Here is a 248,874-nt window from a genome sequence, read left to right as displayed (position 1 = left end):
CTTGTTGCCTGCTAGATCAGCTGGCCTGCTGTAAGGTTACTGAGGTGGCCGATGTTGCAACCAATGGTCGCGATAGTGATCCAATTCTGAGTCTTTGTACTCCTGCATCTGACCTGGGATGTCGGTTGTTATCGTCTTTTAATACAAGATGCTTCCTGTGGCAGATGCTGCTGCTGTACCTTCTGCATCCATGTCTGAATCACGCCTAATAATCTCTAAAACACTAGTAAATATGCCAATAAAAGGTGTATCGTATGCATTTCATATTTGTTTTACCAGCGTTAAAAAAAACCTCCTCTTAATCCTTAAAAGGGGGTACACATAGAGCGATGTTCAGCTCATTTCTAAGCAATCTGACTGGATTGCTTAGAACATGGCTCCATGTGTAGGGGTGCCCGCGACAGCGATGCGCTGGGTGAAATGAGTGCCCCCCGTGTCGTCCCCCCTCGCTCAGCACATCGCGCTGTGCTGAGTGGTCTGTGCTAGACCGCTCAGCACACATCTCTGGGGAAATCTCCCCGTCAGTACGGCCCTTAATTGTTAGGATGCCCTAAAGAGAAGTGTCCAGAGAAAAGGTATCCAGTTGACAGACAGTGTCTGGTTAGAAAGTCAATAGATAGACACCATATGTTAGACAGACATTAGGTTGACAGGGTCAAAAGGTCGACATGAAAAGGGTAGACGGTACAAAAGGTCGACGGGGTCAAAATGTCGACATGAAAATGGGCGACATAAAAAATACATGTTTTTTTTTTTATTTACATGTTTTTGGACTATTTCATACCTTCTCTATCCATGTCGGCATAGAGTTGGTTATAAACCTTGTGTTGAGCTCAGCGAGGCGAGCGAAGCATGGCGAGCGTATGCCTTTCTACAATTGGGGGTCCCAGATGACAAAACTATCCACACAAACCACAAAAATGCAAAAAACATGGAGTTTACCCTTTTTTTTTTTTTGTCGACCATTTTCATGTCGACCTTTTGTACTTTCTACCTTTTTTCATGTTGACATTTTGACCCTGTCGACCTAATGTCTGTCTAACACATGGTGTCTATCTATTGACTGTCTAACTAGACACTGTCTATCTATCAACCCACACCCAAGTTTTGACATTTTCTGTTGTTTTTTTATTAAGAAAATATAGGTTTGTTCAGTTTTTTGCTTCTGTATGTCCCTCTGTCTCTGCTCCCTTTCAGTCATATAGATGGTGGATTTTGTGAATAATCCCTGTGCTCTAATTACGCAGCAGACACTGCTTCAAAAGATATATTTGTTAATTATCCAGTGATTACTGTCTGCCAATCCCAGGGCTCTGAGTAGGGCAGATAAGTAGCTCATCAGACATCTGTGTAGCGTGGGATATGGTCTATTCCATATGTTGTCCAACTCTGTCCTTAGGATCCCAAAACAGTTCATGTTTTCAAGGTCTCCTCACAGAATTACAAGGGAAACAATTAGCTCCACTGGACTATGGGGGCAATTCCAAGTTGATCGCAGCAGGATTTTTGATAGCAACTGGGCAAAACCATGTGCACTGCAGGGGAGGCAGATATAACATGTGCAGAGAGAGTTAGATTTGGGTGTGGTGTGTTCAATCTGCAATCTAATTTGCAGTGTAAAAATAAAGCAGCCAGTATTTACCCTGCACAGAAACAATATAACCCATCCAAATCTAACTCTTTCTGCACATGTTATATCTGCCTTCCCTGCAGTGCACATGGTTTTGCCCAGTTGCTATCAAAAATCCTGCTGCGATCAACTTGGAATTACCCCCTATGTTTGAGACTATTCTCTTGGCATATCATTTGTAGTGAGCGCTGGGCTATATGCCCACACTCATTGCCTATTAGCAGAAACTTTCAAGGAAGGAGCAAATTGAATCATCTCGACGCCATTCCTTTAGACATTTGAGCTGTCCAACTAGTAAATAGAATTGCTCCAAGATTTTACATTTGGTAGGTAGTATATGTCAATGTACAACAAGTTAAGTGTTAAGAATTTCAGTGTTAAGAATACCCGCTTGGCCGGAAGGAGTGCACATGGGCGCCTATGCAGGCGCCCACACATGTGCAGCAGTGCCGCCGCTGCCAGATCCAACCGCAGCATGTTGCGGTTGGGCCGGACAACGGGATTTCAGTGTGAACACATACATTTCAATGTATGTGTTCACACAGTGCAGCTGTGCCACACTGTGTTCTATGAAATCCCGCGTGTCACTGACCGGATCCTGTTCTGTGGCATCCCGCAGAACAGGATCCGTGTGAGCACAGAATCCCCCTCCCGGCCGGACCCGCTTGGCCGCTATGTGTGGCCCTAGCCTTAATTACAGCAGTCTCCTCACTGCTGCAGTCGTGCCAAACAGCCCCTCTCAGCTCACCAGGTCCTGTGAGACTCTACAAGTGTCAGGTATCTTTTTTGGATCTCATTTAAAAAATGTTTTAAAAACGTCATAGTCGTAACGAGATGTGTCCAAGACGCACTGGCAGATTCTGCTAATTAATTTGATATGCGACACATAAATCTGTGCGCGACTGAGTCTCTGCATCTGTGTACAATGTCACCGCAGCTTTTTTCCAATACAAGTTCCATTGTGCTTCATTTACAAACTTGGAGGGAGATGTACTAAGCAGTGAAAAGAGTGGAGAAGTTGCCCATGGCAACCAATCAGTTTTGAAGTAACAATTTGCATACTAGAAAATTATACAGAGCAGCTGATTGGTTGCCATGGGCAACTCCTCCACTGGCTCACTACTACACTCTTTTCACCACTTAGTACATCTCCCTGTCAGTCACACACAGTATACAAGTGTCACATATCAAATTAGCAGAGTCTCCTGGTGAATTGCAACTAAGATGCATTTTCAGCAAAGAAAAAACACCTGCCGCTAGCAGAGTTGCACGGGACCTGGTGGCTCACTAATGCCAGGCATCTCACACTGTGTATTAAGGCTAGATGTATGAGGACACATCTGTAATTATATATCAATAGCAGAAGTGGGGTGTAAGTTTGCAGACATACCTTATAGAATCTGAAATGCATAAAAGGACAATTTAGGGGGAGGATTTCAAATCTTGACGCTCCCCCTATCTCCCATGACGGGATATAGAGGGGCAATATTCAACTGGCCCCCCGTTATCACCCCTATCGCGCCCAGTACAGTCGGGTTTAGGCGCGCAAAGCACCTAAAGCTGACTAAACGGGTTGGGCGCGATCGTGAAAAGACCTGTTTGTGTGCCCAAACGGGTTTCTTTACGGGCATTTCAGCTCGCTACCTCCGGTGGTAGCGAGCTGAAATTAACTTGACGCGCCCCTCCGCAGCAACATTACAATAGCTGCGGATGGTCGCAATCGCAGGGGGGAACATTTGAATCCGGCCCTTAAAGTGTTAGGAAAACATTTCCTCTGCTTTTTGTTTACCATCTTTTTCAGTAAGAATATACAACCATAGGCTGCCTTGAGCACTCGAATAAAAGCATGTATTTCCTTTCTCAGTTTCTTAATGTATTTGTGCATTAGCCTTAGCTGCAGTAGTTGTGTCAGTTTCCTCTTTTCCTGGACTGTCCTGTTTTACCTGTATATGTGTGTTCTTACAACCTATCTTCTGAACAGGGCTGTGGCTTTTTTTCCCAGAACTACTTTTTCATGAACTGTCACTGCTCTCCCAACGTCTTCCTTCTGTATGCTCTACACACCCTCCTTGTTCAGAGTGAACTCCCGCCACACTCTGCGCTCCACATTTCTTGGCGGCAGAGTCTTTGTTTTGTACGCGGGGAAAGCATGACACTCCCTGTAGCCTGGCATGTGGCCCAAGGTGAGCACAAAGAACTATATCCTTTGCACACATGACACTTAACCTGTAACCAGCGGTGGAACAGTGACAGGAGGGGCAGGTTTTTTTTATTTTTTATTGAATCCACTTGTAGCAACCTGATTATAGTATTCTAGACACCAAGAAGTGTATATCTACAAGTGTAAGTTATTGTGAAATATGGACCAGATTTATTAAGCCTTGGAGAGTGATAGTTAGCACGGTGATAAAGTAACAGCCATCACCTCCCAACTGTAATTTAGTTGGTATTTTATCACCATGTAATTTATCACTCTCCAAGACTTGATAAATCCGGGCCTATGTGTGTGTTATGTGTTTCTGACCAGGTTCTGAAACCGTGTATATGCTCTTTTGTTTGGCTCTGCATTGATTGAAACAACAGAAATATTAGAAGGTAAAATGTTGAAAGATAACCCCATTTCTTTAGGTCAATAATACAGAATATTACTTATATGGTTTTGGTGTTCCTTACAATTGGTCAGGATCCCACTGGCCTGAAACAGCACAAACGCAGTTTCAGACCCTTGTCTTGCACAGTCACTGTTCAACAGTGGGTTGTATTCATTCCCCCTCCATAAATTCCATGAATGGAAAGTTTATGAAGTTGACTTTTAACAACACTGCTGCCTATTTTTTACAGGAAAGTGCCAGAACAAGGAGAGTGCTGTAGAGCTGAAATCAGGATATCTTACCAGATCAGGAGTCACGCCATATTCAGTTATCCTGAATCGTGTTTAACCCTTTTGCTGCTAGGATGTTTCCATTTTTGTGCCACAGATGTACCAGCTATTTTTCAAGATTCTTTGAACACACTCAAGCTCTAAATCTACAAATGTTTGCATTCGCAACAAGATATGTTCTGAGTTGATGTAGACATACACATTGCACTTAGGTGTCAAACTAGTAGTGTATATTCAAAGCAAAGATTACTACCATGGAACTACAGTTCCATTATGCCCTGGAGGTCATTGACGGGGCTTGGTGGGGCTTGCAGAATGAAGTGCTAGTACACCTGTGGCTTCCAGAACTTTTGGAACTATAAGTACTAGAATGCCATAAAAGCCAGAGCTTGTTGCAATATGTAGTTCCACAGCAGTATATTGTAAAAAGAATACACAACACCTATTTATGTAGTTTCATTAAAATAAATGCTCCACAATAACCTCCCTTTGTGATGTGGTCAGAATGCTGGCTGTCGGGATCCCGGCAGTCAAGATACCGACACCGGAATCCCGACACCCTTTTGAATGCTGACGCTGGAACTCCAAAAGGTCCAGGAGGCCGACACCAGAATCCTTTGCCTTTGCTATTTTCCTAAACCCAAGAGGAAATCCTTTGGTTCTGTAGTAGTCCAGTTGGAATGATAAACCATAAGACAATGATGAGACTTGTTCCTATAACAGCCACACTTGAAGGAGTTAATTTGCACGTCTCTCTGATTGGTTGGAGCATGGGAAAACTCTTGATTTGTTGAAGCGTATTCAGACCTTGAGGTAGGATCAAGTCTCATTACTGTCACTTGTGCTGGTTTGAAAAAAAAAAAAAGGGAAAGGCTTTTCTATTTTTTCTTCTGCCTTTCCAAGAGTAGGGCACTCTAAGTGCAAGTTATGATTAACTCTACATGCTCTGTATTTTGTGTACCTAGAAACTGCATCATGGCAATGCAGGTGAGACATGACAATTTAAAGCAGAATTATTAACTACACCAAGCTACTAGTAGAGGCCTTTAGTTTTGGTTGTTCTGCTAGGAAGGTACTTTAGGAACTCTGTTTCTCCTTCATTTTTAGTCATTTAATTAATTTGTTGGATATATACTTGCTCCGATTTGCATTGATGGGCTTAGCCAGCAAACCTGTAGATCAAACAGTCCCAGCTCTCTGGATTATTATAGCCACTGATGCCAGTTTTCAAGTCTAGAGAGCACTGATGGATCAGCTGACCTGTCAGGGTTACTAGTCATAGCAGCTGTTCCGGCTTCCCATAAATGCTCTTTTATTTCAAATAGTGCTCATGTGGCTCCTTCACCTTTCAGGGCAAAGTGCTATAATTTACTGACATAAAAGTAAAACATGAGTTCTACAAAGTGGCATGCAGCACAGAGGTAAGTCTTAAAAATAATCCAGTGGCCATAACTTAATTTACCTAAGATCTCCGCAATCTTCATTCCAGGCCTAAAGCCTAAGTTGCAACACACTGCACCAAGGGGAAAGGTCAGTGCCCCCAGAGACCTGTAACTTGATCCTAATAGTGTCTCATGGCTGCCACACATTGCTCATTTATTATGTCTGGACTATGGTCCCACTGACAATATTTGTTCATGACTTGGTTATTCCATGCTGGTTTCTGTTAGTCATTTTACACCAAAATGCCATTTTCCCACACACATGCCATTTGGAAGCTGTGTGTGCTGTCCTTGATGCTGATCCTACCTAAAGATTTGTTTGCCAGACATGGACACTGTCCCTTTGATCAGATGACCCATCAACCCAACATCAAATTCTCCACTTCACTATCTGACACTTGAATCTTACCTATGGAGAACTAAAGTATTAGTTGACTCATGTTCCTACTTCAAGTGAGGAAATCATGCACTTTAGAAGCCTATCACCACAACTGGAAATTTTCCCTGCAGTGAGGTCACTGTCATCCACTCTCATTTCTTGTGGCTTTTCACATAACCTTATGTAGCATGTGTTCCCACCCTGCTTTGATTGTAAGCTCATTTGGACAGTGCCACATTCTGTTTTATGTCTTTGTATGTAATCCGTTTGTTTCATGAGCCCATCAGCATACATAGCTGTGTAATGGTTTTATACCAGATAATCCTTAGATTTATGTAGCTGAGTTTGGACGGTTCCGGTATGAATGGTCGACCATGTTATTAGGTCGACCACTATTGGTCGACATGGACACATGGTCGACACATGAAAATGTTCAACACATGAAAGGTCGACATGAAAAGGTCGACATGAGTTTTTTTACTTTTTTGGTGTCGTTTTTTGCATAAAGTGACTGGGAACCCCAATTAGTGCACCGCGTCCGCTCGCCATGCTTTGGGGTTGGTGCCTTCGCTCCGCTACCGCTTCGCTCGGCACAGATTACCGTTCCAATCGTAGTCCACGTGGATCGTAAAGTATGGAAAAGTTCCCCAAAAGAAAAAAAAAGTTAAAAAACTCATGTCGACCTTTTCATGTGTCGTCCATTTTCATGTGTCGACCATGTGTCCATGTCGACCATGTCAATGTCGACCTAATGACTGTCGACCATAACATGGTCGACCATCTGAACGGATACCGTTTGGACAAGGGCCTCAACCTGTCTCCAATCAAGCAGCTGGTATTGTCATGGGGCTAATCTAACAAAATTCGTAAGCTTTACGACCAGGCCTTTGAGTTTTCTTCCAAGCTGTTCACAAAATTCAACCTCCCTTTCAAATCTTAATTTTGTCCTCTTCATGACACTAACAGGCTGAATTGTTGGCCTCTTTTTTCACTTGAGAGAATCCTTCCTATTGGCTATCTGCTGTGTGTGGCAGGCTTCCGAATTAAGGGGGTAATTCAGATCTGGTCGCTGCTGTGTGTTTTTGCACAGCGGGTGATCAGGTCCTAACTGCATGTGCGTATGCACCGCAATGCGCATGCGCATCGGACAACAACAAAGGGCTTCGCAGGTCAGCGACGGGGCGTTTGGTGCGAAAAATCCGATCACACAGGCGTTCGCAAGGTGATTGACAGGAAGAGGCCATTTGTGAGTGGCAACTAAGAGTTTATTGGGAGTGTCCGGAAAAACGCAGGTGTTCCCAAGTGTTTTCTGGGAGGGTGTCTGACGTCAGCTCCGGCCTCGATCAGCCTGTTCTCATCGCGCTGTAGGAGTAAGTCCTGGGCTGCGCAGAGTCTGCACACAGTGGATTTTAGCAGCTCGGCATACACATAGGATTGCACACTTGCACGACGAACTTACACTCCCTCTGGAGGCAGCGGCTATCTGATCGCAGGACAGCAAAAATAACAGCCCAGCGATCAGGTCTGAATGACCCCCTAAGTGCAATTTAGAAAACCTGTTACATTTTGCAAACGGTATGCTGTGCAGCACACTCCCAGGTACCCAAAGTAATGGACACCTTGCACATTAATAGGGCAATTGCAGTTATGTAATTTTGCTGTCATCAACATCACACACTAACAAATTATTCCATACCTTGGACCTAGTATCACCTCTCTATATAGTGTTGCAAACAGCAACTTTCTGTGGGTCATACCCTCTACTTTAGTGTTTTCCAACTTCGGTCCTCAAGGTACACTAATACCACTTTCTCTGACGTCCTAGTGGATGCTGGGGACTCCGAAAGGACCATGGGGAATAGCGGCTCCGCAGGAGACTGGGCACAAAAGTAAAAGCTTTAGGACTACCTGGTGTGCACTGGCTCCTCCCCCTATGACCCTCCTCCAAGCCTCAGTTAGATTTTTGTGCCCGAACGAGAAGGGTGCTCACTAGGTGGCTCTCCTGAGCTGCTTAGTAAAAAAGTTTAAGTATAGGTTTTTTATTTTCAGTGAATCCTGCTGGCAACAGGTTCACTGCACCGAGGGACTAAGGGGAGAAGAAGCGAACTCACCTGCGTGCAGAGTGGATTGGGCTTCTTAGGCTACTGGACATTAGCTCCAGAGGGACGATCACAGGCCCAGCCATGGATGGGTCCCAGAGCCGCGCCGCCGGCCCCCTTACAGAGCCAGAAGACTGAAGAGGTCCGGAAAATCGGCGGCAGAAGACGTCCTGTCTTCAATAAGGTAGCGCACAGCACCGCAGCTGTGCGCCATTGCTCTCAGCACACTTCACACTCCGGTCACTGAGGGTGCAGGGCGCTGGGGGGGGGGGGGCGCCCTGAGACGCAATAAAAACACCTTATATGGCAAAAAATACATCACATATAGCTCCTGGGCTATATGGATGCATTTAACCCCTGCCAATTTTTCCTTAAAAAAGCGGGAGAAAGGCCGCCGAGAAGGGGGCGGAGCCTATCTCCTCAGCACACTGGCGCCATTTTTCCTCACAGCTCCGTTGGAGGGAAGCTCCCTGACTCTCCCCTGCAGTCCTGCACTACAGAAACAGGGTAAAACAAGAGAGGGGGGGCACTAATTTGGCAGATAAATCTATACAGCAGCTATATAAGGGAAAAACACTTATATAAGGTTATCCCTGTATATAGATAGCGCTCTGGTGTGTGCTGGCAAACTCTCCCTCTGTCTCCCCAAAGGGCTAGTGGGGTCCTGTCCTCTATCAGAGCATTCCCTGTGTGTGTGCTGTGTGTCGGTACGTTGTGTCGACATGTATGAGGAGGAAAATGGTATGGAGGCGGAGCAATTGCCTGTAATAGTGATGTCACCCCCTAGGGAGTCGACACCTGACTGGATGGTCTTATGGAAGGAATTACGTGATAGTGTCAGCACTTTACAAAAGACTGTTGACGACATGAGACAGCCGGCAAATCAGTTATTACCTGTACAGGCGTCTCAAACACCGTCAGGGGCTCTAAAGCGCCCGTTACCTCAGATGGTCGACACAGACACGGACACTGACTCCAGTGTCGACGGTGAGGAAACAAACGTATTTTCCAGTAGGGCCACACGTTACATTATCACGGCAATGAAGGAGGTTTTGAACATTTCTGATACTACAAGTACCACAAAAAAGGGTATTATGTGGGGTGTGAAAAAACTACCCGTAGTTTTTCCTGAATCAGATGAATTAAATGAGGTGTGTGATGAAGCGTGGGTTTCCCCCGATAAAAAACTGCTAATTTCTAAAAAATTATTGGCATTATACCCTTTCCCGCCAGAGGTTAGGGCGCGTTGGGAAACACCCCCTAGGGTAGATAAGGCGCTCACACGCTCATCAAAACAAGTGGCGTTACCGTCTCCTGATACGGCCGCCCTCAAGGAACCAGCTGATAGGAAGCTGGAAAATATCCTAAAAAGTATATACACACATACTGGTATTATACTGCGACCAGCAATCGCCTCAGCCTGGATGTGCAGTGCTGGGGTGGCTTGGTCGGATTCCCTGACTGAAAATATTGATACCCTGGACAGGGACAGTATATTATTGACTATAGAGCATTTAAAGGATGCATTTCTATATATGCGAGATGCACAGAGGGATATTTGCACTCTGGCATCAAGAGTAAGTGCGCTGTCCATTTCTGCCAGAAGAGGGTTATGGACGCGACAGTGGTCAGGTGATGCGGATTCCAAACGGCATATGGAAGTATTGCCGTATAAAGGGGAGGAGTTATTTGGGGTCGGTCTATCGGACCTGGTGGCCACGGCAACGGCTGGGAAATCCACCTTTTTACCCCAGGTCACCTCTCAGCAGAAAAAGACGCCGTCTTTTCAGGCTCAGTCCTTTCGTCCCCATAAGGGCAAGCGGGCAAAAGGCTCAGAGGAAGGGGAAAAAGACTGCAGCAGGCAGCCTCTTCCCAGGAACAGAAGCCCTCCCCCGCTTCTGCCAAGTCCTCAGCATGACGCTGGGGCCTTACAAGCGGACTCAGGCACGGTGGGGGCCCGTCTCAAGAATTTCAGCGCGCAGTGGGCTCACTCGCAAGTGGACCCCTGGATCCTGCAGGTAGTATCTCAGGGGTACAAATTGGAATTCGAGACGTCTCCCCCTCGCCGGTTCCTGAAGTCTGCTTTACCAACGTCTCCCTCCGACAGGGAGGCGGTATTGGAAGCCATTCACAAGCTGTATTCCCAGCAGGTGATAATCAAGGTACCCCTCCTACAACAGGGAAAGGGGTATTATTCCACGCTGTTTGTGGTACCGAAGCCGGACGGCTCGGTGAGACCTATTTTAAATCTGAAATCCTTGAACACTTACATACAAAGGTTCAAATTCAAGATGGAGTCACTCAGAGCAGTGATAGCGAACCTGGAAGAAGGGGACTATATGGGGTCTCTGGACATCAAGGATGCTTACCTCCATGTCCCAATTTGCCCTTCTCACCAAGGGTACCTCAGGTTTGTGGTACAGAACTGTCACTATCAGTTTCAGACGCTGCCGTTTGGATTGTCCACGGCACCCCGGGTCTTTACCAAGGTAATGGCCGAAATGATGATTCTTCTTCGAAGAAAAGGCGTCTTAATTATCCCTTACTTGGACGATCTCCTGATAAGGGCAAGGTCCAGAGAACAGTAAGAGGTCGGAGTAGCACTATCTCAAGTAGTACTACGACAGCACGGGTGGATTCTAAATATTCCAAAATCGCAGCTGATTCCGACGACACGTCTGCTGTTCCTAGGGATGATTCTGGACACAGTCCAGAAAAAGGTGTTTCTCCCGGAGGAGAAAGCCAGGGAGTTATCCGACCTAGTCTGGAACCTCCTAAAACCAGGCCAAGTGTCAGTACATCAATGCACAAGGGTCCTGGGGAAAATGGTGGCTTCTTACGAAGCGATTCCATTCGGCAGATTCCACGCAAGAACTTTTCAGTGGGATCTGCTGGACAAATGGTCCGGATCGCATCTTCAAATGCATCAGCGGATAACCCTGTCTCCAAGGACAAGGGTGTCTCTCCTGTGGTGGTTACAGAGTGCTCATCTTCTAGAGGGCCGCAGATTCGGCATTCAGGACTGGGTCCTGGTGACCACGGATGCCAGCCTGAGAGGCTTGGGAGCAGTCACACAGGGAAGAAATTTCCAGGGCTTGTGGTCAAGCATGGAAACGTCACTTCACATAAATATCCTGGAACTAAGGGCCATTTACAATGCCCTAAGTCAGGCAAGGCCTCTGCTTCAGGGTCAGCCGGTGTTGATCCAGTCGGACAACATCACGGCAGTCGCCCACGTAAACAGACAGGGCGGCACAAGAAGCAGGAGGGCAATGACGGAAGTTGCAAGGATTCTTCGCTGGGCGGAAAATCATGTGATAGCACTGTCAGCAGTGTTCATTCCGGGAGTGGACAACTGGGAAGCAGACTTCCTCAGCAGACACGACCTCCACCCGGGAGAGTGGGGACTTCACCCAGAAGTCTTCCACATGATTGTGAACCGTTGGGAAAAACCAAAGGTGGACATGATGGCGTCCCGCCTCAACAAAAAACTGGACAGATATTGCGCCAGGTCAAGGGACCCTCAGGCAATAGCTGTGGACGCTCTGGTAACACCGTGGGTGTACCAGTCAGTGTATGTGTTCCCTCCTCTGCCTCTCATACCCAAGGTACTGAGAATCATAAGAAGGAGAGGAGTAAGGACTATACTCGTGGCTCCGGATTGGCCAAGAAGGACTTGGTACCCGGAACTTCAAGAGATGCTCACGGAAGACCCGTGGCCTCTACCTCTAAGAAAGGACCTGCTCCAGCAGGGACCCTGTCTGTTCCAAGACTTACCGCGGCTGCGTTTGACGGCATGGCGGTTGAACGCCGGATCCTGAAGGAAAAAGGCATTCCGGATGAAGTCATCCCTACCCTGATCAAAGCCAGGAAGGATGTAACTGTGCAACATTATCACCGTATTTGGCATAAATATGTTGCGTGGTGTGAGGCCAGGAAGGCCCCTACAGAGGAATTTCAACTGGGTCGTTTCCTGCATTTCCTGCAAACAGGACTGTCTATGGGCCTAAAATTAGGGTCCATTTAGGTTCAAATTTCGGCCCTGTCGATATTCTTCCAAAAAGAACTAGCTTCAGTTCCTGAAGTTCAGACGTTTGTCAAGGGGGTCCTGCATATACAGCCTCCTTTTGTGCCTCCAGTGGCACCTTGGGATCTCAATGTAGTTTTGGGGTTCCTAAAATCACATTGGTTTGAACCACTCACCACTGTGGACTTAAAATATCTCACATGGAAAGTGGTAATGCTGTTAGCCCTGGCTTCAGCCAGGCGTGTCTCAGAATTGGCGGCTTTATCCTATAAAAGCCCTTACCTAATTTTTCATACGGACAGGGCAGAATTGATGACTCGTCCTCAATTTCTCCCTAAGGTGGTTTCAGCGGTTCACTTAAACCAGCCTATTGTGGTACCTGCGGCTACTAGGGACTTGGAGGATTCCAAGTTGCTGGACGTAGTCAGGGCCCTGAAAATATATGTTTCCAGGACGGCTGGAGTCAGAAAATCTGACTCGCTGTTTATCCTGTATGCACCCAACAAGCTGGGTGCTCCTGCTTCTAATCAGACTATTGCTCGTTGGATTTGTAGTACAATTCAGCTTGCACATTCTGTGGCAGGCCTGCCACAGCCAAAATCTGTAAAAGCCCATTCCACACGGAAAGTGGGCTCATCTTGGGCGGCTGCCCGAGGGGTCTCGGCTTTACAACTTTGCCGAGCAGCTACTTGGTCAGGGGCAAACACGTTTGCTAAATTCTACAAATTTGATACCCTGGCTGAGGAGGACCTGGAGTTCTCTCATTCGGTGCTGCAGAGTCATCCGCACTCTCCCGCCCGTTTGGGAGCTTTGGTATAATCCCCATGGTCCTTTCGGAGTCCCCAGCATCCACTAGGACGTCAGAGAAAATAAGAATTTACTTACCGATAATTCTATTTCTCATAGTCCGTAGTGGATGCTGGGCGCCCATCCCAAGTGCGGATTGTCTGCAATACTTGTACATAGTTATTGTTACAAAAATCGGGTTATTATTGTTGTGAGCCATCTTTTCAGAGGCTCCTCTGTTATCATGCTGTTAACTGGGTTCAGATCACAAGTTGTACGGTGTGATTGGTGTGGCTGGTATGAGTCTTACCCGGGATTCAAAATCCTTCCTTATTGTGTACGCTCGTCCGGGCACAGTATCCTAACTGAGGCTTGGAGGAGGGTCATAGGGGGAGGAGCCAGTGCACACCAGGTAGTCCTAGAGCTTTTACTTTTGTGCCCAGTCTCCTGCGGAGCCGCTATTCCCCATGGTCCTTTCGGAGTCCCCAGCATCCACTACGGACTATGAGAAATAGAATTATCGGTAAGTAAATTCTTATTTTTCCACCAAAAACCCAGGTCCGACCCAGGTTTCTGGACACGGTTCCAAGCAAGGTCAGACCCCATTTACACTGCACCTGTGATCCAAGTTATTCTTGGGTCAGCCCCGTTTACACTGAACTTGGGACTGCCTTGCATGTCACTTACAGACACTTCCTTGAGGCTGACCTCTGCTTACACAGCCAATAAGCAGCTTTTAAACATAACCGGGGTCGCACCGTTTACATGACACCCTTACCCGGGTACGAGCCTCTATTTCCACTGCCACTAAAAACCTGGATTATTGCTGTGATAACCCAGGAGCGACTCAGTGGATAAGGGTTAACCTGAGTACAAATACCCGGGAATCCAACCTTGCGAGCTTATAGGATTGGTCCCGGAAAGGACTCAGTCGCGGTGCAGTGTAAACGGGTAAGCAGGGTCGATGTGATCTGGCACCCGTTTACAGCATAGAAATAGCCAGCGCTAGGAGATTAGCTCATCTCCAAGCTCCGACACTGGTCATGTGTGAGGTGACGTCACCGATAAGCTGGGTCCAGCTGCCACTCTGAAAGAGGTCTCGGCTGGGTCGCACCCAGATTGAACCCGTGTACAAAATCTTGGGTATGAGCCGGCATTTCTGTCTAAAAGTGGTATTCGCTACCAGGGTCGAAATTCCCTGGTCACTTGACCAGGGTTATTTTTCAAGGAGCTTTTTACACTGCGGCATGACCTGGGTAGACCCAGCAATAACCCAGGTTATTGTGGCAGTGGAAAAGGGGTTTAACAGTACAGGGTTTTGTGTTATCCATGGTCGCAGATGGCTAAATCAAAATAACAGATACTAATTAAGTCACCTGTATGGTATCCTTAAAACCTTGACTGTTAGCATGCCTTGTGGATCGTGGTTGCAGTGTCTTGCATCAGCAGACCAGAGATGTAAGTGCAGGCTACGTCTTACAGTGTTCTTTTTATTGCCTCTCAGCAGAGGTGTATCTACCTATTGGCCAGGATGGCACTCACCAGTGGTGCCAGGATAACACGGCATGATGCTGATGGTGCCATCTGCGGCAAGGGGTAAAATTACTCCACAACCCTTTCTTCTTACTAGCAGGTATTGTTGCTGCAGTCTGTGCAACTGCTTACAGCATCCTTAGGGCGCTCCAGGCAGTGCTGAACTTCCTTATGCTGTCAGCCGTGCCCCCTCTGTGTGATGTCCAGGATAGTGATATAGGATAAGGCACTTTGCCGCACGCAATTACTGAACGATCACACTGTGGGTGCTTTCACAGCTCGCTGCCCACTGATCTCTGCCTCCACAGCTGGATCATAGGTGAGAAGATGAGGACCAGAGGGAGATCCGGCTGCAGAGGGAGAGTAGCTGAGCCTGTGTCTATGGGCAGTGACCAGTATTCTTTGGAAGACCAGCTGTCACTCACATGGTAGTGTACTATAGGCCTAATTCAAACTTGATCACACCTCTGCTAACTTGCAGATGTTTGCGATTGAATAGTCGCCGCCCATCCAGAGTGAAAATTCATCTTGTGCAAGTCTGCGCAGGCCATGCAAAAAGTTTTGCAAATGCCGGTCAGCTAAAAACCCGTTCGCAACTCACCATGGGATAATTTTTCCCGACTGTGCGTAGCCCAGGACCTACTCCTACAGTGCGATAGAATCATACTGATCGAGCTGGAGCTGACGTCACACACCCTCCCTGAAAACGCTTGGGAACACCTGCGTATTTCCTGACATTCCCAGAAAACGGCTAGTTATCTCCCCCAAACATTTGCTTCCTGTCAATCAATTTAAGTACGCCGAGCGATCAACAAAGACGCAGGATTTTTTCGCAGTTTGGCATGATCTATACGCATGCGCAGTTGTTTGATAATCGGCTGTTGAGCGATTTCTGAATTAGGCCCTATATTATAAAGAGGGCTTACTGCAGGTGTATTATCAACATGTGGCCAGTTTTCCCTCCAGAAAATGTCAGGCACCATAATTGGCAACAATAGTCCTTCTAGCCATTGTCGGTAGCCCTGTCATATCCCCTCTCCACTGCATCCAGCATGAAACTCTTTTAAATCAGAGCAACTTTATAATAGCGCTAGGTAGACTTGACGATACAGCTGTCCTTCAGTGCAATACCCCTTTCACACTGCCAATGCCGGATCCCACCCGGGAATTGGAAACGGGTCCTTCCCGGTGGGATCCGGCATTGGACACTGCTGCTGGCTTCCCCGACCCTGCAATATGCCGGGCGGGTTGCCATAGCAGCGGAGGGCGGAGCCGGCATTGGGGGCGGCGCTGGGAGATGAGTTCATCTCCGCGCCGCCTCTCCCTGTTGTAGTGAACGGGATGCGACTCGGGAGCCCATTTACGCTGCCACTGACCCGGTATTCAACCCGGGTATAACACTGCTTTATTCTCGGGTTGAATTGTCGGGTCAGGCGATACGGGATTTCCGAAATGGCGCTTTCGCAGCGCACACTGACCCGTGTCGACCTGGCATTATGCCGGGTCGATACCGGGTTATTTGTGCGGTGTGAAAGGGATACCCTGTATAAGTTTTGCACCGAAATACATTTTTTTTAATAAGTACAAATTAGAACAAAACTGTAGATACAGCTGTAATGGGAGGGCTTATATTAAAAATGTAATTATTCCTAAAATATGTATGTGAGGCAGGGGCAAATTTGCCGCTAGGCAACCGAGGCATGCGCTTAGGGCCACATGAGTCTCAGGGGCCCCGGCTGCAGAGGAGGGTTTATTTTTATAACATTCATCTGGGCAGGCCCGGCCCCAGCACGCTGATTGGACAGCTGCCGCTGGGACCAGCACCAGCTCAAGCCCTCAGTGTACTCCCCTTCTCTCCTGCTTCATGTGACTGAACAGCAGCGCATGGAGACTGGGAGATGGAGCAGGCTGCAGGAGACAGGAGAGGTCTGCTGTGCTGTGAGGTGTGCCGCGGCCGAACGGAGGATAGAAGCAGGCAGGAGACTTACTGAAGAAGCGGTCAGCCTGTCAGTGAGTATTGCGGCTGCTGGCTGCCTTTAAAGTGTGTGTGGAGGTGGTGGTGCGGGGGTAGTAAGCTAAGGGGATGTTCCGGCTTGTTGATGGGGGATGTACCTGCCAGTGGGTGAGATAGTGAGACTGAGAGTGTGCCTGGGGGGGATGGGTGCCTGCCACTGCCAGCAAACTGGCGGCACCAGTGCTGCCCCCTGTATTTGACATGTAAAGGATTCTTCCAGCATATACTGTACCACTCACTGTTAAAGGCCCTACACATTGCCTGACTGGCCGCCGAGCTGCCCCTGTTACCCGGCCCCATAGCCCTGCATGCGAATATGGACAATATTGTCCATATTGGCTTGCATGTATGAACGAGCTGGCACCAACGATGAACGAGCGCGGGCCGCGCATAATTCATCATTGGTGCCACACACTGAAAGATATGAGCGATATCTCGTTCATTACTGAACAAGATCGTTCATATCTTTCAGTGTGTACGGCCCATTACTGTTATGTACAGGGTGCATTCGTATGAACGCCTGAACTCTTTGACCTGATCATATTACTAATTCCATTGTAGGCAGCTACTAGTGTCATACATACTACATTGCTCATTCCGTGTGCTGTAATGTGAATTTCAGCTCATACCGTGTGCTGTAATGTGGGGGCATCTACTGGGGGCATTACTACTGGGGGGGGCATTACTACTGGGGGCAAACTACTGGGGGCATTATTACTGGGGGGCATCTACTGGGGGCATTACTACTGGGGGGTCATCTATTGGGGGCATTACTACTGGGGGCATTACTACTGGGGGGTCATCTATTGAGGGCATTACTACTGGGGGACATTTTTACTGGGGGGAATCTACTGGGGGCAAACTACTGGGGGACATTATTACTGGTGGCATCTACTGGGTGTATTACAATGGGGGGGGCATTATTACTGGGGGGCATCTACTGGGGGGTCATCTATTGGGGGCAAACTCCTAGGGGGCATTACTACTGGGGGACATTATTACTGGGGGCATCTACTGGGGGACATTATTACTGGGGTCCAACTACAAAGGGGCTAACTACTGGGGGCAAACTACAGGAGGGCATTACTACTGGCGGCGTAACTACAGGGGCATTACTACTGGTGTCGTAACTACAGGGGCATTACTACTTGGGGGCTAAACTACAGGGGGGCATAACTACAGGGGCCAAACTACTGGGGGATAACTACAGGGGCCAAACTACTGGGGGCATTACTACTGGGGGCTAAACTACAAGGGGGGCATAACTACAGGGGCTAAACTACAAGGGGGAAAACTCCAGGGGGGTATTACTACTGGTGGCTAAACTACAAGCAGGCAAACTACTGGGGGCATTACCACTGGGAGGCTAAACTAAAGGGGGGTAAACTACTGGGGTCACAACTGCAGGGGCATTACCACTGGGAGCATAACTACTAGGTCGCTAAATGACTGGGGGCATTACTACAGGCAACATTACTACTGGGGGCAATACGGGCATTGCATAAGGGGCACCACTACTATGGGGTCTATATAAGGGGCACTACCAGTACAGTGGACATTGCATAATGAGCGCTACAACTGTGGGCATTGTATAAGAAGCGCCACCTCACATGCACCAAAGCCGCACGCAAATGTACTTGCCCCTTCCATGGTGCCCCCCCTATCATTTTCTTCTGGATCCGCCCCTGAATACAGACAATTACTATATAATTGCTTCCATTCTGATGTAGTCCCCATTCATTTACACAGATACATTGGCAAGCCCCAGAGTACATTCCCAAGCCAGTGATTGCTGTTTATCAGCAAGGATTACAATATAATGGTAATGACAGTCCTAACCTCGGTTCTCCAGGCACACTAACAGTCCAGGTTTTCAGGATATCTATGCTTGAGCACAGATGGTTAAATCACTAAGGCATTAATTAAGTTACCTGTGCTCAAGTATGGCTATCCTATAGCCATTCCCCATTGAAGGTAATGCTTCATATCGGGGTAAAAGAGTTCCCTAAAGTACAACGAAACTTTCAGAGCCTCAGCCTAAACCTATGATCAGATATTGAGGTGTTAAAAAGTACTGTACCCCCTTCTTTTATGCTAAGGGTAGGGGTAAAGAAAAGAAACTATGAACAATGCATAAGGGGAGCATGGATAAACTTAATGAACACCACCCAAACCAAATTTTTGTTTTGGGTGACATTATCCTTTAGCTTGGTGTAGAGTATGAGAAAACTAACAGGGTTGGAAACCCACAATGCAAGTGGATCTCATGAGTAGGCTTACCATACTATCCCTTTAATCCGGGACACACATGAATTACACAGGTTCTGTGGCTGGCTTAATTCAAGCCTGCATTTCACCTGATTTTAATCAGCCATAGAACATAGGTGCCAACCTTGCTGGACCCTCCTCCGGAAGGCTGCAGCGTGGTAAGCTACAATATGGGCGGTCCAGGGGCAAGGCCGGCGGGGCAGTGAGCAGTCCGGGGGCGTGGCATCATATGCGCATCATTGTGGCCCAGCCCCCGCTAGATAGTGCTGAGAAAACTTGCACTGTACAGCGGGGGATGGAGGTACGATATTGCGATTCAGCGCGAATCACGTCATTGTATCCCCCACCAACTTGTTCTCAGCTTTGGCCAGCCGAGGGGGAGTGCGGGGGGCTGCCAGCAAAAGCGGAACACTTACCCACTTTTCTGGGGAGCCGGGAGGGCCACCCGATTTTCAGGAGCCTCCCAGCCATTCCGGGAGGATAGGCAAGTATGCCATAGAACCTATGTAATTCATGAGTGTTCTGGTTTAAACGGATAGTATGGTAAGCCTACTCATGAGCAATGCATGTGAATATTTCTACTACTCAAATCTGTACTAATATAATTTTTTATTATGTACGCTGTAACTTTGTCACATCTATCAGTTTCACTCACTTTCCACACAGTTTATCTGTGTCTGTGTTGCCCATCGTAATTTATTTTTGTAGGTTGGCTATGGGTGGATCAAATCTAATATTTAGCCACTCTAAATACCTCAATTCCTATGATTTTAGTGTACAGTACAGGGGGTTAAAACAAAACCAAGCCATACTAATTTCTTTCTATTTATTCTTAAACTTTCCCTTCTGTTGCACATCTCGCAGAGCTGCATATTTTCCCATTTTATGTGTTATACAGTATTTTTGACAGGTTATCAGGCTGACTAAATGGGGTATCTTTGGTACCAAACATCAAGCTGAAAACTTTTCCTTATTCAGTAAGACAAATCTGAAATATATCTTTTTTTTTTTTTTTTGCCTTTACAATAATGACAGAATGTTTTTTAGTTTTTTTATGTTTTGCCAGATTTATACAGAGAACACTAAAATAAGGGACTGATTCTGATTTGGAAGTAAAGCAAAAAAAGCAAGTAACTTTGTATCTGGAACAAACCATGTTGCAATGCATTTATATTTTTTCTGTGCATGATAAATGCTCACTACGTTTGCATGTAGCCCACAATTGTTAGTTTGCGTTTTGTTTACACTGCAATTTAGAGTTCAGTTTGGACACCCCACCCAAATCTAAATCTCTCTGCACGTTACATCTGCCATACCTGCAGTGCAGCATGGTTTTGCCCAGGTGTATACAATTGCTTGCATATTTTTTTTATGCTTTACTTCCGAATCAGAATCAGGCTGTAGACCTGATTAGTTGTTTTTTTAATTTTTTTTAAATTTATTTTACTAGCACACATCTGCACAGTGCGCACTGGTATAAAACTTTACTGTTTAACGATTAATAAACTATATTCTAAAGTTCAGGAATAAGTTAGTTGACTGAGATGTATATAATTTATTTTATGTACACCTTTTGGCTCCTGCTGTATTTCGTCTTCTTACTGAAATCATTAAATGTCTTTACTAACATCCTCCCCTCCCTATCATCTTACTTTCAATCTTCTGCATCGCTGATGCTGCACTTTACCAGCATCAGGTGATGTAGGAGGTTATTTTTGTTTGGCACAAGTAGTTATTTATATTTCAGTTAAATATTCTTGTGATTTATTGTGTGAAGTTTGTTGTGTTAAATAATAAGAGGACGCTCTTGGAGTGAGGGGTGCTGTGTAATGTATTCGAATATTTTTACCCTTTCATTTTACTGAGTGTATAAAAATTAGTGTTTTATGGGCGATCAGGCATGACAAAAGCGTGTGGTATGCAGTATCCCATAGAAATGATTGTTCAGGGCTATTGGGACTGTTAATCCGCCAATGCATACTAAGGAGAAGTGGCGGGCCTACATTTTTGAGGCCCTGAAGCTTGAACTGTATGGGGGCCCCTTCGTAATCATCAACAATAGGTCAACATCCAACTACGTCCAAAGGGCCTTGCTGCCCTTGGAGGACAGCATGCACCACTCAGCGCCAGCAAAATTACCTTATAAGACACCTCCTTGTCCTGTACTCCTTCTCACCTTGCATTGCTCCCTTCCTAGGGCGGGCCCTCTCAGGCTCCGCCATTCCTGGGAATGTCACAAAGAGAAGTTCTGCAAGCTGTCGGGATTCGTAGTTTAAAACTGATACACGTTTCACATTATTTACAGAGCACAAATCAAAGAGCTAGACTACAACTTCCAGCAGCTCCCACAATACTATGTGATGCGCATCCAAGCTGTAATAGCCATGCTGTACTAGAAGCCTGGTTGGCATGGTGTTATTGGTGATGAGCTATAGCCATACAGTACATGAAATCAAGAGGTGAAAATCTGATTTTTGTTGCTAAAATGCACAAGCTAGATGAGTGATGATTCGATCACTAAAATAACCTTATTTTAATAACACACACTTAAAAAAACTCCATCGAGTTTGTTGAAAAATTCACTAATTGCAAAAAATTTACCTCAGGGCCCCTCTGAGATGAGGGGCCCTGAAGCTTAAGCTTCATTAGTTTCACAGTAGATTCGCCCCTGATAAGGAGTCTTTACATAGAAAATTACTTTTGAATTTGTGTTTCATTATAGGAAGAAGTCCATGTTTGTGGATTTGGATGGCTACAGTATGTTTGACATTAGAATTTAAATGTTTTAGGGAAATAGTATCATGTACAGTAGCAGGCATGTCAAATTAGAATGATGTATAATATACTATATTAAGCCCAATTGAAATAAATCCAGCAAAAAGTTGTTTGTGAACTGCTAAATAATATCTCTTCCTCATAAAGCAGGTAACCATTTATAAAGGTTCAGAACTGAATGTAAGTCAGAAATTGGAAGTTGGCTTCGTGTAGCGCCCAAAACACCTTTTACATACCAAATACTCTACAGAGAATGCCATTTTACATATTCTACATGTTATGCTGCCCCCTGCTGGTCTTGGGACTGACATTTTATCAAGGCTTGCCTGGAAGATGAGCAGAGTATGAATTTCAACAGATGTTAATCAGAACAGGAAGTTTTATTGACACAGATTTATAAGAGGAATAATTGCAGAGACAACTTAATGATAAGGTGTCTCTTAAAATACTGATTCCAGTCAGAGCCCATGTACAGATTCCATGTATCATTCATTCTCCTAATGTAACATCTCCGCTATGGGCACACCACATTGTATGACATTATACAGACACATATATGTTACACCAGGCTGAGTGATGGCATAATCAACTATACTACCTGCTGATGGATGTTTGTGCATATTTGTATTTGGTTGAGTTACAGCCAGGTTTATAGATGAGCACTGTCACCAACCTGCATATCCAGTATTATAATGTAAGCACTGGACACAATGTGCTTGTAAGAGTATATAAACATCTGTTCATACAGCGCTATTTATAATAATGTGTGTCCAGCACTCGTACACCTCTATTCTTGGCCTATTGAACAGATTCATTCATGGCTATCATCTTTGAACTGTCGTTGTCAATGGCAATATTAGTGCTAGATCTGTCACAAGAGGGGCATCTTATTGGGTGGGAGCAGGATGATAAGCAGACCCTGCAGAGATGTAATATACACGGGAAGCTGAAGGACAACGCTGAACACACATATAACTCTGTAATGGAGTAATATAGAGGAGTAGTTACTTTATGAGGCTGTGTACACCAATAATATACCTGGATCTTTACAGAGCAGTGAAACTTGCTGATCCCTCGCATGCACATAACCCTTTGCAGACGCAGCATGGACGTTATGTGCATAAGAATCGCTGTAAATCTGTTGCACAGTGATATGTAAAACTGTTGCTACAGCAAGTAATTGGAATATGCATTGCAGAATCAAGGCACCCACTCTATTAGACACAGCGGCCTAGTCTTCTGTCTCACACAGTTATGGTATTGGGGACACACTGATGGTAACTCATTGGAGAAGAGCTCTGATCTGCTTGGACGTGGTGTCATCATGGAGGTGACGGGTTGTATATCTGAAACAAAGCAGAGATGGTGTTACTGAGCATGCTGCCATTATTGCTCCTATCTACGCTATTATATAACACACTTTCTCTATCGTCCTAGTGGATGCTGGGGTTCCTGAAAGGACCATGGGGAATAGCGGCTCCGCAGGAGACAGGGCACAAAAGTAAAGCTTTCCGATCAGGTGGTGTGCACTGGCTCCTCCCCCTATGACCCTCCTCCAAGCCAGTTAGATTTTTGTGCCCGGCCGAGAAGGGTGCAATCTAGGTGGCTCTCCTAAAGAGCTGCTTAGAAAAGTTTAGCTTAGGTTTTTTATTTTACAGTGAGTCGTGCTGGCAACAGGATCACTGCAACGAGGGACTTAGGGGAGAAGAAGTGAACTCACCTGCGTGCAGGATGGATTGGCTTCTTGGCTACTGGACATCAGCTCCAGAGGGACGATCACAGGTACAGCCTGGATGGTCACCGGAGCCTTGCCGCCGGCCCCCTTGCAGATGCTGAAGTAAGAAGAGGTCCAGAATCGGCGGCAGAAGACTCCTCAGTCTTCTAAAGGTAGCGCACAGCACTGCAGCTGTGCGCCATTTTCCTCTCAGCACACTTCACACGGCAGTCACTGAGGGTGCAGGGCGCTGGGAGGGGGGCGCCCTGGGAGGCAAATGAATACCTATTTTGGCTAAAAATACCTCACATATAGCCTCCGGAGGCTATATGGAGATATTTAACCCCTGCCAGAATCCGTTAAGAGCGGGAGACGAGGCCGCCGAAAAAGGGGCAGGGCCTATCTCCTCAGCACACAGCGCCATTTTCCCTCACAGAAAGGCTGGAGGGAAGGCTCCCAGGCTCTCCCCTGCACTGCACTACAGAAACAGGGTTAAAACAGAGAGGGGGGGGCACTAATTTGGCGATATGCTTATATATTAAGATGCTATAAGGGAAAACACTTATATAAGGTTGTCCCTATATAATTATAGCGTTTTTGGTGTGTGCTGGCAAACTCTCCCTCTGTCTCTCCAAAGGGCTAGTGGGTCCTGTCCTCTATCAGAGCATTCCCTGTGTGTGTGCTGTGTGTCGGTACGTGTGTGTCGACATGTAGAAGGACGATGTTGGTGAGGAGGCGGAGCAATTGCCTGTAATGGTGATGTCACTCTCTAGGGAGTCGACACCGGAATGGATGGCTTATTTAGGAAATTACGTGATAATGTCAACACGCTGCAAGGTCGGTTGACGACATGAGACGGCCGACAAACAATTAGTACCGGTCCAGACGTCTCAAAAACACCGTCAGGGGTTTTAAAACGCCCGTTTACTTTAGTCGGTCGACACAGACACAGACAGGGACACTGAATCCAGTGTCGACGGTGAATAAACAAACGTATTCCTTATTAGGGCCACACGTTAAAGGCAATGAAGGAGGTGTTACATATTTCTGATACTACAAGTACCACAAAAGAGGGTATTATGTGGGATGTGAAAAAACTACCATAGTTTTTCCTGAATCAGATAAATTAAATAAAGTGTGTGATGATGCGTGGGTTCCCCCCGATAGAAAATTATGGGCGGTATACCCTTTCCCGCCAGAAGTTAGGGCGCGTTGGGAAACACCCCTTAAGGTGGATAAGGCGCTCACACGCTTATCAAAACAAGTGGCGGTACCGTCTATAGATAGGGCCGTCCTCAAGGACCAGCTGACAGGAGGCTGGAAAATATCATAAAAAGTATATACACACATACTGGTGTTATACTGCGACCAGCGATCGCCTCAGCCTGGATGTGCAGAGCTGGGGTGGCTTGGTCGGATTCCCTGACTAAAAATATTGATACCCTTGACAGGGACAGTATTTTATTGACTATAGAGCATTTAAAGGATGCATTTCTATATATGTGAGATGCACAGAGGGATATTTGCACTCTGGCATCAGGAGTAAATGCGATGTCCATAACTGCCAGAAGATGTTATGGACACGACAGTGGTCAGGTGATGCAGATTCCAAACGGCACAAAGGTGTATTGCCGTATAAAGGAAGAGGAGTTATTTGGGGTCGGTCCATCGGACCTGGTGGCCACGGCAACTGCTGGAAAATCCACCGTTTTTTACCCTAAGTCACATCTCTGCAGAAAAAGACACCGTCTTTTCAGCCTTAGTCCTCTCGTCCCTATAAGATCATATCTGCCCAGGGATAGAGGAAAGGGAAGAAGACTGCAGCAGGCAGCCCATTCCCAGGAACAGAAGCGTTCCACCGCTTCTGACAAGTTCTCAGCATGGCGCTGAGACCGTACAGGACCCCTGGATCCTACAAGTAGTATCCCAGGGGTACAGATTGGAATGTCGAGACGTTTCCCCTTCGCAGGCTCCTGAAGTCTGCTTTACCAAGGTCTCCCTCCGACAAGGAGGCAGTATGGGAAAAAATTCACAAGCTGTATTCCCAGCAGGTGATAATAAAATTACCCCTCCTACTACAAGAAAAGGGGTATTATTCCACACTATATTGTGGTACTGAAGCCAGAAGGCTAGGTTCAAATCAAGATGGAGTCACTCAGAACAGTGATAACGAACCAGGAAGAAGGGGACTATATAGTGTCCCGGGACATCAGGGATGCTTACCTCTATGTCCCAAATTTGCCCTTCTCACTAAGGGTACCTCAGGTTCGTGGTGCAGAACTGTCACTATCAGTTTCAGACGCTGCCGTTTGGATTGTCCACGGCACCCCGGGTCTTTACCAAGGTAATGGCCGAAATGATGATTCTTCTTCGAAGAAAAGGCGTCTTAATTATCCCTTACTTGGACGATCTCCTGATAAGGGCATAGTCCAGGGAACAGTTGGAGGTCGGAGTAGCACTATCTCGGATACTGCTACAACAGCACGGGTGGATTCTAAATATTCCAAAATCGCAGCTGATCCCGACGACACGTCTGCTGTGCCTAGGGATGATTCTGGACACAGTCCAGAAAAAGGTGTTTCTCCCGGAAGAGAAAGCCAGGGAGTTATCCGAGCTAGTCAGGAACCTCCTAAAAACAGTGCATCATTGCACAAGGGTCCTGGTAAAAATGGTGGCTTCCTACGAAGCAATTCCATTCGGCAGATTTCACGCAAGAACTTTTCAGTGGGATCTGCTGGACAAATGGTCCGGATCGCATCTTCAGATGCATCAGCGGATAACCCTATATCCAAGGACAAGGGTGTCTCTCCTGTGGTGGTTATAGAGTGCTCATCTTCTAGAGGGCCGCAGATTCGGCATTCAGGATTGGATGCTGGTGACCACGGAGCCCAGCCCGAGAGGCTGGGGAGCAGTCACACAAGGAAAAAATTTCCAGGGAGTGTGATCAAGTCTGGAGACTTTTCTACACATAAATATACTGGAGCTAAGGGTAAATTTATAATGCTCTAAGCTTAGCAAGACCTCTGCTTCAAGGTCAGCCGGTATTGATCCAGTGGGAAAAACATCACGGCAGTCGCCCACGTAAACAGACAGGGCGACACAAGAAGCAGGAGGGCAATGGCAAAAACTGCAAGGACTTTTCGCTGGGCGGAAAATCATGTGATAGCACTGTCAGCAGTGTTTCATCCCGGGAATGGAAACTGGGAAGCAGACTTCCTCAGCAGGCACGACCTCCACCCGGGAGAGTGGAAACTTCATCTGGAAGTTTTTTCCACATGATTGTAAACCGTTGGGAAATACCAAAGGTGGACATGAGGGCGTCCCGTCTGAACAAAAAACGGGACAGGTATTGCGCCAGGTCAAGAGACCCTCAGGCAATAGCTGTGGACGTTCTGGTAACACCGTGGGTGTACCAGTCGGTGTATGTGTTCCCTCCTCTGCTTCTCATACCTAAGGTGCTGAGAATTATAAGACGTAGAGGAGTAAGAACTATACTCATGGCTCCGGATTGGCCAAGAAGGACTTGGTACCCGGAACTTCAAGAGATGCTTACAGAGGTCTTATGGCCTCTGCCGCTAAGAAGGGACTTGCTTCAGCAAGTACCATGTCTGTTCCAAGACTTACCGCAGCTGCGTTTGTCGGCATGGCGGTGGAAAGCCGGATCCTAAGGGAAAAAGGCATTCCGGAAGAGGTCATTCCTACCCTGGTCAAAGCCAGAAAGGAGGTGACCGCACAACATTATCACCACATGTGGCGAAAATATGTTGCGTGGTGTGAGGCCAGGAAGGCCCCACAAAGAAATTTCAACTCGGTCGTTTCCTGCATTTCCTGCAAACAGGAGTGTCTATGGGCCTCAAATTGGGGTCCATTAAGGTTCAAATTTCGGCCCTGTCGATTTTCTTCCAGAAAGAATTGGCTTCAGTTCCTGAAGTCCAGAAGTTTGTCAAGGGAGTATTGCATATACAACCCCCTTTTGTGCCTCCAGTGGCACTGTGGGATCTCAACGTAGTTCTGGGATTCCTCAAATCACATTGGTTTAAAACCAGTCAAATCTGTGGATTTGAAGCATCTCACATGAAAAGTGACCATGCTCTTGGCCCTGGCCTGGACCAGGCGAGTGTCAAATTGGTGGTTTTTTCTCAAAAAAGCCCATATCTGTTTGTCCATTCGGACAGGGCAGAGCTGCGGACTCGTCCCCAGTTCTCTCCCTAAGGTGGTGTCAGTGTTTCACCTGAACCAGCTTATTGTGGTGCCTTGCACCTACTAGGGACTTGGAGGACTCCAAGTTGCTAGATGTTGTCAGGGCCCTGAAAATATGTTCCAGGACGGCTGGAGTCAGGAAAACTGACTTGCTGTTATCCTGTATGCACCCAACAAACTGGGTGCTCTTGCTTCTAAGCAGACTATTGCTAGTTGGATGTGTAATACATTCTGTGGCAGGCCTGCCACAGCCAAAATATGTAAATGCCCATTCCACAAGGAAGGTGGGCTCATCTTGGGCGGCTGCCCGAGGGGTCTCGGCTTTACAACTTTGCCGAGCAGCTACTTGGTCAGGGGCAAACACGTTTGCTAAATTCTACAAATTTGATACCCTGGCTAAGGAGGACCTGGAGTTCTCTCATTCGGTGCTGCAGAGTCATCCGCACTCTCCCGCCCGTTTGGGAGCTTTGGTATAATCCCCATGGTCCTTTCAGGAACCCCAGCATCCACTAGGACGATAGAGAAAATAAGAATTTACTTACCGATAATTCTATTTCTCGGAGTCCGTAGTGGATGCTGGGCGCCCATCCCAAGTGCGGATTATCTGCAATACTTGTAAATAGTTACAAAAATCGGGTTATTATTGTTGTGAGCCATCTTTTCAGAGGCTCCGCTGTTATCATACTGTTAACTGGGTTTAGATCACAAGTTGTACGGTGTGATTGGTGTGGCTGGTATGAGTCTTACCCGGGATTCAAAATTCCTCCCTTATTGTGTACGCTCGTCCGGGCACAGTACCTAACTGGCTTGGAGGAGGGTCATAGGGGGAGGAGCCAGTGCACACCACCTGATCGGAAAGCTTTACTTTTGTGCCCTGTCTCCTGCGGAGCCGCTATTCCCCATGGTCCTTTCAGGAACCCCAGCATCCACTACGGACTCCGAGAAATAGAATTATCGGTAAGTAAATTCTTATTTTTGCATACCTGAGAGCATTTAGCAGCCCTTCTGTGCTTGTTGATGGTTGGTCTTTCAGCACCTTGATGCAGCCTTTCATCTGCAAACAAGAGCAGCACTGTTACATACAGAGAGCAGCACTGTGTTACATACAGAGAGCAGCACTGTTACATACAGAGAGCAGCACTGTTACATACAGAGAGCAGCACTGTTACTCACAGCCTTGGGATGACTAATTATTCAAAGTGGACCTGTCCCCTACATGCACCAAATGTTTCAAAATGATAAAATATATTTTACACCATCTGTGACTACGCTGAATCTTTTCTATCATTGTACGGGGCAGTATATGCAGTAGCAGGAAACAAGGTGGAGATAGTATCGAGAATCAAAGTCTGGCTCTTCCTACATATTTGTCTGATGTCAAATCCTCAGTATTTATATTTCGGGTTAGACTGCATACCGGGCCTGATTCAGAAGCGGTCGTAATGCTGCTATTGCAAGCAAATCAGCCAACGTTTTCTTACTGTGCATGCGTCTGAGCCGCAGTGCGCACATGCAGCGAGTGAATTTGCCATTGCGGTTGCACCGAGGAATTAGTCACAAAGTGTGTGACAGAAAGACAGCGTTTGGGCAACCAATCCCTGTTCCCACCCCCAAACGCAGGTGTGTCATGGCTGTTTTCTGGGTGTGCATAAAATAACAGTTGCGATCTTACGTGCTACTGGAGAGCACTCTGCGTCCTGGGAGAGCAGCTCAGCCTGCGCCTGTACAGAGGCAGTTTGACTCTGCGACATGTTCCAACCTGCGATGATGGTACAGATGTATCAACAATTATACGCTGATGGACGAAAATGATGCAATTGCAGTGGGCGTCCCTATGCTCAGATTAGCTTCTACCCAGGGAGGTCATTCCGAGTTGATCGCACATAGTAACTTTTTGCTGCTAGTGCGATCAACTTGACGCCGCCTATTGGGGAGTGTATTTTAGCATGCAAGGCTGCGATCGCTTGTGCAGCCCTGCTATGCTAATAAAGTTTCCTGCAAAACAAGACCAGCCCTGCAGCTACTTACCCAGTGTGACGGATACAGCGATGAAGGTCCAGGCTGTGATGTCAGACATCCGATCTCCAAACGCATGCGTTCGCCTTACCACGCCCGGGAAACGGTGAGTAGACGCCCCGATCCTCCTTCCCGCTGTCAATATTCTTGCGATCGGGCCTGCAATCACTTTTTTCGGTCCTGGCGTCGTTGCCTGGCGACTGCCATCGCTGGGCAACAACGCGCGTGCACACAGCTGCAATTCCGACCCCTTCGCACCGCAGCGAAGAACCGCTGCGTGCGAACAGGTCGGAACGACCCCCCATATTAGCATATAATCACAATTGCTTAATGCACAAGATAGCAACAGCAGCAGCTAGAACAAACAACCACATCTGAATCAGGTCCACCATGTGGTATAACTATATGCCTACCTGCTCCATATGTGCAGTCCAATAACATGAATACAAAACTTCTGTAATTCTCCTACTTTAGCTGTTTAAAGTAAATACTAATTAAGTCTGATAACTTATAGAAAAGGCAGCTACAAGAAGCTATAGGTTTTATTAATTAAATGTAAGCACCTTAATTTAAATGTTTAAACTTAAGGCAAAGTGGATGTAGATACCAGAATGGGTGGTTGTGAGGGATATTTCATTCGACTTACACTGTAAGAATATATTATATTAAAATGCATTTATATTTGTATACTCCACAGGACTTTCCATTGACATTTTGCAGTTACTCATGTCTAGGGAGAGGGTTATAGGATCAGCAGCAGAGGCCACTGTTCTGGTCTGCAGATGGTATATTGTGAGTGTGGTGTGAGGTTCTATACATAGGCATAGGAATAGTAGGTGCAGGGGGTACGGCTGCTATGGGCCCCCCGTGCACCCACTTTCACTTTCTGACAGCTACACACACTGGCCTCACCTCCTCCTGTGCCTCGTGGCTTCTCTTTTAAGCAGTGTGCTACTGCTGCAGGCACATCTGCTGCCAGCTTCACTGCTGGCTCTGTCTCTCCTTTCTCACTGACGCTGGCAGAAGGCGTGACATTGATTAGTCTGGCTCCTCCCAGCATCAGTGATCATGGAGAGACAGAGCTGAAAAGGACACTGATGGGCGTGGTTTGCAGCCTGTCTGAGCAGCGGTGTCCCGGGAGAGCTCCTGATAAATGCCTCCTATTCAACCCATTATAATACAGCCATCTGGGTTTACTCAGCTCCTGGAGCCCTGTTATATTGTCCCTGAAGCAGGGCAATCCGTGTGGAAGAGCTGCGGAGCCGGGGAGCAGGTTTTTCCTGTTCCTGCAGGTTGACTCTCCCGCTGCAAGTATCCCTCTGTGGGGCTGGTGAAGTGCCTCAGCACAGGGGACTCCTGGGCTAACTTATCTGTTATTGCAGACCTGCTGGAGCTCAGTGACAGCGGCCATATTGGGGGTGGCAAACGGGATCCATCTCCATATAAATACCAAACGGACGCTCTTTAGGTGCTGCACAGCCCCTGCTCTCCCTGGAGCCACAGTGCAGCCCCCATCTTACAATACCACACGTCTGCCAGCCACCCTAAGAGAAATAAAAACCTCTGGAGCAGTGTTATATCTGCCGGTTGCCGGCGCTGCACACTGCCTGCCGTCAGACCAGACAGGGGACAAGTTCCGGTGCCACACTGCATTAGACAGCTCCTGGGGACACTCACACATGGACGACTGGGTACGATTGTGGGACCACCTACCCTCGTCCCCCCCCCCCCTCCGACGCTGCCTAGTCCTTACTCTCCCCGACTCTGGTGTCCCGCTGCTATCGATTGCTATCAGTATTTGTCAGCTGCCCTAGGAGGATAGCGATGGGGTCACTGGACCTCCTCTCCCCCTCTGCACTATCTGGGATGCTGGCCTAGCAACACAATTTGTCCTACCTGGACCGTGATAGTTTTCTTTATACCTTTACCTCTTCTACTTAACATACATCTGACAAACACAGTCTGTGTCTCTTTTTACATTTGTGATATCCCACCTACCCTCTTCACTTTCCCATAATGGTGTAAAGAAACAGGAAAAACACGCAGGCCCCCACAAATTTTTTTGGACAAAAATCTAAGGGCCCCCCAACTCCTGCATTGCTCACGGATTCTCCTTCCTCCCCCTGTTCATCGGAGACGAGTATAGGCCCACAGATCCAAGCAGTTATGACCAGTTTACTTGAAGGGGTGCAGTCCTCCTTTAAGCAAGAACTTTCCACAGCTATCGCCGAGTTCAAATCTGATCTCACGGCCCTTGGTAATCGTACAGACGCTCTTGAATCGAAGACAGACAACCTTTGTCGCTCTTAACAGCGTCTTGACTCGGAGCTCTCCAGACTCCATGATGAGCTGGAGGACCTCAAAGAACGTCAAGAAGATCAAGAGAATCGCTCCCGTCGCAACAATTTGCGCATCCGCAATGTGGCGGAATCAATCCTTAGCTCTGCACTACCGTCCTTCCTGAAAGACTTCTTTCAACACATCTTACCTGACCTTTCAGATGCTGATTGTCTCTGTGATAGAGCCCACAGAGCGCTCCGAGCGAAGCCTGCGCCGACAGAACCGCCCAGGGATGTCATAGTTCGTCTACATTATTTTCGTTCAAAGGAACGTATTCTGATGTCACTATGAGACTCTCCAGTGATCGACTTCCGGGATATGCAATTGCAAGTTTTCAGGATCTTGACCCCTCCACCATTCAAAAGAGACGGGACCTCCAGCCTGTTACTCGATAACTACGCCAACACCAAATACGATATAGATGGGGATTTCCCTTCATGTTACAAGTTACAGCGAACAATTCTACTCACTCCGTAAAAACCTTAAATCAAGGTCAGGATCTGTTGGCTAAGCTTGGTCTCCTCCCTGTACCGTCATCCGATGGTGGGACTGCCTCTTCCTTTGGGCAACGACGCTCCCAGATCCCTTCTCCTGTTTTTCATATTTTGGGTTACATTATTGTATCTTCGGCTCCAGCCGGCTCAACTATTGAGGTCCAGAGGGACCCGCTTCTCCTGCATTAGCTTGCTGTTCCCACTACCCCCGTGCTCCCTTTATTTGCTACTTTAGAATATGATGTTTTATATTTGTATAGCTGTCCTTGATTGGGACCCTATAATTCAGGATTTTCTCCAGTATGGGTTCTCTATCCCTTTCTTTTCTTCTATGTCTCTGATTATTGGTTTTTGCAGTTCTTCTTCATTCCTTTCCCTTCTTCCCCGGGTTGGGTTTCCACTGCTTCTCTTTTGTTCTTTGGTATCACATGGCGCTTAAATTGTTCTCTATAAATGTTAACGGGCTTAATTCTCCTAAGAAACGTACAGTGATGTTGTCCGCCTGTCGGAGAGAGACGGCGGATATAGTTTTCCTCCAAGAGACCCATTTCGCCGGTACACACTCTCAACTTCACGGTAAGCAATTTACCCAGACCTTTTTTGCCTCTGCTGACTGTAAGAAAAGGGGGGTAGCTATATTGATTCACCGTAACATCCCATTTGTCCACACTACAACCTAGCTGATCCCGACGGCCGGTACCTGATAGTGATTGGTACGCTCCGCACTGATATTCTAACGCTAGTGTCTGTATAAGCCCCTAATCAAGACCAATCCAGTTTTCCTCGCACACTCTTTTTGCATCTTAATAGAGTAGCGCAAGGCCACATTATTTTAGGTGGGGACTTTAATACTGTGCTGGATCCCTCCTTAGATAAATCTATTGCTCCTAAAACTAAAAAGGATGCATCCCCATCTGATGCTGCCCTCACATTGACATCCTCCCTCACGCAGCTTGATTTACGAGACACCTGGCATCTTAAACACTCCAACGCTAGAGACTATACCCACTTCTCTGCACCTCATCGCATTACTCTCGAATAGATATGATACACGTATCTCACTCACTCTCGACGTTGATATCTGATTCAGGCATCACTCCCTGTTCATGGACGGATCATGCAGGGGTGTATATCCTGGTAGACTTCTATGGAACACCTAATAAATCCCGTAAATGGCGTCTTGACGATACTCTTCTTTCGCACCCCTCTACCCTCTTAGACACCAAATTGAACCTGAAATTTTTCTTTGAGGAAAATGCCTCCCCAGAAGTCTCTCCTAGCCTAGTTTGGGAAGCACATAAAGCCACTATTCGCGGCCATATTATGTCTAAGGCCTCAGCCATACGTAAGAAAGCAGCACAGGAAATTTCCTCATTGGAATCTAAAATTTCTGCGCTTTTAGCCCAACATAAAATTGCCCCGTGCGACTCCCTACTTTCCCAGATAAATAACCTCAGAGGTCAGTTAAACACCCTTTTATCGCGGAGAGCGGCAGCTATACTACAGAAGCGCCGTCAAAAATTTTACGATACAGCGGATAAAATTGATAGTCTCTTGGCTAATAAGTTGAGAAGTAAGCGAGCTATGGGACTGATAGAAAAACTACATTCTTCTACATTAGACGCACTCACTTATGATCATAAATTGATGGTGGAGGAATTTCGGGACTATTATAGCTCCTTATATAATCTCCCTGCCCCCCCTCTCCCCCCCCCCCCCCCCCGATGGGGCCCGGGGGGAGCATGTTCATACTTGTTGGGTGCACCCTTGCCGGGCTTGACAGAACCACAGATTTCTTTTCTTAATGTGGATATATCGCTGGAAGAGACGGTTGCCGCTATTAAATCCATGCGGTCGTCAGCTGTCCCTGGTTTAGATGGCTTTACTGCTCAGTATTACAAAACATTCCATACGGAACTGGCCCCATACCTTACCTCGCTCTTTAATAGTGTTCTAGAGGGAGCATCATTTGCGCCAGCGAGGGTACAAGCGGACATTATTGTGATTCCGAAGCCGGAGAGGGATCCAACAAGATGTTCCAACTATCGCCTGATTTCTTTGCTGAACGTAGATCTTAAGATATACATTAACATTTTAGCCAACCGCCTAGCTCCCCTGCTTACGCAACTGATACACCCAGACCAAGTGGGCTTTATTTCTGGCCGCCAGGCCTCCGATAATACCAGTAGAGCCATAGATTTGATTCACTCTATCCATAAACAGAAGCTACCCTCGTTGTTGCTAGCATTGGATGCTGAGAAGGCTTTTGACAGAATTTCTTGGCACTTTGCTTTCTCAGTACTCCGAGAGGATGGGCTTTTCTGGCAAATTCCTAGAAGGTGTCTCGGCGCTTTACAGATCCCCTACTGCCACGGTTTCTGTTAATCGCCTCACCTCTTCCGCGTTCAACATCACTAACGGCACCAGACAGGGATGCCCGCTCTCCCTGTTGCTATTTGCCCTGGTTATGGAACCGCTGGCAGCAAGGATCCGAGCTAATATAGATATAGCTGGAGTGCGGGTAGGCCCTTCTGAACATAAAATTGCGCTATATGCTGACGATGTCCTAATATCTCTGGGATCGCCATCTCAGTCGTTCCAACCGCTCCTCTCTGAGATAGACCTCTACTCTAAATATTCAGGCAATAAACTTAATACGAGAAAGACTGAAGTATTGAATTTTTATATCCCTGGCCCGACCAAGCTCTCATTGGAAAATTCCTTTCCATTTCAATGGCACAAGCAAAAGATCAAATACCTAGGTATTTTTCTAACACATAGCCATCATCAACTTTACCAAGCTAATTTCCCTAGGCTTCTAGATCGAATTAAGTCAGATTTGTCTTCTTGGTCTAGCCTCTTTATCTCCTGGATAGGTAGGGTAAACTCGGTGAAGATGAACGTGCTCCCTCGGATACTTTACCTGTTTCAGACCCTCCCGATATTTGTTCCTCCATCTGTTTTTAAATTCTTACAATTTCATACGTCACAATTGATATGGGCGCATAAACGTCCCCGTGTCCGATTGAAACTCTTACAGCGCCCAACACTTAGTGGCGGCTTAGGCATCCCAGACTTCAGAAGATATTATTTAGCCACACAGATCTCACACTGCGTACAATGGTGCAACCCCGAATCTAGAAGGGTCTGGGTATCTATAGAAGCCGCCGAAGTGGGTCTCTCTACTCTCTCTTCTCTGGCTTTCGAAATCCTGCCGCCCCAGAACTATAGCATCCCATCCCGTAGTTTCCCGCTCACTAACGATTTGGGACTTTGCCAATAGGAAATATGGCTTGGCCCCATCTCCTGTCATCCCAATATTACACAACCCTGCATTTGCATTCCTTGGCAAGATAGAGGTATCTTATATCTAAATGATATTACAAGTGATACTAACTTTCCACAGTTTTCTCAGGTTCAAGAAACTATTGATATTCCCTCTAGGTATTTTTATAAATTTTTACAACTTACACATTTTCATTCCTCAATGGGCCGCATCCTTTCTAGAAGGCCCCTGACCATGTTTGAGACTATATGTTTCAGACGTCACTCAACCAAAGGCTTAATTTCCCTCATATATACTACTCTCACTGGGGATACTCCCTCTCAGCGTGATCCTCATGAGAGAGCTTGGGAAACGGACCTAGGCTCGGCTTTAGATGACGAGGAATGGTCTGAGGCCTGGGGTAACGCAGCGTCTAATTCCATCTGCGTTAGAATCAAAGAGAATGTCTATAAATTATTATATAGATGGTATTATGTACCATCTCGCTTGAGCAAAATGTACCCGGATACGTCGGATAGATGTTGGAGAGCATGTGGCGCAGAGGGCTCTTTTCTACACATATGGTGGTCATGTCCTAAAATAGTGCATATGTGCAGGGAGGTGATTAACTTTATATCTAGTTTGTTGCAGATCTCTATTCCTTCTGACCCTAAATACATTCCCCTCCCCTTAAACCTACCAACACTAACAAAATTTAAAAATAAATCGTTACGTCATATAGTATCCGCAACAACATGTTAACTAGCTGCAGATTGGAAAAACCCTATTCCGCCTTCCATGCAATCTATAATTGCCCATATCTGGTACGTTTACCGCATGGATTACATGACTAGCATCATAAATTGCTCCTCTAAGTCATTCGAGAAAATTTGGAGTCCATGGCTGGCAACCCAGCATGCCCCTTCACCCTTTAATCTGTGATACCCTGCACCATATTTGATGGGACCCTCCCGGGGACTCTATCCTATTCTGTCCATTCTTCTCCTTTTTTCTCTTCTTCTCTGTCTTTCTCTCTTCTCGATCCTCTTCTACTCTTACTCTTTACTGTTCGTCGGTTAGCTACGCTGTTGACTGGCCCTTTTTCTATTTTATACCATCCGCTTTCTGGGTCAAAAATGGGTCACTGTTTGTTTTTTCTTTATAATTGCCAACTGTTATGCTATATTTGTAATGTAACCTGCTGAAACCACTAGCTGTTGGTACCTGTTTGCATTTGTGATCCTGTGAATAAAAATTACTTTGAAAAAAAAGAAAAGGACACTGACAGCAGATGTGCCTGCAGCAGAAGCACACTGCTAAAAGAGAAGCCACGGGGCACAGGAGGTAAGGGCCTAGTTTGGGAGTACGGGGGGATGCAAAGCGGTTTGGGGGGCAGGGTCGTAGGGTTGAGGTTGCGGTGCAAGGGGGGCCCTGAAAAGTTTGCTGTGGGTCCCCATTTGGAATAGCTACGCCCCTGGATCTATAGTTTTAAGTTCTAAGCACAAAGGGTGAGGGAATAATACAATAGAGATACAGTTTCTCAAATATATTTATTTAGTGATTTATGAGAAGGAAGAAAAAGCTATTTCAGGTGATATGAAGTGTGGGAGATTATAATAATATTAACTCTAATTTCTATTTACATAATTATACAGTGTGTTATTAATAAACAGATCCCCTGCTAACTCTTTTTGTATTGACCCTTTACATATCTGAAGTTATTAATAATGTCTCCTTAGTCTCCACTTTTCAAGGGAATACATATTTAACCCAGTAAGCCTTTCCTCATATTCCAGTGTCTCTAACCCAGGCCTGGCCAACCTGTGGCTCTCCAGCTGTTGCAAAACTACAAGTCCCATCATGCTTTGCCACAGTTTTGCTATTAGGGAAAGCTATTACTGTGACAGGGCATGCTGGGATGTGTAGTTTCACAACATCTGGAGAGCCACAGGTTGGCCAGGCCTGCTCTAACCCTTTCATCAATTTAGTAGCTCGCCTTTGCACTCTTTCGAGCTTCCCAATATCTTTTTTATAATATGGTGCCAAAAATTGAACACAATATTCCAAATGCGGACGTACCAATGGACTTTACTTGCCTTCTTTGCTGCATTTTGACATTGTGTACTGTTATTAAGCCTATTATCTATGAGCACCCCCAAATCTTTTTCCACTACTGCTACCCCTATATTTTCCCCATTAAGTGTGTAGGATGCAAGTTTGTTTCTAATCCCAAAGTGCATAACTTTGCATTTTTCAATATTGAATCTTATTCCCCATTTAGACTCTCAAGTTTCAAGTTTAAGTAAGTCCATTCTGTAGAGACTCCAAATTAATTTCTGAATTAATTACCTTACACAATTTAGTATCATCTGCAAAGATTGACACTGTGCTTCCCAGGCCTATTTCTAGATCATTAATAAATATAGTGAACAGCAGTGAGCCAATTACGGACGCTTGTGGTATTCCGCTGACTACTGGTGCCCAGCTGGAGAACATCCCATTAACCACTACTCGTTGTGCCCTGTTATCCAGCCAATTTCCTATCCATGTACAAATAGTATTTACTAGTCCAAGTTCCCTTAATTTGGTGATCAGTCTCCTGTAAGGCACTGTATCGAAGGCTTTTGCAAAATCTAAAAACACCACATCCACTGCTTTACCCTGGTCGAAATTATCGCTCACTTCCTCGTAGAAACTAATTGTTTGTTTGACACGATCTGTCCCTCACAAACCCATGCTGACTATTGCCAATAAACTTAGAATTCTGCAGATAATCCTCTATGCCAGTGGTTCTCAAACTCGGTCCTCAGGACCCCACACAGTGCATGTTTTGCAGGTAACCCAGCAAGTGCACAGGTGTAGTAATTACTCACTGACACATTTTAAAAGGTCCACAAGTGGAGCTAATTATTTCACTTGCGATTCTGTGAGGAGACCTGCAAAACATGCACTGTGTGGGGTCCTGAGAACCGAGTTTGAGAACCTCTGCTCTATGCTATCCCTCAAAATTCCTTCCAATATTTTACCCACTATAGAGGTTATACTAACTGGTCGATAGTTCCCAGGATGATTTTTAGATCCCTTTTTAAATAATGGCACTACCTCAGCTATACGCCAATCCCTCGGTACCGTACCTGATCTAATTGAACTATAGTATAAGGGTTTTTCTAGCTGAGCCCTAAGCTCCATAATAACCCTCGGGTGAAAACCATCTGGGCCCGGTGATTTATTAATCTTTATGTTGCTTAGTCTCTCTGGGACTACTTCCTCACTTAAACAAGTATCTAGCCACAAATCATTATCATCACTGTCGTTATGCACTACTGTCACTGTCTGATTCTCCCTGGTGAATACTGATGAAAAAAAATTGTTCAGTATATCCACTTTTATTTTGTCATTGTTTATCAAGGCTCCCAGTTCATCTTTTAATGGACCTACATTCTCTTTTTTTAACCTTTTACTGTTTATGTATTTTTAAAACTTTTCAGGATTGGCTTTACTTTCTATAGCGATTTGCTTTTCGTTTACAGTTTTAGCTGCTCTTATTACCTTTTTGCACCTTTTATTGCATTCCTAGTAATACTGGAATGCCTCCTCCCCTCCAATTGATTTAAATGCTTTGAAAGCCCCCCCCCCCCTAATTAGCCATTTCTTTTTTGACCTCCTCATTAGGCCACATTGGTTTGTGTACATTACAAGTTGCATGGATTGTACATTACACGTTGCATGGATTGTACATTACAAGTTGCATACTCACATCAATTTTGGAGGTTTTTGCAAATGCTCCAACCGGATGCACGTGATCATATAGAATGATAACGCCGACCATCACTCGCATGCAGAATAGCAGTGTCTCAGTGCTGGTGAAACGGCTGCGATACCCACTGAGGTAAAAAAAATATTAGAAATAGACATTAGATTGTGTGTTTTGGTGGAAGATCACTATATACTTTTATAATTTAGAACCTGATACTGTGTCATATGCAAGTCCAAAAGCAGGCAGCTATTCGCATTAGCATAAAGTAGCAAATCAGGCTGCAGTGAACGGACACTCTTGCAAGCGTTTTGCGCCGATTCAGAATCAGGGGTCTATTTACTAAGCATTGGATGGAGATAAAGTACCAGCCAATCAGCTCCTAAATGCCATGTTACAGGCTTACTTTGAAAAATGACAGTTAACAGCTGATTGGCTGGTACTTTATCTCCGTCCACCTTTTCTCCATCCAAGGCTTAGAAAATAGACCCCATAGTCTCTTAATGACCTATAAGACCACAAAATTTAAATATTTGAAACTGGAAAGTAAACATAAGAGTATGGTACTTAAGGATGTGAATTGTGAAATACTTCATGCTGTGTCACAGTACAACAGACTACCTCATTTAATCACATTATATTCAGTTGTACACACATATTATCACTATAGCAACGTCACGTAGAGGGGTGAGTCTCATCATTCCTCTTCCGCTCTACCGCAACCTGCTGGCAATACCAGAAGCATGTTTCACACAATGAGATGCTGCCCTTTAAGACACGGGGCTGTCCACATCGCCCACACCCGGAGGCTTGTAGGCGGACAAGTGGATGGGGGTTGGTTTACTCCTTTCTCTAAACTGTACAATTACAGTTCAAACAAGTGTCCTATCACTCACGTTCACATCTTTTCAGGTACGGAATACCTGAATTTTCAAACCTTGTTCCCTGCATGTTGCTGTTCCCTACCACTCCACAGCATCAATTACTTGAATATTTATCTGCCTGGCTCCTTCATTTATTTTCCTCTGGCATCTACATTATTGAGAAACTCGACAAAGCGTCCTCATATCTGCAGAATTCTAAGTTCTATTAATTGTCAGCAACTCTATACTTCTCTGTAACATCTTCTCTCCCCAATGCCTACACAGTAGCGGATCTTGCCACAGGCAAGCAGGATTTTTGCCCGGGGCGCCGCCGCCACCGTGGCAAGATCGCTACTAGTGGCGTGCGGTGCGCGATGATGTCAGGCGCACCGCACGGCATTGTGGGAGCGGCTATAAACGCTAGAGGTCATAATTGATCTCTAGTGCCTGTGCGGTGCTATGGGAGCAGTGCCGTAACTAGACATTTTAGCACTGTGTGCAAGAAATGGCATCGGCGCCCCCCCAAGCAAAAACAGGGGCAGTGCGAATCGTAGGCGCGCAGCAAAAATATAGGGGCGTGGCTTCATGGGGAAGGGGTGTGGCCACAAAATAATACCAATTCATATATAACGGTTCACAGTAGTCTCCATTATTCAAATACGCCGCACAGTAACTCCGGTACACCAGGTAGAGCCCCTTTTGCACCTTACGGCGGACAGATTCCCCTTTTTACACATTATGGCAGACAGAGTCCCCTTTTTTACACAATATGGCAGAGAGCGTCCCCTTTTTTACACAATACGGCAGAGAGCGTCCCCTTTTTTACACATTACGGCAGACAGCGTCCCCTTTTTTACACATTACGGCAGAGAGCGTCCCCTTTTTTACACAATACGGCAGACAGCGTCCCCTTTTTTACACATTACGGCAGATAGCGTCCCCTTTTTACACATTACGGCAGACAGTCCCCCTTTTTTACAAATTACGGCAGACAGAGTCCCCTTTTTTACACATTACGGCAGACAGCGTCCCCCTTTTACACATTACGGCAGACAGCGTCCCCTTTTTTATATGTATATACACACACACATGTATAAACACATTACATATATATATATATATATATATATATATATATATATATATACACACACATACTATATATATATATTGTTTCTTTTAGGTTGCTATGCGACACCTGTGACGCGGCACGACGCTCAGCGGTGGATGGACACACTAGCAAAGCGTCCCCCCTGAGAGGCGGGCGGCAGGGCTGCGCATTGATGAATCTGGGGGCGTCCATGGAGACGGGCTGGCGGTGCGGCCTGCTACTGACGTCAGCGGGAGGCGACGCGGCGGGTGGCCGGATCCACGAGCGGGTGTTCGGCGCCGTTGAACAGGTGAGTATAATTGTCTCATTACGTCTTGTATCTGTCTAAGTGTATTTATACCTGTTATGTAACTCACTTTTGGCTAGTTAGGCCCTGAGGACGGGGGTATCCCCGAAACATGTCGGATTAAACTAACCATTTTTCTTCATCACAAGTCTGCCTGAGTGCCGCCTATTTCTACTACCTACATTTGGAAAGTTCTTACCTTCTCGAGGAGGGCACCGCAGCCAGTAACTTAAAGAGCAGGGAGTGCCGGGACTTTTTTGTTTGGAGATATATATATATATATATATATATGTATATATATATATATACATAGTAGAGTCCGAACAATCAAATGCTCCAGACAGGCACGGCACTCCAGGACTAGATGTAAAGATATTTAATGGTCCAGCTTCAAAGCACAAGCATATTACATATTGCAGCAGTGGTCGGGAAGCAGGAGCGGGCTGGTATTTTTTTATTTTTTTATTTTTGGGGGTAAGCGGCGCTACTAGGGGCATTAATACTGGGGGCACAGTTAAAGGGGACCCAACTACTGGGAGCACAGCTATAGGGGGCCCAACACTACAGGGGGAAAAACTACAGGGGACACAGCTACAGGGGGCATAATGGTAACCACGCCCCTTCCCCCATCAAGCCACGCCCCAAAGGGAACTTTCACCCTGGGTGCCACAAGGTCTAGAACCGGCCCTGTGCCTACATTCCTGGCAGTGCCGCTCCCAGCAGCGCCAAAACAGTAGCAACAGCCATTGATTGATACCAGCTACTCTTCACAATCTACATCGACCTCGATGTCTTCCATGGCACACTAAAAATGCAACATCTTCAAAGTAGTATGTCATTGTCCTAAATCTCACACTTCTTATGACTTCACCACATATACTTTACTCTTATCTACCACTGCTATAGAAATGCTCTGGACACTGCAAACATGCTTTCAGTCTCTTATCTCTGCTCAGACTTCTAATCACAAGTGACTTTTTTTACATTTTAGTCTCTTCTCAACCTTCCAACACCAAACCCACCAGCTACCATCAGACATGAAATGGTGTAGTCTTCCTTAGCCAGAAACCTTTCCAGTTCCTGCCCTGAACCCTCTGGCACACTCTCTTCATTCATTCCACAAATGAAGATGAAGTATCTACTCTCGTCTCATCTTCCTAATCTACTGCCTCTCCTCTTAATCCTACAGCCTTACAAATCAGTCAAGCCCTATATCCTTTGATGATCCCAACCTTAATTAAAAACTGTAAGCTCATTGCCTTTGCTGGTATTTTTCCATTATTATTCAAGGATACAGTGATTACCCCTATTCTAAAAAAAACCCCAAAACAAACAAAACCTCCTGACTACCAAATTACTGTGCCATCTCTCGGCTTTCTTGACTCTTGAAGATTCTCAAGTGGCTTTCTTATACTCGCCTCACATCAGTAAGACTTTCATTCCCAACACTGAGACTAATATGGTCAATGATTTGGTCACTGCTAAATCAAGAAGCCATTAATTCTAATTATCCTGTATCTCTTTGTTGTATATGACACTTGGGACCACTCTCTTCTCATACAAATCCTACGTTACCTAGGTCTTCCACACAGTCCGTTCTCACATTGGCTGCAGGTATTTTACAGAATTCAATATATAATATATTACTACTAATATACAAGGCTGTAAAAAACATTACACCAACATACATCCCTTTTCATCTCAAAGTATCACTGTCACAGGACTTTTTGGGGGCTGCTCCCATTCTATGTAATGCTCTCCCTCACACAAGATTTTCTTTTAGCCAACAAACCTTTTAAGACAGGGGTGGGGAATGTGTTTTCTACCAAGGGCCATTTGGAAATTTATAAAATCCTTCGGGGGTCAAACAAAAATTATCAACTTTCAAATTACCCTGCCCCCCAGTAGTTCTGCTCCTTAGAGGCGTGCCAAAAATGGGTGTGGCCAATTAAAATGGGACAAGATACACATATGCCCCCAATAGTACAGTGCCAGATATACAAATGCCGCCAGAGTGCCAGATATACAAATGCCGCCAGAGTGCCAGATATACAAATGCCGCCAGAGTGCCAGATATACAAATGCCGCCACAGTGCCAGATATACAAATTGCTCCCACAGTGCCAGATATACAAATTGCCCCCACAGTGCCAGATATACAAATTGCCCCCACAGTGCCAGGTATGCCCCCACTGTGCCAGAGCCACATATTCCCCCACAGAGCCAGATCCACAAATGCCCCCACAGTGCTCCCCCACCCCACTGTGCTGCTCACCGCTGCTGCTGCTGCTGCTCCGTCCAATGGCGTGTCTCAGCTGTCGGGGGGTCAGGGCAGGGAGGAGAGTGTGGCTATGTCAGGCGGCGGCGTGTAGGATCTCAAACCAGCCGCCGGTTCGTTAGCCAATCAGAGCTCGCGGACCAGCAGCGGCGGCTCCTGATTGGCTGCCGGTCCACGAGCTCTGATTGGCTCACGAATCAGCGGCGGGCTGGTTTGAGATCCTACCCGCCGCTGCCGCCAGACAAGTAGCTGCGCTCTCCTCCCTTCCCTGACAGCTGAGACACGCCGCCGCCGGACTGAGCGACGGCGTGTCTCGCTGACACAAGCGGGTGGGCCGGAACAAACGGCTTTTCGGGCCTTATTCGGCCCGTGGGCCGGAGGTTCCCCACCCCTGCTTTAAGGGTTCCCTGAAAACCTCTCTCTTCAGACAAGCATTCTTAGCAAGTTCCAGATCTACCCACTAATCTACCCGGTCACACAGTTCAAACAAAATGTATGTGTTATTTCCAAATCCAAACAACGTCAGGCCCTAATTGGTGCCTAAATTGCTGTATGACTGGAGCATACAGCGTACTAAGCACTTTTTACCCTTGTAATATTCCTGTTTCCCTATAGATTATATCTGAGCTTGCAAGCAAAGCTCTCTTGCATCTTCTCTGTCTGTGCTGTGTTCCCAATTGTAAAGTGCAATAAAATATGCTGGAGCTATGTAAATGTTTTTAAAAGGTTATTAATTAATTAATTAATCAATTAATTAATTAATTAAATACATAAATAAATAAATAATGGATACATACAGCTGATGGACATGACTCTCCTATATCTACCACACACAACTTCTTCCAACTTTAATTACTGCCTCAACTTAGTGGAGCTTGTATGTTCTCCTGTGTTTGCATGGATTTAATCTGAGTTCTCTGTTTTCTTTCCACAAGCCAAAAACATACAGGTACAGTAGGTTAATTGGCTTCTACATATTGAAATATCTTTGGGGAAGGGACCCACGTCTATACACAGAATGTATTTGTTTTATATACACCAAATACACATAGCCTGAAGCTAATTTTATACAATATTTGTAATAATTATGTGCATTATCAAAGCTTGTGTATATACTAGTTCTTCACTCTCATCCACATCCGTAACAATAGCTGGGGAGCTCCTTAATGTTCAGTCTGAAACGGTTCATCCCTATAGTGGTTGTACTGCCATTAGAGTGTGAAGGGCACTCTCTCCAGGCTTAGTGAAGAAATGCCGCACATTTATTAAACAAGGCACCACTATCCCAGTCACACACACTATTTCTGTGTGTGTCGGTATATATATATATATATATATATATACAGGTTGAGTATCCCTTATCCAAAATGCTTAGGACCAGAGGTATTTTGGATATCGGATTTTTCCGTATTTTGGAATAATTGCATACCATAATGAGATATCATGGCAATGGGACCTAAATCTAAGCACAGAATGCATTTATGTTACATATACACCTTATACACACAGCCTGAAGGTCATTTAATACAATATTTTTAATAACTGTGTGTATTAAACAAAGTTTGTGTACATTGAGCCATCAGAAAACAAAAGTTTCACTATCTCACTCTCGCTCAAAAAAGTCTGTATTTCGGAATATTCCGTATTTCGGATATTTGAATATGGGAAACTCAACCTGTATGTGTGTGTGTGTGTGTATATATATATATATATATATATATATACATATATATATATTCTCCACAAAGTTCAGTGTTGCGCACCAGGATTTAATAGTATCCAGAGTTAATTTCCAGTTGAGTGCTGCTTCAAATCCTCTCCACGCCACTGGAGTATTTGTAAAGATTGTTAAAGAATGGAGAGCGCACTCATAAATGCATAAAAAGTAACACCTTTACTTGTAACAAATGTTCACATACATTGAAGTTAAAATTCATCAACAACGGTATTTTCACCGTGACTTAGCCACTCCGATGTTCGGATCCACGGCTCGTCTCTACACCGGCTCTGTTCCCGGAGGATGACGTCACAGCGTCCACGTCAAATCAGCCACGCCCGAGCGTGGCTGATTTGACGTGGACGCTGTGACGTCATCCTCCGGGAACAGAGCCGGTGTAGAGACGAGCCGTGGATCCGAACATCGGAGTGGCTAAGTCACGGTGAAAATACAGTTGTTGGTGAATTTTAACTTCAATGTATGTGAACATTTGTTACAAGTAAAGGTGTTACTTTTTATGCATTTATGAGTGCGCTCTCCATTCTTTAACAATATATATATATATATATATATATACACACACACACACACACACACACACACACACACACACACACACACACACACCATCCGGAAGGTATTCACAGCGCTTCACTTTTTCCACATTTTGTTATGTTACAGCCTTATTCCAAAATGGAATAAATTTATTTTTCCCCCTCAGAATTCTACACACAATACCCCATAATGACAACATGAAATTTATTTTTTTTAAAGATTTTTGCTAATTTATTAAAAATAAATAACTAAGAAATCAGATGTACATAAGTATTCACAGCGTTTGCATGAAGCTCAAAATTGAGCTCAGGTGCATCCCGTTTCCACTGATCATCCTTGAGATGTTCCTACAGCTTAATTGGAGTCCACCTGTGGTAAATTCAGTTGACTGAACATGATTTTGAAAGGCACACACCTGTCTATATAAGGTCCCACACTTGACAGTGCATGTCTGAGCACAAACCAAGCATGAAGCCAAAGGAATTGTCTGTAGACCTCCGAGACAGGATTGTCTCGAGGCTCAAATCTGGGGAAGGGTACAGAAAAATATCTGCTGCTTTGAAGGTCCCAATGAGCATAGTGGTCTCCATCATCCGTAAATGGAAGAAATACTGAACCACCAGGACTCTTCATAGAGCTGGCCGGCCGTCTAAACTGAGCAATCGGTGGAGAAGGGCCCTAGTCAGGGAGGTGACCAAGAAACCGATGGTCACTCTGTTAGAGCTACAGCATTCCTCTGTGGAGAGAAGAGAACCTTCCAGAAGGACAACCATCTCTGCAGCAATCCACCAATCAGGCCTGTATGCTAGAGTGGCCAGACGGAAGCCACTCCTTAGTAAAAAGCACATGGCAGCGCGCCTGGAGTTTGCTAAAATGTACCTGAAGGACTCTCAGACCATGAGAAACAAAATTCGTTGGTCTGATGAGACAAAGATTGAACTCTTTGGCGTGAATGTTAGGCGTCATGTTTGGAGGAAACACCAGGCCAATACCATCCCTACAGTGAAGTATGGTGGTGGCAGCATCATTCTGTGAGGATGTTTTTCAGCAGGAGGAACTGGGAGACTAGTCAGGATAGAGAGAAAGATAAATGCAGCAATGTACAGAGACATCCTGGATAAAACCCTGCTCGAGAACACTCTTGACCTTAGACTGGGGCGACGGTTCATCTTTCAGCAGGACAACGACCCTATGTACACAGCCAAGATAGCAGAGGAGTGGCTTCAGGACAACTCTGTGAATGTCCTTGAGTGGCCCAGCCAGAGCCCATACTTGAATCCGATTGAACATCTCTGGAGAGATCTGAAAATGGCTGTGCACCGACGCTTCCCATCCAACCTGGTGGAGCTTGAGAGGTGCTGCAAAGAGGAATGGGCGAAACTGCCTAAAGATAGGTGTCCCAAGCTTGTAGCATCATATTAAAAAATACTTGAGGCTGTAATTGCTGCCAAAGGTGCATCAACAAAGTATTGAGCAAAGGCTGTTAACACTAATGTACATGTGATTTCTTAGTTTTTTATTTTTAATAAATTTGCAAAAATCTCAAAAAAACTTTTTTCATGTTGTCATTATGGGGTATTGTGTGTAGAAGTTTGAGGGAAATTCTATTTTGGAATAAGGCTGTAACATAACAAAATGTGTAAAATTTAAGTGCTTTGAATACTTTCCGGATGCACATTTATATGTATGCAGGACACTGTTGTCACTTTTTATGTATTTTATTAAAAAGTCTTAAAATTGGAACTCACTGTTCAACTTTTGTCATATGTACTGTAAAGCGGTATAAATGTTTAAATATAGACAAGAGGTTCTGATAAATTGTCATTTCCTTGGGGCGCCAATTTCACTACTGCTACACACATTCTCCACTTTAAGTTCTTTCTAACAGGGATCTTGGTGAAATAGGGCAGCCCAATAGTTCAATATTATTTACCTTCTTTTCAATTGGCGCAATTTGGGAGTTTTGTATGATATATATATTAGAGATGAGCGGGTTCGGTTCTCAGAGAACCGAACCGTACCAAACTTCACGTTCTGAACCCGGTTCCGAGCCCGGCTCGGGTTTTCCCGCCTGACTCGGAAACCAGAACGAGGCAAAACGTCATCATCCCGCTGTCGGATTCTCGCAGGATTTGGATTCCATATAAAGAGCCGCGCGTCGCAGCCATTTTCACTCCAGTCTCGGAGAGTGTATTGAGAGGACGTGTCCTCAGTGTCTGTGTGAGTGGGAAAGTGGGGTGGCGAGTCTTGTGCTGCTCAGTCCAGTCCAGTGTAGTCAGTGTATTGTGCTGCATCAGTCCAGCCAGTTACAGTGTTGGTGTCCTCTGCTGCTATATGTCCCTAGTGCTGCTGGCTGCTGTAGAAGTCCCTTGCATTTTTACTGTGTTGTCTTGCATCAGACCAGGGGTAGTGTCTCTCTTGTGCAGCATCAGTCCAGTGACCAGTCACAGTGGTGGTGTCCTCTGCTGCCATATATCCAGTGTAGCTGTATAAGTCCCTTACAGTGTTGTTGTGTTGTGCTGCATCAGACCAGTGGTAGTGTCCTGGCCATCAGTCATTCCAGTGATGAGGCAGTCACAGTGGTATACGCTGCTGCTATATGCCCACTGCTGCCGTATACCGTATATACTCGATTATAAGCCGACTTTTTCAGCACGTTTTTTTGTGCTGAAAAAGCCACCTCGGCTTATAATCGAGTCAGCGTTAGGAGGGACACGGAGAGCGCAGCGCGCGGCTCTCCTGTGTCCCTCTTGCATCTCCGGCGGTGTGTGTGTTAAAGGAAGTGCACGAACCGGCACTTCCTTTAACACACGCCGCTGCTGCCGGAGACGCAGGAGGGACACAGGAAAGCCGCGCACTGCGCTCTCCGTGTCCCTCCTTCAGAAGACAGCGTGGGAGCGACGGAGGGTAAGTATCTAGCACTGTGGGGCACATCTGGCACTGTGGGGCATATCAGGCACATCTGGCACTGTGGGGCATATCTGGCACTGTGGGGCATATCTGGCACTGTGGGGCATATCTAGCACTGTGGGGCATATCTGGCACATCTGGCACTGTGGGGCATATCTGGCACTGTGGGGCATATCTGGCACATCTGGCACTGTGGGGGCATATCTGGCAGTATGAGGGCATATCTGGCACTGAGGGCTGTGTACGGCTAGAGCTGCATTTCCCACCCTAGGCTTATACTCGAGTCAATAAGTTTTCCCAGGTTTTTGGGGTAAAATTAGGTGCCTCGGCTTATATTCGGGTCGACTTATACTCGAGTATATACGGTAGTAATAATAATAATAACAACAACAACAAGTCCCTTACAGTGTTGTTGTGTTGTGCTGCATCAGACCAGTCGTAGTGTCCTGGCCATCAGTCATTCCAGTGACCAGCCAGTCACAGTGGTATACGCTGCTGGTATATGTCCACTGCTACAGTATTATAATAATAATAATAACAACAAGTCCCTCACAGTGTTGCTGTGTTGTGCTGCATCATACCAGTGGTAGTGTCCTGGCCATCAGCCATCAGTCATTCCTGTGCCGCATATTTTGTTATATAACTCCAGAAAAATAATGGAGAACAAACATTTGGAGGATAAAATAGGGAAAGATCAAGAACCGCTTCCTCCTAGTGCTGCAGCTGCTGCCACTAGCCATGACATAGACGATGAAATGCCATCAACGTCGTCTGCCAAGGCTGATGCCCAATGTGATAGTAGAGGGCATGTAAAATCCAGAAAGTCAAAGTTCAGTAAAAAGACCCAAAAAAAGAAATATAAATGGTCTGAGGAGAAACGTAAACTTGCCAATATGCCATTTACGACACGGAGTGGCAAGGAACGGCTGAGGCCCTGGCCTATGTTCATGACTAGTGGTTCAGCTTCACATGACGATGGAAGCCCTCATAACTGAGGCCTTGACACTTATGTTGGTGTTAGACGTGCGTCCGGTATCCACCATTACTGCGGTGGGATTTAGACAACTGATGGAGGTATTGTGTCCCCGGTACCAAATCCCTTCTAGATTCCACTTCACTAGGCAAGCGATAGCGAGATTTTGACATTAATTCCAGTGATTTGGACGTATAATTATTAATTACAGTGATCTTGCCAATTAATTACAGTGATTTGGACGTATAATTCCAGTGATTTGCACAAATAATTATTAATTACAGTGATCTTGCCAATTAATTACAGTGATTTGGACGTATAATTACAGTGAACTTGCCAATTAATTCCAGTGATTTGGACGTATAATTATTAATTACAGTGATCTTGCCAATAAATTCCAGTGATTTGGATGTATAATTACAGTGATCTTGCCAATTAATTCCAGTGATTTGGACGTATAATTCCAATGATTTGGATGTATAATTCCAGTTGGAATTGTTTGTGTCGCTTGGCTTAGTTATACAGCTACCTCATTGCACCTCTTCGACATCTTTGCATGAGGTGCTGTTTTGGGCCTAGTTTTTGAAAAGTGCCATCCTGTGTGACACTGCCGTATGAGTCCAGGGGAATTGCTATATTAGTTCTGGGGTACTGCCGTATAAGTCCACCAATTGCAGATTTTTTAAAAAGTGACTGGAGCGTGCTGGAGATGTTGTCAATGGACCGAACAATTGCGGCCCACTCTCGACATTCAGCCACTGTGTGGCACTACTAGATGGGCCAGGTTGTTGTGTCGCTTAGCTTAGTCATACAGCAACCTCGGTGCACCTTTTTTACTTTTTTGCATCATGTTCTGTTAGGGGCCTTTTTTTGATATCTGCCCTCCTGTCTGCTACTGCATTGCCACTCCTAGATTGGCCAATTGTTTGTGTCGCTTGGCTTAGTCATACAACTACCTCATTGCAATTCTTTTTCTTCTTTGCATGATGTGCTGTTTGGGGCCTTTTTTTTTTATATCTGCCCTCCTGTCTGACACTGCAGTGCCACTCCTAGATGGGCCAGGTGCGTGCTGCACACTTGTGTCGCTTAGCTTAGTCATACAGCCACCTCGGTGCAACCTTTTGGCCTAAAAACAATATTGTGAGGTGTTCAGAATAGACTGGAAATGAGTGGAATTGATTGTTATTGAGGTTAATAATACCGTAGGAGCAAAATTACCCCCAAATTCTGTGATTTTAGCTGTTTTTATGTTTTTTTCAAAAATCATCCAGATCCAAAACCAAAACACGAAAGGGTGGTTTTGGCAAAACCAAGCCAAAACCAAAACACGAAGGTGGAATTAGAACCAAAACACAAAACACGAAAAGAGCCAGCCGCACATCTCTAATTAATAAATAAATATATATACATATTATGTGGGTGTACATGTGGCAGGGAATATAGATTGTGAGCTGCAATGACTAATTAGTCTCTGTAGAGCACTGTGGAATATATGTGCACTATATAAATAACTATAAACAAATCCGTTTACTATTCTTAAGCTGGGTACGCATTTGCCGATGCCACGTCCGACAGCAGAAGCCATGTGACATGTTGTATTCTCAAGCATGTCCTCGCTAATGATATCCCCTGTCGGCCCTGCTGCAGGCCGACGTAGGATGTTGCTAGCGACCTGCGGGAGTGCGCATATCAAGACGATGTACCCAATATGTCACTACGATCCACAGAATCTGGCGATATATCATCTAGTGTGTACTCCGCTTTAGTCCACACCCCATGTACTTATCCCTTTTTTCCCATCAGATTGCAGTTATAAGCCTTCATTATTGTCTGATAGTCCAGCCTAACAGAAGCTACTGCTATTGTATGGTAGAATTAGGATATATATATATATATATATATATATATATATATATCCACCCATTATTCCACAATAAGTAAGATACTTTTGACTGTATAGGCTTCAGTGGGCAAATGGATGCTCATAGATAACATAATTGGGTAAGGGAGAATGGACTACAGGTGTAACACAGTACTTACGGAGTCTCCAGCATGACTCTGCACACACCTGCCATGGTGCTCAGACAGTCCGTTGTGTCCTCAATAGGTAAAGACTTGTTCTGCAGAGATATTGTTGTCACTAGGGCACAGCGTCATTACAATGTCTTCAAAGTATTACACATCTTCCAGTGCATTATATGAAGCATACAGGGCCTGATTCAGAGGTGTACGCAATGCCGATATTCAAGGAGTTGAGCGATTATCAGCTGGCTGCGCACGTGTCATGGTCGTACTGCGCACGCATGACTGTTCTTTAGTGACGACGGTTGCAGAAAGGATTTAGTTGTCGAATGTAACGGGGAGTAGCGTAAAAACCACAGGTGTGTCATGACCATTTTTGGGACGTGTATCCGCCTGTGACTGCGAGCTCATATGCAGAAAACATGGTGCCAGCGTCTCAGTTCCCACAGCCATTCTGTGCATCAATAGAGTTACTCACAGCTGCGGCAATCTAATGATCTGCGACCAATGCTGACTCTGTACGCAGTTACTTGGATCTGAGAAGCCATGGGCGTCTCAGTACAAATCTTGGCAGCTGAGACATTAGCATATTACCACACAGTGGGGGTCATTCCGAGTTGTTCGCTCGTTGCCGATTTTTGCTATACTGCGATTAGTCGCTTACTGCGCATGCGCAAGGTTCGCAGAGCGCATGCGCTTAGTTATTTTACACAAAAGTTAGGTATTTTACTCACGGCGTAACAAGTTTTTTTATCGTTCTGGTGATCGGAGTGTGATTGACAGGAAGTGGGTGTGTCTGGGCGGAAACTGACCGTTTTCTGGGAGTGTGCGAAAAAACGCAGGCGTTTCAGGAGAAAACGCGGGAGTGGCTGGAGAAATGGGGGAGTGTCTGGCCGAACGCTGGGTGTGTTTGTGACGTCAAACCAGGAACGAAACTGACTGAACTAATCGCAATGTAGGAGTAAGTCTCGAGCTACTCAGAAACTGCTAAGAATTTTCTATTCGCAATTCTGCTAATCTTTCGTTCGCAATTCTGCTATGCTAAGATACACTCCCAGAGGGCGGCGGCTTAGCGTGTGCAATGCTGCTAAAAGCAGCTAGCGAGCGAACAACTCGGAATGAGGGCCAGTATCTGCGCATAGGATTGCAGCTGTAAATGCATTAGCGCACATCTCTGACTCAGGCGCATAGGGCCAATCACAGTTTGCTAGAGTGGTAGATTACTCACACTAGGTACACAACATGTACATGGTACCTGTCTGGCCTCAATCACTCATTTACCAATATGGGGGAATTCAATTAGCCCGATAATTTTAACAGGTGCAAAAAAAACAGGGCTCTTTTGCTTCGGGATATTCAATTAGAGCCCATTTTTGGTGCCCGTTAAATTATCTATTTTCGGTCAAAAAGACATAGAATCCATGATAAGTTCAGGGACCTATGTGTTTTCACTGCTCAATTAGCCACAATGAGTTAATTATCAGGGATCTGAGGTCCCGGAAAATATTCCCCGATGAGTACTGCTGAATGGACTTATTGGATAGCCCAAGGGAGTCAATTAGTCTGCGGTAAGTTACCACGGCTAATTGAATTCCTCCCTATGTTTCTTAATAAATGCTTATTTCACAACCCATTACTCTCACCTCAGACACAAACTTAGTGGTTGCATTGCTCAGAGTTTTCAGCATAGGTGTAGCATCCGCGTAGAACAAAGACATGCGATTGGCCATTTCATTGTTTACATCGCAGTCTGGATCCACCTGAGAAATAGAGATAAACCCAGTACTACCAATGACACAACTGGGTTGGAGTAATTATCCAGAATGACACATTACCTGGAAATTGTTCAACCGGTTGCGACTCACAGTTCGTCTGTAGTAACTAAAGTCATTTTGTATTGCAGGATTTGTCATCTGAGGAAAAGTAGAGTTAAACCATGTTTCTTTTATGCTGCTGACCAAAAATCTGAATGAAACTCTTGTGGATTACATTTAAATGTTACTGTATGATGGCAGTGTAATTAAATAGGCAACCCGAGTACATATCCATTCATTTCAGCACAATAAGGGCCTGATTTAAACTATCACACCTAAAATCTGCTATGCCAGTCTGTGTGAGCACAGTTAAACATGCTGCACACATTTATAGTTTTGAACAACTTTTACCTTTGACCCTTTACACCTGGAGAGAGAATGAGGGACATGGAAGTGCCATTTGAATACATTAAGGGTATGTACATGTATGTGTACCATGCCCCCTACAGGTGTAATACAGCCCAATCACACTAGATTGGTCTGGTCAACTACACTGTGGAAACATGCAGCTTTGGGTCTCCTGGTCATAATATAAAACCTCCTCAGCTGGCTTCAGACTACTTTAGCCAGGTCAGTATGGGCCTGAGAACCGTAGGAAATGATGTTCCTCCCTCCAGTCACATCTATGCACCTCATTTAGGAATTGCAGATAAACGGTGTAAAGTTATGGATGATGCAAATGCAATAGTTGTGTGCATGCAGAGAAACACTGCCTGCTTTTACATGTAGGAAACCATACTGGGCTGCTTTACCTTTACAATTTAAGGTCAGATACAATCACACGTGAGCTGCCACCAGCTGGTTGTGCAGCACACATACAGTAGGTGCAATTATGGTGGCGGATTTATGCTCACACTTCCATAGTCTGCGAACAGAAATCAGATAGGCACACCCCACAAAGCTGGGGAAGCCGTTCCGGTAGTAGCTCATGGATAACTGAATAAGCCCCATAGAGTTTATCTTGGATGTGCCCCTCTTCCAACTTGCAACGTGGTTTTACCAAACTGGAAAATTGCACCTAGAGTATGGATTTGCTCTCAATTCTAAATGAGGCCATTATATTTTAGTCTCGTTTATGTGGCCACATCTATACAATATATTTTGAATTGCTTGTATAAGGTACATGCACAAATAAAAAATAATTTAGCCGCTAGCTTTACACCTACGTTTGGGATGTAAATTGTGGCCAACTCTAAATCAGAACGTAAGTGTGGTTTCGCAAATGAACATTAGCTAGAAATAAAAACTGATCTTAATAGAGTACATCCTATTTCCAGTCTGCTCATAAGTATGAAGCCATAACACTTTATATAGAGAGAGAATATAGCTACTGTAAATTTGTTTTTGTTTCATTTAAAAATGACAATACACACCGAATAGCAAAATACAAGTCCTGCGTAACTCAACTGTCTAACAGATACAGCACACTTAACTAAGGAGTGTATTCAACATGTATTACACTGAACACTCCTGTACTGAAGAAGGTATTACATGCGATACTCAGCATAGGTCTGTTCCTCAGTCACACTATCTGCCTGACAATGGCGCATCCTAAATCACCAATAGGAAATGTTTTCAAGCCTGCTGGCATCACATGACTCTGTCCCCTGCTCACTAAGGATAAAACTCTCATTTGCAAGTAATGTTAAATATACTCTAATAATTTTTCTAACCAATGTTATGTTATGTTATGTAAACCTAATCAGACATTGCTGGTATTAATAAAGTAGGCATTTGGTCTATTATGTCCACAACAAATTGGACTTAATAGTATTAATTCATATTTTAAATATAATATTAACTGGACTTTTTTTCCGCTGTCTCTTAGTTTTGGGTGGCATATTCTGTGTACTTGTTCCTACCAACATGATCTTTTTACAGTAGGACAGTGTTTCCACAGACAACACACAGATAGGGGGAATTGAACAATAGCAACCATGTGAAATCAGCTAGTCAGCTTGAATGCTGGACCATAGGTAAGTATTTTTATGGGAACGGAATTACACCCAAAGCTAAACTTTCATATTCTATAGCAGTGGTTTCCAAACTTTTTTGAATCACGGCGCCCTAGAATATCAAAAAAAATTTCAAGGCACCCCTAGGCCAAAAATGTCTTATTGAGAAATTTAGAAAGAAATATTACATTAAGTAGATTGCGTTTATATGTCATCCTTAGGGTCAGTTGTGTGGTGAGGGACAAGATTTGCTTCTGTTTGGCCACATATTTTATGAATGGCAGCCAACAGCACTGGTTTTGCCTATTATATTGACCATGAATAATTTGAACTGGTCCTGGACCACCAACCCAGGGCACCCCTGCAAGTGTCCCGAGGCACCCCAGGGAGCCACGGCACACAGTTTGGGAACCTCTGTTCTAGAGCATGCTGTTAAATGGCTTCAGTTGACTTAAACTATGTAATACTAACAAAACTACAGAAAACGATGGGTTGGGGTGTACGGTAAAACTTGCAAAGGGGGGGAAAAAAACCCACCAACATTCATAATTACTTTTTAAATTGCTGAAGACGTTACACTGTGGTTTGAGCTTGTTAGTAATTTCTTACCTTGAGCTCATCAAAGCTGAGGGTGAAGTGCAGGATTTCAGCAAACTGTTTGGCCAGGGCCTGCTCTCTCTCCAGGTGCTGTGTTGGAGCATATGGGGGCGATGTGAGAGCTTCCAAGAGGCTGTGCAGTGCATTCTCTGTAGGGATCAATTATGAGCAGAACATACAAATATACCTTGCAATCCATAGGAAGTGCTTACATTCTGGAATGTTTATAGGTTTTTTTTAGTAAAAGCTTTGAAGGCACTAGATGACTATGGGGTGTATTCAATACCTGTCGGAAACTGCCGTCTTGTCGGAAAGACGTCAGTTTTCGACAGGTTTAGGTCAGAAGGGGTTCCTACCTATTCAATACGGCCCCGTTTTTTCTGACAAGTATGAAAGCTGACGGAAAGCACATGGATCGGCGGAATAGCCGCCGATACGCGTGCTTCTGTCTGAAAGGGGACCAAATTCTACAGGTTTTAGCTCCGTTTCAGACAGTGGCAAACCGACTTTTAAAAAAGTCGGATTGACACTGTCAGAACCGGGCCAAATCTGTCAGATTTGGCCCGGCATCCGTGCAGCTGCTGTGTGTCAGGGTTGTTATTGATTTTAGAAAACTACATTTTCTTAAACAAGCCCTAACATATATCTCACGCCAACCGGCTTCCTTCGCCCCTGCCGCCCTGTGTGATACATCCTGTGCAGCAGCAGCCGCCTCGCTGAGAGCCGCCCGGCGCTGCTGACACTGTGGGGAAATCCCCACTGTCAGTGTCAGTGAGGTATATGTTAGGGCTTATTTAAGAAAATGTATTTTTAAAAAATCAATAACAACCCTGACACACAGCAGCTGCACGAATGCCAGGCCAAATCCGACAGTCTGATTAGGCTCAAATCCGACAGTCTGATTAGGCTCAAATCCGACAGTCTAAGTTTAAATTTTTTGTATGTCGACATGGACACCCTGTAAGTGTACCGCATCCCCTTGCATGGCTCGTGCTTCGGGCACGGTGCCTCGATGCGCTCTGCACACTATTATATTCCCCCTCCAAGTCCACTGGGATGGTAAAGTATCAACAAGTTGGTTTCAATTAAAAACTCATGTCAACTTTTTGACCTGTCGTCATTTTAAATGTCGGTATTTTGACCTTGTAGGTATTTTAAATGTCGGTATTTGGACCATGTCAGGATTTTGACCGTCAGTCAATGGTTGCTGGAATTTTGACCGTCGGGATTTTGAATGTAGGTAAATTGACCGCATCCCGGACAGGATATGCACAATACTGACAATGCAATGAATGTACTGCATATAATGGAATGGCAGTCTCTCAGCAGATTGTTTTTCCAGTCTAGCACCAGGAATATTTGTAAATGGATAAATGAATACAATCAAATTAATTGTAATAAAATTACCAAGTCGAAGAGAGAATTCATAGAAACGCTTAAGTTTGGCTACCAAAGGACAGACGGAGCGCCATGCTTCTTCCTGCAAGTGCAAATCCAATGGGTTCTGGATCGCCTAAGTACAACAATTAGAGTGGGAATTACAATATTATCCATATTTCATGTGTTTTGAATGCATGAAAATAGAATGAAAGGCAAAAAAGGGTTTCCTTTTCCATGAGCAACACCCCCCCCCCCACCCCACACACACACACACACACACACTCACTCACTCACTCACTCACTCACTCACTCACTCACTCACACAGTTTTTGAGGTTTCTAAATTATTACCTATGATTCAACACTTATCTATGGCCATAAATCAGCTAGGCACACATCCTGCAAAGTTGCTGCTAAAATGAATGTTGTACTTTCACTACAAGAAACAGCCAGTTATAGAAATTATATGCATAAACAGCAAGGAAAAATACAATTATACAATTATATAACTCATTGTGCTGTGTATACATACAAACAGCAATAATATGTGAAAATGTGCTGACTGCCACCATTGGGTGTATTTCTGTAAATCCAGGTAGTCATACTGGATCTCAAGTATAGTAAGGAGCAGAGATAAAAACTAAAGAGCAAATGTGCTCCGGTACAAACTATTACAATGCAAGGTGGTGCACATGAATCGGTGTGTTCATATTTGGTGGCTTCTGTGCTGTCGGTTTTGTGAGGTGCGTGATGTGTAATAATCTGTAACCTGGATGTCGGGCTTCTGCTTGTGTCGGTATAACGGATTTCGGTGGATTGACGTCGGCAATCCATTGGTCGGTAAAGTATGTACCGGCAAACTGAATACCACCCGAATTTAGTTTATTTATTTTTTGCATTCAAGGAAAATACAGGCTGCTTTTTTATATTACACACACATACTGAGAAGCTGTTTTACACTGAAATTTAGAATTGAGCTAGGAATCACCCCTACCTTGTACACCCCTTACCTGGAGACTGTGGGCCTTATTCAGGCTTGTTAGCAAACCAAAAAAGCACAATGGGCGAAACCTTGTTGCACTGCAGGTGGGACAGATGTAACATGTGTAGAGAGATTTAGATTTGGGTGTGGTGTGCTCAAACTGATATCTAAATTGCAGTGTAAAAAATAAAGCAGCCAGTATTTACCATGTACAGAAACAATATAACCTACCCAAATCTAACTCTCTCTGCACATGTTACATTGGGTGGTATTCATGCGACCGGCAGTCGGGAGACCGACAGTCACATGACCTCCTCCAGCATCCCGACCCCTCACTATCCCGATGGTCGGCATGCCGACCAACAGGGACTATTTCCACTCGTGGGTGTTCACGACACCCATAGAGTGGGAATAGAATCCGTGGCCGAGCCCGCAAGGGGCTTGCTGCATTCTCCCCGCCGGGATCCCGGTGTCGGTATGCTGTCGGGATCCCGGCGTCGGTATGCTGACCGGCGGTCTCCTGACCGCCGGTCAGCCATACTACACCCGTTATATCTGCCCCACCTGCAGTACAACATGGTTTTGCCCATTTAATGTGCTTTTTTGGTGTGCTAACATACCTGAATAACCCCCTTTTTCCCTTTATGTCATCATCATTAGTACCTGAGGCCCTGCCAGCCCCTTGCTTCGTGTAAATTATTCGTATGAAAAGGAGTCAGATTACAGATGCAGCAAGATTTTAATACACACCCAGAATACGCCATGACACCTCACATGAAATTCCTAAGGAAATTTGCTTTTTCTGTTCTACTAAAGTAGTGTTTATTCTAGCACACTGCACCTGTCACAACCCGTGCAGTTCCTCTTTCCTGCCTGTAATGTCGCTCTCCGACACTGAGATACAGACCAGAGTGTGCTAGATGCACCAAAGCAGAGAGCGATACTTTAGGCAGGGAAGAAGAACTGCACAGGTTGTGACAGGTGCAGGGTGCTAGAATGAACACTGTAGTAAGTACTGTCCAGTTGCTGCCCATTTCACGTTAACCTGTTACAGCTCACAAATCTAAATGGATGGAGATCCATGCAACTTCGGACTGGTTTCATGCATGTGCAAAGCAAAATCTTGGACAAATATGCATTGTGTCCAACTCCGAATCAGTCCCTCTAAACCCGTCTGCTTGTTTGATATTTGCCACTGCAGTGAAACATGATATTTCCAAGGTCCAAATTTGCTCTTTATCTGCTCCTTTTTTGCTTTGCTCCTAACTCTGCATAAGCCCCATTGTGAGCATGCAAAAGATTGTGACAGCCATGAGTTAAAGTTAATGCTCACCTGTCTTATTTCCTGCCCAGCCCCCCGGTATGACTGCAGCTCGGCCAGTATTCCCTGGGCCTCTTCCAGGACAGAGTTGACTTGATTCCACACTACTGTCTCTGCCTCCGTGGGCTGAGCATCTGTAAGTACCAAACACAGTCAGTGATTACAGCTGTTGCCACAGAGCTGACAAACCAATTATAGGATGATCTGCTTTAGTAATAACTGTATAGGTCTTTGTAAAGATGAACACAGAGGGTAAAATTTAATAGCCTGCGATTTGCAAGGTGTGGGGAACTTTGTTTGAGTTTGCCCGTATTTTTAAAGTGGCAATCATTTACACGGCAAAACCAGGTTGGTTTTGCCATGTAAATGGTTGCCGCTTTAAAAATATGCGCTGACTCACACAAACTCCTGCACAGCCTGCAACTCTCAGACTATTACATTTCACCCAGAGTATTTGATCGTTGGAAATGGCAAGTGGAGCATAGATGTTGAAGGAGGCAGCAAATATACAGTAAGTATCCCAAGGTTAGTCAACAAACAAGGGAGAAGATAACTGCACAATGTTTTGCTGTGTCAAATATGTCATCAGTAAATATAGAATACACAATGTTTTTCAAACCTCTCTTCATGTACTTACTACAGGCCATGTTTTATCCCCTTCTCCCCTCTGATAGACTACAGATCCTTACTGTGAGTAATCTTAAATGTTTTATTAGAATATGGTGGCTGTTTTTTTCTTTGGTGTCTGATAGTATTTTATTTATCCCTGCATACACTATGACAACTCCAACACATTAATATATGGTGATATGGAGAGATACTGGGCCTAATTCAGGTTGGATCGCAGTGTCCATTTCCAGGCATGAGACAGAGCGTTGCAGGGGCGGTGCGAAAGGGGGCGGAGGCGGCTGAATGGGGGCGTGTCAGGGGCGTGATCACGGCAGCTGCGTGACATCACACGCACAGTAGCGGATCTTGCCACGGGCAAGCAGGACTTTTGCCCGGGGCGCCGCCTTCCGGAGGGCGCCGCACCATGGCAAGATCCACTACTCTGTGCCCCCCGCTGGCCGCTGTGTCCCCCGTTGGTCCCGCTGTCCCCCGCTGTGAAGGGAAACTAGACGCTACGCGTCTAGTTTCCCTTCGTGTAGAGGACTTTTGCTGTGCGGTGCGCGATGACGTCATCACGCACCGCACAGCATTATGGAACTGACAGACGCTAGGGGTCATAATTGACCTCTAGTGTCTGTCATCCGAGGAAAGGAGCGGCACCGGCGGAGATCTGAACGGGGATAGTAAGTATTTTTTTTTTCTTTCAGCAGCAATACTCCACTGTACAGGGGGCGTAACTGACCACGCCCCCTGTATGAAGCCACGCCCCCATTTTACGCTTGGGGCGCCAAAGGGTCTAGAACCGGCCCTGCACACGCAGCTGCCACAATCAGGAAGATGGCAGTGGGTCTCCTGCGGGCGCAGCTAAGCTACGCTGGCAGGAGTCTTCCTCAGTCTCTTCTAACAAGCAGAAATTGCGATCACATCGCAATTTCTGCTTGTTCAATGGGGGAGGCTCCAGTTAGCATGCTGGGTGACCTTGCCCAGTGATGGGCGGCCCCCAGCATGCGATCCAAAGGATAGCAAATTCTGCTAATTAGCAGAATTTGCTATCCTTACTGAATTTGGCCCATAATCTTTTGTTTTTAACTGAAAATAACAAATTCTAAATGAGCTCTATTTTAAAATAGTTACTGGGCGTAAAGGGGCAGACTTAACAAGACATTCTTATCACTCGTTACTAATCTTAAATGGTGCTCCAAACAATCAGCTCCTTATAGTAATTATTCCAAAACATGACAAGAGCTGATTGGTTGGAGCACCATTTAATATTAGTAACGAGTGATAAGAGAATATCACTTGTTAAATCTGCCTCAAAGAATGGTAAAGGTTTTGTTAAGGCACTCTTGACTGCCGAACTCCGAACTCTCGTTACATTCCGGCCATAGGGTCAGAATTTTTTCACGCCACCCCTAGGCCAAAAGTTTCTTATTGAAAAATGTATAAATAAATATTAAATTAAGTACATTGCATTTATTTGTCACCCTTAGGTTCAATTGTGTGGTGAGGGACAGGATTTGCTTCTGTTTGTCCACATATTTTATGATTGGCAGCCACCAGCACTGGTTTTGCCTATTAAACTGACAATAAATAATTGGCCCTGGACAACCAATCCAACTCACCCCTGCAAGTGCCCTGAGGCACCCCAGGGTGACTAGGCACATGTGGGGCAGATGTATTAACCTGAGAAGGCATAAGGAAGTGATAAACCAGTGATATGTGCAAGGTGATAAAGGCACCAGCCAATCAGATCCTAACTGTTAATTTACATATTGGAGCTGATTGGCTGGTGCCTTTATCACCTTGCACATATCACTGGTTTATCACTTCCTTATGCCTTCTCCAGGTTAATACATCTGCCCCACAGTTTGAGAACGATTGGTATAAGGGATTTTATATTATATGTATTAATAAAGCTTAATAAAATTGACTTTTAATGCTTTTAAGGTTCCTGGATTAATCTTTAACTTATTATAGTCAACAAATGTGTTGTGTGACCCCAGAATGATCATGATGATCAATATTGATTGATCCAATTAATATATCAAAAAGGATTATTATTGGATATCTTGGTGAAATGGGGCCCGATTCAGTCCTGATCGCTGCTGTGCGTTTTCCAAACTACTGTGCATGCGTATGCACCGCAATGTGCACGCATGTCGCCAAACACCGACACGATGGTGCAAAAATTTCGAGCGCATGGCTGTTCGCAAGGTGATTGACAGGAAGAGGACGTTTATGGGTGGTAACTGACCGTTTTCTGGGAGCGTCAGGAAAAACGCAGACGTTCCCAAGCTTTCAGGGCGGGTGTGTGACGTCAGCTCCACACCTGATCACCCTAATTCTTTCGCACTGGAGGAGTAAGTATTGAGCTACACACACACTGCACAGAATGGGAAAAACATTAGATGGTGAGTGTGATAGGAACGGTTTTGCAGCTGTCCACTGACTGAGGGGAATTTTCGCACAGTGTACACATGCAATCGCACAATTGCACCGGGCAAATTTTCACTCCCCCTGGGCAGCAACTATCTGATCGCAGGAGAGTGTAGTTTGCAGCACAGCGATCAGGTCTGCATTAGGCTATTGGATGATAAGACTGTGTGAGGTCATTTTACGACCTCAGTGACACAGAGTGTTGGAATTATAATATATGTGACCATCTTAATACACACATTTGTCTCCTTACTAACCATAGTTGCTTAATAACAGTATGCAAGTTAAATGCAATTAATTGTTTTGTATTTACAAGCTGTTAATGACCCCCTTCTGTTATTTCCCTCTGTGGAGGTTTCATTTTGCAAACTTCTTTATCTGTCACTAACAAGTTAGAAAAAAACAACTAAATTCCACACAAAAAATAATGACATGTTAAATTTTTAAAAATAAATAAATAAATAAAAATAATCTAGTAGTGCCATTCGTGAAACCCTGCTTTTTATCTGTAACCTGTGTTAGAGTGCAACATGGGACTATTGATGCAACATTATGAAATTAATCATCCTAATAGAAAATGCAGTGCTCTATGATGACACAAAATAAAACAAACAAAAAATATAATGAAAATAATAAAAAAAAAAACATGGAAAAATTAAAATGATCTCACGTTCAAAGTCAAGGAAAAAAGTGGGACACTGTTCTAGGTCGTTATAAGACAAGACTTTTAGAAGGTTCCCCATCTGACACCTGGAAAAAAAAAAGACAAAAAGGAGGGAATGATGGGGGAAAACAGTGTGATAAGTAGGGGAAGGTGCTGTCCCGCCACACTAACATTGCAATACTACTTTTGCTCTTTTAGAAACTGTGTAATTACAAAGAGAGCCTGGGTCTTCAACATTTCTTTCTGCTGCTTCACTTGACCTCTCATCTCTTGTGATACAGTTATTAATTATTGGGTAACATGGCATAGTGTATTGTGATATTTGTAGAACGCATTGCAATATTCAGAGATATGCGACTGTGCATCTATGGCCCAAATATACCGTTCTGCTGGTCCGATCTGCCAATCGTCGGGAAGCAATGATCTGCGATCCAACGAGAATCTGCAAAAAGCAACATGTTAAAAATCCTGACTCACCGACCCCAATAATTTTTTGGTCGTAATCGGTGAATCGGGATTGTCCAACATGCTGGATTCCCCTAATCCCTTGACCCAGGCATTGACAGAATGGGGAACTGCCCCAATACCTGCTTGAAGTATGGGCCCCTTTAAGCCTGGTTGTTTGCTTACCTTTTGTTGGGTAATACTTTTCAGATAGTGGGGTATATTTACTAAGCTCCCGATTTTGACCGAGATGCCGTTTTTTCTTCAAAGTGTCATCTCGGTAATTTACTAAACAAAAATCACGGCAGTGATGAGGGCATTCGTAATATTTTTGAAGTCCTAGGAAAAAATCACGAATCAATACACCATCGGTCAAATACGCCTGCAATTTGGTAGAAATCGGGAATTTACTAAAAAGTGCAAATCACAAACACTGCTGACAATAGCCAAACACTGCCGTGCTGAAATACAGTTCGTGAAAAAGTGCTAAAAAAAAACAGACCTGCTTTTTTTTACCGTGATTGGATAGGCATGCACGGATCCATGAGATCCGTGCATGTTTTTCAGTGGGAAGGGGTGGGAAATGTTTGAATTTGTTAAAAAAAAATGCATGGGGTCCCCCCTCCTAAGCCAAACCAGCCTCTGGCTTTTTGAGACGGTCCTGGTTGCAAAAATATGGGAAAAAAATTGACAGGGGTTCCCCCATATTTAAGCAACCAGCACCGGGCTCTGCGCCTGGTCCTGGTTCCAAAAATACGGGGGACAAAAAGCGTAGGGGTCCCCCGTATTTTTGAAACCAGCACCGGGCTCCACTAGCTGGACAGATAATGCCACAGCCGGGGGTCACTTTTATACAGCGCCCTGCGGCCGTGGCATTAAATACCCAACTAGTCACCCCTGGCCGGGGTACCCTGGAGGAGTGGGAACCCCTTAAATCAAGGGGTCCCCCCCCTCCAGCCACCCAAGGGCCAGGGGTGAAGCCCGAGGCTGTCCCCCCCCATCCAAGGGCTGCGGATGGGGGGCTGATAGCCTTTGTTGAAAGTGTTGAATATTGTTTTTAGTAGCAGTACTACAAGTCCCAGCAAGCCTCCCCCGCAAGCTGGTACTTGGAGAACCACAAGTACCAGCATGCGGCGGAAAACCGGGCCCGCTGGTACCTGTAGCACTACTACTAAAAAATACCCCAATAAAGACATAAGACACACACCTTGAAAGTATAACTTTAATACATACATCCACACCACCATATACACATACTTACCTTATGTTCACACGAGGGTCGGTCCTCTTCTCCATGTAGAATCCATGGTGTACCTGTTGAAAAAATTATACTCACAAAATCCAGGGTAGAAGGCTCTTCTGCTTGTAATCCATTTGTAATCCACGTACTTGTCAAAATAAAAAAACGGACACCCGACCTCGAACTGAAAGGGGCCCCATGTTTTCACATGGGACCCCTTTCCCCGAATGCCAGAAACCCCCTCTGACTTATGTCTAAGAGGGTTTCTTCAGCCAATCAGGGAGCGCCACGTTGTGGCACCCTCCTGATCGGCTGTGTGCTCCTGTACTGTCTGACAGGCGGCACACGGCAGCGTTACAATGTAGCGCCTATGCGCTCCATTGTAACCAATGGTGGGAACTTTGTGGTCAGCGGTGAGGTTACTTTCGGTCAACCGCTGACCCCTTGATTTAAGGGGTTCCCACTCCTCCAGGGTACCCCGGCCAGGGGTGACTAGTTGGGTATTTAATGCCACGGCCGCAGGGCGCTGTATAAAAGTGACCTCCGGCTGTGGCATTATCTGTCCAGCTAGTGGAGCCCGGTGCTGGTTTCAAAAATAAGGAGGACCCCTACGCTTTTTGTCCCCCGTATTTTTGGAACCAGGACCAGGCGCAGAGCCCGGTGCTGGTTGCTTAAATATGGGGGAACCCCTGTCAATTTTTTTCCCATATTTTTGCAACCAGGACCGGCTCAAAGAGCCCGAGGCTGGTTTGGCTTAGGAGGGGGGACCCCACGCAATTTTTTTTTAAAGTTTAAACATTTTTTTTTTTTACAAGGTGCACAATGAAGCCCAGTACGGATCTCTCAGATCCGGCCGAGATTCATTGTATTAAAGTTGGCAGTGTTTTACAAGTCACTCACGTAAAACACTGCCAAAAAAAACGAATGACATCGACATCGGTAAAACGGAAAATGCAGAATACGACAGCTTAGTAAATTAGCCGTAATAAATTCAAAAAGTTGCAAATTTACACTTGCGATGTCATTTGTGATTGAACTTTGACCTCAAACGGGAAAATACGAATCTTAGTAAATTTACCCCAGTGAGTGTATTTGTATTATTTTTATATATTGAACAATTAGAACTTATTGTGCTGCCATGAAAAGCTATATTTCAGGAGATATATTTCTGTAGTTCTTTGTGCAGATGCTAGTTAGTCAATGTGTGTCAGGAAATATTTGATTACTGTAATGTTTTTGTTTGTAACAGCAATAGTTCTATTGGTTCTTTTAACACACAGGGGCACTCCAAATATAAAAAAAAAAGTCCCAGAAATGTATGTAAATATAAATTGTAGAGTGCACAGCACTCTATAAGTAATTCAGAGCATGAATAAAGGGCCATAATTTGCCTGAAAGTTAAACGTTGCTCTTACGCTACCATAAACACGTTTGTGTTTTAATTTACTCATGTAGTGTTAAGCTTTGTACAATAAATATATATATTTTTTTTTTCATGTAAACTGTTTTTTATTAATTAAAGCAGCAGACAAAACATTACAGCAATTCTTTTCCAAAAAGAAAGGAGGAGGGACAAAAACATCACATATCATATATGTCAGTACAATACACATAGAGCGCCCAGAGTAGAAAAATAATTTGTCTGCTTCGCTTACAACATCAGAACTTATAAATGAGGAACATTTTAACAAAACAGCATAGGAAAATGGGAAAGAGGAAAAAGAGAGAGAAGAGGAGAAGAAAAAAGGAGAAGAGAGGGAAAATTAAGACGGGTAGAGTCAGGTGTGAGAGTCTGCACAGTAGGGACAGGTTGTTTGGGGGACGGGGGGGGGGGGGGGAGGGGTCTCCACCAATTAAGGGTCTGAGCCATATTATAGAGACATCGTAATCGGAATATGAATATGGATATGAAAATGGATATGAATATGAATATGAGGGGGGTTATGTCGCCATGTAGGACCGATACAGAGGTGTGTCCTTAAAGTCGTACCAGGGAAACCAAATAGCTATAAAGTTAACGGTTTTCCCGGATGAGAAGGAGACAAGGTCTTCCATATCTAAAAAGTAATCGACCTTTGTGAACCATAATTTAATCGAGGGTGGTGAGGTGGATCTCCAAAGAAGTGGAACAACCGCTTTTGCTGCGTTGCTAAGGTGTCTCAACAGGGAATGTTTGTAGGAGTGTGTTCCTGTGGGGGTGTGATTGAGGAGCCAAAAACCTGGGTCTTTCGGGATCTCATCTCCCACTATCTGTTCGGTGCATTTAAATAGCTCTGCCCAAAATGGGGTTATAAGAGGGCAATCCCACCAAATATGTATGAAACTCCCTGGGGCGTTTTTGCATCTCCAACACAGGTTCGAGAGAGAGGGAAACATTTTATTGAGAACACGAGGAGTCCTATACCACCTATATATAAGTTTATAGAGGGTCTCTAGTGTCGATAAGCATAGAGAACTCGCCTGGGCATTCTTAAATACGGATTCCCAGTTAATCTGCGAAGGTAGCCCTGATAGTGCCTTCTCCCAGGAAGCCAGAAAGGTAGGGGGTTGCGGGAAAAAGTTTTCCATGATAAGCACATAGATTTGTGAGATAGTATGTGTGGGAGAGCTGGTAGAGGTGCATAGGCTTTAAAACCCGGTGAGATCCCTAGTTATGTCAGAGAGGTTCTTAGAAGATGATATGAAATGATGAACCTGCAGGAACCTCCAAAACTCAGCACTATGTAGGTTCCAAGAAGACTGAACATCTGAAAAGGAGCGCACCCTACCCAAGCTCACCAGCTGACCGACTCTAAAAATCCCGGCTTCCGCCCAAGGATCGAAAGCTGTCCCATGAAGACCTGGAGCAAACTCAGAGTTATAGAGAAGGGAGGTTAGAGGGGACCATTTGGAGGATATATGGCTCTGGGATCTCAGCGTGGCCCATAATTTGAGCGTGGGGGAGACCGTGGGGTGTGAAACCTTCGGGAGGGTAGGAAGCCAAGGTGCAATTTCAATATAATGTGGGAGACAGCCCTCCTCTAGTAGGACCCATTGTTTGCAGTCTTTAGCACGCGTCCATTCCAGAATCCTATTCAAATGTACTGCGTGGTAGTAGTTAGGAATATGTGGGAGTTGTTGCCCCCCTTGGTGTTTTCTCCTAAATAAAATGTCGTGTTTAAACCTGGGTGTCTTACAGCCCCATACAAACGCACGAATAAGATTCTGGACGTCTCGGAGCCAAAGCAGGGGGATGTGTATCGGAAGTGTCTGGAGAAAGAATAGTATCCTAGGGAGGGCATTCATTTTGACAACGTTAATCCTGCCGAACCAAGACAGTCTTAATTTCTTCCATTTCTGGAAGTCTAGGCGAAGCCTAGCCAATAGGGGGATAAAATTTAGGGAGAATAATTTGGATAAATCGTTGGTCAGTAACACCCCCAGATATTTTAATTTGTGATCATGCCAGGTAAAATGGAAGGCATGTTTCAAGCCCTCTACTATATCAGAAGGAGTAGTTAAATTCATGGCAATAGATTTGGAATAATTTATTTTGAAGTTAGAGAGGGCTCCAAACTTATCAAATTCTACCATCAAGTTTGGCAAAGAAGTGACCGGTTTTGTGATTATAGCGAGTAGATCGTCGGCATATAATGCCAGTTTGTATTCAGTCCCTTTTACCAACAGACCCGAAATACTCGGGTTCGCCCTAATGCTTCGAGCTAATGTTTCCATGCAAAGGACAAAGAGCAATGGGGATAGTGGACAGCCCTGTCACGTGCCATTGGAGATTGGAAAAGAATCAGAAAGGGAGCCATTAATCCTGATTTTGGCGGACGGGGAGGTATAAAGAGATAAAATTCTGTGAAGACAGGCGTTACCGAGTCCCAGATGCTTCAGTATACCAGCCAGAAAGTCCCAGTCCACTCTGTCAAATGCTTTTTCAGCATCGGTCGACAGTATGATTGATAGGGATGAAAGCTGGCCGGCATAGTGAATCATGTTGAGCACTTTAGAGGTATTATCCCTAGCTTCTCGGCCTAAAACAAATCCAGCTTGATCACCATGTATCAGACCAGGTAATAATAGTTTAAGGCGGTTTGCAATCAGTTTGGCAAAAAATTTTATGTCTATATTTAATAGTGAGATTGGCCGGTAACTGGAGCAAAGACTGGGGTCTTTACCCTCCTTGGGTAGAACTGCAATATGGGCTTCAAGAGATTGTGGGGAGAAAGGCGATTGTTCTGATATGGTATTAAAGGCTCTCGTGAGTATAGGGACTAATTTCTCTTTAAAAGCTTTGTAATAGGCAGTGGTATATCCATCGGGACCGGGGCTCTTGCCGTTGGGGGAGGATTCAATAGCTTTCTTAACCTCCTCAGTAGAAAACGGGGCGTCTAGATCTTCTACTTCTTTTGTGGATAGCGTGGGGAAGTCTAAGGCCCGTAAGTAGTCAGCTATAGCTGTTTGATGGGACAACTTATCGGGCCGGAGAGGTTATACAGAGTGGAATAATATGCCCTAAAGACCCTAGCGATGTGGGGTGTCTGGTGTTGGGATTGGCCGTGGCTATTTTTAATCGTGTGAATAAAAGTAAGAGCACGTTGTTCTCTAAGTGCTTTGGCTAGTAATTTCCCAGGTTTATTGCCCCATTGATAGTATCTGCTACGGCACTTCCGATAAGAAAACTTGACTCTATCAGAGAGTAACTTATTCAGATCTGCCCTAGCAGCTTCGAGATCGGCATAATGTTGTGAGGTTTGGGATTTTTTGTGTAGGAGCTCGAGAGATTGTATTTTAGACAATAAATCACCCCTAAGTTTCTCCCTCTGCTTTTTGTGGAAGGATCCTATCTGAACACAAACCCCCCTAATGACACATTTGTGAGCTTCCCAGACTGAGACTTTGGAAATATCATCTAAGTCATTGGTACAAATATAAGAATCTAAAGCGTTATCGATTCGGGACCTACAGTCTACGTCCTGCAGAAAAGTGTCATTAAAACGCCAGGACCATTGGCGATGTGTATTGGGAGGCAAGCGTAAAGTGAGGTTAACTGGGGCATGATCTGACCACACAATCTGTCCTATAGAGGCATCAGAAAGGAGGTGTAAGTGCCGGTGGCTCAGAAACAAGTAATCAATTCTGGAATATGTCTGATGTGGGTGTGAGAAAAAGGAGTAATCTATCTCAGTAGGATGTGTCAGTCTCCATGTGTCAATCAGCTGGTGGTCGAGCAGGGCGCGTCTCACTCCCCTATGCTCCTTCTCCGGCCTGCAGGAGATCTTTTTAGAATTGTCCTGGCGGGGATCTAGGGTCCAATTTAGATCACCTCCCATCACCACCACCCCCTCCAAGAGAGGTTCCACGTTATCTAGAACTGAGGATATAAAGGAAGGTTGTTTAGCGTTAGGAGCGTATATGTTCAGGAAAGAGAAAGGTTGACCATGTATGTCGCATTTCACCAGCAACCCCCTACCCTCAGCTATTCTATGGGAGGCCACATTAAGAACAGGCAGGTGGCGAGCCAGTAATATGGCTACGCCCAATGTCTTACCAGCAGAGTTATTAGACAGGAAAACATGAGGATAATAGTGACATTTTAGGGACGGCACGTGTCCCATCTTGAAATGTGTTTCCTGAATAAAAGCAACGTCAACTTTCTCATCTCTAAGCCATTTAAGAAGTTTAGACCTTTTCTCAGGAACATTCAACCCTTTGACGTTAAGGGTAGTTACATGTAGATCATTCACCCCCATTATCAGGCGGATCTAATTGCTTCACAATAGTCTTCCCTACGGCAGACACTGGGGGAGGGAAAGGAAGAGCAGCAAGGGAAGGAAATAGGAAAAAAGGGAAAGAAGAGAAAAGAAGAAAAAAAAGATGCAGCGTGGGAAACCACGCCGTAAAGTACTTTGACAATAAACAGAGATGATAATACTACAAAAAGGACTGCTGCAAAAAGGACAGGAGCGGAATCCTGCCGACTCCCAGTCCAAAGAGACAGGGGATGCAGCATAGTGGGGGTCCTACGGGGGGCCCAGGACAGTGACCATCCACAAGATATAATCTAAACAAATGTGTGATATTACCGAGGTGTGCACAAAGGCATAAGTGAAACAAAAATAAAAATATAAAAGCTTATATAAAAGTGTACATATAATCCTTAAACTATCAAACCAGGTTTCATGAAGGCTGGTCAATTGTGTATGTGAGTATCGACAACAAGATAATGAATTCGGTATAGAAATAGACCAAAATAACATGTCGACGATACCACATCGCTTATCTATGAAACCATAGCAACTGTGTACTATTACTAAGTTACAAAAACCGATCTCACGTGTGAGCAACACATAGCACTATTTAGGAAAAAACAACAACAACAAAAACTCAGTGTATAGCATGGGTAGCAAGTAAGTTTACGTCCACTCGGGACGAGACTTCTCATTCAGGGAGGCTCTGAAGAACGTGGACCAGGAGTAGCTCCCCGCATCCGTGGGGAACGAACTTGTTGCCACGCGTCGTCTGGAGAGAGCACAACAGGCAATTCCGGTAGGTGGTGAAAAGCGTCCCAATCTGGTAACGGTACCGGAGGAATTCCTAAGATCGTGAAGAAGGCCTGTGAATCCGAAGGTCTAGAGAGACTCGCGACTTTGCCACCATGAGAAACCTGGAGGGAGAAAGGGAAGCCCCATCTGTATTTCAGCTCGAGTTTCCTGAGAGAGTCTGTAAGAGGTTTCAAGGCTCGACGTTGTTGTAAGGTCGACCAGGCGAGGTCAGGAAATATCTGAATCTTGTCCCCTTGAAAGTCAATGCTGTCCAGCTGACGGGCCGACCTCATTATTTCCTCTTTTTGGACATAATAATGGAGCCTGCAAATCACGTCTCGTGGTCTATCGGAGGGTAAGCTACGAGGACGGAGGGCTCGGTGAGCTCTATCAAATATAATGTCCTTGTTCGGATCCAGGTCAATAAGTTCTCCGAATATCGTAGATAAGGCGGTTGTCAGGTCAGCCTGTTGGACACTCTCAGGTAAGCCCCTGACTCTGATATTATTTCGCCGGACGCGATTATCCATATCCTCAATGCGTGATTTTAGAAAAGAAATATCGTCCCGTTGGTGAGATAGCACCTCCCGAAATTTAGTCAGAGAATCCACAGTAGACGATTCATGGCGTTCCAGGACATCAACACGAGTCGCAATTTGGGACATATCTTGTCGGAGCGCTGTCACTTCCTGAGTGATGGTGGTAAGTAAGCGAGTCTCCAAGGCTGAGAAGTCTTGCTTCGTGGGGAGTGACCTTACATGAGATAATATCTCGCTTATCTCCGCAGACAGAGAGGGGGCCTGTGGAGGCAACGGAGTCCCGGGGGATGTCATGTCGTCCACCGGACCGTGCAGATTCGGGGAGGTCGGGACAGTTGGGGAAGTGGCGGGGATTGAGGTTGGAGTAGATAAGAATTGACGTAGGTCCGACGAATGTCGGGTCGCAGGGGATGGGGTCGCGTCCGGCTTGGTCTTGGCCTTATTTTTCTTAATCCCTCTCACCATGAGATCGGTCTTCAAATAAAGCAATATAGAATTACACTTTCACATATCCTCGGCAGAATGCAGCATGTGGGTCGTCACCGTGCAAAAGCCCCCACGTGGCCTTAGGGCAACATCAGGTAGGCAGGCACATAGCTAGGGAACCAATGGCCCCGCGGGTCTGCAGGCAGCGGGAGAAGGTGTTCAGGTCACAGGGAGTTAGGAGGGGAGAGTTCCTCACCGCACAGTCGACGATCCGCAACAGTGACAGTGCAGCTCCCGTCTCCCTCCGTCTCAGGTCTTCTGAGAGCAGCCTGCAGCAGTGGAGGTAAGATGGCCGCTGGTCAGTGTGGAGTGCCGGGGACGCAGTTTTCAGCTCAATCCTCCGGGTGGCTGGGGTAAGGCAGCTCTGTTTGCCTTTGAGGTCCACTAGCAGTGGGGGAGCTTGCAGGCAGCCTTGGAATGGGAACCAGCCATTTAATGTGTTGAATGCAGAGACACAGCATATGCAGCAGCCCAGCAGCAGTGTGCCTGGAGATCAGTAAGCGCTGCAGTCCAAAGATGGCCGCCTTCTCTTGCCTCCTGGCCAGGGAAACAGTGGAGGAACAGGGGCAATATCCTGTGGAGACGAGGGGCATGAGGGAGAGGACCAAGGAGGGGTGCAGGGGCAGCTAATTACCGCTACCACACGGCTCCCCGGGCTCCCGCTTCCGCCGTCGCGTCCGCGATCTGGCCACGGAGCTCGTCGCCGGGCAGGAGTGAAAAATCTAGTCCCCGGCTTCCGGTTCAGGAGTAGGCCGCGGATCAGGAGAGCTCTCACAGGCCGTCCCGCGACTCGGGACGATTGCCGTGGGCTTGCTACTGCCGTGGGCAATGGCAGGGGTAATGTAGAGGCGTCCTGAAAGAGGGATTCCCACACTTTAAGGGGTGAGTAGAGGGAGCTCCCTGAGTTTGCTGCCGATCAGCTCTGACGCTAGGCCACGCCCCATAAATATATATATTTATATGTAATGTATATGTGTGTGTGTATATGACTGGTTGTGAACTGTAATCTCTGACTAAACTTCTTGTGAAATGTCAAGGCACAGGACCGTATATAAGCAACACTGCACCCAGAAGAAGTCAGCATGTTCACTTCCTTCACAAACTCGTTATGGAGCTCAACAGAGGCTACTGGAGAGCCATGATCTTCTACAACTACAAGAGTATTCTGCAACAGCAGGAAAGATGTGAACGGCTGCAAGCTACTTTTGGGGAGGAAGCACTGTACTGAACCACTGTGTTTGAGTGGTTTGTAGAATTTCAGTACAGGAGACGGTTCCTGGAAGATGAGGGCTGTGGCCGACCTGTGACAGCCATCAGGAAGTACAACATTGCTGCCATGCGGGCCATAGTTGAGGTGGATGCGATGGTAACTGTGGCCCAGTTAGAGAAGGAGATAGGCATTTCATCAGGGTCCATCCACTTGATACTCTATGAAAAGCTTGGCCTGAGCAAGGTTTCTGCAAGCTGGGTGCCCCATCAGCTGCTTTGAGGCAAGAAAGAGTCTTGGATAATTCGGTGCCAAAACATGCTAGCCAATGTTTGATGGTGGTCTCTCAAATTCTGTCTGGGAGATCATCAGTGGTGATGAATCCTGGATGTATAGTTTCGACTCCGAGACCAAGCAACAGTCAGCCAGATGGAGGCATTCCGACATGAGTGCAGTGTGGCCAAGCAGATGGCGGCTGTTTTTGCGTCTAAAATTGGTCCTGTAGCTACCGTACTATCATACTCGTGCAACAGCGCTACATCACTGGGGACTGGTATGCCAACCAATGCCTGCAGAAAGTGCTGGAAACCAAGAACTCGCGCTCATGCTGTCCTTCTCCATCACGAAAATGCACCTGCCTCCAAGTCCAGGAAAGTGGAGGATTTTTCTGACCTATGAAAGCATCCAGGAGTTTGGCTATCCGCTGTATAGTCCAGTCCTGGCTCCCTGTGACATTTTCACTTAGAAAACACCCCATATGAAGTATTTTTAGATGAAATGCGTTTAGTGAACAATCTCAGACATTAGTGGTTGGACAAGCTGTCCAAGGAGCTCCTCCTAGGCTGGGGAGGACAGCAAGTCCCATACGTACCTTCTGACCCATGAATGTCAACATTGATTTAATGTAAGAGTTTCAATCAATTTTAAACAAAAACATTTTAATAAATTATCTGAAACAGATCGGACTAACAAGTGTCATCATTTTGGTTGATTTTGGTATGAGGGTCTATTCCAAAACCAGAATCAACAGTAAAAATATTGAAGTTCCGTCTGACCTCCATCTTGAAAGAAGATCCTAAAAAGGACTTTATGAGAACTGTCAATTGTTGCCATTGAGTGCTCCCCTTACTACCTTTGCATATATATATATATATATATATATATATATATATATACTGCTCAAAAAAAATAAAGGGAACACTAAAATAACACATCCTAGATCTGAATGAATGAAATATTCTTATTAAATACTTTGTTCTTTACATAGTTGAATGTGCTGACAACAAAATCACACATAAATTATCAATGGAAATCAAATTTATTAACCCATGGAGTTCTGGATTTGGAGTCACCCTCAAAATTAAAGTGGAAAAACACACTACAGGCTGATCCAACTTTGATGTAATATCCTTAAAAGAAGTCAAAATGAGGCTCAGTAGTGTCTGTGGCCTCCTCGTGCCTGTATGACCTCCCTACAACGCCTGGGCATGCTCCTGATGAGGTGGCGGATGGTCTCCTGAGGGATCTCCTCCCAGACCTGGACTAAAGCATCCGCCAACTCCTGGACAGTCTGTATGTTGTAATGTATTGGCATTATTGGACTGGAGAGCCGCCCTTGTATACACTGCATTGTATGACCAACAATTATTGCTGATCATTTGGAGATCACCCACCACAGTTATCAATGCGAGCAACTGAGTGCAGAATTTGGAAGTCTGTCTGTCTGTCCGTATATCTATCCATCCATCTAGCTTACCTCACAACTGTCTCAATTTCAGTGGGACAGTTCTGTTTTTCTGGGACTGTCCTGCTGTCCCACCCATGGGCCACAGTGTCCCATGGGCAGGGTGAGGTTGGGGGGACACTAACACCACTGCAGAGCAGCAGATAATGAATGTTGTCATCCACAAACACTGTCGGCTCTGGGAGAGGCTGGGGGCTGTCCAGCTGCCCCAGGAGCGCTGAGTAAGCCCCCAGCATGACAAATACATGGGGTGTGGCTCACATGGTTTTCATTCTCTGTGAGGCCACACACACACACACACACACACACACACACACACACACACACACACACACACACACACACACACACACACACGTATATCTACATTTGTACTGCATGCTATTTGCCTTGTAAAGTATTTTGAACTTTAATAATGCTGCAAAGAAAGCAACATTCTTTGATATCTTGGATTAAGGAGTTGCACCTCAAGGTTTTGAGTCACTCCATTAAGAAATCTAGATTGTTGATTAAATGGGGTAGCTTTGTGTGACAGAAAATAATCTGTTTAGTACAGTAGGGTTAAGGTTGTTGGGAGGATTACTTATTGAAGCTTCTTTTGATCCAACAAGAGTAGCAAATAAAATGATGATAAAACCAGCTACTGAGAAAAGTTTTATGACTCTAACTGAAGTTTACAGATAAAGTGTTTGATGTTATTGGCAGATTGGAATTTAGGAGATTTCAGTGCTACATAGCTGAGCTTAGACCAGAGCCGTGACCATAAATATCATATAATACAGACTGCTCAAAGAAATCAAGCAGAGGTACTGCCTAGAAAAGTAAAAATAAATCATACCCAGTTGGCAGCATTTATGTCCAGCATAGTAACCAAACATACATGCTTTTATTTTCTAACTTGCTCTAGACAGATAAAAATAGTATTTTAATACCTACCGGTAAATCCTTTTCTCATAGTCCATAATGGATATTGGGGGAAACTAGTACGATAGGGTATAGACGGGGTCCAAAGGAGCCAGTGCACTTTAAATTTCTTCAATTGGGTGTGCTGGCTCCTCTCCTCTATGCCTCCTCCTACAGGCAGTTACAGGTAAAAACGTGCCCGAAGGAGAAAGGACATATATGAGAGAAGGAATAATACAACAAAGGATGGTGAGATTCACACACCAGCACACCACTAACATATAACAATCAGCAACGGCAACAGCTGAACAGGTAACTATAGAACAAGAACCTGCTGAAAAGTCAACGCACAGAGGCGGGCGCACAATATCCCTTATGGACTACGAGAAAAGTATTTACCAGTAGGTATTAAAATCCTATTTTCTCTAGGATCCATAAGGGGAAACTAGTATGATGGGGACGTCCCAAAGCTTCCAGAACATGCGGGAACGTGCGGAGACTGCTGCAGCACCGTTTGCTCAAACTGGGTGTCTTCTTTGGCCAGGGTATCAAATTTTGTAGAATTTCACAAATGTGTCCTTCCCCGACCAGGTAGCAGCTCGGCATAGTTGCAAGACCGAGACTCCACGGGCAGCCGCCCAGGAAGAGCCCACTGATCTAGTAGAGTTGGCCTTTAGAGACTTAGGAACAGGTAAGGCTGCCGACACATAGGCCTGTTGGATAGTAAGCCTAATCCAATGAGCAATGGACTGCTTTGAAGCAGGGCAACCCATCTTCTGTGCATCATAGAGCACGAACAAGGAATCCGTTTTTCTGACCCAAGCTGTACGCTTGACCTAGATCTTCAAGGCACGCACAGCATCCAATGCCTCCGGAGGAGCAGAAGCATCTGAACTGAACGGAACCATGATAGGTTGATTCAGATGAAACGTGGAGACAACCTTCGGCAGGAACTGCTGTCTAGTCCGGAGCTCCGCTCTGTCCTCGTAAAAGACCAAGTATGGACTTTTATATGATAAGGCCCCTAATTCTGAAACACGTCGAGCAGAAGCCAGGGCCAGTATCATCACCGTCTTCCACAAGAGCTAGAAATTTGAACACCACATCCAAATCCCAGGGTGCCGTAATAAAGGGAGGTTGTGGAGTACCCCTTGCAAGAAGGTCTGAACTTCTGGCAACACTGCCAATTTCTTCTGAAAGAAAATGGAGAGAGATGAAATCTGGACGTTAATGGAACCCAGACGTAAGCCCTTATCCACAAAAGCCTGCAGAAAACGTAGGAAACGTCCCAAGTGAAACTCTGCAGGCGGATACGAGCGTTCCTCGCACCAAGAGACATATCTCCTCCAGATATGATGATAGTGTTTTGACGTCACAGGTTTCCTGGCCTGAACCATGGTTGCAATAACCTTCTAGGAAAGGCCCTTGTGAGCTAGGATGTTCCGCTCAACCTCCATGCCGTCAAACGAAGACGCCGTAAGTCCAGGTAGACAAATGGTCCTTGTTGGAGAAGATCTCTTCGGAGTGGTAGAGGCCAAGGGTCTTCGACGGACATGTCCAGAAGATCCGCGTACCATGTCCTCAGAGGCCAATCCAGAGCAATTAGAATTGCCTGGACACCTTGATTCCTGACCCGCTTTAGCATCCTTGGGAGCAATGGGATCGGAGGAAACCGGTATACTAGCCGATACGGCCAAGGCAACGCCAGTGCATCCACTGCCCTCGTCTGAGGGTCCCTGGTCCATGAGGAATACCAGGGAAGTTTCTTGTTGAGACAAGAAGACATCATGTCTATTTGTGGGCAACCCCACCGGTCAATGATCTGCTGGAACACCAGCCAGATGGTGAAGCCCCCACTGCCCCCGGGTGGAGAGCGTGACGACTCAGGAAGTCCACCTCCCAGTTGCCCACACCCCGAATGAAAATTGCTGACATGGCTCTTGCATATCTTTCTGCCCAAAGGAGTATCTTTGACAACTCTCACATGCAGGCTCTGCTTTTTGTCCCTCCTTGTCGATTGATATACGCCACCACCGTGGCGTTGTCCGACTGTAACAGGATCGCTTGATCCTTGAGCAGAGGAGATGCCTGAAGCAGAGCATTGTAGATCGCCCGAAGTTCCAGAATGTTGATTGTAAGGAGGCTTTCGTGGGATGACCACCTGCCCTGGAACTGCGACCCTTGGGTGACAGCTCCCCATCCTCGCAGACTCGCATCCGTCATGAGGAGGGTCCAATCCTGAATCCCGAAACCCCTGCCCTCTAAGAGATTGGAGGACTGAAGCCACAGGAGGGAAATCCTGGCCTGAGGTGACAGCTGCATCATCCGGTGCATCTGGAGATGGATCTCCTGAGCAAGTGGTCCGGATCACAACTGAAACATTCTGGCATGGAACCTCCAATACTGGATTGCCTCGTAGGAGGCAACCATCTTCCCCCAACAACCTTATGCAGAGATGTACGGACACCCGAGTAGGGCGGAGCACCAGGCGGACCATCTCTGAAGAGTTTTCGCTTTGTCCTCTGGTAGAAACACCTTCTGTGCCACAGTATCCAGCAACATCCCCAGGAACAGGAGCCGCTGAGTTGGCTCCAGGTGGGACTTCTGTAAGTTGAGGATCCACCCATGGTCGGACAGAAGACGTATGATGCGGTCTATTTGGAGCAACAAAAGTTCCCTGGATCTTGCCTTTATCAGAAGATCATCTAGATAAGGCACCACATTGATCCCTTGGATCCGGAGCTGAAGCATCTCCGCCATCACCTTCGTGAATACCGTCAGGGCTGTTGATAGGCCGAAGGGTAGTGCCTGGAATTGGAAGTGATCGTCCAGCAGGGCAAACCACAGGTACGCCTGATGAGGAGGCCAAATTGGAATATGGAGATAGGTGTCCTTGATATCCAAGGAGACCATAAATTTCTTTCCTTCCAGGCCCGCAATCACTGCACGCAGGGACTTCATCTTAAACGTGGACACCTTTAAATAATGATTCAAGGATTTCAGATTCAGAATGGGTCTGACCGAACCGTCTGGCTTCGGCTCCACAATCAGGTTTGAGTAAAACCCATTGCCGCGTTGCAGTAGAGGTACTGGAACAATGACGTTGGACTGGACCAATTTCCGGATAGCCTGTTGTAACATAGCTTGCATATCCTCCAAAGCTGGTAAGCTTGATTTGAAAAAGCGTTGAGGGGGGAGTACTGTCGAACTCCAGCTTGTAGCCTTGAGAAATGAGCTCCCTGACCCAGGTATCCTGGCAGGAGGTCTCCCAGACGTGGCTGAAGTGACGCAGTCGAGCTCCCACCTCGAGATCCCCTCGGGGTGGGTGGGCACTGTCATGCTGAGGCTTTAGTGGAAGCAGAACTGGTGGACTGTTCCTGAGGACTGGTACTGACAGGTTTTCTGGACTTACCTCTGGTACCTCTAGCCGCATTGGAGGCACCTCTGGCCTTTGATCGAAATGTGCGAGACCTAAAGGACTGGACAGACGGTCCCGAATAGGAATGTCTCGACGGCAGGGCCCCAGAGGGGAGAAACGTGGATTTCCCGGCAGTAACCTTGGAAATCCAGGCATCCAACTCAACCCCAAAAAGACATTCCCCAGAAAGGGGAGGGACTCCACATTACATTTGGATTCTGCGTCTGCAATCCACTGATGCAACCACAAGGCCCTGCGCACCGACACTGCCATGGCTGACGTCCGAGCATTTATGTTCCCCATTTCCTTGAGGGAATCAGAGGACACGAGTAGTGTCCTGAATGTGTTTCAGGAGGGTAACCATGGTAACTAAGGACATGTCCCCCGAGAGGCCCCCCTGAATTTGTGTGGCCCAAGAATGAATGGCATGGGTCATCCAGCAACCCGCAATGACCGGCCTTTTGCGAAAGGGCGGCTGTAGTGTATATAGATTTTATGGTATATCTTTCTATCCCCAGGATCCTTCATAGTAAAGGAGCCTGGGGCAGGCAGTACCGCCTTCTTAGACAGGCGAGAGATGGAGACATCCACCCCAGGGGGGTCCTCCCTAAATTTTCTACCTTGAGGAGCAAACAGGAAAGTGCGCAAAAACTTTTTGGACACTTGGAATTTTTTGTCTGGATTTTTCCAGGCCTGTTTGAATAAGTCATCTAACTCTAGAGATTCAGGGAATGTGACATTGGGTTTTTTTGTACAAAGAAAAACGACTGCTGTAAAGAAGCGTCCTCTAGACGGAGCTGCAACACATCCCTTATAGCCAAAATGAGGGGTTCAATACCCTGAGAAGAATCGGGATCCCCACTAACGGGGTCCGGGTCATCCCCATCATCCTGGACTTCATCATATGTATCAGAGAGAAGAGCAGGTAAACCACGCTTCTGGGGACCTGTATGAGAGAGGGGGGGGCTGTGCATCAGCCCTAATACCTAAATCTGCAACAGCTTGTTGCAGTAGTTGAGTCTTCTGCACATTAGCATTGAGCTGGGATGACATATCTGACATCATAGTTTTAGGAGACTCTAACCAGTGGGGCTCTGTACCCTCTACCCCAGCCTCTTCACTAATTTGTGAAGGTTGACTACATTGCTCACAGGAAACGGAGTCATTAGACAATGGAGATAATCTGGTGTGACAGATACTGCACAGCTTGTGCTTACCCATACTCACAGTAAGTACAAACACATACACTTAAGCCCAGTACTCACGGGCCGATCAAGGAGAGATGCGTGCTGAGCGAACCGCTCAGCACACATCTCTCCTGCCGCTCAGCACAGCGCGATCTGTGCTGAGCGTGCGGGGGGAGACGGGGGGCCGCTCACTTCACCCAGCGGGTGAAGTGAGCGACCCGCTAGATTGGCCTGCATGCAGGCCAATCTAGCAGCGGCGATAGCGATGTGCGGGGCCGCGCATCGCTATCGCCGAGGGGGCTACACACGGAGCGATCCTGCCGATATTCTAAGCAATCTAGTCAGATTGCTTAGAATATCGCTCCGTGAGTAGCCCCCTTTACACACAGACAGTTATAATGCAAGCCTGCTTTTCCTACTGTATGTGAGAGGAGACACAGAGAGGGAGAAATACCAGCACACCCGGAGCTGCACAGCCCCAGTGAGACTGTCAGCTCTGTAATCACAATGACACTAATAAATGCAGTCCTGAATAGGCTCAGAATAGTGTACAATAGCGGCTCTCCCCCTTTAGCTACTCCCTGTACGAGTTTCTAGCGTGTCTGTGAGGCAGGAAGCGCTGAGTGTGTGCTGCTGATGGCTGCTGTAAGCAGAGGAAGGCTCTAAAACGCAGCTGGTCCCACTCTAATGAAAGCTCCGCCCCCTCCAATGGCGCCATAGATATACATATTATTTATACTGGCAAAGTCTCCAATAAGCTTAAAACCTCGCACAAGTGCTTAGTTAAGCATGTTTGAGCCAGTGTAGTCATGGGGGATCCCAGCGGGACCCCCAGGGAGGGTCCCGTACATCGCGCCCGTGATTAGCTGCACTTTGAACTGGGGACACCCCCCTAGCGGAGCCCCTGGTGTGTACTCACTGCCTATGTCGCCTTCAGGCAGCGTTAGTGGTGTGCAGCGTGCTGCGGCTTTGACAGCCAAAGCGCAGTGCCCCGCTGAACAAACAGCCCCTCAGGACGGTGGTCCTGCAGCGGGGAAGCGTCACTGCACCTTGCAAAGCCAGTGACCGTCTTCCCCCCCCCATCCTAACTCCCATGGTGCAGGTATGCTGATGCCCAGACACCATACCGAAAAAAATAAAAGATTGAAATGAAATTGAAGAAAACTCTTTGGAGCTGCAGAGTGTGCATCCTCTCCTGAGGGCACTTTTTTCTAAACTGCCTCTGGGATGGGGAATAGAGGGGAGGAGCCAGCACACTCAATGGAAGAAATTTAAAGTGCACCGGCTCCTTTGGACCCAGTCTATACCCTATCGTACTAGTTTCCCCCAATAACCCTTATGGATGCTAGAGAAAGCTAATTGTTGCTGGTATGGACAAATTCTGCACATAAATGTAATGTTGGTAAATAAGTTAAATAGCTGTATTAAATCACTATACCTCCCAACTGTCCCGATATTCGAACACTGTCCCGCTGTCCCTCAGGTAGGGCGGCAGTTAGGGGAGGCTTTGATCACCCGCTGCTCTGCTCTGCAAAACAGCAAGCAATTTCTGAAAAGATGCTGTGCGCATGCGCACGGCATCTATTCAGTGTTGGGGAAGGAGCAGGGGGCTGCTCAGGGACCCCAAAATGCCAAAAATGGGTCCGTGGCACTAGGCCGTGGCCACGCCCCTCCAAGCATTAGCCACACACCCTTTTTGGGTGAGCGTCCCAATCCTAATCTCTGCCAAGTTGGGGGGTATGCTGTAGGTACTGGTAGACTTTAAGAGCTAAGCTGCAGGTGCCTTAGGACAGGTGTAAATATGCTCTGCTAATGATGGTGATGGTTGCCTACATTAGCTAATTACTTCTGATTGGTTGATTGTGGTTTCACCTCTGGAGATGATTTCAGACGCTCTTTTGCATTACTCATGTATCTTATATCATTTTATCTATGACAGGTCGAGTATCCCTTAACCAAAATTCAAATTCCCACATAAGTGGTTCCCCTACTGAGATAATGAGATATATATATATATATATATAGAATCTCACCACTCGGCGGCACTCCGGACGAATAAATAAAGTTTACAAAGTCATCTTGGATTATATCGACGTTTCAGTGCTCGGCGACACTTTTATCAAGATTATCAGACAGCATAAAAAAACATTGTGTATACACCATATAAATAGCATCAGTGAGACCGCACGCTGTACGTCAAGTCCCGCCCCACTCCCAATCATCGTGGTGCCGGGCATGACGTGCAGACAGCTGAATTGAATAAACTTTTTCATTGAATGCACATTGTAAAATTCACAGTGACAAAAGACATAAAAATCAAAACAATCACACATAAATGCAAATAACACATCTAAATCAAAAAACGTGAAATATAACAAGAATAGAAACCCATGACAAGCACTAGAATTGTTTAGCAGATAACTCATCCTACAACTTCAATACGGCACCACGTCTACCAAGACAAAGTGCCTGTGCGTTTAAGATTTATAACAACCATAGTATCTGAATCATTTCATTAGCTGTAGTTAACTCAAAAATAACATAATACTGGTCCACAAACGGCAGTGTAACAACGGGCAGAAGCCTATTCATTATAGATAGCAGTGTAGTCCTAAGGACTCGTTTAACCCTCGAGGGGAAAGTGTCCCTAGCCTTTCAATCCACTGTGAGGGTTAAACGAGTCCTTAGGACTACACTGTGCATTAAACAAAGTGTGTGTACATTCACAGAATTCATTTATGTTTCATATACACCTTATACACACAGCCTGAAGGTCATTTAATACAATATTTTCAATAACTTTGTGTATTAAACAAAGTTTGTGTACATTGAGACATCAAAAAACAAAGGTTTCACTACCTCGCTATCACTCAAAGTCCGTATTTCGGAATATTCGGATATGGGTTACTCAACCCCTATATATGTGTGTATATCTATATCTATCTATCTATCTATCTATCTATCTATCTATCTATCTATATATATATATATATATATATATATATATATATGTCCCAAGTAGGTCTGGCACTCCATACATCAATAACAGCCACCGGTGTGCCTTTACCAAAGGTGTATATGGCCAATTATCTCCAGTGATAAGGACTTACCTGCTTTTCATAAACTTCGTCCTATGACTGGCTATCGACGAGGCCGTAATCTCCGAGATTACCTAGTCCACACGGATATCACTGATCATGATTTGTTTAATTATTCTTAAAAAAAAAACGGGCTGCTACCGCTGTCCCTCATGTGTCACTTGTAGTTACATGGTAACAGGTTCCAGTATCAAACATCCTCACTCTGGTAAAGAATTTGACATTAGACATGTGGTAACTTGCACTACACGATATGTAGTGTACGTTATTATTTGTCCTTGCGGGCTTTATTACGTGGGCATAACAACGAGAACTTTTAAAGAACGGATGGCCCTCCATCGGTCCGCTATTAAGGCTGCTCTGGAGGGAAAACCTATGGAACAGCCCGTAGCGGCTCATTTCAGAAATAGAGGACACAGTCTGGCTTCGCTACGTTATAAGATTATCGACCATGTCCCTCCACTTATACGTGGTGGTGACCGTCAGGGTATTCTTCTTAAAAAAGAAGCTTCTTGGATTTTCAGACTTGGTACTGTGTCACCCATGGGTCTTAATGAGCGCACTACTTGGAATGCGTTCATATAATTTATATATAACATCTGTCTGAAAATGCTTCTTTAATGTGAATTAATTTTTTCATCTGCACGTTGTCTATAATTACTATGCGCACTTTGAAAGCACTTTTTGCTTTTAGTGTCTGTTCCTTGTTGGTAATTTCATTGCTGCTAATGCACAGTAACTTTATTATACATGAGTTGTTCAAAACTGTCATTATTATGTTTATGTCTCCTTGTACTACTGTTATTGGTGTGTTTGTTTTTTTTAGCTCCCACGCTGACGATCGGAGCGGGAGAGCGTCTAGCGTTGGCATGACAACGCCGGGCAATGAGTGCGACGGACTTCATTCTGATGCGCCGCACGCTATCCCAGACCACGCGACCCGTCTCTGACGCCCGCGGTGGGGGTTTTCACCGGGATATAAGGTTTGTCTTTTTCATTATTCTGTTTATACTGCTTCCTGAAGACGGGGATATAGTCCTCGAAACGTTGAAGTAAACTGCTGCTTTATTTATCAATCCGGGAGTGCCGTGCCTGCTTTCCAAAGATTGCACCTGTATCCATATATATGTATGTATATATATATATATATATATATATATATATATATATATACACACAAGCAGAAAGTTCAGCACTCACCATAGCAAGCTCACTTATCCTCACAACATCAATAAATAAATGGGGTGGTGAGTGCTGTGGTTTTTTATATATATTTTATATATTATATATATATATATATATATATATATTTTCGTTTGTATATTGTGGGGTTAGCCTTTGGCTAACTCTGATTAACCATGGTCACAGGCCTTTTCATGCACCCCTGTGTAATCTCATTTGTTCTAAACGGGATCCGGTCTGAAGATTGACAGTGTCTAGGTCGACAATGTTTAGGTCGACCACTATAGGTCGACAGTCACTAGGTCGACATGGATGGAAGGTCGACAGGGTTTCTATGTCGACATGTGCTAGGTCGACAGGTCTAAAGGTCGACATGAGTTTTTCACATTTTTTTTTTTTGGGATTTTTTCATACTTAACGATCCACGTGGACTACGATTGGAACGGTAAAGTGTGCCGAGCGAAGCGGTAGCGGAGCGAAGGCACCATGCCCGAAGCATGGCGAGCGAAGCGGTGCACTAATTTGGGGTCCCGGTCACTTTACGAAGAAAACGACACCAAAAAAATTTTTTTAAAAATCCTCATGTCGACCTTTAGACCTGTCGACCTAGCACATGTCGACCTAGAAACCCTGTCGACCTTCCATCCATGTCGACCTAGTGACTGTCGACCTATAGTGGTCGACCTAAACATTGTCGATCTAGATACTGTCGATAAAACGAACCACACCCGTTCTAAACCTGTGTCAGCTGCTCCTGAGTAATTTATCAGCCAGTGTCAGGTGACTAGTATGCCTTTAAAAGCCATATGATTCATGGCAGATACACATTAAACCTAGTGGGCATGTGTGCAGTTATATTATGTGTGATACAGTTGCCAGGTTTTAATTTTTGAGACTTTGTGATAGTGTAGGACCTGCATGAAGGTGGGGTACCTTGGCGAGCGGTATGCAGGCCTCCGTGCATTGGCCAATTCACTAACTAAACCCCCATTATTTATTTATTGATGTTGTGAGGATAGGTGAGCTTGCTATGGTGAGTGCTGAACTTTCTGCTTGTATGTATTTGGGTTGGTGGTCATGGGCTGCATGCACCCCACCCTATGAGTGGTGAGTGCAGACATTGCACCCCGCTTCTGGGGTGGCGAGTGCTGTGGTTTTTATATATATATATATATATATATATATATATATATATTATACAATATATATGTCATTATCTCAGTAGGGGACCCAAAAATGTGGTATTTTGAATTTTGGATAAGGGATACCTGTACAGACCTGTATCTGCTCTTATTTTATTGCATTTGAGAGTTTTTGTTTTTGTTATTGTTTTTTAAATGTTTTATTAGGACTTAACAATGAGTGCATATTTTGCAACCAAAATAAAGGTTTTAAAATATGCATCTGACATATGCATGAGGTAAATAAACCTAATGCATGCGATACTACTGCAGATCTGCAAGCATCTTGTGATTTTACCAATTTTGCATATGTACATAGTTGTTGTTAGTGAATATATTTTACACCTACGAATTTGGATACTTTTGCCCAACAATTGCTGATGATTTATAACTTTTATACTAAATTGATTTATTTTGTCAAGACAGCAGTGTTGTGGGTGTTACAAGAACAGCACCTCCATTCAATGTGTCACAGCACGCCGGACACTGGCTTTTACTTACCAGGTCCGGCAGCACTGGGGTACCAGTCAGCAGTGGGCAGGGAGTTTCCGGTGCCCACTGCTGAGGTCTCTGCCCCCTTTTCTCTCCTCTGACTGCAGCATCAGGGCACAATTAGCAGTGGATCCCACTCTGCGCTAAAATTTAAAGGGACAGATGTGCCAAACGTAACTTCACGTTTTTAGAGCGCTTTGAATCTCCTCCATATAAAAGGGAGTCTCTGAGTGCTGCCAGAGTATATGCTGAAATACCTTGGTCCAGTGGCGGAACTAGCGATCGGTAGGCCCAGGTGCAACAAAATGCTTTGGGCCCCCCCCCTCATCCCATCCAAGTCCACCCCCTCACCCCTGGAGAGGATCTGATGAGGGGACCTGCTCAGGGCCAGAGAAATGGATACCTAGCAACAGTGCCGTTACTAGTCATTTTAGCACTGTGTGCAAGAAACGGCATCGGAGCCCCCCCCCCTGCATGCAAAACAGGGGCAGTGCGCGCCTTAGGCGCCTGCAAAAATACTTAGGGGTGTGGCTTCATGGGGAAGGGGTGTGGCCACAAAATAATACCAATTCATACAACGGTGCACAGTAGTCTCCATTATTCAATTTACGCCGCACAGTAGCACCACTACACCAGGTAGAGACCCTTTTACGCCTTACGGCGGACAGATTCCTCTTTTTACACATTAAGGCAGACAGCGTCCCCCTTTTTACACATTAAGGTAGACAGTGTCCCCCTTTTTACACATTAAGGCAGACAGCGCCCCCCTTTTTACACATTAAGGCATACAGCGTCCCCCTTTTTACACATTAAGGCAGACAGCGTCCCCCTTTTTACACATTAAGGCAGACAGCATCCCCCTTTTTACACATTAAGGCAGACAGCATCCCCCTTTTTACACATAACGGCAGACAGCGGGCCCTTTTTACACATTATAGCAGGCAGATTCCCCCTTTTTACACATCACGGCAAGCAGACCCCCTTTTTGGAGAGAAAGAAAGAAAGATTACTGTCTCCGCTGGCTCAGGCTCCTCGGTGCAGCTTCTAGCAGAGATCACGATTCCCGGACAGGAGAGGAGGAGAGAGCCGCAGCAGCGCTGTGTTATTGGTGGAGGCGCTGCTGCTGCTGTCCCAGTCCTTCACCATAGGCTGTCCTCCGCCGCTGTGAATGCTGGGATGCGCTTCACAGCGGCGGATGACAGCCTATAGTGAAGCAGAGGGACAGCAGCAGCGCCTCAACTAATAAAACAGCGCTGCTGCTGCTTCCTCCTTCACCTCCCTCCTCCTCCTTCCCCCCGTGTCCGCGGCGCTCCTCTCCTCTCCGGGTGGCTGTGTGCTGTGGGCAGCAGTTGCCCGCAGCACACAGCGGCGTGTAATGAGTCAGTTTGACTCATTACATGCTTTGGGCCCCTGGACAGTGGCGGGCCCCAGTGCAACGCACTGGTTGCACTGGCGGTAGTTCCGCCTCTGCCTTGGTCCAGTGTTTTAGATTTGCACTTCCCAGCATTCGGTCTCCTTCTGCTTGTTACTAGATCTTGCCTTCCTTGTGTCCCGTCCCTGGCCCCTGTTTCCCTTCCTTGTGCTCTGTGCCTTGTTCCTGTCACCATAGCGTCTGTTCCTGAATCCATACCTCATCCTGACCTACCTGTCAAGCTCCGACCCTCTCTGTGTCAATTTCTATACCAACTCCAAAGTATACCAGCCATGTAATTGGGAACCCAAACAGAGGGCTCCCAGTTACAGAGGGTGAAGCCCAAACCTCCTTGCGGGGATCCCTGGTGAACACCACCGGCATATTAGACTCTGCGCCTCTACACTGGGTCTCTGCCAATACCTAAAGAACGTCAATCCACCCAAGAGTTTGTGAAACTTACCCATCTCCCCTAACCTAGCACACTCACAATATATAAAGTACAGAGTTACATACTGTATCTCATAACACAGTAGCAATAGTAGCGTTTCTTGGAATCCTGTTGCCCCGGCAAAGCAAAGGACTTGCTCAGCTGCATCGCAACACTGAGGTGACACACACGCTGAACTTCTGTGCCACAAGATTATGGTGGTTCCATGACAGAGCACAGAGTCTTCAATAGTGGCTGTGGGCCACCTTGACCAGCGCCCCTTGCAAGTGCCATTCTTGCAAGCATATTAAGGCAAAAAGTATATAGACTAACAAATGGTATCAGAGGTAGGTATTGGTAGGCATTATAGAATAGGCCAGAGGCATATGCATACAGTGTTGAGAATGGAAACAGTGTTAAGAGAGGAGGGGGCCCATGTAGTGACTACACACGTGTTCCCTCCTCTCTTAAGCCGCCCGTGACTATTTTGACATGTTTATCAGTTACATGTAGTATCTGCATTTTAAATAAAACTCTCAAATTAATATTATTTTTAACCCCATAGGATAGGAATATATCATAACAGTGGTGGTTCCTACCTTGTTAAAGGAGGGGGTCTGCCCAGGATATATCTGAAGTCAATGTCGGCACCTCAGTCCGGACTACTCTCTGTAGCCAGTGCGCATGCACAAATAAAAGCCTTGGCTTCTAGGGACTGAATAGGCTGCAGCCAGGGGAGAATTTAGGGGGCTTACTAGTGACAGATTTTACTAGGGAGGCTGCAGCCCTTCAGGCCATAGGCAGAATCTGCCATGGACAGAATTATATTCAGTTTAGAAATAAAAGAAATCGCACTGTTCAGTTAACAAGTACTTAAAGACAGAGACATTTCCAGTAACAAAACAAAATGAGGGAGAAATCTTTATACCCTGATGGTCCCTGGAAGTTAGGGACAGTTGTCTGCTATGCATTTCTGGAGAAATGGCATCATAAAATGCAAATGAATCGAGAAAATCACCACATAGAATTTCCTAAAATTAGAATCTGTTCTTCTGGTTGTTTGGTAATCGCAACAATGTTGAGGAAGTGCACACAGAATATTAAAAAGAGGAAATGTTTCCCAAATACGTAGAGTCCCACAGCATTGTGTGGGCAGCAATTTCACTAATAAAATAAGTAATGCTTACAAGTATAGGGGCATATTCATCATGAAAAAAGGTGCAATGAGAATTTTTAGTTTACAATTCTCATTGTATTATCTCACAATTTTTTCACTATACATTATTCCCCCAATAGAAAATGATCACTTTCAAAAAAACTGGTCTTTTCGAGAAGTCAGTTTTTCGGAAAGTGATAACTTTTCCCCATGAACCTGCAGCACAACACCCTCCCTCCCGCCGTCCAGCTGCAGCTGTGCCCCCCATGTGTCCGACGTGCCCCCCTTCCCCCCACACCCTCACGCTGCCACCTTACTTGCCTTAGGGATGGCCATCAATGATTTGACATCATCGATGATCTGTGACTAATGGTGACTACTTTTACCAGATGATGCAGCGCTAACGAACTAAATTATTTATTTTTCCTCCAAGGTGTCGGGACACAGAGCCTAGCTCTGACCCGGACACCCACAAAGCCCCACCCCCAGGCTCTTATTGACCCACACCTCATTAAACACTAAAGCAGGGGTGACCATCGGTATGTGACACCATCGATGTTCCCTTACAGATGGTTTCACACTATCAAGGTTATCCATCAGTGATACCATCGATGGATAACCCACCGATGGCTATCCCTACACTGCATAAACTAAAGTTTTGGGTGTGAAAAACCCAGTGGTGCTTATTTGTTTTTAACTGAACACAGGGAGAGAGATTTAGATTTGGGTGGTGGGGTGTGTTCTAACATAAATCCAAATTTCAGTGTAAAAATAAAGATGTCAACATTTGTGGGCTAAAAATATAAATGTATTTTCTCCCCTTGCATGGCAACATAGGGGGTAATTCCAAGTTGATCGCAGCAGGACATTTTTTAGCAGTTGGGCAAAACCATGTGCACTGCAGGGGCGGCAGATATAACATGTGCAGAAAGAGTTAGATTTGGGTGGGTTAATTTATTTCTGTGCAGGGTAAATACTGGCTGCTTTATTTTTACACTGCAAATTAGATTGCAGATTGAACACACCACACCCAAATCTAACTCTCTCTGCACATGTCATATCTGCCTCCCCTGCAATGCACATGGTTTTGCCCAACTGCTAAAAAAAATTCCTGCTGCGATCAACTTGGAATTACCCCCATAGTGTGTTCCAGACACTAAGGGGTCTATTTACTAAGCTTTCTATGGAGATAAAGAGCACAGAGGTAAGGTACCAGCCAACCAGATTACAACTGTCATTTTTCAAACAGAGTCTGACTCTGTAACATGGCAGTTAGAAGTTGATTGGCTGGTACTTTATCTCCATCCACTTTACCTACAACCAAGCTTTAGTAAATAGACCCCAAAGTTACAGTACTTGCTTTTTTTGCTTTACTCAGAAAAATGAATCAGACCCACAAAACAATTCATTTGCAAAGGTGCAGCTACAGTATATAACCGCATCACACAAACATAAGTTGCAAGCCTAGAGTTTGATTTGTACTTCTGCCTCTGCAAAATCTCTGCTTTTATTTTGGCAAGATTCCTGGTTTGGATATAAATATCACTTTACAGTCCAGCATCCTATCACTTTAGGACCGCCATTCGCTTAATTAATTATAAAAGTACTTATTTTTTTGTTCCAACTACTACATGGTTGTGGCTCCTTTATGTTCTAATAACATCATGAGTGCACAGAAATGTTTTAGTATGCGTGTCACTACACCGTATTTGAATCTTTTTTGTATTGAAAGTGCACTTGCGTGCATACATTTCTTATAGAGGGTGCAAAGTGCCTGATCAGCACCAACTCTGACGATGTGTAAAAGATTTATAACAATTTCCTTTGGTGAAGAGAAAAGAGCTTTGCGGATAGCAGCTAAAAAGGGAATGCCAGTATTAAATATTGAATCGCATTTAAATAAGTCAACACATAAAACAAAATAAATTTTTCATATGTACGATATGCACAATGCCCACAACTGCACCTAGCCTCCATTCTGCATACGATTTTAGCAAGACATATTAAAAAGGTTACATGGTCTATTCTGTATCCTATATCCTCCAAGGAATTCATCATACTTCCAAAGGGTGACGAAGACAAGGCAACCCAACCCATTAGAGAGCATAAAATAACTGCATGATATACACTGGTGAGGAGTGCGGTGTGCAGTATCCAGATAAAAAAAAACAATTTGTTCACTTTAGTTGATATCATTTCTCGTTTTTGTCTGAAAATGTAATTTCTCTAGCATCCATATGGGATATTGGGCACAGATTTAGTACGATGAGGTATAGACCGGTCCAAAGGAGCCAGTGCCCTTTAAATTTCTTCAACTGGGTGTGCTGGCTCCTCCCCTCTATGCCCCCTCCTAGAGGCAGTTTAGAAAAAAAGTGTCCTCAGGAGAGGATGCACACTCTGCTAGCTCCAGATTTTTCTCTTCAATTTCATTTAAACTTTTACTTATTTCGGTATGCTATTTGGGCAACAGCATATCTGTGCCGTGGGAGTTAGGGGGGGGAGAGACTGTTACCGGCCTCATGAGGTGCAGAGTTGCTTCTCCACTGCAGGACCACTGTCCTGAGGGGCTGTTTGTTCAGCGGGGCACTGTGCCTTAGCTGTCGCAGCTTTCCGCACACCCCTAACAAAGCCTGAAGGTGATCGTCGTGGGGAGTACAAACCGAGGGACCCGCGGGTGTCCCTGTGTGAGAATGGCTGGAGGGGTGTTGTACCAAGCATTTATGTGAGGCTACACAGCCTGTGGAGACATTGGGGGTCATTCCGAGTTGATCGCTCGCTAGCAGTTTTTAGCAGCCGTGCAAACGCATAGTCGCCGCCCACGGGGGAGTGTATTTTTGCTTTGCAGAAGTGCAAACGCCTGTGTAGCAGTACGCCTGCAAACACATTTTGTGCAAAACAAGACCAGCCCTGTAGTTACTTATCCTGTGCGATGATTGCTGTGACGAGTGACACGGTAATGACGTCAGATACCCGCCCAGCAAATGCTCGGCCACGCCTGCGTTTTTCCAAACACTCCTAGAAAACGGTCAGTTGACACCCAGAAACTCCCACTTCCTGTCAATCTTCTTGCAACCGCCAGTGCGACTGAAAGCGTCGCTAGAACCTGTACAAAACCACGATGCTCGATGTACCTGTATTTAAACGAACAAAATCAGTGAAAGCTGAATTCCCAGCGTCAGATGAGCTGCCGGAAATGATGGATGAGTCTTGGGCGGCGCCCAGTAAAAAGTATAAGATTCCTAAAAAATGGGATTCTTATTATCCATTTCCAGGTGTGGATTGTTCGAAAAGAGAAGTTCCTCCAAAAGTAGATGCACATGTTCTGCGACTTGTGCATAAATCTGCTTTACCACTGTCATCTACCTCACTAAATGATGTCACAGACAGAAGGGTAGATAGCCTTTTGAAAAATATATTTTCTCTAGTAGGAGCAGTGGTAAGACCTGCTATGGCTTCGGCCTGGGTAGCAAAGGCAATGGGCGAATGGATAGAGGAACTAGAGAATGACATCCCTTCTCCTACTAGGGAGCAAGAGGATCGTTTTTGCCGTCTAAGACAATCTGCCCAATACTTGGAAGAAGCAGCAATTGATGTAGGTACAGTTGCTTCTAAAGCTTCAGCCTTGACAGTAGTCGCTCGCAGAGCAGTTTGGCTACGTACCTGGAAGGCAGATGCGGAATCCAAGAAAGAATTGGAAGCATTGCCTTTCGTTGGTAATATATTATTTAGAAAACCTTTATCGGATATCCTAGAATCAGAGGCTGAATCAAAGAAGGTCAGACTTCTGGCTACCTATAACCCTAAGTCCAAGAGTTTAAAATTTCGCTCTTTTCGTTGGCAAAGCAAAGCAAAAGCTAAAGAGGAGCCTAAGCAACCCCAGTTTAAAACCAGGGGTAGGAAGCAGTGGGCTAGCAAAAAGCCAGCTTCCAAGCCTAAACAGAAACCGTCAGCCTGAAGAGAGAGGCCTCCGCCTGGAGGATTCCAGGGTTGGGGGCCGACTCCTTCATTTTGCACACATATGGCAACAGTCAACAGCAGATGCTTGGGTGCAGAAGGTAGTATCTCAGGGGTATGGGTTCCCATTCAGGAGGCAGCCTCCTCAAAGATTTTTTTGCACCAGCCCATCTCGTATAGAGTCGAAGGCCAATGCCCTGCAAGAAGCAGTCCAAAAATTACTGCAGGTGTGATTGTCCCAGTACCTCCATCGCAAAGGGGACAGGGGTTTTACTCCAATCTATTTCTGATCCAGAAGCCAAATGGGTCATATCGACCAGTTCTCAATCTGAAAATGTTGAACAAATACATTTGGATCCCGAAGTTCCACATGGAGACGTTACGCTCCATAATGTTGGCTATGGAACCGGGAGATTACATGGTATCTCTGGATGTACGGGATGCTTACCTACATGTGCCTATAGCACTGTTGCATCAGTGTTACCTCAGGCTTGCCATCCTCCAGGAACATTTTCAGTTCCAAGCCTTGCCCTTCGGGCTAGCTACAGCACCCAGGGTGTTTACCAAGATCATGGTGGTTATGGCAGCTTGTCTGCGCAAGCAGGGGATAAGAATATTCCCATACCTCGACGACCTGTTAATCCTAGCACATTCGCAGGATGTACTTTTGAGCCATCTTCAACAGACAATAGTTTGTTTACAGATACACGGGTGGCTCATAAATTGGGAAAAGTCGTCTCTGAATCCGTCACAGCGGATGGTTCATTTGGGGGCCATATTGGATTCAGACCTACAGAAAGTTCTCTTACCAGAGAAAAAGATAGTCAAGGTGCAGGTCATGGCTCAGGAAGCGTTTCACGCCCAGACAATATCAGTTCATGCAGCAATGCGACTGTTGGGTCTGATGGTATCAACCTTCGACATGGTGGAATATGCGCAATTCCACTCCAGACCATTGCAGCACCTTATTCTGACCAAATGGAACGGAAATCATCAGACGATAAAAAAGCAGATGATAAAGTTTCCAGTAAATGTAAAAAGGTCTCTAGCGTGGTGGCTACAGACAGACCATTTAAACAAGGGGAGACCCTTTTGGATAAAAGAGTGGCAAGTCCTGACAACAGATGCCAGCCTGCAAGGCTGGGGTGCGGTACTCGGAAGCCTATGGTTCCAGGGAAAATGGGCCGCAAGGGAAAGTCGACTGCCGATAAATCTGTTGGAAATAAGGGCCATTTACTTGGCTCTAGGTCAGGCAAAGGACAGTCTGCATGGAAGACCAGTCCAGATTCGCTCAGACAATGCGACACCAGTAGCGTACCTCAATCATCAAGGAGGAACTCACAGCAAGAGACTGATGGAGGTAGTAACTCCCATTCTAAGATGGGCAGAACTCCATCTTCCAGCATTGTCAGCAGTGTTTGTCCCAGGTGTACTGAACTGGGAAGTGGATTTTCTCAGTCGACACACCATTCAGGAAACCAAATGGGCATTACACCCAGAAGTGTTTCAGGCAATAGTGAACAGATGGGGTCTACCAGAGATACCAAATGGGCATTACACCCAGAAGTGTTTCAGGCAATAGTGAACAGATGGGGTCTACCAGAGATAGACCTCATGGCGTCTCGTCTAAACAACAAAGTTCCGAGATACGGATCAAGAACGAAGGATCCCGGAGCGGTCCTTGTAGACGCACTGTCAGTAGAATGGAGGTTTCATCTGGCGTATCTGTTCCCCCCCAATATCTCTGTTACCCAGAGTAGTGAGAAAAATAAAGCAAGCAAAAGGAGCAATAATTCTAATAGCTCCAGCTTGGCCAAGAAGGCATTGGTACACAGATCTGTTGAGAATGTCCGTGGAAGCACCGATACTGCTCCCTCAACGTCCAGATCTGCTAATGCAGGGTCCTTGTTGTCACAGTCATCTGGATCGCCTGTCTTTGACGGCGTGGCTGTTGAAACCTCTATCTTAGAAGCTAGAGGATTTTCGAATCAAGTAATCCAAACTATGCTTAGAGCAAGAAAGCCTTCTTCGGTTCGTGTGTATCATAGAATATGGCAAGCCTATATTCATTGGTGTACTGGAAAAAATTTCAATCCAAGATCTTTTAGAATATCCAGGATTTTGGATTTCCTTCAAGCAGGATTGGATAAAGGTTTGAAAGTTGCTTCCTTGAGAGTTCAAGTATCAGCGTTAACTGTATGGTTTCAGTGAAAGATCGCTGATTTACAGGATGTACGTACTTTTTTTCAGGGAGTTGTACATATTCAACCTCCATTTGTTCCTCCTGCAGCTCCCTGGGATTTGAATCTAGTTCTTAGATTCCTCCAGGGTCCTCCGTTTGAACCGCTTAAGAGAGCAGATCTTAAATGGTTAACGGCTAAAGTGCTTTTTCTACTGGCAATGGCGTCAGCCAGAAGAGTGTCAGATTTAGGAGCGTTATCGTGTAAGTCTACTTTCCTAAGTTTTTTTCCAGACAGAGCAGTTCTCAGAACGAGATCTGGTTATCTTCCAAAGGTGGTATCAAAGTTTCACCTGAATGAAGAGATTGTAGTCCCAGCTTTTCAGGTATCGGGACTATCTGCAGGAGAAGCGTCGCTGGACGTGGTCCGAGCTTTAAGAATCTACATAGATCGTACTAGTGCCATCAGGAAAACAGATTCTCTCTTCATCCTCTACGGATTCCATAGAAGAGGATGGCCTGCTAGTAAACAGACGCTGGCGAGATGGCTCCGAATGGTAATATCAGAAGCTTATTCTCATGCAGATCTCCCTACTCCGGCTAATGTCTCTGCACACTCTACACGCAAGGTAGGTCCTTCATGGGCAGCACAACAGGGTGCTTCAGCAGAACAGATATGTAAGGCAGCCACATGGTCTTCCATAAACACATTCATTAGACATTATGCCTTGGATACTTTTGCCTCTCATGACGCAGACTTCGGGCAAAAGGTCCTCCTGTGCAATCAGGAGCGTCCCCACCACTAGAATGGCTTTGGGAATCCCAATGTTATCCTGTGGATAATCCTGTGGACCCAGCCAGAGATATATACGTTATGGTAAGAACTTACCGTTGATAACGTGATTTCTCTTATGTCCACAGGGATCCCACCCTGACGCACCTGATTTGAGGATCTTGACAATCACTAAAACCTCTTCCTTCTTGTATGGAAGGGTGTGCATGTGTGTTCTTATCGCCTAAACAGGTCTCTACCTGATGTTCCTGCCTAAAATCGCTGTGGAAAGAACTGATTTGACTGAGTCAGTGGGCGGGACTATATGGTGAAGGCCCCGATGCATCCTGGGAGGCCAGAAAGCTTGTGACCGTGTTGGTGCCATTTCCGCTGTCGCTCAACCATATCCCAATGTTATCCTGTGGATACCTGTGGACATAAGAGAAATCACGTTATCAACGGTAAGTTCTTACCATAACGTATATTTCTCCCTTCAGGGGCTCCGCCTGCTAGACGTACCTACCTGGGACCGTCTACTCGGTACTTTCGGTCCTCCAGATTTCGATCTAGGGCCCTGGCTGCCTCCAATGCAGCCAGAGGCTCCAGAGGTAAGCCTAAGAAACCAGCCATTGCTGGTTCTCAGGAACAGAGCACCAGTTCAGCTTCCACAAAGACTTCGGCATGACGGTGCCCACCCACCCCGCCCGTTCTGGAAGCTTTGGGACATCCCCATCGTACTAAATATGTCCCCAATATCCCTTTATGGATACCGGTAAATCCTTTTCTCGTAGTCTATATGGGATATTGGCCGCCCGCCACTGTGCGGTGACTTTCTGCAGGTTATCTGTTATGTGTTACAGTTCAGTTGTTGCTGTTTTCTATTGCCAGCCGTTGCTAGCCAAGTTATGTTATGGTGTGCTGGTGTGTAAATCTCACCACACTTTTGTTGTCATGTTCCTTCTCTCATATATGTCCTTTCTCCTTCGGGCACTGTTTTATATATAACTGCCTGTGGGAGGGGGCATAGAGGGGAGAGGCCAGCACACCCAGTTGTAGAATTTTAAAGTGCACTGGCTCCTTTGGACCAGTCTATACCCCATCGTACTAAATCTGTCCCCGATATCCCTTATGGACTACGAGAAATTATTTTTAAGCAGTAACGCTGAGCTAAAGCTGTGGACATGCACTCAACATGTTCTGTCATCTGCTGAAAGAGTCATGTATGTACGGCAATGCAAAACACTTTGGGTGCCTTAAAACAAAAATGTAATAATATTAATCTATATAATCATTTCATAAGGTCTGTCTCATCTTCTGAATAATGGGCGGGACCCAGCGGCTCCCACTGCGAGGAAGACAGGACCGAACTAGCGCTGCACGACCCCGCTCGCCACCTGAGGTAAGTATGAGAGGGCGGAGCAGAGCGTGTGTGTGTGGAGGGGCGCTATCAGTGTGGGGACGGACTGAGGATATACCCAGCATACAGTATGTGTCAAATCTTTTATTCCTTGTTGAACACGATAAGAGCAGTCACAGGCATTTTAGTGCTCTGAGTGAGCGGTAACACTGGCACCCCCATCTTGGTGGGAATAGCTGCTGCTTCTAAATGTCAGCACGTTGTCAGAGAAAGCGGCCTTCTTTGTGACGGGGAAGGCATAGTACTGTATAAGTGCTTTTTTTGTTTATTAAATAAGCCTCCCAACCTGCCCATGCATTATATTAATAGCATTCCCATAGACTAAACAAAACCAACATTCCCAACATTACATTAAAAACGCTCCCATAAACAGAGCTATTTCTGCCTCACCAGTCCCAATATTTAGTTAACAGTGTTTCCGTTTGATAAATACACCTATTCCCTCTCACCAGCACCTACAATACAGCTATAGCAATCCCATTCAATAATCAGGCCTCTTTACATCAACCAGTCCCACTATCTAATTAATAGCATTCATATTTATCCCAATGAGTTCTGACATTAATACATTAGCCCCCAAATTTACTACAGACCCCACATCTCGGTAATACCCACAATCAGCTCAAACATAATATTAATACCCTCACCTAACATTACTATTCCCATATACCTTCATTTTAATTTCTGTATCAGGATCCATATAAAACATTAATATCCCATACCAACTCCCACTAAATACTTGGTTTCCATTTGGAAATGTGGATCTATTCATGTACAAGCCCTTCTCTCACCAACTAAAGGGGAGATACTGAGAGAGGGAGAGAGAGGGTGGAAACGGGTCTCTGATCTGTAGCACACACACAAGCAACTGGATGGTGGGAGCAACTGCCTGAAGCACAATGATGGCATAGCAGGATGGAGGGAGACAAATGACAGGCAGCTGCTGGATGCGCACCCTGTGTTCCCATGCCTCATATTCCTCATAATATGGGCCTTTATCAGATATACACTATACAAACATATTGGGCCCGATTCTATGTTGCTCACAATGCCCGTGTTCACAGAGTTGAGAGCTTTCTTGCTGCTGCATGTGAGCAAAAAATCCTAAAAAGTCATACGGTGCATGAGTTCTGCGGTGTGTACACACAGAGGCGCAGCTGTGATTGAGATGCACGGTATCAGAAATGTGTTGGAAATGTGCTGGGCGGTGACTGAGAAGAGGCCATTCAGGGGCACGACTATGGCCTTATGGGTGTGTTGTGTGAGTGTCACAGGCTTGTTGCTGAAGTGTTCCCATGCAGATGCTTAATCGCTCACATTGGGGCCCTACTTAGGCAAAAATCTGCACTTACCATAGAGCTGGTGCAAGTTTCCATGGTGCAACAAATGATGGAGTAGCAAGCAGTTTTACAGTGTCTAAAGACGCTCAAAGTGGTCATCTTAGTCCGTGCACATTCAGACGCACACTTATACACTGTGTTATGTGACTATGGCAAAAGACGCTAAAGCATACTTGCCAACTCTCCTGGAATGACCGGGAGGCTCCCGAAAATTGGATGAGTGGGCAAGTATCTCGGACGAGCGTCACCCGCCTGCAACGCCCGCATCTCCTACTGTACCCGCACCCAATGCTGTCCAAAGCGGGTGTTTCCGGGGGTCTGATGACAGGATGCGCGTCATCCTGGTCCTGCTCCCTGCCTAGCAATACCTTGCCTTGGCATTATGTAATGGGGCGGGGGCACTGATGAGACTGTGCGGTCCCGCCCCCTATACATTGTTGTCCATCGTCGGCACACCCCACCCATACTGCACCACATCCCCCGCTGCTCCGACCTGGCTGCCCCCTCCCAGAGGGAGTAGCCAGAATGTCGGTAAGTATGCCCAAAGGGGACGCATAATCTGTGTACATAATTTATATTTAACGCTAATCACATTTATATCATAACCTTCTGAAGTCAAAGCAAATCCAAGCAGACATTGAAGCATTAACAAATGAATCATTGTGCAAACGCTTTGCAGAAAGAGTATAATTGCAGTGCCTAGTGCTGTTCCAGGTGGCCCCTGTTCTCAGTTTTTAACTGACATTTAACTTGGTTTCAAACACACACTTCTCTTTCTCCAGGTTTTTGTACACTACTAATAGGGATATTATTACATACATCATTTCCTAAATACATATTAATCATTTTATATTTAACTTGTAAACAATGCTGCAGTAATTGTAGTATATAATATAGGAATTAAAAGGTTGTTTTTTTTTTTAAACAATAAAAACAATAGATCCCGGAGTGAAAATATGAAGAACTCCTGTTCTAACGCAACATTTATTTATTATTGTGCCACTCTCTCTTCCTATTGGGCAGAATCCCTTTCATCCTGTGCGACCATGACACTCATGCTTCCTATTCTTACTGTCTGTGTCTGTCTCTGTATGACTGTGACACAGGGGTGTGCCTAGTCATATGATGGTTGATGTGATATCTGAAACAGTGCCCACTTCATCTCCTATACCAACTTTCAGAATCTATGCTGCCTAAACGCTTGTGTCAGATAGCCATTACAGACACAACACTACACCTACATCCACTACTGTTACTGTCACCCCTCCCACACTGCCAATGTGACAGACTGTCCCCACGCTCTTACTGTATGACTTTGTAATCATTCTCTTATTATATATCTCTGCCACTCGAGCGCCATCCTTGTTCTAGCTAGAAGTGTAACCCATTTCTATCACACCAGTAACTAGATGCATACCCGACTTACTTTCGAAATCCAGGAAAAAATGTGGACAATTTTCTAAGTCTTTGCCCAAAACCTTAATGAGATTTCCCATGACCCGTGGACCTACGAAAGACCAGAAATAGACAGGTTAAGAGACCAATAATACACAAGTTATACATACAGTTCTGTACATCCTCACCCTAATGTGTGTGCAACATGCCTGGATATCTGCCCGACCCATAAATAAAGTCATAAACTCACAGAATGCAATTTACAAAAGCTGCGCATATCCCCCAGTCTTAAGTGAAGGTTTCTCGCTTACATTCTATAAGGAAATGCAGCTTTTGGTGTTACCACTTCTGTTTTTGTCTAATTCTGAGCTGAAGGAGGAAGTTGGGAGTCAGTTTGTATTTTCCACACTTCCTGTGTGAAGCTACGCTGTGATCAGCACCCTAAAGAGATGTGTGTCGTGGCTGCATATACCTTATTGAGGAGGTGGGCAGGCACTGCTTCTAGCACAGCTTTGCACTTCTCTAATTAATTCACTTTCAATCACATAATAATCCAGATTAGAAAATACAGCAGAGCTGAGATTAGAAATAGAGAGAAGTGAATGTTCATGCTGGAGACCGTATCCCGTTTTGGGTATGGGTCATTAGGTCGACAGTCATTAGGTCGACCACTATTGGTTGACACCTGAAAGAGGTCGACACAGTCATTAGGTCGACATGGAAAAAGGTTGACATGAGTTTTTTTAAACTTTTTTGGGGGGTGTTTTCTTCGTAAAGTGACGGGTAACCCCAATTAGTGCACCATGGCAAGGTGCCTCGCTACGCTACCATGGAGCTCTGCACAGGTTACTATTCCCAATCTTAGTCCACGTGGATCGTAAAGTATGAAAAAGTTAAAAAAAAAATAGTAACAAAATTTGAAAAACGTTAGTCAACATTTTTCCATGTCGACATAGTACATGTCGACCCAGTGACCATGTCGACCAATAATTGTGGCCCTAATGACTGCCGACCTAAGTGTGGTCGACCTAATGACCGTATCCCGATTTGTGAGTGAAGTCTGCGGAAAGTGAGATGTCCACGGTGTAATGAGATGTCTGTATGGTAAATATCACTGATTCCAGGACCAAACTATGCACATGTCTAGTGCAACATTGTTCTTAGGATTAATCTAATGCTGGGTACACACTGGCCGATACATAGGCCGTTCAATGTCGCTGGCCTGTCGGCCAGTGTGTACCAACGCTATGTCTGTGAACGCCGTTGTTCAGACATACCACGTTGGCTCTGCAGCACACACGATGACCAATATATCTACAGATATATTGGTGCATCGTTGTGTGGGAACGGGGTGTCGGCATAGATGCGCTGCAGAGGTCGGTGGTGATTGACGGTTGAACTGGGCGTCCACATGTAAATGCCCGCCAAGTCTGTGACATCAGTTACGACGGATCGGGCACTGTGTATGCACAACACACTGCCCGATCCGGCTATAGATATATCTGCAGATCCATTGATATGCAGATATGTCTACCAGTGTGTACCCAGCTTAAGTCCTCATTTTGTAATTGTAGGATGCATTAATCACAATGCCTAGTACTCTAAGTGCTGCCCCGTATTACTGTATATGTCAATGCCTAGTACGCTAACTGCTGCACCGTATTACTGTATATGTCAATGCCTAGTACGCTAACTGCTGCACCGTATTACTGTATATGTCAATGCCTAGTACGCTAACTGCTGCACCGTATTACTGTATATGTCAATGCCTAGTGCTCTAACTGCTGCCCCGTATTACTGTATATGTCAATGCCTAGTACTCTAACTGCTGCCCCGTATTACTGTATATGTCAATGCCTAGTGCTCTAACTGCTGCCCGGTATTACTGTATATGTCAATGCCTAGTACTCTAACTGCTGCCCCGTATTACTGTATATGTCAATGCCTAGTACGCTAACTGCTGCACCGTATTACTGTATATGTCAATGCCTAGTACTCTAACTGCTGCCCCGTATTACTGTATATGTCAATGCCTAGTACGCTAACTGCTGCACCGTATTACTGTATATGTCAATGCCTAGTGCTCTAACTGCTGCCCCGTATTACTGTAAATGTCAATGCCTAGTACTCTGACTGCTGCCCCGTATTACTGTATGTCAATGCCTAGTGCTCTAACTGCTGCCCCGTATTACTGTATATGTCAATGCATAGTGCTCTAACTGCTGCCCCGTATTACTGTATATGTCAATGCATAGTGCTCTAACTGCTGCCCCGTATTACTGTATATGTCAATGCCTAGTGCTCTAACTGCTGCCCCGTATTACTGTATATGTCAATGCCTAGTACTCTAAGTGCTGCCCCGTATTACTGTATATGTCAATGCCTAGTACGCTAACTGCTGCACCGTATTACTGTATATGTCAATGCCTAGTACGCTAACTGCTGCACCGTATTACTGTATATGTCAATGCCTAGTGCTCTAACTGCTGCCCCGTATTACTGTAAATGTCAATGCCTAGTACTCTGACTGCTGCCCCGTATTACTGTATGTCAATGCCTAGTGCTCTAACTGCTGCCCCGTATTACTGTATATGTCAATGCATAGTGCTCTAACTGCTGCCCCGTATTACTGTATATGTCAATGCATAGTGCTCTAACTGCTGCCCCGTATTACTGTATATGTCAATGCCTAGTGCTCTAACTGCTGCCCCGTATTACTGTATATGTCAATGCCTAGTACTCTAACTGCTGCACCGTATTACTGTATATATTAATGCCTAGTACTCTAACTGCTGCCCCGTATTACTGTATATGTCAATGCCTAGTACTCTAAGTGCTTCCCCGTATTACTGCATATGTTTGTCATCATCTTATGTAGGAGAAGGATGCACTGGATGATTACCGTTGAGTTTACATAGATCTAGTTTCCATTCTATTGTCACGTTTGATCTAATATAAAACAGGTATTAATATATGTCAGAAGAATACCATCTCAAAAGAGATTGATTATTTGTAGCTGAGTGCATGAATTGACTAATGGAGCCCATACTTTAGTAATCTCAACACAATCATTCACTGATTCTGCATTTATTTTTCCCTCAATTTAATGATTCCCCAATCCACCAATATGCGTCCATACATTGGCGAGATTTTTCAGTGATCTGCAAATCATGAAAGTGACCTTTTTAATAATAAAATATTTATAGTGGTCTACAAATTGGCTGATTGTTACCCATACACTAGCAATCTACAGCCCTGATGTGGTCACTTAAATCCAGCACGATAGACAACCTGATTTACTGATTCTGATTACTTTTTGGTCAGAATTGGCAATTGTTGTACCACTTATGCTGCAGATTTTTTAACCCAATCTTCAAAACAGGGAATTGCCCCAATCCATAGTAAATGTATGGTCCCCATAAGGCTCTGAGCTATTTAGCCCTAGAAATCTTTCTTGCAATGACCCATAGCCATTCACAAAGAGTTTCCCATGCTTTATGATCAACTGAGCAACTTTTCACCATACTGGTCAAATGTGGATGCAACCATTATTACATTGGGACCATTAGTATGACAAAGTTGCCACTCCAGAGAACTAGAGATGAGCGCCGGAAATTTTTCGGGTTTTGTGTTTTGGTTTTGGGTTCGGTTCCGCGGCCGTGTTTTGGGTTCGACCGCGTTTTGGCAAAACCTCACCGAATTTTTTTTGTCGGATTCGGGTGTGTTTTGGATTCGGGTGTTTTTTTCAAAAAACCCTAAAAAACAGCTTAAATCATAGAATTTGGGGGTAATTTTGATCCCAAAGTATTATTAACCTCAAAAAACATAATTTACACTCATTTTCAGCCTATTCTGAACACATCACACCTCACAATATTATTTTTAGTCCTAAAATTTGCACCGAGGTCGCTGTGTGAGTAAGATAAGCGACCCTAGTGGCCGACACAAACACCGGGCCCATCTAGGAGTGGCACTGCAGTGTCACGCAGGATGTCCCTTCCAAAAAACCCTCCCCAAACAGCACATGACGCAAAGAAAAAAAGAGGCGCAATGAGGTAGCTGTGTGAGTAAGATTAGCGACCCTAGTGGCCGACACAAACACCGGGCCCATCTAGGAGTGGCACTGCAGTGTCACGCAGGATGTCCCTTCCAAAAAACCCTCCCCAAACAGCACATGACGCAAAGAAAAAAAGAGGCGCAATGAGGTAGCTGACTGTGTGAGAAAGATAAGCGACCCTAGTGGCCGACACAAACACCGGGCCCATCTAGGAGTGGCACTGCAGTGTCACGCAGGATGTCCCTTCCAAAAAACCCTCCCCAAACAGCACATGACGCAAAGAAAAAAAGAGGCGCAATGAGGTAGCTGACTGTGTGAGAAAGATAAGCGACCCTAGTGGCCGACACAAACACCGGGCCCATCTAGGAGTGGCACTGCAGTGTCACGCAGGATGTCCCTTCCAAAAAACCCTCCCCAAACAGCACATGACGCAAAGAAAAAAAGAGGCGCAATGAGGTAGCTGACTGTGTGAGAAAGATAAGCGACCCTAGTGGCCGACACAAACACCGGGCCCATCTAGGAGTGGCACTGCAGTGTCACGCAGGATGTCCCTTCCAAAAAACCCTCCCCAAACAGCACATGACGCAAAGAAAAAAAGAGGCGCAATGAGGTAGCTGTGTGAGAAAGATAAGCGACCCTAGTGGCCGACACAAACACCGGGCCCATCTAGGAGTGGCACTGCAGTGTCACGCAGGATGTCCCTTCCAAAAAACCTTCCCCAAACAGCACATGACGCAAAGAAAAAAAGAGGCGCAATGAGGTAGCTGTGTGAGTAAGATTAGCGACCCTAGTGGCCGACACAAACACCGGGCCCATCTAGGAGTGGCACTGCAGTGTCACGCAGGATGGCCCTTCCAAAAAACCCTCCCCAAACAGCACATGACGCAAAGAAAAAAAGAGGCGCAATGAGGTAGCTGACTGTGTGAGTAAGATTAGCGACCCTAGTGGCCGACACAAACACCGGGCACATCTAGGAGTGGCACTGCAGTGTCACGCAGGATGTCCCTTCCAAAAAACCCTCCCCAAACAGCACATGACGCAAAGAAAAAAAGAGGCGCAATGAGGTAGCTGTGTGAGTAAGATTAGCGACCCTAGTGGCCGACACAAACACCGGGCCCATCTAGGAGTGGCACTGCAGTGTCACGCAGGATGTCCCTTCCAAAAAACCCTCCCCAATCAGCACATGATGCAAAGAAAAAGAAAAGAAAAAAGAGGTGCAAGATGGAATTATCCTTGGGCCCTCCCACCCACCCTTATGTTGTATAAACAAAACAGGACATGCACACTTTAACCAACCCATCATTTCAGTGACAGGGTCTGCCACACGACTGTGACTGATATGACGGGTTGGTTTGGACCCCCCCCAAAAAAGAAGCAATTAATCTCTCCTTGCACAAACTGGCTCTACAGAGGCAAGATGTCCACCTCATCTTCACCCTCCGATATATCACCGTGTACATCCCCCTCCTCACAGATTATCAATTCGTCCCCACTGGAATCCACCATCTCAGCTCCCTGTGTACTTTGTGGAGGCAATTGCTGCTGGTCAATGTCTCCGCGGAGGAATTGATTATAATTCATTTTAATGAACATCATCTTCTCCACATTTTCTGGATGTAACCTCGTACGCCGATTGCTGACAAGGTGAGCGGCGGCACTAAACACTCTTTCGGAGTACACACTTGTGGGAGGGCAACTTAGGTAGAATAAAGCCAGTTTGTGCAAGGGCCTCCAAATTGCCTCTTTTTCCTGCCAGTATAAGTACGGACTGTGTGACGTGCCTACTTGGATGCGGTCACTCATATAATCCTCCACCATTCTATCAATGTTGAGAGAATCATATGCAGTGACAGTAGACGACATGTCCGTAATCGTTGTCAGGTCCTTCAGTCCGGACCAGATGTCAGCATCAGCAGTCGCTCCAGACTGCCCTGCATCACCGCCAGCGGGTGGGCTCGGAATTCTGAGCCTTTTCCTCGCACCCCCAGTTGCGGGAGAATGTGAAGGAGGAGATGTTGACAGGTCGCGTTCCGCTTGACTTGACAATTTTGTCACCAGCAGGTCTTTCAACCCCAGCAGACCTGTGTCTGCCGGAAAGAGAGATCCAAGGTAGGCTTTAAATCTAGGATCGAGCACGGTGGCCAAAATGTAGTGCTCTGATTTCAACAGATTGACCACCCGTGAATCCTTGTTAAGCGAATTAAGGGCTGCATCCACAAGTCCCACATGCCTAGCGGAATCGCTCCGTGTTAGCTCCTTCTTCAATGCCTCCAGCTTCTTCTGCAAAAGCCTGATGAGGGGAATGACCTGACTCAGGCTGGCAGTGTCTGAACTGACTTCACGTGTGGCAAGTTCAAAGGGCATCAGAACCTTGCACAACGTTGAAATCATTCTCCACTGCACTTGAGACAGGTGCATTCCATCTCCTATATCGTGCTCAATTGTATAGGCTTGAATGGCCTTTTGCTGCTCCTCCAACCTCTGAAGCATATAGAGGGTTGAATTCCACCTCGTTACCACTTCTTGCTTCAGATGATGGCAGGGCAGGTTCAGTAGTTTTTGGTGGTGCTCCAGTCTTCTGTACGTGGTGCCTGTACGCCGAAAGTGTCCCGCAATTTTTCTGGCCACCGACAGCATCTCTTGCACGCCCCTGTCGTTTTTTAAAAAATTCTGCACCACCAAATTCAAGGTATGTGCAAAACATGGGACGTGCTGGAATTTGCCCATATTTAATGCACACACAATATTGCTGGCGTTGTCCGATGCCACAAATCCACAGGAGAGTCCAATTGGGGTAAGCCATTCCGCGATGATCTTCCTCAGTTGCCGTAAGAGGTTTTCAGCTGTGTGCGTATTCTGGAAAGCGGTGATACAAAGCGTAGCCTGCCTAGGAAAGAGTTGGCGTTTGCGAGATGCTGCTACTGGTGCCGCCGCTGCTGTTCTTGCGGCGGGAGTCCATACATCTACCCAGTGGGCTGTCACAGTCATATAGTCCTGACCCTGCCCTGCTCCACTTGTCCACATGTCCGTGGTTAAGTGGACATTGGGTACAACTGCATTTTTTAGGACACTGGTGAGTCTTTTTCTGACGTCCGTGTACATTCTCGGTATCGCCTGCCTAGAGAAGTGGAACCTAGATGGTATTTGGTAACGGGGGCACACTGCCTCAATAAATTGTCTAGTTCCCTGTGAACTAACGGCGGATACCGGACGCACGTCTAACACCAACATAGTTGTCAAGGACTCAGTTATCCGCTTTGCAGTAGGATGACTGCTGTGATATTTCATCTTCCTCGCAAAGGACTGTTGAACAGTCAATTGCTTACTGGAAGTAGTACAAGTGGGCTTACGACTTCCCCTCTGGGATGACCATCGACTCCCAGCGGCAACAACAGCAGCGCCAGCAGCAGTAGGCGTTACACGCAAGGATGCATCGGAGGAATCCCAGGCAGGAGAGGACTCGTCAGACTTGCCAGTGACATGGCCTGCAGGACTATTGGCATTCCTGGGGAAGGAAGAAATTGACACTGAGGGAGTTGGTGGGGTGGTTTGCGTGAGCTTGGTTACAAGAGGAAGGGATTTACTGGTCAGTGGACTGCTTCCGCTGTCACCCAAAGTTTTTGAACTTGTCACTGACTTATTATGAATGCGCTGCAGGTGACGTATAAGGGAGGATGTTCCGAGGTGGTTAACGTCCTTACCCCTACTTATTACAGCTTGACAAAGGGAACACACGGCTTGACACCTGTTGTCCGCATTTCTGGTGAAATACCTCCACACCGAAGAGCTGATTTTTTTGGTATTTTCACCTGGCATGTCAACGGCCATATTCCTCCCACGGACAACAGGTGTCTCCCCGGGTGCCTGACTTAAACTAACCACCTCACCATCAGAATCCTCCTGGTCAATTTCCTCCCCAGCGCCAGCAACACCCATATCCTCCTCATCCTGGTGTACTTCAACACTGACATCTTCAATCTGACTATCAGGAACTGGACTGCGGGTGCTCCTTCCAGCACTTGCAGGGGGCATGCAAATAGTGGAAGGCGCATGCTCTTCACGTCCAGTGTTGGGAAGGTCAGGCATCGCAAACGACACAATTGGACTCTCCTTGTGGATTTGGGATTTCAAAGAACGCACAGTTCTTTGCGGTGCTTTTGCCAGCTTGAGTCTTTTCAGTTTTCTAGCGAGAGGCTGAGTGCTTCCATCCTCATGTGAAGCTGAACCACTAGCCATGAACATAGGCCAGGGCCTCAGCCGTTCCTTGCCACTCCGTGTGGTAAATGGCATATTGGCAAGTTTACGCTTCTCCTCCGACAATTTTATTTTAGGTTTTGGAGTCCTTTTTTTTCTGATATTTGGTGTTTTGGATTTGACATGCTCTGTACTATGACATTGGGCATCGGCCTTGGCAGACGACGTTGCTGGCATTTCATCGTCTCGGCCATGACTAGTGGCAGCAGCTTCAGCACGAGGTGGAAGTGGATCTTGATCTTTCCCTAATTTTGGAACCTCAACTTTTTTGTTCTCCATATTTTATAGGCAGAACTAAAAGGCACCTCAGGTAAACAATGGAGATGGATGGATTGGATACTAGTATACAATTATGGACGGACTGCCACGGTTAGGTGGTATAAAAAAACCACGGTTAGGTGGTATATATTATAATAATAATACAATTATGGATGGACGGACTGCCTGCCGACTGCCGACACAGAGGTAGCCACAGCCGTGAACTACCGCACTGTACACTGGTTGATAAAGAGATAGTAGTATACTCGTAACAACTAGTATGACACTATGACGACGGTATAAAGAATGAAAAAAAAACCACGGTTAGGTGGTATATATTATAATAATAATACAATTATGGATGGACGGACTGCCTGCCGACTGCCGACACAGAGGTAGCCACAGCCGTGAACTACCGCACTGTACACTGGTTGATAAAGAGATAGTAGTATACTCGTAACAACTAGTATGACACTATGACGACGGTATAAAGAATGAAAAAAAAACCACGGTTAGGTGGTATATATTATAATAATAATACAATTATGGATGGACGGACTGCCTGCCGACTGCCGACACAGAGGTAGCCACAGCCGTGAACTACCGCACTGTACACTGGTTGATAAAGAGATAGTAGTATACTCGTAACAACTAGTATGACACTATGACGACGGTATAAAGAATGAAAAAAAAACCACGGTTAGGTGGTATATATTATAATAATAATACAATTATGGATGGACGGACTGCCTGCCGACTGCCGACACAGAGGTAGCCACAGCCGTGAACTACCGCACTGTACACTGGTTGATAAAGAGATAGTAGTATACTCGTAACAACTAGTATGACACTATGACGACGGTATAAAGAAAGAAAAAAAAATACCACAGTTAGGTGGTATATATTATAATAATAATACAATTATGGATGGACGGACTGCCTGCCGACTGCCGACACAGAGGTAGCCACAGCCGTGAACTACCGCACTGTACACTGGTTGATAAAGAGATAGTAGTATACTCGTAACAACTAGTATGACACTATGACGACGGTATAAAGAAAGAAAAAAAAACCATGGTTAGGTGGTATATATTATAATAATAATACAATTATGGATGGACGGACTGCCTGCCGACTGCCGACACAGAGGTAGCCACAGCCGTGAACTACCGCACTGTACACTGGTTGATAAAGAGATAGTAGTATACTCGTAACAACTAGTATGACACTATGACGACGGTATAAAGAATGAAAAAAAAACCACGGTTAGGTGGTATATATTATAATAATAATACAATTATGGATGGACGGACTGCCTGCCGACTGCCGACACAGAGGTAGCCACAGCCGTGAACTACCGCACTGTACACTGGTTGATAAAGAGATAGTAGTATACTCGTAACAACTAGTATGACACTATGACGGTATAAAGAATGAAAAAAAAACCACGGTTAGGTGGTATATATTATAATAATAATACAATTATGGATGGACGGACTGCCTGCCGACTGCCGACACAGAGGTAGCCACAGCCGTGAACTACCGCACTGTACACTGGTTGATAAAGAGATAGTAGTATACTCGTAACAACTAGTATGACACTATGACGACGGTATAAAGAAAGAAAAAAAAATACCACGGTTAGGTGGTATATATTGTAATACAATTATGGATGGACGGACTGCCTGCCGAGTTCCGACTGCCGACACAGAGGTAGCCACAGCCGTGAACTACCGCACTGTACTGTGTCTGCTGCTAATATAGACTGGTTGATAAAGAGATAGTATACAATACATACAACAATATACTACTATACTGGTGGTCAGGCACTGGTCACCACTAGTCACACTGGCAGTGGCACTCCTGCAGCAAAAGTGTGCACTGTTTAATTTTAAATTAATATAATATTATGTACTCCTGGGGGCTCCTGCTATAACAACCTGCAGTGCTCCCCAGTCTCCCCCACAATTATTATAAGCTTTGCCTTTTATACATTGATGTGCAGCACACTGGGCTGAGCTGAGTGCACACAGACTGAGTCACACTGTGTGACTGGCTGCTGCTGTGTATCATTTTTTTTCAGGCAGAGAACGGATATAGCAGAGAACGGATATATTATATTAAAATAAATAAAAGTTAACTAACAACAACTGCACTGGTCACTGTGGTAAACTCTGTCTGACTCTGCACAATCTCTCTCTCTCTTCTAATCTAATTTCTAATGGAGAGGACGCCAGCCACGTCCTCTCCCTATCAATCTCAATGCACGTGTGAAAATGGCGGCGACGCGCGGCTCCTTATATAGAATCCGAGTCTCGCGAGAATCCGACAGCGTCATGATGACGTTCGGGCGCGCTCGGGTTAACCGAGCAAGGCGGGAGGATCCGAGTCTGCTCGGACCCGTGAAAAAAACATGAAGTTCGTGCGGGTTCGGTTTCAGAGAAACCGAACCCGCTCATCTCTACAGAGAACCCACAGGCCAGGGGGGAGTCAGAATGAGCACCTTTGTTTTTATGCATGGTAGCAGTCAGGGGTGGTTTAACAGCGTAGATGCCCTGTGTGCAGACTCCATGTGGGCCCCCTCCAGAATCTACTGCGCATGTGCAGGTCCCTGGAAACATGGCGTCCGCCATGTTACCATTGAATAATCTCTACTGTGCATGTGTACATCACTGGGAAAATGGCTGCTGCACCATTTTCTGGGTGATTTCTGCTACAGTGGAGACTCCAGAGATTTAAGGTGCAGGGTTTATAGATACACAAATTATAGATACACCAAAGATAGCGGTAGTTTCTATACATGTAATGCAGGCCTGGCCAACCTGTTGCTCTCCAGCTGTTGTAAAACTACAATTCCCAGCATGCTTTGCCACAGTTTTGCTATTAGGGAATGCTAAAACTGTGGTAGAGCAAGCTGGGATGTGTAGTTTCACAACAGCTGGAGAGCCACAGGTTGGCCATGCCTGATGTAAGGAATAAGGATAGCCCCATAGAGGTTCCACTACAATAACAAAAGACCTGTAATCAATGCAGTTTATTGCTTTCATTAAAGAGGACGCGTGTTTCACTGTACTGTGGCTTTGTCACAGGTAAATGGATCATCTGATCCTTTTACCAGTGACCAAGCCACAGTCAGATCCATTGTCCTCCAGAATGTGACTTGCATCAGAGGCACAATAATGTATGTATTCACTAATCTGCAACACTGACTCTAAAGGCCAGTACTCACTGGCCGATGGCAGAGAGATGTGTGCTGAGCGAACCGCTCAGCACACATCTCTCCCGGCGCTCAGCACAGCGCGATCTGTGCTGAGCGCGCGGGGGGAGACGGGGGGCCGCTCACTTCACCCAGCGGGTGAAGTGAGCGACCCGCTAGATTGGCCTGCATGCAGGCCAATCTAGCAGCAGCGATAGCGATGTGCGGGGCTGCGCATCGCTATCGCTGAGGGGGCTACACACGGAGCGATCGTGCTTAAAATCTAAGCAATCTAGTCAGATTGCTTAGATTTTAAGCAGCGATCGCTCCGTGAGTACCCCCCTTTAGTGTAACCTGAATTTAGAATATTGGTTACTATTTATTTTGTGTAAACTGGGATAGAATTCAAAAGGATAGGCAGTTATTTAATTACTGTTTTCAGTAATACAATAAACTCTGTATTTACATAAACGATTACAATAATTATTGTTATATATTCAAACCTGACTGTGGAGCAACTAGATTTTTAATCTGTGTGTTTCACATGCTATATTTTGCTAATTTTTTTGTATGTACAGGTTGAGTATCCAATATCCAAATATTCCGAAATACGGAATTTTTTGAGTGAGATAGTGAAACCTTTGTTTTCTGGTGGCTCAATGTACACAAACTTTGTTTAAAGGTATTACAAATATTGTATTAAATGACCTTCAGGCTGTGTGTATAAGGTGTATATAAAACATAAATTAATTGTGTGAATGTACACACACTTTGTTTAATGCAGAAAGTTATTAAAAATATCGGTTAAAATGACCTTCAGTCTGTGTGTATAAGGTGTATATGAAACATAAATGCATTTGGTGCTTAGACTTAGGTCCCATCGCCATGATATTTCACTATGGTATGCAATTATTCCAAAATACGGAAAAATACGATATCCAAAATACTTCTGGTCCCAAGCATTTTGGATAAGGGATACTCAACCTGTATATATTTTTGTATGTATATCATAAGTCTGCCTTAAGTTTGTTGTCATTGTAATTTAGCCCAGCCTAAGACGTTTCCTTCACCTATTGTAAATTCTCCTGTATTAACTCTAGAGAGCACTATTCCACCTTAGAAAGGTAATTATTATAGCATTTCATTCTGGAAATACTGTTTTTTTTCCATAATTATATCTTTCAAGGTAATAGTCCAGTGCTGGGATTTTCTCCCCCTCCTCCCTTTCATGTATTACCAATATTACAGGTGTAGTAAATGTTAACCACCAAACTAGGTAGGAAGCAGAAAAGGCCTAGGGGTAAATTTACTAAGATGGGAGTTCTATTTAAGATGGGATGTTGCCCAGAGCAACCAATCAGATTCTACTTTTCATTTATCTAGCATCTTCTAGAAGATAATACCTAGAATCTGATTGGTTGCTATGGGCAACATCCCATCTCAAACAGAACTCACATCTTAGTAAATTTACCCCCTAGTGTTTGGTAACCTACTTTCTTTTGATCGGTAAGTGGAGGTGAGTCACAATGAGGGGAAGTCAGTTAAGCACTCAGCAGTAGCCTTGGATGCATGTATAGTGCTAAGGATATCCAGGGTCGGACTGGCCCACAGGGGTACCAGGGAAACCACCGGTAGGCCCCACTGCCTGAGTGCCCACTCCTTCCTCTACGGATCAGGTTCCAGACTGTGCACTTGTATTATACATGGTAGATATGTTGCATTACACTGCACTAGACTATTGTGTATTTCAAGCCTCTGTGGAGGCTGGCCACACCCCCTTTGTAGACTGGCCACACCCTTAAGTATGGGCCCCTATCACTGCATTCCCCCAGTGGGCCCTTCATGCCCCAGGCCGACACTGAGGATATCCATATGTAAGGAGGGACCTGCCATTGAGATTTTACATGCTAAGAATGGGTCATACTCTCACCAATTACAGCTCTATGACCAGCAGCTGGAGAGCAGTCACCTGGAGTCACTTCATTAGCACATAGAGCTGCAAAAAAAGACAAAGTCAGTAAACATGCATAAAGAGAAAAGCATTCAACATTGGGCCAAATTCAGATCTGATCGCAGCAGCAAATTTGTTAGCTAATGGGCAAAACCATGTGCACTGCAGGGGGGCAGATATAACGTGCAGACAGAGTTATAGGCCCTACACACTGGCCGATAATCCTCAAAGATATGAACGATCTCGTTCATTATTGAACGAGATAACGTTCATATCTTTGCGTGTGGAGTCACCAGCGATGAACGATGCGCAGCCCCGCGCTAGTTCATCGCTGGTCCCCCGTCGGCTGTGCATGCAGGCCAATATGGACGATCTCGTCCATAGTTGTCTGCACTTCAATGGAGCCGGGTGACGGGGTGCGTGAAGAAACTTCACTCCCACCCCCCACCGCCGGGTCACCCGTCGGCCGTATCCGCCGTCGGGCAGCTCGGCGGCGGATCTTTAAATGTGTAGGGCCGATAAGATTTGGGTGGGGTGTGTTCAAACTGAAATCTAATTTGCAGTGTAAAAATAAAGCAGCCAGTATTTACCCTGTACAGAAACAAAATAACCCACCCAAATCTAACGCTCTCTGCGCATGTTATATCTGCCCCACCTGCAGTGCACATGGTTTTGCCCATTAGCTAACAAATTTGATGCTGTAACCAGGTCTGAATTAGGCCCTTTGTGTACTTTTGTGTACAAATTCATTGTATAGGTCACAGACATAGCACTGCAAGTTCATATATAGTAACACTTCTCAGCAGTGCCTAGTCTATAGCCATACCACAGTTTGAAAGGGTTGGGTATGTGCTACCGCCACATTTTAGTGCATCATACTTTTGACTTCTATACTGGGCAGACAAATCTGATTTATACACTTTTACACTGTCCAAATAACCCAGCAGTCAAACCTGGGTAGTGAGTAGGGTTGCCACCTCTTGTATCATCGATTCCTGTAGATCCCCCTCCCGACACCAAGCAATGTTCAAGTAAATAAAATTATGTACCATATTTATAAAATAGTAAATAGGTATTTTATTAGAAATACACCAAGTTTTGAAAAAACTACTTTCATATAGACAAAACGTCCAGAACAGTTTGGTATTCACCTGTTTTTTTTTAAAGTTGTATTCTACTTCTTATAGCTCTATTTATTACTTGAACGCACAGATTTTAATATGTCTGGCTTTGAACAAACAAATGCTGTCTGTCTGTCTGCCGCTCTGAGCGACACTGGGCACTACTAGTGCTGCACTAGCCTAGGTGAGTACATTTAAATAATCTACTTAGATCACAAATAACCCCCTTTAGAATACCTCCCCCACACATGAGAGCACAGACAACAAATCCAGAACACACAAAATGTATCCCACTACACCAACACAAATGGTCTAACCTTCCATAATCCAACTCCATGGGAGCAGCAAACTAAAGCCATTCACGGCCGTCCCGCACGCCGTACGCACCGCCGCCCCCAGCAGTCCCACTGGTTTGTGGGCTGGTGGAGGCGGAGATCTGCTAAGAGTGACATGTCTATGTCAGACTGACACGGACTTGTCAGTCTTAGCAGAGCTCCGCCTCCACCAGCCCATAAACCAGTGAGACTGCTGGGGGCGGCGCCGGTGCGTGTGGTGCACACATAGGGGACAGGATGGCTGTGACTGACACAGACCTGCCTCTGCTCCCAGGTCCCCTTATTACGCTTCCAGACCCGCTTCCACTCCCAGGTCCCCTTATTCCGGGAGAATCCTGGAATGCAGGTGAGGGGAAAAGCCTCCCGTTAGGTTGCCACCAAATCCTAGAGAATCCCGGAAACCTGGGAGAGGTGGCAACCCTAGTAGTGAGTGGGGTTGGACCCTTGTAACAAGGCAGTGTAAATGTATACCCTAGGTCTCTGAGACAGAGTCCATTTACAGCAAGGGGAGATCGGATTTCCCAGAGCTTGGATATAATATGATATCATCTATTCTCCACGCGCTGGCAGAAGAGCCCCACTGCACATGGGTGCAGTATGAAAGATGCCGGCTCGGGGATAACCCGGGGCGGCACCACAGTGTGAAAGGAGTCTATCCCGGGTCAGACCGGGACTTTGGTGTAAAGGGGTATTAGGTGCACTTCATTATCTATTCTTCTAAATGCTCCAGGCTTCAATAGTGAACTGGAGAGAACACAATTATTCTATAGACTGATCTCTTGCTTCTGCTCAAAGATGCAATTTCCTGTCTGTAGACCGATTTCCCTGCATGACACACAGCTATAACACTATAGTGGAAGTAGCCAATTTAGGACTATTGTTTTTTTTTGTTTTGTTTTTTTACACAGAACTTTCACTTCTTTCTTTTGACTTAAGCATAATATAATTTACATTTAACCACTATCTTCTTGCATACATGAAAGCATGAATGCTATTTGAACAACCTTCACAGTAATGTATTCTACATAAATAGCAGGACATTACCATTGCATCATTGTGGGGCAAAAAATTAGGTGTTGGTGGGGGGGATGGGGGTGGAGTCAATGATACTTCATCCTCCCAAGATACCTACCCTGCTGTTATGAACATGCACTGGTTGGGTCATAGCCAGAACTTTGTGGACCTCATAGTAACATTCTGAAGGGGTTCCTGCCCCATTGCCACTTAGCAGCAGCTATTCATTTTATGCCCCATAATAATGACTAGCTCATTTTCTATTATAGAGTCTTAGTTAATGTTTTGCCCCATAGTAGTGCCCTAGTTTCTTTTATTAACCATAACAGTGTCCTAGTTCACATTATATCACATTGTCGGGCTGCCAGTACACATTATGCAACATAGAACCCCTAATTCACATTATGACACACAATATCACCAGTTCATATTATGCCACATTACAGTGCCCCGGTTTATATAATGCCACACTATAGTTCCTCCACTTCATATTGTGCCACATTACAGTGCCTACAGTTCATATTATACCACACTATAGTGCCTCCACTTCATATTGTGCCAATTCAACATTATAATGCCTTCTAGTTAATTTTATTCGATTTTACAATGAGCAGGCCCCAAGGCAAAAGTCTGCAAGGGACCCTAGGGACCACCCAATGGTGAAAAATGTATATAACACATCTAACTTTGACAGGGAAGGTGGGCCCTTCTCAGCTCTGGGCCCCATAGCAGCTGCACTCCCTGTAACCATGGTAGTTATGCCCTTGACCACTAGGTTTTATTACATAAACCTCAACTGTCGGGCATGATCTGCATAGCACAATTTTCACGGCCCCCCAGTGGACACCCCTCCCCATCGACCCACCCCTGCATACTACTCAGAGCTCTAACCCTATCCTTCCATCGTACTTCAGCACACCAGCTCTTCCCACAGACTACTTCTGCTCAACGCCCTGCACACTACTTAGAGCTCCTCCCCGGTGGACAGGGCAGGTGGGCATTCACCTTCAGAGCCTGGCGCTGCTGTTTACTTATGTGCACTGCTAGCACGTCCTTGCTCTCCCGGCCGTCTCCTTTTCTCCTCACTGACTGATACAGGGAAGAGGCATGGCTGTAATCCGGGCATGTCCCTGCAAGCTCAACTACACCTCCTCCCAGCATCAGTGACATTGAGAAAAGACCGAGTCGACTGGAAGCGGAGATGTGCCTGGCGTGCAGTGCAGCAGCACAGCATACTACTAAAGGCAGCTATGGGGCTCCAAAGGTGAGTGCTAGTCTGCTGGAAGCACAACTGGGTGCAGGGGGAGAGTGGGCCCCAAAGGCAGCCCGGGCCCCCGTAGCAGCTCCACCTCCCGCCCCTATTGTAGCTACACCTTTGGTGGTGAACCCTTTAGAATTTTCTGAACTTCTGCAAATTTTACCCCAAATGAGTTCAGATGTTCATCAAAGCCAACAAATAAAGGCAACCCAATGAATCAAATAACACACAGAATATATTTTTTTATTTGCTTATTTTCCAGAATTATTAAAAAAAAAAAAAAATTTTTGTGAGAAAAAGTATGTAAATCTCTAGGATTATCAGTACAGTTAAGGGAGTGTTAATCAATATGATGACAAACGATTGTGAGTCTGGGTGGCCCGACCTTACTTAAAATAAACCACACAGTTAACATGGTGACGTGACTAATTTGTTTGACATTTGATCAGTTTGCTTTCCCAGATGCTTTTGTTCAATACTTACAAATGTTATAAACTAACTCTAACATTCAAATCATGTCTAATAATTATTTCTCTGCAGCTTTCGCTGTTCACTGCGGAAAAAGCAAGGGATGCCCCTTATCACTCAGGTTTGCTCTGGACCTGGAGCTTCTAGCTGTAGCATTATGTAACAGGATAGATTATGAAGGTATGCCCTTAGGCAGCAGCGAATGCAAAGGTGATTTGTTTGCCAACGATATGACTGACACAATGCAGTTGCCTCTACCCAAACCCCCGGCCTGATCCGGTTGTAGCATCAGAGGGGGGATGGAAGATGGGTGCCAGCAAGTGTGGCTTGTGGAAGCGATTTTGCGGTGGTACCAGTGTCTTGGATGCCAGCTAAACCAAGCGGTGTAGAGGAGGATGAGCAGGAGACTGCCCTGCAGTTGGAGACCCTGGATGTACTGTTGCACTACTGGAAAGCAGAGCATAGGCTCTACACAGAAGGGGACCACAATTTGCAGCATTATCACCAGTACTAGTAATAGTGACTCAGTCTGACTTACTCATCACAGTATAACTCGTTGTGAAAGAGGAGGTCGTCTTACTAGAGGAGAAGAGGAGGTCCCTCCCACAAATGATGGACAGCTTTATTTTTACAATGCAACTTATATTTGAGTTTAGACACATCCCTCTCACATCTAAATCTCTCTCACATTTTAAATCACCCCCACCTAGACAACATGGTTTGTCCGGGTGCATAGTTACTTTCGTGTTTTGCTTTACTCCCAAACTTATGGGCCCTACACACTGCGCGATATTTGTGAAAGATATGAACGATCTCGTTCACTAATGAACGAGATACCGTTCATATCTTGGAGTGTGGAGGCACCAGTGATGAACGATGCGTGGCCCCGCGCTCGTTCATCGCTGGTGCCCCATCGCTTGTGCATGCAGGCCAATATGGACGATCTCATCCATATTTGCCTGCACTTCTATGGAGCCAGGTGACGGGGGGAGCGAAGAAACTTCACCCCAAAACGATTGCAACAGGGTGCGGAAATTAATGTTACATATCTTATATTCTCCCAAACACCAATATATCATTATAAACTTTTATCAACATTTCCAGTGTTGGTAATGATGCATTTTTTTACCTTCAAACCAGAATACACAATAATTAGGTACTCTCTAGGGGTGTAGTATGGTATGCCGGTGGCCGGGCTCCGGGCGACCAGCATACCGGCACCGGAAGCCCGACCGCCGGCATACCGACAGCGTGGCGATCGCAAATTAGCCCCTTGCGGGCTCGCTGCGCTCGCCACGCTGCGGGCATGGGCTACGTGCGCCACCCTATTTATTCTCCCTCCAGGGGGGTCGTGGTCCCCACGAGGGAGAAATAGTGTTAGTATGCCGGCTGTCAGGATTCCGGCGCCGGTATACTGTGCGCCGGGATCCCGATAGCTGGCAACCTGAAGACCACCCCTCTCTAGGAGTCCCACAATTTCAGTATGTTCTACTGGAGAAAGTATGTTCTACCAAGAAAGTAGCCACCCTCCTGGATCACAGGATGTGAATCACATCATCATGTTACCATCTGTGTAGTGATGTGAATCGTGTCATTGTGCAGCAGGGGCAGGATGAAGCAAATCACTCTGTCTCGGTATTCTCACTTCCACTAGGGATCTCCGGGAGGATAGTGTGCTGTTCACTTATGATAACCATTTCTTTTTTATCGTTATTATTAGCAATGATTTGTTGGCACCACAGTGCTTTGCAGTGGCAAACAGTGGAAAAACAGGACAAACATAAAATAAGGACATGCAATGTAGACAGAATTACTGCAGACATGAATACAAAAGGGGGGGTGTTACTCATGAGAGAGCTTGGCTGAGAATTAAGATTGGAATAATTGTTGGCGTGAGGTATTGTCACTAGCAAAGCCTATTTCATTACTTTCTAATACATAGGATATATCATAAAGCATTTACATACAGCTGTGTATTCTCTGAAGATGAGACCTTACTGTTTCTGCAAGTTCTTAATATCTAAAACAATATTTTTAAAATTCTCCATTGCCAGGTTCAGGATAGCTAACCCTGGGTGTGATTCTAAAGCTATAGTTATCATTTACAGAATTGTTTAAAATACCGATTTAGAAAATTATGCACCTCATTATTTACATATTTCTAGACTGTATGTCTTAAATTCCGCCACTCAGCAAACGTGCAACATAGATGACAACTTCTAAAAAGTTCTAGTTAATTAAAAACAATTACTTAGTTACATGGAAAGAGTAACATCTTTCTCTACTGTTGGCATGGCCAGATTAAGGGGGGAGCACAGGGGATACTGTACCCTGGACTCCTCTCTGTCAGGGGGACCCCCAGCCAGAGCATCACTAGCTCTCCCTGATGTGCAGCAGCGGAACCAGGCAGCCAGAATGTGAGAAGGACAGTATGCAATGCATGTACTAGAGACACAGGAGTAGTAGGTTTCATTACCTACCGATGGAGCTTCCCAACTAGAGGAGAGATAGGAGGTGAGAGAGCTGTAAGTGACCCAGGGATCCCAGCAGCTCCTCCTCTTCTGTGTTGAAATACCTTTCTTGTCAATTAAATAGTTTAACTCCGGTGATGCCAATCATATATTAACAGGGAAGTCCAGGAGCAGAGCATTTTGTCCCTCCTGTAATGGGTCATGTTGGGAGGTATGCATAAGGAGAACAGAATGACAATGTTGGAATGGAGAGAGTTAAACCTCCTGGGCTGGGGGTGGATACAGCCAATCAGGGAAAGTGAGAGGTGGTGTCAGTGGTTGTATTGGGCTGGTTCTGTGTGGTACCTTGTCTATATTCGCCTGGTGTTATAGGTTTTTTGGTATTGCAACTGTTTGTGATTTGATTGTTCAATTGTTAAGTACGTTAACATCCAGTATGTTCGTGTGTTATCCCCTGTTCATCCTACTCAGGGATTAGCTACTCGCCGCTGCTGGCAGTGGGGGTCTGGAGTTATTTTTCACTTTTTTGCCTGACCTGACGGACTGAATTCGGTTTATTCTATTCTAATTCGGCTAATTGGACTCCAATTGAAAGTGCCTCGGCAGGCTTTTTAAGTTTCACCACCAGCTGAGTTTTCTCTGTGTCCCTCCCCCCTCCCCATTTCCTTTTGGAACTTTAAGGTTTCCCCCTTTTTTCTTTTTCATTTAATTTTATTCCTTTCCCATTGTGTCTTTATGTTCGCTTCGATTGGCTTGAAGCTTGTTTGCACGGCCAGGCCGTGGTATTCAAAAATAAATTTTCCTTTTTGGCAGATCCTTCAGGTTTATTGCAAGTTTGCATTCATTTTGGCCTAATTTACTATCTTACTTTTATTTCATTTCCTTCATTTTAGGTTGGGAGGAGGATGGTTTTACAGTGTGGGTAGTTGGTCACTCCTACGTGTACTGGGCGGCCAGGTTTTTGGCATCTAAGGGGGCGCAGTTTTTTCCACGGGCTTGTGGTATTCGTTGGCTTGGCTGGCGCGGAATGTTGTGGCAGGACCTTAAAAGTAGGCTATTGGGTCAGGCTCGGGTGCATGGTGTCCCTGGAGTTTTGTTGGTGCACCTAGGTGGTAATGATTTGGGTAAGAGGACATCACTAGATTTGAGATGTTCTATGATAAAGGATTTGGCTAGTATCGCCGTGTCCTGGCCTCAATGTACATAGTTTTTTTCTTTCATAGTTCCAAGATTGTGTTGGCGGGGTCGCCCTATTGATGAGGCCAGAAAAAAGGTGAATTCGGCAGTGGCGAAGTGGGTTCTGGCTCACGGTGGTGCGGTGGTTCGCCATGATAGGATCAGGTATCGTTATGATTACCTTTTTCGGGCCGATGGTGTGCCCTTGTCGCAGGAAGGATTGGTGTTTTTCCTGGAGGATCTGTTTTCTGTTTTGGATCATTTGGGTTGTGGGTATGGTGGCGGTGCGAAGCCTCTTTACGAAGAGCCTTTCGCTGTTGGCGGAAAAGAGCAGCAGGTTCTCGTGTTGGAGTTGTTAGTCACAGTTTTTTAGTCGGTTTGGTGCTGTTTAGGTGCACTCTCCTTCGTTGACTGTTATATCTGCTGGACCACCCTTCAGGGGGCAGCGTCATCACCCTTCAGGGTGGGTAGTCAAGAGGAAGGTTGAGTGGATACCTATGTTTTGGGATTTGGAGTGGTTTAGATTTAATTAGCTTGGGGTTTTTTGTGTTTGGATTTCAGCCGTTCTTTTTTCTGGCCACCATACTCTTTTTATTAATATTCATATTAATTTCATTTTATTACAGGTTTTCTCTAGTTATTTAGATTAATAATAAATAGCTAACAACTTTCTGCCAAAATACATGTGTCCGTGTTGTTATTCTATTGTTAAGTTGTTTAGAATTGTTCATTGTCATGAGGGAGTGAAACCCCTCAGCCAGTAGGAGGTTTATCTACTATCAGGGCTGCCATCAGAAACTGTGGGGCCCGAGACTGACGAAATAGACAGTGCCCCTCCCCCCCCCCAAAAAAGATTTTGCCGCACCGCTCCACTCCTATGTGATGCGGCAAAATCTTTTTTTTGGGGGGGAGGGGCACTGCGGGGGGCGGGGCCAAGCACTGATCTGTAAAAGCCCATTGATAAAAGACATGAAAGCGGCACAAGAATAAGTGCCTCGTTGAGAGGGGCACATGTGATTGGACAGCGGATCCAGGGCTGGATCCGCTGGTCCAATCACCGAGACGCTGCGTTATGAGTGCTCACCTCCCTCTCCTCCTGACATGCCCGTCGCTGTAAGCTCCTCCGTTATGTGATGCGGGCGCTTCCGCCCCCCCTTCCTCCTGTGTCATCTCTCCCTGCGCCGGGCCGATGGAAAAGTGAAGCAGCAGCTCCTCTCCTCCGTGATGCGATGCGGGCGCTTCCGCCCCCCCCCCCCTTCCTCCTGTGTCACGCTCTCCCTGCGCCGGGCCAATGCTAAAGATAAGGAGCAGCTGGAGGCCGGCTGCACCTTTATCTGGGTCAGTGTCAGTCTCTCCCCACCCCCTCTGTATTTCTGTTGTTCTGGCGTTCTGTCTCTATTTTTCTGTTTCCCTCTCTGTCGGTCTCTTAGGGCGGTATGTACTAACCTCCACCATCGCGATAACTGTACTTTTCTCTGCGCTCTCAATCTCCCCTCCGCTGCCCGCCGCTCCCCCGTCTGTTTTCTCATCCCCTTCTCCCTCTTCCTCATCACAGCGGCCACTGTGTTCTCTGATCGCTGCGCTCACCCTGACCGTTTGGCACATGCGCATCCGGGTTCTGCTTTTCCGGGCATGCGCACACCGTCAGTCAGTCAGCGCATGGCCGGAAAAGCAGAACCCGGATGCGCATGCGCCAAACGAACAGGGTAAGCGCAGCGATCAGAGACCACAGTGGCCACGGTGATGAGGGAGAAGGGGATGAGAAAACAGATGGGGGAGCGGCGGGCAACGGAGGGGAGATTGAGAGCACAAAGTACAGTTATCGCGATGGCGGAGGTTAGTACATCCCGCCCTTAAGGTGGGTACACACTGGCCGATATATTGCGGGTCCGTCGGCCAGTGTTTACAGGCGATATGTCTGTGAACTCCGTCGTTCACAGATGTATCGCGTCAGCCCTGCAGCACAGCCGACGGCCAATATATCTACCGATATATTGACGCGGCGCTGTGTGTTTACGGGAGACCAGCCGGCCGCCCGTACACATGCTGCGGTAGTCTTCGGTGATTGACAGCTGAACTGGGCGGGCATGTGTACACGCCTGCCCAGTTCATGATGTCAGTCCCCGACGGATCGGGCAGTGTGTATGCACAGCACACTGCCCGATCCGTCCATAGATATATCTGCCGATCAATTGATCTGCAGATATATCTATCAATGTGTACCCACCTTATCACCTGCTTAGTCTTTCTCTCAGTGTCACTCTGTGTGTGTTCTCTCTCTCTTTTTTTTTTTCCTCTCTCTCCCCTGCAGGTACCCCTATTGGATTGAAGTGGACATGATTCTCGGCGTAGGATGTAGGTAAGTGATCTCTCACTCTCATTTTTACAGGTACCCCTAATTGGATTCTACTGGACAAGTGGACGGGATTCTCGGCGTTGGATGTAGGTAAGTAATCTCTCTCTCTCATTTTTACAGGTACCCCTAATTGGATTCTACTGGACAAGTGGACGGGATTCTCGGCGTTGGATGTAGGTAAGTAATCTCTCTCTCTCATTTTTACAGGTACCCCTAATTTGATTCTACTGGACAAGTGGACTTGATTCTCGGCGTTGGATGTAGGTAAGTATGTGTGAGTGCGTAAGTGTGTTTTAATAAATTTTTACTTTCAAGGTGTGTGTGTTGTGTTTTTATTTGGGTATTTTTGTTGTTGTAGAACTACAGGTACCAGCGGGCCCATTATTTCCCCGCATGCTGGTACTTGTGGTTCTCCAAGTACCAGCAAGCGGGTGAGGCTTGCTGGGCCTTGTAGTTCCACAACAAAAAACAATATCCTTTCCCCCCCCACACTTATGGCTATCAGCCCGGCACCCACCGCCCCGGGGTGCTGGGAACAGCCCCGGGCTTCACCCCTGGCCCTTGGGTGCCTGGAGGGGGTGACCCCTTGATTTAAGGGGTCCCCATTCCTCCAGGGAACCCCCGACCAGTGGCGACTAGTTGGGGGGGTAATGCCACGGCCGCAGGAACCAATATAAAAGTATCCCCCGGCTGTGGCATTATCTCCCTGGCTAGTGGAGACCGGTGCTGGTTTTGAAAATACGGGGGACCCCTACATCTTTTGTCCCCCATATTTTTGGAACCAGGACCAGACTAAGAGCCCGGTGCTGGTTGTCTAAATACGGGGAACCCCTGTCCAATTTTTTCCCCAGTATGTAAACAACCATATACCTTGAGAAAGCTGTTGTTACAGTGAAACGCGTTGGTCTGGAGAAGTTGGGCATACAGACTCCAATTGCCAAAACACCTGGAACAAGCCTGGAAGTCCATCCACCTGCCTAAATGGGGAATTGACAGATATCCACTATAACGAAAGAAGACCAAGCTACGAATAGGACTGAGCTGCCACTCGGAACAAAGCAAAAGGTCGGTTTCTAAAAGAAATTTGTGGACTTACATCTGCCTGCATTGCAAATTGCCCCCAGGACTGTGGCACAAGTTCCAAGGAGTATATGCACCAATTGATCTCTCAACTTCTCATATGGTAATATACCAAACCATTCTGCTGTGCTGTGCTTGCCCAATAAGCTTATATATCAGTATAATATTACTTTTATTTTATTTTTTAATTGATGTACATCCATGAATTTTTAATTAATTGTTGCAACATAATTTACTAAATAAAACTCAATTGTTTTACTCCATATCCAGTTTTTTCCAAGCGCTGTATATTGTACGTTTTTTATGTAAACAACCAGGACCGGCTCAAAGAGCCCGAGGCTGGTTATACTTAGATGGGGGGATCCCATGCATTTCTTTTTTTAAATTTTAACCCATTCACAGCCTTTTTCACAGATAAGCATGCACGGATCTCACTGATCCATGCATGACTATCCACAACATGCCAGCAAAAAGCAGGTCTATCTGAAAGCTCCATTTTTTTTACGAATTCCATGCTTTCCCGGCAGTGTTTGGCTATTGTCGGCAGTGATTGTGAATACAAATTCTTTGTAAATTACCGAGTTCTATTAAATAACAGCCGTGTTTGACCGATGGTCTATTGATTTATATTTATGTGGTCGGCAGTGTATCTCAATATAAATAGCCCCAACACTGCCGAGATTGGTGTTTAGTAAATTGCCAAGATCACACTTAGAAAAAAAAAAGCCATCTCGAATGAAATCGGGACCTTAGTAATATACCCCAGTTAGTTCAATCTGGCCAGAGGGTGAGAGGGGCCACGATCCCCCACTTCCCCCTTTTCTCTCACTCTCCCGACCCCGGATTCCTGTTCAGGCTGCTCTTGTCACCGGCGATCCCTACAGTTCTAGGCCCAGGCAGGTCCATGTAAGTAAATACCAATATAATTGTCATTCACTGTCTGTTCCCATCACCCTTCTCTCTTTTACACTCTCACCCGCTGCTACTGCTGTTACCCTTTCCCTGGCATCACCCTCTCCCTGTCACCCAGTACAGCCACCCTTTCTCTGGCGTCACCCACTGCTGCCACCCTCTCCCTGGCATCACCCTCCCCGTCACCTTCTCCCTGGCATCACCCACTGCTGTCACCATCTTCCTGGTGGCCCTCTCCCTGGCATCACGCTCTTCCTGGCGTCACGCTTTTCCTGTCACCCTCTCCCTGGCGTCACTCACTCCCTGTCACCCACTGCTGTCACCCTCTCTCTGGCGTCACCATCTCCCTGTCACCCACTGCTGGTTATTTTGTTGTCCAGGACTTCCATAAACTTAATAGCGCCGCATCCACGGTGCTGGTAAGTTAATGGAAGCCCTGGATAACAAAATTGCATTCATGTCCTCCTCCTACTCCCTTCCCAGCCCCAAACACTAATTTTTATTTATTTTTCTATAAAAATGTACAATATATCACAAGTATAATGAGCAGGCAGGCAGCAGTGGCGGCATCGGACTGAGATGCAAATTAGTGGCGGAGGGCTGGGTCAGTTGATGGTGGGCGAGTTTGTAAGCCATTGGTGGTGGCAGTGGCCATCAGCTCAGGGGCAGTAGCGGGCAGTGGCTCGGCAGCGGTAGGGGTCATCGGCAGGATTCGGCGGACATTATGGCTGCAGTGCCTCACCAGCCACTGACCTCACCGCACGCCACTGATGTGATGTCATACATTGTGATGTTAACTAATGGTTGAGCTTTGCGGACCTACAGGAATGGTTCACAGAGTGCTGATGTACAGGGAAGGCTTGTTTTAAAAAGTCATCCCTGTGCATTAGCCCACTGTTGTTTTACAGCCTGGTGCAGCTCTCCAGGTATTGGTGGTAGGAGCCAGGGGTGGGCCTGGGACACCAATAACCACAATCACCCCCTGATGGCTGCCCTGTCTACTATACACTCCCCCCCCCCCCCCCCCCACGGGAACCATTGTCTTAAGTGTCCCGGACCCCCCCCCCCCAAGGCTTAGGGCCTAATTCAGACCTGATCGTAGCAGCAAATTTGTTAGCTAATGGGCAAAACCATGTGCACTGCAGGATGGGGGGGGGGGGGGGGGGGCAGATATAACATGTGCAGAGAGAGATAGATTTGGGTGGGGTGTGTTCAAACAAATCTAAACTGCAGTGTAAAAATAAAACAGCCAGTATTTACCCTGCACAGAAACAATGTAACCCACCCAAATCTCTCTGCACATGTAATATCTGCCCCCCCCCCCCCCCCTCGTCCCCTGCAGTGCACATGGTTTTGCCCATCTGCTAACAAATTTGCTGCTGCGATCAGGTCTGAATTAGACTCTTAATCCGGACCTGACTGTTGGTATATAAATATCTGACTGAGCACCCTCTCTCATGCTACCATACATTCTCACATCCCTAGCTGGCCCTGATGCAAATGTGGCAATGCCATTTCCAGAAGTATTTGCGAATAGACAATGTTTTTCAAACAATGTGTTGGCATGGGGAAGACGATAGCAAAAGAAACAGTTCAGACACCTGTCCAAATGAGAGTAGTTTATCATTATGATAATGATCTTTTAGCCATACAGTCCCTCTACTCTTTCCAGTCATGCTACAAACAAAGCATATTGATTGGCTTATCCATAGATTATTAGCGTTACAAATGTAAGGGCTCTAAACTACAAATACTCAGTTGCTAATTCAGATTTACATACAAATCTGCCACCAATGCAGCTGCATTGTGTGTTTCCAAATATTGGCCACATTTATGTGGCCGCACCGACCCAACCATCTAATTGTGAATTTAGCGGTTATTATCAATGCGTATTTACACATATCCTATCTCTGGTGCAAGAGATTAGTCTGATATCATACAGATTTCTGTATACGTTTTTCTCTGAGTAGCCTACAATTCTGTGAAAACACTCACCGCACACCCTCAATAGACTTAAGCTGGGTACACACTTGTGCCGCAATCGGAACTAATGGCCATCAGCCCAGATTGGCGTACACACTGGAACGATGTCATCAGGTTTGATCTGCAAAACAGCGACTGCAGGCACCTGCATATCGGGCTATAATATGCACCAATATGAGCAATTTGTCAGTCCGATCTACCATATTAGACATCATTAACGCTCAGTGTGTACCCAGCTTTAGGGTCTGATTTAAAGATGGATGCAGTTTGCAGCGCAGCTGCGTCTTTGGATGCAGCAGCTGTGTAACATATGCAAACACAGCAGGAGGCGTCTTGTGTAGTAGACCATCCTGCATGCTTGTGTGATGGGCTGCTGTTCCACCCACCCCACCCCAAAACGGCTGCCTGTCAGTCAGGTTTGCAGGCTCAGGGGCCTCTGCATGGATCTATGCAAGAACCTTTCTGCACATGTGCATGCGCCCCACCATCGGAGATGTACGTAAACCACTGAGTTTATGCACATCTCCAAATCAAGCCGTTAAGCGACACATGGCGGAGATGCATGTGACACAATCACTCATAGTTGTTCAAGGTTGTGTATGTTCAGCTTGGATACATGTGCAGTTAACTGTCCGCTTAATGGACTTCCCTGCAGCTCAGAATCAGCTCCATAAAAAGTGTTGATGTATAGCAAATGAAAATGCAATACTAAAACTAACTGTGGGCCTGATACAGCACAGGGCGCTGTTTTAAATGCCCATGCAGATTCCCAATTATCTAGAATGTGTGCAAGTGCAGGACTCGTTCTGTACATGTGCAGAACGGGTCCTGAGTGATCGCACGCAGTCCTTCTTCTGCCTCTGTCTGATTGACAGTCAGAGGTGTTCGGGGGATGGCCAGTGTTTCCGGAAATGGGAGCGTGTCGCCCCTATTTTTCAGGAGTGGCAAGGCCAGGGTCTGCGTCTCTGGGTGCACACTTCCTGGCCTCGCAAGGCACCCTGCGGTGGCCAGCCTGAGTAAGCTGAGGCTGAGGAAACCACAGTCACAGTGCTAGGATCTGACACCTCCTTCTGCAATTGCATTTTCAGTGTACGGATTTGCAAATCGTCTACTGCTGAATCAGGCCCCATGACCCAAAAGTTTGCCATTTTGGGAAATTAGAAAGAAGTAATACACATGGGGGTAAATTTACTAAGATGGGAGTTCTATTTAAGATGGGATGTTGCCCATAGCAACCAATCAGATTGTACGTCTCATTTATCTAGCACCTTCTAGAAAATATTAACTGGAATCTGATTGGTTGCTATGGGCAACATCCCATCTTGAATAGAACTCCCATCTTAGTAAATTTACCCCATGGATAGAACATTCACAAAAGAATATCCAACCATAATATTAGCAGTAAATACTGAATGATTATCCTTAACAGATTCTCAACTTGCTTTCATTGCATTTCTAGGTCAACATATTTATGCATATGAAATAGGATAGTTAGATATTAAAACACTTTTGAATAACCCTCCTGTTGTTCTTTGTTTTAGTTTTTTTTTGCATGCAGCTTACAGATGATTAAGGATTTTAGCCATATATAACGGCATGACTGAACAGCTGCATGGTTTGTGTAAAGCTAAGGTCTTTAAAATATAAGATGCCACAAAAGAGTTTACGAAGGGAAAAGGGTAAACAGTTGGAAGATGAATTGGGAAGGATACATGTGGATGGGTAAAGTTTAAAGGTGCATACACACGAAGAGATTTTGACTATGAGAGATTTTGACTAACTTTTCCCTTGAACTGGCAGTAGGAGATTTTGACTAACTTTACCAGAGATTTTTTCTAACTATGCAAGAGATTTTGGCTATGGGAGATTTTGGCTATGGGAGATTTTGACTATCTCATTTAAATAAGGGGATGAGTGTCATATATAGGATGAATTTACAGGGTGGCTGGTATTTAAATAGCTAAAAGTTAAAAAAAAATTTTTGCGTGGGTTCCCCCCTCCTATGTAAAACCAGCCTCGGGCTCTTTGAGCCAGTCCTGGTTGTTAAAATACAGAGGAAAAAATAAGTAGGGATCCCCCATATTTAGACAGCCAGCACCGGGCTCTGCGTCCGGTCCTGGTTTAAAAAATACGGGGGACAAAAGACATAGCGGTCCCCCGTATTTCCCAAACCAGCACCGGGCTCCACTAGCCAGGGAGATAATGCCACAGCCGGGGGACACTTTTATATTGGTCCCTGCGGCCGTGCCATTACCCCCCCAACTAGTCACCCCTGGCCGGGGTACACTGGTGAGGACCCCTTAAATCAAGGGGTCCCCCCCTCCAGCCACCCAAGGGCCAGGGGTGAAGCCCGAGGCTGTCCCCCCCATCCGTGGGCCGGTGGATGGGAGGCTGATAGCCTTTCAATAGTAATATTGTTCTTTACAGGAGGCCTATAGGTCCCAGCAAGCCTGCCCCAGCATGCTGGCACTTGGAGAACCACAAGTGCCAGCATGCCCGGACATAAAGGGCCCGCTGGCACCTGTAGTCCACCTGTAAAGAAAATATAAAAAAAAAAACACAACACATTCTTTTAAAAATCCTTTATTAAACTGGGTCTTCACCTGGGGGCGGCGGCCTTTAAGCTCTTTTGCATGGCCGCCGCCTTCCCAGGGCGTCCGGCGTCTTCACCTGGGGGGGCGCCACCTCCCCAGGGCTTCTGGGGTCTTGCTCCGGCGTCTTCACCTGGTGGGCGGCGGCTGCTAAGCTCTTTTGCATAGCCGCCGCCCATCCAGGACTTCCACGGCGTCTTCAGGAGCTTTTCTCCGCTCCTCCTCCGCCGTCGGACTGAAAGCCGCTGCCTCGCGCTGACTTATATAAGTCAGCGGGAGGGGGCGGGGCGATGACGCGGCGAGCCGTGATTGGCTCGCGGCGGCCATCTTGAATTTCAAAAATGACGCTGAGGCGCCATTTTTGAAACTGGTACCGCTCCGCTGCCAAACTCTGCAAGAGAAAGGTAAATTTCCGCCGCCCGCACCGCTGCCGCAACCCGCCGCCGCCCGCACCGCCGCCGCCCACACCGCCACCCGCACCGCCGCCGCCCACACCGCCACCCACACCGCAACCCGCCGCCGCCCGCACCGCCGCCACAACCCGCCGCCGCCCGCACCACCGCCGCCTGCAACATCGCTATCGCTGGGAAAAATCGCTGGCCTCTAGCGATTTTAACTAACTTTACCAGCGACATAGCCAAAATTGACTTGCCGGCACTGACTATTTTTCCCAGCGATAGCGACTTAGCGGGGACGCGCATCGCTATCGCTGCCTGTATACACACGGAGCGATCTGCACTAACTTTCTGAGCGATTTTGACTATATAGTCAAAATCGCTCAGTTATATCGCTCCGTGTGTATGCACCTGTAGTCCCATACACACTGGGCGATACACTAGACGATATAAATGATAACAATCTCTTTTAAAAGATCTATTGTTTATATTGTCTAGTGTATATGCATGAACGATAAACAGACCCACGTTTTGATTTCGTTCAGGCATTATCTACCGAACATACAGCTCAACTTTAACTATATTGTTGAGCTGCATGTTCAGGGAGTGCGGAGGACGACATCACTGAGCGATATCGTTCATCGAGCTCGTTCACTGTGTATCCACTGGCGATCTCCCCTAATTAGCAATCAGCGATATAGCGCTGATTGCTAGTTAGGGGAAGTCGTCCAGTATGTACGGGGCTTTAGGGCAGGGGCGTTTCTACAGAGGAGGGGGCCTGTGTGCACCTCCGAGTGGGCCCCCTCCTCTGTACGGCGCTGTAGACTCCGGCATTGTGCCGGAGTCTACTGCACATGCGCAGGTCTCCGGAAACATGGCGCCCGCCATGATCCGGAGACCAATTTGGCTACCGCGCATGCGCGGCGGCCATTTTGGGGGGCTTCCACCGAGATTGCAGGTCTCGGCGCTGGACTCCGGAAAGGTAAGTGTTAAAATGGGTGCAATGGGTGCGGTGTGGGCCCCCCCTGGACCCAGGGACCCGTGTGCACCGCACCCATTGCACCCATTATAGAAATGCCAATGCTTTAGGGTATAGCAGCAGCGAATGCAAAGGTGATTTGTTTGCCAACGATATGACTGACACAATGCAGTTGCCTCTACCCAAACCCCCGGCCTGATCCGGTTGTAGCATCAGAGGGGGGATGGAAGATGGGTGCCAGCAAGTGTGGCTTGTGGAAGCGATTTTGCGGTGGTACCAGTGTCTTGGATGCCAGCTAAACCAAGCGGTGTAGAGGAGGATGAGCAGGAGACTGCCCTGCAGTTGGAGACCCTGGATGTACTGTTGCACTACTGGAAAGCAGAGCATAGGCTCTACACAGAAGGGGACCACAATTTGCAGCATTATCACCAGTACTAGTAATAGTGACTCAGTCTGACTTACTCATCACAGTATAACTCGTTGTGAAAGAGGAGGTCGTCTTACTAGAGGAGAAGAGGAGGTCCCTCCCACAAATGATGGACAGCTTTATTTTTACAATGCAACTTATATTTGAGTTTAGACACATCCCTCTCACATCTAAATCTCTCTCACATTTTAAATCACCCCCACCTAGACAACATGGTTTGTCCGGGTGCATAGTTACTTTCGTGTTTTGCTTTACTCCCAAACTTATGGGCCCTACACACTGCGCGATATTTGTGAAAGATATGAACGATCTCGTTCACTAATGAACGAGATACCGTTCATATCTTGGAGTGTGGAGGCACCAGTGATGAACGATGCGTGGCCCCGCGCTCGTTCATCGCTGGTGCCCCATCGCTTGTGCATGCAGGCCAATATGGACGATCTCATCCATATTTGCCTGCACTTCTATGGAGCCAGGTGACGGGGGGAGTGAAGAAACTTCACCCCAAAACGATTGCAACAGGGTGCGGAAATTAATGTTACATATCTTATATTCTCCCAAACACCAATATATCATTATAAACTTTTATCAACATTTCCAGTGTTGGTAATGATGCATTTTTTTACCTTCAAACCAGAATACACAATAATTAGGTACTCTCTAGGGGTGTAGTATGGTATGCCGGTGGCCGGGCTCCGGGCGACCAGCATACCGGCACCGGAAGCCCGACCGCCGGCATACCGACAGCGTGGCGATCGCAAATTAGCCCCTTGCGGGCTCGCTGCGCTCGCCACGCTGCGGGCATGGGCTACGTGCGCCACCCTATTTATTCTCCCTCCAGGGGGGTCGTGGTCCCCACGAGGGAGAAATAGTGTTAGTATGCCGGCTGTCAGGATTCCGGCGCCGGTATACTGTGCGCCGGGATCCCGATAGCTGGCAACCTGAAGACCACCCCTCTCTAGGAGTCCCACAATTTCAGTATGTTCTACTGGAGAAAGTATGTTCTACCAAGAAAGTAGCCACCCTCCTGGATCACAGGATGTGAATCACATCATCATGTTACCATCTGTGTAGTGATGTGAATCGTGTCATTGTGCAGCAGGGGCAGGATGAAGCAAATCACTCTGTCTCGGTATTCTCACTTCCACTAGGGATCTCCGGGAGGATAGTGTGCTGTTCACTTATGATAACCATTTCTTTTTTATCGTTATTATTAGCAATGATTTGTTGGCACCACAGTGCTTTGCAGTGGCAAACAGTGGAAAAACAGGACAAACATAAAATAAGGACATGCAATGTAGACAGAATTACTGCAGACATGAATACAAAAGGGGGGGTGTTACTCATGAGAGAGCTTGGCTGAGAATTAAGATTGGAATAATTGTTGGCGTGAGGTATTGTCACTAGCAAAGCCTATTTCATTACTTTCTAATACATAGGATATATCATAAAGCATTTACATACAGCTGTGTATTCTCTGAAGATGAGACCTTACTGTTTCTGCAAGTTCTTGATATCTAAAACAATATTTTTAAAATTCTCCATTGCCAGGTTCAGGATAGCTAACCCTGGGTGTGATTCTAAAGCTATAGTTATCATTTACAGAATTGTTTAAAATACCGATTTAGAAAATTATGCACCTCATTATTTACATATTTCTAGACTGTATGTCTTAAATTCCGCCACTCAGCAAACGTGCAACATAGATGACAACTTCTAAAAAGTTCTAGTTAATTAAAAACAATTACTTAGTTACATGGAAAGAGTAACATCTTTCTCTACTGTTGGCATGGCCAGATTAAGGGGGGAGCACAGGGGATACTGTACCCTGGACTCCTCTCTGTCAGGGGGACCCCCAGCCAGAGCATCACTAGCTCTCCCTGATGTGCAGCAGCGGAACCAGGCAGCCAGAATGTGAGAAGGACAGTATGCAATGCATGTACTAGAGACACAGGAGTAGTAGGTTTCATTACCTACCGATGGAGCTTCCCAACTAGAGGAGAGATAGGAGGTGAGAGAGCTGTAAGTGACCCAGGGATCCCAGCAGCTCCTCCTCTTCTGTGTTGAAATACCTTTCTTGTCAATTAAATAGTTTAACTCCGGTGATGCCAATCATATATTAACAGGGAAGTCCAGGAGCAGAGCATTTTGTCCCTCCTGTAATGGGTCATGTTGGGAGGTATGCATAAGGAGAACAGAATGACAATGTTGGAATGGAGAGAGTTAAACCTCCTGGGCTGGGGGTGGATACAGCCAATCAGGGAAAGTGAGAGGTGGTGTCAGTGGTTGTATTGGGCTGGTTCTGTGTGGTACCTTGTCTATATTCGCCTGGTGTTATAGGTTTTTTGGTATTGCAACTGTTTGTGATTTGATTGTTCAATTGTTAAGTACGTTAACATCCAGTATGTTCGTGTGTTATCCCCTGTTCATCCTACTCAGGGATTAGCTACTCGCCGCTGCTGGCAGTGGGGGTCTGGAGTTATTTTTCACTTTTTTGCCTGACCTGACGGACTGAATTCGGTTTATTCTATTCTAATTCGGCTAATTGGACTCCAATTGAAAGTGCCTCGGCAGGCTTTTTAAGTTTCACCACCAGCTGAGTTTTCTCTGTGTCCCTCCCCCCTCCCCATTTCCTTTTGGAACTTTAAGGTTTCCCCCTTTTTTCTTTTTCATTTAATTTTATTCCTTTCCCATTGTGTCTTTATGTTCGCTTCGATTGGCTTGAAGCTTGTTTGCACGGCCAGGCCGTGGTATTCAAAAATAAATTTTCCTTTTTGGCAGATCCTTCAGGTTTATTGCAAGTTTGCATTCATTTTGGCCTAATTTACTATCTTACTTTTATTTCATTTCCTTCATTTTAGGTTGGGAGGAGGATGGTTTTACAGTGTGGGTAGTTGGTCACTCCTACGTGTACTGGGCGGCCAGGTTTTTGGCATCTAAGGGGGCGCAGTTTTTTCCACGGGCTTGTGGTATTCGTTGGCTTGGCTGGCGCAGAATGTTGTGGCAGGACCTTAAAAGTAGGCTATTGGGTCAGGCTCGGGTGCATGGTGTCCCTGGAGTTTTGTTGGTGCACCTAGGTGGTAATGATTTGGGTAAGAGGACATCACTAGATTTGAGATGTTCTATGATAAAGGATTTGGCTAGTATCGCCGTGTCCTGGCCTCAATGTACATAGTTTTTTTCTTTCATAGTTCCAAGATTGTGTTGGCGGGGTCGCCCTATTGATGAGGCCAGAAAAAAGGTGAATTCGGCAGTGGCGAAGTGGGTTCTGGCTCACGGTGGTGCGGTGGTTCGCCATGATAGGATCAGGTATCGTTATGATTACCTTTTTCGGGCCGATGGTGTGCCCTTGTCGCAGGAAGGATTGGTGTTTTTCCTGGAGGATCTGTTTTCTGTTTTGGATCATTTGGGTTGTGGGTATGGTGGCGGTGCGAAGCCTCTTTACGAAGAGCCTTTCGCTGTTGGCGGAAAAGAGCAGCAGGTTCTCGTGTTGGAGTTGTTAGTCACAGTTTTTTAGTCGGTTTGGTGCTGTTTAGGTGCACTCTCCTTCGTTGACTGTTATATCTGCTGGACCACCCTTCAGGGGGCAGCGTCATCACCCTTCAGGGTGGGTAGTCAAGAGGAAGGTTGAGTGGATACCTATGTTTTGGGATTTGGAGTGGTTTAGATTTAATTAGCTTGGGGTTTTTTGTGTTTGGATTTCAGCCGTTCTTTTTTCTGGCCACCATACTCTTTTTATTAATATTCATATTAATTTCATTTTATTACAGGTTTTCTCTAGTTATTTAGATTAATAATAAATAGCTAACAACTTTCTGCCAAAATACATGTGTCCGTGTTGTTATTCTATTGTTAAGTTGTTTAGAATTGTTCATTGTCATGAGGGAGTGAAACCCCTCAGCCAGTAGGAGGTTTATCTACTATCAGGGCTGCCATCAGAAACTGTGGGGCCCGAGACTGACGAAATAGACAGTGCCCCTCCCCCCCCCAAAAAAAGATTTTGCCGCACCGCTCCACTCCTATGTGATGCGGCAAAATCTTTTTTTTTGGGGGGGAGGGGCACTGCGGGGGGCGGGGCCAAGCACTGATCTGTAAAAGCCCATTGATAAAAGACATGAAAGCGGCACAAGAATAAGTGCCTCGTTGAGAGGGGCACATGTGATTGGACAGCGGATCCAGGGCTGGATCCGCTGGTCCAATCACCGAGACGCTGCGTTATGAGTGCTCACCTCCCTCTCCTCCTGACATGCCCGTCGCTGTAAGCTCCTCCGTTATGTGATGCGGGCGCTTCCGCCCCCCCTTCCTCCTGTGTCATCTCTCCCTGCGCCGGGCCGATGGAAAAGTGAAGCAGCAGCTCCTCTCCTCCGTGATGCGATGCGGGCGCTTCCGCCCCCCCCCCCCCTTCCTCCTGTGTCACGCTCTCCCTGCGCCGGGCCAATGCTAAAGATAAGGAGCAGCTGGAGGCCGGCTGCACCTTTATCTGGGTCAGTGTCAGTCTCTCCCCACCCCCTCTGTATTTCTGTTGTTCTGGCGTTCTGTCTCTATTTTTCTGTTTCCCTCTCTGTCGGTCTCTTAGGGCGGTATGTACTAACCTCCACCATCGCGATAACTGTACTTTTCTCTGCGCTCTCAATCTCCCCTCCGCTGCCCGCCGCTCCCCCGTCTGTTTTCTCATCCCCTTCTCCCTCTTCCTCATCACAGCGGCCACTGTGTTCTCTGATCGCTGCGCTCACCCTGACCGTTTGGCACATGCGCATCCGGGTTCTGCTTTTCCGGGCATGCGCACACCGTCAGTCAGTCAGCGCATGGCCGGAAAAGCAGAACCCGGATGCGCATGCGCCAAACGAACAGGGTAAGCGCAGCGATCAGAGACCACAGTGGCCACGGTGATGAGGGAGAAGGGGATGAGAAAACAGATGGGGGAGCGGCGGGCAACGGAGGGGAGATTGAGAGCACAAAGTACAGTTATCGCGATGGCGGAGGTTAGTACATCCCGCCCTTAAGGTGGGTACACACTGGCCGATATATTGCGGGTCCGTCGGCCAGTGTTTACAGGCGATATGTCTGTGAACTCCGTCGTTCACAGATGTATCGCGTCAGCCCTGCAGCACAGCCGACGGCCAATATATCTACCGATATATTGACGCGGCGCTGTGTGTTTACGGGAGACCAGCCGGCCGCCCGTACACATGCTGCGGTAGTCTTCGGTGATTGACAGCTGAACTGGGCGGGCATGTGTACACGCCTGCCCAGTTCATGATGTCAGTCCCCGACGGATCGGGCAGTGTGTATGCACAGCACACTGCCCGATCCGTCCATAGATATATCTGCCGATCAATTGATCTGCAGATATATCTATCAATGTGTACCCACCTTATCACCTGCTTAGTCTTTCTCTCAGTGTCACTCTGTGTGTGTTCTCTCTCTCTTTTTTTTTTTCCTCTCTCTCCCCTGCAGGTACCCCTATTGGATTGAAGTGGACATGATTCTCGGCGTAGGATGTAGGTAAGTGATCTCTCACTCTCATTTTTACAGGTACCCCTAATTGGATTCTACTGGACAAGTGGACGGGATTCTCGGCGTTGGATGTAGGTAAGTAATCTCTCTCTCTCATTTTTACAGGTACCCCTAATTGGATTCTACTGGACAAGTGGACGGGATTCTCGGCGTTGGATGTAGGTAAGTAATCTCTCTCTCTCATTTTTACAGGTACCCCTAATTTGATTCTACTGGACAAGTGGACTTGATTCTCGGCGTTGGATGTAGGTAAGTATGTGTGAGTGCGTAAGTGTGTTTTAATAAATTTTTACTTTCAAGGTGTGTGTGTTGTGTTTTTATTTGGGTATTTTTGTTGTTGTAGAACTACAGGTACCAGCGGGCCCATTATTTCCCCGCATGCTGGTACTTGTGGTTCTCCAAGTACCAGCAAGCGGGTGAGGCTTGCTGGGCCTTGTAGTTCCACAACAAAAAACAATATCCTTTCCCCCCCCACACTTATGGCTATCAGCCCGGCACCCACCGCCCCGGGGTGCTGGGAACAGCCCCGGGCTTCACCCCTGGCCCTTGGGTGCCTGGAGGGGGTGACCCCTTGATTTAAGGGGTCCCCATTCCTCCAGGGAACCCCCGACCAGTGGTGACTAGTTGGGGGGGTAATGCCACGGCCGCAGGAACCAATATAAAAGTATCCCCCGGCTGTGGCATTATCTCCCTGGCTAGTGGAGACCGGTGCTGGTTTTGAAAATACGGGGGACCCCTACATCTTTTGTCCCCCATATTTTTGGAACCAGGACCAGACTAAGAGCCCGGTGCTGGTTGTCTAAATACGGGGAACCCCTGTCCAATTTTTTCCCCAGTATGTAAACAACCATATACCTTGAGAAAGCTGTTGTTACAGTGAAACGCGTTGGTCTGGAGAAGTTGGGCATACAGACTCCAATTGCCAAAACACCTGGAACAAGCCTGGAAGTCCATCCACCTGCCTAAATGGGGAATTGACAGATATCCACTATAACGAAAGAAGACCAAGCTACGAATAGGACTGAGCTGCCACTCGGAACAAAGCAAAAGGTCGGTTTCTAAAAGAAATTTGTGGACTTACATCTGCCTGCATTGCAAATTGCCCCCAGGACTGTGGCACAAGTTCCAAGGAGTATATGCACCAATTGATCTCTCAACTTCTCATATGGTAATATACCAAACCATTCTGCTGTGCTTTGCTTGCCCAATAAGCTTATATATCAGTATAATATTACTTTTATTTTATTTTTTAATTGATGTACATCCATGAATTTTTAATTAATTGTTGCAACATAATTTACTAAATAAAACTCAATTGTTTTACTCCATATCCAGTTTTTTCCAAGCGCTGTATATTGTACGTTTTTTATGTAAACAACCAGGACCGGCTCAAAGAGCCCGAGGCTGGTTATACTTAGATGGGGGGATCCCATGCATTTCTTTTTTTAAATTTTAACCCATTCACAGCCTTTTTCACAGATAAGCATGCACGGATCTCACTGATCCATGCATGACTATCCACAACATGCCAGCAAAAAGCAGGTCTATCTGAAAGCTCCATTTTTTTTACGAATTCCATGCTTTCCCGGCAGTGTTTGGCTATTGTCGGCAGTGATTGTGAATACAAATTCTTTGTAAATTACCGAGTTCTATTAAATAACAGCCGTGTTTGACTGATGGTCTATTGATTTATATTTATGTGGTCGGCAGTGTATCTCAATATAAATAGCCCCAACACTGCCGAGATTGGTGTTTAGTAAATTGCCAAGATCACACTTAGAAAAAAAAAAGCCATCTCGAATGAAATCGGGACCTTAGTAAATATACCCCAGTTAGTTCAATCTGGCCAGAGGGTGAGAGGGGCCACGATCCCCCACTTCCCCCTTTTCTCTCACTCTCCCGACCCCGGATTCCTGTTCAGGCTGCTCTTGTCACCGGCGATCCCTACAGTTCTAGGCCCAGGCAGGTCCATGTAAGTAAATACCAATATAATTGTCATTCACTGTCTGTTCCCATCACCCTTCTCTCTTTTACACTCTCACCCGCTGCTACTGCTGTTACCCTTTCCCTGGCATCACCCTCTCCCTGTCACCCAGTACAGCCACCCTTTCTCTGGCGTCACCCACTGCTGCCACCCTCTCCCTGGCATCACCCTCCCCGTCACCTTCTCCCTGGCATCACCCACTGCTGTCACCATCTTCCTGGTGGCCCTCTCCCTGGCATCACGCTCTTCCTGGCGTCACGCTTTTCCTGTCACCCTCTCCCTGGCGTCACTCACTCCCTGTCACCCACTGCTGTCACCCTCTCTCTGGCGTCACCATCTCCCTGTCACCCACTGCTGGTTATTTTGTTGTCCAGGACTTCCATAAACTTAATAGCGCCGCATCCACGGTGCTGGTAAGTTAATGGAAGCCCTGGATAACAAAATTGCATTCATGTCCTCCTCCTACTCCCTTCCCAGCCCCAAACACTAATTTTTATTTATTTTTCTATAAAAATGTACAATATATCACAAGTATAATGAGCAGGCAGGCAGCAGTGGCGGCATCGGACTGAGATGCAAATTAGTGGCGGAGGGCTGGGTCAGTTGATGGTGGGCGAGTTTGTAAGCCATTGGTGGTGGCAGTGGCCATCAGCTCAGGGGCAGTAGCGGGCAGTGGCTCGGCAGCGGTAGGGGTCATCGGCAGGATTCGGCGGACATTATGGCTGCAGTGCCTCACCAGCCACTGACCTCACCGCACGCCACTGATGTGATGTCATACATTGTGATGTTAACTAATGGTTGAGCTTTGAGGACCTACAGGAATGGTTCACAGAGTGCTGATGTACAGGGAAGGCTTGTTTTAAAAAGTCATCCCTGTGCATTAGCCCACTGTTGTTTTACAGCCTGGTGCAGCTCTCCAGGTATTGGTGGTAGGAGCCAGGGGTGGGCCTGGGACACCAGTAACCACAATCACCCCCTGATGGCTGCCCTGTCTACTATACACTCCCCCCCCCCCCCCCCCCACGGGAACCATTGTCTTAAGTGTCCCGGACCCCCCCCCCCCCCAAGGCTTAGGGCCTAATTCAGACCTGATCGTAGCAGCAAATTTGTTAGCTAATGGGCAAAACCATGTGCACTGCAGGATGGGGGGGGGGGGGGGGGGGGGCAGATATAACATGTGCAGAGAGAGATAGATTTGGGTGGGGTGTGTTCAAACAAATCTAAACTGCAGTGTAAAAATAAAACAGCCAGTATTTACCCTGCACAGAAACAATGTAACCCACCCAAATCTCTCTGCACATGTAATATCTGCCCCCCCCCCCCCCTCGTCCCCTGCAGTGCACATGGTTTTGCCCATCTGCTAACAAATTTGCTGCTGCGATCAGGTCTGAATTAGACTCTTAATCCGGACCTGACTGTTGGTATATAAATATCTGACTGAGCACCCTCTCTCATGCTACCATACATTCTCACATCCCTAGCTGGCCCTGATGCAAATGTGGCAATGCCATTTCCAGAAGTATTTGCGAATAGACAATGTTTTTCAAACAATGTGTTGGCATGGGGAAGACGATAGCAAAAGAAACAGTTCAGACACCTGTCCAAATGAGAGTAGTTTATCATTATGATAATGATCTTTTAGCCATACAGTCCCTCTACTCTTTCCAGTCATGCTACAAACAAAGCATATTGATTGGCTTATCCATAGATTATTAGCGTTACAAATGTAAGGGCTCTAAACTACAAATACTCAGTTGCTAATTCAGATTTACATACAAATCTGCCACCAATGCAGCTGCATTGTGTGTTTCCAAATATTGGCCACATTTATGTGGCCGCACCGACCCAACCATCTAATTGTGAATTTAGCGGTTATTATCAATGCGTATTTACACATATCCTATCTCTGGTGCAAGAGATTAGTCTGATATCATACAGATTTCTGTATACGTTTTTCTCTGAGTAGCCTACAATTCTGTGAAAACACTCACCGCACACCCTCAATAGACTTAAGCTGGGTACACACTTGTGCCGCAATCGGAACTAATGGCCATCAGCCCAGATTGGCGTACACACTGGAACGATGTCATCAGGTTTGATCTGCAAAACAGCGACTGCAGGCACCTGCATATCGGGCTATAATATGCACCAATATGAGCAATTTGTCAGTCCGATCTACCATATTAGACATCATTAACGCTCAGTGTGTACCCAGCTTTAGGGTCTGATTTAAAGATGGATGCAGTTTGCAGCGCAGCTGCGTCTTTGGATGCAGCAGCTGTGTAACATATGCAAACACAGCAGGAGGCGTCTTGTGTAGTAGACCATCCTGCATGCTTGTGTGATGGGCTGCTGTTCCACCCACCCCACCCCAAAACGGCTGCCTGTCAGTCAGGTTTGCAGGCTCAGGGGCCTCTGCATGGATCTATGCAAGAACCTTTCTGCACATGTGCATGCGCCCCACCATCGGAGATGTACGTAAACCACTGAGTTTATGCACATCTCCAAATCAAGCCGTTAAGCGACACATGGCGGAGATGCATGTGACACAATCACTCATAGTTGTTCAAGGTTGTGTATGTTCAGCTTGGATACATGTGCAGTTAACTGTCCGCTTAATGGACTTCCCTGCAGCTCAGAATCAGCTCCATAAAAAGTGTTGATGTATAGCAAATGAAAATGCAATACTAAAACTAACTGTGGGCCTGATACAGCACAGGGCGCTGTTTTAAATGCCCATGCAGATTCCCAATTATCTAGAATGTGTGCAAGTGCAGGACTCGTTCTGTACATGTGCAGAACGGGTCCTGAGTGATCGCACGCAGTCCTTCTTCTGCCTCTGTCTGATTGACAGTCAGAGGTGTTCGGGGGATGGCCAGTGTTTCCGGAAATGGGAGCGTGTCGCCCCTATTTTTCAGGAGTGGCAAGGCCAGGGTCTGCGTCTCTGGGTGCACACTTCCTGGCCTCGCAAGGCACCCTGCGGTGGCCAGCCTGAGTAAGCTGAGGCTGAGGAAACCACAGTCACAGTGCTAGGATCTGACACCTCCTTCTGCAATTGCATTTTCAGTGTACGGATTTGCAAATCGTCTACTGCTGAATCAGGCCCCATGACCCAAAAGTTTGCCATTTTGGGAAATTAGAAAGAAGTAATACACATGGGGGTAAATTTACTAAGATGGGAGTTCTATTTAAGATGGGATGTTGCCCATAGCAACCAATCAGATTGTACGTCTCATTTATCTAGCACCTTCTAGAAAATATTAACTGGAATCTGATTGGTTGCTATGGGCAACATCCCATCTTGAATAGAACTCCCATCTTAGTAAATTTACCCCATGGATAGAACATTCACAAAAGAATATCCAACCATAATATTAGCAGTAAATACTGAATGATTATCCTTAACAGATTCTCAACTTGCTTTCATTGCATTTCTAGGTCAACATATTTATGCATATGAAATAGGATAGTTAGATATTAAAACACTTTTGAATAACCCTCCTGTTGTTCTTTGTTTTAGTTTTTTTTTGCATGCAGCTTACAGATGATTAAGGATTTTAGCCATATATAACGGCATGACTGAACAGCTGCATGGTTTGTGTAAAGCTAAGGTCTTTAAAATATAAGATGCCACAAAAGAGTTTACGAAGGGAAAAGGGTAAACAGTTGGAAGATGAATTGGGAAGGATACATGTGGATGGGTAAAGTTTAAAGGTACATACACACGAAGAGATTTTGACTATGAGAGATTTTGACTAACTTTTCCCTTGAACTGGCAGTAGGAGATTTTGACTAACTTTACCAGAGATTTTTTCTAACTATGCAAGAGATTTTGGCTATGGGAGATTTTGGCTATGGGAGATTTTGACTATCTCATTTAAATAAGGGGATGAGTGTCATATATAGGATGAATTTACAGGGTGGCTGGTATTTAAATAGCTAAAAGTTAAAAAAAATTTTTTGCGTGGGTTCCCCCCTCCTATGTAAAACCAGCCTCGGGCTCTTTGAGCCAGTCCTGGTTGTTAAAATACAGAGGAAAAAATAAGTAGGGATCCCCCATATTTAGACAGCCAGCACCGGGCTCTGCGTCCGGTCCTGGTTTAAAAAATACGGGGGACAAAAGACATAGCGGTCCCCCGTATTTCCCAAACCAGCACCGGGCTCCACTAGCCAGGGAGATAATGCCACAGCCGGGGGACACTTTTATATTGGTCCCTGCGGCCGTGCCATTACCCCCCCAACTAGTCACCCCTGGCCGGGGTACACTGGTGAGGACCCCTTAAATCAAGGGGTCCCCCCCTCCAGCCACCCAAGGGCCAGGGGTGAAGCCCGAGGCTGTCCCCCCCATCCGTGGGCCGGTGGATGGGAGGCTGATAGCCTTTCAATAGTAATATTGTTCTTTACAGGAGGCCTATAGGTCCCAGCAAGCCTGCCCCAGCATGCTGGCACTTGGAGAACCACAAGTGCCAGCATGCCCGGACATAAAGGGCCCGCTGGCACCTGTAGTCCACCTGTAAAGAAAATATAAAAAAAAAAACACAACACATTCTTTTAAAAATCCTTTATTAAACTGGGTCTTCACCTGGGGGCGGCGGCCTTTAAGCTCTTTTGCATGGCCGCCGCCTTCCCAGGGCGTCCGGCGTCTTCACCTGGGGGGGCGCCACCTCCCCAGGGCTTCTGGGGTCTTGCTCCGGCGTCTTCACCTGGTGGGCGGCGGCTGCTAAGCTCTTTTGCATAGCCGCCGCCCATCCAGGACTTCCACGGCGTCTTCAGGAGCTCTTCTCCGCTCCTCCTCCGCCGTCGGACTGAAAGCCGCTGCCTCGCGCTGACTTATATAAGTCAGCGGGAGGGGGCGGGGCGATGACGCGGCGAGCCGTGATTGGCTCGCGGCGGCCATCTTGAATTTCAAAAATGACGCTGAGGCGCCATTTTTGAAACTGGTACCGCTCCGCTGCCAAACTCTGCAAGAGAAAGGTAAATTTCCGCCGCCCGCACCGCTGCCGCAACCCGCCGCCGCCCGCACCGCCGCCGCCCACACCGCCACCCGCACCGCCGCCGCCCACACCGCCACCCACACCGCAACCCGCCGCCGCCCGCACCGCCGCCACAACCCGCCGCCGCCCGCACCACCGCCGCCTGCAACATCGCTATCGCTGGGAAAAATCGCTGGCCTCTAGCGATTTTAACTAACTTTACCAGCGACATAGCCAAAATTGACTTGCCGGCACTGACTATTTTTCCCAGCGATAGCGACTTAGCGGGGACGCGCATCGCTATCGCTGCCTGTATACACACGGAGCGATCTGCACTAACTTTCTGAGCGATTTTGACTATATAGTCAAAATCGCTCAGTTATATCGCTCCGTGTGTATGCACCTGTAGTCCCATACACACTGGGCGATACACTAGACGATATAAATGATAACAATCTCTTTTAAAAGATCTATTGTTTATATTGTCTAGTGTATATGCATGAACGATAAACAGACCCACGTTTTGATTTCGTTCAGGCATTATCTACCGAACATACAGCTCAACTTTAACTATATTGTTGAGCTGCATGTTCAGGGAGTGCGGAGGACGACATCACTGAGCGATATCGTTCATCGAGCTCGTTCACTGTGTATCCACTGGCGATCTCCCCTAATTAGCAATCAGCGATATAGCGCTGATTGCTAGTTAGGGGAAGTCGTCCAGTATGTACGGGGCTTTAGGGCAGGGGCGTTTCTACAGAGGAGGGGGCCTGTGTGCACCTCCGAGTGGGCCCCCTCCTCTGTACGGCGCTGTAGACTCCGGCATTGTGCCGGAGTCTACTGCACATGCGCAGGTCTCCGGAAACATGGCGCCCGCCATGATCCGGAGACCAATTTGGCTACCGCGCATGCGCGGCGGCCATTTTGGGGGGCTTCCACCGAGATTGCAGGTCTCGGCGCTGGACTCCGGAAAGGTAAGTGTTAAAATGGGTGCAATGGGTGCGGTGTGGGCCCCCCCTGGACCCAGGGACCCGTGTGCACCGCACCCATTGCACCCATTATAGAAATGCCAATGCTTTAGGGTATAGTAAACTCTCAGGATATTCCCTTATTTAATAGTTTAGGCAGAAATGCCAGCAAAAATTGGCCAATCGTCTCCTTTTTCAAGTGACGCAATCAATGTATTACATAGCACACCCATTGGTGTTCAAACTGGCAAGACCTAGCCATTGGACATAAGTGGTTGAATCTGTTCCATCATTACTGTACTTTTTAGTGTGGTTAGAAGATGAATTCTACTAGTATGGGCCCATAGGCGTCATATTACAATCCAATGCCCAATAATGACCCAATCAATTGTTTGGATTACTACAGGGTGTTTCTGTCATTTTTGGGCCACACATATTAAATGAATTGTGATACTGCAGTATGTATGGCAGCATGACTGTAATCTTTATCTACTTTGTTATATCTTGTATAGATTATCTAACTGTATTCCTATCCTTATCTTCTTCTGCATGATGGTGTTGCTAATATGAGTCTAATGTGAGTGTTTTTCGAATAGATAGTATATTTTGTTATTATCTTATATGAATATATACAATTAAAATGAGAGTATACACGTCCATGATATTTGTACAGAGTTGTCTGGGCAATATTTACATTTTGGAAAATAAGCACAGCATCAAGGTACAGTAAGTATTTGTGCATTGTGGCTCATGTTCTTCTATTACTTGACTTTTGTGTAAGGAAGAGCTTTATATTTTATCCAGTGTTTTTCCAAAGTAACTGAAAAATGTTTCTTATTTTTTGCAACTGCTTAAAAAGAAAAGGTGAACAATGAGTCACTGGCGCTAAATCCGTAAGGATGTATGATTAGTCCAGACTTAGGCCTTAACCATAAACTATGGTTATTGCAGTGCAACCGGTATAAATACCATGGGTGAAACAGGAATGACTATACTCTTCGCGACAAAGTGGGGTAAACACAATGAAATTCAAGGGTACCCAATGTGCCCGTCAATAGGGCAACAACCACGAGTGGCGGTTAGACATAATGGGGTAAATTTACTAAGCTCCCGATTTTGACCGAGATGCCGTTTTTTCATCAAAGTGTCATCTCGGTAATTTACTAAGCAATAATCACGGCAGTGATGAGGGCATTCGTAATTTTTTGCAAGTCCAAGAAAAAAAATTACGAATGAATACACCATCGGTCAAAACGCGGCTGTTTAAGTATGAATCTCGGTAATTTACTAAGAAGTGCAAAGCAAAAAAAAACCAAACACTGCCGTGAAAAATTACAACTCGTAAAAAAGTGCTAAAAAAAAACAGACCTGCTTTTTTTTTCCGTGATTGGATAGGCATGCAGGGATCCATGAGATCCGTGCATGTATATCAGTGGGAAGGGGTGGGAAAGTTGTTATTTTATTAAAAAAAATTGCGTGGGGTCCCCCCTCCTAAGCATAACCAGCCTCGGGCTCTTTGAGCCGATCCTGGTTGCAGAAATATGGGGAAAAAATTGACAGGGGTTCCCCCATATTTAAGCAACCAGCATCGGGCTCTGCGCCTGGTCCTGGTTCCAAAAATACGGGGGACAAAAAGAGTAGGGGTCCCCCGTATTTTTAAAACCAGCACCGGGCTCCACTAGCTGGACAGATAATGCCACAGCCGGGGGTCACTTTTATACAGCGCCCTGCGGCCGTGGCATCAAAAATCCAACTAGTCACCCCTGGCCGGGGTACCCTGGGGGAGTGGGGACCCCTTCAATCAAGGGGTCCCCCCCCCCAGCCACCCAAGGGCCAGGGGTGAAGCCCGAGGCTGTCCCCCCCCCATCCAATGGGCTGCGGATGGGGAGGCTGATAGCCTTTTGTGATAATGAAAAGATATTGTTTTTAGTAGCAGTACTACAAGGCCCAGCAAGCCTCCCCCGCATGCTGGTACTTGGAGAACCACAAGTACCAGCATGCGACGGAAAAACGGGCCCGCTGGTACCTGTAGTACTACTACTAAAAAAATACCCAAAAAAAGACAAGACACACGCACCGTGAAAGTAAAGCTTTATTACATACATGCACACAAACATACATACATACTTACCTTATGTTCACACGCAGGTCGGTCCTCTTCTCCAGTAGAATCCAAGGGGTACCTGTTGAATAAATTCTACTCACCAGATCGCGGGTCCCAGGGTCCTCGGGGCATCCATTTGTAATCCAGGTACTTGCATAAAATAAGAAAACGGAAAGCCGAGCCACGAACTGAAAGGGGCCCCATGTTTTCACATGGGACTCCTTTCCCCGAATGCCAGAAACCCACTCTGACTGATGTCTAAGTGGGTTTCTTCAGCCAATCAGGGAGTGCTACGTTGTAGCACTCTCCTGATCGGCTGTGTGCTCCTGTACTGAGTGACAGGCGGCACACGGCAGTGTTACAATGTAGCGCCTATGCGCTCCATTGTAACCAATGGTGGGAACTTTCTGCTCAGCGGTGACGTCACTTTAGGTCAACCGCAGGGCAGAAAGTTCCCACCATTGGTTACAATGGAGCGCATAGGCGCTACATTGTAACACTGCCGTGTGCCGCCTGTCAGACAGTACAGGAGCACACAGCCGATCAGGAGAGTGCTACAACGTAGCACTCCCTGATTGGCTGAAGAAACCCACTTAGACATCAGTCAGAGTGGGTTTCTGGCATTCGGGGAAAGGAGTCCCATGTGAAAACATGGGGCCCCTTTCAGTTCGTGGCTCGGCTTTCCGTTTTCTTATTTTATGCAAGTACGTGGATTACAAATGGATGCCCCGAGGACCCTGGGACCCGCGATCTGGTGAGTAGAATTTATTCAACAGGTACCCCTTGGATTCTACTGGAGAAGAGGACCGACCTGCGTGTGAACATAAGGTAAGTATGTATGTATGTTTGTGTGCATGTATGTAATAAATCTTTACTTTCACGGTGTGTGTGTCTTGTCTTTTTTTGGGTATTTTTTTAGTAGTAGTACTACAGGTACCAGTGGGCCCGTTTTTCCGTCGCATGCTGGTACTTGTGGTTCTCCAAGTACCAGCATGCGGGGGAGGCTTGCTGGGCCTTGTAGTACTGCTACTAAAAACAATATCTTTTCATTATCACAAAAGGCTATCAGCCTCCCCATCCGCAGCCCATTGGATGGGGGGGACAGCCTCGGGCTTCACCCCTGGCCCTTGGGTGGCTGGGGGGGGGACCCCTTGATTGAAGGGGTCCCCACTCCCCCAGGGTACCCCGGCCAGGGGTGACTAGTTGGATTTTTGATGCCACGGCCGCAGGGCACTATATCAAAGTGACCCCCGGCTGTGGCATTATCTGTCCAGCTAGTGGAGCCCGGTGCTGGTTTTAAAAATACGGGGGACCCCTACTCTTTTTGTCCCCCGTATTTTTGGAACCAGGACCAGGCGCAGAGCCCGATGCTGGTTGCTTAAATATGGGGGAACCCTTGTCAATTTTTTCCCCATATTTCTGCAACCAGGATCGGCTCAAAGAGCCCGAGGCTGGTTATGCTTAGGAGAGGGGACCCCACGCAATTTTTTTTTTGGGATTTTACAGTGTTTAATTAAAAAAAAAAAAAAAAAAATGAACCCCAGCACGGATCACACAGATCCGGACGAGATTCATTGTAAAAAAGTCGGCAGTGTTTTGCTAATCACTGCCGTAAAAAACTGAAAAAAAAAAAAACGAATGACATCGACATTGGAAAACCCGAAAAGGCAAAATACGGCAGCTTAGTAAATCCATCGTAACAAATTCAAAAAGTTGCAGTTTTACACTTTCGATGTCATTCGTGATTATTCTCCCACCAAATCGGGAGAATTACGAATCTTAGTAAATTTACCCCAATGTGTGACAATCAAAGTGCAAAAGTGCAAAAAAAGAACAAATTTATTTACAAGATACACAATAAAAATTTCAAGTAGACAGATTAATATCAGTGCAGTGTGGAATGATAACATCCATCAAGGTGACTTGTGCTTTCAAAAGAATGGGAAGAATCTCTCACCATCTCCCAAAAATTGCGGTGTGCTAGCTTGAAAAAGCAAGTGTGGTCCTGGGCTGAAATAGCCTGGCACCACCGCAATGCGTGTATCAGCAATAGTTCACCAAGGGTCCACATGCGTCCTTTCTCAGTCCAAGCAACGCGTTTCAGTTCAGCAGAACCTTTCTCAAGAATTTTAAAAAAATGGAATGACTGACATAGTGTGAGGAATGGTTGAAAAATAACAACTACATTTGGCAAGACTGGGAATATTGGAACGCCCATTCATATGTTTATATATGTGTATTTTTTTATGTCCTTATTGACACTTTTTTTCCTAATAAACCATTCAAACCAACCAATATTATTGGGTATAGCAGAAAGAAAACATTAACTGTACACTCTTGCTGTTAAGTTTTATATAGAAAGGTATTTTTGCCGTATCAGGACATTTACACCTAAATAACAGTAGCTTGGTATCTAAATATGCTCAATGAATTTTCTTAAATACTGTGTATGTATCTATTGGACCAATATTTGTTTAATTAGCCACAAATCTCCAGGGATGTTAATTAAACTGGTGTCAAACCGTCTGACGCTGGAACACAGTTTAACTGCACTTTCCAATATGGCCATTCAAGGGGTTGGGTATGAAATCCTAGCGGTGATCATCCCGACGGTCACAATACCGGCATTGGAATCCCAACAGTGAAAATTCCAACGTATTGGCAGGTATTCTAATCCTAACCCACCCCTCCTACAGCCTTACCCCAACCCACCCCTCCTGCAGCCTTACCCCAACCCACCCCTCCTGCAGACTAATCCACCCCTCCCACAGCCTACACCACCCTTCCTGCAGCCTTTCCCCAACCCACCCCTCCTGCAGACTAACCCACCCTCCCACAGCCTTACCCCAACCCACCCCTCCTGCAGACTAACCCACCCCTCCCACAGCCTTACCCCAACCCACCCCTCCTGCAGCCTTACCCCAACCCACCCCTCCTGCAGACTAACCCACCCCTCCCACAGCCTAAACCACCCTTCCTGCAGCCTATCCCCAACCCACCCCTCCTGCAGACTAACCCACCCCTCCCACAGCTTTACCCCAACCCACCCCTCCTGCAGCCTTACCCCAACCCACCCCTCCTGCAGCCTTACCCCAACCCACCCCTCCTGCAGACTAACCCACCCCTCCCACAGCCTAAACCACCCTTCCTGCAGCCTATCCCCAACCCACCCCTCCTGCAGACTAACCCACCCCTCCCACAGCTTTACCCCAACCCACCCCTCCTGCAGCCTTACCCCAACCCACCCCTTCTGCAGACTAACCCACCCCTCCCACAGCCTTACCCCAACCCACCCCACCAGCGTACTAACCCCAACCCACCCCTCCTGCAGACTAACCCACCCTCCCACAGCCTAAACAACCCTTCCTGCAGCCTAACCCTAACCCACCCCTTTCACAGCCTAACCCTAACCATCCCCCCTCGCAGTCTAACCCTAACTCTCTCCCTAGTGCATACCCAAACCCTCACCGTCGGGATTCCAGAGCCAGTATTGTGAGTGTTGGGATGGTGAGCACCGGGATACTGACTACATCCCCATTCAAGTTATGGTCTAGTTCCACTGGTTGGAGCTCATGTCTAAGCAGCTGGATTACTTGGAGGTTCCTTAGTCCACTCCACTGGTGCACATACAGGCAAGTACTGGTCAATTACAGTAACCTACTGTCAGTACGATCATGCCTGGATATAATGCCATCTATTTTAGACATTTTTAGGCATGCAGTAATTACATAGGACTGTTTGGACAGCCTTAAACTAATTAGCTTAAGTAATTCCAGTTGCATTATGATTAAAGTTGGCGTTGGCATTAGGTAATAGTTAAATGCCTTGTTAGTTTTTTACATTGTTTGGGTACAGTAGCGTAAGGTTGCTTAAACCATACATTTCTGTTGGAAAAGTTCTCTGTACAGTGGTCATGGTGCAACATCAGATTTTAAGAAGTTTTAGTATAGGAATGGGGGTACAGAAAAAGGGGGGGGGGCACAAGAGGGATTTACTCAGGGTAGGTATACAATCATACAGCAAATCACAATAGGTAGACAAGAGTCCACCAATACAGTAACAGTTATGACTACTCCATAATAGTAATAATAATGATAATAAAAATAATAACAACAACTAAAGAATTAGCATACATGTCAAAAAAAGCTAAAATAATACTGCCATATGGAATATGACTTGATAGAGGAGCTGAAGTGAAGGCCAGAAAACCAATTTAAAACATAATAGAGACTAAGACCCTCACTGTCATGTGGGGGACGTCCAGCACAGGGCTAGTCCGCCCCGCATGTCAGTGCCGCCCCCCCCCTTCCCCGCAGAAGTGCAAAGGCATCGCACAGCGGCGATGCCTTTGCACTTCAAGAATCCCGACCAGCGCAGCTTTAGCGTGCTGGCCGGGAGATACTCGTCACTCCCCGGCTCGCAGCGGCTGTGTATGACGTCACACAGCCGTTGTGGCCCGCTCCCGGCACGGTCCTGCCACGCCTGCGTTGGCCAGACCGCGCCCATGAAACGGTGGCCAAACGCCGCTGTTCCGCCCCCTCCCGTCCAGCGACCGCCTCTGCCTGTCAATCGGGCAGAGGTGATAGCAGCCCAGCTACGGCCTTCTGCCATGCACCGGCGCACTACGGCGCCAGCGAATGCGGAATGAGTACCTGTTTGCTCGGCTGCGATAAAAAGCAGCGAGCGAAAGGGGCAGAATGACCCCCTAAATCCAATGTTTTGCAGCCCGAAATTCACTGCACCCAGCATGCTAAAGAATCACAAAGATGAGTATGGAGAGCCTGCTCTTTCGAACTCATAATGAGACTGAACATTATATCCAATAACAGTTATACTTGGAACATAAGGCAAACGCCAATATTGGGCAAATAAAAGATTATTAATGTAAATGCGGTAACAACGTAAGAGGGTCAGTAAGATTTAAAAGAACGTCATCCGGGAATAAGCAAATTTTACAGTTTCCCTCATAAAGGATAGGTCTTTGTATAGAGGTTCTGGTTCTAATAGCCTTGTCTATAGGTTCTAACACTCTGGCCGTCAGTTCAGAGTACAAGGCCGCTATTGAGGATAAAGCTCTACCACCAATCCTAAATTTACGGAGGATGGTGTAGAGGTAGCCCCAGTGAAGTTTAGCAAATGCCTTCTTTGCGTCCAAAGAAAGCAATGAAAGGAGTTAATCTGTAGCAGAGAAGACATTGATAATATCAATAACTTTCCTTGTGTTATCGGGGGATTGTCTGCCCCGAACGACACCAATCTGGTCCTGATGGATAACAGAAGGGAGTAAAGGGTTAAGTATATTTGCAGTAAGTTTAGCATTAATTTTCACATCAGTGTTAAGTAGCGATCAAACAATAATTTAGCTAATAAAGTGGAATTCTTTTGGTTTGGAGAACGCTAAGATTCTCACCTCTAACATATCTTTAGGAAAAGAGCCACATTTCGAGGCTTCGTTATAAACCTGGGCCAAAATTGGGGTCAGGATATCTTTATAAAATTTATTGATATATCCATCAGGATCAGGGTCCTTATCTAGCGGAAGAGTATCAATAACTGCCTCTATTTCTTCTATAGACCATGTAGCTGCATCTAATGATGGACATCTTTTTAAAAAGTGTCTATCCCTTCAGCTGTATGTTGAGGAATCAGAGGGTTTTTATCACAAAGGCGTCAGAGTCTGACACTTTAATACCTTTTTTTTTTTTACTGCAATAGTTTTTATTGGAAAAATCAAGAAAATACATTTGTCAAAAGGGTACAGAAAAAAAGGAGGGAAGAGAAGCAGGGGAAGAAGAAGAAAAAGGAAGGGGTACAAGCAGTAAAACAAGTATACCATGTTTCATTAGTGCGTACAGAATCATCAGACATTCACAATTAGCTGTACATACAGTGATATCAAGATGTAAACAACTACAGACAATTGGCGAGTGCAAACAATTTAAGAAGAGTCAGATGCTCTCTCGTTAAGACTGAATGGCATAGGATCAGATTGGGAAGCTTTGGGAAAGTACTGAGCTCCATCTCCTTCCGTAACCAAATAGTGCTAAGGGGACCAAAGCACTAACGGAGACGAAGCTGAGTACGAGTAGGGTAAATATACTGTCCCCATAGTGTAATGGAACTGGATCTTGTGCATAACCTTTAGTAAAGAAGCAGGGGTTGGTTGCTTCCATAATTGCGCTAATGCGGCTCTCGCTGCTATAAGGACATAGCGTTATGCAATAAAATATTGTCAGGAAATAAATTCAATAGTGCTATGGAGGGAGAGAGCGTTGAATGCAACACATTAGTAATCAATTTAAAAACATCTAGCCAGAATTGACCAAGAACCACGCATGACCAGAATACATGAAAAACATGGCCTCTCTCGCCACACTGACGCCAGCAATACTTACAACAGGTGGGCCAAATAGTATGTAGCCTATCTGGCGTTAGATACAACCTGTGAAGCAGTTTTACGTGCATCTCAGTGTGATTCAAACATCTGGAGATTTTAAAAGAAGAGGCAAAAATTTTACTCCATTGAGCCCCAGAAAATGCAATTCCCATATCCTCCTCCCACCGGATTTAAGAGCTAAATCTAGAAGAATCTTAAACCAAAAAGATATGTCACGCTTGGATATATATGCTAAAATTGAAGGCGTCAGAGAAAGACTGCGTAGGTCATGAATGTGGCCGACAGCAGCATAAACTCGCCGTCTGGGCTTGCGGCACGCCTCTTCATGCAACACGCTGGCACGGAAGGGGTTACAGTTTTTTGTGGGAGGAACTTAAGGAAAACTGCCTGGATTGTGATTGGCTGGATTCTGTATAGGGGTTGGTCTGACTTACATATAGTCTTCAGACCTAAGACACCCTGTCTCTTCCTGGTTTTCCTTGACCCACCCTCCCGCCCTGGGGAGTCGGTTTCTTGGTTGCTCCAATGGAGTACTTGTGTCGGCTTTTGGTGGCCGGTTTCTGAACGGTTATTTTAGCGTAACTGAAGGAGTTTATTGTTAGTAAGTTCGGGTGAACTTTTAGGTATTTTATAGTCTTAGTATTAATTGATGGGCACCACCGTACCTGGTGGGCCCATATGATAGACCATAAACATGTGTGGATATCGGGGCCGGAGGCCCAATTTTGTACCCCATAGGGGCGGAGCGTACCTCCGTCCCTACAACTGTTGGTGGGCAGGGGTAGTGGCAGAAGGTCGACCCCTGGCCTTGGATTTTGGATTTCCGATGTCTGGGATAGAGGCAGGAGGCCGATCCCGGAACATCTGGGGCAGAAGGCCCCCTCACACATATGTTTTTATTGCTCGGGATGGAGGCAGGAGGCCGATCCCGGAACATCTGGGGCAGAAGGCCCCCTCACACACATGTTTATTGCTCTATTTTGTCATATAATGTGGATCACCCTTATTAAGTTGTTTATCATGCTTAACCGTTCTTCTCCCCGCCACCTTAGTTAGAGAGGGAAGTCTGCATTTTTAGTTTTAGTATTAATAGGCCTTCCTCTCAGTCAAAATAAAAAGCTGACCCCTTTCACGCCAATTACGGTTGTTGTGTCTTTATTTACTAAGATAAGTGTGCTTGAGTGGCGTGCGGATGCATCTGACGTGTGAAGTTTATTAGTAGAACTAAACCATTTAGGTAAAGTTTTCCACCAATGTTGAATTTGGAAGTAACATAGCAAATCTGTGTCCAGGATTTGAAATTTATGTTGTAACGTAGAGAACGGTAACAATGATGAACCATTTAACAGGTCGCCAAACTGTTTCACACCACAGGAGACCCACTTCACAAGGCTTAAGTTGGGTATAAGATGTATTTTATGTGAATATGACCTGTATTGCTGTAGAGATATTTACCATTTCACCATTTTGTTATGACCTGTATTGACCCGGTAACATGTACCGACCACTCAGCATTGTTTGCTGTGATATTTGCTGGGATATGAAATTCTATATGTTTTTAGTGTGCGCCAAAGGCGTGCATCAAAAAATAGGCGCGTGGCTTCATGGAGATGGGGGGTGGCCACAGAATAGTACCAATTCACATTACACCGCACAGTAGTAACCCTTATACACATTACACCAGGTAGAGGCAAAACAAAAACACAGAAAAAAAAATGGTGGATGCAGACAAATCTCCATATACTTGCAGATCCCCCAAAATAGGGATAGAGGAATCCGAAGGCCTAGCCACTCGTAGATTAACTTCTATCACATGAAACTAGTGGAGATGCATCAGTGTGTCCTTGGGAATGCCTGTTGGGGCATTTCGGGCTTTAGGAAAGCAGTGAATATGGTCCAGAAGAAAGTCAGTTATAGGAGTTGTAGGAAGTAGTTTCATAAAAGGGTCTGTGACTTATCCTTTAAGATCCCAATTAAAAATCGACTTAGGTATGCCATGTATTTTTATGTTATTGCATGGCGACCTGTCGTCCAAGTTACGACTTTACTTTGTAGAGCTGTAACTTCCGGCATGAGTTCCTCATGTAGAGTAATCAGATCGTTGTGAGACTTGACAACTTCTTCAAGTTTATTCTCAAGGTGATTGGTATGGTCACCAAGAGCATCAACAGATTGCTGACATGTCTGGAATGCTGCCTTGAAGTCTGCAGAGATATCAGCTTTAAAGGAAGCCAGCAATTGTTGCATGGAGCCCAGGGTCAGCGGTGCGTCATCACCCAAGTCATCCTACAATGTGGATGTTGAAGGTGCAGATTCAAAGGGCACACTATGGCCCTCATTCCGAGTTGTTCGCTCACTAGCTGCTTTTAGCTGCATTGCAAACGCTAGGCTGCCGCCCTCTGGGAGTGTATCTTAGCTTAGCAGAATAGCGAACAAAAGATTAGCAAAACTGCTACTAAATAGTTATTTGCAGTTTCTGAGTAGCTCCAGACCTATTCCTAGCTTGCGAACACCTCGGTCCGTTTAGTTCCTGGTTTGACGTCACAAACACGCCCTGCGTTCGGCCAGCCACTCCCCCGTTTTTCCAGCCACTCCTGCGTTTTTACCTGGCACGCCTGTGTTTTTTAGCACACTCCCTGAAAACGCCATGTTGCCGCCCAGAAACACCCACTTCCTGTCAATCACACTACGATAACTCGAGCGTTGAAAAAACGTCGCTCGAGCTTGTGTAAATCTACTAAGTTTTGTGTTAAATAACTAAGCACATGCACGCTGCGTACCATGCGCATGCGCATTTTGTACCTAATCGCTCCGTTGCGAAAAACGGAAACGAGCGAACAACTCGGAATGACCACCAATGTGCAAACATGCATTTAGGTCCTTTGTCCGGGACAGAAGTAGTTTTAGTACCTGGCTCAGGAGAGGGTTGTTTAAAAAGCTTACTGGGGAATCCTTCTGGTGTTTGGGTGCCATGGAGAAGCCAACAAAAAAAGAATAGCGTGGAATATTGGTAATAACAAATAGTGGTTATAATAACAGACTCAGTTCCAATAAGCAAAACTATAGCAGATTCTTATATCATCAAGGAGTGATGGAGAAAAAATGGAGCAATTAAGCAGAGAACATCATCCGGGGTCACGGTGCACAATCATAAAAGACTGGTTCTCCAGAGTCTGCAGAGTACAGTTCCCACCTGGGTGACCCGCAAGGTGAGCTCAGCAATGATAGAGGGTGTCCACAGGTCCCTATATCTCCAACTCCAGTAGTGGGGTGTAAAGAGTGCAGTCTTATCATTTGCACAAGTACTGTATCCTCTCCTGGATCGGTATACTGCCGGCCACCACCTTCCCTAGGTCTGGGAAGGGAGGGGGAGATATCCACACTGCGTACCAGGCACAGATCCCCCTTCCTCCCAGGGTTATAGGACCAACTTGAGGCCCTAGATGCAATGAGGCAGGTAGGCCGCAACCTGCAAGGACACTAAAGTGTGTCCCCCAGCTCCGCGGACCGTACCCTCAGGAGGGGCCGATTGCCAAGTGGTTTAGGAAAGTTTGAGGTTCCCAGAGTGGTGGAACAGATACTTTAGGGGTCACAGAGCAGGAGCTCCACCTAGCTGTTTTTACATGTCATCTGGCACTCTGAAAGTACCAAACAGATATCTTCCCTAGAGTGAGCCCTCAAGAGAGTGTAAGCACTCAGCTAATATCTCCCCATTGCTGGGCTGAGCTCCGTCCATCACATAACTGAAACACTGGTTATACTCTGCAGATTGCTCACTCTGGGGGAGTGTTCTGATTGGGCCTGCCTCTTAAGGAAGTAGAGGGATCTCTGATGGGAGCGAGACCAGTGACAGCGCCTCTGATTAATCATACTTTGTTTATGTTACTGTGACAGGCAGAGTCACAGATCCCTATTCCATCAGAGATCCCCAGAGTTGCGCTTTACTGATGTTACTGTGACAAGCAGTCAAAGAGATCCATCCCATCAGATATGCCTTTCATGTCTTTAAGAGAAACACAGTTTGAACAGTGGGAACACTGCAGAGAGGGGTAGATGTAGAGTGCAGACGTGCAATGCTGGACACAATTATGTCCAGCCAGTAAGTGGCCAACATCTGCAAAAAGCTTTAAAAATTAAATCAACATTTTTCATGCAAACATTACATTGCCCTCACCCGGCTACTTTTTAATGCCATCCGGCTGACAAAAGTTTCTGGAGAGAACACTGATAAATTAATGAATCCATGAAGTAGCTCATGCTGTATGATTATTTATTATTTTAATGGTTCTCTTAGCTGGGAATCTAAAAAAACTTGGGAAATTAATTTAACAAACACATAATTTATTTCAGATTTCTTATGATTATGCCTTATATTATACTCGGTCACATTATTGTGATCACCTCATACATTTGATGTCTGCAGCATGTAGCCCATGAAGTACGTCACATGTCGTGCACTGGCTAGGTAGGTATCAGGAGCAGTTCCACATGCGGGCACACAGGGCGGGTGCCCGGGCGCTGCAGCCCGCCTGCACACCAGCTGCAGCAGGCACCACGGGCTGTGTGGGCCCCCGCTGCAGCCGACACCATTGAGGTAAACCGTCAGACACTAGTGGTCACACTTGACTTCTAGTGTCTGTCTCCATCAATGGTGTTGGCTGCAGCAGGCCCCCATGCAGCCCATGGTTTCTGCTGCAGCTGGGGTGCAGGTGGGCGGGTGCCCGGGCGCTGCAGCTCGCCCGCACACCAGCTGCAGCAGGCACCACAGGCTGTGTGGGCCCCCGCTGCAGCCGACACCATTGAGGTAAACGGTCAGACACTAGTGGTCACACTTGACTTCTAGTGTCTGTCTCCATCAACCACTGGCAACAAGCATGGAACCCTCAGCATGAAACCCCTGATGAGCATGAAACCCTTGGCAACGAGCATAAGATCCATGGCAACGAGCATGGAACCCAAAGAAAAACCCACAAGAAACCTCTGAAACCCCTGTGAACCCACATGAAACCCCTGACAACAAGCATGAGACCCCTGACAACAAGCAGGTAATTTAAAAGTAATTAGAAGCCTTACTGTGGAGTATAATTTGTAAGGAACATTATTGTGTGTGGGGCATAAAATTGTGTCAAGGGCATAACTGTATGTGGCATAATGTGTAATAGGTATTAGAGTGTGCCATACACTGTAATGCCTATTACACATTATGCCACATACAGTTATGTGTAATATAACGTATAATGGGCATTACGGTGTGTGGCATAATATGAAATGGGCATTACGGTGTGTGACATAACATGTAATGGGCATTAAGGTGTGTGGCATAAGTTGTAATAGGAATTATGATGTGTGGCATAACGTGTAAGGAGCATTAAGGTGTGTGGCATAAGTTGTAATAGGCATTATGGTGTGTGGCATAACATGTAATGGGCATAATGGTGTGTGCATAACGTGTAATGGGGTCATGGTGTGTGGCATAAGTTGTAATAGGCATTACGGTGTATGGGATAACGTGTAATGGGCATTACGGTATGTGGCATAACATGTAATGGGCATTACGGTGTGTGGCATAATGTGGAATGGGCATTACAGTGTGTGGCATAATAGGCATTACGGTGTATGGAATAATGCGGAATGGGCATTATGGTGTGTGGCATAATGTGTAAAGGGCATTACTATAAGGAAGAAAAATGACAAATAATGTAAAGGGCATGAATCAGGTTTTTCCCCCTGTATTTTTGATTTGCCTGTTTTGTATAAGAGGCTCTACCAGGCGTAATGTGTATAAGGGGTACTACTGTGCGGTGTACTGTGAATTGGTACTATTCTGTGGCCACACCCCTTCCCCATGAAGCCATGCCCCTATTTTTAACGCGCGCCATTTGGCAGATATATTGGTGCATTTTTCTGTGTGTATGAACAACCACCATCGTCAGATATATATGCAGTTCGCTTGAAGTGGAGGTGTATCTGCCAGTGTGTACCCATCTTAAAGGTGGGTACACGCTGATCAATATATCTATAGGCGGATCGGGCAGTGTGTTGTGTATACACACTGCCTGATCCGTCGTGACTGATGTCACGAACTGGGCGGGCATTTACATGCGCCCGCTCAGTTGAACTGTCAATCACCGCCGGCAGCTGCAGCATGTGTATGGGCGGTCGGCTGACCGCCCATACACACACAACGATGCACCAATATAGCTGTAGATATATGGGTCATCGTGTATGCAGCAGGACCGACGCAATATGTCTGTAAACGACTGCGTTCACAGACATATCATTGGTACACACTGGCTGACGGGCCAGCGATTTATCGGTCACTAAATAAAACGTCCGATATATTGGCCAGTGTGCACCCATCTTAAGGCTGCATAATATATCCTATCCCGCCCATTGTTCTCATGTCCAGCTGCATTACCACATCGCCATCACCACTGAAAGTATCTCATCTCAACTACATTTAAACGTGGATTGTGATAAATATGCCCCTGGATGTGGTAATTACACCCCAACTCGCAATTCAAAAAAAATTATTATTTTTTTGCATGCATTTATCAAACTTGTGATGCAGGGACAGAGGGGTCTATTTACTAAACCTTGGCTTGAGATTAAGTGGACGGAGATAAAGTAACAGCCAACGGACTCCTAACTGTCATTTTTCAAACAGCCTGTGACATGTCAGTTCGGAGCTGATTGGATGGTACTTTAGGGTCTAATTATGAAGCAATGAAAAGAGTGGAGAAGTGAGCTAGTGGGCAACCAATCAGCTTTTAAGTAACATTTGTCAAGTGCATTCTATAAAATTATACGTAGCAGCTTATTGGTTGCCATGGGCAACCTCTCCACCGGCTTACTTTTCCATTCTTTTCATTGCTTCATGAATAGACCTATTTCTCTCCAACCACTTTAGCTACATCTAAGGGGTAAATTTACTAAAGCTTCTAAAACAGAGAATTGGTGATGCTGCCCATAGCAACCAATCAGCTGCTGTCTATCATTTTCTAAAAGACAATAGAGAAACGATAGACAGTATCTGATTGGTTGCTATGGGCAACATAACCAATTCTCTGTTTTAGAAGCTTTAGTACATTTTCCCTAAGGCTTAGTACAAAGTCCCCAGAGCGTCTGAGAGAACCCTATCGCAGTGAAGGGTTAGATGCAAAGTGACAGCAGTAGTAGAGTATTGCTCATGTGCCAGTAACTCCAATCATACATCATAAGGATGCTTTATTTTTGACAGTCTCCACAGAAAAGGTCTTTTTGTAGATGAATTTTCTACAAAATTAGTGTCATAAATATGCCCCATAGAGTGTTATTGTAGTCAACAAATATTGGGCCTAATTCAGACCTGATCGCTAGGCTGCGTTTTCGTACAGTCTGCGATCAGGTCTGAACTGCGCATGCACCGCAATGCTCAGGCGCGTCAGTCCGCAGCGACGGGGATCAGCGGGCAGCGACGGGATGGTGCGAGAAAAGTGATTGCATGGGCAATCGCAAAGTGACTTATAGGAAGAGGGCGTTTGTGGGTGGCAATTGACCGTTTTTATGGAGTGTCCAGAAAAACGCAGAAGGGACCAGGCGTTTGAAGGGAGCGTTTGACGTCAGCTTCGCACTGGAAGAGTAAGTCCTGGTCTGTGCAGAGACTGCACAACTTTCTGTTTGTGCTGCTCTCCTGCACGGGTGTGGTTCATCAAATCGACAGTGTCTAGGTCGACAATGTTTAGGTCGACCACTATAGGTCGACAGTCACTAGGTCGACATGGATGGAAGGTCGACAGGGTTTCTAGGTCGACATGTGCTAGGTCGACAGGTCTAAAGGTCGACATGTGGATTTTTTTTTTCTGTCGTTTTCTTCGTAGAGTGACCGGGATCCCAAATTAGTGCACCGCGTTCGCTCGCCATGCTTCGGCATGGTGCCTTCGCTCCGCTACCGCTTTGCTCGGCACACTTTACCGTTCCAATCGTAGTCCACGTGGATCGTTAAGTATGAAAAAATTCAAAAAAAGAAAAAAATAGCGAAAAACTCATGTCGACCTTTAGACCTGTCGATCTAGCACATGTCGACCTAGAAACCCTGTCGACCTTCCATCCATGTCGACCTAGTGACTGTCGACCTATAGTGGTCGACCTAAACATTGTCGACCTAGACACTGTCGATCTTCAGACCGGATCCCCTCCTGCACATGCGATCGTACACCTGCGATTTCCCCCTCCCCCTGTAGGCAGAGACTACCTGATCGCAGGGATGCAAAAAACGAAACTTAGCGATCAGATCTGAATTAGGCCCATTGCTTCTGCTTTGATATAGCTAAACTCCTGTGATATTTTATTCCACAGATGGAGATTTCTAAACTGGTTCTGCTTAAATGTAATTGTGCTTTTCTACAGATTCGCAGCCCTAGAGTCATTATACTCTGTTCTGGAATACTTAAGAACTTCAATCGCCTTTTTACTTGTCAACATTCTCTTCTCCTTCACCTACTAGTTATACCATGGAGGAAACCTGCAGTTATCTAGCTGCTTACCCCCTGGCACACCCCCGCTTTGTATATTCTCCAGGACGCAGCATTATTCCTGCCCTGGGATTCAGGTAATGTTATGTGTTCAGTTCCCCACAGTGCTAAGTCTAGGCAGGTGCCCGAAGCATGATATCCGCACTGCATTAGCCGTCTTTACTCTCCACTGATGTAAACAGTTTCTCTAATACTAGTTAAGTAGTTGATAATGATATTTATACACATTAATCAAAATAATAAAGAAGTGAGAAATTTGATAGGGGCAGCTTTAAACCCCTGGGAAACTCAGGGCCATGTGGAAACAGCTGTATCTGTAATATATGTGTTATGCAGGCCCTAGCAGATCACTGCAGCCTGAGCAGACCATAAAGCAACTAGATCACAAATGCATGGCTAATTGTATACAAATTGCAATTATCCAAACTGATCCAATGGCATATAAAAGTGGCCCTGCATGCTAGCCTAGTATTAGCCAATGGCTACTTCTACATGGATTGCCTTTTCATCATGCTAAATTGAAGGATCCTTTTGTCTGTTTGCATGGAGCAGCTACATAATATGTTAATGTGTGCGTGGCATTGCACAGAGACATCTAAATTACCAGCTATAAGGGTTGTGGTATTGCTCTATAAAATACATTCTAATGATATATATAATGATTGAACATGTGAGGCATGGCCTCCCTACAAATGGCAGATACTACTGAGTATCCAAGGGATAGATCATGTTCCAGCTAAGGAGCCAGATGTGAAAAAAAGATTTAAAACAAATGTGCAAGCTCCTGTGATGCCTCTGCAGTTAAATACACTGGCATGCAACGCTATAGTGGTACATTGAGATTGTAATTAAACATAACCTGATTTTACGGTAGTAAATTACTTTACTGATGTTCTAAAAACTGTTCTTCATTTTCTTTGTTCCAGCATCATATGATATGTTAGCTCTATGTGCTTAAGCATCACTTTTACTAAGCATGTGAGGGTCACTCTACTCCATGTACCACTGCACTGAGCTGCAGACAGCTCCCAACCTCCTCTCTGCTGCCTCTCCCCTTGAATCAGCTGTATCTACTAACTAACACAGTGCAAAAGCATTATCCAGCATCACTAGGGGGAAAGAGGACTGTAAGGAGGGGGAGAGGCACAGTGCGGCAGGAGAAGTGAAGGAGAGAAAAATGGAGGGAAAAGGGAGAGGAGGCATATAGACAGAAAGCAAAAGACGGAGGGAACGCTGCAGGCCCTTGGCATACCCATGTTATATCTAAACACAGTGCTTCACAAATATTGCATCCACACATTCATGTTTCCTATGGTACTCTACAACCTGCAGTATAGACAATTTGTCATGCAATAAACAATGAAATACAGGATTGTAAAATAACATTGGATTCTATATAAAAATATACCTTGATCCTTGGCATATATATCCTACACTGGTTATAGTATAACACTATGGTAAATACACACCTTTCATACTACCCGGATAGTCATGGATACAACATTGTACAGAAGCCCCTGCTGGTGTATACATACCTTACACATGGATGTAATTCATATACACACACATACATTTGAATAAAATACCTAATACAGTAAGGTCCTCCTATGTGGTATGTAAAACATGTTGCATTGTGCAAACATGCAGTGTGTACACCTGTCCTCTGCAGTCCCACTATTTCTTTATCTTTCAACATCTGTAAAGCTCACATCACATGCACATGTACAATTCCATGGTAAATATTTTACAAGTGCATATAGTGAAAATATATATGTATATATATAGACACACACACACACACACACACACACACACACACACACACACACACACACACACACACACACACACATATAAATATAATCACACACACATATAGCTATGTATCATGCACACGCATACACACAGATATGACTATACTGTTTCACACACAGCACTCACCGCACAGCCGGCTGCAGGAGCGTGTGAGGATAGGAGAGTCAGCAGCACAGTGTAGCTGTGTGTGTGTGTGTATGTGTATGTCTCTGTACCAAGAGTCCTGCAGCTGCTAACTGTGCAAAATACATCACAAAAGCAGACACCCTCCCCCAGACCAACTGTGACGTCTACATGGGCAGATTAACTGTCTGAATGCTGAGACCTTGTAGGTTACCCCCATGCTCTGAACCTCTTTCCTGATTTAATGCAGCACACCATTAACCCTCAGTATCCTGACTAGTACTAATGCTAGCTAAAGACATGCATACTGCTCATCACTAATGTCAAATTGCAACTGGACCCTCTTACCTCAATATTACCTGAGCAGCATCACTATAGTGATGCAAACAAGATGTACTGTATGATCACCTGCTAGAAACTGCAGTTCAAGATTCCAAACATGCAGATTCAAGATTCCAAGATTCCAAATATGTTACACCCAAATTAACATTGATAGTTGAATATTCAGTTCTTGCTGTTGCTGGATTGCACATATTACCGTTTAATACGGTAAGCAATACTCATTTTCCTGCGCACCTTTATAGACTAGAGTACGTATAAAAATGGGCGAAATTATTGGTCACAGAGTGCCTTTGTCCATCCATTCCAGAGGTACTTTGTGCATCGATTAAAATTGGATGGCCACCATAAGGATTTATCATTGCAAGAGTCCATCTACATAGACAGATTAACAACCGGGCAACTGGAGCGATCACCTAAAGGCCCTCACTCATAGCTACATCACTAGCTTCGGGGCACTGTAGTATAATGTGAACTGGGGGTACTTAAGTGTGTTTAACACATTTGTGGTGCTGGGTGTATTTGCACATTGTACTTTGTAATAATGTCACCAGCATATCATATTGCCAATTTTATTGGCAGGGGCCCCCGCAAGATAGCTGGCCTGGGACCCCTACAGACTGTAATCCAGCTCTCTTCAGCCACCAACAGAATCATGAATGAAAAGTCCAATGTAGCAAGTATATAGGAAGAAGATTCACTGAAAAAAATGTCAGGCACATATGAAGATGAGATCTCCTCTGTACCAAAAGAGGTTACTATGGAGACAATAACCGGCAGCCAATAAGAGCTGCACATACCTAGCAACTGAATTCCACACACCCAATAAGTATTTGGTATTATAAGTAACTAGAGTAAATGTGTCTGGTCAATAAGAGACATTTCTGAAAGTGCATTACTCACATTTTCAACATTTCAGCCAATCTGTCAGATTGTATGCAATGACTGAAGGGATGAGGAATGTTTAATCTTCTATGAGAGGAGGAAGACAGGTGTTGTGAATTAGACTTTGAAGTGACATTTTTTTCCATCTTGTGCTTTTCAGTTAGACCCACAGTCTTCTAAGATGAGCCACATATTGATTTTTTGGGGGTACAGCACCCAAAACTTGAAGTTGGCAACTACCTACTGTACTTAGGGGCCGATTCAGAGATGGACGCAGCTGTGCTTCTTTACGCAGTGGTCGCGTCCAACTGGTCTGCGCACGTGGAGGGATGTTCAGGGGCAGCGTTTTAGTGCTGCAAGGGCATGGTGCCTGAAATGGGGACATGCTGTGATTGTTTTTGGTGTGGCTGTGTGACGTCACACGCAGCTACTCCAATAAAAAAAATAATGGCGGAGGATCGCCTGCCAGCGCATTCAGTCTTCGCTGTTTCCAGTGGTATGGCCAATCCTACTTTCAGCTGCTGTTACTGACCTAGACACTCACCTATTGTGCTGCTGCTCACCAGCGTGTATGGTTACGTCCTGGTCAGGGCTGGTGCTAGGGTGTTTGGTGCCCTCCTGCAAATTATAAATTTGCACCCTCCCTCCCATACGTAATAAAGGGACAGCACCAAAATGGGGTGTGGTCTCACAAGGCAGCGGCGCCACACAATCGTACACCCAATTCAAATTGCTCCACACAGTAGCACAATCTTAATCAATTTACATTACACAGTGCCTCTGAAACATACTACACAACATAGTTGTGTCCATTATTCATGTTATGACACATACAGTAGTGCTCCTTATTAACGTTACATCACACAGTATTGCCCCCTAGTCACGTTATGCTACACAGTAGTACCACTCATACACGTCACTTGCACTGTAGCCCCCCTTATGCACAATGCCCACAGTAGTGTCCGTTATACACATAATGTCCACAGTAGTAGTGCCCCTTACACATACCACCCACAGTAGTAGTGCCCTTTACACATAACACCTATAGGGGTATGCCCCTTACACATACCGCCCAGTAGTATTGCCACACATAATGCCCTCAGCAGTAGTGGCCCTTACATATAATGACCACTGTAGTAGTGCCACACATAATGGCCACAGTAGAAGTGCCCTTACACATAGCGCCCACAGTAGTAGTGCCACTTACACATAACGCCCACAGTAGTAGTGCACACGTAATGCACATAGTAGTGCAACACATAATGCACACAGTAGTGCAACACATAATGCCCACAGTAGTAGTGTCCTCTACAGATAATGCCCACATTAGTAGTGCCACACACAATTCCTACAGTAGTAGTGCCTCTTGAACATAGCGCCCACAGTAGCAGTGCCACACATAATGCCCACAGTAGTAGTGACCCTTACACATAGCACCCACAATAGTAGTGCCACACGTAATGCCCACAGTAGTAGTTCCCCTTACACATAATGCCCACAGTAGTAGTGCACATTGCACATACTGCCCACAATAGTAGTGCCACACATAATGCCAATAGTAGTAGCATACCTTGCACATAACACCCACAGTAGTAGTGCCACATATAATGTCCACAGTAGTAGTGCCCATTACACTAAAGCCCACAGTAGTAGTGCCACACATAATGCCCACAGATGTAGTGCCCCTTACACATAATGCAAACAGTAGTAGTGCCACACATAATGCAGTAGTAGTGTCCCTTACACATATGTCCACACGAGGGAAGGGGAGGGGAAAGAGGGGGGAGTGCAGGACTTACACACGAGATCAGTGCCAGGTGGACAGGAAACTGAAGAGCCACTTTATGCTGACAGTGTCGCTGCCGTTATACAAGTGCAGGCAGCGGGGAGGAGAATAGAGGGAGGGAGGTAGCTGATGGCGGAAGAGCCGCGCTTCAAGCTGCCAGCACCACTGCCTGTCATACAGTTTGACAGGTGCAGCCGTCAGCAACAGCAGAGTAGCAGAGCGGGGAGAGCGCCTCTCCAGCCTGGCACCTCCTTGCTTTGCATAATCTGCTGAGCGGGATGTGCTGGTCCTAGTGCATATGTGATTGTCATGCTTCTGTTATAACAGCATGGCTCCATAACAAGAGCATCCCATTCATTACATAGCTCCTTCACAATGTTCAACATAGGATACTCTCTAGGGCGGCGAGTGATTGCTTTCCGCTCTTCCAAAACATCTTTTAAGGTTTTTAGGGATCTATTTACTAAGCCTTGGATGTAGTTGAGGTGGACAGAGATAAAGTACCAGCCAATCAGCTCCCAACTGTCATTTTTCAAACACAGCCTAACACAGACTGTGACATGGCAGTTAGGAGCTGATGGGCTGGTACTTTATCTCCATCCCAGGCTTAGTAAATAGACCCCTTAATAAGTAAACCATCTCTGCAATTAATGTGGGTCAACAGTGAATTCTTATTTGTGCTGTAAATAAATATATACTTTAAAAAAGAAAATTATTGTAAAGTTTTATGCTTTACAAAAAATTAGTGATGTGCACCTGAAATTTTTCGGGTTTTGTGTTTTGGTTTTGGGTTCGGTTCCGTGGCCGTGTTTTGGGTTCGGACGTGTTTTGGCAAAACCTCACCAAATTTTTTTTGTCGGATTCGGGTGTGTTTTGGATTCGGGTGTTTTTTTTCAAAAGACCCTAAAAAACAGCTTAAATCATAGAATTTGGGGGTCATTTTGATCCCATAGTATTATTAACCTCAATAACCATAATTGCCACTAATTTTCAGTCTATTCTGAACACCTCACAATATTATTTTTAGTCCTAAAATTTGCACCGAGGTCGCTGGATGGCTAAGCTAAGCGACCCTAGTGGCCGACACAAACACCTGGCCCATCTAGGAGTGGCACTGCAGTGTCACGCAGGATGGCCCTTCAAAAAAATACTCCCCAAACAGCACATGACGCAAAGAAAAAAAGAGGCGCAATGAGGTAGCTGTGTGACTAAGCTAAGCGACCCTAGTGGCCGACACAAACACCTGGCCCATCTAGGAGTGTCACTGCAGTGTCACGCAGGATGGCCCTTCAAAAAAATACTCCACAAACAGCATATGACGCAAAGAAAAATGAAAGAAAAAAGAGGTGCAAGATGGAATTGTCCTTGGGCCCTCCCACCCACCCTTATGTTGTAAAAACAGGACATGCACACTTTAACGAACCCATCATTTCAGCGACAGGGTCTGCCACACGACTGTGACTGAAATGACTGGTTGGTTTGGGCCCCCACCAAAAAAGAAGCAATCAATCTCTCCTTGCACAAACTGGCTCTACGGAGGCAAGATGTCCACCTCATCATAATCGTCCGATTCATCACCCCTTTCACTGTGTACATCCCCCTCCTCACAGATTATTAATTCGTCCCCACTGGAATCCACCATCTCAGGTCCTCGTGTACTTTCTGGAGGCAATTGCTGCTGGTGAATGTCTCCATGGAGGAATTGATTATAATTCATTTTAATGAACATCATCTTCTCCACATTTTCTGGAAGTAACCTCGTACGCCGATTGCTGACAAGGTGAGCGGCTGCACAAAACACTCTTTCGGAGTACACACTGGAGGGAGGGCAACTTAGGTAGAATAAAGCCAGTTTGTGCAAGGGCCTCCAAATTGCCTCTTTTTCCTTCCAGTATACGTACGGACTGTCTGACGTGCCTACTTGGATGCGGTCACTCATATAATCCTCCACCATTCTTTCAGTGGTGAGAGAATCATATGCAGTGACAGTAGACGACTTGTCAGTAATCGTTGGCAGGTCATTCAGTCCGGACCAGATGTCAGCATCAGCAGTCGCTCCAGACTACCCTGCATCACCGCCAGCGGGTGGGCTCGGAATTCGTAGCCTTTTCCTCGCACCCCCAGTTGCGGGAGAATGTGAAGGAGGAGATGTTGACGGGTCGCGTTCCGCTTGACTTGACAATTTTGTCACCAGCAGGTCTTTGAACCTCTGCAGACTTGTGTCTGCCGTAAAGAGAGATCCAAGGTAGGTTTTAAATCTAGGATCGAGCACGGTGGCCAAAATGTAGTGCTCTGATTTCAACAGATTGACCACACGTGAATCCTGGTTAAGCGAATGAAGGGCTCCATCCACAAGTCCCACATGCCTAGCGGAATCGCTCTGTTTTAGCTCCTCCTTCAATGCCTCCAGCTTCTTCTGCAAAAGCCTGATGAGGGGAATGACCTGACTCAGGCTGGCAGTGTCTGAACTGACTTCACGTGTGGCAAGTTCAAAAGGTTGCAGAACCTTGCACAACGTTGAAATCATTCTCCACTGCGCTTGAGACAGGTGCATTCCACCTCCTTTGCCTATATCATGGCCAGATGTATAGGCTTGAATGGCCTTTTGCTGCTCCTCCATCCTCTGAAGCATATAGAGGGTTGAATTCCACCTCGTTACCACCTCTTGCTTCAGATGATGGCAGGGCAGGTTCAGGTGTTTTTGGTGGTGCTCCAGTCTTCTGTACGCGGTGCCTGTACGCCGAAAGTGTCCCGCAATTCTTCTGGCCACCGACAGCATCTCTTGCACGCCCCTGTCGTTTTTTAAATAATTCTGCACCACCAAATTCAAGGTATGTGCAAAACATGGGACGTGCTGGAATTTGCCCAGATGTAATGCACTCACAATATTGCTGGCATTGTCCGATGTCACAAATCCCCAGGAGAGTCCAATTGGGGTAAGCCATTCTGCGATGATCTTCCTCAGTTGCCGTAAGAGGTTTTCAGCTGTGTGCCTATTCTGGAAAGCGGTGATACAAAGCGTAGCCTGCCTAGGAACGAGTTGGCGTTTGCGAGATGCTGCTACTGGTGCCGCCACTGCTGTTCTTGCAGCGGGAGGCAATACATCTACCCAGTGGGCTGTCACAGTCATGTAGTCCTGAGTCTGCCCTGCTCCACTTTTCCACATGTCCGTGGTTAAGTGGACATTGGGTACAACTGCATTTTTTAGGACACTGGTGAGTCTTTTTCTGACGTCCGTGTACATTCTCGGTATCGCCTGCCTAGAGAAGTGGAACCTAGATGGTATTTGGTAACGGGGGCACACTACCTCAAGAAATTGTCTAGTTCCCTGTGAACTAACGGCGGATAGCGGACGCACGTCTAACACCAACATAGTTGTCAAGGCCTCAGTTATCCGCTTTGCAACAGGATGACTGCTGTGATATTTCATCTTCCTCACAAAGGACTGTTGGACAGTCAATTGCTTACTGGAAGTAGTACAAGTGGTCTTCCGACTTCCCCTCTGGGATGACGATCGACTCCCAGCAGCAACAACAGCAGCGCCAGCAGCAGTAGGCGTTACACTCAAGGATGCATTGGAGGAATCCCAGGCAGGAGAGGACTCGTCAGACTTGCTAGTGACATGGCCTGCAGGACTATTGGCTTTCCTGGGTAAGGAGGAAATTGACACTGAGGGAGTTGGTGGTGTGGTTTGCGCGAGCTTGGTTACAAGAGGAAGGGATTTACTCTTCAGTGGACTGCTTCCGCTGTCGCCCAAAGTTTTTGAACTTGTCCCTGACTTATTATGAATGCGCTGCAGGTGACGTATAAGGGAGGATGTTCCGAGGTGGTTAACGTCCTTACCCCTACTTATTACAGCTTGACAAAGGCAACACACGGCTTGACACCTGTTGTCCGCATTTCTGTTGAAATACTTCCACACTGAAGAGCTGATTTTTTTGGTATTTTCACCAGGCATGTCAATGGCCATATTCCTCCCACGGACAACAGGTGTCTCCCCGGGTGCCTGACTTAAACAAACCACCTCACCATCAGAATCCTCCTTGTCAATTTCCTCCCCAGCGCCAGCAACACCCATATCCTCATCCTGGTGTACTTCAACACTGACATCTTCAATTTCACTATCAGGAACTGGACTGCGGGTGCTCCTTTCAACACTTGCAGGGGGCGTGCAAATGGTGGAAGGCGCAAGCTCTTCCCGTCCAGTGTTGGGAAGGTCAGGCATCGCAACCGACACAATTGGACTCTCCTTTGGGATTTGTGATTTCGAAGAACGCACAGTTCTTTGCTGTGCTTTTGCCGCAAGTCTTTTCTTTTTTCTAGCGAGAGGATGAGTGCTTCCATCCTCATGTGAAGCTGAACCACTAGCCATAAACATAAGCCAGGGCCTCAGCCGTTCCTTGCCACTCCGTATCGTAAATGGCATATTGGCAAGTTTACGCTTCTCCACAGACGCTTTTAATTTTGATTTTTGGGTCATTTTTTTACTGATCTTTTGTGTTTTGGATTTTACATGCTCTGTACTATGACATTGGGCATCGGCCTTGGCAGACGACGTTGATGGCATTTCATCGTCTCGGCCATGACTAGTGGCAGCAGCTTCAGCACGAGGTGGAAGTGGATCTTAATCTTTCCCTATTTTTTTAACCTCCACATTTTTGTTCTCCATATTTTGCGCACAACTAAAAGCCACCACAGGTATACAATGTAGATGGATGGATAGTATAGTATTACTTATACTTATGGACGAGTGACGACACAGAGGTAGGTACAGCCGTGGCCTACCGTACTGCTGCTTAGTGCTTATATATAAATATAATATACTGTATAACGGACCTGGTGGACAGTGTCAGCAGACTGCTAAACTAGTATGAAGAAAGAAAAAAAAAAACCACCACAGGTATACAATGTAGATGGATGGATAGTATAGTATTACTTATACTTATGGACGACGAGTGACGACACAGAGGTAGGTACAGCCGTGGCCTACCGTACTGCTGCTTAGTGCTTATATATAAATATAATATACTGTATAACGGACCTGGTGGACAGTGTCAGCAGCAGACTGCTAAACTAGTATGAAGAAAGAAAAAAAAAACACCACAGGTATACAATGTAGATGGATGGATAGTATAGTATTACTTATACTTATGGACGACGAGTGCACTGACGACACAGAGGTAGGTACAGCCGTGGCCTACCGTACTGCTGCTTAGTGCTTATATATAAATATAATATACTGTATAACGGACCTGGTGGACAGTGTCAGCAGCAGACTGCTAAACTAGTATGAAGAAAGAAAAAAAAACCACCACTGGTATACAATGTAGATGGATGGATAGTATTACTTATACTTATGGACGACGAGTGACGAGTCGACACAGAGGTAGGTACAGCCGCGGCCTACCGTACTGCTGCTTATGCTTAGTGCTTAATTATATATATAATATACTGTATAACGGACCTGGTGGACACTGCAGTGTCAGCAGACTGCTAAACAAACTAGCATGAAGAAAGAAATAAATAAAAACACCACAGTGTTTTTCAGGCAGACAAACGTATACTGGACTGGTGGTCACTGTCAGCAAAACTGTGCACTGTACTCCTGCTATAACTGCTCCCCAGTCCCCACAATTAGGCAGTGTGAGCAGTGCACTCAGCACAGATATATCATGCAGCAGTGCAGCACACTGAGTGAGCACAGATATGGTGGAGCGTTTTTTTTCAGGCAGAAAAACAACGGATTAAACTCAAAACCCTGTACTGTACTCCCTAACAGCTGCTCCCCGTCCCCAATCCTCCCCACAATTATAACTAACTAAGTTCTAATATAATACAACGGATTCGGAGAGGACGCCAGCCACGTCCTCTCCCTATCAATCTCAATGCACGTGTGAAAATGGCGGCGACGCGCGGCTCCTTATATAGAATCCGAGTCTCGCGAGAATCCGACAGCGGGATGATGACGTTCGGGCGCGCTCGGGTTAACCGAGCAAGGCGGGAGGATCCGAGTCGCTCGGACCCGTGTAAAAAAAAGGTGAAGTTCGGGCGGGTCGGATTCCGAGGATCTGAACCCGCTCATCACTACAAAAAATATGCATAGCTTATTTAGGAAATAAAATGAAGGCAATCAAAATAAAATAAATCAATAATATTCATTTAGTAAAGGAACATATAAGTATGCAGGGGTTGGGTATGAATGCCTAGCAGTGAAGATGTTGTTGTTCAGTATACCGACGCTGGCATCCCGACAATTGAAATCCCGACAGGGTAAGGTAGCGCTATTGTCTCCTCTCCTCAACCCCCTAACCCTCCCTTCCCGCAGTCTAACCCAACCCTCCCCCTGGTGGTGCCTAGCCATAAAGCCCCTCCCCGCAGCCAAACCATAACCTCTCGGTGTAGCGCCTAAACCTAGCCTCCAACCCTAAACCTAACCCTCCTGCTGTACTTATGGTCGGGATGCCGGCTATCAGGATTCTGGCGTCGGTGTCCTGAGCTTTTCAGGATTCCGGAGTCGGTATTCTGACATGGGGCGGAACTTGTGGCAGTGCAGCCAGTGCGTTGCACTGGGGCCCCGCAGCACTGAAGGGGCCCACAGCCGCCAGCCTGGCATTACAATGAGTCACAATGACTCACTGTATAATGCCGCCGCGGCCGCCAGCTATGCGCCCGTTCGCCCGCCGCCAATGTCCCCGCCACCCGGCTCACAATCACACACTCACTGTGGCTGCGCTGCGGCAGCCCGAACAGAGAGGGAGGCGGGGCCGTTCCTCCATCATACAGACTTACTGGTTGCTGCTGTGAGGAAGGAACGCTCTCCCATCTCCTCCTTTCTCCAGCCGCAGCGCTTCCTCCTCCCTGACGTTCTGACTCTACTAAGTGCCCCAGCCCCCACCAATGGGGAGGAGGGGCCACCCTCTCAACTCCTCCCCACCAACAAATGATCTAGCAGTGCCCACTTGAGAGACATGCTGTCTGTCAGAAAAGGGAGGAGGGGCAGCTATCTCAGCTCCTCCCCTTCTTGTTTATATTCCGCTCCCCCCCCTCCCTCCCTCTTGCTCTTTCTCAGTGTTTTGGCGCCGGGGATCTGACAGGGTCATGCCAAGATCTCGTGGCCGTCCCCGGCGCTTACTATCAGAATGGGAGGGAGGCGGGCAAGGAGCAGCAGGAGCAGGTCATTCACTAACTCTGTGAAAGCCATTTCCTTGCACAGCAGCAGCCCCTGGTAGGGATTAGAGTTGTTTTACAGTACATGCTTGCATATGTGTAAACACAAATATATGTTGTTTAGCAACCATCTATATTTTTTACAAATGTTTTCACTTGTGGGTGTCTGTGGCAGATTTTTTTTTTTTTTTATTGAGTTTGTGAAAGTGTTTGGCTGCATCTCTTGCATCTTTGTGCAATTATTCAGGTATTGCCTGAGGCATACTTACCTACTCTCCCGGATTCTGCGGGAGACACCCGGTTTTTCGAGTAGTCCCCCGCAGCCCCGGAAGAGTGGGCACACCTCCCGCATTCTGCCCACTTCCTAGTGAAGTGGGCAGAATGTGGAGAAAGACGGAGCAAAATCGCGGACTATGTATGTGTATGTTACACCTAGTAACTTACTTTTATATTTATTACTGCATCAGGCGGCCTTCACGCAATTTTTGGACAAGTCTATGTACAATTATAATATTATATGCCCAGATTCCTCGCACCACAGTTATCACCTAAAGCTGGTCATATAGTAACTTATTGTATATTACTGTGTCAGGCTTGGTAGATTGGTCCGGGGGCCGCTGCAACTGCTCAGCCTCTCTCCACACACACCACAAGCACCACACTGGAGACAGAGACTGACTTCTCACTGTCGCTCTATGTGTGTGTGACCGAGTCACATGTCACACACAAACGGTTTGGGAGCTCCGCAACCACGTATTACACACAGACTGAGATTGTTTGTGTGTAGCTGGCGCCAAGCGCAGCCACAGTCATTTTGTCCCGAGGCTGGGTGGCGGGAGTCGCGGGTCCGCCGCCGCAGCAGCTCAGCCTCTCACAGTCTCCACGCTGGCGTACCCACCCTCCCGTACACACACTGGAGCTCCACCCTCACCTGATTCTAATTGGGCGGCCACTCGTGCTGATGCCTGCTATAGGCTGATTAAGCATCAGTCACTGAGTCACTGTTCTGTCAGGCTTGTCAGCGTCCAATAGAAGCGCACCCGCAGCCCTGTGCCTCCAAACCTCCGCAGTGGCTACGGGGGCTGTAGTTACACCACTGGTGACTGGGCAGGCAGGGGTAACAGGGAGATAGTGGGTGTAATTTAGATACCAGCGCTACCCTCTAATGACATGAGCAGCTCCAATACACTTTAATGAACGATTAAGGTTTCATCTTTGTTACTCAAAATTAAGCACTTTTAGTTAGATGGTGATAAATTTAGATTTAAATATGGGTTGGTTAAAATATAATTAAAATTAAATAAAAAATATAAAAAAATAATAAGAATATAAATAAAAATGAAATACAAATAAAATTAAAGTGCAGTGAAATCAAGTATGCTGAATCAGCAGCAGGGACCATAAAGTACACATAAAAGACACACACAGTAGTAATGTATGCAGCACCTTCCTGTTAATGTAGTTACTTCAGGTGATAATAACTGGAGCCTCACCGCTAGGGTGACAGGGGGATAGATGGTGACTGGGCAGGCTAGGGTGACAGGGGGATAGGTGACTGGGCAGGCTAGGATGACAGGGGGATAGAAGATGACCTGGCATGCTAGGGTAACAGTGGGATAGGTGACTCGACAGGGTGGAGAAACAGGGATAGAAGGGCATGCTAGGGAAACAGGGGGATAGAGGGTGACAGGGGGAAGAGGGGACTGGGCAGGCTAGGGTAAATAGGATTTTAATTACCTACTGGTAAATACTTTTCTCGTAGTCTGTAGAGGATACTGGGGATCCATTTAGTACCATGGGGTATAGACGGGTCCACTAGGAGCCATGGGCACTTTAAGAATTTGATAGTGTGGGCTGGCTCCTCCCTCTATGCCCCTTCTACCAGACTCAGTCTAGGAAACGGACAGACTTTGAGAGAAGGATATAAAAGGATAGTGGTGAGATTCCAAACCAGCACACAAAAACAAGAGGAAAGCCATGCTAGCCAAATTTGGAACAGGAACAGCTGAACCAAACAACAATACTTAACCAAGTAACAGTGCAGGACGAACGAAGCACCGGGCGGGCACCCAGTATCCTCTAAGAACTACGAGAAAAGGATTTACCGGTAGGTAATTAAAATCTTATTTTCTCTTACGTCCTAGAGGATACTGGGGATCCATTTAGTACCATGGGGAAGTACCAAAGCTCCCAAACCAGGTGGGAGAGTGCTGAGGGTGCTGCAGAACTGGTTGACCAAACTGAAGGTCCTCAGAGGCCAAGGTATCGAACTTATAGAACTTTGCAAACGTGTTCGAACCTGACCAAGTAGCTGCTCGGCAGAGCTGTAAGGCCGAGACACCGCGGGCAGCCGCCCAAGAAGAACCCATTGACCTAGTCGAGTGGGCCTGTACAGATTTTGGAATCGGCAATCCTGCCGTGGAATAAGCATGCTGGATAGGGAGCCTGATCCAGCGTGCAATTGACTGCTTTGAAGCAGGACACCTAATTTTATTGGGATCATAAAGAACAAACAGCGAGTCCGATATTCTGTGATGAGCTGTTCTCTTCACATACACCTTCAAATCCCTCACAACATCCAACGACTTTGAAGTAACAGAGGTGTTGGTAATCACCGGAACCACAATTGGTTGGTTGATGTGAAACGCAGACATCACCTTAGGAAGAAATTGCTGATGAGTCCTGAGTTCAGCTCTGTCCTCATGGAAGATTAAATAGGGGCTCTTGTGAGACAATGCCCCCAGCTCCGACACACGTCTTGCTGAAGCCAAGGCCAACAGTGTGACGGTTTTCCACGTAAGATATTTTACGTCTACCTCCTGTAACGGTCCAAACCAGTCCGATTGGAGGAACTTCAGCACCAAATTGAGGTCCTAAGAAGCTGTGGGAGGCACAAAGGGAGGCTGGATGTGCAGAACCCCTTTCAAGAACGTCTGGACCTCAGGAAGAGATGCCAGTTGTTTCTGAAAGAAAATGGACAAGGCCGAAATATGGACTTTTATGGAGCCCAGATGTAGGCCCACATCCACACCCGACTGAAGAAAAAGCAGGAAACATCCCAGATAAAATTCCACCACAGAATATTTTCTGCTCTCACACCAAGAGACGTATTTCTTCCAAATACAGTGGTAATGTTTAAACGTTACCCCTTTCCTTGCTTGGATCATAGTCAGGATGACCATGTCAGGGATCCCTCTCCTGGCTAGAATCAGCTGTTCAACTTCCATACCGTCAAACGTAGCCGTGTTAAGTCTTGATAGGCGAATGGCCCCTGTTGCAGGAGATCCTCGTGAAGAGGTAGAAGCCACGGATCTTCCAGGAGGATCTCCAGAAGATCTGCGTACCAGGCCCTTCTTGGCCAGTCCGGAGCAATGAGAATTGCTTGAACTTTTTCCCTTTTTATTCTTTTCATAATTCTTGGGATCAGCGGAAGTGGAGGGAACACGTACACCATCTGATAGACCCATGAAGTCGTCAGAGTGTCCACTGCCACTGCCTGTGGGTCTTTCGACCTGGAACAATACCGCTTGAGCTTCTTGTTGAGATGAAAGGCCATCATGTCGATTTGTGGACATCCCCTTCGACGTGTCAAGCACCTGAACATCTCCGGATGAAGGACCCACTCCCCTGGGTGCAGGTCGTGTCTGCTGAGGAAGTCTGCTTCCCAGTTGTCTACTCCCGTAATGAAGACCGCCGACAATGCCACAGCGTGTTTTTCTGCCCAGAGGAGAATTCTTGATACCTCTAACATTGCTGCTCTGCCTTTCATTCTGCCCTGTCGGTTTATGTACGTTACTGCCGTCACATTGTCCGACTGAACCTGAATGGCCCGATCTTGGAGAAGATATGAGGGTCTGCGGAAGGCCGTTGTATATATCCCTGAGTACCAGAATGTTGATTGGAAGGATGACTTCCTGACTTGACCATCTTCCTTGAAACTGCACCTCCTGAGTGACCGCTCCCCAACCTCTGAGGCTTGCGTCTGTGGTTAGCAGAATCCAATTCTGAATCCCGAACCATCGGCCCTCGATTAGGTGAGAATTCTGTAGCCACCATAGAAGGGAGATCCTGGCCTTTGGCAACAGGCGGATCCTCTGGTGCATGTGAAGATGCAATCCGGACCATTTGTCCAACAGATCCAGCTGGAAGGGCCTTGCATGAAATCTTCCATACTGAAGCGCCTCATAAGAGGCCACCATTTCCCCCAGAAGGCGAATGCATAGATGCACAGATATCCGGATTGGCTTCAGGACATCCCAAACCATCGACTGGATTACCAATGCCTTTTCCAACGGAAGAAAAACTTTCTGCGACTCTGTGTCCAGTATCATTCCCAGAAATGGGAGCCTCCGAGTTGGCTCTAAGTGAGATTTCGGGAGATTTAGAATCCACCCGTGATCCAGGAGTAGTCTGGTTGTGAGACCAATGCTGTCCAACAACCTTTCCCTGGACGGTGCCTTTATCAGAAGATCGTCCAGGTATGGAATTGTGTTCACTCTCTGCTTGCGAAGGAGAAACATCATCTCTGCCATCACCTTGGTGAACACCCTCTGTGCCGTGGAGAGACCAAATGGCAGGGCCTGGAACTGGTAGTGACAGTCCTGTAATGCAAAGCGTAGATAAGCCTGGTGAGACGGCCAGATCGGAATGTGAAGGTACGCATCCTTGATATCCAGAGACACTAGGAATTCCCCCTCCTCCAGACCTGAGATCACCGCTCTCAGAGACTCCATCTTGAATTTGAACACTCGTAAGTACGAGTTCAACGATTTTACATTCAAAATCGGCCTTACCGAACCGTCCAGTTTCGGTACTACAAACAAGTTGGAATAGTACCCCTTGTTTTGCAGATGAGGTGGAACAATGACCTGAGTCTGTACCAGTTTTTGAATGGCATCCTGTAAGGTTATACTTGCCTCTTGTGAAACTGATAAGCCTGATTTGAAGAATCTGTGAGGTGGAAGCTCCTGAAACTCCAGTCTGTAGCCCTGGGAAATAAGATCTATGACCAAGGGATCCTGGCATGATGTTGTCCAGATGTGACTGAAATTCTTTAGTCAGGCTCCCACCTGCCAGTCTTCCAGGCCTCGCGGTCCACCGTCATGCTGAAGGCTTTGAGAAAGCAGAACTGGAGCTCTGTTCCTGAGAACCAGCAGTTGCTGGTTTTCTGGGTTTACCTCTAGCGCCTCTGTTGGCAGTAGAAGATCCTCTGACTTTGCCCTTAAACTTGGCAGTCCGAAAGGACTGTAGGGTAGGTCCTGAGTAGGTCTTCCTGGTTCGGGGAGCTGCAGAAGGAAGATATGTGGACTTACCTGCAGTAGCTTCGGAGATCCATTTGTCCAGTTCATCTCCAAATAAGGCATCTCCTGTGAAGGGTAGGCCTTTCACGCCTTTCCTGGAGTCCGCAGTCCACTGGCGTAACCATAAGCCACTGCATGCTGACACTGCCATAGCAGTGGTGCGTGCATTAAGCAAACCCACTTCTTTAATGGCTTCCACCATAAAGTTTGCAGAGTCCTGTATATGTTGCAGGAGTAGCACAATCTCCCCCCTAGGTAAGGAATCCAACCCTTCAATAAGGTTATCCGACCATTTAGCAATGGCTTTAGTAATCCACGCACATGCTATAGTGGGTCTCTGAGCCACCCCAGCAGTTGTGTACAAGGATTTGAGTGTAGTCTCAATCTTACGATCAGCTGTGTCTTTGAGGGAGGCTGCGCCAGGGACGGGTAACACAATCTTCCGTGACAACCTGGACACACATGCATCCACTATCAGTGGACTTTCCCATTTTTTCTTATCCTCAGGAGGAAAATTAAAATATGAGAGTAACCTTTTAGGGATTTGAAATTTTTTATCAGGATTAACCCATGGTTCTTCAAATAGAGTATTCAATTCCTTTGACACAGGAAAAGTGACAGGACTTCTTTTTTACATTTAAAATAAGATTCCTCACACTCCTCTGTCACCTTTATCAGGAATTTGTAGCACATCTCTGATAGCTTCTATAAGAGCCTCTATTCCCTGTGACAGAGCAGCGTCCCCCCCTTCTGAATCCACCTCCCCCATGTCTGACCCCTCAGCGTCAGAGTCAGACTGCAGGATATGGGCCAGAGTTCGCTTTTGTGGACAAATGGCAAGGGACTGAGACGCTTGTTTGGGGACTGAGTCTCTGTTCATAATCTCATCCACAGATGTCTTTAGTATTGCATCTCTTTCTCATTGCGGGACAATTTATTAGAGATATTGGAAATCATTCCTTTGATGGAATCCAGCCACGCTGGTTCAGCCCCACTAGCCTGAGAAGGTGCACTACACTGAGTACATAGTAGTGAGCTCCCTGGAGAAGAGGAACACTCTGCCGTACATGAAACACACTCATTGTCTGACATATTGTAAATGTGACAGCACACACACACATACGGTTAAAAGCACAATTAACCCACAAAGAGCCCTTCCTGGGAGACACAGAGGTGTGCGGAGCCTGCACACCGCGCCCTTATTGCTAATGCCAAGCTCAGCTGGGTCGTAGACTAAGTACCCAGATCTAGGGGTCTATTTACTAAGCCTTGGATGGAAATAAAGTCGCTGGAGATAAAGTACCAGCCAATCGTCTCCTAACTGTCATTTTTCAAAAACAGCCTGTGGCATAGCAGTTAGGAGCCGATTGGCTGGGACTTTATCTCCAGCGACTTTATCTCCATGCGTGGCTCAGTAAATAGACCCCTATGCACACTAATAATCGCTCCCCCCTGCTATGACCCCCTGGTACCGCTGAGGTAATCTATCACACCGGAGGAGCTGCGTGTCCCTTTCAGTCAGCGTCTGTGTCCACTGCAGAGGGAAAAAGGCGCTGGTGAGCTGCTGGATCGGCTCATAGTGAAGCCCCGCCCCTTCAATGGTGCGCGGTCTTCCCACTTTTTTATACTGGCTGAGGTAATTTGTGCTTAAAATGGAGACAGGACCGTTTTAAGGCTTTGTTTGCCAGTGTGGGTACTGTGTATAGTGTACTGAGACACAGTTGTGTACTGAGTCTGGAGACGCAATCCGCCCCGGTTAGAAGCCGTGCATCTATGTACCCTCATGCCGCCATAATGGCCGGCGGCTTGCTAACCGGGATGCCGGCTTAGTACTCACCACTCTTCTTTCTTCTGGTTCTGTTAGGGGTGGCGGCGTGTTGCGAGAATGTACGCTCGCCGTGGTGGGGCTTGTGAATAGTTCCCTCAGGAGCTAGTGTCCTGTCAGCGGGGAACGGGACCATTAACCCTTCAAGAGGTTGCCCCCCCTAAGTCCCACGAAGCAGGCAGGCTGGTGCCAACCAGCCCTGCCTGAAAATAACATACATATAAAATAAATGTAGAAAACTCTTCAGGAGCTTCCATAAGTGTGACCGGCTCCTCTTGGCACATCTTTTAAACTGAGTCTGGTAGGAGGGGTATAGAGGGAGGAGCCAGACCACACTATCAAATTCTTAAAGTGTCCATGGCTCCCAGTGGACAAGTCTATACCCCATGGTACTAAATGGATCCCCAGTATCCTTTAGGATGTAAGAGAAACAGAGGGATGGAAGGTGACAGGGCATGCTAGGGTGACAGGGGGATAGAAGGTGACTGGGCAGGCTAGGGTGATGGGGATAGAGGGTGACTAGACATGCTAGGGTAACGGTGATAGAAGGTGACTGGGCAGGCTAGTTGACAGGGGGATAGGTGACTGGGCAGGCTAGAGTAACAGGGGGATAGGTGACTGGGCAGGTTAGTGTGACAGGGGGATAGAGGATGACTGGGCATGCTAGGGTGACAGGTGGATAGAGGGTGACTGGGCAGGCTGGGGTGACCGGGGGATAGAAGGTGACTGGGCAGACTAGGGTGACAGGAGGGTAGAAGGTGACTGGGCAGGCTGGGGTGACATAGTTACATAGTTGGTGAGGTTGAAAAAAACCTAAAATTCCATCGAGTTCAGCCTGTACAAAAGCTGGAGGGCCGCAGATTGGACAGGCCTGATTTAGATGCTATAGCCTTGGATGTTTCTATCAGTTAGGAATTTATCTAAACCATTTTTAAACTTATTTAGTGAGTCCACCATTACTACCTCCTCTGGTAGAGAATTCCAAATCCTTACTGCTCTTACTGTGAAGAACTGTTTCCTCCATTGTGTATGAAATGTTTTTTTTATTCTAACCTCAGGGGGTGTCCACGTGTCCTGTGTAGCGTTTTTTTTTTATAAACCGATCGTCTGATAAGTCCTTGTATTGTCCCTTAATGTATTTATAAATATTAATAATGTCCCCTCTCAGCCGCCTCTTTTCCAGTGTAAACATATCTAACCTTGTAAGTATTTCCTCATAATTCAGTGCCTCTAATCCCTTAACCAGTTTGGTGGCTCGCCTCTGAACCTTTTCGAGTTCCAAGATATTTTTTTTATAGTGCGGTGCCCAGAACTGTACACAATATTCCAAATGCGGCTGTACCAATGATTTATACAGTAGCAGATTTACACTCTCATCCCTTCTCTCCATTCCCCATTTTATGCATGCTAACACCTTATTCGCTTTTATTGCTGCATTTGGACATTGCGTACTGCTACTAGGTCTATTATCGATGAGCGCACCCAAATCCTTTTCAACTACCGTTATCTGTACATTTTCCCCATTTAACTTATAGGCTACCCGATTGTTCTTAGTCCCAAAGTGCATAACTTTACATTTTTCGATATTGAACCTCATTCTCCATTTGTCTGCCCAGACCTCCAGTCTGGATAATACCCCTTTTCCACTAGCTCAAAAAACACGGGTAAATGCACGGGGGCGCGCATTTACCCGTGTTTTTTGCAAGTGGAAAAGGGTAAACCCGGATCAAGTGACCCGTGAATCCTACCCGGCTATCTACATGGGTAGGACATGGGAATGATCCGGGTAGGGTTGTAGTGTAAATGGGAGCCGTGTCGATGCGACACGGCTCCCGTTTACACTGTATGGAAGGGCGGCGCTGGGAGATCATGTGATCTCCCTGCGCCACCCCTGCCGCGTCACTAGAAGCGTCACCAACCCGGCATATGCCGGGTTGTGACTGCTGATGGGAAAGGGACCGAGCACGGGTCGCAGCAGGGGGTAGCTCCCGTGTCAGGCACCTGGCTGCGACCCGTGCTCGTAGGTGGAAAAGGGGTATTAATCATTGTGTAGAGACTCAACATCCTTGTCTGAAATAATTACTCGACACAGTTTAGTATGGTCTGCGAAAATTTACACTATGCTATCTAGGCCCACTCCTAGGTCATTAATGAATATGTTAAACAGCAGTGGCCCGAGTACTGAACCCTGCAGTATTCCACTAAGCACTGAGGCCCATTCAGAGCACATCCCATTAACTCGCTGTTTTCTGTTGTACAGCCAATTACTTACCCAAGTACAAATAGGGTTTCCCACGCCAAGCTCTTATCACCTTGAAAAAGCTGTGTCACGCATTGAAACGGGTTGGTGGAGAGCTAGGCATACTATGGATTCATCTTTACAATTGGAGATAAGCCTAGAAGTCCAAACAGGGAATATTGCGACTAAGTGGACATTTGCGGAGGACCGGAGCTTTCACTAGGACAAAGTGGAGTCCATAATCAAGCCATTAGAGGTCTCGCATCTTCCAATACAGCTGGTAATATAATCTTCGCACCATCTTTATTTCCCAGGACTGTGGCTACACTCCTAAGATGAACTACAAGTTCCAGCTCATATGTTCATGATTTTAATCAGCCAAATATAAGCAGTGCTTTGATATGCCCTTATTATCATATTTTTAGATGTTTGTTGCAACAATCAATTGTGTGGAATATGTAATAAATGTATGTAATTTTAAACATATCCAGTTTAATAGCGCTAATTTTTTTTCGGTTTTAATATCAATTTGAAAATTAGTCTCTTATGTGGGTTTGTCAAAGGCCTTAGCAAAGTCCTAAAAGACCACATCCACTGCTTTACCCTGATCAATATTATCACTCACTTTCTCGTAGAAGCTTATAAAGTTAGTTTGACATGACCTGTCCTTCACAAAACCATGTTGGTGCCTATGAATAACCTTGGAGGTATCTAAGTAGTCTAGTATACTATCCCTTAATATACCTTCCAGTGTTTTCCCCACTATAGATGTCAAACTTACCGGTCTATAGTTGCCAGGATGAGTTTTAATTCCATTTTTAAATACCTCTGCTATACGCCAGTCCTTCAGTATCATTCCTGATGTAATTGACTCTCTGAAAATCGAATATAGGGGCCTCGATAGCTCTGAGTTAAGTTCCATAAGAACCCTGGGGTGTAGTCCATACGGCCTAGGAGATTTATTTATCTTAATTTTACTTGTCTCTCGTGGACTACTTCCTCTTTTAACCAAGTACTTAGCAACAGTTTGTTTTTATCGCTTATGTTGTGCACTTCTTCTGTCAACCGATCCTCTCCCGTGAATACTGATGAAAAGAATTTATTCAATAAATCTGCTTTTTCCCTATCATCATTAATCAAGACATCCAACTTGCCCTTTAGTGGTCCAATATTCTCCTTTTTAACCATTTACCATTTATATACTTAATGAACTTTTTGGGTTTTGTTTTACTTTCCTTTGCAATTTGTTTTTCGTTTTCTGTTTTGGCTGCCCTGATTACTTTTTTGCATTTTTTGTTACATTCCCTGTAGAACTGGAAGGATTCCATCTTCCCATCAGGCTTAAATGCTTTGAAAGCTTGCCTCTTTTTATCCATTTGTTCCTTGACCTTCTTATTAAGCCACATCGGTTTGGATTTACTACTCTTGTTTTTGTTAACCTTGGGAATGAACAAATGAGTGTACTTATTGAGCTCAGTTCTAATAAACTTCCCACATTTCAGCCATATTCCTACCATGAAAAACAATTTCCCAATTAATGTCCTTCATTGCTTGTTTCAGCAAGTTGAAATTAGCTTTTCTAAAGTTAAACGTCTTAGTTAGACTCTTATAGTGTTGTTTTTGGAAGCAGATATCAAATGTGATCATATTATGATCGCTAATTCCCAAGGTCTCCCCTACTTTAGCAATTGATATTATCTCCGTATTTTTAGTTAGTACTAGGTCCAGTATTGTCCTAAGTCTAGTTGGTTCCTTAATTACCTGGGATAAGTAATGATCTTTTAGCATGTTTAAGAACCTGTTTCCCCTAGCTGTATTTACTGTTTCGGTATTCCAATTTATGTCCGGGTTATTAAAGTCCCCTATGATAATGACCTTCCCCATTCCTGCAGCTTTCCCGATTTGCTGCCAGAGTTGTGATCCATCAGACACACTTATATCTGGCGGTTTGTAGCATGTCACTATTAAAAGTTTTTTTGTATCTTTACCCCCACTCGAAATCTCAACCCATAATGACTCCATGTTATCTCCAGTCCCCTCAGAAATGACCCCTTTACATAAGGTTTTAAGAATGGTTTAACATAAAGACAAACACACCCTCCTTTTTTTATTAATTCTATCTCTCCTGAAGAGTGCGTACCCCTCCATGTTTGCTGCCCAGTCGTGGGAATCGTCCCACCAGGTCTCTGTAATGCCTATGACATGGGGATAGAGGGTGACTGGGCAGGCTAGGGTGATAGGGGGATAGAAGGTGACTGGACTACCGAACAGGCAGTTATAACTGTGTGTGAATGCAGCTACTTATACTGTAAAGGTGTGTACACACGGTGATATCCTTGCTATGCTCAATTTTGACTATGCGATTTCCCTTGAACTTCCCCAGAGCCCGGATAGCACAGATTTTGACTATCTGTACTTTCGATTTTGTCTATGTACGATTTTGACTAAGTGGCAATTTTGACTATACTTTGTACTAGATAATACACTAGTCAAGATTGACTTGCCTGCACAGTCTATCTAGCCTTGCGATACCAACCCCGCGGGAGCACGCATCCGTATCGAATCTGCCTAACACCTTGAGATGTGCACTAACTTTCCTTAAGATTTGGACTATATAGTCAAAATCTTACAGATTTATCTCACCATTTGTACACACCTTAAGACACAGGCAGTAAACAGTTAAGTGTGTGTGTGCTGGCTCTCAGCACAGGTATTCACACAATGCCTGGGTGTCCTGTAAACGGACATTGCAGGGAAAAGATAGAGGAGAGAGCAGGCTGCTCTATCACCGGGGCAGTGACTCCCGGAGCTACTGTCTGTGCTGCGGCTTCCTGAATGATCAGGCCGAGAGGACACCAGGAAGGTCCTTGGGGCAGTTCTTCCAACTGCCTGCGGCTCAGTCTAGTGCTCACTGCTCATAATCCCCGGGACCTGGAGTGCACAACATTAATCCCCGGGTCCCCACCACTGTGGCAGGGCACAGGAGGTTCTGGAACGCTGTTCCTAATTATATCATTTTACAAAAACAGTGTTTCGGCCCAAAAATAGCCCTGTATAAATGAAGATAGATGTTATTCCGTAGTTACAATAACATTCCCTGCTGTGATACGGATATTGTATCCTGATTTACAGGTGGACTTAAAGCTGATGTTTTTGCTACTGTCCATGAGTCAGAGTCGTGCTGTGCTTGTGCCGCAATGGTCTTGCGATGGTGCTCATATTGTAGATTAGTCACAGATAGTGACCATTTGTGGGAGGTAATGGGTTGTGTCGACTCAAGCGCAAGAGTGTCATGACCATTTTGAGGGCATGTCACAGCTTCTGTGTCTTCCAACATAGGGATTCTGTACCGGGCGTCTTACTTTCATCTGACATTCTGAGCAACTACATGCTTGCATCTTAGTACACAAGAGGCAGAACTGAGAAGCCGGCTACCAGGGTTGGAATACCGGGTCACTCGCCTCGAATTATTCCAACTGGGTCCTTTCAGACCGGACGGCAACCCGGGTTATGCACACTCATGTGCAACAAACCAGATTACAAGCTGACGGTCTGAAAGGGGTATCACAGACATAAATCATACACCTTTACTTTTCCCTTCTACATATGCTGTGTCTCATGTCTTCCCAATAGAGTTGGATCATTGCATATGCACCATACTGCTAGCATGAAACTGGGGTAAGCACAAAGACTGAAGGAGAAGTAATAACACATACAACATTTATTTATAGTGATCTTAACAGTGTATAGCTTAGTAATATTATTTCTCTTACATCCTAGAGGATACTGAGGTCCACATTAGTACCATGGGGTATAGATGGGTCCAGTAGGAGCCTTGGGCACTTTAAGAAATCAATAGTGTGCACTGGCTCCTCCCTCTATGCCCCTTCTACCAGTCTCAGTTTAGAAAATGTGCCCGGAGGAGCCGGTCACGCTTAGGGAAGCTCCTGAAGAGTTTTCTACATTTATTTTCTGTTTGTTGTTTTACAGGCATTGCTGAGTGGCACCAGCATGCCTGCTTCATAGGATTTAGGGGGGAGAACGGCCCAACTTCCTAAAGAGTTAATGGTCCAGTTTCTCCGCTGACAGGACACTGAGCTCCTGAGGGAGTCATTCGCAAGCCCCACCACGGTGAGCGTACCCTCCCGCAACATGCCGCCACCCCTAACAGAGCCAGAAGAAAGAGTGGTGAGTAGAAAACCGGCGTCCTGGTTAGCGGGTGGCCGGTGGGAATGGCGGCACAAGGGTAGGAGTGCAGCGCTGACATGTAGGCTGCGCACCGGGAGGCTCAGGAGGACGCGCTGTGAGGGGCGCATTGAGCCACCAATGATACCCACACTGGCATAACTAAACCCTCTGTTATATAAAACAAGACCGGGGGGCGTGGCCTGGATGCACATCGGAGCAGACGTGCCCTCATAGAGCTCCCTGGCCCATTCCATCCTGCAGACACTGTATCCTGCTCCCCTGCACTCCTCACGGTTAGATCTGCTGCTTGACGGCTCCTGCACCCGTCTCCGCTCGATAGGGGCCGCGTTCGGGCTCCAGGCCTACTCCTACATCCGGAGCAGGGAACTAAATTAGGCGCCTGAGGCCGAGACGGAAGCTCTGTAAATCGCGGGACCCGCGATTTTACTCCCACAGCGGCTGCGCTTCCATGGATTACTCCCCCTCACTGCAGACCCCTGCGGACAGCATTGCTCTCCCCAGCAGGGATTTATACTGGTAACCACGGCTGTGTTTACCTACAAGGGGATTTTCAGTTTCAGCTTCTTCATTCCAGCTGCGGCGGACATCTTGCCATCTCCTGCCTTTCACCTCCAGTGCATTGCTCCCCATATCTCTGTACTGATATTCCCATCATCTCTATCAAGAGGCCCTGCATCCTCACCCAACTGCTGGGGTCCCTGTTGCCACTGCCCGCACCATTCACTGAGCTAAGGGACCCGTTTTCTGAGCCCCACCGGCTGTGGCCTACTACGTCCGGTGAAGCCACGGCCTCAGGTAGCTGGCCAATCCTGGAAATGGCGCGTGGCCGGCGCAGAGCTCCGGAGACCCAGCCGAATTCTGCCACAGACCATGGACACGGTTTCTGTCCCCAGCCTACCTGGATTACTGGTTCCTGGTCCCCCCCCTGCCTTCTCTCTGCTCCGGTCCGTGCTGTCTCTGGTGAGTGCGGCCTCTGCTCCGTCAGGAGCAGGGGATTGACTTTCATTGTAACTCTGGGCCTGACTTCCAGGAGAGACGGCCGTACTATGATTTCCTCTGCTGACTCCCATACCCTGCTCTCTCTCCCCCCCTGCATACCTCTGGGGACCCTCCATGATTGTGGCCTACCACTATTGTTCCCTGGCAACATACCTAACTAATGCACAGTGCCATGTCCTCTTTCCACAGTGGATTTAGGGACGGGTAGCCATCTTACCAGCCCAGTATCAGGATCCCCCTGTCTGTGATATCGACAAGGCAAAAGTACACCTTGAGAGCTGGATATTTGCCTGACACAGAGGGCATCAGATATGAAGCTTATAATTTCTTATGCCTGGGTGTGATGCAGGTTGCTTCATGATACATTAATGCCAGGCCGATGGGAGTCGTTGCTCAATAGACGTATTCTTATGTAGCTTCTGCACCTATTCCTCACTACGGTTCAGACCAAAATATGCTTTTACTGCTTTATTTCCACATTATGTTCAGTACCCAAAAAAACTCACAGAAGGGTAACACGTCTCAACCCAAGAATTCTTCATCTCAAACTACCATAAGGCCATTTCTCCAACCTACACCCTCCGAGACTGCTCAAGACCCAATGGCTGCAAGTCCTTCTTCCTCTCCCTCTTCCTCGCCTAAGTCATTGTCTAATGTGGATCCTACCTCCTTCCCTCCTGTGATAGGAATGATCTTAAGGAAATACTTACTTTTCTTAAATCGCTCCCAACTAAACAGGATCTTCAAGATACGATTAGACAGGAACTCGCGACAGTAAGAGGGACATTTCACAACTGTCAGACAGACTGACAGCTGTTGAAGAAAGCCAAGATGCTTCTGATACAATCTTCCGGTCCTTACAGGATATACTTACGGCTCAATATAATGAAATACGTGCATTACAAAACAGAATGATGGACCTGGACAATAGGGGAAGACGGAATAATATTTGCATAAGGGGCCTTCCAGAAGATGTTCCACAATCAGGTCTGATAGATGCTCTCACAAAGATTTTTAATGAATTATTGGAAAACGAGCCAAACACCATCATTGATTTTGACAGAGCTCATCGTGCTCTCAGGCCTTGTGGACTCTCCTCAGATCGACCCCGAGATGTAATTTGCCACCTGCATTATTTTACACAAAAAGAAGAAATAATGCGCAAGGTGCATCAATTGGATGGAGTGGATTTTAATGGAATGCCGATCTTCCTTTATCAAGATTTGTCCTGGCATACCCTTCAACAGCGTACGGCTTTGAAACCGTTGACGGATGAACTTCGTAAACGACAACTAAAGTATTGCTGGGGATTCCCCTTTAACCTTCAGGTTTCTCATTCTGGAAAAGTGCTCTTCCTACATAATTCTTCTGATCTACCTTCCTTTTGTGCAACTCTGGGCCTACCAAAGATGACCATTCCAGACTGGGAGGTGGTTCTCCTGCAATTGACATTGCCTCAACACCAATATAGAAGCACCTCCTGGCAGACGGTCCGGTTCGCAAGAATGCTACAACCACTGCCGGAGTATCTTTGGACACAGACAATACCTGATTGAGTCTTCTTTCCATATGTCTTGGTTCTCCACTACGTGAGATCCATCGCTCCTCAGCGGTGGTGAGGTCTGTTTTACATTTTCTCTTGGTTTTTTATAGTACCTTGTGTTGGCCTTTATGTGTGATTTACCTTGTTTAGGTGTTAGATGTTTATTTGTTACATCAAGCATGACAATAAGACATCTGTCTCTGATATTTGATATACTGTATGTGTCTTCTGACGACGATTCCCTAGCATGACAATAAGACATCTGTCTCAGATATTTGATATATGTGTCCTTTGACGACGACTCCCTAGTCCCCTTACCCGCTTAGTATGTTACTAATTCTTGGAGCTTTGATCCTACTGTTAGGACATGGTCTCCACGGCGGGTGTTTCAATATTGTTGGAATCTTTCTTCTTTTAATATCCTGTCTTCAGTTTCCTTTCTCTCTCTTGTGTTTTGTTTTTTTTCTTTTTCTTAGTAGTCTCCCTGGGAACCATGCTGACAGTCCCCTTAACTTGGATCTTATGAGTACTCCAACTCAAATTAAAATCTCCTCGTATAATGTAAAAGGACTTAACATACCTGAAAAAAGATCTAAATTACTTAGATCGTTGTGGGTGGATAAGGTAGATGTAGCCCTAATCCAGGAGACACATTTTAAAACAGGCTCTCGATCTCCCTCCCTATCAGACCGCCATTATCCTTTGTCGTTTTTTTGCAATAATCCAGATGGTAAAACGAAAGGTGTAGCTATTTTATTCTCAAAGAAACTTCTTGTCACAGATATAGTAGTTCACAAGCTGGTTCCAGGTAGACTACTTTTGTTAAACTGTCTAATCTTTCAACAAGCATTTACCTTTATTGTATTATATGCTCCTAATCAAGCTCAACCACGGTTTTTCCTCGTTATTGACGCAACTTGACTCCCTTTTGAAAGGCGTTGTTATATTAGGGGGTGATTTTACTTGGTCTATGAATCCCACATTAGATACTTCAACTGCGGGCCCCAAGATTTTCAAAACGCAAGCACTGCCAAGTTCGGAAATTATTTCATGAGCTTCAGCTGGCCGATACCTGGAGGGCACTGCATTTCAATACCCGAGATTATTCTTTTTATTCCCATCCCCACCAGGTTTATTTCTGCTTAGACTATTTATTTTTAAGCCACCGACACCTTCCCCTTCTTCTAGACGCCTCTATACGTCCAATTACGTGGTCAGACCATGCTCCCATATCAATGACTCTTTCGCTCCAGACCTCTACTTGAGGTCAATGGTCATTGCGTTTAAACAAATCTCTTTTACAAGATGTTTATTGTAAAGGTGAGCTCGATAAGACTTTATCAGATTATATAGAATTGAATGATACTTCTGAAGTTTCCAAGATTATAATATGGGAGGCACATAAATGTGTCATTCGAGGTTAATTGATCCAGCTGGGAACTTATGTGAAAAAACAAAAAACAGCCCTTATAACTAATCTTTACAACAGATACACACCCTAGAATCTGCTCATAAATCTTCTCTTTCTGGAGAGACCTACACAAAATTACTGGACGTTAGAGCCCAACTGTCACGATCCGGGTATCTGGACGCCATTTCTTACCCATCAGATGCCTCCTAAGGCTGGCTCAGCGCTCCAGGACCGGATCCCATCTGTTATCCTGATGTGTACATTCCTGTATCCTCTCCTGTCGCAGTAAACGCCATATTACACCTGGCATGGCGTCTCCCGCGGCCTCCGCCGCCGTCCCTGAACTTCTGCATGCAGAGTGTCTGAGTGGCGATTACGTCAGCCGCGGCCTCCGCTGTGTCCGCGTGGTTGGATGTGCATCTGTCAGCCTGGCGCCTCCTGTCTCCGGTGGCCGGCGCCGCCATTACTGTTTTCATTACCACATGGATTACAAACCAAACTTCCCTCCAAGTGTCTGCATGGGCGCAGCCATCTTGGATTCTGTCAGCTGATCATTTCCACCAATCTGTTCTCAGTATTGATAATCTGCATAATTGCCTAGCCAATCCCTTCCTTGCTGCAGGTATAAATACACTGTGCCTGAGCAAGGAAGGCGTCAGTGCTTTGGTTGTCAAACCTAGTTCCTGTTTGTCTCTCTCCTGTGATTGTCTTCCAGGTTCCAGCTCCTGTCTCAAGACTTCCACCATAGAGACCCGCACCTGCATTCCACCTGCGGTGTAGCCTGACTCTCCAATCCATTGTGGATTCATCTGTTTCCAGCTACAACATTACCTGCTTCCAGCTCAGCTTCCAGCAGAGTACAGCTTCCCTTAAAGGGCCGGTGTCCTTTCTACACTTTACCACTCTCCACCGGTATTATTATTTCTCCGCTCTCAAGTTCTACATTTCAGTTCATATTTCATCGCTCCCAAGTTCATTTATTATTTAACTGGTTCCAACCAGTATCCACTCCGTGCTAACAACAGTCTGGTTCCAGCCAGTATCCACAGCAGCTGTTTTATCTTCAGCAACCCAGCTTTTCCTGGAACACCAGCTGGCACAATCCTGGGTTATCTCCATTGCTACAGTCGGGCCTGGTAAGGACTTTCCATCTAGAAGATCATAAGAACTATCTCACACTACCAGTGCCCTGTGGCTCCTGCCATCCTGTAGTACCCAGGAACTGTATTTATTCTTTGCTGACTTTTACGTTTTCTTTTACTGCTGCTGTGTTGCGGAGTTGTCATAATAAACATCATTGACTTTTATCCAAGTTGTCGTGGTCAAGCCTTCGGGCAGTTATTATTCATGTTACTTACATGTCCAGGGGTCTGATACAACCTCCCAGGTTCCGGTACATCTCAGCCCCTACAACTGAGGCTGCCTCCCGTCAGCTCAGGCCCTCAGTTGTGACAGTAAGCACTGACCTAATGAATCCAGCCGGAGACCAGGATCAAGCGGCCAGGCCGATGCAAGAACTGGCAGCCCGACTAGAACATCAGGAGGCTGCACAGGGCCACATCATCCGCTGTCTCCAGGATCTCTCTACTCGGCTGGATGGGATTCAGACAACTCTCCGTGGATCAGGCGCGTCTGGTGCGTCAACCACAGTGACTCCAGCTATAACCCCACCCACCTTACCCATTTCTGCTCCACGTCTTCATCTTCCAACGCCAGCAAAATTTGACGGATCTCCAAGATTCTGCAGGGGATTTCTCAACCAGTGTGAGATTCAGTTTGAGCTACAACCTGGCAATTTTCCCAGTGACCGTACAAAAATTGCCTACATTATTTCTCTTCTCAGTGGCTCAGCCCTTGATTGGGCATCACCGTTATGGGAGAGGTCCGACACCCTGCTATCTTCCTACACTGCCTTCGTGTCAACATTCAGGCGCATCTTCGACGAGCCAGGCCGGGTAACCTCAGCTTCATCCGAGATTCTCCGTTTACGCCAGGGGTTACGTACTGTAGGACAATATCTGATACAGTTCCAGATCCTGGCATCCGAACTGGCATGGAACGACGAGGCCCTGTATGCTGCATTCTGGCATGGCTTATCTGAGCGTATTAAAGATGAGTTAGCTACCAGAGACTTACCTTCTAAGTTAGATGAGCTAATCTCACTCTGCACGAAAGTTGATTTACGTTTCAGAGAGAGAGCAACTGAGCGTGGAAGATCATCTGCTCCAAAATCTTCTGCTCCTCCTCCTCGTCAACTGTCACCATCTAAAGATGAGCCCATGCAACTTGGCCGTTCCCGTTTAACTCCTGCTGAGCGCCGAAGACGTCTCTCCGAGTTTCTCTGTCTCTATTGTGCAGCTCCGTCTCACACCATTAATGCCTGTCCCAAACGTCCGGGAAACTCCAAATCCTAGCTCGCCAAGGAGAGGGCCGGCTAGGAGTAATGATCTCCTCTCCATCTCCTCAAGATTGTAATCTCCCAGTCTCGCTTCAAGTTGCTCAACGTTATCGGAACGTCATTGCCCTCCTTGATTCCGGAGCAGCTGGGAACTTTATTACCGAAGCCTATGTTAAACGGTGGTCCCTACCCACCGAGAGACTTCCTTCGTCCATTTCTTTAACTGCCGTGGATGGCAGCAAAATTTTTGATGCAGTTATTTCTTTAAGGACTCTACCAGTTCGTCTGAGAGTGGGAGTTCTTCATTCCGAACTTATTTCTTTTTTAGTGATTCCAAGAGCCACACATCCTGTGGTCCTGGGCCTTCCATGGCTCCGTCTTCACAATCCTACAATTGATTGGACGACTACGCAAATCCTGGCATGGGGTTCCTCCTGTGCTGAGACATGTTTGTTTAAAGTATTGCCTGTCTGTTCTTCCTCCCCCAGGTCGTCTGATGTTCCACCTCCTCCATATCAAGATTTCACGGATGTGTTCAGTAAAGCTTCTGCTGATATCCTTCCTCCTCATAGAGAATGGGACTGTCCGATTGATCTCGTTCCAGGGAAGGTTCCACCTCGAGGCCGAACTTATCCGTTGTCTCTGCCTGAGACGCATTCTATGGAGGAATATATTAAAGAGAACCTAGCAAAGGGGTTCATTCGACCTTCTTCTTCTCCAGCCGGCGCAGGCTTCTTTTTTGTAAAAAAGAAAGATGGTGGTCTGCGGCCGTGCATCGACTACAGAGGTTTGAACGACATTACCATCAAGAACCGTTATCCTTTACCCCTGATTACTGAGCTCTTTGACAGAGTTAGCGGAGCTACCATCTTTACAAAGCTGGACTTGCGAGGTGCATACAATCTCATCCGGATCCGTGAGGGTGACGAGTGGAAGACTGCCTTTAACACCCGTGACGGACATTATGAGTACCTCGTCATGCCCTTCGGATTGAGCAATGCTCCAGCTGTCTTCCAGCATTTTGTCAATGAGATCTTCAGAGACATTCTATACCGTCATGTCGTGGTCTATCTAGACGATATCCTCATTTTTGCCAACGATTTAGAGGAACATCGTTTTTGGGTTAAAGAGGTTCTGTCCCGTCTCCGTGTCAATCATCTCTATTGCAAATTAGAAAAATGCGTCTTTGAAGTCAAGTCCATTCCGTTTCTAGGGTACATTGTGTCCGGTTCCGGACTAGAGATGGATCCTGAGAAACTACAAGCAATCCAAAATTGGCCGGTACCCTTAACCCTCAAAGGGGTCCAGAGGTTCTTAGGGTTCGCCAACTATTACCGAAAGTTTATACAAGACTTTTCCACCATTGTGGCGCCTATTACTGCTTTCACTAAGAAGGGTGCTAACCCGTCCAAGTGGTCTGAAGAAGCCATGCAAGCATTTCATCTTTTAAAACAAAGGTTCATCTCTGCGCCTGTTCTGAAACAGCCTGACATCGACTCTCCTTTCATCTTAGAGGTGGATGCCTCCTCCGTTGGAGTAGGAGCGGTGTTATCTCAGAGGGCTAAAGATGGCCATTTACACCCTTGCAGTTTCTTCTCCCGGAAGTTCTCCCCAGCTGAGCGCAACTATGCCATTGGCGACCAGGAGTTGCTAGCCATCAAGCTCGCTCTAGAAGAGTGGAGGTATCTGTTGGAGGGAGCTTCTCATTCAATCACCATACTTACAGACCACAAGAACCTTTTATACCTGAAGGGCGCACAATGTCTCAACCCTCGTCAGGCCAGATGGGCACTTTTCTTTTCCAGGTTCGACTTTAAACTCCAGTTCTGTCCGGGCTCTCAGAATCGCAAGGCCGATGCCCTTTCCCGCTCATGGGAGCAAGAAAATGAGTCAGAGTCTTCAGACAAGCATCCTATTATAAATCCGTTGGCATTCTCCACGGTAGGGATGGACTCTACGCCCCCATCAGGGAAAAGTTTTGTGAAGCCGATGCTAAGGAAGAAGCTCATGCATTGGGCCCATGCTTCCCGTTTTGCCGGACATACAGGTATCCAAAAAACCCTGGAGTTTATCTCTAGGTCCTATTGGTGGCCAACTCTGAAAAAGGACGTCTTGGAGTTTATTGCATCTTGCCCAAAGTGTGCCCAACATAAAGTATCCCGCCAGTCGCCTGCGGGGCAACTGGTTCCACTATCCGTTCCCCGTCGACCATGGACCCACTTGTCGATGGATTTCATTACAGACTTACCCATGTGCAACAAGTTCAATACCATCTGGGTGGTAGTTGACCGGTTCACCAAGATGGCACACTTCATTCCTCTCACCGGTCTTCCGTCAGCTTCCAAGTTGGCTCAAGTATTCATACAAGAGATCTTCCGACTCCACGGTCTTCCTGAAGAAATTATCTCAGATCGAGGAGTTCAATTCACAGCCAAATTCTGGCGAAGTTTATGTCAAGTCCTCCAAGTCAAGCTAAAGTTTTCCACGGCTTACCATCCTCAGACCAATGGTCAAACCGAGAGGGTGAATCAGGACTTGGAGGCCTTCCTCCGCATCTATGTGTCCTCCTCTCAAGATGACTGGGTTCAATTACTTCCCTGGGCCGAGTTCTGTCATAACAACCAGTATCATTCTTCATCTGCTTCAACACCATTCTTCACTAACTTTGGATTCCACCCTAAAGTCCCTGAGTTCCAACCGCTTCCAGCAACTTCTGTTCCCACAGTGGATATCACCTTGCATCAGTTTGCCAATATCTGGAAGAGCGTACGATCAGCTCTGCTCAAGGCATCATTCAGGTACAAGAAGTTTGCGGATAAGAAGCGTCGAGCAGTTCCTGCTCTCAAGGTGGGCGATCGGGTATGGTTATCCACGAAGAATTTGAGGTTAAGAGTTCCCAGTATGAAGTTTGCACCTCGCTATATCGGTCCTTTCAAGATTGAACAAGTCATCAATCCTGTTGCTTACAGACTCCAGTTGCCTCCCTTCTTAAAAATACCCAGGACATTCCATGTTTCCCTGTTGAAACCGCTGATCTTGAATCGGTTTCATTCCTCACTTCCTCCAACTCCGAAAGTCCAAACTCAACGAGGCGTTGAGTATGAAGTGGCCAAGATCCTGGACTCACGTCACCGTTACGGTCAACTACAATATCTTATTGACTGGAAGGGTTATGGTCCTGAGGAACGTTCATGGACCAATGCTTCTGATGTCCATGCTCCTGCCTTGGTCCAGAGATTCCATTCCAAGTTTCCTCAAAAGCCAAAGAAGTGTCCTGGGGCCACTCCTAAAGGGGGGGGGGTGCTGTCACGATCCGGGTATCTGGACGCCATTTCTTACCCATCAGATGCCTCCTAAGGCTGGCTCAGCGCTCCAGGACCGGATCCCATCTGTTATCCTGATGTGTACATTCCTGTATCCTCTCCTGTCGCAGTAAACGCCATATTACACCTGGCATGGCGTCTCCCGCGGCCTCCGCCGCCGTCCCTGAACTTCTGCATGCAGAGTGTCTGAGTGGCGATTACGTCAGCCGCGGCCTCCGCTGTGTCCGCGTGGTTGGATGTGCATCTGTCAGCCTGGCGCCTCCTGTCTCCGGTGGCCGGCGCCGCCATTACTGTTTTCATTACCACATGGATTACAAACCAAACTTCCCTCCAAGTGTCTGCATGGGCGCAGCCATCTTGGATTCTGTCAGCTGATCATTTCCACCAATCTGTTCTCAGTATTGATAATCTGCATAATTGCCTAGCCAATCCCTTCCTTGCTGCAGGTATAAATACACTGTGCCTGAGCAAGGAAGGCGTCAGTGCTTTGGTTGTCAAACCTAGTTCCTGTTTGTCTCTCTCCTGTGATTGTCTTCCAGGTTCCAGCTCCTGTCTCAAGACTTCCACCATAGAGACCCGCACCTGCATTCCACCTGCGGTGTAGCCTGACTCTCCAATCCATTGTGGATTCATCTGTTTCCAGCTACAACATTACCTGCTTCCAGCTCAGCTTCCAGCAGAGTACAGCTTCCCTTAAAGGGCCGGTGTCCTTTCTACACTTTACCACTCTCCACCGGTATTATTATTTCTCCGCTCTCAAGTTCTACATTTCAGTTCATATTTCATCGCTCCCAAGTTCATTTATTATTTAACTGGTTCCAGCCAGTATCCACTCCGTGCTAACAACAGTCTGGTTCCAGCCAGTATCCACAGCAGCTGTTTTATCTTCAGCAACCCAGCTTTTCCTGGAACACCAGCTGGCACAATCCTGGGTTATCTCCATTGCTACAGTCGGGCCTGGTAAGGACTTTCCATCTAGAAGATCATAAGAACTATCTCACACTACCAGTGCCCTGTGGCTCCTGCCATCCTGTAGTACCCAGGAACTGTATTTATTCTTTGCTGACTTTTACGTTTTCTTTTACTGCTGCTGTGTTGCGGAGTTGTCATAATAAACATCATTGACTTTTATCCAAGTTGTCGTGGTCACGCCTTCGGGCAGTTATTATTCATGTTACTTACATGTCCAGGGGTCTGATACAACCTCCCAGGTTCCGGTACATCTCAGCCCCTACAACTGAGGCTGCCTCCCGTCAGCTCAGGCCCTCAGTTGTGACACCAACTGAATAAAGTGCTTTCTGACAATACCATACACTCTATGCGTAAATGTAGAAATCGTTATTACCAATGGGGCAATAAACCAGGTAAGCTGTTGGCCCATGCCCTTCGTGCACAACATTCTGCATAATTTATTAGTTTAATGAAAGATACAAATAATCTGCCTCATTCCAAAACCCCGGAAATCGCATCTTGCTTTAAACAATACTATTCGACTCTCTATAATTTAGCAAAGTCCTCAGCTGATCCTATCTCACCGACTACGATACCTCAGATTAAGGATTATTTATTAGCAATGGATTATCCTACTATTTCAACAACAGATATAGAACTTTTAGAGCAACCTTTTACTTCTCAGGAACTCGACCGTGTAATTTCTTTATCTCCATTGGGCAAAAGCCCTGGACCTGATGGCTTCACAATAGATTACTACAAAATGTTTAAAGATCGATTGACACCTTTGCTGCTTCATGCCTATAACGCCATTTCTGCTACCTCACATTTCTCTCTTCAGTCTTTGGAGGCTCATGTAACAGTAATTCCTAAACACGAAAAGGACCCCGCGTTATGCTCCAGCTACAGACCTATCTCACTTTTGAATGTTGATCTAAAATTGCACGCTAAAATCATGGCTATTAGATTAAATAATCTTCTTGCCTCCCTTATACATGAGGATCAAGTAGGTTTTGTTCCCGGTAGGGAAGCCAAAGATAATACCACCAAGATCTTGAATTTAATACACCTAGTTTGTCAGAGGCGATTGCCCACAATAGTTTCAACAGATGCTGAGAAAGCATTTGATTGAGTCAACTGGGACTTTATGAGGTCTGTGCTGGAGCATGTGGGCCTGGGACCTATTGCGCTTCATAGAATTATAGCTTCATATACTTCTCCCACAGCCAGAGTAAGAGTTAATGGTACTCTCTCCGACCATTTTAGTATTAGTAATGGTACGAGACAAGGATGTCCCCTCTCTCCCCTGATTTTTGTATTATGTATTGAGGCCTTAGTGAGAGCAATTAGGAGTAATGCTACTATTTTGGGTCTCCAAATTGGTGGGGAAGAATACAAGTTAGCTCTTTTTGCTGACGATTGCTAGCAGTTATATCTAATCCTACCATATCTCTTCCACACCTAATGCGCGAATTTGATACCTTTGGTAAAATTGTCTAATTTTAAAATTAATTTTGCTAAATCTAACGCACTTAATATTTCAGCTTCCTCTTCTACAATTGGGGGCCTACAACTAGCATTTCCTTTCTCTTGGCACCCTAATTATATCACTTACCTAGGAGTAAAATTAACAAACAACCTTTCTCAACTATTTACTTTGAATTTTGCACCAATAATTCCTCTAATTCGCAACGACTATTGTAGATGGCATTTTAAACAATTGTCTTGGCTGGGAAGGGTTAATGTAGTTAAAATGAATACACTCCCAAAACTGTTGTACCTCTTTAAAAACCCTGCCGATTTCTATCCCGAATTCATGGTTCCAATCCATTCAGCGCTTGATTCAACAGTTTATCTGGTTCCGTAAAAGACCCAGAATTAGTTATTCTACTCTTTCTAGATCTACTAGTTCCGGTGGTATTCAACTACCACATATCAAAAATTATTGCGATGCTATTTTATTAAATAGAGTGCTCGATTGGACCAGGAATAGAGAGATATAAAGCAATGGGTGATACTTAAGGGGTTTTGCATGTTATAACATCCTGAGATTTTCCCTTGGTTGCCCCAGCTTTCAAAACTCTCCTCCCCTCACCCGATGATTACCCCAACCATTTCCCTATGGAAAAATATACAATGTATGCCCTCCATTTCTTCCTCTCTTGGCCCTTTGACCTCCTTTTTAGCTAATCATGATTTCCCACCAGGTTTTAACCCATGTAATTTTTCTAGATGGACTGAGGCAGGGCTCTTCAGGGTCGGCCAGCTGATCTCTACTTCTCACGTTAAACAGTTTTCTGAAGTTAGGGAAAACTGGGAGTTAGATATTTTATATCAACAAATTCTGGACGTTCTGCGATTACCAGAGAGTTAACTCCGTTTGAAAAGCTTTGTGTTTACCCCCAACCCCAGTACCACACTATCTCTATTTTATACAAAATACTACAAACTCCCCAATCTGAATCTAAACCCCCTTTTGCACTCGCATGGGAAAAATATCTTAATATAACATTTTCACAAAAAGAGTGGGAAATTATTTTTCTTAAAACTCATGCCAGCTCTATATGCATTCAAATTAGAGAGACCCAATATAAAAATACTAACCCGTTTGTATAGATACCCTTCTATTCTTCACACAATGTTTCCTGCTTCTTCGAACAAATGTTGGCGCTGTTCTTCGGCAATAGGTACAATGATTCATATATGGTGGGACTGCCCACGCTTAAGACCCTTTTAGGATGATGTAATTAAAATTTCTAACAAGATATTAAAGGTTCAACTGCCAGTCGATCCTGCTTTCTGGTCACTCCTCACTCTCAGTACCCAGATACAAGGTGTCTCTATTGAAACATGTTATCAACGCAGCCCGTTCAGTTATACCTGTCCTATGGAAATCCACCTTCCCACCCTCGCGAAAAGACTGGTTTAGCAGAATAGAGAGTTATATGATTATGGAGGATCTTTTCCTCTCCTCCGCATTCCGATCCTCTGAAGTTACGCCCACCTGGTTTCCCTGGCTTGACTTTAAAACAAAGGATACTTATAAACAAACAATGTGTTCATAAACAACAATTATGTCATTTTGCGATACAGTGTAAATTTTGGAATTAGTGCTCTCCCAGGGTCTTCTTCTTCTTCTTCCCTTCTTTTTTCCCCTTTCTTTTTCAAGATTGTGAGATAATTTCCTTCATGTTTTCTATCTCTCCCCCCTTTTTTTTTTTTTTACCTCTTTCTTCTTTTTCTCTTTTTCTTAAAATTTTATGGTTCAAGTTGTGAATTATATTGGCATTGAATGATGATAATAGATTATTGTGACTGATACTTTATTTGTTGTACCTGTTTATTGTATTTTCAATGCAATTTTTTCTTTCTTCAATAAAAATCGTATTATACAAAAATAAAACAAGATCTCAGATCCGTATAAAAAAAAGGGAAGCTGTGCGCCATTATGGGGGTGGGGCTTCACTATGAGTGAATCCAGCAGCTCACCAGCGCCATTTTCCCTCTGCAGCTTGCACTGACAGGCATCACAAGGAAGTGCACCTCCTCCACGAAGACTCCACATTTCCTCAGTGGTACCAGGGGGTCTTAGAAGGGGGGGGGGGGGGGGGGGGAGGAGAGTGTTGTAGAATACTAGGCCCTATTGAGGGACTTAGTGTGGCGACCCTGCTAAGTTTTACTTGGCTAAAAGGGCGCGGTGTGGCTGGCTCCATTTTCTGTGTCTCCCTGCGGGCTCTGTGTGTGTTAAACTGTGTTTTCACCTTCTGTGTGTGGGTATGTGTGTGTGTCCCTTCACGTTACCATGTCCAGGGACTGTGTTTCCTGCACAGCAGAGAGTCTGTCCTCCGGAGACTCTCTACCATGTACCCAGAATAGTACACATTCTCAGGCTAGTGGGGCTGAACCTCCATGGTTAGATTCCATTAAGGGGATGATATCTAATATTTCTACTAAATCATCCCATACTGAGAAAGATGCAATACTTAAGACAGTCTCTGGATGACCTGATGAATAGAGATTCAGTTCCCATACCAGCGTCTCAGTTCCTATACCTGCCATTTGCCCACAAAAGCGTATTCTGGCCCAGCTCATGCACACTGATACTGATGACGATACATCAGGCACAGAGGAGGGTGAAGTGGATGCGAGTGGGGGGGATGCAGTACTGTCACAAGGAATACAGGCCCTAATAGAAGCTATTAGAGATGCCCTGCACATTCCTGACAAGGTGGCGGAGGTAGAGGAAGAATCTTATTTTAATGTTAAAAATATATCCTCAGCTACTTTTCAAGCATCAAAGGAATTGAATGCTCTGTTTGAAGAAACTTGGGTTAATCCTGATAAAAAGGTTCAGATCCCTACAAAAGTTAATTACATCCTGTCCTTTTCCTCTGGAGGATAGAAAGAAATGGGAAAATCCGCCGATTGTGGCTGCATCGGTGTTTAGGTTGTCACGTAAGATAGTCTTACCTGTTCCTGGGGCAGCATCATTAAAGGACACCGCTGACTACAAGACTGAGACCACTCTCAAATCTTTATACACTGCTGCTGGGGTGGCCCAGAGACCCACTATTGCTTGTGCATGGATCACGAAGGCCATTGCTAAGTGGTCAGGTAACCTAATTGACGGATTAAAGAAGAGAGAGAGCGCAAGCAGACTGGACTAGTAGTACAACAAATTTAATCATAAAATATGCTAAGTCACAATCAAGTTAAATTGTTGAATTACTTGTTACTAATGATATTCAATGGATAAAAATCAACAAAGAATCCACACTATGAATAAATTTATAATAGTCCCACAATACTAGTGCACTAGTAGATGACACAGTAACCGGTGGATGATTTTTAGTAGAACCAGTAATCCTTCAGTTCTTTTAGAAAATGTTAACGGCTGATGATTTAATAGGGATTTTCATGTGACACTTTAGTAGCAGTTTCCAAAGTGAATGTTTTCCCTTAATCTGTATAACAACAGTACTCTTGCTGATAAAAGAACCGTCTCTACGAAGGTATCGAGCTGGAATTATATTGGAATAGAGTTCATCTACCGGTCTAAAGATCATCTACCGGTTACTGTGTCATCTACTAGTGCACTAGTATTGTGGGACTATTATAAATGTATTCATAGTGTGGATTCTTTGTTGATTTTTATCCATTGAATATCATTAGTAACAATTAATTCAACAATTTAACTTGATTGTGACTTAGCGTATTTTATGATTAAATTTGTTGTACTACTAGTCCAGTCTGCTTGCGCTCTCTCTCTTCTTTTTTCCTTTTATTGTTTAGGGTTTGCTAATACTCTTTTCCCTTGAGAGCAGCAGGCAGCATTTCAACACAGGCTCAGTGGGGCGCCTTTTTTTCCTTTTTAATTGACGGATTAGATTCCTTACCCAGGGGGGAGATTTTACTCCTACAACATATTCAGGACTCTGCTACCTTTATGGTAGAGGCCTTAAAGGAAATTAGTTTGCTCAACGCACGCACCACTGCCATGGCAGTGTCAGCACGCTGGGGCTTGTGGCTACGCCAATGGACTGCGGACGCGGATTCCAGGAAAGGCGTGGAAAGCCTACCGTTCACAGGTGAGGCCCTTTATGGAGATGAACTGGATACGTGGATATTCAAGGCTACGGCGGGCAAGTCTACGTACCTTCCTTCCGCAGCAACCCAAGCTAGGAAAACCTACTCTGCTTCAACTCTGCAGTCCTTTTGGACAGCGAAATTTAAAGGCAAATCCAAAGGTTCTTATACAGCTTTCAAAGGTAATAGAAGTAAACCCAGAAAACCAGCAGCTGCAGGTTCTCAGGAACAGACCTCCGATTCTGCTTCCTCCAAGCCTTCAGCATGAAGGTGGACCGCACTGCCTGGAAGACAGGCTGGTGGGAGCCCTGTTACGTTATTTCAGTCACATTTGGGAAACATGCTAGGATCCCTGGCTCAAAGACCTTATCGCCCAGGGATACAGACTGGAGTTTCAAGAACTCCCACCTCTCAGATTCCTTCAAATCAGGCTTACCAGCTTCTACAGTAGCAGGTCTGATATTGCAGGCAGCCATCCAGAAGCTGATACAATCTCAGGTCATTGTCCCAGTTCCACGTCAACTACAAAACAAAGGTTATTACACCAACCTGTTTGTGATGCCGAAACCGGACGGTTCGGTAAGGCCCATTTTACACCTCAAGTTACTGAACCCGTACCTAAGGGTGTTCAAGTTCAAGATGGAGTCTCTGAGAGCGGTGATCTCAGGTTTGGAGGAGGGAGAATTTCTGGTGTCCCTGGACAGCAAAGATACGTACCTTCATATTCCGATTTGGCCGTCTCATCTACGGTTTGCACTACAGGACTGTCACTACAAGTTCCAGGCCCTGCCATTTGGCCTCTCCATGGCACCAAGGGTGTTCACCAAGGTAATGGCAGAGATTATGTTTATCCTCCGCAGGCAGGAAGTGAACATAATACCGTACCTGGACGACCTGCTGCTAAAAGCATCATCCACGGAGAGGTTGTTGGACAGCATTGCCCTCTCAACCCGACTACTCCAAGATCACGGGTGGATTCTGAACCTGCCGAAATCCCACCTGGAACCAACACGGAGGCTTCCGTTCCTGCGGATGATACTGGACACGGAGGCACAGAAGGTATTCCTTCAGTCAGAAAAGGCATTGGTAATCCAGTCGATGGTGAGGGATGTTCTAAAACCAGCCTGGATTTCGGTGCATCTGTGCATTCGTCTTCTGGGGAAGATGGTAGCCTCTTATGAAGCTCTTGCAATACGGAAAGGTTTCGCGCAAGGCCCTTCCAGCTGGATCTGTTGGACAAATGGTCCGGATCGCATCTTCACATGCACCAGAGGATACGTCTGTCGCCCAAAGCCAGGATTTCTCTTCTGTGGTGGCTTCAGACTTCTCATCTAACCGAGGGTCGACGGTTTGGGATTCAAAATTGGATTCTGCTAACCACAGAAGCAAGCCTCAGAGGTTGGGGAGCAGTCACCCAGGGGAAACAGTTCCAAGGAGAATGGTCAAGTCAGGAAACCATTCTTCTGAACAACGTTCTGGAGCTATGGGCCATATAAAATGCCCTTCTATAGGCTTCGCATCTTCTTCAAGATCACGCCATTCAAGTTCAGTTGGATAATGTGACAGCACTGTCAGAGGTAACAAGGATTCTCCTCTGGGCAGAAAGACACACGGTGGCGCTATCGGAAATCTTCATTCCGGGAGTAGACAACTGGGAAGCGGACTTTCTCAGCAGACATGACCTCCACCCAGGAGAGTGGGGCCTTCACCCGCAGGTGTTCGAGTCCTTGACACATCGGTGGGGGATTCCACAAATAAACATGATGGCCTCTCGTCTCAACAAGAAGCTCAAGCGGTATTGTTCCAGGTCGAGTGACCCACAAGCAGTGGCGGTGGACGCTCTGGTGGCTCCATGGGTCTACCAGAGGGTTTACGTGTTTCCACCTCTTCCATTGATCCCAAGAATTCTCAAAAGAATAAAAAGGGAAAAGGTTCAAGCAATTCTCATTGCTCTGGACTAGCCAAGAAGGGTACGCTGATCTACTGGAGATGCTCCTAGAGGACCCGTGGCCTCTGCCTCTTCGCAAGGATCTTCTACAACAGGGGCTATTCATTTATCAAGACGTAACACTGCTACGTTTGACGGCATGGAGGTTGAGTGTCAGATTCTAGCCCAGAAGGGGATCCCGGACAAGGTTATTCCTACCCTGATCCAGGCCAGGAAAGGGGTAACGTCTAAACATTACCACCGTATTTGGAAAAAATGTCTCTTGGTGTGAAAACAGGAAATTTCCTACAGTGGAATTTCAAGTGGGACGTTTCTTTCTTTTTCTACAGTCAAGTGTGGATGTGGGCTTACGTCTGGGCACCTTGGAAGTCCAGATTTCAGCCTTATCCATTTTCTTCCAGAAACAATTGGCTTCCCTCCCTGAAGTGCAGATGTTCTTGAAGGGTGTTCTGCACATCCAACCGCCCTTTGTGCCTCCCATGGCACCTTGGGATCTCAACGTATTGTTGCAGTTTCTACAATCGGAATGGTTTGAGCCTTTACAGGAGGTTGACGTAAAGTTTCTTACATGGAAGACCGTTACACTGTTGGCCTTGGCTTCCGAAAGGCGTGTGTCAGAACTGGGGGCGTCTCACAATAGCCCCTGTTTGATTTTTCATGAAGATAGAGCTGAACTCAGAACGAGTCAGCAATTTCTTCCTAAGGTGGTGTCTGCGTTTCATATCAACCAACCTATAGTGGTTCCGATGCTTACTGACACCTCTGCTTCTTCAGAGTCCTTGGATGTTGTGACTGCTTTAAAGATATATGTGAAGCGGACAGCCCGTCACAGAAAGTCGGACTCGCAGTTTGTTCTCTATGATCCCAAGAAAATTGGGTGTCCTGCTTCAAAGCAGTCTATTGCTCACTGGATCAGGTGTACTGTCCAGCAGGCTTATTCTACGGCGGGATTGCCAGTTCCTAAAGTACAAGCCCACTCTACTAGATCGGTGGGTCCTTCCTGGGCGGCTGCCCAGGGTGTCTCGGCTTTACAGCTCTGACGAGCAGCTACTTGATCAGGGTTGAACACGTTTGCTAAGTTCTACAAGTTCGATATTTTGGCCTCTGAGGACCTTCAGTTTGGTCAATCAGTTCTGCAGGAACCTCAGCACTCTCCCACCCAGTTTGGGAGCTTTGGTACATCCCCATGGTAACTATGTGGACCCCAGTATCCTCTAGGACGTAGGAGAAAATAGGATTTTAATTACCTACCGGTAAATCCTTTTCTCGTAGTCCATAGAGGATACTGGGCTCCCACCAAGTGCTTCGTGTTTCCTGCACTGTTACTTCGTTAAGTATTGTTGTTGGTTTAGCTGTTGCTGTTCAAGGTTGGTTAGCATGGCTTTCCTCTTTTTTGTGTGTGCTGGTTCGAATCTCACCACTGTTCTGTTAAATCCTTCCTCAGGATATGTCCGTCTCATCGGGGCACAGTTTCTAGATGGAGTATGGTAGGAGGGGCATAGAGGGAGGAGCCAGTGCACACTATTGATTTCTTAAAGTGCCCAAGACTCCTAGTGGACCAGTCTATACCCCATGGTACTAATGTGGATCCCAGTATCCTCTACGGACTATGAGAAAAGGATTTACCGGTAGGTAATTAAAATCCTATTTTCCTAATTATTATAAACATCTTAGTGATATTTGGTGGACCCCTTTCTTTGAAAGTAAAACCTTCATAACCAAGAACCAGAAATAACGACACTGAGACTTGAATTTTGGCAGAAAATTGCTAGCTATTTATTTGTCCCTAACCATTAGGAAACCTGTAATAAAGAAATTATTTAATATGCCGCTCCAGCTGGCATATGGTGGCGGCCCAAAAGAACGGCTCAATTAATCTAAATTAACCTTAAATAACTTAACCCTATAAATTTACTAAAAATTTACCATAAACCGGTAATAGGTGACAACTCAAACCCCCACAGTGACTACCCACCGCTCCTGGGTGCCCTGCCGCTGCCTTCCCGGACGGGTGGTCAAGCGGCCATAAGTCGATGGAGGTGAGTGCACCTAAACCACAACAAACTGTAAAACACTACAGTTTTCCCTACAATCCAAAACTGCCGTTCTTTTCCGCCAATAAATAGCCAACGAAAACAGCCAACAACTTAGAGCCAAAGCACCACGTGCCAAAATTTCCAACTACCAGGGCGGGAGGGTGGGAAAGCAAATCACTAAGAGACTTAAGATGGCCTCACCTTCCCTATATATATCAAGCCCTCCCCCTAAAGAAGGCTGTACTTTCCTCACAGCTAGGTCCACCCCTCCCCAGATGTTTAACTCTTTTCTCTCCTATGCAGTCAATACTCTCTCCTAAACATCTTAGTGATATTTGGTGGACCCCTTTCTTTGAAAGTAAAACCTTCATAACCAAGAACCAGAAATAACGACACTGAGACTTGAATTTTGGCAGAAAATTGCTAGCTATTTATTTGTCCCTAACCATTAGGAAACCTGTAATAAAGAAATTATTTAATATGCCGCTCCAGCTGGCATATGGTGGCGGCCCAAAAGAACGGCTCAATTAATCTAAATTAACCTTAAATAACTTAACCCTATAAATTTACTAAAAATTTACCATAAACCGGTAATAGGTGACAACTCAAACCCCCACAGTGACTACCCACCGCTCCTGGGTGCCCTGCCGCTGCCTTCCCGGACGGGTGGTCAAGCGGCCATAAGTCGATGAAGGTGAGTGCACCTAAACCACAACAAACTGTAAAACACTACAGTTTTCCCTACAATCCAAAACTGCCGTTCTTTTCCGCCAACAGCGAAAGACTCATCCCCACAGTCTTTCGCACCGCCACCATAAACCTACCCTAACTCCTGCAAAGCGAAACCTAGATCCTCCAGAAAAAACATCATCCCCTCATTGGATAGATGTACTCCATCGCGCCGGAAAAGGTGGCTGTCTTTTAACCGACTCCTCGGGTGGCGAACCACCCTCCCACCGTGGGACAGCACCCACTTTGCCATCGCTCCGTTCACCTTTTTCCGGGCCTCATCAATCTGGCGACCATCCGCCACACCCCTCCAACACCATCTTGGCACCATCATTGAGAAAACCAACACACAATTGGTCCATGCCGCGGTCACACTTGCCAGATCCTGTATCATGGCCCACCGCAGATCCAAGGATGTCCTCTTCCCCAGGTCGTTGCCACCTAGATGGACAACCAAAACCCTAGGGACTCCATGCTTGCTGGCCTGACTCACTAACCTACTCCTCAGCTCACCCCACATCATTCCTTGCCAGCCAAGCCATCTGACACCCTGTGCTCCAAGCAATGCCTGAGACCCTTCCGAGGCCACAAACCTGGCCGCCCAGTAAATGTAAGAGTGGCCAACCACCCAAATGGGCAAATAGTCTTTGAACCATCCTGAAGGGAAAAAGAGGGGTAGAATTGATTACTAAGAGGCTTATTAATTGTTTACTGAAGGATCTGCCAAAAAAGAAAACTTTAGATCTCGCCATTGCAGCAGTCACGGCCTAGCCGACTGCACCATGTTCCGTTGCCAATTTAAAGCTCAATTAAAGACACAAAGGGGAAAGATCAAAAAAAACAAAAGAAATAAAAAAAAGGGGGGGGGGGAGGGGGGTATAAAATGGGAAACACATGTAATAACTCAGCTGGAGGTGAAACGTAAAGACCTGCTGAGGGACTCTGATTAGACCAAATTAGCCGAATTATGGATTAGAATTCAGTCCGTCAAGTCAGGCAAAAAATCGCAAATAACTCCAGACCCCCGCTGCCGACTCATGCCAGCAACGGCGAGTAGCTAATCCCTGAGTAGGATAAAAGAAAAAGGGGAACACCAACAGACGCACAACCATAAAATCACAGAACTGGAATAACATAATACATTGCCATGTAAACAAAGCACCAAGCGCAAACCGACCTCTCATGTGACGGGGCGAATATATCGTCTGTAACTTGACGACTTCCATCGCCCCACCGCCTGGATCTCAGTTCTGGAACAACCCGCCGCAGCAGCCGACGTCGCTGCGCCTATGCGAAAGGCATGGGTACCGAAAGCAGTGGGTGAGAGGCCCAAGCCCGCCAAACAACGACTCAGCATTCAACGAAACTGGTATCTCGTGACTGGCAGCCCATCATAATGCAACAGCCAAGACCCCTCCTTAACGGGTCGCACCACCACATATTGCCTTGCCAGACCAACTGGGCAAACGCTCCCCTCTAGCGCTGGAACCATTGTAACCCAGCGCCCTCTCCCCACTTGATCCGTCTTGGAGCGTCTCCACCTGCACAGCAAGGACCTCTAACCCATTACCACGTCCCTGACCAGCATGCGCGAATCTGCTCTCTTGGAAGGCGCTACCAACTCAGAAACTCGAAAGGCCCCGTGGTAAGCCTATTGAGAACGCTAAACTGAACAAAAGCGTCTCAAACCTGGACGACGCGACTCGCCCTACCGCCTCGATGACGGCCGGCAACAAAGCCGCATCGATGGGCCACCTCCTATCCGGTGGCGACGGCGCAACTCGCGCCCACCCTTTCATTGCCTTCCGCAGAACCTCGCTTTTTGTTACGTCAGGGACGCTTCGCAGCTTGCAGAAAATTGAGATGCCTGCCAAATACCGCGATACCACTGCTCGTGACCTACCGGAGACGTAAAGCTGCCACATAACAGATAGCATCAGCCGATGCCTGCTCTTACCTTGATGCTGACGCCCTTTGACAAACTCCTCCCATTCACTCCAAGCTTGTCCATAAGCCTTGAGCGTGGCCGGCGCGATTGACCGCAACGCTAGACCCTCCAGTCCGGCCCGATCACCTGCCAAACATAACCAGGACAGTGAAAACCTTGCTCTTCGGCCTCAGGTGCCAAAACCCAAAATCTCTCCCACTGTCCACGCGACAACGCGTCAGCGATTCCGTTTTCCAAACCGGGCACGTGTTGCGCCCGGAACCATAGATTCCTACGCAAGCACGTCAAAAGCAATTGTCCGAGCACCCGCAGCACCACTAGCGATTTCGCCCTCTGGTTATTAATCTCATGCACCACGCCCAGATTATCGCACCTGAACACTATGCTGCGGTTAGCCAACCGATCGCCCCAAACTTCCAACGCTACCATAATGGGAAAAAACTCCAGCTACACCAGATCTATTGTAAGACCCTCGCTATGCCAGTTTCCCGGCCAAGATGCCGCACACCACGATCCCTCCAAAAACAACCGAATCCGGAGGCACCTGCAGCATCGGTAAAAAGCTGCAAACTCTCGCTGTCAACGGCTGGCGCTTGCCATATGCTCACCCCGTTGAAATCCTCCCGGAACGAAGCCCAGACGGCCAAATCCCTTTTTTATTCAGAGGACAATCGAACGAAATGATGCGGCCTGGCACACCCCCCCGTTGCCCTTTCGAGCTTTCGGCAGAAAACCCTGCCCATCGGTATTACCCGACAAGCGAAGTTCAGCATGCCCAGCAAGGACTGCGCCTGCCGCAGCGTGACTTTACGCGAGCCGTTGAAACGGCAAATAGTTTCGCGGAGCTTTGACACTTTGTCCTGGGGCAGGCGACACTCTTCCGCCACGGTGTCAATTTCAATCCCCCAAAATTGATAGGCAGGAGGCCGGACCCTCCGTTTTATCCCTGGCTACCGGGACACCGAAGTGGTAAAAAAGGGGGCCCGCGTGCTAAACAGCAAGTCACCGCACCTCGTGTCATTAGCCGGACCCGCACACAGGAGATCATCAAGGTAATGTGCCACCCCGTGACCGCCTGACGCCGACTCCACGTACCAATGAAGAAAAGTGCTAAAGCGCTCGAAAAACGAGCATGAAACGGAACATCCCATCGGCAGACATTTGTCGATGAAATACTCCGCCCCAATCCGGAAACCCATAAAGCGAAATGAGTCCGGATGCAATGGCAGTAATCTAAAAGCTGACTCAACATCAATCTCAGCCATGAGGGCCCCGCTACCGTAGCCGCGGACCATCTCCAGCGCCTCGTCAAATGACTGATACACCACCGAACAATGAGCCGGTGGTATTGCGTCGTTGACCGATGCCCCTGGCGGGTAAGAAAGATGCTGAATGAGGCGAAAAGCGCCTGGAGTCTTTTTTGGTACCAGCCCGACCGGGGAGATGACCAAGTATCTACCGGGGTTGACTTAAGCGGCCCCTCCATCCTGCCCAACCCGACCTCCTTATCCACTTTCTCCCGCAACACGTTCGGCAAGGCTCGGGCAGACTGAAGGTTCCTGTGTGCGCGTACGGACACTTCGCTTGCAACAGGCAAGCGAAAACCGAACTTAACACCGTCTAACAAAAATTTTGCATCCCTTTTATTAGGATACAGACCCAACCATTTACCCATCGTTTCCAACTTAACTGGCGTTGGTGCTCTGCTGAGCGGTCCCGCTCGCGGCCTGCTTATGGTATGGTTGTTTCCCCCGATTTCCCTGTCGTCTCCCTTTGAAACAAGAGGAGGCTGGGTGGGTTCCGCCGCACTGCTGGCAAGAGTGCCGGAAACGACACTGTTTGCCAAATGAACATGTTCCGCTGTTAAACGCGAAGCATTTCCCCCGTGGGGCAGACCGCCCGCCCATGCGAACGGCCAATCCGCCTGTCTTGGCAAATCCCCCGTCCGCGCCCGTTCCCTGCGCTGACGACCCCCCCGCGACGCCCACCCGTTCCCTGTTTCTGGGGCTCCTCCTCCCGCTGGGATGCCCGGGTCACTTTGAGCCAGACCTCCACGTCTTTGAACCCAAAATCCATGACCCGTAACCCGTCCTGCTTCTCCCAAAACTCTTGGTCATATCGCCGCCATTCCGAGCCCGAAGATGCGCGCTGCATGTCGTGCACGAGATGAAGGTACCGGATGATATTCATGTGCTCTTCCGGCCTGTCCTCCAAATAGCAAGCCGCAAACACCCAGAATCCGGCCAGCCAGTTATCAAAAGACCTGAAAGCTTCTGCCCCCACGCCCTTCGTAGCGGCCGCCGTTTTGTAATCTTTCTTCATGGCGAATAAGTCCACAAAGTCACCCCTTCGTATCTTTTGCGGCAGCTGTCTCGCAGCCCCCGCATAACTGCGGTGTACTCGCAGCGCACTACCCCCGGCAGATCTCGCCGCTTCTTTGCCCTACGCTCCTCTTTACTAATTCGCCTGCGCCGCCTACGCCTCTTCTGCTGTTTTGCTGCCCTTTTGGCCAGTTTCTCGGCCTCCTTCCTTGCCCTAGCCGTACTATCAGCGTCGGACGCTTGCGACGCCAAAGAAGAGGAGGAGGACGAAGAGCTACGCGAACTCGAGCTCGCGGTGGAAATTGATATAGACTGTACCAACTCACCGGCTGCCGTCGACCTCTCCGACCCGGATTCTTCGTCGTCTTCATTCCAATCATCGTCAATCCCGAAGTCTGCCGAATCCCTTTCACCTCGGTCCTCTGTGGAAGACAAAACAAAAGAGGGTCCGGCCCGCGCTTGCGGCGCACGCCGGGCACCCCGTGTGGAATGTGCAGTGACCGTGCTCCCCTGCCGTTCCCGGTCGGATCCTAGGTTATATATAAATATAAATATATATATCTCGCAGCCCTTTTCTAGTGCTGCATGCGTGATTTTGCCATTTACTTGGAGATTCCATCTGCCAAGTCCTTTTGCCATGACCTATGCGGAGCACTGCTCCCAGGTGTAGTGCCCTTGCTTTAGACATGTTGGTTAAAACCCCTTACCAGGGTATTTCACAGCACTGTCACCCTTTTAACTAGGAAGAGAAAGGCTGTGAGTGGTGACGGAAGCAAGGCTATCGGATCCGGCTGGAATTACTGTTCTCTTCTTTACATAGAATCCAGAACAGGACAAATTTATATATATAAATAAATGGGGGAAAAACTTTTAAACCACCAGCCGACATGCAACCTCTACCCTTAACTGTAACTCAGCTACGTGGTAGAGTTGGTATCCGCTTGCTTCGTTGTATTCCTTTCAGGACCTTTATAATAGAAGTCCTTTGGAAATATAAATAGTATATAGGATTATTTTGTAAAGGAGATCCTCACAGTTCTGAATATACTCTTTCACCAGTAGAGGGAGCTATTGCTACACATAAAACATCCCTCTTGATATCTATACAGGGGGGGGGGGGGGGGCTATCCCTTCCCCGTAAATGGCGCTCGTTAGGGATATTTAAGATAGCTGTATTAAAAACCCTTTTAATCATTTTAAAACAATATGGGGAGGCGCGCTATTGTGCTGAGCGGCCTCTTCCCCACACAAGGCTGAGGAGAACTTCTCCTAGCCGCCCGGAAACACTGCAGCGTCTTTGGTGTGCGCGCGCGCTACGAGACCGTTTCTCACCAAGTCCCGTAGCGGCGCTATACAGTGTCTCCCCGCACGCGTCTCTCTCTGGTCACTGGTAATGCACGCTACGGGACCCTTCTTACCAAGTCCCGTAGCAGCGCTATAGAGTGTCTCCCCGCACGCGGCTCTCTCCCTGGCCACTGGTGATTTGCACCCACCTGGCCATTCAGTGCCTGCCCGCAGCTGAGTAAATCTCCTCAGCTGCGTGCTCACTGCCGCGTCTCTCCCCTGCTCCCCGCCTCCGGCGGCTGAGGGTATGTGCTCAGCCGCACGGCATTGTGATCTCCCGCTGGCTGGCGCGCGCTGGGACCGCTCTGATCAGGTCCCGTAGCGGCGCCTCTCTGTTAGGGGAAACTTTGCGGAAGGGATCCCGGCCGCCTCCCATCGTTGTGTCCGGCGCGCCGCTGCGAAAAACTGACTACTATAATGGTTTTAAAACACCTATCATATGTAAGGAAGCTGTGCTAACTGGCCCTTATACAACCAGTACTCACAGACCTGACGATTTGACGAGGATCTCCTGTGAGTGATGCAGATCCCTTCAAAAGGGATCTTTGTCTCCTCTGTATTAACAGGCTTTGTCCCCCTTTTCCTAGGGAGACGCAGCACTGTCTTGTCGAGTCAAAGCAAATCACCAAGAGACTTAAGATGGCCTCACCTTCCCTATATATATCAAGCCCTCCCCCTAAAGAAGGCTGTACTTTCCTCACAGCTAGGTCCACCCCTCCCCAGATGTTTAACTCTTTTCTCTCCTATGCAGTCAATACTCTCTCCTTAGTGCCGTGTTAGACATGTCTTTTGTTACACTACCGACAAGAAGATTGACTGGTAAATAATACCTCATGCCTTTGCTTTCATCAAGTATCTCAGTATGATGATAAAACAAAACGATATAAAAAAAAATTCTTTGAATAAAGCTATGTTTTTAATGAATGTTTAAAAATAATATTTAAAATTTTTAAATGCATCTATTTGTAAAATACATTTTATCTTTTATTTGTTATTATGTGAAATCCAAGATTCATATCTGGGCTGAAGCATGTGTACACCACATAAACTGCACTGATGTCCTCCTCCATTAAGCAGATAAAACACTTCAGCATTAACCACTTGCCTGGCATGGTCGCATCAGATCCGACCATGCTTGCAAGTGCTCTATCTGACCTGGTTGCACAGGATGCGACCAGTCAGATAAACTGTGCTAGCAGCAGCAGGGAAGGGAAACTTCCCTCCGCTGCTGCTGTCAGAGGTCCCTCTGCCTTCCTGCACTCTTCCCTACTGATTGCCGTGCTGCCGATCACTGCTGATCGGTCAGCACGGTAGGATCCCCCCCTGTAAATTAATTCTCCCAAGCCACCCCCAGACCCCCCGTGTATACCTGGAGGCTGTCCCGGCTTTCAAAATTAAAGCCACAATGTTCCCGACGGTCGCGATGTTCCCGATCTAGGGCCCTCATTCCGAGTTGATCGGTCGGTATTTTTCATTGCATCGCAATGAAAATCCGCTTAGTACGCATGCGCAATATTCGCACTGCGACTGCGCCAAGTAATTTAACAATGAAGATAGTATTTTTACTCACGGCTTTTTCATCGCTCCGGCGATCGTAATGTGATTGACAGGAAATGGGTGTTACTGGGCGGAAACACGGCGTTTTAGGGGCGTGTGGATGAAAACGCTACCGTTTCCGGAAAAAACGCAGGAGTGGCTGGAGAAACGGAGGAGTGTCTGGGCGAACGCTGGGTGTGTTTGTGACGTCAAACCAAGAACGACAAGCACTGAACTGATCGCACAGGCAGAGTAAGTCTGAAGCTACTCTGAAACTGCTAAGTAGTTTGTAATCGCAATATTGCGAATACATCGGTCGCAATTTTAAGAAGCTAAGATTCACTCCCAGTAGGCGTAGGCTTAGCGTGTGTAACTCTGCTAAATTCGCCTTGCGACCGATCAACTCGGAATGAGGGCCTATGTTTCGATGTTTGAAACAACATATTAAAAAAAAAAAAAAATTATCTTTTTTGTAAATTCATGTTCTTCACCTAATTCACTCATTAAAAAAAAAAAAAATAAGAATTTACTTACCGATAATTCTATTTCTCATAGTCCGTAGTGGATGCTGGGGACTCCGAAAGGACCATGGGGAATAGCGGCTCCGCAGGAGACTGGGCACAAAAGTAAAAGCTTTAAGACTACCTGGTGTGCACTGGCTCCTCCCCCTATGACCCTCCTCCAAGCCTCAGTTAGGATACTGTGCCCGGACGAGCGTACACAATAAGGAAGGATTTTGAATCCCGGGTAAGACTCATACCAGCCACACCAATCACACCGTACAACTTGTGATCTGAACCCAGTTAACAGCATGATAACAGAGGAGCCTCTGAAAAGATGGCTCACAACAATAATAACCCGATTTTTTGTAACAATAACTATGTACAAGTATTGCAGACAATCCGCACTTGGGATGGGAGCCCAGCATCCACTACGGACTATGAGAAATAGAATTATCGGTAAGTAAATTCTTATTTTCTCTGACGTCCTAGTGGATGCTGGGGACTCCGAAAGGACCATGGGGATTATACCAAAGCTCCCAAACGGGCGGGAGAGTGCGGATGACTCTGCAGCACCGAATGAGAGAACTCCAGGTCCTCCTCAGCCAGGGTATCAAATTTGTAGAATTTAGCAAACGTGTTTGCCCCTGACCAAGTAGCTGCTCGGCAAAGTTGTAAAGCCGAGACCCCTCGGGCAGCCGCCCAAGATGAGCCCACTTTCCGTGTGGAATGGGCTTTTACAGATTTTGGCTGTGGCAGGCCTGCCACAGAATGTGCAAGCTGAATTGTACTACAAATCCAACGAGCAATAGTCTGCTTAGAAGCAGGAGCACCCAGCTTGTTGGGTGCATACAGGATAAACAGCGAGTCAGATTTTCTGACTCCAGCCGTCCTGGAAACATATATTTTCAGGGCCCTGACTACGTCCAGCAACTTGGAATCCTCCAAGTCCCTAGTAGCCGCAGGCACCACAATAGGCTGGTTTAAGTGAAATGCTGAAACCACCTTAGGGAGAAATTGAGGACGAGTCCTCAATTCTGCCCTGTCCGTATGAAAAATTAGGTAAGGGCTTTTATAGGATAAAGCCGCCAATTCTGAGACACGCCTGGCTGAGGCCAGGGCTAACAGCATTACCACTTTCCATGTGAGATATTTTAAGTCCACAGTGGTGAGTGGTTCAAACCAATGTGATTTTAGGAACCCCAAAACTACATTGAGATCCCAAGGTGCCACTGGAGGCACAAAAGGAGGCTGTATATGCAGTACCCCCTTGACAAACGTCTGGACTTCAGGAACTGAAGCTAGTTCTTTTTGGAAGAATATTGACAGGGCCGAAATTTGAACCTTAATGGACCCTAATTTTAGGCCCATAGACAGTCCAGTTTGCAGGAAATGCAGGAAACGACCCAGTTGAAATTCCTCTGTAGGGGCCTTCCTGGCCTCACACCACGCAACATATTTACGCCAAATACGGTGATAATGTTGCACAGTTACATCCTTCCTGGCTTTGATCAGGGTAGGGATGACTTCATCCGGAATGCCTTTTTCCTTCAGGATCCGGCGTTCAACCGCCATGCCGTCAAACGCAGCCGCGGTAAGTCTTGGAACAGACATGGTCCCTGCTGGAGCAGGTCCTTTCTTAGAGGTAGAGGCCACGGGTCTTCCGTGAGCATCTCTTGAAGTTCCGGGTACCAAGTCCTTCTTGGCCAATCCGGAGCCACGAGCATAGTCCTTACTCCTCTCCTTCTTATGATTCTCAGTACCTTGGGTATGAGAGGCAGAGGAGGGAACACATACACTGACTGGTACACCCACGGTGTTACCAGAGCGTCCACAGCTATTGCCTGAGGGTCCCTTGACCTGGCGCAATATCTGTCCAGTTTTTTGTTGAGGCGGGACGCCATCATGTCCACCTTTGGTTTTTCCCAACGGTTCACAATCATGTGGATGACTTCTGGGTGAAGTCCCCACTCCCCCGGGTGGAGATCGTGTCTGCTGAGGAAGTCTGCTTCCCAGTTGTCCACTCCCGGAATGAACACTGCTGACAGTGCTATCACATGATTTTCCGCCCAGCGAAGAATCCTTGCAACTTCCGTCATTGCCCTCCTGCTTCTTGTGCCGCCCTGTCTGTTTACGTGGGCGACTGCCGTGATGTTGTCCGACTGAATCAGCACCGGCTGACCCTGAAGCAGAGGCCTTGCCTGACTTAGGGCATTGTAAATGGCCCTTAGTTCCAGGATATTTATGTGAAGTGACGTTTCCATGCTTGACCACAAGCCCTGGAAATTTCTTCCCTGTGTGACTGCTCCCCAGCCTCTCAGGCTGGCATCCGTGGTCACCAGGACCCAGTCCTGAATGCCGAATCTGCGGCCCTCTAGAAGATGAGCACTCTGCAACCACCACAGGAGAGACACCCTTGTCCTTGGAGACAGGGTTATCCGCTGATGCATTTGAAGATGCGATCCGGACCATTTGTCCAGCAGATCCCACTGAAAAGTTCTTGCGTGGAATCTGCCGAATGGAATCGCTTCGCAAGAAGCCACCATTTTTCCCAGGACCCTTGTGCATTGATGCACTGATACTTGGCCTGGTTTTAGGAGGTTCCTGACTAGGTCAGATAACTCCCTGGCTTTCTCCTCCGGGAGAAACACCTTTTTCTGTACTGTGTCCAGAATCATCCCTAGGAACAGCAGACGTGTCGTCGGAATCAGCTGCGATTTTGGAATATTTAGAATCCATCCGTGCTGTCGTAGTACTACTTGAGATAGTGCTACTCCGACCTCTAACTGTTCTGTGGACCTTGCCCTTATCAGGAGATCGTCCAAGTAAGGGATAATTAAGACGCCTTTTCTTCGAAGAAGAATCATCATTTCGGCCATTACCTTGGTAAAGACCCGGGGTGCCGTGGACAATCCAAACGGCAGCGTCTGAAACTGATAGTGACAGTTCTGTACCACAAACCTGAGGTACCCTTGGTGAGAAGGGCAAATTGGGACATGGAGGTAAGCATCCTTGATGTCCAGAGACACCATATAGTCCCCTTCTTCCAGGTTCGCTATCACTGCTCTGAGTGATTCCATCTTGAATTTGAACCTTTGTATGTAAGTGTTCAAGGATTTCAGATTTAAAATAGGTCTCACCGAGCCGTCCGGCTTCGGTACCACAAACAGCGTGGAATAATACCCCTTTCCCTGTTGTAGGAGGGGTACCTTGATTATCACCTGCTGGGAATACAGCTTGTGAATGGCTTCCAATACTGCCTCCCTGTCGGGGGGAGACGTTGGTAAAGCAGACTTCAGGAACCGGCGAGGGGGAGACGTCTCGAATTCCAATTTGTACCCCTGAGATACTACCTGCAGGATCCAGGGGTCCACTTGCGAGTGAGCCCACTGCGCGCTGAAATTCTTGAGACGGGCCCCCACCGTGCCTGAGTCCGCTTGTAAGGCCCCAGCGTCATGCTGAGGACTTCGCAGAAGCGGGGGAGGGCTTCTGTTCCTGGGAAGAGGCTGTCTGCTGCAGTCTTTTTCCCCTTCCTCTGCCCCGGGGCAGATACGAGTGGCCTTTTGCCCGCTTGCCCTTATGGGGACGAAAGGACTGAGCCTGAAAAGACGGTGTCTTTTTCTGCTGAGAGGTGACCTGGGGTAAAAAGGTGGATTTCCCAGCCGTTGCCGTGGCCACCAGGTCCGATAGACCGACCCCAAATAACTCCTCCCCTTTATACGGCAATACTTCCATATGCCGTTTGGAATCCGCATCACCTGACCACTGTCGCGTCCATAACCCTCTTCTGGCAGAAATGGACAGCGCACTTACTCTTGATGCCAGAGTGCAAATATCCCTCTGTGCATCTCTCATATATAGAAATGCATCCTTTAAATGCTCTATAGTCAATAATATATTGTCCCTGTCCAGGGTATCAATATTTTCAGTCAGGGAATCCGACCAAGCCACCCCAGCACTGCACATCCAGGCTGAGGCGATTGCTGGTCGCAGTATAATACCAGTATGTGTGTATATACTTTTTAGGATATTTTCCAGCTTCCTATCAGCTGGTTCCTTGAGGGCGGCCGTATCAGGAGACGGTAACGCCACTTGTTTTGATAAGCGTGTGAGCGCCTTATCCACCCTAGGGGGTGTTTCCCAACGCGCCCTAACCTCTGGCGGGAAAGGGTATAATGCCAATAATTTTTTAGAAATTAGCAGTTTTTTATCGGGGGAAACCCACGCTTCATCACACACCTCATTTAATTCATCTGATTCAGGAAAAACTACGGGTAGTTTTTTCACACCCCACATAATACCCTTTTTTGTGGTACTTGTAGTATCAGAAATGTTCAAAACCTCCTTCATTGCCGTGATCATGTAACGTGTGGCCCTACTGGAAAATACGTTTGTTTCCTCACCGTCGACACCGGAGTCAGTGTCCGTGTCTGGGTCTGTGTCGACCACCTGAGGTAACGGGTGCTTTAGAGCCCCTGACGGTGTTTGAGACGCCTGTACAGGTATTAACTGATTTGCCGGCTGTCTCATGTCGTCAACAGTCTTTTGTAAAGTGCTGACACTATCACGTAATTCCTTCCATAAGACCATCCAGTCAGGTGTCGACTCCCTAGGGGGTGACATCACTAATACAGGCAATTGCTCCGCCTCCATACCATTTTCCTCCTCATACATGTCGACACAACGTACCGACACACAGCACACACACAGGGAATGCTCTGATAGAGGACAGGACCCCACTAGCCCTTTGGGGAGACAGAGGGAGAGTTTGCCAGCACACACCAGAGCGCTATATATATACAGGGATAACCTTATATAAGTGTTTTTCCCTTATATAGCTGCTGTATAGATTTATCTGCCAATTTAGTGCCCCCCCTCTCTTGTTTTACCCTGTTTCTGTAGTGCAGGACTGCAGGGGAGAGTCAGGGAGCTTCCCTCCAACGGAGCTGTGAGGAAAAATGGCGCCAGTGTGCTGAGGAGATAGGCTCCGCCCCCTTCTCGGCGGCCGTTCTCCCGCTTTTTTATGGAAAAACAGGCATGAGTTAAATGCATCCATATAGCCCAGGAGCTATATGTGATGCATTTTTTGCCCCCTAAGGTGTTTATATTGCGTCTCAGGGCGCCCCCACCCAGCGCCCTGCACCCTCAGTGACCGGAGTGTGAAGTGTGCTGAGAGCAATGGCGCACAGCTGCGGTGCTGTGCGCTACCTTATTGAAGACAGGACGTCTTCTGCCGCCGATTTTTCCGGACCTCTTCTGCTCTTCTGGCTCTGTAAGGGGGACGGCGGCGCGGCTCTGGGACCCATCCATGGCTGGGCCTGTGATCGTCCCTCTGGAGCTAATGTCCAGTAGCCTAAGAAGCCCAATCCACTCTGCACGCAGGTGAGTTCGCTTCTTCTCCCCTTAGTCCCCCGATGCAGTGAGCCTGTTGCCAGCAGGTCTCACTGAAAATAAAAAACCTAAAACTAAACTTTTTTCTAAACAGCTCAGGAGAGCCACCTAGACTGCACCCTTCTCGTTCGGGCACAAAAATCTAACTGAGGCTTGGAGGAGGGTCATAGGGGGAGGAGCCAGTGCACACCAGGTAGTCTTAAAGCTTTTACTTTTGTGCCCAGTCTCCTGCGGAGCCGCTATTCCCCATGGTCCTTTCGGAGTCCCCAGCATCCACTAGGACGTCAGAGAAAGACAATTTGCTGTTTTTGGCGAAATAAATCGGCAGTTAAGTGGTTTTAAAGAGCAATTTTAGGTGCCCTCCATGTAATGTATAACAGGATATAGGTGTCGATTTATGCTTTTGCTGGTGGGTGCACGGCGGGAGGCAGCAGCGGGGGAAAAAAACAGACGGCCACGGCAGTTACTGATGCCCATTACACATCATACCACACACCGTAATGCCCATTACACTTTATGCTGCCACACACCGTAACACTTATTATGCCTTATGCCACACACTAATGCCAATTACATATTATGCCACACACAGTTATGGCCCTGACACCATTTTATGCCCCACACACAATGCCACTTACAAATTATGCCACACAGTAAAGCTTCAAATTACATGCATGTTGTCAGGGGTCTCATGCTGGTTGCCAAGGGTTTCATGCACATTGTCAGGGGTTCCATGCTCTGGGTTCCATCCTCGCAGGAGTCTCCTGTGCATTGGTAGGGGTTTCATGTGCGTTGCCAGGGGTCTCCTGCCCGTTGCCAGGCGTTTCCTGCGCATTGCCAAGGGTCACCTGTGCATTTCCAGGAGTTTCCTGCATGTTGCCAGGAATCTGATGTGTGTTGCCACAGTAAAGTTAGGGAGGCTGGGTGAGGGCATCAGTAGGGTTAGTGCTAGCCCCCGCAGTAGATTGAGATGCGCTGGGGGCTGTGGAAGCGCTTCCGTACCATAGCAGTGTAAAAAAACATCCTCTTAAAATGCCCGCTGCCGAGGAGACAGGCGCTAGAGGTCAAATGTGACCTTTAGCGTCAGTCTCCTCCTCGGCAGCGGCCATTTTTGGTTAGTTTTTTACACTGCTATGGTACGGAAGCGCTTCCGCAGCCCCCAGCGCATCCCAAACTACTGCGGGGGCTGCGCCGGCCAGCTTTACTGGGGCAGCGGCTCCGTGGGTGCGCCTTGTTGTCCGTGGGTGCTCGGGCTCAGGAGCACCCATGGAATTGGCGCCTATGTAACAGGATATGGGCAAACTACTGCTAGGTTGTCATCACTGCATATATCACTGAAAGAGAAATGCTCATATAAACAGCAACATAGAAATTATCCAATATTTAATAAGATAAACACTCTACGATTAACATAACGTTTCAGTGTGCTTTTATGCCTTTCACCAGATATAACATTTGCATCCATAAGTTGTAGTTACACAGTTGTAGATATCTGGAAACCACACTTGCAACCCTCTTGAGTCCCTTCCTCCATTATTAAATGGACCAGTTTAAACAATCGTACAATAATTTCGGGGTCACAATAAAATAATGAACTGCAAATTGCAAGGTGAGATCTGAGAGGCTCATCAACACTTTCGCAAAATTCAAGCGTCTCCTGGACATTCTGGGAGGTAAGTATGCTGCAAACAATAAACGTGTTTAAAGCACCATTTCATTTTAACTATTATTATGTTTACAAAGAACAAATACACCGTAATATACCTTTCATGCATAAACCTGACTTTAACCCAGCTCGGCCCCCGGACACTGAACTCAGGTTGAAGCAGCGGCGTAATTCCCAGAGGCAATGGAGACGCCTGCCTACAGGCTCCAAGCCCTGAAGGTGCACCCGCATCTACTGTAGCACCTTTGTGGTTCACAGTGTGACTCCTGCTATTCCAACTAAGCTCTGTGCCAGAGTTAATCGGCTCTGTCCCAGGAACCCGCTAACACCTGCAATAAGGGGACAGGATGATTCTCCTTTGGTATCGCTCAGCCTATGCTACAGCAAGAAATGGTGCAACTACTGCTGCTGCTGGATAGCGAGGTGGGCAGTGGTGGATTTCTGACTAGGGCACGTGCCTAGGGGCGGCACTTGCTGAAGGGTGGCATACCAGGCTGATGAGGCCAGGTGATTCTTTTTTTTATTTTTTTTGTCATTTTGACTTATTGTTTTATATTTTATTTAGCAAATGCCGGGAGTAAGACAATGGGCAGCAAATTGTGGTGCAGGAGATGGTAGTAGGGTGAGATTGGGGCTGCTTTGGCGGTCTCAAAGCATCCGGACTGGCTCCGAAATGAAGGTGGGAAATTATATTATTTGGGAAGATGGGTGGGCGGCCAATAATGTGCCTAGGGGCGGCCTGACCCCTAAATCCGCCCCTGGAGGTGGGACCCACCAGTGAAAGGTTGTTACGTTCTTGAATGTTACGTTCTTGGTGCTCTGAACAAAGAGGTATTGCGTAGAAAGTCCACAGCACAAGAACGTGACGCTGAAATAATGGCAAGGTGTAATAATAGCCCCTAGCAGCCTACCTCCGTTGTTTCACCCGCGTGGTCAGTTTACGCCTGCGAGACTATGGTTTCTTGGGCCCACGGCAGCCGCGTTTGAAGGGGGGATTATGTCTGCCCAACTCCGATGCCCCCAGGTCTTAATGTGAGACAAGGCGTAAACCGAGACGGGATGATAACAAGGGGACCTCTAACTTAACCAAACAGAGAGCTAGGGGCTACAAAGAGACCTAAAACTAAACGTATATGCGGCACAGCCGCCAGGATAAACAACAAAGGAAATGCTGTCCACACGCCGACACAATACTGTTGTGTACCGGTGGTGACAGCATATGCAGAACCCTCTGCAAAACACCAGTAACAAATATAACTAAAGAATACAGCGGCCTAGGCCGACGGACGCGGCAAAGCCGCTACTCACGAAACTGGTACAAACACTGGCAAACGGACAGGAACCCCCAATGTAGCAGACACAGGCTCTCAGAACCGGAGGACAGGCAGAATCCCAAACGACAGACCGGTGAACACCAAGAAGCCACAGGACTTCTGGACAGGAACGCTTCACGGCAGAACACTGGATCAGACACTGGATTAGACACTGGATCAGACACTGGAACAAGGCTGGAAGCAGCTAGACAGAAGCTGCTAGACAGAAGCTCAGGAACTGGCAGGAACTATCACCGGCGTCTGTGTATTGCACTGAGCCAGAATATAACAGGGAGCCCTAATTAATTATGTCGTGCAGCTGCCCTGTTGCACGACTCCAAACTGACAAGATGCAATTAACAGACAGGTGAGGCCAAACACATGGAAACAGGCTGCAATTACACAGACTCACCACCGGCAGCAAACAAGAGTATTCTAAACCAGAGCAAAGGGAAATCCTGGCCTGCAAGAGAACTATAACATAAAATACATAAACGGAAAACAGGAATGAACCACTACCTGTGGTTAATAACAGCACCCTCTCCTTAAGGGTGGGCTCTGGACACCCCATGACACCCACGGGGAACAGAAACAGAAGTATAACATAAAATACATAACCAAAATGCAAAACAGGAATGAGCCACTGCCGTGGCTCATAACAGTGGTAATTCTGTATGCTACAGTTGGTTGAATCTCATGAGTCCGACCCTGTCACACAGCGTAGCTGGAGTCCGGCCAATTCACTGTGGGCTCCGGTCCCTGTAGACCAGCTGAGTGTACTATCAATATTTCTGTAAGGTGTGTAGGTGTGTGTGTGTGTGTGTGTGTGTGTCTGTGTGTGTGTATACACACACACACATCATATTTGTTTTCCATTTTTCAAGGGGGGGGGCAGACTCCAACTTGACTCCGGGGCAACTGGGATGAACTTACGCCACTGGGTTGACGCCAGAGTATCAGTACTTACCCACTTTCAGTTACCATTCAGCCAGACCTAGGTATGCCGTGTCACAGTGGACGTTTAGAAATTATGTGTTCTCTAAGTGCTACTGTCCCTGCCAATCAATTCCTTTTAACCCAGGTAATGCCTTTCAGACTGCAGGCGACCTGGGTCGGATCTGGGAATAACCTTGTTATACCCTTTTCACATCGCCAATGCTGGATCCCACCTGGGAATTGGAAACTGGTCCATCCCGGGTGGGATCCGGCAGGCTTCCCGACCCGACAATTTGCTAGGTCGGTTGCCATAGCAGGTGGCGGAGGCGGATGAGCTCATCTCCGCGCCGACTCTCCCTATGTAGTGAACGAGTCCCGGGTCGCATCGACACGGGAACCCATTCACGCTGCCACTGACCCGGTATTCAACCCGGGAATAACATTGCTTTATTCCTGGGTTGAATTACCGGGTCAGGCGACCTGGGAATTCGACCAGAGGCGGAACTACCGCCAGTGCAACCAGTGCGTTGCACTGGGGCCCGCCTCTGTCCAGGGGCCCAAAGCATGTAATGAGTCAAACTGACTCATTACATGCCGCTGTGCGCTGCGGGCAACCGCTGCCCGCAGCGCACAGCCGCCCGGAGAGAGGAGAGGAGCAGCGGTACGGGGGAGAAGGAGGAGGAGGGAGCCGAAGGAGGGAGCCGCAGCAGCGCTTTACTACTGGTTGAGGCGCTGCTGCTGCTGCTGGCCCTCTGCTTCACTATAGGCTGTCTTCCGAGAACAGCCTATAGTGAAGCAGAGGGGCAGCAGCAGCAGCGCCTCCACCAATGACACAGCGCTGCAGCGGCTCCCTCCTCCACCTCCCTCCTTCTCCTTCTCTCCAGCCCGGGAATCGTCTGACGCTGCACCGAGGAGCCTGAGCCAGCGGAGAGGGTAAGTATAATTCTTTCTTTCTTTCTTTCTTTCTTTCTTTCTTTCTTTCTTTCTTTCTTTCTTTCTTCTGACTGCCTGCCGCTATGTGTAAAAATGGGGAATCTGCCTGCCACTATGTGTAAAAATGGGGGACTGCCTGCCGCAATGTGTAAAAATGGGGGACTGCCTGCCGCTATGTGTAAAAATGGGGAATCTGCCTGCCGCTATGTGTAAAAAGGGGGAATCTGCCTGCCGTAATGTGTAAAAAGGGGGACGCTGTTTGCCGTAATGTGTAACAAGGGCACGCTGTCTGCCGTAATGTGTAAAAAGGGGACGCTGTCTGCCGTAATGTGTAAAAAGGGGACGCTGTCTGCCGTAATGTGTAAAAAGGGGACGCTGTCTGCCGTTATGTGTAAAAAGTGCACGCTGTCTGCCGTAATGTGTAAAAAGGGGGACGCTGTCTGCCGTAATGTGTAAAAAGGGGGACGCTGTCTGCCGTAATGTGTAAAAAGTGTACGCTGTCTGCCGCTATGTTTAACAAGGGCACGCTGTCTGCCGTTATGTGTAAAAAGTGTACGCTGTCTGCCGCTATGTGTAACAAGGGGACGCTGTCTGCCGTTATGTGTAAAAAGTGCACGCTGTCTGCCGTAATGTGTAAAAAGGGGGACGCTGTCTGCCGTAATGTGTAAAAAGGGGGACGCTGTCTGCCGTAATGTGTAAAAAGGGGACGCTGTCTGCCGTAGTGTGTAAAAAGAGGAATCTGTCCGCTGTAAGGCGTAAAAGGGTCTCTACCTGGTGTAGTGGTGCTACTGTGCGGCGTAATTTGAAGAATGGAGACTACTGTGCACCGTTTTATGAATTGGTATTATTTGTGGCCACCCCTTCCCCACGAAGCCACGCCACTATGTGTTTTTGCGCGCGCCTACGGCGCGCACTGCCCCTATTTTGCATGCAGGGGTGGGGCTCCGATGCCGTTTCTTGCACACAGTGCTAAAATGTCTAGTTACGGCACTGTTGCTAGGTATCCATTTCTCTGGCCCTGAGCAGGTCCCCCTCACCAGATCCTCTCCAGGGGTGAGGGGGTGGACTTGGAGGGGGGGCCCAAAGCATTTTGTCGCACCTGGGCCCACCGCTCGCTAGTTCCGCCATGGCCCTTTCACACCGCACACCGACTCATGTCGACCTGGCAATACGCTGGGTCGATACCGGGTTATTTGTGCGATGTGAAAGGGGTATTACCGAGCAGGGTCGCAGACCAGGGACATCCGACCCGGGTCAGGTCTGTTCACACATAGCTGAGACCAGGGTTGAGCCGGAAGCTTAAAACCAAAGTCGTCAATATATTCATAGCACTACAACCCAGCTCTAAAGAAGTTGTTTCAAAGAGCTCTATTGAAAAAGTATGGATGGGCCTACAGCTAAGGCGGTTGTATGTACCAAGCATAATTAATGGTTAAACCTTATACTAAAGATGGATTTGTTCCTATTGATGAAGCTGTAACATTCTCTGCAGAAATGTATAGAAGGGAAACATAGAGACATGCTCCCAAACACATTTTTAAACCTCAAGACTCAGAACAGACATTTGGTAGCACTGCTGTTCAACCAACATATCACTTTAGTGACATTCTGGGAATGATTCATTTTACTGCAGTTGACAGGAAAATGTAGTTCTGTTCCTCTGTTACAGACTACACACCCTTACTGAGATTGGAACTCCCAAAATAGTTATTCAAATCTTGTGCAAGTCATTTACAATATTTTAACATTTAAAATAGCACCTTCACCTTTCACTTGCTTAGGTCTACCAATTTGAAGTCTATTATATGGACATTTATTTATGCTACCATGCATGTAGGATCGGAATTAGGTAAACATGGGCCAGGGGGTTGAAAACTATAAATGGCCTATAGCAGGGGTGGGCAACATGCGACCCGCGAACCGTTCCTGCCTGGCCCGCTGTCTCCCATCAGTGTGCAATGACAAGCGGCACGACTGGCTGAGCCGCTTGTCATTGCGCTACACTGCTGCCAGACGAGGCGCCGCTGAGGAAATCCCGGTCACGTCACAGGGTCTGCTGTCCGGGATTTCCTCTGTGATGTCATGCGCTGGGCGGCACGGGGGGGCGGAGCCACAGCAGAAGCGGCGGGCAGCAGCAATGACTCCGGGGAGCGGACAGCAGCAGTGACTCCGGGCAGCAGCAGCGACTCCGTGAAGCACGGGCAGCGGGGATCAGGCAGCGGATCATCTTCCACTGTGAAAAAAAGGTAAACCCCCTGCCCAGCCAGTACCTTAAATGGATCTGTACATAAGCTGCAATTTGGGTTCAGGGGAGGTGGGGGGGGGGGGGGGGGGGGGATAAAAACTGCTATATACAGTAGGTGGGAGGAAAGGAGGGTAGGGACTGCTATATAGATTCAGGCGAGGGGGGAAGGGGGTAGGGACTGCTATATAGGTTCAGGGAAGGGGGGTAGGGACTGCTATATAGGTTCAGGGAAGGGGGGGAAGTGGGGTAGGGAATGCTATATAGGTTCAGGGGAAGGGGGGTAGGGACTGCGGTGCATGCGCAGTTCAGACCCGATTTACAAGATATTTTGTGTGTGGCACTCAACTATTCACTGGAAGTGTGAAGCGGCCCCCCAGATGAAATAATTGCCCACCCCTGGCCTATAGTGACAAGCAGAGGAACTGTGACCAGTGCAGTGTGGGTGTGGCCAAAGCCATGTGGGCGTGTACACTGGTACACTATCAGCCCCAGTGTCTGCCTAAATATGTAAAAGCAGAAAAAAGCACCATTTTGTCAGGAAAATAGAAATATACTGTAGGTTTAATATTATGAATTATGGCCGACTCTGTGGTCATCATCTTGGCCTAATTTTTAAGTACATGTCTGGAGCTATAGGGGGTCATTCCAAGTTGATCGCTCGCTAGCAGTTTTTAGCAGCCGTGCAAACGCTATGCCGCCGCCCACTGGGAGTGTATTTTAGCTTAGCAGAAGTACGAACGAAAGGATCGCAGAGCGGCTACAAAAAAAAATTGTGCAGTTTCAGAGTAGCTCCAGACCTACTCAGCGCTTGCGATCACTTCAGACTGTTCAGTTCCGGATTTGACGTCACAAACACGCCCTGCGTTCTCCCAGCCACGTCTGCGTTTTTCCGAACACTCGCTGAAAACAGTCAGTTGACACCCAGAAACGCCCCCTTCCTGTCAATCACTCTGCGGCGGACATTGCGAATGAAAAGCCTCGCTAGATCTTGTGTAAAACTACATCGGCTGCTGTGAAAGTACGTTGCGCGTGCGCATTGCGCCGCATACGCATGCGCAGAAGTGCCGCTTTTTCACTTGATCACTGCGCTGCGAACATTTTTATCTAGCGATCAACTCGGAATGACCCCCATAGTCCCATCTGCCCCATTGTTAATCTGACCCTGAATGCATGTAACCCATCTCTGCCCTATATTTTAATGTGCATTGTGAAATGTTTTATTGATGGAATGATTCATAATAAATTATTTCTGATACGGTAATCATACCATTTCTGTGTTTAAAAAAAAAAAAGATCTTTCTGTAGCATTACTAAGGCAAATGCTCCATCTCTCCATCTACTGGTAGTTTTGTGTTATTGTTTCTACGCAAGAAACTAGAACCACTTTTATTTACTAATTGTTGGAAGCAGTCACTTTCATTGTAGTTTGTCCCTGGAAAAGTCTATTTTTTCATTTTAAACCAACAAATATGTCACATTTTCAACTGGTCATTAGGACATAAAAAGCCTTGCAACCAAACTGCCATTCAACAACTAGCTCCCAAAATGTCACTATGGCATGGAAGAAGGGCATCACAAAGGGGTAGGGGTAGTGATATCACAGCAACTCAAAGGGGCAGATTCGATTAGCAGCAGTATTAACCGTGTGGCTAAAACTCTGGGCTTAATGCTCAATTCATTTCAACGATTGCTCAATTATTGGCCAATTTCCACATGCGGTAGGCCCTAAGAGAGTGCAATTAACACAGCTGCTGTGGATGAAAAAGATGCATTAAGTGCACCCTTTGGTGCTTACCACACAGGGTAGCAGCACGAATTGAATTGTTCCAGGCAGAGCTTTAGCAACGCAGTAACTGCCCCACGGCTAATTGAATGTACCCATAGAAGTAATATTCTGTCTCAAAGATGCCCATTGTAATGTGGAGGTGATACTTAATGTTTTTAAAATAATGAAATTAATGTGTTTCGATTTAATCGTTCATATGTGAAAATTTAATTTGCAATTCAGTATTTCTTTAAGAAATACATTTAAATTTACATTATCTCCAATTCTAATAAACTTATCATTAACCATAATTGCAAATGACATATTAATATCACCTGTGTAATTATGTTAATGCGACTTGGAAGAGGGGAACCAATTTACGTTAATAGATATGTCTAGCTATGGGAAACAATATTTAATATGGAGAGAGAATGACTGACAAGACTGATGTCCTTTCCCACCTATCCACTGTCTGGCAACACAAAGTAGAAAAAGTAGAAAATTATTAAATGAATAATCCTTATCATCACGTATTGCTGCAATGTGAAAATGGACGCTCTTGGCATCGGAATCTGCGGCAGCCCACAGGAGAGGACCCCCAAAGAGTTCTTGTTTTCCAGGAATTACAAGTGAAATAATTAGATCCACCTGTGGATCTTTTAAAATGTGTCAGTAATGCTGGAACGGCATTTTATCTGACCCTGCAGATATATCTAGGACAATCACTGTGAGATATCTCACAGTGTATGTCACGTGATATCAGCACTCCGCCCCCGGGGAGGAAACATTTCACCTTTCATTTGAGGGAACAGGGGAAATATCTGACTGTTGGCCGTGGTGGATTTCCCACTTTGCATGTGAGGCACTGAAAGGAATCCAGCCTCTTCTCTTACCCCTCGATGTGATGGCCACTGACGTCAGTGAGAGCAATCCTTAACGTTACAGATAATACACGACACCATGTAGTTAAGAATCACTCTGTTTATTTAATAAATTACAGCGTACTATATAGAAAAGAAACATGGGTGTATACAATATGTGCAAGCATATGATTGGATAAATAGAAGTAGCATACGACATTACATGCAGGATATTTTAGTAACACACAGAAGTAACAGTTTTGATCTAGTATGTAATTGACCTTGAAGATAAGACACACAGAAGCCTTATATTATATGAAAAGACAAAGGCATGTTGTAGAGAGTGCGTACGTGTCTATTCAAACACATAACAATTCATATAGCATGTTTAACCCTTCAATCCCCTCTTAGAATCATGATTGTTATATGACATGATTCTTAAGTGAGGCTCCTTTCTTGTTCCTCCAGTTCTTGAGATATTGGACATAATCGTCGGGTCCCTTACTATCAGAGGAGGTGACAGGACTGGTGGTTATATCATAGTACATCAGGGCCTTATCAATGCCTTTGGAGGTAAGTTTCTTTCCACAGGGAATTACACAATAAACTATAATGCCTAAAAGAATTAAAGTTACAAGTATGAATATGCTTATTTGCACAAGAGCCTGTTTCCAATTTTCAAACCACCCAAAATATTGGCTCCATGGGTTATCAATACCTGAATTTTTCTTGAGTTCTATGGATAAGGTTTCTAACTTGTTTATGGCTAAAGTAACCTTACCATTGGGACCAGTGTTGTCAGGAATATATGTACAACAGCCTTCCACCTTACTAATGTAAACACATGTACCGCCTTTTTCTGCTAGAATCATGTCAAGGGCCATTCTATTTTGAAATGTCATTTGGGAAGTGGCTTCTAGCTGTTCAGCTATACCTTTAAGAGCATCTTTGGTATCATTAACAAATCTTTGTTGATTATAATATATATAATTAATCCAGGCTACGTTTTTATTTACAGTTACTATAGGGAACAATGACTCAAAACCCGCAGCCACCTCATCTCTAGCTTTGAACTCATTTGGAACACCTCTTGGGACCCCTATAGCATCAATGTACACGTGGGGGTCAAAGCTACCTCCTGGGAGTGCTCTTTTCTTTCGATTAGCAGGAGTATTAGAGGGAGGATTGGGGTCATCGGTGATCATTAGGAGTGGCATTATGACTTTGGCCAGGGCACACTCACCATACCATGGTGTGTCTAATTTAGTTCTAAGCTTCATATCCCCACATATATAATAAATGTCGCCTAGTGATCTAGTTTGGTTAACTAAAACAGTTGTTCTTTTATTTGCACAATACCCTGGTGGGAAGGTTTTTAAATTTCTCCCTGGGGTGATGTTAGATGTATAACAGGTATAGTTTCCAGGATATATGGTTATGGTGCTTCCTGGGTTGGGATTTTTTGACAATATGGGATATTCCCTTTTCCACATTTCGCACTGACTGTCATTTGTTTTGGTGTCATTAAAAAGGCTGAAAAAACAATTTTCCTGTTCTAGGGGTATATTAAGGGGCACTGTACCTAGGTGGGGCCTAGATTTGCCACAGACATAACAGTTGCTTTTATTGTGTTTGTTAGCACTATACTTCATCCATTCCAACCAAAAATTAATGTCAGAGAAACCAGTTTCAATAGCTAGGGTGTCTTCAAAGGTAGGGTTAGTAATAGCCACCATATCTTTAGAAGTGGCAATATGGGGCTTTAAAGGTTTGTTTTGGGGAGCAATTTTAGGCTGGTATTTTGGGTTTTTGTACATATCCCATAAATAAAACCTTTGTCTTGCACTATAGTACCCTGCTTGCCACCATATACCAAGTACATAAGTCTCATTGTCGCTTCTGCTAGGGTTCACTATGTTTAGTCTAAACCTGTATGAATTTGGGCCTTCATCCATCTTATGAATGGATAGTCTAGAAAGTAGGGGTACTCCATATTTGCTCCATCTATTTTTTGCAAATGATGGGCCATATTTCCAATCTGCTCCTGTATTCCACCCCACAGATTCCCAGTAATCACAGTTGGATCCATGATAGGATATTTCCATCCACCATTCATCAGTGACACAAATGTACATTGTCTCAGACATTCCTGATTTCCTCCTTTGTTGTATATAATATTTGTCATCAGCAATTTTGGGGAACATAAAATAGTCAAGGATATATGTGGCTACGTGTGTGTTAGAGGAATTGTACCACAAGGTGGGGACCCCATCTGTTTGTGTGATGCTGACTTCACATATTGTGAGGTGAATGAGGGCCAGTAGGGCTATCGAGATAGTCCCCAGGATAGAGATAGGGGGCAGGTTCTTCATCGTTTTCTGTTCTTCTGTCTTCGCTAGGTGGGAGGTCAGGGCTGTCTGCCCCGGTTCGTACCTCACTGGAATCACTTGCTTCCCTCTCTAGGTCTGGTCTAGGAACCTTTTTTACTCGGGATGCATGGATCCAGGTAGGACTTTCCTCTGTCAGGACTGCTGTTCGGGTAGCTGCTACGACCTCTGTCTCTGGACCATAGGTGAAGTCTCCTGGGCTCTTGTTCCTGGGGAGCACCTTCACCACGACTCTGTCTCCGACTTTAAAGGGGTGTGTAGGTTCCTGTGGATTCAAAGGGTTTTTACAAACAACCTCATGTTCAATTTCATTCAGTTTTGTTATCAGGGACCTGACATACTCTTCTCTGATGAGTTCTAGATCTCCTTCCTGTATTACTAGTGGTTTCTTAGCCCAGGGTGTAGGAAAAGGCCTACCCATTAGTATTTCAAATGGGGAGTAACCCAGAGTCTTTTGTGGGGTCATTCTGATCTCTGCTAGGATAATAGGAAGGACCTTCTTCCATTTATGGAAGGTACCCCCTGTGGCCTTCCTAAGCTTGTCTTTGAGGGTCCTATTCATGCGTTCTACGACCCCTGAACTCTGCGGATGGTACGGGATGTGGAACTTCCATTCCACCTGTAGGGTTTTTACCAGAGCCTGTGTAATTTTTGCTGTAAAGGCGGAGCCTTTATCACTATTGATTTGCAATGGGCACCCCCATCTGGGGATGATTTCCTGAGTTAGGATCCTAGCAACTGTCTTTGCATCCTCAGATTTAGTGGGGAATACCTCTGGCCATCGAGAGAACATGTCTACAATGACCAGGGCATACTCCTGTTTACCAGTACCTGGGATATGGGTGAAGTCAATTTGCAGGTGTGTAAAGGGTGTGGTGGGGTATTCAAGATGCTGATGTTTTGCCTTGTCAGGGTTGTTGGGGTTGTTTCGCAGACAAGTGATGCATCTACTGACATACTGATCTACTAATGACTTGGCATCCGTGACATAGAAATCATTACGTAAGAGTAAGGTAGTTGTTGCCTTACTGTGGTGTCCTATGCCATGGTAGTGGGCAATAAACAAGGGTGCACTGGACTGGGGTATACAAGGTTTCCCCTCTTTGCAGATTAATCCTGTTTTAGGATTCTTCTGCAAAACCGGGTAAGTCCAGTCAGCTAGGTCGGCATTGGAGGCTGAGGCCTGTAACTGGGTGATCAGGTAATGGTTGTCAAGAGCTGGGGGGGTCATGATGGACATGTGGGCCTGAGTGATGGGCTGTGAGGCCGCATGTTTGGCAGCAGAGTCAGCAAGAGCATTTCCAAGGGAGATTGCATCCTTCCCCCCCGTGTGTGCCCTGCAATGGAGGATTGCAATGTCAGAGGGCAGGGTTATGGCATGCAGAAGGTCAGAGATGAGTTGGGCATGTGATATGCCTTTTCCATCAGCTCCAAGGAAACCACGGCGTCGCCAAATGACCCCATGGTCATGCACGACGCCGTGCGCGTATTTGGAGTCAGTGTAGATGGTGACTGGTTTATTCTGGTAAAGGTGACAAGCCCTTGTGAGAGCAATGAGCTCTGCAGCCTGTGCTGACTGGTAAGGAATGGGCTGTGCTTCCAGAATAATGTCAGGGAGAGTGACAATAGCATAACCCGCTTGGTACGTGGTGTCATTGGGTCTGCTACAGGAACCATCTACAAAAATGACATCCGCGTCGGGGACAGGGACAGGGGACATGTCCAGTCTGGGGGATGTTTCTGACTCAATGGAAGCTGAGCAGTCATGGGGTTCAGGAGGGTGGTCTTCAGGACCTTTGAGCCCCAGTAGGGCGTTGAGAATGGGTGCAGGACCTGAAGAGTTGGTGGCATACTTAATGGTGAGTGAGGGGTTGTTCAAAAGGAGAACCTCATATCCACTGAGGCGCTGAGCTGACATGTGTTGTGTGTGTAACCCTTTTAAAATGGTTAGAACATCATGAGTGGTGTGAAGTATTGTTGTGTGGCCTAGGGTGAGTGTGGTGGCCATTTCAGTTACCATTGCACAGGCTGCAAGTGCCCTGAGGCAAGCAGGCATACCTTGCACTGTGACAGGCATTACTTTGGAAAAAAATGCCACTGGGCGCAACTTTCCTCCATGAAACTGTGTGAGCACCCCCGCCATGGTTTTACAATTGTCCCTTGCAAACAAATGAAAAGGTAGTACATAGTTGGGGAGGCCAAGTGCCGGACTTTTCATTAACATACACTTTAAGCTTTCATATGCAGTTAACATTTCTTGTGACCATTGTACAATATTAGGTTTGTCTTTCAGTGTGGCTTGTCTCAAAATGTTATCATAATAGGAACAATCAGATATCCACTGTCTGCAGTAATTTACCATACCCAGAAAAGACAGCAGTTCCTTCTGGGTAGTTGGGGTGACCAGGCCCAATACAGACTGAATGCGCTGTGGACTGACTTTCCTTTCCCCCTGAGTGAGCACAAAACCTAAGTAATCCACATGCTTCTTACACCATTGCATTTTTGTTTTGGACACCTTGTGTCCACATTCACAAAGCCAGTTTAACAGTGATATACCATCCTCCCGGCAGGCCTCCTCAGTTTGACTACAGAGCAGCAAATCATCTGCATACTGTAGCAGGACTGAACCATGGTGAGGTTGCCAGGGCCCCAATGTGGCCTGGAGTACAATGCTATACACAACAGGTGCGTCAATGTAGCCCTGGGGTAAACGACACCAGGTGAGTTGCTTGCCCTCAAAAGAAAAGGCAAAAAGTAGCTGTGTCTGTGCATCCACAGGTATGCTAAAAAATGCATTTTTTAAATCAATTACCGAAAAAAATGCAGCATCTGCAGGGATAGCTGAAATGAGTGAGTTAATGTCAGGTACAATGGGTGCTATAGGCACAATGAGTTGGTTAATTGCCCTAAGGTCTTGTACAAACCTTACACTGCCATCTGACTTAGCAACTGGGTTGACTGGTGTGCAGTAAGGTGAAATTACGTGTCTGAGAATGCCTTGTTGGAGAAACTGTTGTATCATTGGTCTAAGACCTTCAACCTTCTCTTGTGACAAGGGGTATTGCTTTTGATAGACAGGTTGTGTGTCAGGTTTCAGGGTTGCTCTATATGGTGTACAAGGAATGAGGCCAGTGTCATAGGGACCCTCTGACCATAGAGCAGGGTTTACTTTGTCAAAATCAGGTGTAATGTCTGTTGCTTCCCACACCGGTAGGTGTGGGGACTCAACCTCCAGGCCACTGCCAGTGGGTGAAGGGAGAATGGAGATTTCGAGCCTGCTAAGAAGATCCCTTCCCAGAAGATTAATTGGACATTCAGGTATTACAGTGAAATTGTGTTTACCCATATATGTGCCTCCCGTGGTTCTGACACTAAGGGCATCTGTCAGGTAAGCATCTGTGGGTATCCCATTAATTCCCATTGAAGGAGCAGTCTTTTCCAAGTGACCGTCGTACAGGTCAGCACACAAAACACTAGTAGTTGCCCCGCTATCCACCAGGAAAGGGATTGCTCTCTTTCCTATAATCAAGGTTAGTAGCGGTGGGTCCTTCCAGTGTCTGGTGAGTTGGGCAAAGGCTGGGATACCCTCCTCCGGGCCCCGTCAGTGGGAGGGGTCCTGCCAATCAACCCGGAATCGGACATGATCCCGAAAGGGGTTGTTGTGTGATTGTCGGGGATGATCCCGGGAGGGAGCCGGAGCTTGGGGCTGTCGGTGGTTTTGTGAGGGACAAGGGCAATCCCTTGCCCAGTGATCGTCCCTTCCACAGTTGAAGCAGGAGGTTTGTTTCCTGCTGGCAGAGTCAGGGGGGTGGGGTGGCTTGGCTTGTGGGTTTTGATATCGGGCTGGATTACGGGGTGGGCCAGTGGAGTGCTGCTGGCGTCTATCTCCCCGACCTCTCTGATTTTGGAAACTATGGGTTGGGACATTTTGTGAGGGTTTCTTTACATCAAAGCATCCTGCAGCTTCTTTTTCATATAAATGTTTTTCAAACTCCTTAATGTTGTCAGAGGTCCAAGATGAGACACTCTGTTTGACAGGGACCATGATAGACTGCAACAAGTTATTTACAAAGGTGGAAATAAGTAAATGGTCTGTTTCTACAAGGGTGAGACCTGCATCTTCAGACCAGCACTTTTTAAACCTCTTCCAAAACTCAGTGACAGTTTCAGTAGGTTTTTGCTTGCATGCTACAGCAATGGGAAGGGAGGCACGGGTCTTAAAGATTTCTTTCATGTGTTCTCCAATTTCCTTCCACATTTGCTTTACACCTTCCTCGGTATTGAGGGGGTAATTAGTGGCATTGTTTAGGACTGCAGGAGTGTTGATAGAGGGAATCTTTTTCCAATCCCACCCGTTGTAGTGGTCTATAACCCCGTCTACAATTAACCTCATATCCTCTTGAGTATAGCTGCGCCCCGTGCAAGCCTTTTTCAAGTAGGCTATGCAACCATCGGGTGCAACAGTGGGTTTGGGACAGTTCTTAACAATTCTGTCTAAATCCTCTATCTCAATGGGTTTCTTTAACAATTGATCCCCTACTGTCATGAAGGGCAGGTGGGTGGCGACACCGAGGAAACCAGTGCCGGATCGCGTTGTGGAGGGGGTGAGAGGGTTGTCAGTAGCAATAGTTAAGTCAGCGTTGCGGCGGGAGGCGGTTTGTCTGTTAGGAGTAGGGGCACTAGGGGCGGGGGTGGTTACGTCTATGTGGAGGGTACTGTCAGGGGGGGCTATTCCTCCTGAGCCTCCTGAGCCTCCTGAGCCTCCTTCTCCTTCCCCTTCCCCTCCTCCCCCTCCCCTTTGCATCGGCATTCGTGACAAAGCAACTGCAGCTAAAAGATCTGTGTCTTTTAAGGAGGGGTATAGGGGACTGTAGGGCGGAGGAGAAGAGTTTTTTAGAAACTTGTTGCTTCTAAATTCCTCAGCTTTGTGTAGTCGGGAAGTTACAGATTTTATTCTACGCTGTTTCTGCTTGATATTTTTGTCATACCAATGAGGTGCTATCGTGAGCCATTGCTCTCCTCCAGCACGCATATATGTCATGTCCCATTGTGGGTCATGATCATACCACGGCCAGGCTTCCTTGTCTCCCAGACAAAGCCCTTTGATCATGTCCATATAAAATGGATAATTAATACCATCACGGGGAAATGGGCTGGGGCTGCCAACTTTCTCTGTCCACCCCGCTAAGTTATCTACCCAAGGGTTAACTAGATAATAATCTGTGGTGGAGTTACGGGCTACATACTCCTTACATGTCTCTCCTGGTAAAGGTGGAGGATAAATGACTGTCTTACTCTGACCCCCTCCCATAGTAAAGAATACAATCTACACCAGCTTTCTACGCAATTTCTACAACAACTTATAACAACTATCTATGCAATATCACAACAAAAATGCAGTTTACAAAAAAAACATTCTATGCAATTTCACAACAAAAATACGTTCTATGCAATTTCACAACAAAAAATGCAATTTAAAAACTTTCTATGCATGCATTAGCTAACACCAGTTAATTAGTCATTGACAATATCACAATATTATCTGTATAATGAGAACATGAAATCTTTTGACGGGTACGCTTACCATTCGTACAAGATGTCAGAAAAATACAGCGTTTTAAACAGGAAGCAAGAAAAGTGTTTTGAGTAAAGATATCTGGCAGACGAAAACTTACCAGCCGTCTGAACCAAATATAAGAACTTATCTCACTACAAACATACAAGAATATATTGGCGATCAAATCGGGGTATTCTCTACGTTACGTATATTTTTTTTTTTTTTTTTTAAGTATCCCAGATACTAACGTCTTTGGAGAATTGCGCTTGGACGCCTGGTCCTTTCTCAGACGTATCTTTAAGTCCCAGACATTAAAGATTCTATGGTATCCCTGATACCTGTTTTATGCTTTTACATAAAACTTCGTAATATTAAGTCCCGGACTTAAATATTACCTTGTCACGTGTTCCCGGAACACTGACACGGATTCAGCTTCAGTGTATGACCGCAATCCTGTATGGCAAAGACAGACAATAAATTCTCTATTTTTACCATTCAGGGACGATCACTGAATTCCGGACATAGCCCCCAGCTGAAAGGAATCCAGCCTCTTCTCTTACCCCTCGATGTGATGGCCACTGACGTCAGTGAGAGCAATCCTTAACGTTACAGATAATACACGACACCATGTAGTTAAGAATCACTCTGTTTATTTAATAAATTACAGCGTACTATATAGAAAAGAAACATGGGTGTATACAATATGTGCAAGCATATGATTGGATAAATAGAAGTAGCATACGACATTACATGCAGGATATTTTAGTAACACACAGAAGTAACAGTTTTGATCTAGTATGTAATTGACCTTGAAGATAAGACACACAGAAGCCTTATATTATATGAAAAGACAAAGGCATGTTGTAGAGAGTGCGTACGTGTCTATTCAAACACATAACAATTCATATAGCATGTTTAACCCTTCAGGCACGTGTCTAGGGGAGGCACACCAGGCTAATGAGGATAGGTGATACTTTCTTTAGTCATTACGACTTATTTTTTTCATATTTTATTCTGCAACTGATAATAGAGTGGGGCAATGGACAGCAAATTGTGCTCTGGGAGGAGGTAGTGAGATGAGGTTGGGACTGCTTTGTTGGTCTTGAGGCATCCAAACTGGCACTGAAATGAAGGGTACAGAGGGAAAAATATGCAGGTGCACTATCTCACACTAGCTCAACCTGTAATAATAACCAGAGGCATTTAGCATAATCCTGGCCAGGGCTATGAGCTTACCCACCGCACCAAGGTAGCCTCTCATTGGGTAAGTCCCTAACACTAACTGCAGGGGTTCAGGTCCGGGGGGCAGGACACCCCAAAGCCACCCAGCCAGACAACCCCAGGGCACCGCAAGAGTGATACAAGTAAAGAGTTAAATAGGTAGGAGCAGCTACTGCTGCATGTGTGAGTAATGTGAAGAGTGAAAAAGAATGGTGTGAAAGTGTTACACATATATAAAACAAACTATAAGTGCCATAGTGTATTAAAATAAATGTTAGATTGCGATGCCCTGAGGGTGTCCAGCCACGGCAGGTCCAGGAATTTCCGTTCCCCAGAGAATCCCCCCAAAATTGACTATCCGGATAGTCTTGGGATTATATCTATATGTATTCATTAGGTGCGGCTACAATGCATCCATCCCAAGACTATCAGGAAAACATTTAGTTCTACAGCTTTACATAGACGTTTTTTGATACTTTCTATAGGCCAGTAGCGGTCACATGACAGTAAGACGGGTCAGATAGCAGTGAGTCCTTGACGAGGTGTTTTATTATTTCATTCTGTTTTTTTTAGTGTATATAAGTTTTGGGATGAATGCAAGCGCCAGTACGTTATACTGATTTGTTATATACGGATTCATGCTATATGCAGATATAGCTGAATGTCAAAGCCTGATGTATTAGAGGGAGCGGTCACGTGAATAGAAGATCGCATTTACAGCGATAGCTGTTTTTCCATATTTAATGGGTCTGGCGATATCAAGTGAATTTTTCATCCCGCCAGCTAGTAAGGGGATATATTTTAAATTAAAGGTGTTTTAACACAGGCTTTGACTGAAAGCTAATGAATATGTCCAGGTGTGAGGTTAAATTATACACGGATTGGATACTGAGGGTCATGTGAGGTATTGCACAGGGATAAAACCCCTGTATTTTTATTATGGCGGCACTTCTTGACAAAGGGGGAAGGATTCCCCGAAACACGTTGAAGCTGCTATACCTAACGTTCGAATAGGACCTGGGAAGACGAAGATCGGCTTTCACCATCTGCCGTATCCGCCCCATGTCTGCAGCCAGGACACATAGTCATCAGTTCCCAAGGAGACCGTTCATTCGGTATCTATCATCTGCCCCAGTTGCGGATTTTTTTTTATCATTGTCTTAATATGTTAACTAGAGATGTGCACTTGAAATTTTTCGGGTTTTGTGTTTTGGTTTTGGGTTCGGTTCCGCGGCCGTGTTTTGGGTTCGACCGCGTTTTGGCAAAACCTCACCGAATTTTTTTTGTCGGATTCGGGTGTGTTTTGGATTCGGGTGTTTTTTTCAAAAAACACTAAAAAACAGCTTAAATCATAGAATTTGGGGGTCATTTTGATCCCAAAGTATTATTAACCTCAAAAACCATAATTTCCACTCATTTTCAGTCTATTCTGAACACCTCACACCTCACAATATTATTTTTAGTCCTAAAATTTGCACCGAGGTCGCTGGATGACTAAGCTAAGCGACCCTAGTGGCCGACACAAACACCTGGCCCATCTAGGAGTGGCACTGCAGTGTCACGCAGGATGGCCCTTCCAAAAAACACTCCCCAAACAGCACATGACGCAAAGAAAAAAAGAGGCGCAATGAGGTAGCTGTGTGAGTAAGCTAAGCGACCCTAGTGGCCGACACAAACACCTGGCCCATCTAGGAGTGGCACTGCAGTGTCACGCAGGATGGCCCTTCCAAAAAACACTCCCCAAACAGCACATGACGCAAAGAAAAAAAGAGGCGCAATGAGGTAGCTGTGTGAGTAAGATAAGCGACCCTAGTGGCCGACACAAACACCTGGCCCATCTAGGAGTGGCACTGCAGTGTCACGCAGGATGGCCCTTCAAAAAAATACTCCCCAAACAGCACATGACGCATATTTTAATAGGCACAACTAAAAGGCACCTCAGGTAAACAATGGAGATGGATGGATACTAGTATACTTATGGATGACGAGCGACTGCCGACACAGAGGTAGCTACAGCCGTGGACTACCGTACTGTGTCTGCTGCTAATATAGACTGGATGATAATGAGATAAAATTAAAATATATATATATATATCACACTAGTACTGCAGCCGGACAGGTATATATTATGTAATGACGGACCTGCTGGACACTGTCTGTCAGCACTGCAGACTCCTAAAGTAAGCTACTAGTATCAAGAAGATAGAAAAAAAAACCACGGGTAGGTGGTATACAATTATGGATGGACCAGCGACTGCCGACACAGAGGTAGCTACAGCCGTGGACTACCGTACTGTGTCTGCTGCTAATATAGACTGGATGATAATGAGATAAAATTAAAATATATATATATATCACACTAGTACTGCAGCCGGACAGGTATATATTATGTAATGACGGACCTGCTGGACACTGTCTGTCAGCACTGCAGACTCCTAAAGTAAGCTACTAGTATCAAGAAGATAGAAAAAAAAAACACGGGTAGGTGGTATACAATTATGGATGGACCAGCGACTGCCGACACAGAGGTAGCTACAGCCGTGGACTACCGTACTGTGTCTGCTGCTAATATAGACTGGATGATAATGAGATAAAATATATATATATATATCACACTAGTACTGCAGCCGGACAGGTATATATTATGTAATGACGGACCTGCTGGACACTGTCTGAAGAATGCGTTTATAAAAACACCACACGACGAGTGTTTAACTTTTTCAGGCAGACAATCACAATATACTGGTGGTCAGCAGACAATCACAATACTGGTGGTCAGTGGTCACTGGTCAGTCACACTGGCAGTGGCACTCTGGCAGCAAAAGTGTGCACTGTACTTAAATGTACTCCTGCTATAACTGCTCCCCAGTCTCCCCCACAATTAAGCTGTGTGAGCAGTGAGCACTGAGCACTCAGCAGTCAGATAATGATATACAGTATATGATGCAGCACACTGGGCTGAGCACAGATATGGTATGTGTGACTGTGTCACACTGTATATCGGTTTTTTTCAGGCAGAGAACGGATTAATTAAACTGGTGGCACTGGTCACTGGTCACACTATCAGCAGCAAGTAGTACTCCTCCTATATGCTCCCCAAAATTTGTGTCTCTCTCTAGTACTCTAGTCACTCTAAACGGAGAGGACGCCAGCCACGTCCTCTCCCTATCAATCTCAATGCACGTGTGAAAATGGCGGCGACGCGCGGCTCCTTATATAGAATCCGAGTCTCGCGATAGAATCCGAGCCTCGCGAGAATCCGACAGCGGGATGATGACGTTCGGGCGCGCTCGGGTTAACCGAGCAAGGCGGGAAGATCCGAGTCGCTCGGACCCGTGTAAAAAAACCTGAAGTTCGGGCGGGTTCGGATTCCGAGGAACCGAACCCGCTCATCTCTAATGTTAACATGGACTGTTACACCTTGTGGCGTTTTCCTATTAAACATCATTTGAAGTTGCACCTGATGGATCTGTGAATGATTGACAGCCATTTGTGAGAATTGAAAGATACCTTTACATGCACGCGGGACAGAATACACATGTAAGTGTCTAATTTCTAAGTGTCTAAGTTTCTAGTGTGTGACCAAGCCAGGAGATCTTTCTCTACATAAAGATACCGTTATGTGCATTCGAGAAAGAAATGGAATGTAAGTTCTAATCCATTAGAGAGAGAGAACGTCATCGGTTTGGAAGGGATTACAGAGACTACTCATCATTATATACAGTATATGCATTGATACGGAATTGCTTTCTAAGCGCTAGTTTCAAGCCTTTTTCTGTTTTCAATACACAAGTGTACCTGCTAGATGACTGTGATGTCAGCCCCTGTGATGGTGTAGTGTCGTAGCTGCGCTTCCAGATGACGCTTGCGGATTCAGGACCTCTCGTAGCTTCTTCCCCAGGAATCTGTGGCAGGAGAATGGTCACCCCAAGGAGGACCCCCACGGATAAAGGAAATGCAAATGGATAGTCACCATTTCAATGTGTTGGCGAGTAAATCAAATTTACCTCAGAAGGCACATTTCGGAATATCACATATCATTTGCAGAATAGGCATAAATGTTATCAAAACATCAACATAAGTGCTTTTCAGAATATAGAAGAAAACCCACATACCATGTAGCAGGGTTGGTTCAAGAATGAACAAACAGTATGCTAATGAACCACTAGGTGGCGGTATGAACTAAAAAAAAACCTTTAACGTTACACACAATCCGGAGAAGTCCACAAGTAAGTATATGCAAAACACACAATAACCATAACCAAATCTTTGGGTTACTTTTCCACTGTCTGGTTTGGAAAGTCCTGCTCACGGCTGGCAGTACGAATATCACTGAGTGAGAAATCGAGTAGACAATCAACAGTGGTAGCTCCAAAGGGCTGATCAATGAACTCACTCAGGGTACAAAGGAATAGTTCATGCAGCTTAGTGGGTATCTCAGTTCCCTTGTATAGTTGCGTAACGTGACTGGAATAGGGGCAACCTGTTAAGATTGGGGACTTGGGTATGGCTTTATAACACTGCCACGGGGGAAGTTCTGGTAGCAAACAAAGGGTGCAAGACTATGGCAATGCTCTGTGGAGCCCAGTATGTGCATATATTCTGGTAGGGGTGTACACAGCGTCAGTAGTGAGTTGGTAAAGACTGAGGTAATAGGGGTGATGCAGGATATTATCTTCCCCAAAGTCTCTAGTACTGCAGGAGGTATGGCGTTTGGGGATATTCAATGTCACTTATGTGGCAGGAAGTGGCAGCCAGGTGTGTTCCTCAGGAAAGCTAATATAGGGCTCTCGCGCCCCTGCAGCCTGCCTTCAGTCATTTCAAGGAGAACGCATGTCTTGGGGGAACTGTTTGTGGAGTAAGTACCTGCAGCCTTCCGTGTCTTCTTTGCTCCTCCGTGCCGTTCTCCGTTTCAGTCACGGCACCCCCCTCTCAGCGATGCACGCTGTCCTGGTCTCTGGGTCACGGCTGCGGCTCTCCCCCTCACAGCACGGCTCTCTCTCTCTTGCCGCACTCTGCTCCCCGTCTCCTCTCCTCACGCGGCTCCGTCCAGTTTGACCGCGGCTCTCCTAGGGGTGACAGGGGCTGGCAGCGGTCGGATCCCGGCTCTCTCTGTGCGGCTAGCAGGCGGACTGTGGCTAGCGGGTCCCGGCTCTCTCCCTCTAGCGCGGTGACTCTCTTCCAGTGGCAGTGGCAGCGCGCCCCGTCTCTGCGTTCCGTCACAGGGCCCGGGTTCAAACTGCGGCTGCCTCTCTGTCCTCTCCACATGCGGGGTCAGTTCACCGCGCGCACTCTGCTCCTCTCTCCTTTTAACACAGCCCCTCCTCTTTCCTTTCTCTCCCACCAATCACACGGGATTCCAGGGCTTCCCGCTTTCTGACATCCGGCGGGCGGTCCTGGGTCCCAGTGCCCCCGCTGATACAGGCACCAGGCAAGGGGTTTTAACCCTACCAGTGCCTTTTACTAAAAGTCTCTCTGGCAGCACTGGCTGCCAGTAGAGCTGCAATGACATGCAGCAGGGATACTCAAGCGTGAGTATCACATGACCTCAAAAACGTGAGCTGTTTGGGGTCCTGAGGACCGAGTTTGAGAACCACTGAGCAGATGTCATCTGAAGATGGCTTATCCTATGCATGCAAGATCCAATAAATACAGTCTCACACCTCCCAACATTTGATGCCAGAGACTTGCGACTGGCCACGCCTCCGAAAAAGGGGGCTTGATTTCCGGGAGAAGTGGACAGGGCTCAGGTGGAGGGGCATGGCCTATCGCTGCAACCCGTTTTTTTATATTTTGGGAGCGTGC

The 248,874-nt window shown here is 46.3% G+C and overlaps 1 protein-coding gene across 8 annotated transcripts; it reads right to left on the bottom strand.

Annotated features, from left to right (window-relative positions):
* Nucleotides 1-22,195: 22,195 nt before the first annotated feature.
* Nucleotides 22,196-166,578, bottom strand: LOC135032268 (CYFIP-related Rac1 interactor A-like). 8 transcript variants are annotated; one of them, XM_063954073.1, is made up of 12 exons: nt 166,473-166,578; nt 115,489-115,554; nt 101,816-101,905; nt 60,392-60,513; nt 58,105-58,210; nt 56,710-56,846; nt 54,167-54,244; nt 53,975-54,091; nt 52,350-52,429; nt 39,621-39,747; nt 28,732-28,802; nt 22,196-23,180 (listed from the first exon to the last, which is right to left on the bottom strand). In XM_063954073.1, exons 3-12 carry the CDS (start codon nt 101,892-101,894, stop codon nt 23,117-23,119), a joined length of 981 nt encoding a protein of 326 aa, XP_063810143.1. In that variant the 5' UTR covers nt 101,895-101,905; nt 115,489-115,554; nt 166,473-166,578; the 3' UTR covers nt 22,196-23,116. The 8 variants fall into 8 exon arrangements, with proteins under 8 accessions (XP_063810143.1, XP_063810150.1, XP_063810149.1 ...); XM_063954080.1 differs by having other exon boundaries at nt 101,825-101,905; nt 166,473-166,563; XM_063954079.1 differs by lacking the exons at nt 115,489-115,554; nt 166,473-166,578 and adding exons at nt 64,095-64,174; nt 64,719-64,871 and having other exon boundaries at nt 101,825-101,907.
* Between the last annotated feature and the right edge of the window lie 82,296 nt (nt 166,579-248,874).

This window comes from Pseudophryne corroboree, chromosome 2 (assembly GCF_028390025.1).
Source record: "Pseudophryne corroboree isolate aPseCor3 chromosome 2, aPseCor3.hap2, whole genome shotgun sequence".
Classification (NCBI taxonomy): Eukaryota; Metazoa; Chordata; class Amphibia; order Anura; family Myobatrachidae; genus Pseudophryne; species Pseudophryne corroboree.
Note: the sequence above shows the minus strand (reverse complement) of the source record. Positions and strands in the feature narration are given on the sequence as shown.

Excerpts from the sequence above, each read along its gene's own strand:
- LOC135032268 (XM_063954073.1), bottom strand. The coding sequence starts at position 101,894 with ATGGGAAATCTCATTAAGGTTTTGGGCAAAGACTTAGAAAATTGTCCA. Across the intron at positions 56,847-58,104 it reads TGAATTCTCTCTTCGACTTG|AGAATGCACTGCACAGCCTC; the intron begins GTAATTTTATTA and ends TGATCCCTACAG. Across the intron at positions 23,181-28,731 it reads GGGCTGCTAAATGCTCTCAG|ATATACAACCCGTCACCTCC; the intron begins GTATGCAAAAAT and ends GCTTTGTTTCAG.